This window comes from Canis lupus, chromosome 20 (assembly GCF_011100685.1).
Source record: "Canis lupus familiaris isolate Mischka breed German Shepherd chromosome 20, alternate assembly UU_Cfam_GSD_1.0, whole genome shotgun sequence".
In the NCBI taxonomy this organism is placed as follows: domain Eukaryota; kingdom Metazoa; phylum Chordata; class Mammalia; order Carnivora; family Canidae; genus Canis; species Canis lupus.
Window position 1 is genome coordinate 43,288,588 of NC_049241.1, and position 288,358 is coordinate 43,576,945.

At 45.7% G+C, this 288,358-nt stretch overlaps 2 protein-coding genes and 2 long non-coding RNA genes across 17 annotated transcripts; 2 read left to right on the forward strand and 2 right to left on the reverse strand.

Moving 5' to 3' along the window:
* Positions 1-10,441: 10,441 nt before the first annotated feature.
* Positions 10,442-199,337, reverse strand: LARS2 (leucyl-tRNA synthetase 2, mitochondrial). 11 transcript variants are annotated; one of them, XM_038566681.1, is made up of 23 exons: positions 199,266-199,313; positions 175,751-175,925; positions 166,144-166,240; positions 159,764-160,017; positions 153,716-153,844; positions 140,868-140,959; positions 138,601-138,661; positions 110,200-110,289; positions 99,152-99,295; positions 79,387-79,494; positions 76,817-76,976; positions 66,906-67,010; positions 64,035-64,150; positions 60,465-60,748; positions 56,620-56,718; positions 53,477-53,614; positions 38,709-38,809; positions 36,148-36,330; positions 34,716-34,885; positions 32,586-32,663; positions 28,811-28,922; positions 16,640-16,767; positions 10,442-11,771 (listed from the first exon to the last, which is right to left on the reverse strand). In XM_038566681.1, exons 4-23 carry the CDS (start codon positions 159,995-159,997, stop codon positions 11,592-11,594), a joined length of 2,712 nt encoding a protein of 903 aa, XP_038422609.1. In that variant the 5' UTR covers positions 159,998-160,017; positions 166,144-166,240; positions 175,751-175,925; positions 199,266-199,313; the 3' UTR covers positions 10,442-11,591. The 11 variants fall into 11 exon arrangements, with proteins under 11 accessions (XP_038422609.1, XP_038422608.1, XP_038422611.1 ...); XM_038566680.1 differs by lacking the exon at positions 199,266-199,313 and adding an exon at positions 176,683-176,700; XM_038566683.1 differs by lacking the exon at positions 175,751-175,925 and having other exon boundaries at positions 199,266-199,314.
* LOC119864703 lies at positions 154,790-164,924 on the forward strand. The gene is made up of 3 exons (XR_005374977.1): positions 154,790-154,890; positions 163,745-163,854; positions 164,078-164,924. It is a non-coding gene; the product is annotated as an uncharacterized LOC119864703 (long non-coding RNA).
* Positions 199,338-215,420: 16,083 nt separating the features above from the next.
* LOC111091346 lies at positions 215,421-230,886 on the reverse strand. 4 transcript variants are annotated; one of them, XR_005374981.1, is made up of 3 exons: positions 220,138-223,960; positions 219,585-219,691; positions 215,421-217,835 (listed from the first exon to the last, which is right to left on the reverse strand). It is a non-coding gene; the product is annotated as an uncharacterized LOC111091346 (long non-coding RNA). The 4 variants fall into 4 exon arrangements; XR_005374979.1 differs by lacking the exon at positions 215,421-217,835 and adding an exon at positions 230,503-230,886 and having other exon boundaries at positions 217,913-219,691; positions 220,138-222,037; XR_005374980.1 differs by lacking the exon at positions 215,421-217,835 and having other exon boundaries at positions 217,913-219,691; positions 220,138-221,294; positions 221,408-221,444.
* A 50,278-nt stretch (positions 230,887-281,164) lies between these two features.
* On the forward strand, positions 281,165-282,028 carry TMEM158 (transmembrane protein 158). Its single transcript, XM_038565296.1, has one exon. It carries the CDS (start codon positions 281,165-281,167, stop codon positions 282,026-282,028), a length of 864 nt encoding a protein of 287 aa, XP_038421224.1.
* The last annotated feature ends 6,330 nt before the right edge of the window (positions 282,029-288,358 follow it).

Here is a 288,358-nt window from a genome sequence, read left to right on the forward strand (position 1 = left end):
AGCTGGCATCGCTGGGTCGATTTTGTAACTAAGGAGATAAACGTCTCCGCCGTCCTTAGCAAATTGCTCAAGGTGGTGGTGCCCACCTGGGGCCAGAATCGGAATTCGAAGCTGTCCAGCACCACCAAGATTCACCCAGAAGTCTGTGACCACTTCTTGATCCTTGGAATCACATCAAGACTTTGGACCGATGCCGAAGGTCAGTCTTCTAGCTCATTCTGACCTGATGCTTAGGATCTAAGCTGAAAGGTGCTGCAGAAAACATTTTGCATAGGGGCTGAGGGGCAAATCCATGGATCACCTCTATAACATATTTATATGAAGGAGAAAAACTGCCTGTTCTGGGCAGTCAGTCCTTTGGGCACATGGCTTGGCCACTTGCCCCCTGAAGATACCTTTGTGCAGTGTACAACCTACACAACCATACCAGTAACCTTACAGAAGGGACAGCCTAGGCATTTTGTACTCTTTCCACTCTCCCAGAAAAAAAATAGGCAGGTCTTTGGAGCATGCCACCATCCAAATGCACATAGCATTAGGATGTTCCCCAGCTGCCCCACAGAAGCCTCTCCACGGGCCATGTAGGGTGAGACACAGACTTGCAACCCACTGTGGCAGTCATACCCCAAAGGAATGGACCTGTTGCCAGGAGTGTGGGGAGAGGGGAGCAGAAGGGAGCTCGTGTGTGCTAAGCACTTACTGTGCACCAGAGCCCACATGTACCCCCTCCCCCAGCCTGGTGGTTGCCCCGTGGAAAGGGGGAAATCGTGAGGAGGTAGATGGAGCCCAGGCTGGGTGAGGCACAACTGGCTTTTCTGGTTTTAGTATTTGGTGTGATAAGCGTACAGTTGTGAGAGTACTGGCCAGCTCTCAGCCTTTTCGCATACCTTAGCCTGCTCACGATAACGTCAAGGTGGAGCTGGTATCCCAGGCCCAGGTGAGGAAATGAGCCTCAGGAAGGGCAAGCGACCCGCCAAGCTCTCGGGGTCGGGAAGCCGTAGGGCTGGGACTCCCAGCAAGCCGAGCTCCAGAGTCCTCTGCCCCACCTGCCAGGCCGTTTGTCCGGTTCGGTGTCTCGCCGAAGAAAATTAAAGGTTGATACGCAGCGGCCAGTACAGGTGGTGCCCTGATTACTATTATTCGCTTTTATTAACAATACAAAGGGCGTCCACCACAGGTGGGTGCTGTCGGGGGGAGCTCCCAAGATTTCTTTTTTTTTTTTTTTTTAAGATTTTATTTATTTATTCCTGAGACACACACACACACAGAGGCAGAGACACAGGCAGAGGGAGCAGCAGGCTCCATGCAGGGAGCCCGACGTGGGACTCGATCCCGGGTCTCCAGGATCACGCCCTGGGACAAAGGCGGTGCTAAACTGCTGAGCCACCCGGGCTGCCCCAGCCCCCAAGATTTGATGCCTCTGGTGATGGTGAGGTCCCCTGAGCACTGGTGAGGATGGGGCCCCCATGTGTAATGGTCCACAGTGGCCCCTGCCTCTGGCACGTCCTTGACTGTCAGCTGGGACTCGCACCCATTCTCATGACTGACCTGCCCTCCCCGCGGCCCCTCATCCCGTGGCTGTGGGGCTCTCCTCCATCAGGCAGGAATAAATGACCAGGGACCCGCCCCAGAGCAGGCCCTTGGCCGTGGTGTGTGTGTGGTGAGCGTCTGTGCCGTGTGTTTTGCGTGTGTGATACATGTATGCACGTGTGGTGAATGTGGCGTGTATGTGGTACGTGTGTATATGGTCGGTGCATGTGAGGTGTGTTTGGTATGTGAGACGTGGTCTGTGCGTATGTGCTGTGTGTAGTATATGCATGTGGGGTGTGTGTGTATCGGTAATAAATGCGTATAGTATTGGGGTGTAGGCGTGTGGTGTGGGCTATGGGTGTGTATGTGTGTACTGTGCTAGTATATGGTACGTGGGGTGTGTGTGTGTGTGTGTGTGTGTGTGTGTGTGGAGGTGGAGGCAGGCAGGGCTGAGGCGTAGATCTCCGGGACCAGAACAGTGACACACCCGGGGACGTGCCACATTTCCACTCTGAATGACCACGACCCTTCAGGAGCAGAACCTGAAGTCGCCCGGGTTCCCCGCGGGGCATCGGGACGCCCGCCTTTCTCTCCCCTTCAGGGTGTCCCGCACACTCCAGACCAACAGACCTTCCAAGTCACCTCCGCAAACCAGCGTGTGGGCCTCACGGGACCCGCCAACCGACCTTTGCGGTAAAAATCGGCCTTGACGAGACGGCACACCGCAGGCCTGTGGTTTCTTTTCTTGCTTTTTTTTTTTTTTTTTTTTAAGATTTTATTTATTTATTCATGAGAGACGGAGAGAGGCAGAGACACAGGCAGAGGGAGACGCAGGCTCCCTGCGGGGGGCCCTATGCAGCCTCCAGGATCACAGCCTGAGCCGAGGCAGACGCCCACCTGCTGAGGCCCCGCCGGGCCTGTGGTTTCTCGCATGTCCATGGGGCGGGGCAGGGGGCAGGGGGACGAGGCTGTGGCCGCAGGCGGGATCGCCCCTTCCCCCCGCCCCCCGGACTCCGACGGCCTGCGGCTGTCCTCGGGGGAGGTCTGGAAGCCCAGGGCTCAGCAGACATGGAGATCAAGAAGAGACACACAGATGAGCTGGGTTTGGGGCTGAAGACTCGGGGGCAAGGCAGCCAGGGCCCACCACATGCTTGGGTCCCCCTCCCCCCATGCTTCCCAGAAGCCCCCCTGCCCCCGAGGCCGGGTGACCGCATTCAGGCCAGGACAGGGTGGTGGAAGAGACGCATGGCCCTTCCAGACCTGGCACGTGAAAAGCTCCCTGGGGCACGGCTCCCTCCCTCCCCGCCCCTCAGGCTGGATGTCAGCGTCCAGGGTGACCCTGAAAGCAGGAGCCCAGCATGACGGAGCCGCGGCCCCTGGGTCCCTCCCACAGGCCGGAGCGCGGAACAGGGCCCCCTCCGCTGCTCCTTCTCCCAGGATTAGAGTTCTGGGAATGCGAAACAAGGTTTGCTGTGAGACCACGGAGGTTTCGGGCCTTAGAGGTTACACTTATCAGTTAGCCGATACCTACAATTTTATTTTTTTAAAGATTTTGTTTATTTATTTGACAGAGAGAGAAAGCACAAGCAGGGGTAGCAGCAGGCAGAGGGAGAGGGAAGCAGACTCCCTGCTCAGCGGGGCTCGATCCGGGGACCCCAGATCATGACCTGAGCCGAAGGCAGATGCTCAGCCGACTGAGCCACCCAGGCGCCCCTCTAGGCATTTTTTATTTGTAAAGATGCACGGCGACCAGGATGGCTAGCAGACAAGCAAGGCATCGGTGCGCGGGGACGGGGTTGTAGGCAATAAGGGAGGAACCGGTGACTAGGAGGTCTCGGCCCCTCTCCAAGGGGGCCCCGAGAGGCCACTGTACTCCCTGGGATGCTTGCCGGTTCGCTGATGACGGACGTGGTGACCGCCGTCTTTGTCGGCCGCTGGGACAAAGTGCCACAGACCGGGGGGCTTATGAACAACAGAAATTTATTCCTCACGGTTCCGGGAACGCGTGTCTGAGATCGGGGTCCCGCCACGGCCGAGCTCCGGTGACGGCAGCCTTCCCGGGCTGCAGACCCCCGCTTCTCCTTGGGCTCCCGCCCCTCTCTGTGCAGGGAGGCGAGCTCTCTGAGATTCCTCCGAGGGCACTGATGCCACTGACGGGGCCTACCCCCAGGACCCCATCACATGCCATCGCCTCCCAGTGGCCCTGCCTCCTTGCACCATTACTTGGCGGGGACAGGCTTCCAACATATGAATTTCTGGGGGTCATATTGAGTTCATAATAGTCAAACTATTAACAGAAAACTAAGATGTGGGATGCCTGGGTGGCTCAGCGGTTGAGCATCTGGCTTCGGCTCAGGTTGTGATCCTGGGGTCCCGGGATCGAGTCCTGCATCAGGCTCCCTGCTCAGTGGGGAGCCTGCTTCTCCCCCTGCCCCTCCTATCCCCCAGCTCATGCTTGTTCGCTCTGTCTCGTGTGCTCTCTTAAATAAAAAAAAAAAAAAAAAAAAAAAAACTTAATGTCTTAGTTTCTTTTCTTTCTTTTTGTTTTTTTAAGTGACCATGAAGAAGTTTATTGATAACTACTACTGGAGATAGTAGGTGACACTTGGCCCAGGGCCCCCGCTTCTCAGCTACTTCTTCCAGCCTATTTCTGCACAGTGGCCGCCCTGGTGTCCTGCCCACGGATGGGGGGCCCCTCTGGACCCCTAGACAAAGCCTCCCTGGCCCACCTTGGCTCTATTTCTAGTGGAAAGGGAAGCTTGCCTTCTCCTGATGAGTGACACGCCAGACCCAGGGAATGTCATCAATCTTTGGGTGGCCCTGCCTCCCCGGCGAACCCCACAGTGTTCACTACACCCTTTGCATGCGCCCCCATCACCTCCCTGTCTGAGGGAGGGGAATCCTTCCCCAGGACACAGTTCTCTCCTGGTCCTGCGGGCAGCCCATGGGGGTGCAGCTGCAGTGGTGTGGGGGGGGTGGGGGGTCTCCTCTGGAAGGGGCCAAGGGCAGCCAAGCTCTGATCCCAGATGAGGTCCTTCTGTTGCGCCCTGAGGTCAGCCCAGGCCATGTGCCCCCCACCTCCTTCCGCGGCATTTCCCTAGTGGCACGTGGGTTGAGCAAGTGGACTCCCTGACTTCTAGGTCCCCGTGATGGAACCCAAAGGAGGCTCGGTCGGCCTGCCAGAGGTGGTGGCCCCTCGGGAGGGGTCAGTCCCAGGTTCGGAGAGCGCCCAGACCTCTCTCCGTGGGCAGTCGCTGAGTTGGTGCCTCAGGCCACGGGGGATGTGCCTACCCTTCTGGGCTGCAGGTCAGGAAGCGGGGGTGCCTTGGGATGATCGGAGATTTGGTGGGACAGGGTCAGAATCACGGCTCTGCCCTCTTCTCCCGTGTGGAATGAGCAAGGCCCCTTCGGAGGTAAAGTCGTCAGAACGGGGCCTGCCATGTAATTGGTTTGCGATAAATGGTCAATATTATCATTGCTAGTATTAGGGGATCCCAGACTGGGGCTCCCACACCCTGAGTGTCTGGCACGGGCAACGCTCTTCCAGAGGCCCGACAGGAACGGAAATTCAAGTTCAGGGCTTGAGGCTGGGGAGGTGAGTCATGAGTGTTGGGTCCCAGGCCAGCTGGGTGACTTCAGCAGGCCTGGCCACCACCTCCCCTGCAGGGCCTCCCTCTCCTTGCGCTCCTCCCCCATGCGGGCGGGTGGCCCCAAGATACAGTGGAAGCCTGGAGCGGCCCCACCCTTGCATCTGGGGCCTCTGCCCCCAGGACTGGCCTTTCCCTGGGTGTTGCAGGCTCTCCCCTTCCCACCAGCACCAGCAATGCCCACCCACCCACTCGCCCTCGGGGGGATCCCCCCCTTGCTCACTGTCGGTCATCCCAGATTCCAATCTCCAAACTCATCGGCTTGGATGAGATCCTCTAGCCGCCCACCCTTGGAGGGTCGGACAGGGACCCAGCCCACGGAACAGATGTTTCTGCTCGTCAGCCTCCCAGGGAGAAAGGGGAGAGCAGATCCTTCTCATTCTGTCTACCCTGTGCCTTCCCCTGGCCTACAGGGTGCGGTGGGGCTCGTGCATCGGGGGGATTTCCGTCCTGAGCTGAATTTTGCTGCCGGGAGCCCCAGGCTGGGCCTACAGAGGAGGGGAGGGGTGCTGCGAGTGGACTGGGCACAGAGCAGAGGCAAGATGCTTCGTCACTTACGGTCACGGTCTCAAGCAAGCCCCAGCCTGTTCGAGCCACAGCTTGGTCACCAGCAGGAGGGGGACAGTAAGGCCTCCTGGTCAGTCTCACCCACCGCCCGGGAGCCAGCGGCACGTTGGCGCGAGGAGGCCAGGGGTGGCCAGGCTTGTTCAGACTCCATCCCGCCGCATTCCACTTCTCCGAGTCTGGCTGCTGCCTCGAGCCTTTGCTCACCCACAGGCTCGCTGCTCCTCGGGCCTGGACTGTCGCCTTCTCTCTCCGGGTGGTCGCCGTGGGTGCTCCGATCAATCCTCTTCACAGGCTGGCGGCTGTTCCCAGCTGCTCTGCAGGGTGGCTGCTGAGGGCTCAGCTGTGCCCCATCTTGGGAGACTTTCCCTGAGCCAAGGAAGGGGGTCCCTTCATCCCCAGATGCCTAGAAAGTTCTCACCTCCACACCCAGAAGTGACCCGCAGCCAGTGATGGACAGATTCAAGCACAAAAGCCCAGCCCCTTCTGCAAGGCAGGACAAGTCTGCAGGGCCACACAACATGCCAGAGCTCCAGTTTAGAATTCTCTGGATAGAAAGAGCAAGAAATGGGCTGTACTCCCCCCCACCCCCACCGCGAGACATCCCACATCTTGCCTCCCAGGTAGGCAGGTTGGTGCTGCAGAGGAAGCAGGAGCCGGGGACAGAAAGGCAGACCCAGGACGACTTATGTAGGTTTCTAGACATTTCTAGGCTTCTGTCCTTATTTATAGGAAGTGGGTCATAATTCTTACTTTGTTGCTTCGATGTACGAATTCCAGAGTAGCGACAAAGCCTCTGCAATGGCGTTTGGCACACAACATGACCCTGGAGGGAGGCCCGGGTGGCTCAGCGGTTGAGCGTCCACCTTTGGCTCAGGGAGTGATCCTGGAGACCCAGGATCAAGTCCCACATCAGGCTCCCTGCATGGAGCCTGCTTCTCCCTCTGCCTGTGTCTTTCATGAATAAATAAAATCTTTAGAAAAAAAAAAAAAATGACCCTGGAAGCATGGCTGCTCCTTCCCTTCTCTCCCAGGAGGAGGAAGGCTGAGGAGGGCAGGTGGGGGGAAGGCCAGCTGGTGCAGGGACCATGCCCTCTCTGACCTGTGGTCTGTGGTGACCAACTCTGGCCCAGCAGGAGTGTTGCAGGCCCGTTGCTCACTGTGGCATGTCCATGGGCACTAGTGACCTCATAACCCCTCCTCTGTGGCTCAGTTCAGGAGCCAAACCACCTGTAAATGAAAACTTCTGATACCCCACTTTGGGTTTAGAGGCCATATTACCTGAGCACTGGCCTGCCATGGGGCCCCTGGGCCATGAAAGACCTGCCAGGTCTCTGGTGGACTTCTCTATGTGCCCCCAAACCTCCAGCTCACACCCTGGACCATTGCCCCCAGCAGCCTCAGCCCACCAATCAGTAAACCCCAACCCAAGGCTGCTCCACTCTGTCAAGAGGCATCCCCAGCACAACACAGGCTCTCTTTCCTGTAGCTGCTGCGGAGGGAAGGGCGCAGAGGCCACTCGGGAAAACTTCTACTCTGGGTGCCCTAGGCAGGCCACCCCACCTGAACCAGACTTGATCGAAGGGCTGAGGCTAGGCTCACACGTATGGTTTCCAGCTCTTGGCTTTTTGTCCCTTGCTCTGTTCTTCCCCATGTCACAATCTAGTGTGTCCTGGGACAAAAGTGAATGGCCAAAATGGGGCCAGAACAAGGTTGGGAGCTTCCCAGGCCCCTGGCAGGCTGTCTGTGGTGGGGCTACCATTTAAGGAAAAGTGGATCTCCAGCACCAGAGAGATCACTGTCACCTAGATGAAGCTCCAAGAAACAAACCAGCAGGCATGGAATCAAGGAAGCGGATAATACAAAGTTTTCAGGACAGGAGGTGAAAATACCAAATAGTAGGGCTGATTCTACCCAATGAGATTAAAATTCCTCCAAGTTTACAGTTTAAATCTTTTTCCTCAACAGGCCTGGGATGCATATTTTTCTAAATGTTCTCTACTTTCTGACCAAAGATAATCCCATTCTAGACCATTAGCTTATTCTTACTCAGGCAAGATTACTCATAATAAGGCGTTCTCATTTATTGCGAGCTTATTCCGTGCCATGTGCTTTGCACACATTCTCTCACTTTATCCTCATACCCCAAGGCATTATTTTTACTCCTGTTTTATAGTTGAGAAAACAAAGGATCAGAGACATTCCAGGGCTTGCCTAGGTCACGGAGGTTTCAAGTGACACAGTCACTCCGTCACAGTCACACAGAAGCTTGGTCCCGCTGACTCCGGAGCTCACGCCCTTGGCCACCATATTGGTTTATCCACTGGGAACAGGAGAGTTCCACGAAGGGAATGTTACCTCCTGTTCTTCTGTCCTCAGGCTGCAAGAGTCTGAGGAGGTTCCCACACCTGCCCACACTGAGTGGCTGCAAACAACAGCTTTAGGGGGCTGCTTTTCACTTTAGATTCCACTGCATACAACAAAGAACCTATGCTCTCCTAGTTGGGGCATGTCCTAACTGGCAACTAGCTACTGCAGGAGAAAAAAAAAAAAAAAAGAAAAATCAAGGGGGGGAAAAAAAACAAGAAAAATCAAGGGGGACAGGCTTTTAGCTCATTTGGATCTTCACATAATTGCACATTTTGATATATTTCCCCCGTTATTGAAATACTGCATGGCCAACACAAGTTAGAATATGCAAAAAAGTAGAGAGAAGGAAAAAATTACTTGTAGGACTCCCAACCAATGATTTGTGGGCAAATCTCCTCTCTGCGTAAAGGTTAGGGTTGGTTGGAATTTTAAAAAATTATCAGGTCAGGATCACATTGTGTAAATATTCTGATTTATTCATGAGAAAGATGTCACATTACTTTTTTTTTTTTTTTATAAACCATCTTTGGTTGGCTGCTTTTCCTTCCATTAACTGGCTGCACCCTATTTTCCTTAACCAGCTCCCGAAGGGTGTGTAGTTGGGTTGGGAGGAAGCATGTCTAAGCCTTTTTTTCCAGCTCATTTATTGTTTCAGGGTGTCAGAGATCAATTTCATTTTCCTTGGCAGGCAGTTGGCGCCTACTGTAGTGGCATCTGTCATGGGGCTTCCCAGGCGCCGCCTCCTCTATGCGTAAGCCTGCTTCGTAACTCACTCGCTTGACAGCAGTAACCCTGCCATCGCCCGTGAACCTGGGCAATCCACCGATGTGGCCTCAACCTCTGCCTCCAGCCCTACGGAAGCCACACCATGTTCTCACAACCTCAGCCACTCTCCATCCCTGCACAAGGCCAGTTACGGGGTGGGGGCCGGGGGCACGGGCGAACACAGTAGGGAGGCATCAGGGGATTCGGAGGCCAGATGTGGGTTTGGATCCCAGTTCTACTTTTCTGCTGTGGAATCAGAGCAAATCATTGAACCTCAGAGCCCAAGCTTCTTCGTATTTATGAGGCTAATACCCTCCCTCTAGGGTTTCTGTGGGAGTTAAATGACATAATGCAAGGGAACCTGTTGAGTCCAGTTTTTGACCTAATCAAAGTAGTTAATAAAGGACTGAGATCATTCCCCACCCCACCTCCCTGCCCCCAGGGATTAGCGTTCTGTTCCATTGTTCCTTTATACCAACCATCTCCACTAGTACCAAGGAGCTCTTGTTTTCTTCTTCTTCTTTTTTTAAAGACGCAGAGAGAGGCAGAGACACAGGCAGAGAGAGAAGCAGGCTCCATGCAGGGAGTGCGATGTGGGACTCAATCCCGGACCCTGGGGTCACGCCCTGAGCTGAAGGCAGATGCTCAACCACTGAGCCATCCAGGCATCCCAGGAGCTCTTGTTTTCCAAAGGTTTATCCTCTTTGGAGAAGAAAAGTTCTCCAAAGGCAAGACCAGTTAGCCCAGCAGCCTTGAGGCTTTAATGGCCCATTGCTCTGGCCAGATTATGTGCAGATCAAGGGCTCCCTGCCCTTACCCTGTGGCAGGTTCCAGGCCACTCAGCTTACTTTAGGAAGAAATAGGACAATCAAGCAAAAACACTTGAGGCTCCCTCCCTGTATCAAATATCCTCATCCACTAGCTTATGTTGAACCTACACAGGCTGTAGAATGGGACTGTGTGCACCCAGGTCAGCTCGGGAGCATCTAAGCACCTGCTGGGGAGTTCTGGTCCTGCCTCCCGTTCTGGGCCTCGTCTTTCCTAGCTTTCCTCCTTCATGTTTGGGTCCCTACACCAGACTCCTCTCAGTGAAGCTGAAGATAGGGAGAGGACGGGCTCGTTAGACATTATGGTTCAAATCCATCAGTTAACCCAGTGGCGCTCAAAACTTGCTGCCGGTTAGAATCACCCATGCAGCTTTTAAAGCTCCCTGAGGCCCAAATACACCTTAAAGTAATTAAATTGGAATTTCGGGGCATGGGGACCAGGCTGTATTAAGTTGATCTGTAACTGTGAACAATCAATTGAGATAACTCACTACCTTCGGACCAGCCAGGCTGTATTGAGAATCAGTAACTTAACTGCTGCTGTTGCTAAGGGGCCTGAACAAGCGTTGTATACCGCATTCTGGAAGTCCGGCACACACCTCACTTTGTGACTTTCCGGGTGGAGTCAGTCCCAGAGCCGGTGCTTCTGATGACAATGGAGCACCTCAATCTGTTCCTGATTAACTCCTAGAATTGGAAATATGGTGGCTATAGCAAGATCACACATATGTCCCAAAGTCATACATGACAAACATTTTATTGCGTTAAAAAAAAGTCATCTGTTAGCTGCTCAGCTGTAGCCACATGTGAGGCTACTTTGGAAAAATAATAGAGATTTTCAGGGGCGCAGAATGGCTGCATTCTCCTCCACTTCCCCAATAAGCATTCATCAGTGGCTCAGGCCAGTTCTGGTAAGAGCACCTAATTGTTGACTTCACATAAAACCAGATTACCCTAATGCACGGACAACCTCGCTGGCAGCCAGACGGCAGTGGTGGCTCGAACGCGGAGGCAGCGCTCGGTGGCATCGGCCCACTCGCCTGGGGCAAGCTCGCTCTGGCTAACGAGAGGCGCTGGGGACACAGCAACGTCGGGCCATCTGGGGCCCACATGAGCAGCCTCCCCGTGGGGCTGCGGTGGGCCTGGGATCGGCTCCAGCTGAGCTCAGAACCAGCGTGGTTCTGCTTCACGCCGCAGCACATTTTTCATCCCGAGGGAGTTGGAAGCCATGCTTCGCCCAAGAGCCCGTGTGTCAGCAGCAGAGCAGGCCCGGCAGCGGGGACGCCTGCAGAAGGACCGGGCTCAGAGCAGCTTCTGCAGATTGCAGCGGGCTCGCCACATGCTGGACATCTGGACACGATCCAAATGGCTCCCCCGTCCAGCCTGAGAGTGAGTAGACCATCTGCATTGATGCCCAAGCCGTCACCCGTTTAACACTGGCTGTCCATACTGCTCCTGTGCCGGGTGTGGGTCCTCAGTTTACTCTCATGTTTCCGGGGTGTGCCTAAGGCAGCACAATTTCTAGGAGTCAGAGCTCCCAGGCTGCTCAAGAGGCACCTCGTTCATTCTCACTTGCTTCTCTTCTTGCCTTCCTGTAGACCCCCAGGGGACACCCAGCAGTTCCTCTGGTGGCTTCACCTGCGTCAGCTGGCTTCCTCCACCTGCAGTGGTTGCCCAAGCCCTCTGCCCCTGCTTGCCCTCCTCCTCTGTCCACACCCACCCTCACCCCTGCACCGGCCCCACCACACAGGCTCACTGCCCAAGCCCATGTCAGAGCAGGAGGACATCTGTTGCTTCCCCCGCCCTGGGCCAGCACACTCCCAAGCCTTCCTCCCCTGCAGCAGTGGGAAGGAGGCCCCCTCCTTCCTCAGAGGCCGCCCTCCTGTAGTCAGTCCTGCACCAGAAAGTTGATGAGGGCCGTTCTGGGGGACAGGAAAGCCTTCTTGATGCTTCGCCCCTGCAAGAGCTTGACACCCAGCTCGCTTTGGAGGACAAGTTCATGGACCTTGTCCTGGTCCTGCGCGACTCCTTGGGGCACGGGGATTTTGCCGCAGGCTTTGTTGTTGATCTGGGAGGGAGAAGAACAGAGACAGAGACATGAGGAGCGGTCCTGAGAGTGGCAGGTGGCCCCAGGCCAACGCCCGCTTCCTGTAGACGGCAGCATCTGTGCGGGAAGGCAGGAAGACACAAGCACCAGCTTCCCCAGAGGATGGAGGGCAGTGAGGACAGGATTAACGCCCGTAAACCACAGACCAGGGGGGAGAGAGGATGCGGGCGCCCCAGCCCCGAGTGCGCACCTGTGCCTCCTGAGCGCCACCCCATACCAGCTGTGCTGGTGGTTAGCTCAAGACCCTCAGCGGCTTCCAGGGGGAGAGGGATGGTTGGGTCACTGGGGACCGAGTCTAAGTTCCGCTCACAGGGGGGTGTCACCGTGAGGATTTAACCCCGGCTCCTGGGGATGGCAGGCAACCTCCTGGCTGGGGGCCTGGCTCCGAAATGGGGCACCCAAGAATGGGGACTGGGAAACTGGACCCACATCACTTTAACTCAGCCTTGCCGAGAACGGGGTCCGTCTGGTTCCAGACATCGGTGGGTATTCACCAAGTACTGTTCAGTGAGGACAAAATTCACAGCAAATATGAATAGATATCGGCACTGGGTGTGGGAGCTTCTGAACAGCCTTGCTTTAGATCCTCCATCCCACCGCTCCTGTAGGAACACTTGCATTTCTTTCATTTGTGCTCTTTCTCCCCTCACCAAGATTTTGTTTATTTATTCATGAGAGACACACACAGAGGCCGAGACATAGGCACAGGGAGAAGCAGGCTCCCTGTGGGGCGCTGAATGCGGGACTTGATCCCCGGGATCACACCCTGAGCAGAAGGCAGATGCTCAACCACTGAGCCACCCTGGTGCCCCTAATGTTCCTGTCTTGTTCTTGTTTTTTTTTTTTTACTGGGAAAATATAGACATTGTATTATGAAAAGTTATCAGGAATCATTTTGTAGGTTTCAACCAAAGCCTATCAGGTGTCCCTCATGACCCAACTTCATTTTTTCAGATTTACTAAGAACTCAGTGGCATTTTTTCTTGGTTGTATCAACCTACATCACTGGTGGGGGCCCAATAAGATAAAACATTGTGTCCTGAAATAATTCTAAAATATGATTCTCCTAAAAAAACCTCCTGGATGCAGGGTGTTGGTGTCCTAAAGCTATGAACTGGGGCTGCTAGTCAAAGGACTGTGCCCCCTGCCACCCCGTCCTCCCACCACCTTGTTTCTAAGCCACTAGAAGCCGCCTTCTTTCATGAACACATGCTTGCTTTGACCAAGACCTCAGAAAAGACACCCCACCCTGTCACATCAAAGCTGTGCCCTTCTTCAGATCCTGGGGGCCCCAAAACGCATTCCCAGAACTGGGAGTGGTAATGAGTCCCGGCTCCAGCTCTGGCTCTTGGTTCTGACCCAGGGAAGAGTGGCCCAGGGCAAGGGCTCTTTAGCCACTTGCTGTGATGGGGCGTGTGGGGAGAGAGCACATGCTCTCATGCAGACTCTCAGGCCTGGACTTCAGTTTTCTCTTCTTTAAGGATGGAATTCTCTGGATGGCTGAGGGAGATAACCTGTCTGAAGGTCACTCCCTTATTATGCCCCTTTGTTTGGACTCCTGGCCACGATGGAAGGAGCCAGTGTGAGATGTCCTCTTCTATACATGGCCTGGGCACCATGACCCTACTTTTAGACCGAGTGCCTCCGTGGAGCCTGGGGGCTGACTCTCAGCTGTCCCTGGTGAGGCCTGTCCAGGGGCTGAGTCATTTTTGTCCCTAGTTGGGCCTGAGGGTGGGGCAAGTGACCTGGATGTGGCCAGGGAGCCCAGTGGGCATTCCCACATGGCCTGGACACCTTCTCACGGCTTCTGGCTCCCCGGGCCTTCCCTTTAGTTGCCTAACCCAGGGCAGTTCCTTAGAGTGAGGGGGTCTCCAATGCACTCCACCTCCTGGCATGAGGCACCAGGTAAATGGACAACAGAAGCCCAGGTGGGATTCCACACTGGACTTGGCCTTCAGGGGTCCACAGGGGAAGAAGCTCTTTCAAATCACCTCAAGTAGTGGCCATTTGACTTGCGAAAAGTCTTCTGGTCCCCATCTGGTGGCCTTGCAAGCTTCCATCTTTGCCACCTCCCCTCATTACTCACAGCCTCGGTCCAGGGCCTCAGCTTTGTTCTCTGAGACTTTGCCAACTGTTGCCTGATGGGCCCCTGGCCATGAGCACTACCTCCGTCTCATCCATGGCCACCCAGCAACACAAGGGCAGCCCTGTGATAGCTACGAACAATGAACGCTCCCGCTGACTAAGCTCTCACCCCATGCCAGGTGATGAGCTACGCAATCCACTGAGCCAACCTGTTCATCCTCCCACAACCCTGTGAGGTGCGTGTATAACCACTCTGTGCCCATTTAACAGATGGGGAAGCTGAGGCACACAAGGTGAAGCCACTTCATCCAGCAAGTGATGTGAATGGGATGACCCCCCTCAACCCCCGTTAGATGCCCTGCCTGCCCCCAACCCTCTCAGAGGCAGAGCCTGGCCTTCTCCCCAGCTCACAGAACCACCATCCCCGAGGGCTTTCCCTGTCTTTGCTTCTGCCAATGAGGCATCCTCTTCTCCATGAGGGAAACACCGCTCCCCTTCATAGAGCCCGCCCCACGCCCCTTCCCTGCACTGTCCCCGCTGCCGGAAGCAGTGACTGCCCACAGCAGCAGCCAGCGGCACCTGCCATCTCCCTCGGGGATTAGGCCCGTACTGCCGCTGTTCCCTCACTTGTACTGTGGACTTGGTTACATGTCATCTGTGACATGGGGAAAACAGGGCCTGCTCCCAGGGCTGTCGTGTGGGGTAAACGAGTATCTGGAAAGTTCTTAGGGCAGAGCCTGGCCCTTACGCGGCGCTCACTACTTGTTAAAGGGTTTTGTTGTTAGTGCATCAAGAAGCGGGCTAAGCACCTCCTGGTATTATTCGATTTAATTCTTTCCACAACGGGCAAAGCTAGGTGCTGCGTTTGCCTCCTTTTGTAGCTGAGGAAGCTGAGGCTACAGAAGCATTTTGTAAAATGGACACTTCCAACCAGGACAGTCTCACTCCCAAGCTCTACGCCTTAACCTTGAGGCTACAGAACTCCCTGTGTGTGTGGCAGTTGTGGAGCCCTGAGACCATCACTCCTGGGCACTGAGCCTCATGAATCTATGGTGGTGCCTCTGGCCTGGGTGTACCTGGTGTTGGGCCCAGCCCTGCGTGACATGGGCACGGCGAGACCAAACCACGCTGAATGACAATGTGCTATATATACTGCAGCTGCTCCTTCTGGCCAGGGCACCAGTCAGGATCCCACGGACACAGAGCACAGCGTGGCACGCTGCCCTGAGCCGGAGGTTCTCCAACTGGGCAAACCCACAGGGAGTCCTATTCACATTTTAAACTTTGGGTTTTCATTTCCACGATAACTTAGAACTATTTTTATCAATTACCAGAACTGAATTTCTTTTCTGCAGTGATTAAAGTGGAATGATAGTTTACAGACTCAAACTTTGGTTTCTCAAGTCGGCATTTCTTGTGCTATGAACGAGTTCTCTGGGGGTACACAAGACATTTCTTATAAACGTTACTTAAGGTAAAGAAATCTCTCTGTGCCACAAGGCTTCTTCTGGTTTTGAGGAGTTTTGGAAGAAGCCCACCAGGGCAGGCCCACCTCCTCCCTGCTATGGGGGAAGCAAAGTGGGGTTGGTGGGGAACTAGGTGCCTGGAGAGGTGGTGTGGAGACAAAGTGGCTGTGAAGGGGCCGGGTCTCCTCCACAGAGTTGGCTCTTCAAACACCGACCTGCCGGCTAGGCCCAGGGTTTGTACAGATGCAGGAGGGCAGGGGCCTGGCAGACTGAGTGCCTGTGAGCCTGGGCTCTCCCCCAGCTCCCAAGTGATGTGTGTCCATGGCCCTTTTCACCATGTGCAGTAATTTTATTTGTTTTTCTTTCCTTTTTCTTTTCCCAATCTCTCCCCCTCAGCTTTCAGCTCCATCAGGGCATCAGACCCTGTCTGTCCTGTTTGATTTGTATCCCCAGAGCCTAGCACTGAGCCTGACACACAGCAGGTAACTTGATAATTACTGAGGAATAAGCAAATAAACTTGGGCCAGGTGACCGACTTCTCTGAGCCTGATTTCTCAAGTGAAAACAATGAGAATGGAAATGCCTACCTTCCTGAGTGATAGGAGTTTAATTACATTTTGGATGTGAATGGCCTGGCTCCGTGTGTGGTGCAGAGACGCGCTAAGAGGTCTCCCTATTCCTCTTTCCCTCTTCAGCCACATCAGCATCAATTTTCTGTATGATGTGTTTCAGAGTAAACACATTAGATATTCAAGGATTACATAAAGGATAAACTGTTATTTGCTCTATAAAAGGTTGCAATAAAAAACTAGTTTTATGTATCTACAATGATGTAATTAACCAAAAAGAAAGAAAGAAAGATAGAAATGTTATGTAGCCTTTCTGAAATAGATTTTTCAAGGTGTTCCTGGTCCGCCAACCTGCTCACCATCACCCTCCTCCCTGAACGAACCAAGAGCCACTGAATGAAGCAGAAGCTAGAGGAGATGGGAACACAGTGGGAGAGCAAGGCCAGATCAGAACCGGTAATGCAGGCCCTTTTAATCCCTGGAGGGCCTCGAGCGCTTTCTGCTCACAAGCTTTTGGTATGTGGTGACCTCAAAGCTGAAGTGTGCAAAGGTAAGACGGGCAGGGACGGTCAGGCTGGGTCAGGCTGGGTGGGCTAGAAAGGCCTGACGGGACACCTCTCAACCCCACAGTGTTTGCGGGCTGCAGCGGGACTGGGACCTGTCCCTGGTCAGGTCCGCCCCCGGCTCTGGGGCTGCGGGAGACACTCACCAGGACGGCCATCTCCACCACGTCGGGCTGCTGAAGGAACTTCGGGTCCACGGTAGGCCACGCCTGAAGCAGCACACCAGCGTCCCAGGCGTAGTGGGCACACAGCTTCCTGGGCACCTGCGCCAGGCCTGCAACACCAAGCACAGAGGGTCATGGGAGCAGGGTAAATAGCCTTTGCCCCAACACAGCCTGGTTTGGAGCTGCCTGAGGAGGCCACACCTTGGTTTTACACAGCCTCCCAGCACCCCCCCTTACTTTGGCCTTGCTTATCATCCTGGGTTATAGGCAGCACCCCCTCCCCATTTTTTAAACCTATAAGAGCAACTTTTTTTTTAAAGATTTTATTTATTTATTCATAGGCAGAGGAAGAAGCAGGCTCCCTGTGGGGAGCCTGATGTGGGACTTCATGCCAGGCCCCCAGGACCATTACTTGAGCCAAGGCAGCTGCTCAACCACTGAGTCACCCAGGTGCCCCCCTGTTCCCTTTTTTAAACCGTACCCAGAACTGCAAAGATGCATGGGCACGTTGTTTTAAAGTGTGTGTTTGGAAAAACAAGGCTGCTGATTTTCCTTGGTCTCTGCACTTCTGTTGATGAAGGAATGCCTTTGTGCTCCTGAGTGCAGAACCCAAAATAATGAGCTGTGCTCGCTTCCTTTCTTGCCTGTGAATACTTGTGGTCTGTAAAGGCCTCGGATCCAGTCCTTTTACTCATGATCACTGAAGCCAACATGCCGAGAACAGCAGGGTGTTCCTTCTCGACCTTTGCAAAGGGATCTCAGCCTTCACACTACACTTTTTGAGAGGGGCTCCTGCCAATGACTGAATTGGGAGCGCTGACTTGGCTCAGGCTGGGTCAAATGCGAGCCAGCAGTGAGGAATGAAAGCCCCAGAAGGCTTGTGTCCTAGAGGGCTCCTTGCTGAAGCCCCCCAGTAGAGGCAGCCGTGCTCAGCACCCACAGTGCTCTATAAGGACTTCAGCCAAGGGCTGCTCATGGGAAAAGCTTCGACTTCAGAGCCTCTGCCGATCTCATGAGCACAAGAGATGCCCTCAAACGTGCAAGAAACACACACATCAGAAAACAGAGCTCAGGGTATTACCAGTGTGGCTACATTGCCATTGCCTCCTCATCCTCATCCTCCTGGAGGTGGGCCTGGCACAGGGGCTGGCAGTGAATGAGGCAGTATGCCCCCTGCTTGGGCAGAGCCATCACAGCTGCACGGCCCTCACCCCGTGAATGGCTTTTCCAAGGGTGGTGGAGGTGGGCTGGCCCTTGCACACCTCTTCCTTGTGCCTAGGAGATGCATTTGAGGGAATGGGCCCAAGCCTCACAGGTGGTCTGAGGCCAGCTGCAAGACAGAGGGAGTGAATCCCACCAACGCCAGTGCCTGGAATGCTGGGCTGTGGCTAATAACATTTTATTTTCCTTGATGGCAAAAGTAAGGCATGTTCCTTGCAGAAAATTTGAAAAGGTCAAACTATAAAGTAGAAAGTCATGTTCACCTGCAAAGCACTTTTTAAACTCCTGGTTTTCTTTAAAGATTTAATTCATTTTGAGAGAGAGACACACAGAACAGAGGGAAGGACAGAAGGAGAGGGAGAGAGTCTCAAGCAGACTCCACATGGCACTGGATCCCATGACCCTGAGCTGAAATCAGGTTGAATGCTTAGCCAACTGAGCAACCCAGGCACCCCTGAACTTCTGATTTTGAAGAACAGTAATGTATGTAATGAATAGTAAATTAACCAACCCCACCAAACCAAACCACTACCCCCAGGATCATACTATATAGTAGCTTTGTATTCCCTTCGTTTCATTATTTTAAGACAATGTTTCATTTCATGGAAAGGGAAGATCTACAATAGCACATACAGCATGATCCTAGTTTTACTAAATATTTATATGAACAGATAAAAGGTCAGAAGAATAAAGCAGAATAACGGCGGTGATTCTATCTGGGAGGTGGAAGCATCGGTGATTCTTTTAATGCTTTATATAGATTCTCTACAAAAAACATTTATTACTTCAGTAATTTGAAAGGATATTTCAGAATCAACTTTTCCCACACTGTGGGGTCAGTTCAAGATTTTTCTTCTGGTTTCTTTTTTAAGGTTGCATTTTGTTTCCCATTTAATTTTTTTTTTTTTTAAGATTTTATTTATTTATGAGAGACAGAGAGGCAGAGACACAGGCAGAGGGAGAAGCAGGCTCCATGCAGGGAGCCCGACGTGGGACTCGATTCCGGGTCTCCAGGATCACACCGGGGCCGAAAGCAGCGCTAAACTGCTGAGCCACCCAGGCTACCCTCCCATTTAATTTTTGAATCCAGCTGTACTTCATTTTGTGTGTGAAGTGAAGGAGCACAACATGGTTGCCCAAACCTAATTTGGAGAGTAAACCTTCCCCATTGGTTTCTGATTTTTCTTTTATAAAATACCATAGGGGGATTGTCTCAGGACCATCCACAGCTACTACCTGAAGCTACTCAAAGTGCCCATCTGCCATGTGCTGGAGCAGAGGCTGGAATGTGGATCCACACACTGGTTTTTTGAAAGTCTTGCTACCAAGAACTTGGTCAGCCTAACTTAAGATGTGTGCTCGGAGACACAGTTGGTCTAAGTTCTCAGCTCAAGCTGCGTATCTCATTTGCAGACTGTTATAGCCAGTGCCCAGACAGGCCTCAGGGCTACAGCCCACTCTGAGGAGACCAGACCCATTCCACGCTGTCGACTTCAGTCTTTTATGTGTTGCACATTATAGGTTTTTACTCTTTGGCCCTCTTGGCGTAACCCTGTGCTGCTCGTCAGCCTGAGGAAAGAGAAAGCCCATCGGAGTCTGTGCATCAAGTGGTGTCAAAGATGTAGTCCTGGGGCCCAGCTGCCCCTAAGCCCTGGGATTCCAGCACTTGCTGATGAACCTACTCCATTTCTAACAGATGTGCCTTCTGGCAGGGTCCGAAAGGAGCTTCCTGCTTGTTACTCAGAAGGGGTACTATTAAGACTCATATCTAAATACAAGACAGAGGTCACAGAAGGGAGATAATCACTTCTTTATTTTAGCAGGCTGGCCCAGGATGGCTCATCCTGTGATCCAGCTGCAGTGGGAAGGACTCCAGAACTTCTGCATGGTACTTGTACAGGATGCCTGGGAGATGAAAAGGGCCTTGGACACAAATGTTCTAGGCAGAAGCTGTTGCAAATTCCACTGGAAAAAAAAAATGAGGAAGCTCAGCCTTCCTGGAGCAATCAGGATGCTTATTTATAGCAGCCTGGGTCCCCGCCAGAGTTTCCATATAGATGGGAGTGGAGCCATCCTCCTTGGCGGCGAGGAACAAAAAACTCAATGGCTGTGGGTTCTACGCAGTGTGTTTGTCTCCCTCCTCTTTAGGGAAGTAAAAATACCTAATGTTTGCATATAGCAAATACGATGGTTTCTTTACGAGACACAGGCCAGGGCGAGAGCAAGCCCTGGAGAAAGTCTGAACGAAGGCTGGGAAGTGTCAGAGCCCTGGCATACAAGGCCATCGCACAGGGCCGGCTGTCCCCCACGGCCCACCCCCTTCCTGCTCCTCCTCTGGGAGAGCTGTTGTGGCTCACCTTCCTTCAAAACGACCGAAACAACCGACTCAAGCCTCCTCTCATGCTCTGAGAGCTGGTGAGGTCACCGCGGCCACCATGGCACCTGGGAGTGGGTGGTGGTGCACTTGCGGTGTCTGGGGACAGCAGCCTCTCTGGTGGCCACCATCAGGCCTGCTTCCACCCCCACCCCAGCTTGTGCACTCACACACAAGGGCCTCTGAAGCCAACTGAGCTTCATCTGGCTCTGGCGATTCCAAGAAAATGGATAGAATGTGATGCCGCTTCATTTGAGCTTTTATCCACAGAAAGAATTCCACTGACATTATTTTGAAATAACAACACTGACTCTGCACCCATATTCATATGTAAAATGCCACCAAGTCATCAGTGAGAACTTCTTTTCCTTTACAATGATCACACACACACACCCCTACGTGATTTGTATGTTTGTAATTTTGTTGAAATTAAGGGATACATATGTATATAGCAAAACGCTAAGCTACGCTATTTTGCAGCCACTTTCATTTTACAAAGAAAAATGGATTTGTGGCAGCAGCCTGATCCTTCAGGATTACGAGTTACCTCTGGATGCCTAAGTGGGGGCACGGGGTTCCCTTGCTGTGACCTCACAATTATGGTGGTGAAGGGACACCTGGAGCTCGCACGAGGCAAAGCCTGAGGCAGGAGCACAGACAGAAATTGCTACACAGCCATAAGAGTGGCCAGAAAAGTAGAAACAGAGATCTTACCACCACATTTTAAGTAACTTGTATTTTGGGTAAGCAGCACAAAAAGTAGCAGCAGAACAATCACCCAAATGCCCACTACTGGATGACTCATGGGACGTTCTCAGGATGGCACACACCATGGCCGGTAAAACAGAAAGGGTACGTCCGTAAGTGTTGACACAGAACTGGTCTCACACACACAGAGAGAGAAAAGCGTTTGTACAGCCTGCCAACATTTGCATAGAAACAGATGCATGTCTCACATACTCCACGCGTGGAGTCCTAGTGTCAGATTGAAGAGCCAATACGGAGCAGGTGTTCCCAGAGCAACAGAGGGACAAGGGCAAGGGTGCTATGGGGCTTAGGACACACCCTTCTTCAACAGTTGAATGTTTCACAGTATGTGCACAGACGTGACTTTTCAATTAAAAACTGAGGTTTTGCTTTGCTTTAAGAAGCCCAGAGAGAGGGCAGCCCGGGTGGCTCAGTGGTTTAGTGCCGCCTTCCGCCCAGGGTGTGATCCTGGAGACCCAGGATCGAGTTCCACATCGGACTACCTGCATGGAGCCTGCTTCTCCCTCTGCCTGTGTCTCTACCTCTCTCTTTCTCTGTGTCTCTCATGAATAAATAAAATCTTAAAAAAAAGAAGCCCAGAGAGGTGCACTGGAGGGGGAGTTACTTTGTGCAGGTGGCTCTAGGCCTTTTCTTCTGAAGCTGGTCTGCTTGCTTTCTTCCCTCCCTCCTTTTCTTTCTTTTTAAGATTTTATTTGTTTATTCATTAGAGACACAAAGATACAGGTAGAGGGAGAAGCAGACTCCCTACAGGGAGCCCAATGCAGGACTCGATCCCTAGACCCCAGGATCATGCCCTGTGCCAAAGGCAGATGCTCAACCACTGAGCCACCCAGGTGTCCCCTGCAGCCTGGCTTCTTACAGAGAAGCGAGGGCACTCTCGAGCAGCAGAGCTTGTGGGACATGGAGATAGGCCTGGCCTGTGACTGCATCCTGTAGCCACTTCATCCTGCTCTCCTGAGTGATGCAGGCGCCTCAGACACCAGCAGGATGAATGAATGGTTGCATCTGGTCAGGTGTGTGTGTGTGTGTGTGTGTGTGTGTGTGTGTGTGTTAAAGACTTCTCCAAAGAGAAATAAATTCCTTCCTTTCTCATGGTCTACTATGTTCCAGGGCCAGAATCTCAATATTCAAGACTTGTGGGTTTAGAAAGAAAATTGGAGGAACACCTGAGTGGCTCAGTGGTTGAGCATCTGCTTCAGCTCAGGTCATGATCCTGGGGTCCTAGAGTTCCGGGATCAAGTCCCACGTCGGGCTCCCTGCATGGAGCCTGCTTCTCCCTCTGCCTATGTCTCTGCCTCTCTCTGTGTCTCTCATGAATAAATAATTTTTTTTTTTTTTTTAAAGAAAGGTCACTTCTGAAGATGATGAAATTATACCTCCAACCAGAGTACCACGGAGAAGCTCCCTGTAGGGTGATTTTCTGCTTTCACTGTCCACCAACAAAAGAAACCTTGTGTCTTTTGTGTGGAAACAGTATCCGTGACTCCAAATACACAAAATTTCCCTAAGCAAGCAGCTAACATTCTCAGCTGGGGAGCACAATACTCTATTATGGTACACAAAAGTTAGCTGTGTGAATTCAGACATGGTGTCTTGAGCTCAGATCCCAAACTTCAGGAAGGAAAAAAGATTTCCTCATCCTGTTACAGTTTGCCAACTGGCAAGACACTGGTTCTGTTTCTTACTGGAAGGTCTCCGCTGACCCTTTAAGGGGTTGGTTAGGGACTACTAGAGCTTCTCTGAAATGTTTCCTTTTTATCCACAGCAGTGATGGCCATTTTGCTTCCAGGGCTCGGAATCTCCCCTAGAAGACAGATCCCAATTCTGCTGCTCTTTGGAGGGAGGCTCTCTCCTGGGAAAAATGTGCTTCTCTAGGCAACTCCAGAAAATGGCCATTTCTGAACATTCCATCCTCACCGTATTCCCTTTACAACCATTCTGACTTATCTGTCGAAGATGCAGGAATGAAACCAGAAGTTACAGGAAAGCCAAATTTTCTAGAACAAATGAAATGTGTATCAAAGCCTGGATGGAGAAGGATCGACAGTGTGGGATGGCAATAATGATGCTCCTCGTAATACAGTGCTGCCGTCTGCAAAGCACTCCCCATACCTTGACACACTGGCCCTCTTCAGCTCTGGGACGGTCATGTCTCCACTCTCTCCTGAGGGCACCTGACCTGCACCTGTGATGTAAAGAACAGGGTGCCACACCAGGTGTGTGGGACTCTTCACATGACTGTTAACGGACCCAGTGGCTCATTCAGAGGGTGTCAAATGTACATCTGTGGGGAGCCAGGAGACAAAGGCTCCCCATTACTTCCCTGAATTCAAGATAATAAAATCAATTGATATGAATTTGTAAAGCCTGAGTGAAAATGTTATCTAGACCACCCTCCCCAGTTTTCATGCAAATGCCCTAAACAGAGCCTGTACATAATACGTGCTCAATAAACCCAACTGAACGAAACTCTGTAGCAAAACTAAGGTTCGATCTCTACCTACTCATCATGCTGCAGCTCACAAAAGCTGTGTGTGGTAGGACAAATCATGGAGCAAGGTTTGGAAGGGGCTGGTTTCTTTCCTAATGCTTTGGCATGTGTCCTGTTGGGGATCCTGTCACACAGCTGAGGGATAGACGGGCAGGGCCACACCATGCTGTATATTCGTGTCCTAAGACTGGGCAGGTAGGGCCAGGGCCCTGAGTAGAGTAGATCCTCTCCGCCCTCCTGCAGCACAAATGAAGGGCCATGTGAGGGAGGAGTTTCTTCAAATCGTACTGACACTAGTCCTTCCTGGGCGAAATGAAATGAGGGAGATAGACAGATAATGTGGGACAAAGAAGGAAGATAAAAGGAGGAGATGTGCATATTCTAGGATGAGAGTAAGTTTATTACAAACTAGCTTTTTTTTTTTAAATTTTTTTTTAAATTTTATTTATTTATGATAGTCACACACACAGAGAGAGAGAGAGAGGCAGAGACATAGGCAGAGGGAGAAGCAGGCTCCATGCACCAGGAGCCCGACGTGGGATTCGATCCCAGGTCTCCAGGATCGCGCCCTGGGCCAAAGGCAGGCGCCAAACCACTGCGCCACCCAGGGATCCCTTGGTTTTGTTTTAGAGCAAAGGAAGACTAGGAAAGAATGAACAGTGTGCCATTTAAAAAACTTATTGTGGTTGCCAATGGTAGATCAAAGAGCCACGTTTCCTTCCCAAGGAGAGAATAAAAGGCTGCATAATATAATACAGCATGAGCATGGAGGGCCTGAGACCAACCTCCCTTTAGGGCACTCTGTCTATGCAGCAAAGAGTGAGTGTCTCATTCTCTCTAGTCTTTAGAACAAGCACCACAAGAGGCAGAGGAACCCAATGCAATTCACTCAGTGGAGTCAGTGAAATCCTCATTTCCAAACCTGACCACTCATCCTGAGAAAGACTCATCCTGGTCTTCCATAGGAAAATAATTGCCAAATCCTAGAGAAAACACTTGCAGATAGAATTCAATGGCATCCTGAAAATCCACAACACCACGGTCAAGGTGAACCTATGCCAGGGGAGCTTGAGGTTAGGCAGTCAATTAACTAGGCATAGATGCCATCAACAGGGCAATGGGGGAGATTAAAAGCAAATGATACAAATACCTCAACAATTGAAGAATATGGATGTTAAATAAAACATAGCTCCCACTCCTAATATGAGTTCTGGAAACAAGGACAGAGAGCTGCTTCCTTAGCATCATAAGGGATTTTGGGTCGCCTGGAAGGCTCAGTCCGTTAAGTGTCTGATTCTTGATTTCAGCTCAGGTCATGAACTCAGGGTCATGACATCAATCCCTGCATTGGGCTCCATGCTCAGTGGGGAATCTGCTCAAGATTCTCTCTCCCTCTCCTCCTGCCCCTCCTCTACCCTGCTTTCTCTCTCTCTCTCTCTCTCTCTCTCTCTCACACACACACACACACACACACACACACATACACACACACACTCTTTCAAAAATTCTTTAAAAAACCCTAAACAACATTATAGGGAATATCTATTCTAAACCAATAGCCAATATCCAACCCAACAGAGAAATGTTAGTTCCCCTTCAATCCGGAGTGAGACAAGACCATGTGGACTAGCATCTCCAATATCCTGTAGGGTTTTCTGAGCAGTAAAATACAGTACGTACACAGACTCCAAACCATAACTGTTAGAAAGAGAACCCTTATCCTTTATGTGCTGATCACAGAATCCTACCAAATCTAAGAGGATCTTACCCCTTATACAAAGTATGAGGGAGAGGGAATTGGGATAAGAGAATAAGTATGCAAAAAATTTTAAAAATTGCATGCCAGCCATCACCATTCAAAATGTATAAAGAAAAAAGACTCCAGTTACAAGGGCAAAAATAAAACATAACGGGCAGCCCAGGTGGCTCAGCGGTTTGCCGCCTTCAGCCCAGGGTGTGATCCTGGAGACCCGGTATCGAGTCCCGCGTCGGGCTCTCTGCATGGAGCCTGCTTCTCCCTCTGCCTGTGTCTCTCTCTCTCTGTGTCTCTCATGAATGAATGAATGAATGAATAAATAAATAAATAAATAAATAAATAAATAAATAAAATCTTTAGAAAAATAAAAATAAAACATAACAAAAGATACTTGGGAATAGTCTTAAGAAATGTTAGGACTCACATGAAGAAAACTATAAAACTTGACTCAGCGTAAGGGAAGTCTTGAATAAAGAGAGTGGTGGGGTGCCTGGATGAGTTGGGGGAGGATGTGACTTCTGATCTCGGGGTTGTGAGTTTGAGCCCCACGTTGAGTGCACAGTACCTTTTTTTTTTTTTTTTTAAGATTTTATTTACTTATTCATGAGAGACACAGAGAGAGAGAGAGGCAGAGACACAGGCAGAGGGAGAAAAGCAGGCTCCATGCTGGGAGCCTGACTTGGGACTCTATCCCAGGACTCCGGGATCATACCCTGGGCTGAAGAAGCACTAAACTGCTGAGCCACCCGGGCTGCCCTAGACACTACTTAAAAATAAAAAAAAAAAAAAAAAAAAAAAAAAAAAAAAAAAAAAAGAAAGATTTATTTTAGAGGGGAGGGGGAGGGGCATGACCAGCAGGGGCAGAGGGAGAGGGAGAGAGACTCTCAAGCAGACTCGGCACTGACTGAGGAGCCTGGTATGGGACTTGATCTCATGACCCTGAGATCACAACCTAAACTCAAATCAAGAGTCGGACACTTAACCAACTGTGCCACCTAGGCGTCCCCAAAATAAAATCTTAAAAAAAAAAAAAAAAAAAAAAAAAAAAAGGAGAGACAGACCAGACCACATGGAAGTCTGGAAGAGGTAAAGATGTAAAGCCTTCCCAAATTAATTCTAGGTTTAACCACATTTCAAAATTTCAAGGATTTTTAAGCACAAAATTATACCAGAGTTCTACTGAGAAGAATAAACAGGTGAGAAGAACTCAAATAATGATGAAAAAAAAAAAAAAATGAAGGGAGGCTAGCCCACCAGATGTTAAACTATGTTGAAAAAACCAATAATTAAATTAGTGAAACAGAACATACACTTCAAAAACAGATCCTCGAGTGGAAACGGGGATATTTTCAGGAAAATAGTCTGGCAACATAGATCAAGAGCCTTAAAAACATTCTTATCTTTTCCATTTCAAGGGCATCATCTGAAATGGAAACTCATATCTATGCACAGAACTGTCTGTGGTGGATTATGGGAGCCAATGCTAGATACGTCACCAGAACAGTTACCAAAGTCATGCCTGTGGGCAATTAATGCAGTGATTAAATATGTTTACAAGTAAAACACACACACACACACACACACACAAAATCTAAAATGTTTATAAGTGTATCTTATTTTTAAACTGGAAATACTCAGATGATTTTTTTTTTTTTTTTTTTGCAAACTCTTAGGAAGCCAATTGGACCTCCACGTAAAACCACAGATGGCCCAAACTATTGTTCCACATTCTGATTGTCTTGAGTAGGTCCTGACAGGCCACGCTAGGCCTCTGACACTGAGGCCCAGGCCCAGGGAACTGTTCTCCTCTAAGATTTATTCACCTGCTCTGGTCCCATAAGATGTGTGGCTCTGATGTTCATCTTCATGGCAGCAAGGGCATGAGCATATCCCTCAGGATTTCAAAGGGAAGGAGTGTGCCCAGGTTAGGTTATTCCAGCATGTGGGGTAAGTTTATCACTAAGTGATTGCAAAGGCCTTGCAGAACACCTGGAATCGTGATGGATGCTCTTGTTTGTTGATATTCACTCATGATCCAGAGACTTTTTTGGAAGCTGATTTGAGAATATGCATCAAAAGCCTTACTATTTTGCATCTCTTCTGAACAAGCATTACATTTAGACATGTGTTCTCAGGATTGTGCATGTGAACAAAAAATTAGCTATTCAACTCCTACCTTTTTTTTTTTTAAGGATTTTATTTATTTATTCATGAGACACACACACACACACACACAGAGACAGAGAGAGAGAGAGAGAGAGAGAGAGACATAGGCAGAGGGAGAAGCAGGCTCCTTGGGGGAGCCCGATGCAGGACTTGATCCCATGACCCTGGGATCATGCCCTGAGCCAAAGACAGACACTCGACCACTGAGCCACCCAGGTATCCTGCTATTCAACTTTTAGAACAATAATATATAGTTTGAAATAGTCTAGGTGTCCAAAGATAGGAAATGGGAAGACACTTTAAACCTCACACCATCTGAAAAAGTAGTTCCATATTAAAATTCACAAAAAATAGAGATGACAAAAAGGAAAAGAATGAACTATTGAAGGCAGTTCAGGGTAAAGAACATTTCAATATTTCTTAAAAGGAGAGGATACAAGTATTCCTAGTGATAGCCTTTTAGAATGACCAATTGGCCCTGAAAAATGCTCTCAAGAGGCTACCCTAAGACAGAAAAAGTACATGAAGTCCTGCCTTGGGCTTTCCTCTGAAAGTCAGGTCTTAACAGTAGAGAGACACAATCCCCTGCCTGCCTGTGGATCAGAATTGCCTAAGAGCTGGTTTAAAACTCTCCAGTCACGGGGCGCCTGGGTGGCTCAGCAGGTTAGGCATCTGCCCTCGGCTCAGGTCATGATCTCAGGGTCCTGGGATTGAGCCCCAGTCGGGCTCCCTGCTCAGCGGGAAACCTGCTTCTCCCTCTCCCTCTGCCCTTCCCCCCCACTCATGCTCTCTCACTTTCTCTCTCTGTCAAATCAATCAATCAATCAACCAACCAACCAACCAACCAACCAACCAGTCAATCAAAAGCCCACTCTCCAAGCACTCTCCTGGCTCCAGAACTGGGACCTCTAAGGGGGCAGGTGAGCTGGAAGCTTCCATATTTCGCTTACAAAAGCCTCAGGCACTGGGACTTGCTTCAGTGCCCAGTTTAGGCATGATGGTCTGCTGGAGCGACCAAATCCCAGTTCATGTGAGTTTTAGATCTGCAGTATGATCCAGGAGCCCTTTTCTCCATCTGTCAAGTGGGATTAAACCTGAGTTTCCACCTTAAAAAGATAACCTGAGGTCACGGTATATGGAGAGCAGGAGGCTGAGTTAGGAGAAAGAATGCCCAGTCTGGACATGTGTGCTAAAGTGGAGAAGTGCTTTCCCCTTCGGCAGGGGTGACCATGCAGAAGCCCCATTGTGACCGTAAGACAGAGGTCCTGGGTAGAGATGCCAAACACTGGACCCCATGCCTGAGGACACTTGAGCCCCAAGTTGTATTCCACGAGAGGCTTGAGCACATCCTGCTCAGATGAGGACACCCCCACCTACCTGCCCAGAGCTCCGAGGTGATGTGAGGGGCCATTGGGGCAGCCATCACCACCAGGGCACACAGCGCGTCCTCAAACTCAGGGCTGTGAAGAACCACTCTCTGAGAAGCTTGCTGAGGAAGAGAAAAGAATGGTGTAAGTATACTGAGATGATCGGAGCGCCTGGGTGGCTCAGTTGGTTAAGCGTCAAGCTTCAGCTCAGGTCATGATCTTAGGGTCCTGGGGTTGAGCACTGTGTGGGGAGCCCGCTTCTCCCTCTCTCTCTGTCCCTCCACTCTGTTCATGTGTGCTGTCCCTCTCAAATAAATCAATAAAATCTTTAAAAAAAAATTGAGACGAACAAAATAAGCCTGCCTAAGAAAAGCCATTCATGTATCTGAAGTGCAGAGACACAAGCGGGTAGGCCGAAACCCTCCTTTTACCATCTGTGTTTGCTCTGGACAAAGAACTTGCCCCTTTCAATCAGAGTATTCAAAGGAATGCAGCAGCAGCAGCACCACATACACGACTCTTAACTGAGCACATACTAGGCCCTCAGTCTGAGGCTCATTTGGTTCCCACAACTACCCTTACAGGGTGGTGTTCTTACCCTTGACGGATGAAGCAGCTACAGACCACGAAAGGAGAGTAACCTGCTCCCAGGTATGTGGTTAGCCAAGTGACGCAGCCCCCATGAGAATCCAGCTTTGTCTTACACCAGACTTAAACTACTAACCGCTCTGCGAGGTTTCCCGTGCATTGCAGGGCCAGTGAGACACACAAAAAGACTTGCCCACAGGCTCTGCAATGTGGAACGTCCAGTGCAGGGGCCCTCCTGCCCGCTCAGGGACCTCGGGGGTCCTCCTTCTATTAAACAGCTTTGCCGGTTAACAGTAAAGACCTGGTTTCCTCCTGCAATGCAGCTGGTCAGATAACGCAGTCACACCCATTTAATTTATGGGGCACCTACTCTATGCTAGACTTTGGGGAAGTCCCTGCCCTCAAGGAGTTTACAGAGGATCGAGGGGAAAAGTGACAAATGAATCGAGGGTGAGGATTCCACGGGGTGCAGGTAGGGAGGGAGGGTGGTCAGCAAAGCACGGTGTAAGGTGGCGACTGTAGACCAAGGACAGCCCAGAGGGAGGCAAACAACTGTCCTGAGTTTCCCAGAGGCTGGCAGTTCTCAAGGCACCCTGGGGAAGTCATGGTAAAAACCAGCCTAAAGTGATGGTGGCAGCTCAGTCTATGTTTGTTAACTCAGTCTATGTTTTGTCACCCTGTGGCAAAAACAGTTTTGGTCTAATTTTAGGATTTTTTTTTTAGATCTTATTTATTTTTATTTATTCATGAGAAACACACAGAGAGAGGCAGAGACATAGGCAGAAGTAGACTCCCTTGATGTGTTTGTTAAAATTAAAAGTAGGTAGCGGGGGCAGCCCCGGTGGCGCAGCAGTTTAGCGCCGCCTGCAGCCTGGGGCGTGATCCTGGAGACCCTAGATCGAGTCCCACGTCGGGCTCCCTGTGTGGTGCCTGCTTCTCCCTCTGCCTGTGTCTCTGCCACTCTCTCTCTCTGTGTGTCTCTATGAATGAATGAATGAATGAATGAATGAATGAATGAATGAATAAATAAATAAATAAATAAATAAATAAATAAATAAGTCTTAAAAAAAAAGTAGGCAGCCCACATAATGTATTTTGCTAGGTAAAGGGAGTCCAAATATATTAAACATTTTTTCAAAAAAGCATGCATATATGATCTTTGCAAAACTGCCTAAGAGATTTAAATATAATTCCACGGAAGACGGTACAGAGAGAATTTGCCAGAAGTAGCTGTTGGGGAGAAGAAATTTCATTTTTCTATAATATTAGCCATTTTTTTCCTGATTAAAAAAAATAACACACACTCAACAAAGAAAATTTGGGAAATATACAATTACACATAACTGTATCACCTAGGAAAAAAACCAGATGTATTTTTATCCTGGTCTGCAAAAAGGCAAAAATATGTGAGTATACACAACTGTCCACATACCCTTTTGCTCGACTGGAATTTTTGTCATGCAGGCACTTCCGTATTGTGTGTCTTTACTTGATGTTGTATCGTGAACAGTTTCTGAGAGTAAGGATTCCTGGAAGGTATGATGTGAGCGGTGGTGGCACATTTCCTTCTTATTGATATGACAAGTCATTTTACGACTTCCCCATCTGAGGACAGTTGGGGTATTACATGTCTGTGATTATGAGTCACTTGCCAATGGGTATCCTGAGCCAAAGGACCTAAATAATTGTAGTAGGGCTACCAACCTCAAAGCTGAAGTTCCTCTTGGCAAGGTTACATCAACCACGGCCACTGCTGCTGTGTGATACTCTCTCACTGCCTTTGTCATAGGACAGACTTTATGTTAGAAAGTCTCTACAAATTTGATAGGTTAAAAAAAATAGCATTGTATTTTTAATTTGCATTCATCATGATAACTAGCAAGGCAGATATATTTTTTCTGCCAAGTTTACAGATTATTTCTATTCCATTTTCTGTGGGTTATTGTCTTCTCACATCCTCTCACTATTTTTAGGTTAGGTATTTTCATATTCATATGTAAAGAGCTCTTAATATGTTAAGGATATTAAGGCTCATATCTGACATATTTGTTATAAACTATTTTCCCCAGTTTTTACCTTTTTAATATGTCATGTTTTAATATACTAAAAATATTAAGTTTCACGTAGTCAAGCATGTAAATTTTTTCCACTTTCTTAAAGTCTGGGGAGAGCTTCATTATAAAAGCCATTTGTTCGGGCGCCTGGGTGACTCAGTTGGTTAAGTCTCTGCCTTTGACTCAGGTCATGATCCCATAGTCCTGGGATGGAGCCCCATGTTGGGCTTCCTGCTCAGTGGGCAGTGTGCTTTTCCCTCTCCTTCTGCCCCTCTCTCTGCTTGTGTTCTCATTCTCTCTAATAAATAAAATAAAAAAAAATAGGCATTTGTTAATAGTTTTAATGTGCTTTTTGTTGTGTGTTGTCCAAACAGCTAACCACTGGTCTAAGCTCCATTTGTTGACAAATGCTTCCCCTGGCAAGAAACATTCTAGTCATATGTAGCAAGATGAGTCTATGCTAAAAACGCTGACTTTTGTTTTTAGTGAGCACAAATCTGATCTGTCCAGGTTAAATGAGTGTAAAATATTAATGATGCCGAGGGGGTATCAGATCAATCGGGAAAGCAGGCAGTGGAAGCATGAAGAAAAGAGCAGAGCCGGAAGAGAAGAGGGCTTGAGTCTGGTACTGGTTTGTCACTAATCATCCAGACATGTCATCTAACCTTGTTGGGTGTCACTGAACTCATCTGCAAGATATGGGGGTGGGGGAGGAGAGAGAGGGAACAGGGTTTGGACCAGCTTTTAAGAACCTTCCAGCTAGGAATACTTGGGCAGCTCAGTGGTTGAGCATCCGCTTTTGGCTCAGGTCATGAGTCCAGGGTCCTGGGATTGAGTCTTGCATTGGGCTTCCCATGGGGAGCCTGTGTCTCCTTCTGTCTTTGTCCTTGCCTCTCTCTGTGTCTCTCAAGAATACATAAAATCTTAAAAAAAAAAAAAAAAAAAGAATCTTCTAGCTATAAAACTAGGTTGTGATTATGGAAAAAATGCTTCTTTAAGATAACAGAGCCACACCAAGGAGGTGACACCATGATGCTACCCTCTGTCCACGACCCAGGACCCCCTGCAGGCCACCTAACAATGTGGTTGGCAGCCACCTGCCCTCCTCTGCGACCAGCAAATGAGGGCAGGAGGGCCGCTTACCAAGAGGTTACTGCTGAGTCCCATCAGCTGAGCAATTGCAGAATTCAGTGAGAAGTCCTCTGTGAAATGGCCGGTCACCTATTTATAAAAGTCAAATTATTCACTGTCTTCAAAATTCCTTTAAGGTTTTCATAAACAACCAATGCAACACAACACAACAACAAAGCAAACGAATTATCCAAAAAAAGGCGGGGGGAATTAAATGAATGCAATCAAAGATGTTTATAGGATGTGAGGGCGATCTGGCTGCGACATCTGTCACCCCATTGATCGCCAGGGTTGATTCGGCTGATCTGGCTGGCTAGGCGGGTGTCCCCTTCCTCCCTCACCGCTCCATGTGCGTCCCTCCCGAAGCTGCGCGCTCGGTCGAAGAGGACGACCATCCCCGATAGAGGAGGACCGTTCTTCGGTCAAGGGTATACGAGTAGCTGCGCTCCCCTGCTAGAACCTCCAAACAAGCTCTCAAAGATGTTTATAAATGTATTCACCATTTTGAATAATCATGGTAACATTTCATTGGCAAAGATTTTTAAAATCAGGATCTATAGTGTTTCCACTATTCAACACTTCCAGCCGCCCCACATCTGGGACAGTGCTGGTTCTCACAGCACTATCCCAAATGCTGCTAACTACCTGGATAGGAGGCAAGACCCACTGACAAGCAAACATCTATACAACAGTCAGCAGGAGGTGGGGTACAGGATATCCCTTCTCTGTGGCTACGTGACTTTCATTCACAACGAAGGTTATTAGTATATGGGATAAGTTTTGCATTTTTGAATATGGAGTCAACATAAGAATACGAGTATGACCTGTCAGCTACTTCCTGTTTGTGTGCTTTTCAATTTCGGCCACGGCCAAGAATACAGAGAAACGACATGTCTAAAGATATCGAAAAACAACACATCTAAAGATGTTGTTGAAATACTCCAATTCTATTATCTGACAGAACAGAAAAATGTGCCAAATCCTTACAGGAAATATGTGGTATGAAAACAATCATTCAGGCGTCACTCACATCATGAAATTCAACTGCGTGAGCTCTGTGTCTCTACCCTAGAGTGGGGAGGATAGAGATCTTCCCTGAAGAAGTGTCACCGAATGAGACCATGCTGCACCCGTGGCCTCATGAAAACCCTGTTCCTCCAAGGTCATCAGTTACGAGTCCAGAAAAGTGACCCTGGCTGACTTTAGATTGGCAATTCTAAAAAACAGAGGTAAAATTAAAAATTCAGCCTGAGGAGTATTTGGTGTGTTTGGTACCCACTAAAAATACAGCTCCAGATCTCCTAAATGCCTTCTTTCAAAGATAGGACATTTTTTTTTTTTTTTTTTACAAAATGCTTAAAAAGGCAAATGTCATGGTATTGTGTCAGACTTCTAGATAAGAAATGTATAGGGATTTGTTATCAATGAAGAATCTTTTAAAATGAGTGAGGGGGCGCCTGGCTGGCTCAGGAGGTGGAGTGTGTGACTCTTCATCTCAGGGTCAGGGCTTCAAGCCCCACGCTGGGTGTGGAGGTCACTTAAAAATAAAGTCTTTAGAGACAGGAAAAGATAAAATGATTTAGACAATAAAACATTCTCTAAGAAGGTAATATGAACAAATAATTTATTGGCAAAAGTTACGTCATAGTAACTCACACAGATTCTGTGTAACAAAGTAAGTGGTGGGAAAGTCCTCACTATGCTGAGCGTCCAGGAACTCGGATTCTAGTCTCTGGGCCCCATCTCTGTCCCCACCTGTACAATGAGGAGGCCAAAGAACAGTCTCCTCATGCCTGTTTCACTTCTAAACTTCTGTTTGTTGATCTCCCACGTATGCGTCATCAGCATAATCCTGCATTTGGTTCTCTGCCCCGGTGTATTAAGTGCGGAGCCACAGGGAGGGAGCGGCCTCCTGAGATCTGGGATGGACATGTGGGGACCACGGTTAGAGGAAGCCGTTTCCTGAGAGCGAGTCTTCCTCAGCATGTGGACTGTTGCTCCCCGCTGGTGAGATACTCGACACGCTGACGGCAACCCTTCAAGACCAGAGGCGCACGACAGAGAGGAAGGAAGAAGGGTAGCCCACCCACACCAAGAGCGCTCAGTCACCAAGTTAACCAGCATCCCCAGAAAGTTCCTGACCTCAGAGATGACTGCATTCTTGTACTCCCAGAGCTTCTTGCTCTCGGCTCTCTCCTCGTTCCTCAGCAGCTCGGGCCGGGGAACCATCCCAGATGCCCTGGCCTCAATGAAGCGGGTCACCAAGGTCCACAGACGCTGTTGCCACCTTAGCACACCCGGGAGGGCATCAGCTGAGTTTCATGACAAGAAATGAGACAGAGAAGGAGAGACATGTGAGTGACTGACCTGGTTGTACCCCAGCCCAGAGAGGGACTTGTGCATTGAAGACATGCGTCACTGTGCCCCAATGGGGGTTATCCAGGGCAGGCTGCAGGGTCCACCCTGGCTTCCAGGGTCTGGGAGCTCAGAGCAGCACTACTCTGCCATATTCAAGAGCCCTGGGTATTCAGAGCTCAGGGCTGCAGGGCTACTCAGAGTGCTGCCCCTCAACCACCCCTGGCCCCCACAAGCTCAGGAGCCCTGGGGGATGTGCCTCGGTGACCAGCTGCCTTCAGTAAGAAGCTTGCTGCCACAAAGGTGTCCCCAACGACACCTATGCCTGAACGTCTGCACTCTGTAAGTCCCTGATTCCAATGCGGCCAGTTCCAGGACTGGCACCTGTGACGATTGCTCCAGAGCACACTTAGCACTAGGAAGGGATGCTGGGTAAGCGGTCATCCCAGGCACTGATGGCTCCTCCCCATAGCAACACTAGGGGTGGACCACAGGAAGGAAAACTGAGTGAGCATTGGGCCGCTTATTCTTGGACATCCCGACACCTAAGATTGGACCTCATCCTTTTTCAGATCTAATCAACTCTGTACAGACAAATCTCCCCTCAGGGGGCTCTGGAGGCTGCTGTGGGTGACAGAGGTCACGGAAAACATTAGGAGGAGGCCCCAGAGGGTACCCGGGTGGCTCAGTGGTTGAACGTCTGTCTTTGGCTCAGGTCACGATCCCAGGGTCCTGGGATTGAGTTCCGCATCAGGCTCCAAGCAGGGAGCCTGCTTCTCCCTCTGCCTTTCAGGGTAGATGGAGAGGGGACTGGCCTCTGTGGACCACCGAGGGGTCTCAGGGTTGCATGGAAGCCAGTCTGGCTCCTGTGGAATGTTCTCAGGCGGGGTCTTTGTAGGACCAGCAGCAGTATACCACAGATTTGCCAAAGGCAGGGACTGGACACTGGGACCCCCTGGACGCTGTGTCAGCAGGTCTGGGGTGAGGATTGGGAATCCACATGGCCACCAGCTCCCCCCGGGGTTCTGAGGCTCATTACATCTGGGGGCCCTGTCTAAGATTGGCACAGGATGCTGGACAAACCACTACTCGTTTCAGGGACCCGATTCCTAGGACCCTCGCTACTGTCTTCAGCCACGACATTTCCTTCCCCTAAACTCCTTCGGCATCTGAGGCAGATCACAAAGGAGGCGGCCCCGGGGACAGGAAGGGGACTTACTCTTCACATCCCACAAGATATCCTTCTCGGGAGGGGCAGCGAAAAGGATGTAGAGCCGGATGGTGTCAATGCCGAACTGCCCCACGACCTCCTCGGGGTCCACCCCATTGTGCTTAGACTTGCTCATCTTCTCCCACGTTACCTCCAGCTGCTCCTTCGTTTCTGAGTGAACAGGAACAGAGCCTACACACCGAAATAACAGGTGAGGATATGTGTAGTTCTGAGCTAGCTCTAGAAAAGCCCATCTCAGAAGAGCTGTTCCAAGTGTCCAGCTGAGGAATCCCACTGACTCACTTAACACGCCTCTTTCTCCTTCTCTACAGGATGTTACAGGAAATGTTTTCGCTTTGAAATAAGTGAGGCTCACTTCTCACCACAAACCTTCCCTTTGGGAATACACGGTACGGTCAGAAGTGCCTGGGCCAGCTTTTTCTCAACCACAATATAAGACAAAGCAATTTCCTGCTTTGTAAAAGTCAATTACTTTTATCTAAAAGAGAAAGTAGGAATAGGGCAACAAAGCTTTGCATGCTGTACTGTCTTCTTTATGGATTCATGGTCTCCTCTGGAAGCCGGTGGTGGACTGGTCTGGGCCTTCAGGGCAGAGGAGCACCCCCAGAGGTCACTACAGTTCCCAACACGTGGTCTGGCCCCAGGAGACCATGGGCTCATGCGGAATGGGGTACACCCAGTGGTGCCAGGGTGCCACGGCCTGTTCTTTGGAAGTGACTCCTCCCCACCCACATGCCACTGGTCCAGAGGGTGCTGATAGAGAAGGCCTTCCGTGGCTGGGACAAGGAAGGACATCTGGCCAGGCTAAGGTCTTCTCAGAAACCAGAATTAAGAGACAGAAACTCTTGTTTCAGTGTTCCTGGGAACCAGAGCCATAAAGTCCTAAGGAGATGGGGTGAGCCATGGCCTGGTGTCTCCCCAAGGTCACCCTGTAACCTCAGAAGCCAAGCCTGGTGGAGAAAGGAGAATAGGGCAGAAGAAGAGGGCAGGTGAAACAGGCATGAGAAGCTAGGGGACAGGGGAAGAAGTCCTAGGACTGGCATCTGTGTGGCAGCTGGTGACCGCGGGTGTGCTGTGAGGCCAGGCTAAGCCCCGGCAGCTGGCTTGGGTGACAGCCCTATATCCCACGCTCGACCTGCCTTTGGGTGCATTTCTGTTCCTTCCAGGCAGACAGTCCTGGACTCTGGCCACAACCAAACTCCCAAGGGATTGATGTGTGTGCCTAAGAGCTAATTCCATAGTTCACAGAAGTGCACCCCTGAAGGAGATGGAAGCCTGCCCAGGCTGTTCCAAGTATTCTCTCCCACGGGGAAAGTCTGCATGGGAAGGGAGAAGATGTTCACAACACTGGCCCCGTGACATCAGAGCAAAGGGGAACCGAAGTTGCTTTATCCAGGCTGTGGTGAGGCTCAGGGAATCACTGCTCCGTTTATTCTGCACACTTCCTCCGGGTTGTAGCTACCCTTTTCAGCACTGTTGTGCAAATTAGGAAAAAGGCATCTATCTGGGCAGAGCAGTTGAGAAATTAGAGGTGCCCTCTCTTGGCAGATGTGGCCTTGAGGTGTTAAGTTTGGCAAGTGGCTGGATTTGAGGCCCTGCTCAGCCCCTTGACTGGGTGCCTTTGTGCAGTATACACACTGCACAGCTGTACATGACAGTCCTGCTCTTAACACAAAGAGCACTTCATTGACAATTGCAATCTGGATGCCCTTTGGATTTGGCTCCTTTCCCCGCTGGTCTGCTGGAGAATCACTGCCAATTTCTGCCTTTCTAGCTTCTTTTTCTCCCTTGGACCATTCCAAACTCTTGATATATTACTGCATTAATTAGGTAATTCCCTTGATGGCTTCCACCTAAATCTTTCCTCTAGTATTTGGCTTGGGAGGCTGCCTACCATTAGGGGTTTGTTGGGTTTACATGATTTCATCCATAGTGCACTGGGTTTTCTAAGTCAGAGTTCTGGGGGTTTCTTGCAGGGGCCTCTAGATACCCCCATTCCCATCTTCTGATTTCATCGGTATACTGGGTGCACACAACACCTTCACGGTGCCACCTATAGATCTGGTAGAGCTACACTACAGATCTGGTAGGAGGAGCTACCCCTGAGGAAAAGTTCAGGGGAAAGCCAGGGAAGTGCTAGATGGGGTTGCTCTGGGGTGCTGCAGGGTAAGTTTAGTGCCACGCCTCTAAACCACTAGGGAGAAGTGCTGGGAGTACCCCAAGTTTCAAAGAGTGTCTCTTGGGTCTGGGGGCTCTATCCCTGAGACGAGCTGTCAAACATAAGTGAGGACACGAGCTGATGGCCAGGTTGACTCTGGGTTACATACACACGAAAACCTGCCGGAAGTGAACCGACATGGCTGGGGCTGGGTTGGGGCCGAGAAGCAGGCAGCTGTCTGAACCCCAGCCTTCAGAGGGCACCAGCCCGCAGCGGGCGGAGGCTTGGAGACCCTGGATTTTCCACAGCTGAGGCCCTGGGCAAACACCTGCTTTGTCAATGGCTCTCAGGCCTGTGAGTACCGGGATGGGACCAGGTGGGCCACTCTTACCTGTGAGATCTACTTCTTCTCTCTGTAGGTATTGTCCAGATGGCAGGCGGAATGTCTGTCCCTTGATAAGGCCTTGGGCCAGCAGCTTATGAAAAGGCTCTCTGAGGAAAAATAACAGGAAAAGAAATCGATGGGTAGGGATTTGAAGTGTCCAGAAGACAGCAATACAAACCTTATCAGCTGGATGGAGATAGTTGCCCCTCACAAAAGCAGGGGGGCTGGCCAGTGCCACTTGTAAACCCGACTGGAACAAACCGCTCCTTATAAAGAAGTGATAAGAACGTGAAGTCCAATCAGCAGGCGTTAACTCCTGTCCACTTGGCGAAGTGGCAAGAGCACGAGGCTTCCGATTCGGAAGACCTAGATTTGAACCCATTTTCCTTCTCGACAAATTCCATGAGCCAAGACAAGTCCCTTACTGGTTCTTAGCATCAGTTTGCTTCTCTGTTAAGTAGAGGCAATAAAAATCTGTCAGAGGGCTGTTGGGAGGATTCGAGAATATGACTGTGTGAACATACTCATAAACTGTAAAGAACCATAAAAAAGTCAGCTACAGGCGGAGTCTAGCATCAGGAAGGTCTCAAGAGGATGCAGAGAAGTTGAAGTTGGGGCTCTGTTAAAGCAGACTCCTTTCACCTCAACCTTGTATACAGTGCCTACTTATAATCTTTAAAAAAAAATTTAAATCATAGAAACCAATCACGTATTTACTCTTTCTGTTCAAATTCAAACATTACCCTCCTCTTAGGCCTACCCCCAGCCTGAAGAGCCACGTTATTAATTGTATGGTGAATATACCTGGAAAAGTCTAGAGACTTACTGAATGTCTTTTCCATGCAAATGAGTATATATACACATATACATATATATAGTTTTGCACAATTCTTATTTTATTTTATAAAAAGATTTTACTTATTCATGAGAGACCCAGAGAGAGAAGGCAGAGATATAGGCAGAGGGAGAAGCAGGTTCCATGCAGGGAGCCCGATGTGGGATTCGATCCCAGGACTCTGGGATCACACCTTGAGCCAGAGGCAGACACTCAACTGCTGAGCCACCCAGGCAGGCATCCTGAGTTTTGTAAAAAAATTTTTAAAAATTTTATTTACTTATTTGACAGAGAGAGAGCACAAGCAGGGGGAGCAGAGGCAGAGGGAGAAGCAGGCTCCCCAATGAGCAGGGAGCCCAATGTGGAGCTGGATCCCAGGATCCTGAGATCATGACCCGAGCCAAAGGCAGACACTTAACCGACCCAGGCACCCAGGCACCCCGGCACCCCTTTGGTGTAATTTTTTAAAAATTTAAATTGATCATCATGTATATACTACTTTGTGGTATTTCATTTACTATAGGAAGGATTTTTCCACAACAGTCCAGACAGATCTATCTCAGCTTTAAACAGCTCTCTAGTAGGTCTACGGTACAGATGGATTATAATTTGTTTATAGTGCCTGGTTTTCATCACTTTTACTGGATGAAGAGTGAAATATACACTTTTTTCTCTGAAGGGGACAAGTTGAGTTTGACTCCTATGCTGAAAGGACTTTTCTTTTTTTTTTTTTTAACATTTTATTTATTTATTCATGAGAGACAGAGAGAGGCAGAGACACAGGCAGAGGGAGAAGCAGGCTCCATGCAGACAGCCTGACATGGGACTCGATCTCGGGACTCCAGGATCACACCCTGGGCTGAAGGCGGCGCCAAACTGCTGAGCCACCCGGGCTGCCCAGGACTTTATTTCTGATTTGAAATGGTATCTCCTGAAAAATCCACCTGATTCTGTTTTGAAGCACATGAGCATAGCACTATTCCAAACTCCAAGGATGATTTGTGGGGACATGTGCTGATAACACACGTGTGTTATTCACAAAGACAGCAGGCAGGGACATGTGGTGGGAGCCGTGTTCTCCAAGAGCATCGCCAGCAGCACGATGCAACTTTCAAAAGATAAACCCTTTGGCGTTTCAAGTTCATTTACTCAAGGTGGCTCTTATGTAGAGGTTCAAAAAACCAATTACCTCAGAGGCCCAGCAGGCCAAAGGGAGGCTGTGGTGATGGAGGGAGGAAGCTGGCTTGGCTAACCTGACAGGATCCTCATTTCTCACGAGAGGTAGTCGGATTTAGATGAACTGGGATGCCCAGCAAGGCCACTGGCAGGCCCCTGATTTGTACCCACGTGGCCCTCATCAAATGGGTGTGTGGACAGATGTAGTATGAGAAACTTTCTAGTGGATTCTGAGCATGGCGTGGAACAAAGAGTTGATTGGGAAAGAGATGAAGGTCAGCTAGAAAAAAAGACTCCTAGCCTTCGTATCTTAAAATCTTAGTGTGTGTGTATATGTGTGTGCAGAGGTGGTGGTGGTGGTGGTGCTGAGGTATTCTCTAAGGTGGAGGAGACCCAATATATTTAACATTCAAGTAGAAATGTAACACACATTTTTGAGACTTGTTCAAATTACTCAATGTTTTTCTCCACCGTCTCGGGGGCCATCGGTACGCTACCATGTTAATTTGGGAGAAATGCCACATGCATGTGTGCACAGAAGTCATTGACGTCATTGTGCAGGCCCTAAAATCCATCCTAATAATAAATTCTTTTGAGTCACACAACTGCCTTTGTCCAGCTTCCCCCATGACATTCCACCGGCAAAGTCCTGTCTGGCAGACTGACTTCCTCCTGTGCCACTGTTCATGTGCCAACAAGATTCCTAGAAAATGTTAGTCTTTTATTTTTATTATTTTTATTTTTTTAAAAAGATTTTATTTATTTATTCATGAGAGACACAGAGAGAGAGAGAGAGAGAGAGGGAGAGAGGGGCAGAGACACAGGAGGAGGGAGAAGCAGGCTCCATGCAGGGAGCCCGACGTGGGACTCGATCCCGGGTCTCCAGGATCATGCCCTGGGCCAAAGGCAGGTGCTCAACCGCTGAGCCACCCAGGGATCCCAAAATGCTAGTCTTTCACAGAGGAAAACATGGAAGGTTATTTAACAACCAAATGTGCTCAGATGGATCTTATGTATTTGAATCCAGCAGCACCTAGAAGGGGGAGGCACGGTGTCTGTGGTCCTCCCCTCTTTTCAGGAACACCTGCTCCAACAGCATGAGGAGCAGGTGTCCTCAGACCACACAGGCTTTCTCCAGGGCAGGTGGGGGTCTGGATGCCCAGGGAGCAGGGCTGCATTTTCCTCAGGAAGCTCAGAGAACTGTCCCCCCACGGGCAGAGCTCTTGGTTTTCTCTACCATCAGCCCCTGTTGACCTTCCCAGTGTCTCTGACACTTAAACACACCTGCTCCTCACAGAGGTCATATGCGCACTTGGCTGTTCCCAGCAGGTGCTGTGCTCCGCAGGATCAAGTGCCTAGGCTCCCTGGGGAGACCTGAACTCAGCACTCACCACCAGACTCGGGCATTCCCTTTTCTGGGTGGCCAGCTCAGTCCCCTTTACACATCTCCATGCCCTCCCTTGTGTCCTGCAGTGTCCAGCACATGCTGCCGTGATGAGTGTGACCAGACGGTGTTGTGACTACTATGTGAAGACCAGTCCCCAGCCTACCCTGCCCCCTCCATGGTGAGGACTAGTCTCTTATTCTTCCCTCTGTCCCAGCTCTTAGTGCTGTGCACAACGCTCAACGACAGGCTCAAAAAAATTGTCCAAAACCCGGAGGGATGAATGAATGCACAAATATGCACAAACAGATGCCTACAGGAGGTCAGCGGGATGGAAGGAGGACGACACCGGGCGGTTGCTGTTGCTAGCTCCTGAAGCCATCTCTCCCTTCCAGGCGACTTAAGGTGGCACCTGGATTTTAACCCCCACACATATTCTATACGGCAACAGTTTTAAAACAAGATAAGAAAATCATATGGCTAGGGATGCCTGGGGGGCTGAGTGGTTGAGTGTGTCTGTCTTAGGTGCAGGGCATGACCCTGGGGTCCTGGGATCGAGTCCCACATCGGGTTCCCTGCAGGGAGCCTGCTTCTCCCTCTGCGTGTGTCTCTGCCTCTCTCTCTGTATCTCTTATAAGTAAATAAAATCTTTTTTTTTAAGTAAATAAAATCTTAATAAAAAATCATATGGCTACTTTTTATCGGGCAGGTAAAGGAAGAGACTGGACACAAATACATTCAAAAGCACAAAGCAAATTGAGCCAGTATTCTACAAGGAAGGGCACCCTCCCCTCACCCAAGCCCCAGTGGTGCCTTTGCTGAGCATCAGCAGGCTCAAAGGCATGATCTGGCCACACACTCAGGGCGCACAAATTCATCTTTTAGATCAGAATCTCCCTCAGATAATTTTACATGCCGCAGCTTGATGGAAAAAAAAACAATGTTCAAAAACCCAGACTGTCACCTTTTCCTTGCTGTGCCCTGTGCCAGCTGGATGAACTTGTTACTGTCTGCACTAGTTTCTGAGATTTTTCCTTTCCTCTCTCTCACTCTACGTACATGGCTTGGGTCACGAGAAATATAAGACCAGTATGGAATGAAGGAGGGAATAATCTGGATCCCAAAAATAAAGATGAGTAGTATGATGAATAGCTGTATATCTGTAGCTTTCAGCCCCCCAAGGCGGGGAGCTCAGGGGAAGAAAGCAGGAATCCTGTCCTGGGTCCTGCAGTTTCTCAAGCGGGTAGATGCTGCCACCTTCTGGGAATGGACGGCACTACACCTGCCAGCATCTGCCCCTAACCCCAGTCATCCTGCCTGACGCTGCTGCGCTCAGGCCTCATGGCTTATAATTCTTCTCCCTCTTTTTTTCTCTTTAAAGTAAACTGTGAAATGAAGTGCAGCACGCATATTGAAAAGTATACAAATCCTAGGGGTAGGACTTGATTGAATTTTCACAACTCCGACCTTTTGAAGGCCCTACCTCCCCATGGCAGGCACGGCCAGCCCAGCTGCTGATGCCCTTGATCAGTTCTGCCTATTTCTTTCTTTCCTTTTTTTTTTTTCTTTAAAGATTTTATTTATTTATTCATGAGAGACACACACACAGAGAAGCAAAGATAGGCAGAGGGAGAAGCAGGCTCCCTACTTCTTGATCCCAGGACTCCGGGATCACAAACTGAGCCAAAGGCAAATGCTCAACCATTGAGCCACCCAGGTGTCCCAATTCTGCCTATTTCAAAGCCACTTCTAGAGCACCTGAGTGGCTCAGTGATTGAGCATCTGCCTTTGGCTCAGGTCATGATCCTGGAGTCCTGGGATTGAGTCTGAGTCCTGTAGCTTGCTCTCTGCGGGGAGCCTGCTTCTGTTTCTGCCTCTCTCTTTCTATCTCTCATGAATAAAAACAAACACCATTTCTTTCCTTCTCCCAGGGAGGGATCCCAGGGGTCAGTGCACCTTGGAGGCTGCCCCCAGAACTGCTCGTTGTTGGTGTGTGCAGTGTGGTACCTGTACTTGGGAGCTATGAAATATTAATGTGTTCTCATGTGAGTTCCCTCCCTATTGCCCTCCTGTGAGTCTCCTCCTAATGCCTGGTTCACAGTGAATGCTCAACACTCGTTCATTGGTTTCAACTCAATGAACTTTGTGTCCATGAGGGAAGAAATAAACCTGCCAGCGACAGAGTGGGGACAAGAGATGAAGGAAGGGAGGTGGATGACGGGTAGGCACGGGATGTCTCGGGTTCCATTTGGGGCCATGACTTTTCTGCAGGGAGAGGCACAGTGAGATTTCAGACCCTGCCCACTCAAGGTCGCAGGAAGTCTGACTGCAGGAAGGAGCAAGGGCATGAGCGTGGGAGAGGGCCCCGAGACTGTTCACACCGGATTTCACGGTGGGAGGGGTGCAAACCACCCCTTCCCCCACAATCGTGCAGCGCTCCAGCAAATGATCCACAGGACTCTGGGAATCTGGTTTTCATTCTTGAGGCTGAAGCTGGTCACACACACCCACAAGTAGTTTAGCTTGGAGTGAATTGCACCTGTGAGCACATTCCACATGCACAGGAGCAACAGCTGGGTATCAAGCGTTCTGCCATTAGAGGGCTTCCAGCAGAATGGGTGATCTGAGACATCTACACCATAGGGAGGAGGCACTAGTGTGACGTGGAGGTGCAAGGTGCACAGGCATGAGGGCCAGGGGGACATCAAGGGTCCTGCTGAGCTTGGAACCCAGTCTTGCTGGAGCAGAGATCACACCAATGCCAGGTTCATTACTAAGAATCACAACCAGTGAGAGGTGCCCGGGCAGCTCAGTTAAGCATCTGCTGCTCCCTCTGCACCTCCCCCTGCTTCTCCTCTTTCTCTTGCTCTCTCTCACTCTTAAATAAATAAAATCTTTAAAAACACACACACACACACACACACACACAAAAAACCAGTGGAACATATTCCCTATTTGTCCATTCATCTCAATAAATGGCACTGGGAACAAACTTGCAAAAGCAACTGAGGTATGCAGTCATACCATAGTGACCAGGTATAGCAGAGGGCTTTAGAAGGAAGTGAAGAATCTGAAACCACTGCCAAACCCCTCCTGCCCTGGAAGCATCATAGTTCTGTGTGTGTTTGTGGGGGGGCATTATACGGGGCCCCTGCCTGCAGGGGATTAGCTGGTTTCCCTGGGGTGGGTGCAAAGCTGTGCTCTCTGCTCTGGCTCAGTTTTAGAGGTGGGGTGAGTCTGCTTTCACTTGGCAGCAGAATGAGGGAGTGTGATGCCCTCTTCAGTACTGCCTGGACAGTCTGCGTGGCCCTAATTCAGAAAATCCAACAATTGATACCTGCTGGTCACAGAAAGACACCTCTGTCCCACCAAAGAAGGAAGAAAGGAAGAGAGGGAGGAGGGGAGGGCAAGAGGCAGGGCAGGGTGAGCAGGGTCAGTAATCATTAGGATAAACAAAGAATTTCAGAGTGTAGAATGAGAGGGTATTTTAAGTGCCCTTATGACAAATCACTGCTATACAAGTAAGGTACAACCCAGGATGTGGCTAAAGGAAGCTCAGGATTTATCAGAGCACTAACTGGTCACTGCAGATGACATTTTACCTACTTAAGAGGTCCTAGAGAGCCTGCTGCCCACTGTCCTGATCTGCTCAGGTGGCTCCCACATAGATCTGGAAAGAAGAGAACAGAAAGCCCTGAATTTCTGAAAATAAGTCTCTAACGTGGACTTTTCAGACTAAGTTCATGAACTTCCTCTGTTTCCCTGCCCTGGGCCGGGAGCCATCATGCTCACATAATCAGCTGGTTTCTAAGTATTAAGCCATGGCTCATTCTTAAAATACCACCTTTTCTATTTCTTAGCAGCCAGCCAGCAGCATGGGAGGAGCCCCAATTAATAGGGTGAGAACCAAGTAAAGCTTCCCTTCTCTTCCCTTACTCCCAAAGCTCATTTCTGGTGTGATGAGAGAAAAAGGATGGGAGCTTTCAGTGGTCAGCAGGGCGCGGCTGCTCTCTGTCAATAGAAACTGTGGGGAGAGCATCAGTTCAGGGCATTTCGTGTCTCCCCAGAGCTGTATTAATAGCAACAACAAAAGCTGACATGATGCCCAAGTTTACTGCTGTCTCTCACGGAGGGAGAGAAAAGGCTTCCTGAATTGCAGTCCAGTGGAGATGAGCTGCAACACATCCCTCACTGCAGAGGTCCCCAGCAGCTCCCATCCCTGTGCCCTCGACCCAGGGCTGATGTCCTGCCAAAGCTGTTGTCTTCCCCTTGCTCAGAATCAAACTGGAAGGCTCCGCCTATTTCTCTGCTTCTGAACAACTGTTTTTTTTTTTCTATTGTGAAGTTACATAATTGTTGTAAAAAATCTGGGAAAAAAATCAGGAGTGCATGAAAAAAATAATAAAATCATCAATTAGTTCATCATCCAGAGAAAACTAGTGTGAACATGCTGGCATAATTTTTCCTAGCTTTTTCTCTTGCTTTGTGTCGTGTGCATATATGTGAACATATGTTTAAAGGCAGAGGTAACCAAATTGCATCTATAATTTTGTATCTTGCTTTTTTTTTTTTTCAGTTCTAAGCATGTCAGATGCATTTCCTTATATTATTAAACAGTCTGTATAACCAAGAGGCTTTCATATAGAAGGGCTAGACTTTATTTTCTCTTTCTCAAACTTTCAGGGCATTTAGGTTATATCCAAACTTTTAGCTATTTGAAATAACACAAGAACAGTTTGGTGCATAAGTTTGCATTTCTGATTATATTCTTAGGCTCAATTTCTAGCAGTGCAATTAGTGTGTCCAGAAGCGTGAATGTTTTTAAGGCTCTCACTATTCAAACAGCCTTCCTGCAGTATATGAGATGCTGTTCATCTCAGCCTCTTCACTATGTGGAAAATGGTACCTCACTGCCATTTAATTTGTATTTCTTAGACTACCAGTTAGGGAAACATTGCAGGGTACACTTCTTGGTCATTTGACTATATCTTCTTTGCAAATTTCCTGCTGACATGAATTCTGGCTTGATCATTAACCTGGTATTGCTGACACACAACTGCACCGCACTATACTGTGTGCTGGCACTCCCAACCCTAAGACCAACTTCTTGTAGCCGGTTAGGAGACCTACGGAAAGCTCAAAGTACAGACCTAAGTGCATAAGTGTGAAAGAGGGCCAGGACTCACTTAGAAAACAGGAGAGGGGGACGCCTGGGTGGCTCAGTGGTTGAGCATCTGCCCTTGGCTCAGGTTGTGATCCCGGGGTCCTGGGATCGAGTCTTGCATTGGGCTCCCCAGAGGGAGCCTGCTTCTCCCTCTGCCTGTCTCTGCCTCTCTCATGAATAAACACAATCTTAAAAAAAAAAAAAAAAAAGAAAGAAAACAGAAAAGAGGATTAGATCTGCACAAACCCCTGTGGTTTATACTTGATGAAATTTACTAGAATTACATAGTGAATCCAGCGCTCAGAGATGATTGAATTGCTGACATATGAGGCTCCTGAGAGCCAAAGGGGTTACCTGTCCAGAGCAAAGCAGGGGCCCACATGAACATGGGACACAGGCCTCAGGCTCCCAGGCTAGAGCTACTGCCTAACATGGTGGCCAAGAGGTTGAGAAATGAAAACAGAAGGGAGTGTCTGTAGCCCCAAATCCCTCCCGGAAGGACAATGCTACCCAAAAGCAGTTACAGAAATAGACATAAAATTCTGATTTAGACATGTGCTGGCAAAAACAGCTAAGAAAGACAAATAAGTACACATGTGGTTGACAGGCCTCAATTTTTCCTCGTAGGCCAGCTTGAAAAAGTTGTTGGAAGGCCTTTAAAAATCTTGACTGGAGAATTCTGAGTTAGTGCAGAAAGTGGGCGACTGTCAGTGCCTTTGTGGCTGACTGGTTTACTAGGACAGCTCTGCTGGGAAGGGCGTGCTCAGGGACCATTTCCAGAGGCTGTCCTTGTCCTGATGTGACCTCATGAGAGTGGACCCTGACAACTGTGCTGAGGCACAGAGAGGAGTTTCTGAACCTTCTTCAAGGTTCAGTTTCAGTACTTAAAATAAGTACATTTTCAGTACTTAAAATAACTCTCTCTTTTTTGGTGGGGGGCTGGGAGGGCATGGGGTAGAATCTTATTATCTTGCAAAGAGTTTTTAAAGATGCACACAAAATACTGCATAGATATATTTCAATTCACACCCTAGAGCTGTCCCTTGAGGTTGATGGTAAAGCATGTTCCAGGCGTACCTGGAAGCTCTGCAAATTAAAGATTCATTTAAGTAGATATAAAGTCATACCCAAAACCATATTTTAAAATGACATCAGAAATTTGCTGCCAACTTTTTTTTCTCCTTGAATATAGTTTTAAAACCACTATACAGGGACACCTGGGTGGCTCAGCGGTTGAGCGTCTGCCTTTGGCCCAGGGCATGATCCTGGAGTCCCAGGATCGAATCCCACGTCGGGTTCCCTGCATGGAGCCTGCTTCTCCCTCTGCCTGTGTGTCTGCCTCTCTCTCTCTCTCTCTCTGCCTCTCATGAATAAATAAATAAAATCTTAAAAAAAAAAAAAATAAAACCACTATACAGGAGTCACAAAAGCAGCCAGGCCTTGTCTTATACTTTGAAATAGCTAGCCAATGGATCATTTATTGGTTCGTTCATTGCTCCTACAAATAACTGTTTTGAAGCTGGAGAAATGTGCCCAGGAGCCAGAAATCATTTATGATCTTTGTTTCTAGACCTACATAAGAAGGAAACATTCCTCGTGTTACATTTTCTCTCTATCCCAAGGAGAACAGTTCCTTTGAAAAATATAAACTTTTCCCTCCTTTTTTTTAAAAGTAGGCTCCACACCCAATATGGGGCTTGAACTCATGACCACAAGATCAAGAGCCACACACTCTACCAAAGCCGGCCAGGTGGGCTACGAAAAACATAAAACTTTTATCTGTTTATATCAAGAGGTTACACTCGATTTACTTAAACAAATATTCACTGAGAATGTATGATGTCCACAATACTGTCACAGCAACAAGACATAATTCTCATCCTCCGGGGGTATTTTTATCTGGTGAGGTAAATAAGTTTCCACAGACAAGAAATGCAAGGAACGATGGCAAATTCTCTAACCCAGGACACAAACATTTCGACTGAAGATTAATGCTGCTAACGTGTTCATTGTTCTTTTGATGTGGATCAGTTTATTTTTACACATGAAGGGCTCTGGGACTAATGAAAAGAAAATTATTTTAAGCATTTAATTTATAAACTAAAAGCATTTTCTCTACAGGAGACCTTTAATCCCTGTGTGCGAGCACAGAACGGGGTGGGGGGAAGCAGCTCTGAGGGTGACGTGAAGGGAGGGGACTTTCAATGTGCTTCATTTTACCAAGACTGGATTACAGTCTGTGTTACAGATTTTTTTTTTTAAGATTTTATTTATTTACTCATGAAAGACACAGAGGGAGAGGCAGAGACATAGGCAGAGGGAGAAGCAGCTCCCTGTGGGGAGCCTGATGCAGTACTTGATCCCAGGACCCTGGTATCACGATCTGAGCTCAAGGCAGATGCTCAACCGCTGAGCCACCCAGGTGCCCCTTCATTACCAGATTTTAAAGTAATAGATTTTAAAAGTAATGTGTTTTTTAGGGACGCCTGGGTGGCTCAGCCAATTGAGTGTCCGACTCATCATTTTGGCTCAGGTCATGATCTCATGGGTTGTGGGACTGAGCCCCATGTCAGGCTCTATGCTTAGCAGGGAGTCTGCTTGAAGTTTCTCTACCCCTGCCCCTACCCCCTCTCATGTATGTGCACTCTCTCTAAAATAAGTAAATCTTAAAAAAATTTTTTTAAATAAAAGTAATAATTCTTTATCTATCAAAATTTTAAAAACACATATCCTTTGACCCAGCATCCCCCACTGTCAGGACCTGAACCTACAGATATGATCCCAAATATTGGCCAAGAACATAGATGCCAAAAGCCACCTGGCTTTTTTTCTTTTTGGCAATAGCTGCTGGAAAACTAGGTGCTTACATATATTATGGTATATCCATGCGATGGAATACTATGCATAAATTATAAGAATGGGGGATTTTTACAGGATGATGCAGAAAGATCACTAAGATATATTACTCAATCAAAAAAGCAAAAGGCATATATGTAATATATGTGACATTTTAAAAATGAGTATGTTCATAGAAATATGGAGATAATGCAAATTTCTTCTGGAAGAAAACAAAAGAAATTGTTAACAGGTTGAAGAGAACGGTAGAGGGTGGAGCGAGTTTGCTTTCTGTGGAGCTAAAAATAAATCTTAATCTTAGACGTGTATTGCTTTTTTCTTGTTTTATGTTTCTTAATCATTAACATGGGTTATCTGAACAAGGAGATCATTAGATATTTTTTCCCCCTCTTCTTCTCTGCAATTAATAAATAGTCTAGGGAGGGGCACCTGGGTGATCAGTCAGTTATGCATCTAACCAGCTCTGGTCATGATCTTAGGATCCTGGGATCGAGCCCCACATCGGGTTCCCTGCTCTGTGGGGTGTCTGCTGCTTCCTCTCCCTCTGCTCCTCTCCTGCTCGTGCTCTCTCTCTCAAATAAAAAAATAAAATATTAAAAATAGCCTAAGGGATGCTGAATTTAAGAAACAAAAACCAAAACACAACAACAATTGAAAAAAGAATCCCAGGAATTATACTCCTGGCAATATGGCAGACCAGAGAGTCTAAATTATTGTCCTGGTAATAAGTGAAAAAGCTAAAGAAGATGTAAAAAAGAGGGGCACCTGAGTGGCTCAGTGGTTGAGCATCTCCCTTCGACTCAGGTCGTGATCCCGGAGTCCTAGGATCAAGTCCTGGATTGGGCTCCCTGCATAGAGCCTGCTTCTCTCTCTGCCTACGTCTCTGCCTTTCTCTCTGTGTCTCTCATGAATAAAATCTTTTTTTTTTTTTTCTAAAGAATTGTTTTAAATGTGTCATTGAACTGGTAAACTAAGAAATGAGGTTGAAATAAATAAGAGCTAGCAGATGTATCTTCACTAAAGACAGCAAGAAACATTCTAAAATAAATATTTCAGATAAGGAGGAAATAATTTCAGGGGCACCTGGCTGGCTCAGTTCAAAGAGTGTGCAACTCTTGATCTTGGGGTCGTGGGTGTAGAGATTACTTAAAAACAAACAAACAAACAAACAAACAAACAAACAAACTTTAAGAGGAAATAATTTCAGATGTTAAGGTCCGAGACACAAAATAAGAAGAGTGAGAGAAGATATCAGTAAATATGGGATTTAATGCAATCCCAATTAAACTCCCAATAAGATATTTTTGTGGAATGTGACTTGGTGAATCTGAAATTCATTTGGAAGGACAAAGGTCCAATTACAGCCAAGATACTCCTAAAGAAAAAGAACAAAGTAGAAAGATGACCTGGAATTTATATAAATGAAATAAAGCCAGTAATTGACTAGCATAGCAAAAAGCAAAGAGACCAACAGACAGAATAAAGGTCCGATAATGGGGCCCTTGCATATATACAAAAACCTGACTACAATGGAGAGAGCACTAAAGATCAATGAGGAAATGCATGGACTGGTCCATTAACGGTACTGAGACACTACAAGCAATAGCCATAAAGGAAAAGATTATTAAAATTTACTGCATTAAGAGTTTCTGTTCACCAAAGTACACCATAAAATAAGAGAAACTAAGATCTGGGGAAAATACTTGCAATACATATAGCTGGAAAAGGATTAGCATTTAGAATAGAAATTTAAAAATTCCTACAATCAAGAGGTACGTGGGTGGCTCAGTCAGTAAAGCATCTGACTCTTGATCTCACCTCAGGTCTTGATCTCAGGGTCATGAATTTAAGCCTTGCATTGGGCCCCATGCTGGGTTTGCAGCCTACTTTAAAAAAAAAAAATTCCTATAATCAATGTAAGACAACTCAGAAAAGAAAGGTAAAGGACGCAAATAGGGATTTAATGTAAGAGAAAACACCGAAGTCCCTACATATATTAAAAACACACTAAATATCATCATATGAGCATTGTTATTCAAACATAACCCACAAACTGATTTACTATAACCAACACTGACATGATAAAGATGTGTGGGGACGGGAACCCTCATCTCTGTTGATCCAAGCATAGGGGTTTTTTTTTGCTTTGCTTTGTTTGTTTTTTAAGTAGGCTTTATGTGCAGCATGAAGCCCAATGCAGGGCTTGAACTCACGACCTTGAGTTTGTTTTTTTTTTTTTTAAAGATTTTATTTATTTATTTATTTGACAGAGAGTGAGAGAAAGCATGCACAAGCAGGAGGAGCAGCACAGGGGAGGGAGAAGTAGGCTCCCCACTGACCAGGGAGCCCAATGTGGAGCTCTATCCCAGGACCCCGAGATCATGACCTGGGCTGAAGGCAGACGCTTAACCGACTGAGCCACCCAGGTGCCCCCAGAGAGGCGATAAATTTATAAAGGAAATTAATAGTCATGATTTCAGGATAGGGGTTGGCTGAGGAGGGACAGGGGGTAGGGAGATGGACAGAAGACCCTGGATATATTCTAAGGGACTTGTAATATTCTTTCTTAACTTAAATTCTAAGGGATGCTGAATTTAAGAAACAAAAAACAAAACACAACAATAATTGAAAAAGAATCCCAGGAATTATGCTCTTGGCAATATGGCAGAACAGAGAATCAAATTATTGTCCTGGTGATAAGTGAAAAAGCCAGACAAGATATAAAAAAGAGGGGCACCTGGGTGGCTCTCAGGCAGTACAGGGATAGTCACTTTATTCTTAAAATATCTATAAGACATTGAATACATCATATATATATATATGATATATTTCATGGGAAAAAAGCACACACAGAGCTCTTTGTGACCATAATGGGAACAGGTTATAGGGCCAAAAGGAAAAACATTTATCGATGGATTTGCAATGTGATTCCCTGGCTTAATCCATTACCTACTTTTATCAGAGTGCTCCATCAAGGCAGGATTCAGTCAAGCTTAGAAAAAAAGCGTGCACAGGACAGCCAGATGATAAACACGACCTCAAACGAGAAGCTGTAAAAAACTGTACAACATTATGAATTGCTTCTCTCTGCCTCAGAAGTAAAAATCTCAATCACTTAACTCAGCTAAACAGACAAGCGCTGAAGGCAAGCCTCAGTGCGAGCCTGCAACATCACATGCTAGAACCAGGATGAAGTAACAGAAATGTACTTCAAATGGCTAAGGCTGACAGTGACGGCTAAAGTATATCTGAAAAACCAAAGTCTTCTGCTACATGTGTTTGCTCTGGGAGAACTGACACCTGCTTTAAGCTGTCGTTTGTGGAACTGAATTCTTTTGCAAAGTGGTATAAATGCTCACCTGTGTCTGACCATTTTTTGATCATGGCAAAAATGACTAAAGAATCTTGCGTAGAACAAGTGCATGACGGCATGTTCCTTCCCTCCGATGTACAAATCCACAGGCATCCAGTAATCTGCCAATGCTGTGTTAAAAGGGCTGGAAGAGAGAGAGAGAGAGAGAGAGACGGTCATTTTTTAAAAACCCGTTTTGCTACAATCAACATAAATTAGACAGAGCTACTGTAATCTGCATATGCCCTGAGTCAAATTATGTTGGAGAAGAACAGTGATTTTTCTTTTTAAAATCTAATAAGAGAAAAGCTGATACAATAAGGGAGAAAAAAAATCAGATCAGTGTTAAATTATGAAATTTGTAAAAACTGTCTTGGAAGCCATTACGGACTTAAATGCGATTCTCTTATAAAACGAGGACAAAGGGAAAAAACAGCAGCAAAAAAAAGGTATTTCTGTGAAAAAGGTATTTCTGTAAGGTGTGTACTTGAATATCTGGATTTTATCTTAATTTTTATTATGATTAGGCAATTGGGATTTGAAAGTTCTTACCAACAGGGGGCAATATGGCCTTTACAAAGGAGATGAACCTGCAGCCACTAAATGTTCATTTTAAAACAGAAATTCAGTCTTCTTTTTAAAAGAAGCCTTAAAATAAAGTTAGCAAGAGCTTTGTATATGGTCTCCTGCATGCAAGGAGCATAGTTAGGGTAACTAACACAGGATTGCTGGACTTCTCCCTCTCACCTAATAGATACTGTCAGTGATCAAGAGTCTACAGGAAAGGCTTCCTCATACCCCATGGTTTTAATGGATGCTGGGGAGTAAAGGAAACACCACTTCCCTCTAACCTCTGGCTGTAACTCTTGAGAGGAGTCTATGAGTGTGCAGGGGTGTGTGTGTGTGTGTGTGCGTGTGTGTGCATGTGCACACATGTGTGTGTTGTGGGGAGGGGGGACAAAGCTGGCTCAGACTCTCAATCTCAAGATAATGTGCTTCGTAGAGATCATCCAATGAAGTCAATCTCTGCCTTTGGACGATCTGTACTCCATGGTTTCAAATATTTGTAACTTCTCTTCTCTACACCTCAAGGCACTTTTTTCCCCCCCAGCAAGGACTTGGCTCAGGCTGTAAGGACTGTAAAGGCCATATTGCCCCCTTGGACTTGGCTGAGCCTGCAGCTCAGCAGGTAGGCCTGGCCCACAGCCCCGCATATTTGCATCTTAATGCAGCTTGGTTTTCTCTGGTCTCTGGGCCAGAATTCTGGTAAAATTAAAACAATTTTTTTTCTTCCTTTGTGAATAATGGTTCCTCAGAAAAATCCAACTACTAATCCACGTGACAGAAAAAAAAAGGGAGGTCAAGGGTGATGGTACTCATCCCCAAAACAAGTGTGGGGTGCATTTAGATGTTGAAAGTAGCTCAGATCCATGATTTAGTACAGAACCTGCCTAGGGAGCACTGGAGCTGGTGCTGAAAAACTAGCAGCTGCATTTTATGAGGGCAAAGAGGTGCTAAGTGGTATTCCCAGATCAGAGTCTGTGAAGGCCTCAGAAGTGTCTCCTGGTCAAGGATCCACCACTGAGCCTCCATCATCTGTAAGATTTTTCTTTGAAGCATTCTGAGAGGAAGGGCCTGACTGCCCTGGCATTCTAAGCAACTGTTACTGAACAGAAAGCACCAGTAGCCCTTTCTAGAAGGAAGAGTCAGAAGGAGGGGCCACAGCAGCCTCCGGTCATTATCCTGCCTTTGCAGGCCACCGTTTACTTCGGGTCCCCTCCTTCCCGGATGGCCTGGACTTGGAATGACAGAATCGCAGTACTGCAGGGCACGACTCTGGCAGGGGGAGGGCAGGAGTGCCCATCTCACTGGAAATGTATTATTTTACAGCCACTGGAGAGAAAAAGGGGGCATTTTTATGCGTGGACTTAGGAAAGTGATGGTTCTTCTGTGGACAAAGAGCAGCCTGGCAAGGTCTTGGAAGTGCGGTGCTTGTGGTTTTTGTGCACTCGGCATTTGCTTTCTTTTTTGCTCATTCTCTTTATCCCCTCTCCCAATGGCTCTTATCCCCAGAGGTCATCTATTTATCTTTGAGAAATCTGCAAAGGGCTGCAAACTCAGATTATACCGAGAGGTCTGTCCTTTCAACACTGGCCCCCAGCCCCTGCCTTTGTGAACACTGCCCCCACTCAGCCCTCAGCCACTCGGAATTCTTGTAGCTGTCTCTTCTGGCAATTATACTCACAATCGATTTATCAGTTTTAGAAATGACTGTGTGTATGTGACAAGAGACAATGCTTCCTAGCTCCCTCCTGCTCCCTACCTACGTCCCTCTCATCATTATTGTCAGCTAAGTAAACAACATTACATCTTTATGGCCCCATCAGTGCGGTTCACCACAGGGCCAAGAAGGCTAGGACAACAGCATTTTCTTGCTTCTTTGGTTTTTGCATTTTTCTTGTACTTGGGATCTGCTTGGCTGTGAAAAATTGAACTTAATAATCCAACACACATGGGCAGCCCGGGTGGCTCAGCGGTTTAGCGCCGCCTTCCACCCGGGAAGTGATGCTGGAGATCCGGGATTGAGTCCCACGTCAGGCTCCTGCATGGAGCCTGCTTCTCCCTCTGCCTGTGTGTCTGGCTCTCTCTCTCTCTCTCTCTCTCTGTGTGTCTCTCATGAACAAATAAATTAAAAATCTTAAAAAAAAAATCCGACATACTGCCTTATGAGGGCCTGTTTCAAGGGGCACAATTGACTAGCAGCTTCCAGCTGTGTGCCTCGGAACCACTGCCAGCTCCTGCTCCCCAAAAGGGAGGGGACCAGCACAGGGATATTTCTGCTGGACTTGGGACTCTACTGGACAAGCGTTGCTCAGGGCTTCCCATCGGCCTGGCTGAGACTTTTTCAGAACTGTGCTGTGGTCTGAGGCTCTTCAACCCATCCCTCCTTCCTGTCCCTACTTATTTTTTGGGTGTGGGGCTTGCACGATGGTGGTCTAAGGCCTCTCCCCACCAACTCCTGCTTCCCTCCCCCCCATCCTCTCAGGCGCTGCCCCCAGTGAATCTCTCGCATCTATAATTCCATCTTGGCATCAGCTTCTTGGGAGGTCCCAGACTGACGCATATTCAAAGGGTTCGGCAGTGCTTCACCTATGAGTGTTCTGCGGGTCAGTATAGCGGAAGTAGTACCAGGCGGAATCAACAAAGGTATCCATCGTGTCTGTCTCTCTCCTGGCAGCTCCCTTGCACCTAAGAAATAAAGGAAACTCATCAATTGGTTCGTTTATAAATCTTAATGTGGTGTTCCACCAGCTTTTGAGACAGCTATGACAGGTTAGTATCAATTTAGAAGGTCTTAAGAACAATGCCTTATCATGAACTGGTGATTCAGAAGATGCTCTCCCCTTGTATGGTTGAGTACAGTTTTAAAGAAATTTATAGGGCAGCCCGGGTGGCTCAGCAGTTTAGCACCACCTTAGGCCCAAGGTGTGATCCTGGAGTCCTGGGATCGAGTCCCACGTCTGGCTCCCTGCATGGAGTCTGCTTCTCCCTCTGCCTGTATCTCTGCCTGTCTCTCTCTGTGTCTCTCAATAAATAGATTTTAAAAATCTTAAAAAAAAAAAAATAAAGAAATTTATAAATAGAAATTTAAATCTTCAACAAGTAAAGGCATTATTCTCCACTTGTCTCAATTCTACCTGGTTGAAAATCTAATCACCAGGAGTGTCTGTTTTGCACGTTAACTTTTATTTTAGGCATGTCAAGATTGCCTTCAGCCAAGGCCTACTTCATGATACTTGCGAAACCAATCAATTTGCAAAGAGAAGCTGAAAACCAAACATAGATGTTGTGCTGAGGAATGAACTTGGGTTTTCTCTATCTCTGTGAGGACTGGGGGTAGTGCAGAAATTGAAACCCAACAGGATGACCTTGGAAGGGAGGTCACCTTGGAGGCCCAATGGCAGTGGTGTGCTGGAGCCAATTCATACCAGCTTGTGAAAATCAAGTGTTCGCACCTCTTCTCAGCTCGGTGACAAGTGATGTCAAGTTTGTAGCCGAAACTAGCCCTTGGTGGAAGTATCAATACTATAGAAATTGGCAAACACCACAAATCAGAAGTTCCCATCACTGAAGGGCAGGACACAGAAGGGTGAAGATAGCACCACTGTTCCAGAATGAAGAGAGATCGCTGGTGTGTGAGGGGCTGAAAAGAACAAGTGATCCTCATCCTAGGGATGGGGATGTCTGGGGAGGAGTAAGGTTCCTCAAGGGCCCAACTGTTGAACTGGTTCTGAAGCATGTGCCCAGTGTGATGGGCCTGTGGGACTGCACAAACCGGATGCAAAAAACCCCACTTCTAGGAACCCATGAGAGGATGCCCTTAGCCAAGCCTAGCGTAGGAGGGGCCCAGCGCCACTAAAGACTCCTCAAGGCCTGGATCAGCAGTGGATGCAACGAGTCAGCAACCATCAGCTACTAACGGGGGCCCTTTGTGGCAATGAGAAGCACAGTAGGAGAACAGTTCTCATTCCAGGTTCTTCCTTCTGAGGTGTAGAAGCGGGACCAACCACCCCTCTAAATGCTGCCCTTTTGGCAGTCTGAATCCTTGGGGGTTCTTGGAGATTCTGAGAAGCCTCGAGAGGAACGGATGAATTGTCTGCTAACTTTGTGTGCAAGAGTATGAGTTTGCTTTTAATTTAAAAGTAAAAGAAGGCCTGCAGTTATATCCTGCATCTGTGAAGCAGTTCATACTGGCTTTATAAATCGTACCGAAGGGAACAGCCACCCCCCAAACTCCTGCTTATTAAGTAGAAGTGGCTGAGCAGAGACAAAGGAACCCCAGATATGAGGGGGCTCTGGGACTCACCGGGGCCTCCCTCCGGGAACAGTGGTGGTCCCTAGGGGCAGATGTTTATGGGAGGGAGTCCTGTTTCCTACCACCCAGAGCTGCTAGAAGACACTGATCTCAGTGCATCTCTAAATTAAAGCCACATCTCTTTATGTGGAGAGCAATCAACCAGAACTCAGACACTATTTGGGGAAATAATGACAAGATAAAGGTTACTTCTTCTCCTTCACCATCAATGCAGGTGTCCAAGTCAGGAAGAAAATGCAGGGATCCCTGGGTGGCGCAGCGGTTTAGCACCTGCCTTTGGCCCAGGGCGCGATCCTGGAGACCCGGGATCGAATCCCACATCGGGTTCCAGGTGCATGGAGCCTGCTTCTCCCTCTGCCTATGTCTCTGCCTCTCTCTCTCTGTGTGACTATCATAAATAAATAGAAATTAAAAAAAAAAAAAAAAAGGAAGAAAATGCAGGGCTCAACTGATCAAAGGAGTAACGTCTGGCTACAGCTTGCCATGATGATTTTCTCTGTAACAGTCACGTGGGACTTGAGGACAACCAACACGTTTTATTCCTGACACTAAGAGCTAGTGTGGCACAGGCTACTTGGTAAGTGGGGCAGATGGGTGATGGTGACAGTGACAGCAGTATGATCATCATTAGCTCCAATGGTACTAACAGTGAAAGTGGGTGCAGGCGCTGAGCCAAATGCTTCCCGGGCATTCTCTCACTTAATCCTTAGGAACCCTGGAGATTACGAAGTAGATACTACTCATGTCCCCGTTTTGCAGATGAGTAACTAAAATTCAGAGAGGTTAAGAAATCTACCCAAGGTCTTGGAGCACAAGAGTAAGGAATCCACATCTGTTGAACTCTACTGCCCTGCTTGGCCATGCTGTTCCATGACTAATGGTCCTGCATGCTCATTAGAATCATCCAGGGGGCCTTCATCAACACCACAGTCTGGGCTCCACCCTCCAGGAATCTGCAGCCAGGGTTGGAAGCCTTATCCCCACCAGACGGGTCCTGGGCTGCTGTAGCTGGTGTGCTGAAGGCCAGTGTCTCTAGCAGGGAAGCCCTTTGTCACTGCTTATCAATAAAGAGGGTGTGCTATTTTCTCCTGGAGCCCACAATTCTACCCTGAAAAGGCTCAGAGCTCCCTATGTTCCTGCCCACAAGTCCCATCTTAGATCTTAAAACCACCTAGGGATGAGGACCTGAAAGGATGGTGGTAACACTTCCATTTACTAGATATTTGTTAGGTGTCACTGTGGAGGATTACAGGTGTTAATTCTGTACTTTTGAGTAGCCCTTTGAAGGGGTTATATTAGTTTCTGATAAGAAAATCGAAACTCAGAGAAGTTATGTGACTCTACCAAGATCACATAGCTAGTTAAGAGGCAGGGCCAGGGCTTGAATCCATTACTGTCTGACTCCCCAGCTTGGGCCTTGCAACTGTGAGATTGTTACCTGATTGCCAACCTCATAACCCAGCTCTGTACTGGCAGAGGACCAAATTAGTTTAACATCCTCATCAAGATCTGTAAGGCAGAGAAGGAAGGAGAAAGATTCTGGAGCTGGGATTGGTTACTTATTTGTCTAATCAGCTGGTATGGTGTCACAAACACCCTATTTGCCAGTGAACTAACCATAAAATACAATCCTACTTCCAAAGTGAGAAGATGTTTCAGTGTCTTACAGAATGAAACCCCTGTGCATACTCACCCTTGGAGCTACCACTCTGCTACTTGTGAAAAAACCTCCCCTATCATCAGCTACTAGGTGGGAAAACTAAGGCAGAGAGGAGAAAACATTTTCTATCAGCTCCAAGGAGCTCTCTGGAATATGAAAGGGAAGACAGTGGTCTTTTAGAAAGCCAGGATGAAAACGTGTAGCTTTCCATCGGTTGGCAGGTATTTCTGGTAAAGGTGTGAATGGACGCTGTTGCTTTTGCCAGCACAGAACAGAGGAGAGGGAGCTCATGCTGGGGGCCAGGCCTCAGATTCCAGCCCCTTCTCTCGAAGGTCTAGAAAGACCTAGGGTATTCTTTCCAGTCTGGCGGAAGTGCCAGAAAGGGAACTGAGAGCCTGAAACTCCAGCAGGCTGCTGGGGGCCACAGCCAAGGCCATGGCTGGGGGCGCGGTTCCTTACCTAGGGCAGGAGCAGTTCACCCACTCTGAAGCCGCGGCCAGTGGGGAGCCTCCCTTGCCGGTGAAAGACGTGATGTGGGGCAAGGTGACGGGCAAATCCTGCAGAGGCACGGGTACTGGGCCACAGGCCGGGCAGTGCACCATGGGGATGGGCGTGCCCCAGTACCGCTGTCGTGAGATCAGCCAGTCCTTCAGTTTGTTACTTGTCACGTCTCCACCTACTCTCTTCTTCCGGGCTTTCTGCGTCAAGGCTAGAAACGCATCCTGCCGGTTCATGCCTGTGAACTGTGAGGGAAAGGACAGAGAGCCTATTCTTCCCTCCACAAGGACAAGCTGTCCCCCACCCCCCTACCCCCCCCATACTGCTATAGTCTGTGCTGGGCAGTGTTGTGACTTCATAAGCCCTTAGGTGCCTTTGCCTCTGTGGCCCCTTTCCTCCTTAGGATAGTATTAAAAATTATGTCTTATGACTGTGTCGAGGATGAACATTATTTTGACCCTAAAAGTTCACTTTTTCCCCTCTGATTTTAAAAGAAATCAGCAGGGCACCTGGGTGGCTCAGTGGCTGAGCGTCTATTTTTTTTTTAAAGATTTTATTTATTTATTCATAGACACAGAGAGAGAGGCAGAGACACAGGCAGAGGGAGAGGAAGAGGGAGAAGCAGGCTCCATGCAGGGAGCCCGATGTGGGACTCGATCCCGGGTCTCCAGGATCACACCCAGGCTGCAGGCGACGCCAAACCACCGCGCCACTGGGGCTGCCTGTGTGTCTGACTTTGGCTCAGGTCATGATCCTGGGAACCTGGGACTGAGTCCTGCATCGGGCTCCCTGTGGGGAACCTGCTTCTCCTTCTGCCTATGTCTGTGCTTCTCTCTCTGTGTCACTCATGAATAAATAAATAAAACCTAAAAAAAAAAGACATCTTTTTGGGGTCCCCTAAAAGTACCATAAAAGCCCTAGGTACTGTGTCCCCCGTGTCTCATGGACAAACTGGCCCTGGTTCTGCGGTTCTCCTTATCACCTGAGCCCTGGGATAGTACAGAGATCATCAAATGTCAGCATTGAGCTGCCAGCAAAGAACTGCATGATATGTATTTCTAATGACTAGTACCCTGTTGGGAGAAAAATAATCCAGAAAAGAAAATTCAATATCCTAAAGCAGAAGTATTTCAGGAAAGCAGGGGAACATAGAGCCACAGCTGCAAGAACTTGAACCATTCCTTTTATATTTAAATTGCTCCCATTTCACAGAGAGCAGAGCAAAACACTAAAAGTAGAAGAGAAATTCTCTCTTCACCTGATGCTTTTTCACAGAACCAAGCTAATGAGCATCAAGTCAGCGTGGAATGCCAACGGGGGGATCGTGGGTATCCTGGAATTGGTTCACCGAAGATGGACTGCATACCTACTATGTGCCAGGCTTCTGCTAGGCATTCTGTCCCCTGCCTGCAACGAGCTTATGATGATGAGGCATAAAGAGAGAAGTATAGTGACTTTTATCAAAAAGGGGGGTCTGCAGTGTCTTTGGAGGCACACAGAGAGCTTGCTACCAAGGAAGCACTCATACTCTGGGAGGCATCTTCTTTGTTTTGCGCTCCCACCATCATATAATCACAGGACAAATGACTTCAAGCTCTCTTGAAAGGCCACCTTCTCCATGTATCACTGTCTTTACATTCCAGAAACTCACAGATGATAGGAGCCTTTTACCACCTGTTCTCCTTCCACTCACTGAAAGAATTCATTATTATCCTATATATTCAGTCAAGAGCCAGGAGAGGATTCAACAGACTACCAAAACTATCTGGAGAAGCCCGGGAGCATAATTAACATCAGTCCTATACTAAGGAGTGCGCAGCTCTCTGGGCACTTCAGATGCCTAACTTCAGCCACGAGTGTCCCCTTTCTTGCCCTGCAGAGAGATATCCAGGGCTCCCTTAGAGGCACCTTGGTTTGGCTCTGCCCCACCTCCAGGGAACCTGCTCCAACACAGTCTAAAAGAAGGTTTAAGGTTCAACATCTTAGAGCATGACTCATGTCTGGGGATACCATTTATGCAGTGAAGGCACAAACATGAGGCCAGAAAATGTTGTCATTTACTCTTATTTTTAAACATCTATATTTATCTATATGCATATATATAAAATATCCTCTAGCCAGGTAATCCCAAACCTGAAAATCCTGGATCTTCAGATCTAATTGAATCAGTATCACACAGGCTGGGACCCATAAGCATCTCCCGGGTGATTCAGAGACATGGGCAGGTACATGGCACGTGAAACCAGTAGTCCCCAGACTCAGTGGCACATTAAAATCACAGCAGGGGGGATCCCTGGGTGGCGCAGCGGTTTGGCGCCTGCCTTTGGCCCAGGGCGCGATCCTGGAGACCCAGGATCGAATCCCACATCGGGCTCCCGGTGCATGGAGCCTGCTTCTCCCTCTGCCTGTGTCTCTGCCTCTCTTTCTCTCTGTAACTATCATAAATAAATAAAAAAAATAATAATAAAATAAAATAAAATCACAGCAGGGGAGTTCTGAACACACTTGATGATCAATCCGTGTCTCCCACCCCATAATCTTTACATCAGAATTTCTGGGGTGGGACTCAAGTATCAGTCGTTTAGAAACTTTCCAGGTATTTCCAAAAGGCGGCCACATTTAAGAGAGAGTACTCTAAATCAGAACGGTCAACCTTTATAAGTACACAAATTGCATGGGGATCTTATTAGACTCGGGCAAGGTCTGGGAGTCTCCACTTCTAATAAGTGATGCCTGCACTCCTGGTCCCGGGACCAGACTTTGAGTAGCAAAGTTCTGGGCCAGTGATTCTCAAAGTGTGGATCCTGGATCATCATCAGCAGCAGCAGCAGCAGCACCTGTAAATTTGTTGGAAATGCAAATTCATAGATTCTACCCAGGACTGCTGAATGAGAATCTCCAGGTTGGGGAAGGCACTGTGTATGTGAACAAGGCCCCAGTCGATTCTGGGGTTACTCTTAGGTTTGAGAAACACCATCTCTGCTGTCTCCCACTCACCCCTCACTCTACCCCTATCATCACACTTCCTGGCCTAGGTCAATGGCAAGGCTAAGGTCAAATCCTGCCAGACCTACCACCTGGCAAGAGAGAACCTGACCCAAGTAAATAAACGTGATTCAACTTCAGTGTTCACTTCTATACATAAGCTTAACTTTAGGCAAAAACAAGTCAGTCATATGGGGAGAATAGAGACCTCCAGGAAGAACAGCCAATTTCAGCCACCCTCCCAAGGAATCCGTATCCTTGGAAGAGGGGATTTTTTTTTCCCCTCCAAGGAGAAGATTCCCCAAATATAGTGACTATGAAAACCATACTATTCTAGGATTAGGCTTGATGTAGAGTTGATAAATTTCTAGATCTTGAAGAAAAATATGGTTTTGTTTTCATAGATTATGAAATGAGGCTGCAAGACCATGAGTGAAATGGTAGGCTGTGATGTGCACCTGAAAGAAAATGTCTCATCAAACTCCTGTTTGGATCCTCAAGGTCAGGATTTGAGAAGCTGTCAGGCCCGTGCCACAGGGAACCAACCTCAGCAGAGCTGCTCATTCTCTCCGTGCCGTCTGGCAGAGTTTCTATAACTTCAGAGTAGGGTAGGCCCAGAGTCTGGGCTAAGGTGGTGTCTTCTGGGCTGGTGCTGGGAATTCCTATTCAGAGGGGAAAAAAACACAGAACGCCTTCTTTGCAAATACCCAAGTCACAAAATAACTGACAGCATTGACACTCAGCTTTCGATTCCTAAGGGAGACTCTCTTTTAGCTATGGAAGTTCTAAAAATGCAGCACATTCCTTGGGAAAATGGAGGACAGTCTTGGAGAAACCCACCACTCTAATACAACCAGTTTAGCACGCTAGCATGATTTCCTTTCTTTATGCTGTGCTTCATGTCTTTAAAAAAAAAATAGCTGTAATTCTAAAATATATGATTTGAGATGCCTTTGGTCACTGAAATCATGAATTGCTGAGCATCTGGAAAAGCCTCTTATCTGAATTTCCTTAGTGACTAAGGACAGAGGCATTCTCTCGAGAAGCAGGGCTGACTCCTTTAGCATTTCCTGGCACCTTAGAAAAATCCACACACTCTGGAAGTGGAAAGCTGGCCACTGTGTTTCTGCACGCTGTGTTTTGTTCCCAAAGGCAATGGTACATTCATTCTGAATAGAAATTTATTGTTCAACCTACACACGCCCTTGAGATGGAGCTGAGCATAAGTAAATCGCTCATCCAGAGGGCCAAGGCCTACTCTGTTGGCTTCAGCTATTTGTCAAAACAAGCTTGTTGGTGGTTGGCTCTGCAGGGCAGACCTTCTCAATCTTGGCACTCCTGGTATCCTGGATTTGTGAGGCTATGCTAAGCATCGTAGGATGTTGGGCAGCCCCTGGTCTCTGCCAGTAGCACTCCCCTGAGTGTGATAGAAAAATGACTGTAGAATTGTGAAACGTCCCCTGGTGGCAAAAATCGCCCCAGGTGGAGGACTCCTGCTGTAGAGTCAGCTGTCAAAACTGTTGATGTCCTTGCAGACACAACACGTCATGTGGCCACCAAGAGGGAAAACTAAGGACAACCCACAAAGTGCTTGAATCAGATTTCCGTAAAGGGCCTCTTTGGAACACTGCCCTACAAGGGTGATTTAATGTTTGGGAGACATGTTCTAAAGCTCCTTGGCAAGATGGAAAGCTCCATGGTGTGATGGAAAGTTCTGTGGTGTTCCAGATGAGGTAACTGACAAAAGGCATCTAACAAGGCAAATAAATGTTAAGAGTGGACCTGAAGGATATGGAAGGGTGACGACAAATGGCAAGCAATAAGTATTAGTAGAAAGTGTTCATGGGCAAGAAGGGAAAGAGCCATTTGCTACGTTCCGAAGCATATGGTTTGGAGTAACCAAGAAAAATGTTCGAATGGAGACATTATGGCCAAAATTTATTTGACCACATAAAGAATGCTCTGGACCACAGTGTGGGTTATGTGGGGCTCAGCAGGATGTGAACTATTTGTAACGTGCAGGTGGGATGGCAAAAACAGTTGCTTTTTCTCTTTTCTATTTCTATTGCTTGTTCTTGGAAGGCAAGAAGCAGTAACTTAGAAAATGTTAATAATGGAACTGCGGGAAATCAAGACAACAGGGAAAATGATTTCCATGCACATCCAAAAAAAAGATTTTTTTCTTCTTTCAGGATTTTTTCTTTTTGTTAAGATTTTTATTTATTTATTTGAGAGAGCACAACCAGGGGGGGCAACAGAGGGAGAAGCAGGGAACCTACTGAGCAGGGAGCCGATGCAGGGCTTGATCCCAGGACCCTGGGATCATGACCTGAGCCAAAGACAGATGCTTAACCAACTGAGCCACCCAGGCTCCCCTCTTTCAGAATTTTCAATATTGTGCCAGTAATTTGATTCAAATTATATTCCCTACCCCCAATAGAGAAAAAGCCACATCAACAGCTTCCTTTATTGCTTCTCTTGGCTGGTTGTGTTAATGCATCTTACTAATTATAAAATACATAAAAATAATAGAAGGAATTATTTCCCTCAAGCAACACACTTTCTAGATTTAAATGGTCAGAAGGGAATGACCCGAATGGCTTAATATCCATTTTCTGTTTGGATGTTTCTTCAAATCACTCTGTCAAAAATTGATCTGGGAATCACGATGGAAAACATGATTTCAGTAAGAAATGCTATTTCTTCTGGGTGCCAGGAAATTGAGAGTGTGGAAGGAACTTTCTCTGCAGGCTTTTGGCATTTTGAGACTGGCTGGGATCTGCAGCGGGAATGCCAAGGGAGAGGGGTACCCAGGTCCATCCGAGGGTAGATCTTGGACCAGCTGTTGGCAGTTCTGTCCTTGGTTTGCCCCCAGCCTCTGTGGGGTGACAACTTAGAACTCCCAGGGCTGAGCAAGGCTCTGGAGGACCTCCAGTGCATAGCTCTAAATGCGCCTTCGACCTGACTGCTGTGTCATGGTCCTTTCCCTAGAGGGCTCAAGTTCACCTCCTCAAGCCATCACTCAAACCCTGCCCAATCCATCATGTGTGCTCAGCATCTCCAGCTCTGCAGTTGCTGTTCGTTCTATGAGCTCTGAAATCAGATTTCATCTGAGTTGTGCTCTTCCCCATGTCATACGTGCAAGTCTCACCAACTAGTTCTACTGGCCAGACCTGTGGGCCAGACACTTTTTATTATTCTTAATAGCAACTAGCAAGGTGTGATATACTGGGTATGTTTTCAAAAATGTAGCTCTTAAATAGTGAGTGGGTAAATGAAGAGGCATATCATTTTTCCAAACAGGTAAAACAGACCGTGAATCAGCAGTGAGCTCTTCCAGTTGACAGCAACAGGCTGGTATTTGGATCTGAAGCCTGCTGAGTGTATTAAGTTGATTATATTTTAATAGCTACTTACCTATTTTGGAATCCAGAGAGCCCTCAAAGTCAGCTTTGGCCAAGATAACGACAGGGGCCTCCTGCTGGGTGAGCATGTTCACAGCCATCACGGGTGTGAGGCAATCTGAAAATGAGAGCGAGTGACAGCTGGGATATTAAGACCATCTGAGTCTCTGAGGAGACAAGTGAGAAAAATAAGCACTAAGACTTCTGTTTTGTGCTAATTGTTAAAGAATCTGTTCTTTGAAGGTATTAATGGATAATTCACACCAGGAGAAAATCAAAAGCTTATGCAAATACACAAAAAAGTTCATCTATGTTCAGAACCAAAGAAGTGAAATGGGATTTTTACTTTACGGATGGTAAAGATGTTCCTGCCACCTCCCTTTCCTTTTGAAAAATACCTCAACTATACAGAATAAGCAATAGAAAAATCTATGATGACTAAGAAGATGTCTGAAATTCTAAATCCTAACACCTGAAGATGGAAGTGGACAGGAACATATAGAATAACTAAGCAGAGGGCACGAGAGTTCTGGACATACGAAGATAGAACAGTTCTTCCCACCTACCCTTTTTTAGGAGATAGTGCAGGATGTGTTCCAGCAAAACAAAGGGGCAAATCAAGAAAGAGACAGAAATGGGATCTAGGAAACAGGATCCACCAAAGGAAAGAAGATCAGGACATTCAAAACAAAGATAAGGGGAAGCCCTAGGATGGCAGATGGGCAGCAGAGGCCTTGAGAGTGACCAGGTCAGGCCTGAACAGTATGGAGGGCCCAGGGAGCATCTTCAGGGGAAAAAGGAGAATCAAAACTTTATCTGACAGGTTGGAATATGTAGAAAACTCTATTGAGAGGAATTTTAAAGAGCCTCTGGGAGGGTGTGGGAAGACTTAGAAATTCAAGGAACACAAAGCAAATGAGAAAAAAAAAGGACATCATTAACTTCAGGCAAAACAGAAAGTATATTACCAAAAGGAAAATGTAATCATAGTATACTTGGCTCAGTTGTGAATGACATTTATGTTGTCATAATAAAATACTTAATTTGGAATTATCCAGTGTGTCATCTTATTTTTTATTTATTTATTTATTTATTTATTTATTTATTTTTAATTTTTATTTATTTATGATAGTCACAGAGAGAGAGAGAGAGGCAGAGACACAGGCAGAGGGAGAAGCAGGCTCCATGCACTGGGAGCCCGATGTGGGATTCGATCCCGGGTCTCCAGGATCGCGCCCTAGGCCGAAGGCAGGCGCCAAACCGCTGCGCCACCTAGGGATCCCCAGTGTGTCATCTTAAATGAAGCTTGTTACAACCACCACAGCAGGGAGACAAGACATTGATAGATGAATCGTTACTGACTATATACAGGAATGGAAGCATGAAGGCCCAAACACAGTCCCAATGAAAGAAAGGATGAAAGGGGTAAATTAAACAATCAGTGAGTTTACTTGAGCTTATTCCAACACAAGCAACTGACAACAGTTATAATTTTTGAACTCTTACTACTTATAGTTGCCATATTTTAAGACTTTATACAATTATCTAAAATCTGTTTTATAAACCCCAAAGTTAGAATATGCCCAGTAAGTAAGATTTATTCTTTTCAAAGAGGGTAAAATAAGCTCTATAGGCATCTAAGCCAGCTCTTCTCTTCACTCACCTTGGTGGGGGTAGTCAGGAAGCACAAGACAGGTTATAATGGGGGCAGAGTAGCATGTAACCCAAACGGGTCTCCAGGGTAGAGGTTCAGTAGCACCAATGGTACCAAAGCTAAGAGGCACCTGCTGCCCTCAGCTGTCTAAGTGGCTGGCACTTCTCAAAGTGGACACCAATATTTCTGATTCTGTACTGCCCCTTCTCAAAAACATCACATGATAAAATGTGAAGAGAAGGATGGAAGATGAGGGGAAGTGGTATATGAGTAAAAGTCACAGGATAATGTTGAGAACTGGTGAACTGGGAGGGAACAGGGAGGGCATATTATCCGGACACATGGAGGTCTGTACCATAGAAACAGCTGTAGCACAGAGTGACAGTTGACCCCAGACCTGCATTGCCTTCTGACTCAGCAACAGAATGATTAGTTGGACACACGTCTGCATAGTTCACAAGAGCACTGTTCCGCCTTCCTTACACTATGTGTGGTCATGGGGTATGTGCAGAAGCAACTTCTAGGGCATGCTCTCAGAGGGAAGAAGGATGTCCTTCTTTCCCTCTTTCTTACTTACAACACAGATGATGTGTAGAACATCTCAAAACACACAGGTAAAGACAGGACCCTTGAAGGGCAGAGTGGGAACGCAGAAAGAGTGTTGGCCATGACTCATTCACAAAGCAGACTTGTTATACTTGCTTTGAGATTCATGTGGCCAAGAAATAAACTTGTCTTATTAAGTCACTGTGTTTTCAGGACTCTGTTGTAGCCACCAAACTTATATCCTAAGTAACACATACCTAAAATGATATGAAGTGGCTGGATAAGGAAGCTCCTGCCGTTGTTAATACGTTTTGACTTTTCTTTTTTTTTTTTTTTAATATTTTATTTATTAATTCATGAGAAACAGAGAGAGAGAGAGAGAGAGAGGCAGAGACACACAGGCAGAGGGAGAAGCAGGCTCCATGCAGAGAGCCCAACGTGGGACTCGATCCCGGGACTCCAAGATCATGCCCTGGGCTCAAGGAGGCGCTAAACTGCTGAGCCACCCAGGCTGCCCCACTTTTTGACTTTTCATGTGATACACATATATCACTTGGATCTTATAAAACACACGTTAATTTTAAAAAGTGAAATGGACATTAAAGTAATCTTGAAGTAATATCATTTTACACCTGGTAAGTTATCAAAAACTTTTAGAAAGGTACCATCACTGTTTGTGAAGTTGCTCTGAAATTTGTGTATCATTGTACATGGCATTATAAACTGATAATAGTACTTTCAGAAACCAATAAAAGCAACCTGTAATAAGAACTAGAAAAATGTTCATAACCTTTGACCAAGTAATTTCCATTCTGGGAAATGTCTTTTAAGGAAGTAATTCTACAGAGAAAAAGAGCTATGTGGATATAAATACAGAGAGTGGCTATTTCTGTAACAGGCCCAAACATTAAAAGGCCAAATGTTCAATATGATAGGGAAGACTGAGGATATTACGGTACATTGAGCTAATGTAATATTTTGTATGGATTAAAAAAGAATTGTGAAGCCTGCCTAAAAACCAACACCCCTTCCCCTTTCTGAAATGATATTATATGAAGACCAAAACATAAAGACAGAAGCTGTCTGGTATCTAAGATACATTTCTGTGAGAACATGAATTAAAAAGTATTATGATCACACGATGGGACACCTGGGTGGGTCAGTCGGTTGAGCGTCCGACTCTTGGTTTTGGCTCAGGTCATGGTCTTGGAGTCATGGGATCAAGCCCCATGTTAGGCTCTGTGTTCAGTAAGGAGTCTGCTTAAGATTCTTTCCCTTTGCCTCCCCCTATGCCCCTCTCCCTGCTCACGCATGCTTGTTCTCTCTCTCTCAAATAAATAATTTTTTTAAAAAGGTAATATGAACAGACACAGAAGAATAAAGGTTGTCCCTTACCTTTGTTGTATATAAAAATTAACTAAAAAATGGATTAAGGACCTACATGTAAGATAGAAAGTGAAGACCACCCACAGAACTGGAGAGTATTTCTGTAAATCATACATCTGACAAGGGACCTGCATCTAGAATATGTAAAGGACTATTAAAAATCAACAAAAGAAAGACAACTCAATTAAAAAGTGGGCAGAGGGTCTGAACAGACATTTCTCCAAAGAAGATACACAAATGGCCAACAAGCAACATGCAAAGATGCTCAGTATCACTAACTATTGGGTAAATGCAAATCAAAACCACAGTGAGATACTACTTTCCATCAACTAGGATGATCATGATCAAAAAGACAGACGATAACAAGTGTTGGCAAAGATGTAGAGAAATCGGAGCCCTCGTATACTGCTGGTGGGAATGTAAAACAGTGCAGCTGCTGTGGAAAACTCTGATGCTTCCCTGACCAGTTAAAAACAGAGCTACCATATAATCCAGCAAGTCCACTCCTAAATACATACACAAGGAAATGAAACCTATGTCTACATAGAAATCTGTATTTATGTTCACAGCAACACCACTCATAGTAGCTAGAAAATGGCTAGAATGTCCGTCAACTGATGAATAAATAAAACGTATAATATTATTCTGAAATAAAAGGGAAAAAAATACTAAAATGGATGAGCCTTGAACACATTATACCAAGTGAAAAAAGCCAGTCACAAAAGAAACAAATACTGTACGATTCCATTCATATGAAATGTCCAGAATTGGCAAATCTATGGACAAAGTAGACTAGCAGTTGGCTAGGGCTCAGGGTAACAGTAGGTACAGGGTATGGAATCTCTTTGGGGGTGACAAAAATGTTCTAAAGCTGTGCATAGGGGCACCTGGGTCTGCCTTTGGCTCAGGTCATGATCCTGGGGTTGTGGGATCAAGTCCTGCATCAGGCTCTCCACAGGGAAAACTTCTTCTCCCTCTGCCTATGTCTCTGCCTCTCTCTCTGCATCGCTCATGCATAAATACATAAAATCTTAATAAATAAATAAAACTGTGCATAATTCTGTGGATATACTAACAACCACAGAATTGTGCACTTTAAATTAGGGGTGAATTTCATGGTATGGGAATTATATCCCAATAAAGTCATTATAAGAAAAATATGAAACAAATGTAGAGTACTATATTAAACAGTTGGGTTTGGGGTTTTGTTTTATTTTTATTTTTCCACCTCAAAGTTCTATTAGGACAGTTTTTCAATTAGAAAAAAAAATTGGCCTATGAACTCAAATTATTAGCAGATCTGTAATGAATATATAGCAGCATCTTGCATGCTTGCTGCACCTGGTCAAAATCTATTCCTTAGAAAGGACAAAACTAAAATCGGAAGTTCTCGAACCAGACCGAGAGCTCTCTGTATTTCTCCTGTCAGGTGCTAGCAGCGTGAAGCAGGAAGCAAGAAGGCCACAGAGAAATCCAAAGTAACTAAAGCGTTTCCTACAGAGGCTCTATACCTACCAAATGGGTTTAGTACAAAGCCTATGAAGGAAACATTCTAGGCCAAAAGGTGCCCTCTGCTCCAGGGCCCCACTGCAAAGCAGGCAGGTCTTTCGTGCCCTCTGGAAAAAACAAACAGATGGCTTTCCTTCAGTGATCAGCAAAGCAGTGCTCCACGCAGGGACACCCTGTGGGAACTGGGTTGTGTGGTCAAGGAAGTGTGAAAAGTGCCATGTGACCTGCACTCTTGGACAGTCTCAGTGTAAAATGGCACAACAAAGGTTCTGAGACATCCAGGAGCAAAGAAACCTGTTTGTCTTTGTTTATTCCACATTATGTGAGCACAGAGACTCTTTCCTCTGCCTAACATCTATTAGCATGTGCTGGAAGGATGGTAGAGGGAATAGCTTGATTAAAGAACAGACTATAATCTACAGGATTCCTTTCCTTGCCTTGTTTCCCATCCTCCCACACACACTAAGCAGAAAGGGGGCAAGGGCCGAGTGAGCAATTAATTATTTAATGTCCTGGGGCTTCCAGGGAGATGAGGCTCCTGCTCTCTGATGTGTCCATAAACAACGGGGTTCTGAGGTACCCTCACTCAGAGGGAGACCTCACTTACCCTTTTGGCAAAAAATGCATCGTAGAGACCACTGGTGACTCAGAGCTGAAATGTGTGGTTCCAAAGCCTCAGGGTTTGAATATTTTAATATCAGAAATGTAAGAAAAGACGTCAGGAAAAGCCAGAACAGCTTCTAGAACTCTGATGATATTTCCCTATTGATGCTTTTTATGGTTTCTGCTCCCATCAAGTCAGAGCTTACATAACACGACTTAAATCAGAGGCGGTCAGCTGAGAGAAGGAGGCAACGTGAATGATAGAAATAAACTCAGTTTGAAGAACTCTGGAGGGAAGCACCTGACTTTTTTGCTCTTTTAAAAGAAATCTATGCCAAATTATAGGATGCTGAGCAAAACAGTATTTGTAGTCAATAACACTGGCAACCCAGTCCACCCATCCAGAAATTAGGGCAGCATGCCTAGAGGTCTGCCCTTGATGCCTTCCAGATACTTCAGGGAGCTGCTTCGGACCCTCCATTCTGACAAATGCTGTTTTCTTGTCTTCATGGTATGCAGGTCCTCCTGCCTGCCCTCTGCTAAGCATCACCCTATCCGCATGTGTCACCTTCCTCTGAGCCCCTGAGGGCTCCTTCTGGACCCGCAGGACCCCCACAACCACCTTGCCCCCTGGGCTGGGAAAGCCAAACTCCCAAAAGTGAAGTGACTTTCCTTAAGTAACAGCCAGGATGGCTCTTGGCCATCTTGTTGCCCACAAAGGCACTGATATACAGAAACCAACTTAGTGGCTGTAGGAACTCACATTTGAGTATTTAAACTTCTGCAAGTGACACATTCCATCACAATTGTGCACTGTCCTGACTTTCGGCAGTCACTAGTCGCCCTCAAAACCTGATGCTGGAGAAAAAATCCAGCCGCTTGTCTGATTTGAGCTGAGCCACTTGGCAATGGTAAATGACAATAGCAATACGATGTTTGGGTTTAAAATGTAACCTCCGAATAAATAAATAAATAAATAAATAAATAAATAAATAAATAAATAAATAAAAATAAAAATAAAAATAAAAATAAAAATAAAAATAAAAATAAAAATAAAAAGTAACCTCCAAAGCCAAAGAAGGTATCCACCCGTATTCATATGGTGATTTTAATTCGAATTTTAGGAAAACTGCATTACGCTTAAGGCACCGTACTGGCCTTACGTAACTAGTGTCACATGTCAAAATCCAGAGACTTGACGTGCAAATTAAACTTGAGACTTTGAATAAGTTGACATCTGCAAAAAAGAATATTTTTATTCTGAAAATTGGAACTGGAAAAGATAGAGCCAAATGCAATGCTCCATTTGAAATTATTTCAGAGATTATTAAAAGAGGTGAGAACGAAGCTAGTGAGCCATTTAGTGCTAAAATGAAATGATGGGACAAGTCAGAAGTGCCGATACCCCAAATGATCATGAAAACATCGCTCTTTGCATCTGCTAAGAAAATTAAATTTCTTATATATAAAAATGTAGGGAATTTATACAGTCCCTTTCATGTCAGGAGCTCTGTCTTTTATAATGTATGATCTCATTAAATCCCTGTTAATATTACCTCATTTTAAATTGTGTCCCCAGATTAACTGTAAGAAAACAAAATCTAAGGGCTGGATATTTACATTTTTTAGTTTTTCGATTTTAGGTATTTTTCAACCATCACAGCCCACAAGGAATCTCAAAATGCTCATGAGAGTAAAAATTATGAGTTTTCCCTTTAGACAGTAGAAAAAGGATCCAATTTTTTTTTTTTTTTTTTTTTTTTTTTTTTGAGTAAGTGGAAAAAAACCCAGAGAGATAGCTACACTGGACTTTAATGAGCACAACACTGAAATTTTAACACAAGTCTTTTTTCTGTTTCAATACATAACATCAAGAGATGACAGCAAGCGGTATCTGTCCTGGGCCAGAGTGAATCACACTTGCATCTGGCTCTCCTCTGTTATGGTCCCCCACAAAGGCAGGACCATGACTGGTCTTCTGCACGTCCCAGATTGCTTAGCACACAGCAAACTCATCCTAAGTGCTCATTGATTTGACCCTGGCTTCAATGCTGGAAGTTCACAATTAAGTCTTCAGCAGAGGTAAGTTGGGATGACACTGTCTATCTTTCCAGCCTGATATCAGGAAACCTTTCATTCTGGTTATTTTAAGAATAGCAATTAAAACAAACAAACAAACAAGGGCGCCTGGGTTGCTTGGGGGTGAGCATCTGCCTGCAGCTCGGGGTGTGATCCTGGGGTCTTGGAATCAAGTCCCATATCCAGGTCCCTGAGGGGAGCCTGCTTCTCCCCTCTGCCTATGTCTCTGCCTCTCTCTCAGTGTCTCTCATGAATAAATAAAATCTTAAAAACAAAACAAAAACAATAAAACCAAAACTTTACATCACCATGCAAATCATTTTGTTAGGCAAATAATTCAAACAGACCCTGATAATTCAGACTGTGTTCTTTGGGTTGAAATTTATAGTCTATGAAAAGAGAATAAGGATGAGATTTTTACAGAAATATTTACATTTCTCCAGAAACCTACCTTTTTTTAAAAAAAAGATTTATTAAAAAAAAAAAAAAGATTTATTTATTTATTCATTCATTCATTTATTATTATTATTTTTTAAAGATTTATTTATTTATTTGAGAACGAGCAAGCAAGTGCATGCTCATGACCAGGAGGAGCAGAGGGAGAGGGAGAGAGAATCTCAAGCAGATCCTGTGCTCAGTGTGGAGTCCAATGTGGGGCTCAATCTCACAACCCTGAGCAGAAACCAAGAAGTGGACAGTCCACCAAATGCGCCCCTCAGGCATCCTATCCAGAGACCTACTTCTTTTTTTTTTTTTTTTTAAAGATTTTATTTATTTGTTCATGAGAAACACACAGAGAGAGAGAGAGAGAGAGAGAGAGGGGCAGGCAGAGACACAGGCAGAGGGAGAAGCAGGTTCCCTGCAGGGATCCTGACGTGGGACTCGATCCAGGGTCTTCAGGATCACACCCTGGGCTGACGGCGGCGCTAAACCGCTGAGCCATCCGGGCTGCCCCAGAGACTTACTTCTAACTGGTAGGGGGACTTTCTTTTGCCTGCCAAGGCTCCATACTGCTTTCCTCCGGTAAGAGCCTCTGAGTTTGTTTAGGGGAGCTACCTGTCCTCACTGGTTCTAGTCTTGGTAGTCTAACAAGGAAGGGGTCCAAAAACCCCAAGAAAAAGGTCATGGGCCTCAGTTATGCCATTCAGATACTTTTCCTTGCAACAGGAATCTCAGACCAAGTGGTCCAAACACTGAGGGCGAAGGGAGAACAGATTCACTCAGTCAGTGGTGCTCAAGAGACTGTTACTGCTGCTAAAACCCAACAGTTGGCTGATCCAAGTCCTCTTTAGTCCAGTTCCTGCTAGTCAGCAAGGTTCCCACAGCCTCCAGTGTGTCATCTGGTTTGGCCAGGGATGGATTCTGTTGCTTGCAACCACAGCATCCTGACTAACACACAGGTACTCCCCAAATCCTCACTGACCAATAACACCTGCTAGGCTTCTCCCAGGTCAGCCTGATCCATGGACTAAAGGCCTGTACTGAGCAGGGCTCTGTTCAGCTGCTCTAATGATTGTGTGAATTCTTTAAAGTCATAAAATGAAGTTGTTGAAAATGCTTCCTCTGATTCTCACTGGCTTTCTCCTTGTCACCATCATCAGGAAAGTTTCACTTGATGATGTAATTATAAATCAAGCAGAAGATTCTATTCCTATCAGAAAGAGCTTTAAATTTAGATTATATTTAAAGAGAAAGAGTTGAGCTTTCAGTCAGAAATTCAAGAAGCAGATAAACTAGTAACTCAAAGTGAAACCAGGGGTAACAATATTTTCAGGGCTCTTATTTACCCTGTTTTATTATTTTTTAAAAAAGATTTTATTTATTTGAGAGAGAGCGAGAGAAAGAGAGAGAGAGAGAGAATATGCAGGCAGAGCAGCAGGCAGAGGCAGAGGGAGTAGCAGACTCCCCAGTGTGCAGGGAGCCTGACATGGGACTGGATCCCAGGACTCTGGGATCACAACCTGAGCCAAAGGCAGACCTCAACTGACTGAGCCACCCAGGTGCCCCTTAAAATAAAAAACCAACAAGTCAGGGCCAAGTGAAGAACAAATGACACAGGATGACATATGAGAAAGAACCGTGAACCCATGTAGTGCTATCCAACTATAAGCTGTAATCCACATGTTCGCCTGAACTTGCCAGCTCACCTTTGCCAGGAACGAGTGCCTTCCGAAGGGTTTCCTTCAGGGAGCTGTGCCCGTGTAAGAGTCTGTGACTGGGAGAGATGGCGACGTGGGAGGTACCGTAAATGGCTTCGGGGGTGGCCGTGTAGGCAGTTAGCTTTTCTCCTGTGACTTGTCCATCCACCTGGAAGGTAAAAGCAGAGCCATTTCATTCCTTAGGGCTCCTTCTGGGCTGTCGTGCTCCCTGGCCACATTCCCTTCTCCCTTCTCTCTGGGGACAGTTTCTGGCTGCAGCCCCAGGGATATGGTGCCCTAAGATGGCCCCTGGCAGGGGCAGAGGTGAACGACAGAGAAGAGGATCACCATTCCTCTTTGAGAAGCCTGGTGCCCATTGCCGCTGGTGGCCCCAAATGGAAGGTGGTCAAAGCATGCTCAGAAAGATGCCTCCCCCATTTTCCTGGCTCCTTTGTTCACGAATCAAGAATTAACTATCAACATTATATTGTTTCTGTCTTGACAAAGGAACTATATTTTTCTCCAGGATTTAAGGTAGAGATTAAAAAAATAAAGGCATCTACTTTTCTAACCAGAAAAACAGTCACTGAGGCTAAAACCATTCTGAGAAGGAAGAAAACAGGACACTTGAGCTCATGACTAAGTGTTTCTAGGGCTGGTTAAATGCCTTTCAAAGAAGAGGCACACATTAGGCATCCACTGAATGCAAATCTATGACAGACACAGAGAGGACAGAGGCTCCTTCCTTCACACATTCACTCAAATATGCTCACAGTGAGCCAGTGATGTGTGAGTCTACACTATGGCCTGAGTGCCAGTTAGGTGTCACCTAGGGAGCCTGGCTTAGGGTGCCAGAGGCATGGCCACATGATCCTGTACCTACAGGACTGAGAGTGTTCCCATCCCTGAGGCAACTCACTTTCATGTGGGTCCAGGAACAGAAACATTTTCATAATAAAATGTTGGGTAAAGGAGAGAATGTGGGAGCCACTTCATATACAGCAGCTGAATGGCTCACAGACCCTCAGCCTTCACCCTGGCCTAATGCACAGGAGCTCAAAGAGATGGCCCTGAGAGTCTCAACCAAAGTCGCAGCTGGGCTGAATTTCAGAAATCTCACCACTTTTTCAGGAAAGTGGTGAGAGAATTTGGTCATTTCAGGATTTGTTTTTCAAAGGTTCCAAAGTTCTCACTCCCTCATGGGGGGCTTCCCATGTCTGTAGTGAGGTGGATCACTTCTGTGAGATGGCACAGGGAAGTGTGAGCTCTGTGACAAGTAGCAGGTGCTCAGCAGACACCAGCATGGCTGTCAGTAGGAGGAGTCTAGAAAACTAGGTCAACTCTGTATGTTGGCTGCTGTCCCCTCCTTTGAAAGGTCTGGCTTAAGGAGAGGGATGAGTTTGGAGCTAAATGAACAGGGCACAAAAGTCTTAAGTAGAAAGGAGACATCAGAAGCATTAAAAAAAACCAAACCATAACCCACCCAGGTAAGAAACAGCCAAACAACAACAACCCAGTCTGTAGGGACAAAGAGAAAAGTTTGTGGGGGACCTTCCAAAGTAGGTGGGCCCTCAGTATTGACCTTTGAGCAGTGTTTCCACACAAATAGGCTCTACTGAACCCTGGGTAGGGCCATAGCCCTTACCAGCTTCGGGTGTGGCTAGTTTTGAGAAGGCGTCAGCCTTTGCCTAGCTGGTTTTTAACCTGCTTTGTAGACATGAACCCCTCTGAGCTCTGGGCCCTCTACTCCAGAAAATGCCCACCCAACATTCCACACATCATTGCAGGGAATTCATGGGCCCACAGAAAACCCTCTATATCTGGGCTGACCAGTAGGGTGGCCAGTAGTAGCATGAGGTGACGGAGCACTTGGAATGTGGCCAGGATTGTTGTAAGTGTGAGATAATGCACATTTCAAAGACTCTGTTCTAAAACTGAAGTGTAGGGACGCCTGGGTGGCTCAGCACTTGAGTGTCTGCCTTCGGCCCAGGGCATGATCCTGGAGTCCCAGGATCGAGTCCCACATGTTGGCATTTGTAAATGGTTGATTTGTTCCTTATTCTACTTAAAACTAAGAGCTCTAAGTTCTCCTTGATCTCCCTTGGGAGATTCAGGCAAGCATTCCTAGAACTCTAGTTTCATCAGCATCATAAAGTGTCTGAAGCACAGATCGTGGTAAACTCTCAAGTTTTAAAACTTACCTTATTTTACTCCCTGCATGGAGCCTGCTTCTCCCTCTGCCTGTGTCTCTGCCTCTCTCTCTGTCTCTCATGAATAAATAAAATCTATAAATCAATCAATCAATCAATCTGGAGTATAAACTGTTTTCTCCATAAAAGTTTGTTACTGATCACATCCTGAAATGACAATGTTTTCTATACGATGGGTTAAATAAAAATATGTTATTAAAATCAATTTCGCCTGGTTCTGTGCACTTTAAAAATGTGGCCACTACGAAGTTTGAAATGACATGTGTGACTGGCAGTATTTTTCACCAAGTGGCTGGTTTGCTCAGTGAGTTCAGAAACTGCAGAAGGGATTTGTGAGCTTCAATCGATGAAGAGGCATTGCCTGATCACCTTCAGTGTGAAGTCCAGATGGCAGCCCACGCAGTCCCCGATCCAATGGGCTTGCATGCCTTTTATCCCATACCACTCTGGAAGGTCTGCCAGTGCGTCCTGCATGGCCTGTAGGAATGACAAGAGACAGCAAAGCTTACTAAAGGGACAGCACAGGATGAGGGGCTTGAGAAGGCAGGAGGTCAGCCTGCTCCAGATCCAGCCCGCTTCTTGTCCACCTGCCAATCCGGGGAGCCCAGCAAAGTCAGAAACAGATGCACTCACCACGACTCAATTTAGTAAGATGGGTTTGACCGATTTCTCTACTCTGACCGGGCCAACATTTCTCGGAAGGAAGAAAATTAATGAAGGAAGACCTTAATTAGTATCTTTGCTGAGTGCAGGGAGTACATTCTCTCCCACAGTCTGGGAACTAAACAAAAGAAGTTCAAGTTTATGAATTCTGAAACTCTAAGATGAACAACTCATGGGGATGGCCATGCTACAACTCAGCTGTATCAAAAATAGAACACTATAAGTTACATCTTTGCATTTAAAAATTCAAAAAAAAAAACTACCCTCCAAATCAGCATAAGGGAAACCGTCCCATTGATTTGTGTAAACATTTTCTATCAGAAGTGCATATATATTTTCACTGTTTTTTTGGTCTACTTTTAGTCCTAGATTCCTATAACAGGGAGGCTTTTCTACAAATTACTCTATGGCCTCAAGTACATGCCATCCTTTAGCATTTGACGATGAGACACATTCCTTCAAAAGACGGATTTAAAAGTAAATCATAGGGGGGGCCTGGGTAGCTCAGTTGGTTTAGCATCTAACTCTTGATTTCGGCTTAGGTCATGGTCTCAGGATTGTGACATGGAGCCCTGAGTTGGGCTCCATGCTCAGCAGGGAAGTCTGCTTGAGATTCTCTCTCTCTCTCCCTTCTCTTCCCTCCTCCCTCGACCAGTGCTTGCCCACTCGTGTGCATGCTCTCCCTCTCTCTCAAATAAATAAATCATTTTTTTAAAAGAGTAAATAACATATTTGAAATGTGAAGAGTCGGGGATCCCTGGGTGGCGCAGCGGTTTGGCGCCTGCCTTTGGCCCAGGGCGCGATCCTGGAGATCCGGGATCGAGTCCCACGTCGGGCTCCCGGTGCATGGAGCCTGCTTCTCCCTCTGTCTGTGTCTCTGCCTCTCTCTCTCTCTGTGTGACTATCATAAATAAATAAAAATTAAAAAAAAAAAAAAAAGAAATGTGAAGAGTCCAATTTTAAATTCTTAATTGTATTGTGATTAATACGGGCAACATAATGATGCTTTACTTGTCTAGTGTTTTGTGATTCATAAAGTGCTTTTATACACATCTCTTCATACATACTCTGGTAAGGCAGCTCACTTTCATATCAATCAACTTTTGCTGAGAAAGGTTATAGCTCTCTGATGTGAGGCTGCAGGAACAGACCAGCCAGGATTAGAACCCAGACTTACTAACAGACTTCTTTCTCCGCCAGCACAGAGATTCTCATTCAGTCATGTGATAAACAACACAGAGCTCTTTCTATACATGTTATCTGTCTATCCTCATCTATTCAATAGAGTCTGGAAGCTTCAAGATTCAGAAATTTCTTCTGCCACAGAAACTATGGATAATGGACCCCATCAAGCTGACCAGCAATGTGTTCATTCATTTCTTATTCCACCATGACGTGTTAGCCAGCCACGCCTCCACACCAGGACCTCATGTAGGCACTGGAGGCCTGGGCAAATGCAAAGTAGGATGTGCCAGAGTCCTTCCTATTAATTTTAAATAATGCACACATGCAGTCTGCTGCTGTTAGTTGGTAACCGATCAAGATTCAATGCCAGATATAATTAGCATCACAGAAAGTGAGACACAGGTTCTGGAGATGAGGCAAGGAAGAAAAAAAATAGTGGGAAGGTGGGGAAGAAAAGGAAGAGAGGGATAAATAAGGAGAGATACAAAAGAGCTGGGTGGATGAACCCCAGAGGAGAGGGAAAGTCACAGGAGTGGGTAGTGGGGAAAGCAAGGCTCCAAAAAGGAAAGACAGGAAGAAATAAAGCAGGGGGGGCGGAGGGCTTGGAAGCAGACAGGTAATGGAGGAATGGCACAGGCGAGGGAATGCTACTGTGTGTGGGGCTACGGGGCATCTGTCCACAGGAAGGCACAAGGAACAGTGTGACATGGGACACGGCTTACCAGCTGCTTGGTGACATGGTGAGCCTTTCTGTGGTAGGGCTGTTAGTCTCAAGCAACAAGCAAACGAAAGAGGGAGAGCACTGGAAAGCCTCGAGAGTTCAAGTTGTCCTTTGAACACAACAGCACACCAAGGCTAGGGAGGCCCCTTCCTTTCTGCCACCAATGAACCTAGCGATGGGACACTTGGCGCAATCCTCAGTGTAGAGACCCAAGCATCCAGGGGTGTTTATAGGTTGTTTCTAACAAATGATCCTAGGCTTCGCCCATTTCTGGACTGTTACTCATGTAAGATGAACACTGCTTTTTTATGATGAAATGCAATCAACTAGAAACTGCGGGTATTTTAAAATCTACTTGGTAATTTGGATAGGAGATCCGTGAAAACCAAATGGTTGGTAAAGATTTAAGGTAAGTTTTAAAACTTGAGAGTTTACCACGATCTGTGCTTCAGACACTTTATGATACTGATGAAACTAGAGTTCTAGGAATGCTTGCCTGAATCTCCCAAGGGAGATCAAGGAGAACTTAGAGCTCTTAGTTTTAAGTAGAATAAGGAACAAATCAACCATGTACAAATGCCAAACATACGTTCCAACTTCCTGTAATTGTGAGAAGGCTTCACAGGAGAAATCTAAAATACCTGACAGTTGGGTGCACAGGTGGCTCAGTCGGTTAAGCATCTGACTCTTGATTTTAGCTCAGGTCATGATCTCAGGATCATGTGTTGAGCCCAGTGTTGGACTCTGTGCTGGGTGTGGAACCTGCCTCAGATTCTTCCTCTCTATCCCTCTGCCCATTCTCCACCCAGATAAAATAAAATACTTGATGGTATAAAGTAACCCAACAGGACCACGATGTTTCTGTATTTGCTATAGTAAAAAATGACTTTAGGGAAGGTGGTAGAAGTCCTGCTCCAGACTGTTCATGATGCTTCAACTAAAGCGATGTGCTTTCAGTTTCTCAAAAATACCAAGTCTGCCTAAGGCCCGGGCATAGGCTATGCTTCCGGCCTGCCCTAGCCACCCTGGCTAAAGTACCCCTTCATTCTCCTCACTCTCCATCTAATTGTTCATCTCTTCTTTGGGCTGCGTGCTTGCTCTCTGACAGCCTGGTCCATCCTCCAGATTGGAAACTCCCCGAGAGCAAGGACTGCACTCGGTTTGGTTCACCACTGAGTACACCACAACTACAGTATACCTACAGTGTGCAATATATCAGAATCCACGAAAAACACGAATAAATGAGAAATGGGTCTCCTGCCAAGGTAATGTAGACACCAACCTTTTTGTCTCCTCCCCTGCCCTCCGATAATGAAGAGAAAGCCTGTCTCTAACAATCTGGAACAGCTGAGACACTGCTTTCAGGAGGTCTGTCCCAATGGTCACACCACTAACTGCACATAGGTGGTCTTGTCCTCCTGGTGCCTGGCACCACAAATCTGGCTCTTGAGGTGGCCCTTTGGTGGCCTCTCAGTCTCATTGGCATCCCTTCCTTTTTCTCTCTTAGAGATCTCAAGAGGCCTCCATCCCATGATTATAACACTATAAGCGTTAAGAGAAAGCTACAAAAGGCTAAAAACAAAACAAAACAAAAATAACAACCCCCAACCCCCTGATACCAGGTTTATTTTTAAATGTGACTTCTGGGGTGTCTAAAAATCACTGATGGTGATGGCTGAAGGCAGTATAAGATCCTGACTCATCAAAGCAAAGTTCAATTATAGGCCATGTATAGTTTACATATATTTAGTTGGATCAGATTTCTTTGGAAACTGACTAACCATGTACATCAAGGATAGTACACTTGGATGAACACTCAGCTAGCTAAAATACTGACTTGATTCAGACAGCCTGTCTCCTGACTCTTACAGATAAACAATGGCTTCTCCATCTTTTCCTTTCCTGACTCACATAAACAGAATGTGAATTGTGGAGCTATGTATGTATGCAATGGTTTGAGAATGCTCAGAAACACAGAAGAGTTTCTGTTACTGATAACACAGACTTGAGAAGCCACACAACAATTTTAGTATAACCCAGAGTGCAAGGCGAGTTCTGAGATTTGATCTCAGGATCCACTGTCCTAAAGGTGTGTGAGAGAGAACACCAAGTGAGCTGGTAAGAAATGCAAAGTACACATCATCTAAAAATATGGCTTTCTGAGAAGTCTGTTCTTTTAAAGTCACCAGTGGCTTTGGAAACGTGGACATGACATGTGGTATGTCCATTATGAATGAATCACGTACCAAAGTTCCCATGCACCATTCCACTTCAATTACAAAATGGTCACTGAGCTCCTTCTTCTACAGGAGACATTGTGTTTGGTGTAATAAAAGGCACCAGGATCTCCAGATGACACCAGGAACATGTCAAATTGCCCCAAGAGAGTCCGATCAGCAAAACCCATGAAATTCTAAGGGCCATAGTGCCTGGCTACTCCAACAGGTAAATTTTAAGAAAAAGAAAGGGAGGAAGAGGCAGATCTGCAGATTCAGACACTTAAAAGGCATCATCAAATAAAAAAAGGGAGGGTATGAATAAACCGGAGAGTCTAGGGAGGCACACGTGGGTGACTGAGCTACAGAGAAACGTTAAGGAAGTACCTATTCTAAAAGCACAGTGGCTACTTGGGAGGTCATTTATTATGGGACAGAGGCATAGGGAAGGCTTCAGGGTGCTGGCACAATTCAGCATCTTGACTTCCAAGTGTGGCTGCTTAAAGATAAATCAAGAAACTATATATTTGTTTCATATGGTTATGTGCATTTCATTTTACAGCAAAAAATGTCACAACAAAACAAAAACTTACTAGGTTTGGTACTGCAGAGGTCACAGCTCTCAATCCCAGAGGGCTCCTGGAGAGCAGGGCACAGGGCAGGGCTGGCCTGTGGGATGCAGCTTCTGACTCTGGTTTTTCTTTAGAACCCATGCGGGCCTGGCCCAGAGCACAGAAATGTGCCTTGTGTTTGACGAATGTTCATTGAATTGCCATTTAACTCCCTCTATTCGAGGGTGAGACTGAGAGAGCAGAACCAGGAGAACCAGACCCATCAGCCTCCTGGGCAGGGAAGGAATGACCTCCTTGGAACACTTCCTATGCACTGGGTACTTTTACATGTGTGGCCTCAATGAAGATGAGGCACATTTCATCTTCACAACAGTGCAAGTCCACCTTGCAGATGCGAATACAAGTTTCAGAAATCTCCCTTGCGGCACCCTGCAAGGACAGGGTTGGGGTGATGGCATTGGAAAAGCAGCGCTCAAGCCCATCCATTCCTACACCTGCTACACCATGACCACTCTGCCATCCAAATACTTAAATTAAACTTTCTCATGTCCAGGTTTCAAGGAGTGTCGACTTAGCATTCTCGAACTTTGAAGAGATGCTTTATTACAGCTCTGTCTGCTTCTATTATCTCATTTATTTTTAAATTTTATTGCTGGAAAGAAGGACTCTGGTTATGGAGTCATGGGGCTGAGGCAGTCAGTAAAATTCCCTCTCTCGGTACAGATGAGGACACAGAGGCCCCCAGTGCTTTAGCAATCTGTCCACCGTCACTTAGCTAACTGGAGTCAGGCCCCAAAACTCCAGTCCTTAGTATGCTACTCAGTCCTCATTTAACTAGCACATACTTTGCTCAAATTTTCTCCCCAGTGACACAGGGAACTTCTACTGGATCAGCTGCCCAGTACCTGAAGCTCTTCTTTCTTGGGGGCGATCCATGGTGGGTGAGTGGCAGGGACCCATCACCAACTATGGAAGCTTTCCCAGGCCCACTCTCCTCTGTGGAAGCGAAACAGGGTAACCAATCACAGTGCAGGCTCAGTACAGCCTTGGGACGCTGCAGGGTGGGAGTGAGGGACACAGAGGCACATGGGCAACTGCTTTAAGTGTTACACCAGACCTGAGAGGCTGGAGATTCTGGGACTGACAGTGGTGATGGCTTAACCAGATCTTTCCTGGGCATGGTCTTAGCTGAGTCTTGTTCTCCATGAATCCTGCCAAAGCCTGAGTCTCTGTCCTCCCCACTGAACTGTGAATAACTTGATCCTCGTCTGATCAATTCCTTTGTAGCTGAAGTTAACCAGAATAAGGTGAGGTTGCTGTTTGCAGCAAGTTTTCTAACTAATATCAATGGATTTTAAAAGTTTCAACATCCTGAATATCTCTATTAGCTGACGCTGTACTACACTGCTATCATTGTAATCAAAGTATAAAATCCTGAATATCTTAATTATATATTAATATAACAATAATATATTAATAAACTAATAATCCACCAAACTGCACATTCTAGAAAGCTTTTCAATTTATGGAATGATTTAGAGGTCCTTCAATGCCCACAGGCACATAACTAGTGTATTGTAAGTTCTAAAAATGACCCATGGCTTATCCTCTCCAACAATCGATAAATTCCATTTAACTTCCAAGCAAACCCACATGTGGTCTCATGGCATCTAATGTCTTTCCATCTGATAAAACCCACGTTACATGATTTGAAGATTAGCTCCATATCCCACACTATCCTTTCCTGCCACAGAAAATTCAGAGTTGATAGGGCCCAATGCTGACCACACTTGACGCCCCACTCCCCACCCCCGCATCACTGAAGGAGTATGTAAGTCCTCTCACCATGTTTTCCTTCTAAATTGAATTGTCAAGGCTGAAATACCTCTGGTGGAGGTGCTTTGCTTAAAATATTCAGATCTCGGTGAGGACAAAAATTTGAATAAAATGAAATGTGAATGTTTTGATATGCTAATTATGAGGGGGACTACCTGCTTAAAATCTTAATCCAATATATGAATATTTTTTAAAAACCAGAAGAAATTTTGACAAATAAACCAAATGAAATCAACATCTTGAGAACAAACCAGCAAACACTGCTTCGTCGCCACTGTAAAACAGATGCATTATGCACTGTCTTTCTTTTTTTTTTTTTTAAAGGATTTTATTTATTTGTTTGACAGAGAGAGCACAAGCAGGGGGAGTGGTAGGCAGAGTGAGAGGGAGAAGCAGGCTCCCCACTGAGTAGAGAGCCTGATGTGGGGTTTGATTCCAGGACCCTGGGATCATGACCTGAGCCAAAGGCAGATACTTAATCCATTGAGCCACCCAGGTGCCCCTATGCACTGGTTTTTGATGAACAGAGTTTTAGAGAGCACAGCCCAACAGCCCCAAGGACCTCTCCATCCTGTGCTGCCCCACCAGCTCCACCAGACCAGGAACAAGGTGGGGGGGGGGGGGGCGGTTAGAGTACTGCAGCTGTTTGATCTAAAGTAGGCTATTTTTATCTGTTTGGTTGGGTTCTTTGGTTGAGACCAGATATTCTTCCTCCTTTTTGAGGCAATTATGGTAATAGTCAATGGAATTCATCTCATCTGGTAGAGTTGGCAGTGCTTCCCTTCCCCATCCTGGCCAACCTCAGTGTACAGAAATCTTACTGGTTTACAGAATCCCCAAACCCGGGGAAACAGCAGGTTTTGACATGCTCCTTAAAAAGTATGGTGAAATCACTTTTCCAGGGACCTCAGAGGGAAGCTGAACTATCCCAGGACACGCCCTGCTCTCTCCTCTGAGCCCTCCCCATCAATCCTAAGGCTTGGCACGGTTTGGCAACGACTAATTTATTCAACATCCCTCACCTGATAAATGGGAAAAACAAAAACAAAAACAAAACTCACTCAACCAGGTCAACAGCAAACTCCAAATAATGAATTACCCAGGTCTCCTTATTGTCCTGGAACCCCTGTGCTATTTTCAGTTATCTCTATGTAAATTAAACAACCACAAAACCTTCCAACCACAAAACCGAAAAATTAACCATATGAATGGGCTCCTTACTCAATTTTTATAAATAAGGACTATACTATACTTACCTGAAGTCAGACTACCATTTCCCTGTGGTTATTACTCAGCATACACAGAAGTACTGTGGTTGGCAAAGGGCCCTTACAATCATTTTCACCAGGATAGGTCTGAAAATACTGCCATTGCTGCTCCACAGGTATACCATCTGAATGCAGATGCTTTAAGAAGCTGAAACAGGACTGTACATTAGTGAGTCTGAATAGGAGCCAGGGTTTAAGAACGTGAACCAACAAGAGATGGGCTGACGCATGCATCCGATCAAAAAAGCTTCGGGGATACAAAACATAGGAATAAAAAAGACAGAGATTAAAACGAAAAAGCTGGGGATAAAAAGAGAATTAAATATAACATGGCTAATCTGCCTCTTTCTTCAAAGAAGCAGAAATAATGCCAGGAATAAATCCATACCTCCCAAGAGAGGACAGTACGTGGGCTAAAGCATTAAGAACAAGGCACAGCAGGCCCACAAATAAGAATTCCAGAAGAAGTGGTTTTAAAAACATGATACACTTTAGAAGACCTTGGTTAAAAAAAAAAAAAAAAAAAAAAAACTTTAAAAAAATGGTTTAGGCAAACTGAGAAATAAAGTGGATTTATTAGCTACTAAGGGAGAGAGTTCAGAAACTGGAGCCCAGAGAGCTGGACACAGATTGGAGGCAGAATAGAACAGAAAGACTTAATGACAAGATTTAATTAAAATGGACACTTTTTAAAGTCTCAACATTTAGCCTAGTTCTGAATCAGTGGGATCTGAGTAGCAATTATGTTTGAATTATAATTCGTATGTACTTTTTTCTAAAACTAAATCTTGTGGCCAAGATGTCCTTATTCTTTTTGTTTTTGAGATCATTTCAATGCAGTCACTCCAAAGACACAGTGTATCAGCGTACATTTGAGGTGTAATAAAGGAAAATAAATGCTGAAGGCAGTAAGATGCTTACAGAAACTCCAGATGTCCTGTCTAGAATATTCTAGAGGGATAAGCTCTCCCGCAGTCTAGTCTCCTTCTCCTGTGTTGACTCTGGCATGAAGTCTCCCACAAGGACTTCTGCATTACAAAGCTCACTTGGCAATGTTTACCTTGTTCACTTCCCTCTGACAGCTGTACTTTCACCTCTCTTCTGAAGGTGATATGTATTTCTAGCAAAATCCATTTGTTGTGGCATCTCAAGGCAAAACATTTATTTGCAAAGACAGCTGTGCTATCCAAGAGTCTCAATTCCAGAGAAGGTGTTGTTAACCCAGAAGGGAGATAATCAGTACTGAGCAAGGCATCCTACTGATGATACACAACTTGCCAACAAGGCGTGCATTTCTGGGGCCACGAGGGTAAGAGGAGGAGAGCCGTCAAGCAGCCCACACGAACACTGAGTGTGCATCTCAAGGCCTAGTCAAAGAGAGAAACACACCAAGTACTATTAAATAGCTTCCAAGCAGCTGGACAGAAGGAAGGGCTTTCTGGGTGCAACCACCAGGGATGCATGTGGGGAGGGAGACCAGGAAGCATGGTGGCAGCCATTCTGGGTAATCTCTGATTCCTGTATGCATACGTTCACTCAGGCCACACCTAGCAGTCTTTTCCCCCCACTTCAGACCCAAGCAAACCACTGCTCTCTCAGAACAGTTCTAATTCCACGAACTTCCAAGAGGTACTGACCACAGGTTCTAAAATGTCACCACCATGCCCCTAAAAATGTAGATGATAGAGGACAGGATCTCCTGGTGACAGTCATCTATCTGGATGAGGCTGCTTCTGATTCCCAGGGGCCACTCAGGTCACCTCCCTGCCCCTGGATGGACAGGACACAAGCAAGGCTATCCTGTACCCCACAAGAAGGGGAGCAAGCAGTGAAACAGCCACACCATGCACTCAGCCCAATCTGTAGCTCTGGGCTAGCCTTGTCTGGAAAGGTGCTTTTGTTCTGGGAAAGCAGAGTCTTGGGAGCAAGACTGAAAGCTTTTATTGGTCTAATAAGGGAGGAAAAAAAAAATGGGGACAGCAGTCTCACGGGACATTCCGCTCAATTACCTTCAAGTTGGAAGCCTGCCTGTAAATTGAAAACTTGCAGGAACATAAGACCATCCCTTCCGAGGCACTCGGGTCTACAGAAGATATGTAAATAAATGCTGACATAACCCTGCTATCAGGTGTTTTGGTTTATGATTACTAAAATGATGATAATCATTCTGGAAAATATGAAGGATGAAGAACAAGTTTCCCACAATCAATATAAATACCTAGGGAGGTCACTATTAATATTTTATTCCATGGCTTTCCATCCTACTTATACCTCATCTTCCACTGATTCAAAGATACACATTTTCTTTCTTCCTTCCTTCTAAAGATATTTATTTATTTATTTATTTATTTATTTATTTATTTATTTATTTATTTATTTATTTGAAAGAGAGAGAGAGAGAATGAGAATGAGCGGGGGGAGGGGCAGAGGGAGAGAGAATTTCAAGCAGACTCCCTGCTGAGCATGGAGTCAGATACAGGGCTTGATCCCATGACCCTGAGATCATGACCAACATCAAGAGTTGGATGCTTGGGGATCCCTGGGTGGCGCAGCGGTTTGGCGCCTGCCTTTGGCCCAGGGCGCGATCCTGGAGACCCGGGATCGAATCCCACATCGGGCTCCCAGTGCATGGAGCCTGCTTCTCCCTCTGCCTGTGTCTCTGCACCTCTCTCTCTCTCTCTGTGACTATCATAAATAAAAAAAAAAAAAAAAAATTAATAAAAAAAAAAAAAAAAAAAAAGAGTTGGATGCTTAACGACTGAGCCACCCAGGTGCCCCAAAGATGTATATTTTCCCCACAAATGCTGAAACTGGGACCTGTCTTATAATCAATGGTGCCTTTGACACCATTTTTCTTTCTTATGGAACAAAAGATGTAATGCCAGTCACGTGTTACAGCTGATAAAATGTACTAGGGTTGTGGGTACTCATGGGATCTTCATGTAGTTAAGATCATGCTGTTAGTCTACTCTTTTTAAACTACCAGAGTGTGCATTTTGCTGGAGTTCACAACTTATTACCGCTCTAGAAAGGATTAAATCTTTATTTCGAGCAAATCTGACACTCAAAATTAGCCACCGTGGAATAGTAAACAAAACAGAGAGAAATGGAAAGATACTGTGGAAAATTGTTTTCCTCTCTAAGAAGGACATTTATTTTGAATAACAAAGCACTATCATATGATTATGGATATGGCTGTTAATGCCTGCTTGCCTCACAGCACGGCAGCCATGGGATCAGTGTCCTTGTTCCCCAAGCAGCCAGGCTCCAAAGGTCTAGGGTAAGGACAGGACGTTGGAGGAGAGATATGACACAAAAAGACACAGTTTCAGGTTAGAGGCCAGCAAACCAATTCCATCAAGAACAAGCTAGAAAACTTCCAACCACTGTCCTTGCCATTACCTGGCCACCTATGCCCTGCCCCTGCCCTTATTACACTTCCTACTGTGCTAATGTCTGGCCTTCCTGCCAATACCTGCCCTCTGACTGCACGGAGTGCTCAGAAATGCCTGGTTGCTTGGGAACCTGTCCTCAAGAGCTGGTGGAAAGCACGCAGACCTGGCTCTCAGGAAACCCAAATTGGGTGTTGGCTTTCTTGGGCTTGGGAGCCTAGTTTTAAAATGAGGAATGGGCCAGGTCTGTCATTTTCAAGGACACCTCGAGCTGGCCAGGAGCCGCCGGGGGAGTAGGAGGTGGGGCAAGATGTATGCTGCTAAAGAGCAAGCAATGCCCGATCCTTTTAATTTGTCTTTAGATTGCATACTGATTTTGTAATTTCAAAATCATGAGGTTTTTTTTTGTTTGCATTTATGTTTTTCAGATCAGGGCAGGGATTTAAAAAGCACGAGAGACTGCGGGCTAAATGTTGGGGAGCCTATGCACTGTTTGCTCAAGTCTCTTCTAGCTTTAAAATCCAAATGTTGGGGTACCTGGGCATCTCAGTTGTTTATGCCTCTGACTTTGGCTCAGGTCATGATCTCAGGGTCATGGGATCAAGCCCTGGGTCGGGCTCCAAGCTCACTGGGGAGTCTGCTTGAGATTTTCTCTCCCTCTCCCTCTGCCCCTCTCCTCAGTCATGTGCATGTGCTCTCTCTCTCTCAAATGAATGAGTTTGTTTTTTTTTTTTTTTCTTAAGATTTTTATTTATTCATGAGAGACACACAGAGAGAAGCAGAGACATAGGCAGAGGGAGAAGCAGGCTCCCTGTGGGGAGCCCGATGCAGGACTCAACCCTGGACCCTGGGATCACGCCCTAAGCTGAAGACAGACACTCAACTCAACTGCTGAGCCACCCAGGCATCCCTCTCTCAAATAAATAAAATCAATCTTTAAAACCCAAATGTCTCCCTAAGCTAAAGGGGTTCACTGGTAACTACACTCAGCAGCTCTCTCTGGCATACCTAGAGACCCCCACAACAAGGTGATAACAAAGCCCTTTATTCTCATGGGGTCCAGTTAACACTTTGAGAAGGAAAGAGATTCTTACACCCCAACGGATCTGGCCAGGAGCTCAGAAAGCCCCCTCAGGGTTTAAGAGCAAGACAACATGTTTAGTTTTGCCTTCATTTTTTCCTAATCAGATCTACAATTTATTTCATTTTCAGTATAACTGAAGAAGTATAGGTTGACCCTTGAACATCATGGGTTTGAACTGTACAGGTCCACACAGTACAGCACCATAAGTGTATTTTCTCTTCCCTAGGATTTTTTTTTCTTTTTAAAGATTTTATTTATTCATGGGAGACACAGAGAGAGAGGCAGAGACACAGGCAGAGGGAGAAGCAGGCTCCCGTAGGGAGCCTGACACAGACTCAATCCCAGGACTCTGAGATCATGACCTCAGCCAAAGGCAGACGCTCAACCACTGAGCCACCCAGGTGCAGAGGGAGAAGCAGGCTCCCTGCTGGGAACTCAACACAGACTTAATCCCAGGACTCTGAGATCATGACCTTAGCCAAAGGCAGACGCTCAACCACTGAGCCACCCAGGTGCCACTTCCCTATGATTTTCTTTCCTCCTGGCATTTCCTCTTCTCTAGGTGTCTTCATTGTAAGACTACAGTATATAATACATACAACCCACAAAATATGTGTTTATCGACTGTTTCTGTGATGTTAGGTCTCTCTGGTCAACAGTAGGTTATGACTAGTTAGATTTCTGGGGACTCAAAAGTTATCTGTGAATATTCAACTGCATGGAGAGGGGGCAGCAGTCAGCACCCCTGAACCCCATGTTATTCATGGGTCAATGGTATTTATTTCTCTCATTTTTCCCTTTGCAGTCATTCCTTCTATGTTAGATACAAAACCCCCCAAACAACACAGAAATGGAAGCTTCTTGTTTGTCAAGCGTGCACACTGACCAGGAGCCCATGTGTCTGCTTCAGAAGTGCTTTGGGCAGGCTGTGCAGGCACAGCTGTCCTCAGTTCCCAGACTGCAAGGCACCAGGAAAAGGGAGAGGAGGGCTCACAGGGAACAGAGCTGATGGAGAACACACACAGATGTGATCAGGCACTGGCAGAGGGCCTGCCAGAGGTGGCCAGGAAGGCCCTGTGTCTAGGGAGAGGAAATCTAATTACCAGTGTCATCTCGGTACCATCCACAAACACTGTGGGTTCCTGAACCCTGGAGCCAGGGCCCTTGCCCTGCACCAACTCTGATGAACCCTTCCGGGCAGAGTTCCCACCAAAGGCTGCGAGGAGCCAGCCAGCCACCCCTCTTGCAGTCTCACTGTCACCCCCAGCTGTGGCTGTGACCCACTCCAAGCAGCAGGAGGCTTGGGGACTTCAGGGAGCTGTCGGTCTCAAGGCACCTGCTTTCCTTTCGGCCCTGTTCCCAGCCCTGTTCCCTGGGTCCTGCCCACTTCCACTCCAGAATGACTTCCAGGGGGCTCAGGGGTAGCTTTCCCTGTAAGAAGGCTGACGATCACCCCAAGTTGTGTAGAGGGAACAGCATGGAGGGTGGGGGATTGAGTTCACCTTACAGCTTAGGGGAGGAATGATCCTAGAGAGGCAGGGAATACAGAGGAGAGAAAGAAGTCAGAGAGATTATGTAAGGAGGAGCAGATTTAACAACTAATTAGTTTTGTGAGACAGGGTGTCAAAACCAGATCTTAGGGACGAGAGCAGAGTCTGTGGCTTCCAAAAGAAGAGACAGCCAGGGCAGGGGGAGAATTCTAGAAGGAAGCTCGCACTCAGAGGGTGCCCCTGAGCGCTGCTCTCAGAGTTCAGGGGTCTGGAGCCTGCAAGGGTTCAGCTACTCTTACCACTCAGGAGCGGAGAACATATTTTGTTTTTACAAGCAGAGAGGCATAAGGCCACCCTTCCAGGCCTGGTGAGCACCAAGAGGCATGGCAGGGATGATGCCATAATAGCTTTAAAGCCACAGGGCTTTTAAAAGCCAACCCTCACATTAGATAAGCCCAAGCATCATCATTAAATGTGGCCCTGGCCAGTGTCCTCACTGCTTTTTATCCCAACAGCCCTGCAGAGAAGCAGACAGCTCATTAAACATGTCTCACCTGTCCCTCTCGGTTCCCAGAAACTTGGCCTCCTCAGCCCATCTCTCATCTGGGCCTCCACCCACCTGTGAAGAAGCAGGCCCCGGCATGAAATCGGGGCAGAGGTGCAAGGGGGCAGGGGCATGGAGGCTACTCCCTCTCATTTTCCCTGATTTCTTGAGGGCTCCCCGATTTCATGAGGGCGCATTGTTGCCTGGCTGTTCTTGCCAGCAGAAATTCTACTTGCAAATACCTGTGAGACATGAAGTTTCCTGCATGTCTGGAAGGCAATAAAATGTTCCCTGAGAGACATTCTGCACTTCCCATCCTTCATCACTTCCTGGAGATCCGCCTCACCCCCTCCCTGGTGCTCACCTGTGTTGTCACAGGGATCCTATTGTGCTGTGCCCCCTCAACCTGAGCCCGTCTCCTGCACTAGCCTCCATGCTCCCTGTGGGCACCTAGCCCAGGTCTGGCCGGGCGCTGGGTAACATCTGGGGAAAGAATGAATGAATTCACTCCCTGAGATGTGATACAGACTGCCAGCCACGAGCTCCAGCACCTGGACTTGAACCCCAGTGCTATTACTTATTAGCAGTGGGAGCCTTGGTTTCCTTTTCACTAAAATGGGGATAACAGGCACCCCAGCCTTCAGGGGGAATAACATGAGGGTTACGTAAGATGGTGTCTGTATGAAGCCCGAGCACTGATCAGATCTGATCAGATCATGGGCAAACAGGAAGGAAATGGGAAGAGAAGATAGACTTTGATATTCTAGCAGCTACCAGGTAATTCCTGAACACTTGGACGGTATACCCACCAATCTAGGGTGGTGGCTGACTAAGCACCATAACGGCATGATGATGCCCATCTTACCGCCAAAGGGGAACCTATGTACAGTGCCCCAGGAGATGAGGGCCTCCGGGAGGCAGCATCTGGGGGCCACAGGAGGCAGCCACAGAAATCAAAACTGCAGATCTGTTAGAAAAGTTCAAATGGGAAGCCAGGTCTTTGTCTCACCTTCCAACTGTCACCCGGCTGGGAGGAGCTGAGGCGTTCGCTCAGACCCTGAATCTCTTCTTTCTGTAGGGAGGTCTGCAATCCCTGCTCCTCCTCTTGCTCTCACCTCGTGGTGCTGCCCACAGGATACCTCCCACACACCTCTGCCAAGACTAATTCATGTGCTTTTGATACTCCTACTGCAAGTTTTCTTAACATTTCACAAAGCAAAGAGTCCTAGCAAGACTGGGTAGGGAGGTAAGGGGAGAAAAATCCAGTAACATCACAGAAGAGCCTTAAAAAGGGATTTCTGCATTTCAGGGTTCCCTCTAATTTTCACATTGGGCCTCGTCTTGCTAATCTGGAAGGTGAGTGAGTGAAAGGCGGGCCCCCGCACAGCCACACTCCCCAGCAAAACCAGATGCAGACACAAAGCTCTAAAGATGACTGTGGTGGGCACAGCTCACGGGCCATCCCAGCACTAACTGGCCCTTCTCTTCCCTCAAACAGCTTGACTAAAGCTTAAAAAAAAAAAAAAGAGCCCAAGACAGCTTTCCTAGTCTCCTTTGAAACTGGAGAGTAGGGACACCTGGGTGGCTCAGTGGTTGAGCACCTGCTTTTGGCTCAGGGCATGATCCCGGGGTCCTGAGATCAAGTCCCACATTGAGCTCCCCGCAGAGAGCCTGCTTTTCCCTCTGCCTGTGTCTCTGCCTCTCTCTGTGTCTCTCATGAATAAATAAAATCTCAAAAAAAAAAAAAAAAAAAAAAAAAAAAAAAAAGAAAGAAAGAAAGAAAAGAAAAGAAAAAAGGAAACCAGGCAGTAGCTACATGACACACCTGGAGCTAACAGGACATCAGTGGAATTTTGTTGGGGGTTTGTGGGCAAGTTCTTGCTTTCCAGGTAAAAGAAAGTCACTCACACTGCCCCTTCTGTCTCTTTCTGTCTTGAATAGGATGTCTGAAGCTGCAGCAGCCATCTTACAACCATGAGGTGATAAGCAGGAAGGAAGGGCTAAGAGAACCACCGAGATGCCAGCTGAAAGCCCAATCCCGGTGCAGTCCCAGCAACTTGGGCCTTCTTATGTGGGAAAAGTCAACTCCTGTTTGTTCAAGCTACCACTAACTCAAGTTTTTAGTTACTTGCAGCTGAGAGCATTACTAACTGATCTGACACCTCATCTTCTCTCTATAGCAGGACCTCCTCCCTGATTCAACACTATTTCTATCATACTAGGTTTTAAGGTAGATGTCTTATCTCATTTGATCTTTGAAATTTCAAATCCATTACCTGTGGTTTCCCACGGCCCCCATGATACAGTCCAAATTCCTGAAGACCTAAAGGGCTTTGGCTGATCTGGCTCCTAACTCCCTCTCCAGATTTTCCAGCCCTGCTGAAGCTCTCCTCTTGGCTTCCTGTTGCAGTTCTGTCATTCTTTCAGTTTCTCAAAATTATTACATACGTTTCTACTTCAGGGCCACCACATGACGTTCCCCATATGAAGGAGCTCTCCTCCAGTCTGTGGCTTTATTTAACCCTTACTCATCCCTCTGAAGCCCAAACAGTGATTTTCTATTTCAGATATTGTACTTTTCTGTTCTAGATTTCCAGTTTTTTTTTTAATAGTTTCCAGTTCTCTTCTGAGATTCACCATCTGTTCACTCATCATGACCATCTTTTCCTTTAAGTCCCAGACTATTTATATAACAGATGTCTCTGGCTCTATCTCCTAATTCTAACATCTGGGTCATCTCAGAATTTATTTCTACTGGGCTGCCCCTTCTCCCTTTTTTTTTCTCTTGATGGGCCACGATTTCTCAATTTTTCCCAAGTCTAGTATTTTTTAAATTATATGTGGAACATGCAGATAAAAACTATGTACAAAGTCTGGATAATGTTGTCTCCCTTTAAAGGTGTTGACTTTTGTCTTGAAAGCTCCTTTCGAAACTGTTGGGTTGACTTTTACTCTTTATTAAGTTGAGTCTATTCTGATTTTGTCTTTGGTCCTAGGATGTCATCCATACCTCTAATATATGGCCTTTTGGGAGTCTCAACTGCAGACTTCTGGCTGGGCCATGACTCCAAAATCTCTGAGCACTATGCAGTCTTCTGGTATCTGATCTCCCCTGTCTCACAGTGATCATTTTCTGTTAGAGCTTCTGGAGTCTTGCTTTGGTGCATGTGTAGCCTCCAGCCAAGGACTTACAGTGTACATTAATTTCTGCTCGCCCTTACCACTCCCATGCCACTCCCTCTTCTCCTGATTTTCAGGGCAAACCAAGTGCTGACCTCTAGAGACAGCTTTTTCAATAAATCTGCACAGGAGTTCAGCAAGAACCAGGTGAATCACCATGGTAACTAACCATTTCTGCTGAACAGCTGAAAATTCACAGCTGACAATTTAAAGAATAATGTCCCTCAGTTAGGTTATAACATTCCCAGCTGGAGGCAGAGGTCAAAAAAAAAAAAAAAAAAAGACCTAATTAGATGGCCTTTCCCACAATGCCTATCACAGAGTCATCTGGAGATGACCTGGCTTCCCTCCTGGTAATGCAGCGGACCTAGGCTGTCAGCAGATAGGGGCTCCCACTGCCTGGGATGTTATGGAAACAATATCCTCAGCTTTGTTTTTCTCAATCAGTCTCTTGATATTACCGTGTGTTTCAAAGGAGCAAGGCACTGTGTTAACAAGTTCTAATGGGTAGTTTGCCAAATCCATATGCTAGTCTCTGCTACATTCTGAACAACCTATAATGGGAAAACTGCCTCATTTAAGACCTGTCTTTTGAGTGAGAAAACTGGAGGTCATATATCCATATGGCACTGGTGTTGTGAGTTGGTGTACTGCAGTTCTAATTCAGCAAAGTTCTGTACTGATCAGAGGTTATTTATAACTTTGTGCTTTCCTGGCATGTAAGAAGACAGTATTGGATCTGACCCAAAGTCCATTTCAGCCCACCACCCTCTCTCTGACAGAGCACCCCAGAGGCTACTATGGATGGGTATAACTGTCCTTCTCATGGTGACTACCATGGGGCAAGAATTAGAATGGCACACCATCAGTAGCCTGTCAAGAGGTCTTTACCTTTTCAGATCCTGTTTATGTCCAGTCGTAAGCTAAAAAATCTGGAGATTATCAGATTGCCATGGGAAGCATCCCTGATTTGCTCTAGTCATTTCTCTCTGGAGTTTCAGGGAAATATCTCTCAATTCCGTATTCTGAAACTCAGTAAGCTTGAAGTGTATCTTGCACAGAGTGGTTCTGGCATATCCAGAATGAGTTCTTCTGCTCAGGCTATCAGTGATTTCATAAAAAAAACCTGTTCTTTCAATGGCTGACTTTTCTGAACACAGAAAGAGCCAGAAAGCACCTTAAAAACCACTTGGTCCCACCGTCTCCTTTTATTGATGAGAAAATGAAGCCTCTTGACTCACACCGTTTACAGTATTAATTAGGGATGCAACAAGAGTCAAAATCAGAGCTTTGGCTCCTGGTTTAGTTCATTTACACTCTGACTTTCCTTCATGGAGATCGACCATCTCTTCACTCCCTTTATTTTATTTTAAGATTTATTTATTTGAGATAGAGTGAAAGAGAGACAGAGAACGCACAAGCAGGGAGAGGGAGAAGCAGACTCCCCACTGAGCAGGGAGCCCAATCTAGGACTTGATCCCAGGACCCTGGGATCATGACCTGAGCCCAAGGCAGACACTCAGCTGACTGAGCCACCCAGGCACCCCTCTTCACTCCTTTTAGATGGTCTTCTCTGGACCTTCTGAAATGTCCTACTCTTTCTGGAGGTTTTATTAGTATTATACAGATGAAGATACTTTTTTCCTTTCTAACTATATTGCTGATATAATTGCAAAGTTGAATGTTTTTTTGCCTTTATGGCAGCACAATGACTGAGTGTGTTGAAAGGTCAGCAAAACAATGGCCAACCATGACCTCTAGGTACCATTCTTGACTTACCTTGAAAATACCCAAACCCATCGCCTTCTCAATGAGTGACCCTAAGGCTCACATGCTTCCAGTCTACACACCCACAGCTCCAAGAGCCCTTCCTGGAGATTATTCCCAACAGCAAGGCTCTCTAAGACCCAGAAGACCTTGGTGTTGCCTCCCAACACAGACGGTATTACTGGGGCCGGGGGCAGGCACTAGGTAGATACTCACCTTTGCATAGGCAGTCGTCTTAATAAACCATTGTCGGAGGTACTTCTGTTCCACCTTTGCTCCAGAACGCCACGAACAGCCATGTTCATCCACCTGCTCATTGGCAAGCACTGTTTGATCCACTGGGTCCCAGTTAACCAAGGCCTGTTATAATTCAGAAAACAAAATGATGCAATCTGGTGACTATACTAAATGAGGTCATCTCAAGGTTCCTTACATGTGAAGGGTCTGCAAGTGCAGTCTCTCTGCTCTGAGACTTGAGGGCATCTCCTTGGGAGTACTGCATGGCAAGGAAACCACCAGTGTGGTGTAAAAAAAAAAACACATGAACGACCTCTGTGCTTTCATCATAGAGTGGGCTTGGGAGGAAGCCTGTGAGCAGGTACCTAATCAAGTTTGGTATATTCTTGTGTGAAAGGATGGAGCTGCAGGATTGGGAATTTTAGTAAATAGAATAAAAGGAAAAAAACGGTACTGGAACTTAGCAGAACCAGGTTATTTTAGGGGAAATAAATATATTTAGTTAAATTTACATAGCTAGCATTTGTTGAGTGATTATCATGTGCTAGATGCTGTGCTAAGGATCAAACTAAGGTTGGCTCTTCTAAGTCTTCACATTAAGGGTAAAATAAGGGTAAGGGTTAGGTAAGGGTAAGAATTAAAGGTAAGAATATTATTATCATTACTTGCAGCAAGATTTACTCTCGAATTCCACTCATTGGGCCAGAGATCTTTGTGGTGTTAATAAAAGACTTGCCTCTCGTATAGCATACCACCTACACTTGTGAGTTTACTGGCCAGCCAGCGGAGGTAAGAATATATTACAGAGGAGGAAGTTGAAGAATAGAGTGATTTGATAACTTGTCTATGGTCACAGAGTCAGTAAGTGAGAGAAAGGGCAAGAACTTAGGTCTCTTGAAACTATAAAAACTTTTTGCAACTTTTAAAAACTCCGTTTTTTTTTTTTTTTTAAAGCTTTATTTATTTATGTGAGAGTGAGAGAGAGCGTGCATTATGCAAGTGTGGTGGCCGAGGGAGAGGGGGAAGAGAGAGAATCCTAAGCAGACTTCCCGCTGAGCATGGAGCCCAACGTGGGGCTCAATCTCACCACCCTGAGATCATGACCTGAGCCGAAATCAAGAATTGGTGCTTACCAGTGCCCTAAAAACCACTTAAATTCAGATAGAACATACAGAGAACAATGTGGATCAATCTGAAGTGTACAACTTAACAAATTTTTGTCAATGCTCATTATCAAGATACAGAACATCCCCAGAACCCCAAATAATCCTGTCGTGCCTTCTCCCAAATCAGTATCTGTCCCCAACAGGCAGCAATATTCTGAGATCTGTCCCCAAAGACATGGCCGGCTGACTGCACCTGCAGTCTTAACTGAAGCTTCTCTCCAGAGCGCTAATTTGTTTCTGTCATCATTTAAAATAAGTACTTTAGCTGTCAATGTTCATCCTTTTATGACATTAGGGTAAGACTTAGGGCAAAGAAGGCAATGAATACAAATGAATACAATAAATCCAAAGGAGATGTGTCCAGGTTCTGAAATATCCTGACTTGATACTCGTTGTTTTTAAAAAATATTTAAAATAAGGGGCGCCTGGGTGGCTTAGTCTGTCGAGAGGCAGAATCTTGATTTCGGGTCAGCTCATGATTTCAGGTCACGGGATAGAGTCCTGTGTTGGGCTCTGCACTCAGCAGGGAGTCTGCTTAAGGATTCTCTCTCCCCCTCTGCCCTTCCCCCAACTCATGCACGTGCTCCCTCTCAAATAAATAAATTAATTAAAAATAATATTTTTAAATAAGTAAAATTTTACTAAGCAATTCTAAGAAGAGATTATAGACTGACTCTTGGTTTTGACTCAGGTCATGATCTCAGTATAGGGCTCCATACTCAGTGGGAAGTATCAGCCCCTCCAAATCCTCTTTCCACCCTGGTCTGCACCCTAGGAAGCTGATCTCTGCACCCGCATTAACCTGGGCCCTTGTTCTATGGCTGTGCTCAACCAGTGAGAAGAACCCTAGTATCTTCTCCACTGGGCCGTATCTGGTGGCACCAAAGTCCACACATCCTCAGGCACACAGGCCTCTCTGTTCTTGCTCTCCCAGTTCCAACAGCGGCCCCTTCAGCCTGGGGTGGCAAAGGCTTCCCTCTGTTGCCAGCACCAGGTGCTTAACTACTCCTTGTGGGTCTCCCTAAACTGCACAAAATCAGTCCTTTTATCACATTTTCTTCAATAACTGCTTTTGGGTCTCCTGCCGAGACTATGACTGATCTAGAGATATATCTAAAAATTAGGAGTGGAGGACAGACTAACCCATCCATGGGTTGTGCTTTTACAACTAAAACATAGTGCATCCACTGAAAAACTTAGGCTTGAAAGCACAGAGGCAGAGGGGGAAAGGTATGCACTGAATGATTTTTTCCTTCTCTCATTTCACGGTCCCTGAAAACCTTGGATCCATAAATATAGAGAGACAAAATACAGGACAAAAGTATCTTAGATCTGAACACTTTGGGTTAATAAACAGGATGATTTACTTATCTATTTATCATTGCCTGTATTAGGGCGTTATAGGAAGAGGTACCACTTAAAAGATAAGAGGCACCTGGGTGGCTCAGTTGGTCTATCGTGGACTCTTGGTTTCAACTCAGATCATGATCTCAGTACAGGGCTCTATACTCAGTGGGAAGTCTCCTTGAGGATTTTCTCTCTCCCTCCCCCACTGTCCCTTCCCCTCACTCACATTCTCTCTCTCTCAGATAAATAAATCTTTAAAAAATAAAATAGGGACGCCTGGGTGGCTCAGGTTGTGATCTCGGGGTCCTGAGATGGAGTCCCACATTGGGCTCCCCGCAGGCAGCCTGCTTCTCCCTCTGCCTAGATCTCTGCCTCTCTCTCTGTGTTTCTCATGAATAAATAAATAAAATCTTTTTAAAAAATAAAGTAAAATAAAAGATAAACAGAAAGGGCCAAGTATTATTTAGGAACATGCACAGGTCTTTCAAGAGCTCCCCTCCCCCCCAAAAAGATGCACAACTAAAATTATATAAAACAAAGAAGAAAGAAAAAAAATTCCTTTATACCACACCTCTGCCTCCTGCCCTCAGCAAACTTCCAAGGATATGGGAGGAGCAAACAGGAAGATTGCAGAAACAAATAGGACTTTATTTTCTTATCAACATTTTCCCATGTGGCCTGGCATCTCTCAGGCTCTAGGTTACAAAGTACAATGAGGGAGATGTGCTCCTAAGAGGTTTATATGTTATAATAAAACTCTGGTGTTGAATGAAAGACAAAAGCAAAACACAAAACCAATTTTGTCCCCCTCCCATGAAAGTCCTAGAGGAAGAGGAAAGCCATCAAAGGAAACAGCCTCTCAAATCATCATTGAATTGAGAACCCATTGGCGTTTCTCCCCAGGACCTGCAGGGGTCAGGCGCAACGTCTCCACAGGTGGTGAATCCAGGGAGGCGGGACAAATGCAGGGCCATCGGGGTCCTGGGTGTGCAGCATGTATAGTCTCGTGAAGCTCCCAGGACCTGCTTCCCAAATCCTTTTACTTGGGTCTCCATCCTTATAAACAGTTTCTATCAGATAGCTTCCCTTGAAACCAGGGTCTTATCCAACATTTCTGGATTTTCACACCTTGAACATGGACTTTGATGGACACCCTGATTTTTACTCAAGCACAGTCTTGCTATATTTAATGTGGTTTCTGGACAACTTCACTGCTTCTGGTCTTTTCCTTTTCTTTCCTGATCAACCTTTGTTTGCCATTACCCACTAAAGCCACCTCGATGCTTCTTTATGGTTAACTACTCTTATGTATAAAACACAGCCTATACCTGTGTTTTGAAATCAACCTTAAATAAATAAATGATTCAATCAATCCATGATATCATTAAAGCACCTACAAACATACCGGATTCTAGGAGATTTTGCCCACTGCTTCTCTCTTTTAAGTTACCTGGCAACATCACAGAAGGAGCCATTCCAAATAAGAGAATTTCCCCAGCCTATCAAGAGTTAAATACCAGGATTCATATATTTTTGTTTGTGATCTGTGGGAAGCTTTCAGAAAGTCTTTTAGAAAAGCACCCCTGACATAGTCATAAATCTTAATCAGCCATGTTCACAAGAGTGATGGTAGGTGTCCCATCATTTCCACCCTCTTTCCCCTCTCCTTCTTGGACCCTAGGTTCTCAGAGGGGTGGGCGACTATGGGCTCCAGGAGAGATTCTTGGGGTGCTTTCATCTCATATTATCATTTATAAATTTTCTGTGACACATCAGCCATGTGGTGTCTACTGCCCCAGTGGGCCTCCTATTCCAAACCTACTTTCTTATCTTATCCTTCCCCTTCACTTGGATCCTCCTTCCCCTTGCCTCCCTGGGCCTCACCCTTTACACGGATGCCAGTTCCTTCTAGATCACCAGTCCCTTCTAGATCACACCCTTCATTAGCATGCTTTTGTCTCCAGGCCAAGGCATCACCCCTCAGGCCTTTGGCTACCCTCCATCTTTTCCCTTGCTTCTTTCTCCTCAGGCTCTGCTTTTTACTACCAAAAACCTTTCCTGAGTATGCTGTTAGGCAGCTGCAGGTTCCAGAAGGATGCTTTAGGGTATTGATTTTCTCAAGGTCCATTAGTTTTTTTTTCCTGACAAAACCATGTGTAATTAAGGAACATCACATAGATCTTATTAAGAAATCGAACCCTCAAAATTTATCTTCCTCTATTCCATCTAGAATGGGCTTCAGTTTGGACTGAGTCCGGAGGGAAGGGTTGCCAAGGCTACCAGTTATTTACTGCCACCACCTTCCAAAGCCACGAGAGGGCAGAGTGGGAGAGGCTGCCCCTGTGTGCACTGTTTCCTTCTGTACGCTGCCCAAACAAACACGAGGCCACACTGCAAACCTAGCTCACTCAGGTGGGTGCATTAGGTCTGTCACCAGCTGCTTCTGAAATCATGTAGGAGGCCAAAGACAAACTCACAGATTCAGCGGCTTCCATAATTCCCCAGAATGCCCAAGCATAACATAGCATCCTCCCTACTAACTACCTCTACTACATCATTTTCATTTATTTTTTTTTAATCAGAGGTGAAATGAAGGTTCTGCCAAGTGGAGGTCTTTATAGTCATATTTTTGGCTAAAAATAGTTTTGCGAGAGCAAGAAAAGATTCTTTTGGCAAAGGAAATGAGCATTTTTTTTTTAAAGATCATATTTATTTATTCATGAGAGAGAGAAAGAGAGACAGAGACACAGGCAGAGGGAGAAACAGGCTCCTCACAGGGAGCCTGACGTGGGACTTGATCCCGGAACCCTGGGATCATGCTCTGGGCCAAAGGCAGACGCTCAATCGCTGAGCCACCCAGGCGTCCCAGGAAATGAGCATTTTGATGGATGGTGCTAGTTAAGAACAAAAGACCTCAACACTCCAGCTATGTTTAGCAACGCTCTGCTAAAATACTTCCCCCAAATGTAAGTTCATTTAGACAGCTTATACCAGAACTGAATTAAAGGGTTAAGGCTATCTCATATTTCAAAAAAAGTTATGACAATGCTGTTAGAGGAAAGGCATAAATATGCAGGTTATTTTTGGCTTAATATGCTTCACAGACTATGTTATGTGCAGCCTTTCTGGAGTCAATTAACTTTCTGATGTTAATTTCAAAAGTTTATATTTTGAAATAAACCCTTTGAATGGAATACCAATTGACATCAATACATTTTACATTTTCAAGCCAATTTGGAAATAGCTATCCAATAAAAGGAGACCTACATGGAATAATACTTTGGATTAAGGCTAATGCTGATCTTCAAACAACAAGTGTGGATTTTTGCATTCTATTTATGATTTTTTTCTTAAGATCATGACTTGGTGGGCTCAAATAAATTAATACGCCAAAAACCTTTCAGTTAACAACTAGCAACAATGTAAACACTATCTTTCTAAATGAAATTCATAAAATAAGCTGTATTATTCTTCCCTAATGCCTGGCCATGGATGGGCTGCCTTAGAATTAGCCAGAAAGCTTTAGGATTTTCTTCCATTCTATTTTTTCAATTTAAATTAACTACAACTTTAGGTAACTCTGCAGGCACGCTCTGGCAGGCATATATTGAGCACCAATTCTGTGCCAGGCACCATTCCAGGTTCTTTACAAGTGTTGACTTGGTTAATCCTCAGTGAATCAGGGAGAAGAGGCTTATGGCAGGCAGAACAATCACACCCCAAAGATGTCCATGTCCTAATCCCCAAAACTGATGAATATATTACCTACAGGGCAAAAGGGTCTTTGGGATGATATGATCAAATGAAGGATCTCGAGACGGAGAGATTAGCTTGGATTACCCAGGTGGGCCCAAATGTCAAAGACTCTTCTAAGAGAAAAGGGAGGCAGAAGAGTCAGAGAAGGAGATGGGTTGGTGGAAGCACAGGTCAGAGAGATTTCAAGATGCTATGCTTTGTCTTTGAAGATTGGGGATGGGGGGAGGGAAGTGGGGTCACTAGTCAAGGAATGCAGGCGGCTTCTAGAAGATGGGAAAGGCAAGCAATCGGATTCTCCTCTAGAGTCTCCAGAAGGAAGGTGGTCTTGCCAACATCTTGATTTTATCCCAGCAAAACCCATTTCATGGACTTGTGACCTCTAGAAGTATAAAATAATAAATTTGTGTTGTTTTAAGCCACCCTGTTTATGGTATTTGTTACAGTAGCAACAATAGGAAACTAATATAAGTTGTTCCTAAGAGAGAAACCATCAGTGGGGAAACTGGACTGTGTTCCTCAGGGGCATGTGTCATGGAGGAGGGGGGTGAGGTGAGGAGAAGAGAGACATCTAGAGCCAGCAGGACGGTTGTGTCCATGCAATGAGACCCTCCCTGAGAACCCCTTCCATCTTTAAAACAAGTTTCTTAGCTCCTAAGATGCTGTACATGATTGGCTTTGGATTCAACCCAACAGTGATGTGGTTAAGTTTCCTATTTGGGTTTGATGTGCTGTAAAACTGAGGTACCATGAACAAACCCTGAGTGCAGAGACAGAGAAGCAAGTGTCCTCTGTGTGGGAATAGTACAATAAATATTCAATATACTCAAAAATTCAACTCGAATACATAATAAAGAGCTACAAAAAATAAAGTGTCCTATGAAGGTATATTACACAACACACGTAAGGGCTCCATGTGAGAAATGTTTACACTATCGCGTCAACGTGCCCCATCATTTCATATCTCATGCATATAAAATAAACAGTAACCACACAACTGGGGCAAGGGAACATTGGATAATCTCACACAACTGCTCACACAACTGCTCTTCAAAGAACTGTTTATTCTTCCCTGTGGTTTACCTCCAGTGCACTCTCTGCTTTGCTATGGCTTTTTCATGTCTTAATCTGATTGAGTTCATCCTTCCTGTCACCTGGAAACACGATGTAGCTCATGAAATCTCCTTCCCTCTGCCTGGACCCATGGGTGATGCCAGTGTGGAAACCCCTTTGGGACGTAATTACTGGAGCAAGGGAGGCTCTTCTGCAAATGTGCCTGTCAGGCTGCCAGATCAGCACCGAAACTGTTGAGTGGAAGTGGGACTCTGATAATTTTCTACTGATTCTCTTCCTACCCTTTTATTTCTGAATACTGAATGATCCTTTTTAGAATAATTATCCAAATTTTAGAAATAGACCAAAGGGACTAGTAGGTGTCTTTTCTATGTAGGCTGGGATTGCTGAGTGGGCCCACATCTCCCAGGAATGATCTGATTTTCTAGACGTGGGTACCTTTGACTTCCTATTTACTATGGTTTGAGTTATTTTACAACCCTGCCTGGGTGTGAGGGGAGAGGTTAACTTAGAAAACTTATCCCAATGCAAATGGTTTCTGTCTGAGAGTAATACAAATGGCTCCCATCCACTGGCAACAAATGATTTGTATCATAGCAAGGACAGCTCCCAAAGTTAGGTTTACTGCCTTGTAGGACATTAAGTGGTTTGCATTCTATTAGCAGATTCATTGCAGTATTCGTTTGACTCCATAAATCTCCATTCCTTGAAACCTTGATTTGAACCAGTTTTAACATACAACTAGTTTCCTCACTAATTAATGAGTTGAATAAAATCTCTGACACATGTTCATTTTGTATTTGTATGGGAGCCAGGTTTTTAATTCCTGGAAACTAAACAATACAAAGAGATCTGCTGTGGTCAGGAACTTTGGACAGGTATTCTTGTCTCTCATCATTTCCCACCTGAGGGGACTCTGAGCCAAGGAAAAACTGAGTTAAGGAATTAAATTGACCAGGAGAATCTTCAGTGGTTGAACATCAGTATGAGTCAGTTCCACAAAATTCGCAATCAATTGATCCCAAATGTTAATGGGGACTCAATGCTTTGTCCAAAAAAATAAAGTCAATAATAATCAGCATTTTAATATTCTTAATTTAAAGATAGGAGCAGAGACAAGGTAGGGGTTGTGTACTTTGTACAGTGGCCTCTGGGGGTCCCTGAGGCCCTTTCAAGGGGTCTGTAGGTCAAAACTCTTTGTTATAACAAGACACTGTTCGCTTTTTCCCTTGTGTTCACAGCTACAGTGATAGTGCAAAAGTGATGGAGGGTGAGACCACTGGTCCTCAGCATGAATCAAGGTGGTGCCCCAGACTGTGAGTGGTCATTGGATTATTTGCTACTGTGCACTCACAGTTAGAAAGGGGGAAAAAGTCAGTTTCACCAATAACGTGCTTGACGAAGCAGCACAATGTATTCACGTTCTTAAATCTTAACACTTGAGCACACATCCTCTTAGTATTTTCTGTGATGAAATGGGACGTACGCATAAGTGCTGCCACACAGCAAAGTGGGACAGTTGTCTTGAGAAAAAACACAAATGTGACTGTTTGAGTTGTGAGCAGGATTAGTCAGTTTTTTATGCAACTATGTTTTTATGTGAAAGAATGATTGATGATAAACTATGGTTATTGAGACTTATGAATCTGGCAAACATTTCCTCAAAAATAAACAAAGTGAGCCTGTTGCTCCAAGGAAAACAACTGATGGTTTCCGTTGCCAATGATAAAATTTGAACTTTGAAGTGAAAAATCAGAATTTTAGAAAACTTGCATCCACCCACCATGAACTTCACAGCTTCCCACCACTTAAAAACTCTTCTGATGGTATTCTGAGATGAAATATGGCAACATTTGGGAAATCTGCATAACTCACTAGACTGGGATTTTCCAAGTGACCAAAGCATGATGTTTACAAGATGATGCACGGGGGAAAAAAAATCCATTCAAAGTGCAAGACAGATGCACTTTTAATCTAACAGAGTATAAAAGTTCATTGATGTCTCAGATTTAATACTGCAACTAACTTTTAAGAAACCACCTCTTGTTGAGTTTTGGTGTACTATCAAAAAAGAACATTCATAAATAATCTGAAATGGTTATTAAAATATTCCCCCACTTTGAGCAGCTTCTGTCCATTCATTCTTCTGGTGTTTGCCATTGTAACTTTAATAAAATTACACTTCGATTTTGGCATATCACCTTTAGATAGTTCTACTGACTCTCTGCCATGAAATTCGAGGTATTCAGCACGGTCATATAGCCTTCCTCCCCCCAATTCCTCTTCTAGTTTTAGGGGTCTTTGTTACCTTGAGCTTTAATAGCTACCTTTCTAACTATAAAAATAAATAAATAAATAAACCAGATCTACACCTCTAGTTCTTCATCTATGCCTCCTTGTTATGAAAGATAAAGGGGTCGCCTCACCCTTGCTTCTACTTCTCCAAATTCACCTCCTGATTTTGGTCAGCCTTGCGATTTTTATGTTGTCAAGGTTTAATGACATTTGGGGTTTATTCTGAAATTCAAATCGAGCCTTCTGAATTTGTCTCCATGCTGATTCTAAAAATTTTTCAACTTAAAACATAAGGATTATGTAAGTCCGTTCACTGCAAGACCAAGCTGTGTGATACCACCACAGAAAAGCAAATGTAATTCTATGTCATTAAATCCCTCTGGTCAAAAGAGAATGTCTCAAACAGAAAAGCTCAATGGATTTTCTACTTGTCACTTCTGAGTTTTCTAGACGAGTGCTCATCATTATTCTGTTATGATGGAGACATTCTATATCTGCGCTGTCCAATACTAGCTTCCCAGCCCATAGAGGTGGTTGGTGTGACTGAGGACTGGACTTACTCATATTATTTCATCTTAGTTACCTTAAATTTAAGTAACAACAACCACACACTGCTAGTGGCTACTACAGTGGATAATGCAGCCCCAGGCCACACTGGTGCTCTCTCCCTCCTCTCTCCCCACCTAAGGCTTATCTACCATGATTGAGCCCCTGTCAGAACAGGTACCTCCACTTCTTAGGATACCACTATGTGCAGGCACTATGATAGCTGTTCTTTATTTTGTTTTAAAGATTTTATTTATTTGAGAGAGGGCAAGAGAGATCCCAGAGGGAGAGGGAAAGGAAGCAGCAGACTCCTTGCAGAGCAGAGCAGAGAGCCCAACCCGATGTATGGCTTGATTCCAGGACTCTGAGATCATGACCCAAGCCGAAGGCGGACGCTTGACTGACTGAGCCAGCTAGGTGTCCCTATGATAGCTGTTCTTTAAGTAGCACCTCAAGCCTTCCCAAGGGAGATGCTACCACCCAGTTAGCAGATAAGAAACCACAATTCCTGGAGTTAAGTTACCCAGGTTGTATGCTGCTGAGAGAGGTTGCTAAGCTGGGATTGGAGAAACTTCCTTTCCTCCTATGCTCCCTCCTTGATGTCATTCCAGGCACCAGACACGTGGTGGTGGAATTCAAGGGTAAAAGAAACCCCAGGCTTGTCCCGGAGGCACCAAACTAAGCCAGAGGGTAGTTATTTTCTGCATCTGCTGTGACTGATTTCATGAACTTGGGGTGGTATTCAATTCCACGGTTTCTGGTTTTGTAGCTTACTTAATAATAATGTGCTCTAATGAGACTGAGAAGATTTACAAAAATTTCACAGTGCAGTTAACTTTAACTTACCTCCTTCTGATAGGCCAGCCCCGCTTCATAGAGTTTAATAAAGAGGTACTGAGTCCACTTGTAGTAATCTGGTAAACATGTAGTTATTTCCTGGCAAAGGGGGGGAAAAAAAACACTCAGAGGCCATTGTAAACATTTCTCCTCACCCCACCACCAATGTATGCATTGGCCCTGCGATTCAATTTTGAAAAGCAATCACACTGCAAAAATATTTACCAAGCAATATTTTTTTCTGCCAATTCGTAAAGTGGGGGAAGAAGCAATTCATTCTGGGAAGAAAGGTTATTACTGAAATGCCACCCCTACTTGTCCCAGGGTCAGTTTAATGATAAGAAACTCAAAGTCTTCTGCATACTTCTTCCCCAGGCCATGCAAGTAATAGGTGAACGACACTGTATAAGATTGGGCTTTAATATTTTTGTCAGCAGGTATTTTGGGGATCGTGACACTAATTCATGAACGTAGTTTGAATTTTGAAAGCAATCACAAAATTCAAGAGGAATATTGCCTGCTTCAGTAGGATACTCATTTGAAAACAAATCTTGTGTTTCTACATATAACAAAGCCCTGGAAGCTCTTTTAGACTTATTTACATTCCATTTATCCCATTAGGTGAATCAGGCTCCTGCGTAATTAGGAGGACCCATTAAAATCATTATTAAAAATTAAACTTAGTGAGAAATTACCTGGCTTATATTTCTAAGCCTAAATCTAAGGTTCCAAAAATTTGTTTTTTTGTCCCGAAAACACCATTTACTATGGAATCTTTTTTTTTTTAAGATTGTATTTATTTACTCATGAGAGACACAGAGAAAGAGAGAGAGAGAGAGAGAGAGAGAGACAGAGGGAGAAGCAGGCTCCATGCAGGGAGCCTGATGTGGGACTCGATCCCAGGACTCCAGGATCACACCCTGGCCGAAGGCAGGCACCAAACCACTGAGCCACCCAGGGATCCCCTTACTATAGAATCTTTAAAAACAAGTTACTGAGGAACCAATCTCTAAGTTGATAAGTCAAGTAAGCATACAACCTCTATACTGTCACATTGTTTCTTTTTTTTTTTTTTTTAAGATTTTATTTATTTATTCATGAGAGACACAAAGAGAGGCAGAAACACAGGCAGAGTTGGAGAAGCAAGCTCCTCACTCCCCTGATGAGGGACTCAATCCCAGGACTCTGGGATCACAACCTGAACCAAAGGCAGACGCTCAACTACTGAGCCACCCAGGGATCCCCGTCACATTGTTTCTTTTCAAGTGGTCCTTAATTTCAAAAAAATAGCTAAAAGCAATGAATGTAGAGCAGGGACCATTCTAAATGGTTCGATTTAGAATGAATTATAGATACAAGGCATACTTGTATCAAAAGTGCAAACAACTTAGTCTTTCTTTAGATGAATGAATGAAAAGAGAGTTGAAAAACCAAGGATGGGAGGGCAAGTGTGACCAGCACTTGGCAAGATATCAGGTAAACTGGTGCCCCCAGTAGGCTCTTTTTCTTTTGTAGGATTCTTGGGTCCTTTTGTCTGCTGTTTTGTAAAAAACAGCAGAGTGAACTCTGAGAAAACAAGGAATTCAACTCTGATCACTGGTTCCACACCCCCTGTTGCAAGGCAGGTAGAGAATAACCCACCAGTCTAACAGCTTTGCTCCCACTGGAGCTGTCCCCCAGCAAGCCAGGCCTCACGCAATGCCAAAGCTGGGACACGCTCAACACAGCCCCGAGGCCCCAGGAGGCTAGGTCTGCAGGGGTGTCATGAACAAAGTACTTGGCCAACCCGAGCATGGGACCAGCACACGATAGGCATGCTTGTTCCCCCAAACCTCCAAATTCACCTTCTAAGGTTTCATGATCTTTTCTCTACCAGCTACGTGCTCAGCCCCAGCCCTCACAGGCATGGCACAGAACTCATCTTCCCCAGTTTTCCAGAGAAGCTACTTAAGAGCTCCCATTTTTATCAAAACCCAGGGCAGAAAAAAAAAAAAAAAAAAAAAAAAAAAAATTAAAAAAACAAAACAAAACAAAAAAACCCAGGGCAGGAGCCATGCTCTGTGTGTTTTGTTTTGCTCAGGTTGAGGCGCCCCAAAATTAAATGGAAAGAAGAATGCTTGTATGTTGAGTCAAATCTGTATCCCTCGCATAGGTTTCACAAATTAAATTCAAATCACATCAAATCCACAAGATGAACGGGGGCATTGGGAGAGGGGGAGGGGCAAAGGAACTGAGTAAAAATATTCCCAGACCTTGTTATTGTGTCTTTAAAATTCTCATGCGTTAGAAGTTTAAGGAAACATGTGAAGCAAATGTGACCCAAATCATTGACAACTGTTATATGGAGAAGGGAGTTCTCTTTTATTTTTCTATAGATTTAAGTTTTATGATTCATAAGAGAATATCAAAATACTTCAAATGAATGTGTGTGTGTGTGTGTATGTGTGTGTGTATTCTCAGCCCTTGAATCTGCCTCTGTATTGAGAGAAAAATTAAATAGGAATGGATTGGCATTATTATCTTCATCCTGGCTTAGGGTTTTGAAAACCACTTTCACCTAAAATAGAAAAAAAAGGTGATAGATCCAGTCAGGAAAAGAAAAAGATCGTTATCCAACCAAGCATTAGCCTACCTTCAGGCAGACGGTAATGCAAAGTGCCTTCTCCTCAAAGAGCCTTCTCCCCTGTAGTGAGGGGAGGTGAGGGGAGGGGAGGAGAGGAGAGGTGAAGTAAGGTGAGATGAGGGGAGGGGAGCAAAGGGGAGGGGAAGGGGCCTGTGGGCCCCCTGCATGCACCCTGGCCTCAAACTTGGCTCTGACTCATCTTATTTATATTAGGTTTCTGCACATATTGGTTGAAGAGAAAGTCCTGTCAGCTGCTAGAAGGGTAAAGCTTGAAGAGCCCTGCTCCAAGGACCTTTATCCACTCCTGACAGTTTTCAATTGCATGTTCATCAGCCTCCCCCAAAGTTGTCGTGATGCCTGGTGCCAAAGCCACCTGCCCAGAAGAGGTGGGGATGCCCTGAGATGGGATCTGATCTCCAGTTACTCCCATCTGCTGGACACCAGGCCCAGCCAGCACTCTCACTACCTTCCACCTAACCTGTAAGACATGCCAGAGCACATACTCACCAGGCTCCCCAGGAGCCATAAACATGGTCTGGAAGATCGACCCTGCTCAGAAATGCATTTCCTGAAAAAAGTCCTAGAACCCTCGGGAACCTCTCTTGATTTGCTAATTTGGGGAAACTTCAAAAAACCAAAATAGCTCTTTCTAGTCTTCTAATGTCTCATCTCAGTACAAAATATCGAAGACATCTTTCTGGAATTGAACTGCTTAAAAGCTTTAACTTTAACTTTAACTTTTGTTAAAGTTAAACTTTAACTTTTGTTAACTTTTGTCAACGGACTAGAAATTCCATGTCTGGGGAACTATTTACTCAAAACCCAGCCCTGTGGACAAAGGTCTCCTGGGGGGCACAGTGGGGGGGGGGGGGTGGTCAGCACTCACAAAGATGTTAACAGCCCTTCTTCTTTCCTTTCCCTAAGAAGAGGGTTCTTAACACAGATCACCCTCTCCCCAGGGACACCTGGTAATGTTTTTTGTTTTTTTTTTTTAAAGATTTTATTTATTTATTCATGAGAGAGAGAGGCAGAGACATAGGCAGAGGGAGAAGCAGTCTCCATGCAGGGAGCCTGATGTGGGACTTGATCCCAAGACTCCAGGATCATGCCCTGGGCCGAAGGCAGGCACCGAACCACTGAGCCACCCAGGGATCCCAACCTGGTAATGTTGGCGGGCATCTTTGTCACTACTGTAGTAGTGGTACTACCCTACAATGCACAAGACAACCTCAAGAACAAAAAATTCTCTAGCCCCAAATGTCAGTAATACCAAGGGGAGAGACCCTGCTCTAAGGGTTTTGATCTTTTTAGTTTTTTGAGTCTGTGACCACAGGCAGATAAAGGGAGAGTGAACAAAGCAACTCTCTGGCGGGCATTCCATAAAAAGCCATAAAAGTGGAAACACAAAGAAGTTAACTTAGAATTCCTTCTTCAGCTGGCGTGATGGCATCTCTGCTGAGGGCGTCTTGCAGGGTTACACAGAAATGCTGTGGGACGCCACCTCCTCGCCCTTCTACCAACTCCAAGATCAACGGAGGGAGAGGTCTGTCAAGTCTGGCAGCTGTAGGCAGCTATGATTCTGGAACTCTCCTCTGCACGCAAAGTGCTACTGGGAAATGAGTGACCGATTTAACTATATAAATTTTAAATCATGTAAAAGGCCTCCAAGTCATCTGACTTGGCAAATCTCACGTAGTAACTTCGGGTAATAAATTCTCCTATTTTGAAGTAGGAGAGACATACGGTTGTTCTTGATATGACATCAGTTTATCCCTCTCTCATGAGAGAGTGGTTGAACAAATAAGAGTTTAAGTATCTTCTGTTGGAATCCAGCCCCCTCCAGGGCCAGCCCTGCCAGTGACCCCAAGGGGGAGCCCTGTGTCCATGGTTCTGTTGCTTACAGCTGCCCACAAGCTGTGGGGTGGCACCAACCTGGTAAGACCTCTCCATGAGACCACCAGAGAAGTCAAGTGAATAATGTTCACTATGTTCCAGATCCTTTTTCATCCCCCTGCTTTCCTTTGTCCCGCTTTCCAAATAAGCCAACACCCAAGTTGCTGTAGACTTGTGTGTGTGTGTGTTTTAAGATTTTATTTATTTATTCATGAGAGACACAGAAAGAGGCAGAGATATAGGCAGAGAGCAGCAAGCTTCCTGTGGGAAGCCTGATGCAGGACTCCATCCTAGGACTCTCAGATCATGACCTGAGCTAAAGGCAGACGCTCAAGCACTGAGCCACCCAAATATTGCTGTAGACTTGTTTTTTTAAACAAAACCAAGCAGTTCAAAGTTATAGCTCCAAAAGCAGCTGCATTTCAGCCATACTCCACATAGATTTATATAAAAGTATTGCCTTTTATATCCCCCTGAACTCCAGATAACACAATCTTGCTGTCAAGAGGCGAAATTTATGAATCTGGGATCTTACCTAGAATCGTTCCTCTGCACTGCAATTTTACATCTTACAATAATGCCAGGTTTTTAGCATTAAAAATGTTTTGCACATTCACAGCCAAACATAGCGCCCAACACAGAAGGTGAGCTCCTCAGAACAGAAGGTGAGGCTCAAAACATCATCCTTTGAGGCCTACCAGCCATACCTCCCTGACTGCATGAGTTAATAATGAAGCTGGCTTTGCCAGGGGGTTCCTGTAGCACCCTGATTCGGCCCTGATGAAGCCCAGAAGGCTGAGCCTACTGTATGGTCCTTGATATGAGACAGTATTTGGTCTGTGAAGAAAGAATGAGGGTAGTTAGCTACCTTCTGTGTACTTCACAGAGGCCTCCTCAGGCTCACACTCCTCACTCCATGAAGACTCGGAGAGAGCGTATCTACAAGAAAGACAATCTACTTTGGAGCCAACTGACTTGGGTTCAAATCCTAACATCACCATTAGCTATGTGGCCCTCGCCAAGTGTCCCCATCTAGAAAATTGGGGTACTGAAGACCATCTGAGTGGGATGTTGTCAGGGCAAATGTGATAATGTATATAGAGCATGTGCTGGCCACATAGGAGGGGCTGCCGGGGCTACTTCCCTTAGCTTAGCCCATGGTGTGTCAGAGTGTGAGGCTGGCTTCCTTGTCACACACTCAGAGGCAGGCCACTGGAGCAAGGTGAAAGGGAGAGCTAACTCACTGTTACTTAGCATCATTAATACCTTCCCAAATATGGGCCTTCTTACTACAAAGAGATTGTGCTTATGAGGGAAAGACTAAACACATGACCCAGTTGGAGACCTCCACACACAACACATACACACATACACCCAGGCAGGGAGAGCCAGATAAGTCGCCTCCCCAAAGTCCCTCTGCCTTGGTAGGCTTTAGCTAGCCCACTGTTCCTTGCTTCCCCTGGCATCTCTAACAGAGACTGGTCCTCGACCACAGAAGAGCTAACATCACTCAAAGCTATCATGAATCTAATTTGCCTGGCAGCCTCACCATATTCAGCTTAGCTATTAGGATTACATACAATAAAACAAAAACCTGAGGCTACATGTTTATTAAGTCAGCCGTTCAGTAGCCCAGTACCCTGGGAACTCAACACCATAAGAAAGGTGAGCAATTGCCATGCGTTGGTTTCCAGAGGCAAGACATTCGCCCTCTCTCCCTGGTCTCACTGTGAACCTCCTGCCTTCAAATCAATGGACCCTGGAAACAGAGGAGAGAGGTCCCTTTTTAAAAACTGATCTTCTGTACTGTGCATTTTTGTCATCTGTTCCTTATTGCATTGGATCCAAAGGGAACGTATGGTAATGACCTTGTCAGGTTCTCCAATCTTAGAGGGAAGGGGCTCTGAAAACACAGCATAGCTCAAAGGACATGAGAAGCCGGCCTCAGGATTCATAGTGTGCAGCTGAAGACAAGAAAAAAAATCAATCCAGGCTGCACCAGATGTTCCTGACTGGTGCTGGTACAAGGTTCCAGTCCAGAGCTCCATGCACCCACTGTGCTAGAAGAAGGAAGAGGAAGAAAATCTGCCAGAATGGGACAGTAACGGCCACCCCCACAGGAAGTCCTCTAAACTTAGCACTGGCTCTCAAACTTTGTGGCACCTTGGAGCACAGCTATAGAGGTTTCTGGCATCTGGGTCTCACCCCACCCCCAGAAGTGTCAAGAGCAGCCAGTGTTAAGAATCACTGCAAAGAGGTTCCCCCCAAATACATCTCCCTCCCAAATATACTGCGTGAAAGGCAGGATCTGGTCCTGCCCATGTCTTCACAGCATTTAACTGGGCTTCAGCAGGAGCCAAGAGCACGATTGAGTCGATGTGCGATTTCTACCAAGGTCCCCAGCGCTCTGTGCTGAGCGGGATCTCTCCACCAGCCTGCCTGATTCCCGTCTTGTCCAGCACAGACTCACTTCCTTCTCACAGAGTCCTTGCCCTCTCTGTCTTCCCAAGACATACACAGGCAGGAAACAATAAGAAATCACCACTTGGGGGGACGCCTGGGTGGCTCAGCGCTTTAGCGCCGCCTTCAGCCCAGGCCGTGATCCTGGAGACCCCGGATCGAGTCCCACATTGGGCTCCCTGCATGGAGCCTGCTTCTCTCTGCCTGTGTCTCTGCCTCTCTCTCTCTCTCTCTCTCTCTCATGAATGAATGAATGAATGAATAAATAAATAAATAAATAAATAAATAAATCTTAAAAAAAAAAAAAAAGAGCAAGAAATCACCACTTGAAACCCACCTTTCTAACAACAGAAAAAGCAACCTGATCGGGTAACTACCTATGCTCAGTGGTCGACTGCTTAAAAATGCCAGACTTTCTGACAGCTCATGTCTCTGCCCAGAGGAGAGTGCTTCTTGGAGGGGAGGCTGCAGAAAACCAACAATGGTGGCCGGGTCCTCCCGTGAGGCTTCTTGGGGAGAGGGTGAGGAGGAAGATGTTTAAATCCTCACCTGGATGCCCCTAAAGGGGACTTAGGCAGGAAGGGGGCAGAGAAAATGGAGGCAGGTGGCACAACACAGCTTCAGGCTGGGAGTCTTAATTAGCAGGCGACGGGACACGTCTGTGCACAGCTCCATGCTCCCACACTGCTCTTCCCTCCTCCTCTCATCTCACTCCCTGTGGCAGCTCCGTTGTGGCAGGCACTGTGCACCCTGTACACCTGGCTGAGGCTAGGGGAGAGGGCAGCACCCAAGGCTGCCCAGCTCTGGGTGGGGGTGGGGGGGCAGGAGGGACACTGGAACCCAGGTATCTCGACTCAGAGGGACATCAGGGAGTAAAACACCACCTTGAGTAGTACCCCCTGGCTTGCCCTGCTGTGCCTGGACTGACTCACACACATACTCCCGGGAGGTCTGGGTAAATCAAGCAGAAGGAAGGAGCCAGAACACTCCTCCATAAAGGAATACCGGGGTGAATATGCTTTGAGCAAAAACAACAGCAGCAGACATAGTAACAGTGAACATTTCCCAAGCCCTGAGCAGTGCTGGACTCGGTTTCGGCTACTTAGAAGCATCTCATTTAGCTCTTAGTATGATCCCAGGAGTCAGTTACTCTGGTTATCAAATGTGGGCTTGAGCTCCCGGTTTGAAACTGCAATTCACCGCCTGATCCTCCCACCTGCCCTTGCCCTGTTCTACCTTTTTTCCTTTCCATAGCACTTATATTCTTCTAGTGTACTTTATTATTCAGTTATTTATTATGTTTAATAATAATTTGCCAATCTTTGTCTCCTCTTCTCTCCCCACTCCTAGTGTACTCATTTCAAGGTTCCTCTGTAAAAGAGTTTTGTCTTTTTTCCTCCCACTGATGTATTCCAAGTGCCTAGAACACTACCTGGTACCACGGATGTTTAGTGAATGGCTGTTGAATGAATAAATCATCATTTTACAGATCAGAAAACAAGACTCGAGATAACTTGTTCAAATTTGCATGGCTAGTCAGAGGCAAAATTAGGATCCAAATGTGGGTCAGAGTGACTCGGGATCTGCACCTCTGCAAATGATTTCCTCCTCTCAAAGTCAGCTTGACTTTTATAAGACGTGATGCCAAGTGTTTTCAAAGCAGGGTGTGCTGTGTGAACCAAACACATATAACATACACTTAAACTTGTATTATAAAGGTTTACACAGCTGTCTTTCCATTGAATATTTGCATGATGTGCACTAATGCTAGAACGAATGAAATGGCTTAAATACTATATCCTTTACTTACATAAACACTGTATAATGTTTAATGACATGGGAATATGATATTTGATACAAAATTGAATATACTTTATGGTTTCAGTTATATAATGAAAATATAAAAAGAATGTCAGGGAGAAAAGGGGCAACATATAAACACACACTGGGTTGCCTCAGGATGACACTGAGCATGGGTGATTCTCTTAAAATTATAAACCGCTTTTCTAAACGTCACTGATTTCATAGAATGACTATTACTTGAAATTAGCCCATAGTTTTACAGTTCTTGACGAGACTTCCACTGTGGTGACAGCCTTACGAGGGACCCTGTGCCAGGGCACCCAGGGGAGCCATGCCTAGATTCTGATCCACAGAAACTGTGAAGCCACTAAGTTTGGGGACAGCTTGTTATGCAGCAAGAGATAACCAATACGTTGGTAAAAGGGGTCACTAATTGGACCAAGTCCTGGGATGGACACAATGACTAAATGAAAAAAATGTGGGTAATACACTTGGCAAATGTTCAGCATGCAGATGAGAAGGTGGAGCCCCCAGGGTAACCCCGCATCACCAAGCTTCCCTCTCCACAGCATGGGCAGACAACTGGTCTGCTGCCCAGGCCACGGGGGAATGACAGGGAGGCCTAGTGCTCCATGCTCCTGCCTGACTCCATCTGAAATGTCAAGCACATACCCCTCTTTTAGGACCTAACACAGACTTTTTTGCTTCTGTGATTCAAGTCCCCAAGATTTGTTCACCTTCCAAGACAGGCTGTCAGCCCCTGATGGCAGGTGGAGGGCGGCGGATGGCAGGAGCATAGGGTTGGTTGGCAGGCTAAAGACCAGGGTCTGAGCACTGGATTCTGCTCATGGATCTGCTATGGACTCGCTGGTGACCCTGAACAAAGGTCTCACCTCCCTAAGGCTCACTTTCTTCATCTGGAAACTGCTATAAGGATCAAGGTTATCTGAAGAGGGTCAGCTTGTCTGGCTCAGTATAGATGCACAGCAGGTACTCAATGAATCTTCATTAAAACAACAAATATATCAAAATTCAGGTAGTCAAGTGTCAGAATCTTAAAAAAGAAAAAAAAAACCCAAAAAAGTCTTGAGACAGAGCCCTTGCTATTTCTTAAACATGCAGGCTTTCTTAAAAAGTGGTATGTTTCTTCTCAGAACCACAATCTAGCTTATTTGTACTAAATTTTGTCAAATATGGGTTCACAAGAGAAATACTGCCCAAATTCATACCACACTAAGTGCTCTAAGACTTCTGTATGCAGAATCTCCAAACTTCCAAAAGCAAAAAAAGGAAACACGTTTACTTCCATTAGCCACTTCTACAATGTTAGTAACAAATGATAATTTAAAAAAGAAATTCACTGAGATCAGTTTCTCAGCTCCCTGGTATAAAGCTGGTTCTGAATTTTGTTTTTTTCCCATGGGATCCCCAGGAGAAAACATTCACTGAGGGTCTACTACCCAGTTCTCATCCTGGGGGACTCACTAATCGGCTTGAGCAAAGGAGAGAAAATGGTGGTACGTGAGAGCAGAAAGGATAGATTTTCCACCCCAGTCAAGGTTCTCTTTGCTCATTCACTTACTGAATCGCTCCAAAGACATTTACTGGGTACCAGCTACATTATGAGCACTAGTTGGTGGCTTGGGGAGGACTGCTCCTCCATCACTAAGAAGATTAAGGCTACCTATAGTGGACCATCTCATGGTTTGTCCTTCTTTATGCAAAGTTCCTCTGAATTATCATCCCCAGCCCTGACCACGCAGTCACATTTATCTGAGGGGGAAAGAGAGACAATCCACCATCCACCCCAACTCCCGAGCAGTCCAGGCCTGGCACCTGCCCCTGCCACTAGGTTGCTTCATTTTACCTCATTTGCACCTTTCCCATCAACAGGGAAAGGCCAGGAGTCGCCTACAGGCCTGGCCAGGGGTTCCCATCCTAGACCACATGGCCACTGTTTCCTCCTTCCCAGACTGTTATTTCCTAAGGCTCCCAAAGCCTAGGCTTCTCAGCCTTACTGGCTACTTCTTTGTATCTCTCTTCCTTCAACCATCTGTTAGATTCTATCTTTGCCAAGCTTCTGCCTCTGGCCTCCTTTACCTTCCCTGTTCTCCTCTTTTGTGTAGAGTGGAGGGAACAGGTGTTAATATCAGGGTAATTAATTAATCATGACCCTAACATTTGTCTAAGAGCTCATTTTTATGTAATTATGTTCCTTTATCTCGAGTCTAACTTTAGACTGAAAATGAGCATTTCATGAAAATTGAAAATGACAAATGCTAGGCACTGTGCTTTTATACAGCATGCATTTTATTCTTGAAGGTCTTGTTTTTCAAATCTAGGGCTACGGCTAGATTCTCACGTAATTTGAAAGGCTTATGTTCTACATGTTCTTGAGGCCAATTTAGAGAATGAGTATTAATGGAAGGGAATCATGGTCTTTGCAGTTTTAAGACAGCTCACATTGTCTTTCAACTGAAATCAGCTTGATTGGTGAGTTTCTCTTCTTGCTATTTTCTTGACCATTATACTCTGAGCACTATCATTTTTAGGGAACCTGAAAGCTATCTCCTGCTACAAACTACACAAGACTCCGACATCTCATCCATAATCGGATGAGAAGCAACAATTTGCTTAATTTCTTGGTAATTGTTCTCTGCCAGCTGACAAGGGTTTCATCACGGCCGTCTAACAATACAGACAGCTTTTCTAACTAGACAGTTGGGAACAGAAAACCTTCCATTAAACGACAGATGAGACTAATGGGTTTGAATTGCAATTTGTTATCAGTCTACTTGGGCGGATGCCAGTATTTCAACTGTCCGAGCCAAACCTGCTCTCCTACAATTGTCCCATTTTTCTGGGACAAAAGAATGTTAATTTTATCTGCAACATTTTTGAAAATTTCGGGATTAGCAGGACAGAGTCCTCTGAAAGGTATTTTGAGACATGAGTTCTCCAGGTTTCCTGAATAATATGAAGGCTATTTGTTAGACATGGGCATGGATCCAGAGGAAGAGGAAATATCAATTCATCAGTTCCATGGATGCAAAAACAGTGACAGCAGTGTGCAAAATGAGCTGTTCTGCTGCCTGCAAGTGCCGTAAGCAATGAGTAGTAGAAACCTGTCACAGCTTGAAACCTGTCACATGTGACACAGACCAATAGATAAAACTATAAACTGGGGAAAAAAGTATAGAAAATTATTTTGGATATCTTTTTGTTCAGTGATTTTTAAGGGAAGGGCAAGGGGCAGGGAAGCACAGATCAGAATCTCACAGGAGGTAGGGGGAGTTTTAAAAATATCTTCTTCCTAGAAGAAGATGGCATAGATATACTTTCCCCTATTCTTTTCACTAGGTAAAACTAAAAACCCTAGTTATTCCGTGTGTAAAACAAACTTAAGACTCTGAAAAATGAAAAAGAGAAGGCGGAGCAGTTAAAGACCTTAGCACCTAAGGAATGACGCATTGGTAAGTTCCATGGATTTTCCTGATATCTCTAAGTCCCGAAATGGCAGCTAACTAAGCCAGTAACCCAGAAATGTCAAGGAGTACAGACCAAAATTTTTTAGAATTAAAAATTTAAAAAAAGAAAAAGAAAAAAGAAAAGCCTGCTTGCTCTAGCCCGAATACTAGGGAAGGGACAACCTAGCAAGAAAGGAAACCTAGACAGCTGCTCTATTCTGCCCAGGATCACAAAAAAAATGGCAGCCCACTCCCACCAGCAAAGGCTTAGTGGGAGACCCTAGACTTACAACTTTGGCTGGCTATAGCCAGGCAGCTCAAACTCTGCACCAGGGCAGTGTCAGAGGAAGTTAGTAGAGAACCAGAATTTCTACCCTTACTGGGCATTAATGAACATTTCTCCTTGGCAGTGATAGTGGAGACCACAGGGTATATCTGAACTACCCCAACCAGCAGTAATGAAGTGCCCCTCCCTTTCCTTGATGGGAGTGGTAGAGGAGTCAGGAAGTCCGTCCCTGCTCAGTGGTAACAGGGCCATCCCCTATGGTGTCAGTGGCATCCTCATGGGGACAGTAACAATGTCCTCTTTCCCAATTAGGGTAATATCAGCAGGGGCCTAGTGGGGAGCCTCTATCCTACCCTTGCCCAGCTGTAACAAGGAGGTTCTCCATTCCCAGGGTGCTGATGGTGGACATCTGGAGATTCTAGACTTCCACATCTACCTAGAAGTATAGAGGCAGTGCTCCCCTTTTATCCACTGGAGCAGTACCAGGGAATCCCTGCTAATATACAAGGTTTAAATAAGATCCAGAGTCTTAAAAGAATTCCTCCAAATGTCCACATTTCAATAAAAAAAAAAAAAATCGTTAGTCATACCAAGAACCAGGAGGATCTCAAACTGAGTAAGAAAATACAATTGGGGGGATCCCTGGGTGGCTCAGTGGTTTGGCGCCTGCCTTTGGCCCAGGGTGCGATCCTGGAGTCCCAGGATCGAGTCCCATGTCAGGCTCCTGGCATGGAGCCTGCTTCTCCCTCTGCCTGTGTCTCTGCCTCTCTCTCTCTATGTCTATCATGAATAAATAAAATCTTTAAGAAAGAAATACAATTGGCATGTACCAACACCATAATGACTAGACTGACAAAATTATCTGACTAGGATTTTAAAGCAGCCATTATAAGAAAGTTTCAATAGGAAATTATAAACACACTTGAAACAAATGAAAAAAAAAAAAAAACCCAAAGTCTTTACAAAGAAAAGTTATAACGAGAACTAAATGGAAATTTTAGAACTAGAAAATAAAATAACTGAAATAAAAAGCTCAAAGGATAGGCTCATCACCAGAATGGAGGGGGGCAGAGGAAAGAATCAATGAACTTGAAGACAGCACAACAGAATTTATCTAAACTGAATAGAAGAGAGAAAACAGACTGGAGAAAAATGAACAGATGGGATGATGGGACACCTGGGATGATGACAAAAGATCTAACGTTCAAGTCATTGACGTTTCATAAATGAAGAAGAAAAAGAATGGAACAGAAAAGGTATTTTAGGAAATAATGGTCAAGATTTTCTCAAATTTGGAAAAACATAAACCTCCATATTCAAGAAACGGAGTAAAACTCTAAACAAGATAAATCCAGAGAGATCCACTCCAAAACAAATCATAATCAAATGTCTAAGAACAAAAGATGAAGAAGAAAACCTTAAAAGCAGACAGACAGAAACAATGCATTACAGGATGTACAGGAAACAATGCATAAGGAGAAAATTCAAAAGACAGCAGATTTCTCACCTGAAACCATAAAGGCCAAAAAGAAGTGGCATGTTTTTCAAGTACTGAAAGAAAAGGACTGTCAACCCACAATTGGCTATCCAGTGAAAGTATTCTTCAATGAAGCAGAAATCAAGACTCTCAGATTAAGAAAAACCAAGAGAATCTGTCATGAGCAAAACTACCTTAAAGAATGGCTAAAGGAAGTTCTTTACATAGAAGGAAAATGATAAGAAAGATAAGAAAGGGAAACTTTTTTTTGTTTAAAGGAGGCTCCATGCCCACCATGGAGCCCAATGCATGGTTTGAACTTACAACCCAGAGATCAAGACCTGAGCTACAGTCAAGAGTCAGACACCCAATGGACTGAGCTATCCAGGTGCCCCCAAAGGGAATCTTGAAACATCAGGAATGAAAAAAAAAAAAAAACAAAGAAGCAAAAATATAGGTAAATACAGTAGCCTTTCTTTTTCCCGAGTTTTCTGAATATATTACAGATGGAAAAGAGTAAAAGAATGTAAAGGTTCCTACATTTCATTCAAACTGGTAAAATGACCATACCAATGGTCATTGATACATTATATATGTAATATAATACCTAAAGCAAAAACTAAAGAAGCTATACAACACACTAAAAACAAAAAAGTATAGATTAATCTAAATGGAACTCTAAAAATCACTCAAGTAATTCATAGCAAGGCAGAAAAAGAAAACAGAGAAGCAAAAAAAATAAAAGAAACTAGAAAATAAGTTAAAATGTCAGAATTTAGCCACAACATATCAATAATTACATCAAATGTAAATGGTGCAAATATATCAATTAATAGGCAGAGTTTGGCAAAATTGATTTTAAAAAATGAACCAACTATATTCTGTTTTGAAAAAAATTCCCTTCAAATATAATGATGTAAGTAGGTTGAAATATAAAAGGATTAAAAAGATATACCATGTAAAAATTAGCTGAAAGGAAGAAATCTGATGAATCACTGACCTCTACCTCTGAAACTAAAAAACAAAGACAAAAACAACCAACTCTAATAAAACAAAAGAGAAAGAAAGGCTTTATTAATGTAAGATAAAGGAGACTAAGTAGAGTGGCTGTATTATCAGTATATTTCATTTATATTTCATGTACTACAAGGTAAAACATCATAAAGTAGACTTCAAAGCAAAGAAAATTACTAGTGACAGAGAGGAACATTACATAACAATAAAAGGGTCTGTTACCAAGAAGATGCAGCAGTCCTAAATGTATGTACACCAAACAGCAGAACTGTAAAATATGTGAAGCAGGAACTGCCAAAACTGGGAGGACATTGGAAAAAATCCACAATTACAGTTGAAGACTTTAAGACCTCCCTCAAAATGAATGACAGAACCTGATAGGAGTTAGAACTCAACATCCAACAGAACCTAATTGACATTTATAGAACACTCTACCCCAAAACAGCCAAATCCACATCATTCTCAAAACAGATGCCAAGGCAGGTCATATTCTGGGCTATAAAACAAAATCTCATAATTGAAATCTGTGATATAATAAATATATTTGTATAACATTTCTGTCCCCATTATTGGCATAAAGCTCCAAAAATCCTTAGAATTTCCTGATAGAAGTTGGGTCTTTTTTTGTCCTTCAAAAGGTTTTTTTTGTCCTTCTGAGCATACCTGAGGTGACTTAGGGTGCGGACCCTAGATAGACTCAGGATGGTCACCAGAAAGACAAATAGAGGACTAGGAATTTCAGCCACAACCACCAACTTCTGGAAAGGAAGAGAAGGGGTGGGACTTCCATAAAAACTCTTGAACAATGGGATTTTATGAGCTTCTGGGATGATAAACATCAAGCCAGAAGAGAGGCCCATTCTGGTTCCATCAGGACAGAGGTTCCTGTGGTTGGGCCTCTTCTGTACCTTGCGCCGGCCGAATCCAGCAGTGAAGCCATCCAGGCTACGACTTTGCTTTGTCTGGAGATTTCTGATGACTGATCCAATCTCCTTTTGGCAGGTTTTGTTTCTAGGAATTTACCTATTTCATCTACATTATACTACTAGTAGTATACTACTAGTAGTAATGGGAGTCTTTTTCTTTGTCAGTCAATCCTAGCTAAAAGTTTGTCAGTTTTGCTGGTCTTTTTTAAGACCCAACTTTTGGTTTCGTTTGTTTTCTCTACTGTTTTTCTATTCTCTACTTCATTGATCTCTGCTGTAATATTTATTATTTCCCTCCCTGTGCTAGCTTTGGATTCAGTTTGCCCTCCTTTTTCTAGTTCCTTAGATTGTGAAGTTAGGTTGTTTATTTGACATCTTTCTTGTATTTTGATGTCAGCACATATATTATACATGTCCCTCTTAGAACTGCTTTTGCTGCATCCCAGAAGTATTGGTATGTTGTGTTTCCTTGTTCATTTGTCTCGAAGTATTTCCTAATGTCCCTGTGATTTGAGTCACTGATTGTTTAAGAATGTGCTATTTAATTTCCTCTTCATCCCATTGTGGTCAGAGAAAATACCTTGTATGATATCTTTTACAATCTATTGAGATTTAATTTGTGGGTATCCTCTGGTGTCGGGATGTGGGCAGTAGAATGTCCACTCCCTAATTCCTTGAACACGTGAACATGTTAGTTTAGAAGCTAGAAGAATTATGTAGATGTAGGTAAAACAGGGAGATTATGCTAAATTATGTAGGTGAGCCCAATGTCATCACATGGGCTGGTTAAGGAGGAGAGATCTTTCTTTGGCTGGAGTCAGAGGGACATGGCAAAAGGATGAAGTCAGAGGGATTGGAGGCATGAGAGAGATGAGAGGGACCCAACTACCATTGCTGGAGAAGCCACACAGAGGGCACAGGAGGAGTGCAGGCAGACTGGAAGAACCAAGAGCCTGGGGGACAAGCACCAAGGAACTGAACTCAGCCAACACCCCAAACGAAGCAAGAAGCAGATTTCTTCTCAACATCCAGCATGGAACACAACTCTGCTGACACCGTGATGCCGGCTTTTTAAGATCCCAAACAGAGGACCCTGTAAAGCCCAACCAAATTTCCAGCTTACTGAAACTAAGATAATAAGTTCGTGTTGTTTTAAGATGCTAAGTTTGTGGTAATTTTTTTTTTTTAAAGATTTTATTTATTTATGAGACACACAGAGAGAAGCAGAGACATAGGCAGAGGGAGAGCAGGCTCCCTCAGGGGAGCCTGATGTGAGACTCAATCCCAAATCCCCAGGATCATGACCTGAACCAAAGGTTGATTCTCAACCACTGAGTCACCCCCGTGCCCCTGTGGTAATTTTTACAGTAAGCTAATACAGGAGATGTGTCTAGGATAAAAATAGGTATGAAAGACTTTCTGGCAACAACCAGGAAATTCACATATGGATTGCATATAAGATAATATCATGGAATTACTGTTAATTTTTTTTAGTTGACAAATGGTATTGTGGTTATGTAGGAGGACATCTTAAGTCTTCAAAGACAGGAAAGTGCCACCATGTCTGCAAGTTGTGAAGCAAATATGGCAAAATGTCAGTGATGGTTGAACCCAGGTGAAGGCAGATAAATGCTCAAAAACATTTTATAAATTGCTGGAGAAAAAAACTGTTGAGTTAAAGAAGCCAGACACAAAATAATACATACTAAGGGCACCTGGCTGGCTCGGTCAGAAAAGCATACGACTCTTGATCTTGGGATCGTGATTTTGAACCACATGTTGGGTGTAGAGATTACTATTAAAAAAAAAACATACACACACATACTGTATGAGTCCATTTATGTAACTGTGTAAAAGACATATATAGGTGGTAAAACTGGAAATAAGGCAGTGACGATCACAGATGTCAGAACAGTGGTCGCTTGTAGAGGGGAGAGACAAACTTGTACACAGAAAAGGACACACAAATAGTTTTTGGGTGCTAGTGAAGTTTTATTTTGTAACCTAGGTGGTCACTACACAAACATGTTTTATGTTCTAGTCTATATATATGTAATATCTCACAATTTAAGAAGTTATATAAATAATACTTGTATTTGCAAAAATATTGCCAGCTTTTTCAAAATTTGTTTTTATTATTCATTTATGCTCTAGCTTACACCAGAAATAATTGAGGGTAGGCCTGTATTTTGATTCCTAACTAATAAGGTTCAGGAGCATGATCATTCCTAAGATCCTTTTTTCTGAATAGGAAAACAAAATCACAGAAATACTGCATAAGAAACTCTGGGAGCGAGGCCCAGAAATCTGTGCTTTAACAAGCTCTCTTGGTGATTCTGATGCTCACAAAGTTTAAAAACCAGTGGTATAAGTACACTTCTAAGTAATCCTCATTTTCATGGAGTTACAACTTCATCTCCAAGATATTCTAGATATTGCTTCCCAACATGCTTCAAGCCCATTGTCCCCATACAACTACAGGCAGCCATTCTAATCAATGGTTGTCCCAATGGCTGATGGGCAAGATTGACCTGGAGGTCTGATTCAGCTGTGGACAGAAGGGTTTATACTCTTATTTTCTAAGACATTTAAAGAGTGATCTAAGAGTTATCTCTTCAATAACCATAAGAAACATTCACTTGGAGAGAAGCTGAGGCTTAGAGGAGCAATAGATGATGCCCACCACATGTGAATGACAAGACCCATCACCCAAATCCAGGCCTCTGAGATGAGTGGGTAATGCCACTGCCATTAACCAGAGTGTGCATCCTTGACAAAGATGGCCTGACCGGGCTCATGACCACCAGGAGGGGAGGACTTTGGAAAAAATAAACAACTTCCTTGGATAGTCAAATCAAGAGTGGCTCCGGATACTTCCTTCATCAGTTAGGTCTGACAAGTCCAAGAAAGCCATCCTAGTTGAAGCGACAAATGTGGATGCAAAACTAGTGGACTGGCGCTGCCCTGTATGAGGTCAGAGGCACATGTGTTCTGCATTCATGAAGACAGGTGCTTGGGCAGCCCCGGTGGCTCAGCGGTTTAGTGCCACCTTCAGCCCGGGCGTGATCCTGGAGACCCAGGATCAAATGCCATGTCGGGCTCCCTGCATGGAGCCTGCTTCTCCCTCTGCCTGTGTCTCTGCCTCTGTGTGTGTGTGTGTGTCTCATGAATAAATAAATAAATCTTTAAAAAAAAATGAAGACATGTGTTTCACAACCTCCAGACGACCACAGTCCTGAATACCAACCCTTGAACACCAGCACCAACCTCCCTGTAAACAGGTAAGCACTACAGGATGAGCCGCCAATTCACTTCAGCTCCAATAGAGATATTCCCTTCTCCCTCTCACCCAAAGGAAAACCTCCGGAAAAAGGTTAATTTTCTGCCTCTGCCAGACAAACTGTTTCACCTCTGGAAGAACTTGAAAGAAGACTCGGAGAGTCACTCTGAGTGCCTGTTACACGTTGTCAAGGCAACCACGGCTCCCAGCTCTCGCTGCGGGAATCTTCCCAACCATGTTTTCAGGCCCTCGCTTGCCCCCAAGTTCTTTTTGTTTTAAGCTATTCTTTAAAGTCTTCTAAAATAAAAACCATTAAAAATATATCTTTCTACTCTCTTTGAGCCCTCATTACTTCCTGGAGTTTAATCTTTCCTATCAGATGTCTGGTCCTCTATGTAAACAAAATGCCAAGGTTAAGGCCCTTGAAGCAAACATTAATTTTCACTCTTGTAATCATACAAATCAGGCTGCATTTGGAAGTAAACTCATGAAGGTATGGTCCAAAGAGCTTGTGTGTTTTGCACGAAGAGAGGGTGCTGTTCCAAAACCATGATAACAACACGAAGCGCCTATGGGTGGGTGGAGAAAGCGCCAAACAAAGACCAGCAGGAGCACAGGAGAAAGATATTTTACAAGACAACCAGCGGAATCGGAATCTGCAAGATGACTGGTACTCCTCCTCGATGTTAGGGGACTGTCATTCACTGCTTCAGCTGTGACAATGGGAATGTGAAGAGGGAAAGGAGCAAAGAGCAAGCCTTCATCTTCGAGCAACACGTACTGAACTCTTTACAGATAAAGTTATCTGACCTCATGCCTGCTACAAAGTAATTCAGAGCAGAAGGTAGGGATGAAGTACTAACTGGTCACGAAACAGCAAACTGTGGAAGCTGGGTTATGAGTGCTTGGAGGTTCTCTATACCAGTCTATTTTTTGGAGTGCAAGCTAGAATTTTTCCATAATGAAAAATTATTCAAAAAACAGAGAGAGAGAGAAAAGAGAAAGAAAAGAGAGAGGGAGAGTTGGAAAGGAAAGCAAGTGAGTCAATGGAAGGAGTGAGAGTGAACAAGGGAACGGAAAAGAGGACAGTGAAAGACAAGACAGACGGAGAGACCTGTGCATGTGGTGGAGACACCTTGGGTGCCCCAGCAACCCCCCCTACTTCATGGAGGCTATGTGGCACTGCCAGATAAAACCCGGAGAAGCTCAAAGGCACCAAAAGTCTATCCTAGTAAAAGTCCTGATAGAGTGCAATTCTGATGTGCCTCCTGTGTTAGCTCCAAGATAGCCACGCTCCATGCCTTTCTCAGCCTGCTATGCAGCCTTGCCTTCTGCCTTCGGGAAGCTGGGGAAGCTCATTTGCATTCGTTTCAATGGATGACTGTCTTAGGGGGCAGCTATTCTGGAGTTTGCCTGGCCCTACTGGGACCGATGGGCAAAAGTGTCAATCTTATTACTGGACACCAACATGTACAGAAGACTGAACCCAGAAATACAAGGAGGAAATGAGACAAAGGAATTAAAAATCCAATGAAAATGAGTATAAATTAAAACTCCTATAATCTCCACTATAAAGAAACTCAGTGAGAGTCAAGTCTTGATTGCTCCAGTACAGGAGAATAAAAAAAATTAATCCAAACACCGTTTATGCCAAGTCCTGGAATATGTTTCCGTTTTGTCTTGTTTTGAGTTTATGCTGGAGTATGAATGTGTTTGGGGATTGCTCAGCAAGCACCAAAAGCAAATAATAAAGCCCTCCTCTGGCTGATTCCACAGGAATTACTTTGAGTCTCATCTGGTTTGAACTTTCTCTTCCTTCTTATACTTGTCTCAGTTTGGAGGTAACTCCTAGGGACTGCTCCCACAACAATTATGCAGACAATTCCTGATAAGAAATCAGGCCCCAGAGTCTACTTCAATCAAGATGTGCAGCCAAGGCTTGCTCTAGAACCAGCTCAGGCCCCAGAGCACTGGTAAGCAGGCAGGACGTGAAGTCCAGAGACACATCCGCCTCCATAGCCCACATCAAACAACTTCAAAGTGAACTCTGTCATTTGTCACAAGGAATTCCCAGAGCCATCCCCTAGGACCAGTGGGTGACCACTGCCGAGGCTGTTACCTGAGCCCACGAGAGTAGAACGCAGCCCAAGCCTTCTCTGCAGGAAGGCTGCCAACTCTTCCACAGAGTAAGTGCTCCAGAAGAAGCACATCCCTGTCTCTCACTGCACAGTCTGGAATTCATTTCCTCTTTATTCTTCCCTTAGTACATGTTTAGCCATTCAAATTCAGCTTTCGGCTTCTTACTTTCCCTCTTCTCAAGATGACACAAGCTGTTTCAGGAGTAACATCTGAAAAAGTGAAACCCAGCACTGTGCTAACAGCAACGTTTGATTCTCATTCTGGCTCACCAGACATGCCTTAACTCTAGAAGTGTACACATTTTTTTTTAATCCCAAGAATTAAGCCTCTTATGTCAGAATGATGAGAATGTAGCTCAAGAGCTGGACAATTCTAATGGGAGTCCCACCTGGGGAGAGGCAGGAAGAATTAGACCTAGACCCAGGTTTTAAAGTTGACTTTCTCCATCTGGGGAAGAAGCATTTCTGAGCTATCTTATCTTTAAAATATTCTGTTGACAGCTACCCATCTGTTGAATTAGCCAGGTTTTATGAGACTTTAGGAATGTCACTTGCAAAGGGCACAGGTCTGCCTTGCCAATTAAATAAACTATTCTTCTACTTCCTGACTTTGCCACTCCATATGACCAAACAGATTGTAACATTTAATCAAAAAGTACTAGTGTGGGGTGTCTGGGTGGCTCAGTCGGCTAAGCGTCTGTCTTCAAGTCAGGGCACGATCACGGGGTCCTGGGATTGAGCCCCACATTGGGCTCCCTGATCAGTGGGGGGAACTGCTTGTCCCTCTCCCACTGCCTCTCACTCCCCCTGCCGCCTGCCACTCATGTGTGCGTGCTCTCTCTCTTAAATAAATACATAAAATCTTAAAAAAAAAAAAATGACCAACAGAATATAAAGACAGGGGACAGGGGACTGCACCAGTACTGGGGAACAAAAGAAGGTGTCACTGACATGCCACAAATGTCACGGAATTTTGGCAGATGGAACCATATTGAAGAAAAATACCATAAGCCAAACCGTGCACCACCTCCCAACCTTAAGAACAGGCTGGGTTCTTGAGAAGCTGGGCTCTGCTACCTCTTACTTGAAAGGGCAAAGTCCTGAGGGGACATTGGGCCACGGGACAGATGGAAAGCTCACAAAGTGGACCCCTGTGGCTGTGGTGGTGCAGCGGTACTTCAAGCAGTCACGGTCAGGGGTATGGGTGACATCACAACTCATCCCTGGGTGAGAATCTGACCAAAGAAAAAGATGCACCAGGAACAGTGGATTCCCCAAGCCCAGAAAGGAATCAGTAATGCAGAGATGATGAAGGAGCGTCCTCCCCCCACCCCTCAGGCTGACAGATCTCTAACTTGATATACCAGTCCAGGTCACTCAGCAAACACAGGAGAAAACCCACAAGGTGTCTGTGAAAAGATCCCAAAACAAACAAGGATAACGCAGCACTCCTACTTGTAAAAAAGACTCAGTACAGGAAGCAAAAATAAGTTTTCAACAGCATCTCCTTATATTCTCAAAATTTCTGAACATACACGGTCTGTGAAGATGAGATAAGATGGTAAAAGAACAAGAAAATAAAGAAGCTTGAGAAAGAAACTGGGAACTGAATGAGATAAGTAAAAAGAAAATAATGAAATCTAAAAATACAATAGCAAAATTAGTATCTGCATTAGAAACCACACAAAGCAACACTCATTCAATAGAAACTGGACCAGTGATGTGGAAAGCAAACATGAGAAGTTCTTCCACATGGCAGAGAAGAACAAAGGGACCAAGGTCAGGAGGGAGACAGAGAAAACAAAGGAAGACAGCAAGCAGAGCGGGTGTACAGTTCTTGAAAACCAGAGCCCATAACACTGTCACAGGAAAAGGCCCACAACTACAGATCGAAAGGAGTCCTTGAGCACCCAAAATTTAAGTTGAAGGAGTGACACAGGAATATGCTCTGATGAAAACTGGAAGCGGTGGGGGCAGAGATAGGATGAATCTGACAAGCATCAAATGGGGGGGGTATAAGATTACTGCATGTATGAACAAACCTCTGGGTTGGTCTCAGACTTCCCCACCAAAGGTCAGAGGGTCAGAGGCTGGTGGTTACATAAATTCCACATGGAATTAAGCTGCACAGAACGAATACTACTGAACAGACCCCAGTGACTACATGTAAAAATGATGAAATCTGAATGAGATTCATACTCTAGTTAATAGTTTCATACCAGTGTCAATTTCCTGCTTTGCTATTTTATCATATAGTAGTTCTATCAAATGTTATCACTGGGGGGAAGCTGGGTGAAGGGTACCTAGGATCTCTCTGTACTGTCTGGCAACCCCCTGTAATTCTATAATTATTTAAAAAAAACAGTCGGCCAAGCATCAAGGTCTACTACAGAAATCTGAAAGAAAGAATTCCATACCTCAGCAAATTGCTGTTCACACATGAAAGCAAAGGACAGTCATTCTCCATTATGAAGACAACATATGATGTCACAAAAAGCAAGAGTCAGATTTTTTTAAATGGGCAGACATAAGCTCTAAAAAGCTCTACTGATGAGCATTAAACCAGTTAAGGAGACTTCAATTTGAATAATTGGATGTGATTTAAAAACTAGCAGCAAATACCAAACATAATGTTTAAGAAATAATACATGAACAGAAAAGGTATAATATAAAGAATAAATTAGGCCTAAAAACTCCTACCAAGGGTGCTTGGGTGGCTCAGTCAGTTAAGCATCCGACTCTTGGTTTTGATTCAGGTCCTGAGATCAAGCCCCATGTTGGGTCCCTGCTCAGTGGAGAGTCTGCTTCTCCCTCTCTCTCTGCCTCTCCCCCAGTCATGTTCTCCTTCTCTCTCTCTCTCTCTCTCCCCCTCAAATAAATAAATAAATCTTAAAAAAAAAAAAAAAAGAAAAAGAAAAAACTCTTATCAAAAAAAAAAAAAACCCTAGAAAAATAGGTTGTATAAAGTGGAAGTGTCACTGCCTCTCAAGTTCCTTATTGCACACAGCAAGCAAAAAATACCTGGTTTTATTTGGTATGTTGATACTAAACACTAAAGAAAAACACTTAAAGCTATCTTTTAGCAGAATAAAAAAACAATTTTTTTTAATCTCTAGAGGAAAAAAAGAGAAAATTCTAACTGTAAGACACCCATTAAAAAAAAAAGATATCTAGGGATCCCTGGGTGGCTCAGCAGTTTAGCGCCTGCCTTTGGCCCAGGGCGCGATCCTGGAGTCCCGGGATCGAGTCCCACGTCGGGCTCCCAGCATGGAGCCTATTTCTCCCTCCTCCTGTGTCTCTGCCTCTCTCTCTCAATCTCTCTCTCTATGTCTATCATAAATAAATAAATAAATAAATAAATAAATAAATAAATAAATAAATAAATCTTTAAAAAAAAAGACATCTAAAACTATGTTTTAACTGAGTCTACAAGTGATGTAACAAAAGAATTTGACAGATAAGGGCTAAAAGTTTTAAAAAAAAGTGGACAAAACACATCAAAGAAACAAGACAACAGGGACACACTGTCACATCAGACAATAAGAGGGAGCCTCTGTAGACTACCAGGTATTAGCATTAAAACCAATCATAAAGCAACTATAATTAAAATATGGGAGTAATAATATCACAAATGGATCAAATGATCAGAAACAGAGCTTTAGTAGTATAATAGCATAAAAGAACTAAGTTATATTTAAGGTAGCCCTTTAAATCAATGAGAAAAGGACCATTTAAAAATAAAAACAAAAAAAATAAAAATAAAAAAATAAAAATAAAAATAAAAACAGAAACAATTGGTTATTTAGAAAAAGTCATTCTTTATCTTCTATACTAAAATAATTCCAGTTGAGTTCAATGTAAAACTTAAACCATAAAAGACTGAGAAGATATGAATGTATCTATCTCAAAGAAGGTCTTTCCAAGTACATATTTGTATGCTAATAACCTCACTATAAACAAAATGCATGGCAAATGACAAACTGAGGAAACATATCTATAAAAAAATATTATTAAGAAAAGGACAGGGGCGCCAGCTGGTTAAGTGTCTGACTCTTCATTTCTGCTCAGGTCATAATCCCAGAGTCATGAGATCTGGCTCCACACTGAGCTCTGGGCTCAGCACAGAGTCTGCTTGAGATTCTCTCTTTCCCTCTCCCTCTGCCCCTTCTGCTGGTGCTCTCTCTCTCCCTGTCTATTGTTCAAATAAATAAATAAATAAATAAATAAATAAAGTCTTAAAAAAAAAAAAAAAGGAAGAAAAAGGAAAAGAACAAATACTCCTTGCCTATGCAGGCAAAAGACAGGATTAGATCATACACACACACACCCTAAATTCAAACATCCATTTAACACATGAAAAACAAAACAAAATGAAACCTCACTATCATGAATAATGAAAGAAATACAGATGAAAACATCTAATAACTTGAGAGATAAATGGTCTTCAAACTTTCAAATACCACAAGCCAAATTAAGTTTCCTTCAAGTACCTATCTATATAAGCCTTAAACTTGTTCATGGCTTTTTTGAGAGTTCACATTAAAGAAATAATAGAACATGTTTACCAAGATTTGTGCCCCAAAAGTGGGAGATGAACACAGCAGTCAAATTGGCCAGGGGATTAGCCAAGCCCTACTGCTTGAGTAACCAGCAATAAAATCATGGTAATAAATTTATCTTCATTTCATTTTTTAAAGATTGTATTTCATTATTCATGAGAGACACTCAGAGAGAGGCAGAGATGTAGGCAGAGGGAGAAGCAGGCTCCCTGTAGGGAGCCTGATGTGGGTGGGACTCGATCCCAGGACCCTGGGATCACAGCCTGAGCCAAAGGCAGACACTCAACCACTGAACCACCCAAGTGCCCCAGTATTTTCATTTTAGAGCTTACTAGGGACCCAAAGAAATAATTATGCATGCCTAGCCCATGGTAAGTGCTCTGTAACTATTAGAGTTGTAGCAGCAGGGGCATATTTATCTACAACATCGCACAATAGGTTCAAAATCTCTTTCCTGAAATGCTTGCAGTCAAATGTGCCTCAGAATTAAGACCTTCTTTGGATATCAAAAAGCAAGAGCATATTTATCCAACAAAGTCTAGGAGAGTACCCAGTAATCAATTATATTATTATATATACAGAAAAATATATGAATACTCATTCTAAGTGAGATAAATATCAGTTCAGGTTTTGCAGTCAAATGAGTTAAAAAACTTTTTTTTAGTTTTTAGAGCTTTCTGGACTTTAGATTTGCACAGAAGGGATTGAGAACCCATATTTATAAGAGAAACATTAAAATCTATCTAAATGTATGGTAATAAGAAGTTACATAAATTATAATATAGTCATAAGATAGAAAACTATACCTCTATAAAGTCAGTTTTTCAAAGAATATTTAATAAAATGAGAAAATGTTCATGGATGGTAGGTGTAAAAAAAAGATAAAAATGTGCATTATGGATTTAACTCTGCAAAAGTAAATTACATAGATGTTTATAATTCCAGAATAAAAGATACAAAGAACTATACCGGGATGTTAAATTAGCTGCACTGACTTACACTCTTTAGATTTTTTCTGTACTTTCTAATTTTCTAAAATAATCAGGAAAATTAGCCGCTAATATTTTGAGCCATTTATGGCTGATGTTCCTATGCAGGACTAGAGGGTTAACAAGTCCATCTCTGCCCTCAGGGAACCTAGAATCTCAGCTCTGGAGAGCTATGGGCAGTATTCAGCTCTCTCTGCAACAGACTGCATTTCATCAGTAATTCCCGGCTGACATCCTGGGACAATGTGACCGGGGCACCAGGACTTTTTCACCCCTTCACCAAATGAACAACTGAGGTGACCCTGCAAATCAAGTCAGTGGTAAAAATGGCATCGGTGGTACAATTAGAACTTAATTCAACTCGTGACCTTATCTAAGGAAGCTACCAAAAAACAAACAAAAAGGACTGTTCGGATGTGTTTGCTTTTTCTCACTGTATTCAACAAATCTCAATTATCTAAGAAATTGCTGGAGGAGGAGGAAAAGATTGTTTTTGGATTTGTTCCAGGTGCTTCTCATGAGGAAGAGGATGTGAACTTGAACTTGACAGGCCCAGTAATGAAAACCTCAATCATTTTGTGGAACATAGGGATGCTAGAAGGGTTCATGACACTAGAAGGGTCCCTCTTTTATTTATTTATTTATTTATTTATTTATTTATTTATTTATTTATTTAATTTATTCATTCATTCATTCATAGAGACACACAAGGGGGCAGGGGTGGAGAGGCAGAGGCAGAGGGAGAAGCAGGCTCCACACAGGGAGCCCAATGTGGGACTCGATACCGGGTCTCCAGGATCACGACCCCGGCCAAAGGCGGCACTAAACTGCTGGGCCACCGGGCCTGCCCTAGAAGGGTCTCTCTTACCAAACAGGCCACCAGTGTCTAAGGGGGTGGGCCTTCAGCCACAGTGTGCAAGGGCTCAGTTCCCAGTTACCTGAGTGTTCCTAACACCCAGGTGGTATTCATGAACTCCTCCCATGTCTAGGATTCTCCACTGACTTAATACACAGCTCAAAAGTATTTTACACCAAAATGCTATTTGTGACATAATCATTATGGGCTGTTATCAGACCCAATTTGGAACTTGGAATGCAGATAAATAAATGGTCAGTCAACTCAACACCTATTCACCCCAAAAAACCAGAGAGGCTGATAATTAATCACGTTAATATAGATTCCACTAGTCTTTTTAAAATATTGCAAAGAGGAAAAATCCATTTGTGTGAGGCTTTTGATACCCATAAATTCTAGCCAGCTATGGAGTTAAATAAGAAGTTAACTCTCTTCACTTAATCCTACAGAAAATGACTTGTCGGCAGGCAGACTGTCCTCTGGGAATACTTTTTCATTTGTGGAATGCTGATCCTTCCCATCTCTCCCTCCCCTTCTCCCAACCCAAAGAGGAGAAATGTGAAGTAAGTGCACATGGTTCCCCATGGAAGGGCGACCTTCATAAAAAGGAAAACTTTCCAGGATAAAGGGCTGACTTACCCTATCCCAGCTGAAACACAGGCCCAGTCGATCAAGCTGCTTCCTCATGTGTTCAATATTACTGTGAAATGGAGGGAAGAAAGTTTGGTTTTCAGAAGACAGAAGCCACAGACAATCAACACTTTGAGGATATGAAGGGAAAGTAAAAATCTAAGTTATTCAAAAGGGCTTCCAATGTTGTTTTGCCCTGGGGAAAAAAGATTAATCAGTAAGACTCAACGAAAATATCAGTGTATTAGAAGATATCTATTTGGATTCATCCAGAATCTACTAGAAACTACAGTGGTCTTTGGCCCTGGGGACTGGCTCTTCCTCTGGCTGTGATAGGCAACCCCTGTGGTATGTGCACTCCTGGCCCATCCCTATGTCTGTATTCCATGCAAATTTAAGCTAAGCATTTACAAGTTTAAAATCAGCTGAAGAAAAAAACCCTAATGTACAAATTGTGGGAATCCAAAAGAAACCCGCTTTCGGGTTTATCGGTCAAAACCTAAAATCTAAAACTATCCAATAATTGAGATAGGGGGAGAAAAGCAAATTAATCAACTTTATTATGAAATGAAATAAGGGAATATGTTTTTTTTTTCCCCTTGGTAATCTCTGCTTAGCCAACAATAGTTTATTTTCGTCCAGGCTTCGTGCTAGACATTTTGCAGAAAAGTGCCTACTATGGACAATGTTTGTGTCCCCCCCAGAGTTTGTATGTTGAAACCTAATTTCCAAAGTGATGGTATTTAGAAGTGAGGACTTTGGAAGGTGACAAGATCATGTGGGGGAAGCCCTCTTGAATGGGAGCAGTGCCTTTATGAAAGAGACTCCAGAGAGCTTCCCTGCCCCTCTGCCATGTAGGGACACAGAGAAGATGGCCACCTGTGAACCAGGAAGGGGCTCCTCTCCAGATACCAAATCTGCAGGTGCCTTGGTCTTGGACTTCCCAGGCTCTAGAACTATGAGAAAGAAATGTTTGTTGTTTATAAGCTACCCAGACTATGGCATTTGTGTTATAGCAGCCAACTAAGATGGACTATCCCTCTTTTACGGACAAATAAACTGAAGCACAGAGACGTTAAGTAGTTTCCTCAAGGTGATTAGCTACCAAGAAAGCAGGATTTGCACTAAGGTGGCCTGATTCAGGGGCCATCTTCTTAACCACTATTTTTTCTGTGGAGGGGTTGGCAAACTTCTGCAAAGGGCCAGATGGTAAATGTTTTCAGCTTTGTGAGCCATATGGTTTATCACAGCTACTCGACTCTGCCCCTGTATCATGAAAGCAGCCATGGGCAATATGTAAACAAATGGGTATGACTGTGTTCCAATAAACCTTTATTTACAAAATCAGGCAGAGCCGAATATGGCCCATGGGGCCTAGTTTGCTAATCCTCCATCTAGCTTTACATCAATTTTGTGCCATCTTTGGTCCACTTTATTTGAATATCTTTTCTGTCTTTTTTCATTACTCCCATGTAATCGAAAATTAACCATAACTGAGAAAGTGGTAACTAGGGGTTAGGAGAAAAAAAGGGAAGTGAATGGTACAATGGATGATTCTACAAAGTAGCCTCGGGCAAAATAAAGCAAAGGGAGGTCAAAGACAATTGAGATAGGCCCTGGAATTGCCCTTCTAGATCTCTTGAGGCATGGAGTGGGGAAAGGCCCCCAGATCTTTGTGAAAGAGGCTGGCAGAGTGAGCCCAGAACATTCCGCTGGGTTCTGGTGTGAGAGATGGGCACTGCTGGCCCACATGTACATGGAAGCCTGAGGCACAGGTGGAATTGGGGATGTGTCCCCCTTGGAGAAGGCCATATTCAAAATACACTGGCCATATATTTCTACATTGAATGTCTAAGTTTCCATTGTTCTAGAATGGTGAAGGCAAACATTAACAGAATTTTCCGAGAAAATTACAATGTGGAATTTGGATATAGCCCACATTGTGGTCAAGCGGATGAGAAACACTATAGAAATTTAACAAATGCAACCCTGTCCTTCTTTTCCCTTCCAAATGCAAATACCCAGGGGAAGAATAACTTTATAACAACAAAGCATCAAAATGAACACATTCCGAATGAATACCCAGAACCTTCTCTGGGACTTCTCAGTTAAGAATACAGCAAGCTAAAAGACAAACACCAATATACATAATCCTGCTCATCGCTTGGCAGACAGCAATGTTTTGTTTGCTTCACTATCTGTTTCTCAGGCACAGAGTAAAACATTTTTTTAAGGTTTCTGTATGGAAGTATTTGAAGACGCCTGTAAATACATACCTTTGCGTCCAACTTTCTGGATGTAGATTCCTCTCAATCGCTGCATTTTCAGCAGGCAGTCCAAATGCATCCCATCCCATGGGGTTGATGACCTAGCACCCGGAAGAGAAACATCAGCCATGGCAGATTGCTAACACCTCTATCCATATTCTTCTGGGTCATAAACAGGCATTCTCTCCTACCAACATGTCATATCCCCTTCTGGACGACTCCAGACTATGCTTCTGAAAGCCAGCTGACTACCATGACAAATGGAGAGGAGAGCATATAGAACGTTACACACCAAGGTGCCCATAGCAGTTATCTCTGAGTAGACTCATCTTCATGACTACTCTTTACTTTCTTCCTCTTGGCTGTATTATCTATAATGAAACCAAATCGTTTATCTAAAATTACAGTTTTTAAAAAATTTCAATAATATGTACATGTAAAAATGCACAGGCATTTAAAATGCTCACCTCATAGTACTTTCTTCCAGTTGAGGAGCTGGGCCATCCAAAACGGTAGCCACTGGCCACATGTGATTATATAAATTTAAACTTAAATTAAAATAAAAAATTCAGTTCCTCAGTCATGCTAGCCACCTTTCAAGAGTGCAACAGGCACTTCAAATCCCTTCCTGTAAGACGTTCCCATTCCCTGAAGAAGCAGCCTAAAATCTTAGAGCTCAAAAGGCTTTGATATGTCATCCAGGCCTAACCCCCTTTAATTGGACAGTTTAAGCAACAAGGGCCTCGCAAGAGTGAGCAGCCTAGCCACATCACAGCAGTAGCAATTACCTTCAGCCAGGATGTGCCAGTAAGGCATTCATTCTGCAAATGGACAACAGTTACAGCTCAGTTGGCAGCTCCTGTCAACCTATTTTACACGAATGGGAACAATGGCTTGAAACACATACTGTGGCACCAAGGGACAGCCTTGTTTGTAATCATATAGACAGCCTGAGCTTGTTCACACACAAGCTGCATTTCCTTGGGATAATGACGAATACTCAGAGGCACATGAGACCTGGGGGCGTGGGCTACTGTGGCAGCCACTGTCATCTGCTACCCTGGTAGGCAGCACCCACAACACGGCACATCACTGGTTCCCCCACAATATTTCAGTGGTGTCACTGGCCAGAGGTATTACGGAGGCCATCTGACAGCAGGGAGGCAGACGTCTTGACCTCACACGCATCCTTACCCCTTTAGCTTCCTGAACGTGAGTTATTCATGACAACTGTCTGCAGCACATTGGTGCCAGGTGTTGGAAGTTCTTAACCAAACCGAATGGACCATGAGCTTCAAAGGGCCAGTCATCTACTTGGCCTTCTTTTCCATAAAAGAGGCCCAGTGGTTCTGTCCTGCATAATTAATGACTCCTATCAGATGCTCCACTTCAAAGTAGTCCAGCTGTTCCTGCCACAGCTGGCCAAAGCAGGGGTAGCCCGGGAGAGAAGGCAGCCACCGGGAACCCTGGGTGGGAAGAGCCCTGCCTCTGTCCTGGGCAAGGACACACTGCCTAGTAGATCTGGCCATAGTAGGGGTGGTGGTGAGTCTGACCCACTCAGATCTGCTTTCCAGAAGAGATATAGGCCTGGTGAACAAACAGCACTGTGGAGTGCTCCAGCTGGCTACTGCCACAGGGGAGGCTGGGAAGCCTTGGATGTCCAGGCAAAGATGACATGATTCCCACGTTCAGCCCTGCATCTGTACACCTCCTGAGTTCAGTGAGAATAGGGTCCTTCCTTTCTCCTTTACAGGATGTTTCTCAAAGTCCAGACAAAATACGAGCTTACTTTAACACATGAAACAACACAGTACGTGATACACATAAAAGCAAAGCTGACTCTCCCCCCTGGCGCCAACCCCCATTCTCAGCTCTTTGACTTAACTGGTAACACCAGCCTCTGTATCCCTCTACATCTTTCTTCTCACTCAAGCACAGATATACAAACATATGTACATATACATAGGAGCTGGCTGGTTTATTTTGGAAACAACCTGTTATACGCTATTTTATGATCTGCTTTTTTTTTTTTCATTTAACATATCATGGACATCTGTACAAACGATGTAAGTGTATGTGTGTGTACACCTATGTGCTTGTGTGTGGCCTTTTAAAACATCCTAACATTCCCCAGGTATATCTGCTGTTTGTAGTTTTAGGAACTTGACCAGATACAACCCAATCCAGTTGATCTTTCAGATCCAAGATCTCTCTTCCTCCTGCTAAATGGGACAGACCCAGGACGCCTGGGTGGCTCAGCGGTTGAGCGTCTGCCTTTAGCTCAGGGCGTGATCCCAGGGTCCAGGGATCGAGTCCCACATTGGGCTCCCTGCATGGAGCCTGCTTCTCCCTCTGCCTGTGTCTCTGCCTCTCTCTGTGTGTCTCTCATGAATAAATGAATAAAATCTTAAAACATAAATAAGTAAAAAAAAAAAAAATTAAAAATAAATAAATAAATAAAATAAATGGGACAGACCCAAAATGCTTCATCCTTCCAGGTGGTGTCCCTCCCCTTCAGGAAACTGCTCTTCCTCCAACTTCACACAGTCTTGCTGGGGGCTGCCAATCACAAAACCCACCCCTCTGGTTACACATGCTTGAATGCTGCTTTTCTGGGCTTGTCTGTTGTCTGCAGGGGGTGGGGGTAGGGGTGGAGGTGGGAGGCAACAAAGATCAGAAAAAGGACAACACACTCACTTTACTCATTTCTCCTTGGCCCAGAGGAACAAGGAGATGAGACGGGGACTCTGGGTGACCTCACCCTCCACCTGGTAGAGGTATCTAAGAAAACAGAGCTGGTATGGGGACAAAGACTGGGGATACCCACATGGTTCCAGGACCTGTCCCGGTCCCCAAGGGCTTCTGACACTACCTCTGATTCTGTGAACTACACCAGAGTCTATAAAAACAAACACTCCCCCCCACCCCACTTGTGGCTTAAGCTGGTCTGAGCTGAGGGCTGCAGTCTCTGGTAGCCAAGAATCCTGAGCAAAACAAACATGTTTCAGGAGACAGCTGTCTCTTCAGCATTGCTTAATCCATAGATGAGAAACATTCCCTTGTATTAACTATTAAGCTTCATAATTTTTTCTCTTTTTCTTTCATTTCCAAAAGCTAAAAAATACAAAAAATAAAAAAAAAATTCAATCAACCAATCAATCACATGTTGGAGATTTGTGCTGGATTATTAGAAAGTTCTGCACTACTTCCATGGACTATACAAGAGCAAGTGTGATTTCCAGCTGTGCTTTAATTCTCCTGGGGCTGCTTCACTGGAGGAAAAATGTAACTGTTGTGTAACTGCTCCAGGAGAAAGGGGAAAACTTAATTACCCTTGGTTTCTTTGTTGGAAGTGCCAAAATAACACTGGTTCAATGCTCCTGCCTATCAACATTCTGTTAGATGCTGTCCATGTTTTTAAATAAAGTCAATACAGAGGCCGTCACAAAAACCGGTCTGGATTTACGTAATATTTTTCTATTTTTGTTTTCAGATGAAATTCACATGAAAAGATATTCTTAGCCCACATGTTATGTTCCCAAGCTGTCTATGAAAATCAAGTTAGAAAATCTTAAAGCTTCTTAATATTCCATTCTTACCAAAAATCGACAAAAAAGCAAACGCCTGCCCTAGAATACAGACTGTGGGAAGGCCTCTTTGCATCCTGAAGTCAGAAGAGTTCTCTCCACTATGGGCCAAGTCACTGGAATAAATGTTCCCGTGAGCCAATTTCTATGGAACAGGAGAGGGGTCCCATCATTCCTCTACCTGGGTTTCCAGAGCCTCCGGGACCAAGTGCAGAACTCACTCTAGTGCTAGGAGAGGATTCACCACCGTCAAGCAGGAACCCAGTAAAGCCTGTAACAGGATCATGAAAATACCAAAGCCTGTCCCTTTCTCCGAGGCAACAAATTCTATTTGCTGAACAAACTGTCACAGCCCCTTGATAGTAAAGATACCACGTCACGTGCTTCTTTTGCCAGCCTCCTTCACCACTTGGTCTCTTAGACATCGTCCACATGGAATACCTCCAATGTAGACCCAGGATGCCTGCCTTCTTGCCTGTGATTTCCTGTGGCCAAGACTATCCAAAACATTCACTGGAAGGAATTCAAACTCTCCTTTTTGGTTCTCAAATTCCTCCTCCTTTCTTCCTATCACCCTAACTTGGTTTAACCTTTACAGCTAGGGCTACCCAATCCCTCTCAATTCCCTAGGCATTAACACTTCTTGGACATGAGTGCTTTCTGTAGAAAAGGAATCATAAAAAAAAGTCTTAGTAGCTTTAACTTGGAAATCTATTAAATTAAATTTCCAGTGTGTGAAAAACCATCACTTCCAGCTGCTCTTCTAACACTCTTTTACACATTTAAAATTAAGTGAGAAGCTGAGAGGGACAGTGGAACAACCCCCAAATCCAGAAGAGCGGGAGAACCCCGCCACCACCCCTAGACTGAAGGAGGAATTAAGTGGGAAGCAGAAGTAACAGAGCTCCACACCTGAGGTCATGAAACTGAAATACAGGGGTCTGCCCAGACGGAACTGGATTCCTGAAGAAGATGCTGACCAGGGCAGACAGAGGGAAATTCTCCAGCTTCTCCTTTCCTCCTGCACGCCAGGCTTGCCAGAATTTCTTCTTGTCCAAAACCAGCTGGAGGCCAGCTGCCACTAGGGCTTGGGAAACGTGGTCTGCAGGGGTCTGTGCTTCTGCTCTGTGGGGGTCAGAGCAAAGCAGTGGGTGGAGCTGACAGCCAACGGGCCAAGGGCCAGCCCAGGAACCTCAAACCTACCACAATTTGAGATGTCAAAGGGGAGTCAAGGCCAGCCACTGTCAAAGGGCAAACAAAGGAATCAGAAGCCTGGCAACTAAAACCAAGGTTGGGCAGAAGGTAAGGCCTGGGAGCTGGGACTAGGCCAGTCTCTGGTGTGGACAGAATCACGTGCCCAGGGCTCACCCTGACAGGGCCTTCTGCTGCCTCGCGAGTTGAGCTGTGGACATCTCAGGGTTGGCAGGCAGGGTGGATGGCAAGTAGACTATAAAAAAAGGATATAGGAGAGAGCACGGTTACATAGGACAACATGCAGATGAGGTTCTGAAGGGATATACACCGGAACGTGCCAGGGGTCACTGCCCAGAAGGGCCTGGTCCTGGAGGGGGTAGGCAAAGGAGACTCTAGCCTCATCTATGTCATATTTCTTCTTCTTTTTTAAAAAAGATTTTATTTATTTATTCATGAGAGACACAGAGAGAGAGGCAGAGACATAGGCAGAGGGAGAAGCAGGCTCCCTATGGGGAGCCTGATGTGGGACTTGATCCCAGAACCCCGGGATCACACCCTGAGCCAAAGGCAGACGCTCAACCACTGAGCCACTAAGGATCTCATATTTCTTCTTTTTAAAGGGAAGAATATGGGATGTTATGTGCAATTTAAAAAGACATTTTTTAAGAAAGAAAAAAAGAACAGGCAAAGATACAGTTCTTCCTCCAACACAGGAAGTAAGATCAAGTAGAGGTAAGAAAACTTTTAAGGTAAAAAGGAAGGAAGCTGGGGCAGCTGATCATCTGCCTTCCTGATGGCAAGAGGAAGAACACAGCTGTTACTACAGAATAGGTTACCAACCTATTCCCTAGGAATGACCAGCTTTCTCCCCTTTTCATCATAAAACAAAACTTTATAGTTGAAACCAATTGAAACCAATTCAGCTTCGAGCTGAGAGCAACCATGGTTACTGTTTCTCAAAAAATTGCTATTTTCAGAGAATGTCATGGTTTCTCTGGAGTAGATTCAACACTTTATTTCCAAGAAATGAGAAGCACAACATTTAATTTTGTTTAGCAAGTGTAATAACCCATCATTATTATAGACTGAGGCTCAAAGTCCTCAAGCGAGGACTTCAGAGTAAAAAACCCGAATGACAATACCTAGACCCAAACCAGAAGACCTCCTCTGGGAAGGTGGAGAGATGTGACAAGCAGATAAATCAGCCAGTTTCTAATCAAGACACTGGACCAGCAATTCATTCCTCCCTTCAAATTACATCGGAGAGGATAAGCCCTGGAAATCCACTCTCCACTTTTAGAAGCTGCAGAGAGTCAAAAATTTGAAAACTAAATGCCCTGCTATGCACCTTCTGGATACTTCATATACACTTGTTGACTGGCTGGCAGGCTGAAAATTGATGAAACATTTGTTATCATTCACTTGCTAAGAACTCCCTCCGCTTCCTGATATTTGGGGGTAATCACATTATGATCATGCAGCAGCAAGACACAGAGCCTCAATTACTTCCTCCTCCACAGTGACTAGCAAAAAGGCTCAAGCAGAAAACCTGACTTGGGCAGTGTGCGGAGGCTTCTGGCCTGAGACAAATGAGTCCAAGCCCAACCCTGGGAGAGGGACTGGGCACCTTGATGCTGTCATCACCCTGCTTTTGATCCAGAGGGTGCCAAGAAGACCAGCCAGGTGGGTCATTTTATTTTCAAATCCCCTGTGCATACAACATACAAAAACACAACAAAATCACCATATATGCTAAGCTTTAAATACGTCATCAGACACTGTTGAGTTTAAGAAGAAGCCAATTGGCAGGGCAGTCTTTTCTGACTCTTGAGAGAGAATAACTGATCTCTGGCTCCAAGAGGCCCCTGCTTAACCATCCAAACGTCAGGACTACCTTATTTTTGCTACTATCAGTTGGGTTACACGGGAAATTGCATTACAGTTTTTCTCACTGCCTCATAAGAACCTTGCCACAAATCTGTGAGGTGGGCTGGGCAGGACTTATCATTGGCATTGACTAACGCCCCTATTTCTGATCAATTCATCACCCCCAAATCACCTAACTCTCCACTTATAAACTCTGTATCGGCATGCATATCCATGGCCTGGTCAGCTGTTTGTGATGTCAGCTTTTCCCAGGAAAGCTGTGATTGTCATGGCTTTTAGGCCTATCTCCATAAAGGAATGACAGCATGGAGGATGGAGGGCCATAATGATCCAGTTGCACTCTTTTCTCATTTCTCTCCTTTGTACAACTTGTTTACCATTATAGGAGGAAACCAAAGTACAAGCAATCTTTTTTTTTTTTTTTAAAGATTTATTTATTCATTCATTCAGAGAGAGCGAAGAGAGAGGCAGAGACACAGACAGAGGGAGAAGCAGGCTCCATGCAGGAAGCCCGATGTGGGACTCGATCCCGGGTCTCCAAGATCACACCCCAGGCTGCAGGCGGCGCTAAACCGCTGTGCCACCGGGGCTGCCCAGTACAAGCAATCTTGAACTTCCCAAATCATCATTCTCACCCATTCTCAAACCCAAATTACAATCTGTGGTCTGGCTGGGTTCACAACATACAAAAACAAACCAGAGACCGGGAGAAGACATTTGCATTGCATTTAACCAACACAGAGTGAATAATCCAGACGATATAAAGAATTCTACAGAGCAACATGAAAAATATAAACAACCAAAGAGGAACTTGGCAAATAATATGAGCAAGGCAAACAGAGAAAAGGAAAATTAAATAGGCAATAAACATATGAAAATATCTCAGCTTCACTAGGATAGTACTCAGGAAAATGTAAATTAAAAACACAATTAGATGCTATTTCCCATATGACAAATTAGCACAGACTAAAAAGTCTAACCTTACTAAGTGTTATCAAGGATGTAGGGCAGTTACAAATGTCATTCATTGCTGGTGGGAGTAATAATTGGTCTCAACAGTTTGGAAAAGAATTTAGAAAGATTTAAAATAATGCTGAGCTATGTACACTCTATGACCCAGTAATGCCACTTCTCCGACAGGCTAACTAGTCAGGTACAAGGACGTTCATCTGGAGTAAAAATACGAAACAACCTAAAACTCTATCCATGTGAAAATGGATAATTAACTATTGTCATAATTGTGCAGCACTTATAATGGATGGAATAACTATAGAGACATAGGATAATCCTTGATACAAAATACTGAGTGAAAAAATATGCAGAATATTAAATTAAGATCTTTTATATAAAATTAAAAACACATTACTGCATATAAGTGTGTATGTATCCCTAAACAATAGATAACAGTGAAAGCATGAAGGCAAAGGATATTTATTTTTATTTATTTTATTTATTATTATTATTTTTTAATTTTTATTTATTTATGATAATCACAGAGAGAGAGAGAGAGAGAGAGGCAGAGACACAGGCAGAGGAAGAAGCAGGCTCCATGCACCGGGGGCCCGATGTGGGATTCGATCCCCGGTCTCCAGGATCGCGCCCTGGGCTAAAGGCAGGCGCCAAACCGCTGCGCCACCCAGGGATCCCGAAGGCAAAGGATATATACACTAACTCCTGAATAGTAGTTACTTTGACTTCACGGATTGGAATCCAATTGTGGAGAGGAACAACTGTATCCACAACATAAAAAAGGAAAAAAAGAAACAGAAGCACTGAGGCTAACAGGATTACATGCTGGCATCTTCTATCAGGACATGGATTTGGGTATCTGTGATAATGCTCTCTGAAATTCTCTGTTGGAAATGTTCCATATTTTTTTTTCAGTATCCTGTTTAAACTAAAGGGGATAAATGAGATTACCCAGGAAAAGTGAACAAAGGAAAAATAAAAATTAGGGAAGGCAGAGCAGAACAGAACTGGAGGTAAGGTAGAGAAATTCCTTGAAAAACACAACTTAAAATTGACACAGAAGAAAACAGAAGATCTAAATAGCCCTACAGCATTAAGGAGATAGAATCTGTCATTTTAAAACTTCCCACAAAGAAAATGGCATCACTATCCCTGGTGAACGGTATTAGACAATAAGAAAGAATAACATCAATAATACACAACACTTTCAGAAAATAAGAAGAAGGGAACACCTTCTAGTTTGTTTTATGAGGCCAGTATCCCCCTGATGGCAAAACCAGACAAAGACATTTAAGAAAAGAAAATTTCAGAGCAGTATCTCTCACACACATGGGGAGATTAACAAATTGTATACAACAATCTATGCATTAAAAATATATATTATGACCAAATAGAATTGGTCCCAGGAACACAAGGCTGATTTAAAATTTTTTAAAGAATCAATCAACAGAACACATCCCATTAACAGAATAAAAGATAAAAACTTAACTTCATCTCAATAGATACAGAAAGGTTATTTCACAAAAATCAACCCCGATTCATAAGAAAAACTCTCAGCAAAGTAAGAATAAAGAGTAACTTTTTCAACCTGATAAAGAGAATGCAAAGATAGGAGTGGACTAGGAAAAGTCTGTGGAGTAACCTGGGAGGGAGAAGCCAAAATACAGAAGCACCTGGAGAACAGGGTCTCCATGAGGTCAGAGTGTTTTAAGGAGAAGAAAACAGTCTACCATATTTCATGTTGCTGAGGTTGGGAAAGACAAGGACAGAGGCACATCCAGGGAGGTCACTGGTAGCCTTGAAGAGAGCAGAACCGCCTCATGGGTCACTCCACTTTTTATTTCCCATGCTGTTCTTCGTGTGACTTAAGAGTTATTTCATGTATTTCTACTCAAGAGTAAAGCAAACCAATCAACAAATTAACAGGGTCTAGAAAAAGGCAAAGCTTGCTGAATTTTTCTTTGGCCTATTGACTGATTTTGATACTAAAACTCTGATATTTATATTTAATACAATAGAAATCCCAGTGTTCAGAACAAAGCTGATACTCAGCTATTATTTATTGAATGAATAATACACATTAGACTCTGTTATTATTCCAAGTTAGACATTCCTTTCTTCCTAGAGTGAGAAACATTGAACTTGACTTGAATCCAATCCTGCTCCATCTCGGGGACCAGTCCTGACATTGGGAATGGATTTTAAAACAAACGGGGCACTTGGGTAGCTCAGTCAGTGAAGTGTCTGCCTTCAGCTCAGGTCATGATCCCTGAGTCCTGGGGCTGAGTACTGCATCAGGCTCTCTGCTCAGGAGGGAGCCTACTTCTCCCTCTCCCTTTGCTTGCTTCTCTGCCTACCTGTGCTTGCTCTCTCTCTCTCTGTCAAATAAATAACATTAAAAAAAAAACAAAAAACAAAAACAGGGATCCCTGGGTGGCTCAGCGGTCTGGTGCCTGCCTTCAGCCCAGGCATGATCCTGGAGACCCGGGATTGAGTCCCACATCGGGCTCCCTGCATGGAGCCTGCTTCTCCCTCTGCCTGTGTCTCTGCCTCTCTCTCTGTATCTCTCATGAATAAATAAATAAAAACCTTAAAAAAAATACTTAACCTAATTAAAAAAAAAAAAAAGACAAGAAAAAGAAAAAAAACAACAGCAGCAAACTCAATAGGCGCTCATATTGTTGACAATTACACTGAGGTTTGTTTCTCTCTTACCGTATCACTTAAAAAATAGCTGGACAAGATTTCACCAAATTTGGGAGTTATAGATGAAATGATCTGACTTAAGTATGGCTTATGAAAATTAACTAGAAATTAATTTCAGCAGAACCTGGAGGATACCCCAAAAAAGATAGTTTATCATTTTAAACAGTACTGAAACTTAGAAACAAGGCAAACCCTAGGTGCCTATTAATCACACAAACTCAGTCACTGTAAACTAAATAACAAAGAATAGCTTTAGGCACCCACCAAGTCATAGGATGGGTAATACAAATTGTAGGCAATGTTTTATAGTTAAGCTGCTTCTGAGGAGGTAACTCTATGCGGCATGCACCAGGGTGAAGAGAGCAAGGTTCATTTATTAAGTGGTGGTGGCTGACCTCCAAAATAAATCAAATCAATGTAAATAATAATTGCAGCTATCACTTATTAAGGGATTATTATTTTGCCAGACACATGTACTATCTCATTTAACTCACACAACAATCCCATGAGGCAAGAATTACTGTTGTCCCTATTTTAAAGATGAGGAAAGTGGGGATTCATAGCCATGAAATGACTTGTACAGGGTCCCTCAGCAAGAAGGTGGCAGATTGTTGTTCAAATCTAGGTTTTTCCACCTGTTACGTCCAGGCTGACCTTAGGCTTCAGTTACTATAGGGGTCTCCATTTTGTCTCTTGGGCCTGAATAGCTCTGGGCCTGGAGCTCTTCCTTGAGCTTCCTCTGGAACATCTCATCCCATCCAAGGCAATTGGAATCCCGCCTACACCCCCTCAACCACCTGCACCCTTTCATAAATGTACAATTTTGCTATAAAAGCCTGATCTTCGGCAATTTGCCTATACTCACTAATTGTCCAAAATAAGTTGGTGTAAGTAAAAAACAACAAGATAAATCCAGTTGAAGAATCACAGTAAGACAAAGAATTATACTTCAGGCAAAGAGCCAATTCACTCTGCACCGTCTCTTTCTAATAAACATAGCAGCAGTGATGGAAAACAATGTCTGGGGGAAATAATATCTGACATAAACCAGGAAGACAAATACCTTTGACTATTAAAGTAGAACACAAATCTCCACATTTGGTAGTATAAAGTTATTAACTCTTCAAGTGACAAAGAGCCATTATAACTTGCCTTCCTTTTTAGGAATACTTCTTGCCAATGTCAGTGCAGCATAAATTTTCAAACCAATTGTGACAACAGATGCACCTAGTTCTCTAAGAAAAATTCTTTAGAATGAACTACGAGGTGGCAGATGTCATTTGTATAGGACCCGGCAGGTTAATCACAGCAACAGCCAGTGGGAGAGCCAGGAAATGTTTAACAGATACCTCCCTGGAGGAAAAAACCCAGAGTTGTAGCATTTTGCTGATGTCCATGGATGATGTCCAGTAAATACTCCCACTGTGGTTGTGATTTCAAGCTACTGAGGTGACTGATCAACACAGAGCTGGAGAGAGATGTGCACAGTGGGCTCTCAGGAGCTGCTGTGAACATGCTCCAGCCAGCCGCTGGTGATCGCTAATATTTACTCGTTATGTACTAGGTGCCAGGTACGTGTTAAATGCTTCATAGCCATTCTCTTTGATCTTTATCACAGGCCAATGGGCAGGTATGGTTTTATCCCCATTTTATAGATGAGGGAATGTCACATAGCTAGTAAATGTGAAGAGCTGGCATTCAAGTCCTGGCCATCTGCTTCAATGGTCTCTGCTCTCAACTGCCCTCCTCTATCTCACCTCTCTGTAAGTAAAGAAGGTATTGTGACCATTCCCGCCCCGTTTTACAGATGATACACTGCTAAAGAGTAAAGAGCAAGCTTTGGGGTAACTGAAATGTGGTGAAGGGGACGGACTCACAACAGCCAAGGAAGGGGCTTTCTCTTCCTGTTCTGGTAAATTTCATCTGTCCTTCAAAACCCAGGTCAGAAATTCCCTTTAGTGGAACCTTTCCCAAATGCCCCATAGTTGTTACACCCCAGATTTTTTTCTTATAAAAATTTTTATTTTTCCTTTCTCAAATAATCCTTGCTCATTAAAGAAGATAGAAAATATCAAAAAGACAGAGAAAAGTCTCTTGTGGCCTCACCTCCCCCTCCTCACAGCACTTGATCCCTATTTGTAGTATTGGACTCACTCCCCTACCCAGTGACTATCTATTATGTTTCACCCCTACCAGACCATGTGAACTTCACCTGGGAAGACGGCCTGTGTTACCAACATCTGTAGCTCCATTTAACCCCACCCTGGCCTACCTCCATCCCTAGCACAACACCAAACACACGGCTCCATTAATCCATTAATCCAAGTGCTTTATCAGGTCTTTTAACTTGTACAAGGACACACTAGGCTTTTCATGTTTATCTTCCAAGCTGTCCTGATTTTAACTAAAGTTGGTTCTCTTCATTTTCTTGACCACGTTACAACATCCTTGCCACCCTGAGTGGGACAGAGCGGGGGGGGGGGAGCGGGTGTTCCAGCAGGTGTCTTTCCTTACCTGCATCCCTCTCATCTTCTGGAATCGTGCAATGGTGTCACTGATGGTGTACACACGCACATGGCCCATGTGCAACTTGCCAGAAGGATAAGGGAACATGGAAAGCACGTAAAACTTGGGCTTTGATTTCTGGGAAAGAATGACAAAGAATGACAATGAGCATTTATTTCCCCAGGATTGACTGAGACCTATATGTACATAAAATTTTGGCACTATTTTTTAAAAGTTTAACATTTTTTAAAAGTTTCCTTTAAAAAAAAAAAAGCTGCTCCCATAAACTGACAAAAACATCAAAAACCAAACTTCAAAGCCCTTGTTTAAGCTAAAGAATGTCCAAAATAATGCCTCAAAGTGCTAATTACCCATATATATATTTTTAATCCTTTTCCCCCCTCTTTTCAAAGCTTCCCTTTTAAGACAGTTTCTATCTAGGCCTTAAAGAACTAGATGCTTTTCCAAATGAAGCTCTAATGCATACATCCATATAATTCAAGGACACAATAGTTGAATTACACAGATGTGACACCTCTAAAAATGGAGCCCCTTCCTAAATCCCCTGTAGCTGTATTCAGACCCGGATTTAACAAGTTGACCAGGATCCTGAGGCCCCACTTAGGGCCCTGGCTTTCTCTGCTGTATTGTGAGCTTATCTTTTGACAAAGTTGAAAGGGGAAAGTAATGAGAAAAATCATAGCCAACGAGGCAAGAAGGTTGTTGTTTCCCAGGGGTGATCTACAGACAGCCTCCTGCCAGGGTTAGAGAACCTCCCAGCTGCCAAAGACACAGCTGCACCAGGAGAAACAGAAAAACAGTATGTGTGTCCAAATGGAATGAACACAGGGCGGGGAGTCCTTCTGAGATTGCTGACTTTGGGCTTATACACTGCCCGAGGGGATAAGCCTCCAAAGGAATCATGGTAATATTTAATTGATTGCTAATTAGGGGTCTGTGATTCAAGGGCCAAGGCTATGTTTAATTATCTCCCTCTCCATCCCCCCCTACCTCATTCCATCTCACCCCCACCCCCAGCAGGAGTTTAATACCCAGCCTCCACAGAGTACTTAGGACCTAAGGGCATTTTCCCCAGCTACACAAATCCTGTCCAGGGGACAGGTGCATTCCCGCTACCCAGCCTTAAATGCTCTCATGGCAGGGCTCTCAGAAGAAAGGAAGAGGTAATTGCTTTGTTGGGTCTCTGAGGGTCAGCACCTTCTGATATTACCACTCATTTATTTATTTCTGCCTCCTGTTTTTCTCTTTCTGTCCTTCCTTCCTTCCTGTGGCCCTGCTAGAGTACTTGCAGGTTTTGCTTCTCCAAAAGGAATGAAAACAAAGGCAGAACAGAATATTCGTGACTCTTTCGTGTACAGGGGGGTGGTATATTTTTTGCTAAGTATTTGCACGACTGATCATTGACACAGCCAACTAGAATCAGGGAAGCAGAAGAAACCAGAAATCAGATTCTTTCCAAGTCTCATTTGACCCTTTGCTTTAAACTTCCTGCAGCAAAGAAGTTAAACAAACCTTTAACTGGGCTACTAATATGGGGCAAAACAAACTAGAATTTTCTCTGTACTGCCCAACCCAAAATTACCAAGAGGTAAGTCAAGCTACCAGAAGGAAAGAAAGGGAAAAGAGAATACAGAGGACTCTGGCAAACACACAAACGAGAAAATCGCATAATGCTGGAGTGACAAGTGCAATTGATTTACATAAATGGATGGAAAGCAGCACGCTGGTCACACACTTTTATCAGAAATTGCAGATCCATGATCCTTAGGAAAACCTCAGGAGACAGACAGTCCCTGAGGTGTGGAGGCAATGGGGACTCAGGACTTGCTGTCTTTAAGAAGGAAAGTGACATATAATCCTCTCAGCTTGGAAACCAGTCCCTCAAAGAAGGGGCAAGACTTTACTCTGTCACTCAGTGCAGAATCTGGAGCAAACTGTCCAAACCATTGGAACCTCACTCCTCACAATGGATTAGGTCTATTGCCTTTTCTTTTTTATTTTTATTTTTATTTTTTTTTTATTTATGATAGTCTCACAGAGAGAGAGAGAGAGGCAGAGACACAGGCAGAGGGAGAAGCAGGCTCCATGCAGGGAGCCCGATGTGGGATTCGATCCCGGGTCTCCAGGATCGCGCCCTGGGCCAAAGGCAGGCGCCAAACCGCTGCGCCACCCAGGGATCCCTCTATTGCCTTTTCTTGGGGCATTTTTAGGGGATGTGGGAAAACAGCTATTACACAGAGGTCTTTAGGATCTGGGAAAAAAAAAAAAATCAATAAAATCCTTGATATAAACCATTTCTGGGTTTTCATTTTAAGTTTTGACATTTAGCCCATTTTTCTTTTATTACCTTCTTTCTGTTATAGTGATTTATCTTTCTATATTATGTTTATTTAATAACTGATCTTACCCCAAACATTTTCCATATACAGTCTCTTCCTGACTACTTCTTTTCTTCAGGTCTGTCCAACAGATTTAATTTATAGTACAATTGAGTGATTCATTACGTACTAACTAAGCCAAACTCCAAAATGGAGCTTATAGAAGATATGCAGAAAAGCACTGCTTAGCAGAAGTCTTTCACATTCATGACTATTTTTGTTTATTGCAGAAGAGGTATTCAGCTTCCCTCATGTCCCTGCCTTTTGCTTTTCTATGTGAATTAAATCATTTTCCTCCGTGATAATGAAATGAGTTTTATCCTCTGGGGATGGCAAGAAGGAATTATGGTTGTTTGTGGTAAAACAGAGCAGGAATCTGACTGAAGGGGAAATTCTCGTAATTATATAAAAGTGTAAGAATGTAAGCCTTTAAAAGAAATTAAGATTGCAAGTGATGGGAAGGGGATGGTTTTTATAAGTGGGACCTATTATTTTTGCCAGCTTCTGATGTCAGGAGAAAAGATAACTTTTGCCTCTTTGTAGATCATGTCCCAGAGCTGTGGTGGAGGCTGGAACGGGCAGAGAGAAGGAGCCCAGAGTCCCAGCTCTGGCCCTAGCGTTGTTACTAACTGTGAAACACTGGGCAAATTCCTTTGCCTTTATGGGCTCAGAAACTGTAAATCAACGGTGAGGCAACAAAAGGTGGTAGGCAGGTATCCCAATAAATTACCAAACCTCCCACTGAGACTCTGTTTTCTCATCTCTCAAAAATTCCCCAGGGTTATTTCAGGGTTAAATGAGGTAATAGAAAGATAGGACCTGACATACTGTAAAATGCTCATTAAATGGAACTTATTTTCATAATGATGATAACGGCAGGACATTCAACTCCTAGAAATTCATCTGGATGCATTTATTTATTTATTTATTTATGTAAATAAATTTATTTATAAAGTTTTTTTTTTTTTTAAAGATTTCATTTATTCACTCATGAGAGACACACACACACACAGAGAGGCAGAGACACAGGCAGAGGGAGAAGCAGGCTCCACACATGGAGCCTGGCGTGGGACTCGATCCCGGGTCTCTCGGATCACACCCCGGGCTGAAGATAGCACTAAACCGCTGAGCCACCGGGGCTGTCCCTGGATGGATTTTAAATATCTTTACTAGCAGAGTGAGGTCCATTCTAAATGCTTCGAAATCCACTGACATCCACTTGTATTCATAGTCCCTCACAAAGATACCACACATTTTTATCCTCTTGTATCTTTGATTTATGTAACATTTCAGTGAGTAAAATGTGTTCAGCCACATTTTCTCACTTGGTTCTCAAAACAATTCTGTGAGAAAAACAATGCAAAGAAATCTGAGGATCAAAGAGGTGCCACAATCAGGCTGAGGTCTTGAGGCCAAGCCCATAGTACTGGCCCGGCCCCAGACTGGGCATATCGCCCCCTCTCCACCTTATCATTCCCCAGTGCAGACCCAGAGGGGGTGCCACCAGCAGATCACTCTCCACATCCCTCTAGCTACTTCTCCAATTATTGATACACAGTTTATTTTGATCCATTTAATTTTTTAAAAGAATTTATTTATTTAGAGAGTGCATGCACATGTGTGCGAACAGGGGGCAGGGACAGTGGGAGAGGGAGAGAGAATCCCAAGCAGACTCCACACTGAGCGTAGAGCCTGAGGCAGGGCATCATCCCATGACCCTGAGATCATGACTTGAGCCAAAGCCAAGGACCAGAGGCTCATTTATGACTGAGCCACCTACCAGGCACCCTGTGATCCATTTAAATTAAGAAAAAACCAAAAACAATTACTTAAGAATGAAATCCCACAAAAATCAGTAAGCTACAACTTTAAAATGTGTGGCAGCCACTAAATTATAATCTAAACTAAGAAGAAAAAAGACAAAAAGAAATGCTAATTTTACTCTCCTTGTTCAGAATTCAACTGCTCCCTAGTTTGTTTCCAAAATACGTTTAGTTATATGAGTCTGGTTGTGTTGACATGAAGGCTTTTCATGTCCTGCTGAGGCAGACGTCAGGCTTTCAATGTACAATCATGCATCCTATTCAAACCTTCCTTTTTATCATTCCACTTGTTATCCACTATACCTCTCTCAATACCAGATTTTCTTTCTAACCAATTCCCAAAACCATCCTCTTCACTTTAACACAAATAACTGCCCTCAGCACTCTGCACAGTGATCAATCTCCTAGAAGGCAGGAGTCTGAAAAGAACGAGAATCAGGAGATGGGAAAAGGCAAGTCTAGGGAAAAGCAGTCTCGTGCAGTTATATTTACTCAACTGCTTGCCTCTGGCTGAATCTCTTTAATGTTATGTTAAATGTAGAAAGTCTATATTATTTGGTAACTATTACAAAAGGATGGTCAGAACTTGAGAGTAAACCATCTTATAGTGCTTGGCTCTGATCAGAGTCAACATTTCATGTAACACATGACATCTCCCATTTGTTAATTTGACCAGTATCAAAAGGTAAGGGTTACCATACCCAAGACTATCCCCGACAGGCTGGACTCCTAGAGAAGGAGCGCTGCTCCAATATGGCACCCCACGGAAATGGAGTACAACAAAATACTTAAGATAATTATTCAAGGGGAATACCAATGCATCCAGAGCAGAAGTCAAGGACTCACTAACTCATACAGCTGCCACTGTAAGCCTGGATCCCAGCCCCAGATCACACCAGGGAAGGGCTGGCACGTCCCAAACCTTGATGCTGAGATGGCAGAACCAGGTTGGAGGTCACAGTCTATGGCCAGGGGAGAGGCAGGCACTTCTCAAAATATGCAGAATATTAAAAGCTCCACAGGTGAGGGGTCCAGGTGTCATTCCTGGAGCTTCACGTCTGACCCTGCCTGATCCTGGTGCGCTGCCCCACCATGCAATGCACCATGAAGGACCCAACCCCTGCTACGGCTCCAGCCCTGATGAGTCTCTCCAGTAAATGCAGCTCCAGCATGCCCAGTGTGGCACTGTCTGCATGGATCCTGTGGATATGCACCACGCTGAAACCCTAAGCACTGTCTTTGTCTGATCTCATTCAATCACTCACAAGCATCTGAGGCAGCAGGTGGGTACTATTATTAGCACGGTCTATAGGAGATAAGAAAATTGAAGCACAGATTCCACCACTTGGTTCAAGGTCACTCACTTAACTTAATTGACCTTGGGCAATAGGGCCCCGGAGTCCAAGTCCTTAGCCCCTCTTTTCTACCCCCTTTTGTGTGTGTGTGTGTGTGGCACGAGAGCAGTTTACCAGGGGGGGTTGGGGGCCTCTTGGAGGTGACATCAGAGGACTGGAGGAGGTAAAAGAGGGTGCCAAGAGAACACCTGGGGAAGAGCCACCCGGGCAGAGGGAATGGCACATCCAAAGCCCTGGGGTAGTACCGGGCCTGGGATGTGGGAGGAACAACCAGGAGACCCCTGTGGCTGAAGGAAAGCCAGCGAGGTGCCCACGAGTGGGGAGGCAGGGAACAGACTGCAGGGGGCTTTGCAGGCCAGTGTAAGGAGTTTTTATGTCCTACTTAAGGCAGTGGGGATCTTTTGAAGGCCTTTTTCAATAGGAGGATGGAGTGGGCTGATTTACTTTTCAAATGATAACTTCAGCCCTCAGAATACTCACATCAGCTTCGGAAATTTTGGAGGCCTGTTCTTTGATTCGTTGATGCCACCATTTCTCGACATCCTTTCTTGTCTGCAGCGTGTACTCCTTCGTCCACTCTCCCGTGGCACTGTAAATACCTCTGGCACATCCCGGAATCACTCTCCTTCCAACACTGATGATAGCTAGTCCACCATCTAGCTGGTTTTTCAGAAAAGAGATGTAAAAACCCAGTCTCCGGCAGGCAGAAGCCATTGTGCAGAAAGGTGGAAGGCCTTGATAAAGAGAGCAGAGAGCACACTTAGGAGCTGCCCAGAGAACCCTCTCACTAGTTTGTCCTCCTGTTCCACATAGTCTGGTGTCTCCTGAACATGCACATGCTCTCTTATTTTTGATGACTTCCTTTCCTGAAAATAACATAGGAGAACTTCAACTGAACAAAACACAAACTTTTTAATGGAAAATATAAAGGCAGTCAGTGTTCCCAGATGCCAAAGATACAAAACTCCTACAGGAGCAAATGGAGACTGCCAGCTGGGCCAGCCCCTGCCACAGGCTCCCAGTCTCCCTTTCCTGAAGACCAGGCCAGGGTCTGTCCAGCACACTTCTCGTCCCATCATCCAGGCTTCAGAGGAGTTCCAACCACAAGTTGGCTTGGCCTGGGGCTCAGATGTTGCCTTCCAGAGGTGCAGAGACTTGGAGAAATTACTTGCATTTTTCATACATATTGTAAGTTCCATGTACTCATAAACTGAGCCAAGAAATAACTATTATTTATAAGACTGCTTATTCATTTAGTTCTTCATTCATTATTCACCAAATATGTATTGAGTGCCACTAGGTCCACACACTGTTCTAGGCAGTGGAGATACAGCAGAGAACATAAAGTCTCTTCTTTTGTGGTACTTATACATTAGTAAAGAAAAGCAGGTAAGAATACAAACAAATAAATATACGTGTATAATAGTGGTGAGTGCCATGGTGTTTTTAGAATACAACCCATAGGTTGGGGTCCACCAGGACATCCAGCAGCCATTCAAGACTCAACTTGAATGTTTCACTGGCTTTCTCCAAAGGTGAATTCCAAAAATGACCTCGTGGAAGCAGTTTCATGTTTTTCTAAAAGGCTGAGGGGACAGGTCATCAAATATTTAAGACTTATGACTAAATAGCCTAATCTTTCTGCCTTCTTATACAAGACCACGTGAGAAGTGCTACAGTAAAAAAACAGATATAAAACCAAGAGAGAACTAAAGGAAGAACGTGCACTTTAAGCTGGTGTTAATTGTTTGATTCTCCCAAAAATTTTTCCATAGCTACTAGTGTTTGGCCTGTTTTCACACAGGTCCTGGGTCACAGATGTTGCCAAGAGAGTTTATAGGCTTACACAAGTGGGTTTCACACCCACATAAAATGGCATCACAGTGTTGGCATTTTACAAGATGGTCTGCCAAAGATCTTGATATACCAAGTCTCACTGTATTTAACACCTTTTGCCTCTTTGGGGGTGGAAACAGACAAAAAAAAACAAACAAAACAAACAAACAAACAAAAACCTGAAAACCTCCATATCCACTGGGCTAGGCTATTCTAAAGTGTGTAGATGTGACTATAGATATCAAGGTTAACTATATAGAAATGGTTGAATAACAGCAAGTCCATATGACCAACCTGATATATAGACACTTTGTACACTTGAGGCAATTGTATTTATTTTTAAGGGTTGGGTTTCTACATAATTAGAACTATCCACGGGAGTCATGGATTTCATGGTTCCTTGGCTAAGTCAGCATTTTCCTATTTTTACAAGCCAAAGACTGCCCAATTAGCAAGGAGCACACAGAGATGCCTGCCATTTCTCTCCTGAACTTCATTCCCTAAGAACACATAGGAGAAGGTTCGGGACTATTCTCCCCAACAGAAACAATGGGACACAAAAAACCATAAAAACAAATTAACCTGAGCCACAGTCTCACAAGTTTTTGCTTTCATTGCTTGTTGGCCATTGTGACAAATGAAAACCCAGAGTGCAGACAGATCACCAATATGAGCAATATGAAGGGAGGTCATTCTTTCACTGAAAATTCTAAATGTCTCTGTAACATCCTCATATTATATACTAATTGTAAACAACACATACAACACTATCTACCAATGAGAATAAGCTTTCTAAATATGCTTACATAATACATGGCTCACTGACAACCTCTCCTTTACATAAACCAGTGGTATAGATGAAACTGATCTGGGCATTTAAAGAACTCAAAGTTCATAAAGAAAAAAGCACAAGTAGATTAGAAAGTGATATATTATTTAATGAACGGGAAAAAATTTAAATTAGACCCTCATCCTAAACCATAAGCCAGTGTAAATCCCATACAGATTAAAGAATTTTTTTAAGTATCATAAAACAAGACAAAAATATAAGTATTTAATATATTTTTCCAAGGTGCAGGATGTTCTGTCCTGAGCATAAAGCAACAGAGGAGTTCACAAACCATTAATAAATTTGACTCTGAAGATGTGTCAGTACAACAAAAACACCATGAACAAAATGAGGAAGTAAGCAATAAGCTGAGACAAAATCTTTGCCAAAACTGCAATAACAAAAGATTATCCTACCCTATAAAGAAACATATGAACAGAGAAACGTTGAAAAAGAGACATATGAAAAGAAACATATGAAAAGACAAACGTTGGGGATGCCTGGGTGGCTCAAGCGGTTTAGCACCAGCCTTCAGCCCAGGGCGTGATCCTGGAGTCCCAGGATCGAGTCCTATGTCAGGCTCCCTGCATGGGGCCTGCTTCTCCCTCTGCCTCATCTCCCTGTCTCTCTCTTGGTCTCCCTCTCCATGAATAAATAAATAAAATCTTTAAAAAGAAAAAAAAGAGAGAGAGAAACGTTAAAAATCCAATTTAAAAAATGGGCAAAGGAAAAATGGAAACAGAAATACAAATGTCTAAGAAACATATGAAAAACATCAACTTAAGAACTGATCAAAAAATGCAAATTAAAACAACAATGAAATATTTTGCTTGACAGATCAGCAAAAATCTGTTAAGTGAAAAATGGGCATGTTTACACACTGCTGGTGAGAATATAAACGGATTCCACCTCTCTGGGGAGCAATGTGGTAACATGTCAAGAATCTTCAAGAAAAATTCACGCCCAAAGTTAGGGGATCCTCAAGACTCAGGGGGACACAGCATATAGTATGATACTGATAAAATAAAGAAAAATTTTCAGGGATCCCTGGGTGGCGCAGCGGTTTGGTGCCTGCCTTTGGCCCAGGGCGCGATCCTGGAGACCCGGGATCGAATCCCACGTCAGGCTCCCGGTGCATGGAGCCTGCTTCTCCCTCTGCCTGTGTCTCTGCCTCTCTCTCTCTCTGTAACTATCATAAATAAATAAAAATTAAAAAAAAAAAAAAAAAAAAAAGAAAAATTTTCAACTTTAATGTTTGTGGGCCCTGCTCCTGGGCTCCCAGGGAAGCTACACTTTAACACACTTACCAGGGTCAAAATGATTTGGCAAAGTATGGGCTCTCTTTCTGTGTCAGCACACATTGTATATCTGCTTCGTTTATGAAACAATACAAAAAGGAGCATTCCAAACATAAAGATTTTTAAAAATGGGAAAACCTCCCTGGTTCCCATAAGATTAAAGTCATACAGTCCTGCATATACTAGAAGCATAAACTAAGGTCTGCAACTTTCTGAAACATCCTTTGTCTAATGATTTGCAACTTTTTATGTAAAAAAGAAAAAAAAATGTATACAACCCTACACCAAATGTTCCTTCCCTGGAGCTTATATAACCCCACACCAAATGTTCCTTCACAGGAGCACTGTCTTCTTTGTGAAGATTCTGTACCCCAGCAGCTGTCCTAACTTGGCGTTGAATAAAACCCACTTTCTTTTAGAAATTCTAAAAGGCTTGTTCAATTTGCCTTGACAGGAACTTCCTGATGCTCAGTGCTGTTCTCTTTCTTTGCTTTCCAGGCCCTGCTCTTGGCCACTCCACCACCAAAGCCCTGAGGGGCCCAGCCTCTTCCTGGCAACAGATGCAGCCGTTTTATTAGAGAATTATGCCCATTCCATCGATGTGAAAGGTGTGGCTCAGGTCTTGTATTTAGGATCAACTCGGCCCTTTTCTTCCTTATCTCTGTCTCATCCACTTTCTTGCCTAGATGCTTGGAATCCGGTCTTTTCTCCCACATCCTTCCAAAGCATCAATCCTCACTACTGCACTTCAGAGTAGTCCTGATCTCACCTTCTCTTGGGGCTTAAGGTTAAGCTTTCCTTTTTTTTTTTTTTTTTTTTTTTTTTTTTAAGGTTAAGCTTTCTGATAACGATGGAGGCAGCGGCTCGTGGTCAGGACGGGACAGGCCTAAGAACAGGACAGAAATGACAATCCTATATGGGCCAAGAAACCTACCGGAAGAGCAGGAGACAGACGAAGAGACTGAACACACGGAAGAAGGAACGAGAGGGCATTTGCGTGCGCCCACCAGAAAATGTGCAAGGGGCCGGGGAAGGTGCATCTTAAAGAAAACAGATTTTGTGACAAAAAATACAGATTTTGGCTTTTGCAAGGACTAAATCCCCTGTGGCGCCTCAGACAATGATTTCCAGTCGGGAACCGTGGGTCGTCTTTGGACGATGAGGAGGTGGCCCCACGTCATCTCTGAGGGCTCCCGAGCCTTCCTACGCTGCGGCAATGACCTCGGGGCACGGAGATGCCCTGGACGGTCCGACCCCCGGCCCAGGGAAGCAAAGATCCGGGGATGAACTAGGGCAGGGGAACTTAAGCACACAACTACGTGACCAGGTGCATTCTCCTGGGGACGGGAGACTCCAGAGCTATCCTCAGGGCCCGTGGCTGCAGGAGTCTGAAGACCCGGGGCTCAGGGGCTTCCTAGGTCAGAAACGCCCGGCTCCGGGGCCACCTAACCCAGCCCGCGCCTCCCCTTCCTGCCCTCGGCAAGTCGGAGCCTCCAGATGCGCGGGCAGAGGCCTCCCCTCCAGAAGTCCCTCGTCCCTCTGAGCCTTGGGCCGGGGTTTACCTGCTCACAGGCCCTGGCCTGCGGCTCCTCACGCCTCCGGTTCCACTTTTAGGGGAACACGGCCCGGACAGTCACTGTGGGCGCCGCCATGTTGGCAGAACAACAACTTTATCGGTAGCGACCGGCGCAGACACAGACAGGCGGGGGCGGCGGGGCATCTGCGCGGCGGCCCTAGGCTCCGCCCCCCGTTCCCGGGCCCCGCCTCCCGGCCGCAAGCCCCGCCCTTCGGCCCAGTCCTCTGCCGGGTGTCTTTCTTTTCTTTTTTCTTTTATTTTATTTTTTAGATTTTAAAAACATTTTTATTTATTCATGATAGACATAGAGAGAGAGAGAGGCAGAGACACAGGCAGAGGGAGAAGCAGGCTCCATGCAGGGAGCCCGATGCGGGACTCGATCCCGGGTCTCCAGGATCACACCCTGCGCTGAAGGCGGCGCTAAACCGCTGGGCCACCCGGGCTGCCCCTCTACCGGGTTTCTGACGTCACCGAAACCATTACTTGCGGGTCCGATTATTCCAGTTGCTGCAGACAAGTGAAAGACACCAGTTTGGTGGCCCCGGAATAAACTAGATGGCAGGTGGCGTAAAGAGCACTGGGAGTGTCTTGATGTCAGGATTCGCATCCTACGGAGAAAAGGGAACCCTCTTACACTGTTGGTGGGAATGTGAACTGGTGCAGCCACCCTGGAAAACTGTGTGGAGGTTCCTCAAAGAGTTAAAAATAGACCTGCCCTACGACCCAGCAATTGCACTGTTGGGGATTTACCCCAAAGATTCAGATGCAATGAAACGCCAGGACACCTGCACCCCGATGTTTCTAGCAGCAATGGCCACAATAGCCAAACTGTGGAAGGAGCCTCGGTGTCCATCGAAAGATGAATGGATAAAGAAGATGTGGTTTATGTATACAATGAAATATTCCTCAGCCATTAGAAACGACAAATACCCACCATTTGCTTCGACGTGGATGGAACTGGAGGGTATTATGCTGAGTGAAGTAAGTCAATCGGAGAAGGACAAACATTATATGGTCTCATTCATCTGGGGAATATAAATAATTGAAAGGGAATATAAGGGAAGGGAGAAGAAATGTGTGGGAAATATCAGAAAGGGAGACAGAACATAAAGACTCCTAACTCTGGGAAACGAACTAGGGGTGGTGGAAGGGGAGGAGGGCAGGGGTGGGGGTGAATGGGTGACGGGCACTGAGGGGGGCACTTGACGGGATGAGCACTGGGTGTTATTCTGTATGTTGGCAAATTGAACACCAATAAAAAATAAATTTATTATTAAAAAAATCCTAAAAAAAAGAAAAAAGGATTTGCATCCTAGCTTACCTACAACTGCCTGCTGGCCTTGGGTAGGTCTTGTGACCTCTGGGTCCTTAATGATGGTTCAGGATCTTCTTCCATCATATTCTGTGATTTTATAGCCCTGTGAAGGGAATTACCTGGCCGTGATTTGGGATAAAGTGTACTTTTCTCACCTGGAAGTGGGCTGGGAGTCAGGAAAGCAGGATTCCTGACCAACCACTTTCCTGGAGGAGTTTATGTACCCACAACCCAACCCCTCACCTGACCCCACTAGTGTTTCTTGCTACAAATGAAGGAATCAACGAACAAATTGTAAAGGACCAGTGGCATATGATTTTTAAAAAGGTAAAGCCTGTTTATTTTATTTTTAAGATTTTATTTATTCATGAGAGACACACAGAGTGAGGCAGAGACGTAGGCAGAGGGAGAAGCAGGCTCCCTGTAGGGAGCTGGATCAGGGACTCAATCCCAGGACCCTGGATCACAACCTGAGCGGGAAGGCAGATGCTCAACCACTGAGCCACCCAGGTGCCCAATAAGCCTGTTTAAAGGAGATTTTGAAGAACTCCTATCTGTGGGCAATCAGGAATACTGAAATGAACTTGGTAATTATGCAAAACTGGTTGATGATCCTATAGGACAAGAAAAAGTAATGTTTGAGAGCCATCTTTTTCCATTGTTGACATCAGTTGTACTTCTATAAAACAAGTCAGTCCACTACTATACATATTCTACATTTTAACTTCTACTCTTACAATGCTGAACAATGGAAGATAAGGAAAGGTGCATACACCGCTAGCACCAGATAAGTACCAGACCAGCACTCCACCCAAGGGACACACAGGAATTTTTTTGCCCGTTTCCAAGTCTTTAACCAAGTTTCCGGACAGTGGGAAATCTAAATACTTGGCTGTTCAAAGGGTGGGGTCTCCAGACTCCCATCAGCCTCACCTGAAAACTTACTAGAAATGTTGAATCTCAAGTCACACTGTAATCTGCTGAATCAAGCTCTCCATTTTAACAAGATCCCCAGGGGATTTTCAGGCACACGGAAGTTTGAGATTCACTGTCTTAGGATGTGAATGTTAGAAAGGATCTTGAGAACACTCTAGACCAGCCTGCTCCTTTTACAGATGAATAAACCGAGGCCCTACAGAACTGACTTGTCAAGTTCAAGGTCATAAACAAGTTAATGGAAGGTTTGTGATTTGCCACCGGACCTGTAGCCTGCTAGAATAGTGCCCTTCCCAAATTGCAGAAGGGAAGGTCACGAGGATCTGGGGCAGCTACCGCTGCAACCCTCCCACTTCAAAGATTAGGACATTGAGGCCCAGAGATTAGATACAGCTTGCCTAAAGTCATACAGCCAGTTGATGGAAAGGCCAGGATTCCAATCCAAGTCTTCTGATCTCTCCACCCCTGAAACTAGATGCTTGATTAATTTTTTGAGAGATTTTTATATATTTTTTGACACACACACACACACACACACAAACACAGAGCACAAGCAGGGGGAGCCAGAGAGAGAGCAGCAGACTCCCCACTAAGCAGGGAGTCCGATGTAGGGCTCTATCCCAGGACCCTGAGATCATAACCAAAGGCAGACACTCAACCCACTGAGCATCCAGGTGCCCTTAGATGCTTAATTTAAACTGACACCATGGATGCAGTGACTCTCATATTAACATGCTACACTTAAAGTAATTTAGCCTTCAGGTATGTCATGTTTTATCCATCTATAACTAGAGCGCCCTTTCTCTAATTATCCAAAATACTAAACTCTAAGTAGCCTCCACCCTTATGTTGGTTCAAAATCTCTCTTCTCTCTTAAGAATTAAAGTTAACATTGACTTTTCTAGGAGATTATTTCAAATAGAATTTTTCTAAAAGCCATTTGCTTTACTGGAAAGTTGCTATTTTTACATCAAAGAAGACAGTAGCATGAAAGTAAATCCCTTTCACTCTTAAAAAGCTTGCTGCAAAGATGCATTATTGAATGAAAGAGACAAGTTGCTGGGCCATGTAGAAAGTTACCCCACTTTTTATTTTTTTAAAAGGAAAGGAGATAAAAGAAATACATTTGTTAGTATATGTGTGGAAAGAAATCTAGAAAACTATGTCCCTATATCCTGTGATGATCTCTAGGGATGGGGTGGTTCTCTGGGCCTTTCTTTTTATGACAAGCTTCTGTATTCATTTGCTAATTTCTATTAGCTTGTGTGGGAGGCTGAATAATGATTCCCAAAGATATCTAGGTCCTCATCCCTGGAACCTAGGAATGTCACCTTATATGGCAAAAGAGACTTTGCAGATGTGATGAAATTAGGAATCGAGATAAGATTATTCTGGATTGGTCAGCCCAGGTGGCTCAGCGGTTTAGCACCGCCTTCAGCCCAAGGCGTGATCCTGGAGACCCAGGATGGAGCCTGCTTCTCTCTCTGCCTGTGTCTCTGACTCTGTCTGTGTCTCCTCATGAATGAATAAATAAAATCTTTTTAAAAAGATTATCCTGGATTATCTTGCTGGGCCCTACATTCCATTATATCTGTCCTACTAAGAGAGAGGCAGAGGGAAGTTTGAGACAGAAGAGGCAATGTGACTCCTAAAGCAAGATGCTACCCTTTTGGTTTATTTATTTAAAAAAAAAGATTTTGGGATCCCTGGGTGGCGCAGCGGTTTGGCGCCTGCCTTTGGCCCAGGGCGCGATCCTGGAGACCTGGGATCGAATCCCACATCGGGCTCCCAGTGCATGGAGCCTGTTTCTCCCTCTGCCTGTGTCTCTGCCTCTCTCTCTCTCTCTCTCTCTCTGTGTGACTATCATAAATAAATAAAAATTAAAAAAAAGAAAAAAAGATTTTACTGATTTATTCATGAGAGACACAGAGAGAGAGGCAGCGACATAGGCAGAGGGAGAAGCAGGCTCCCCACAAGGAGCCCGATGCGGGACTCAATCCCAGGACCTGAGCCAAAGATGCTCAACCACTGAGCCACCCAGGTGCCCCCATACCCTTCTGGTTTAGAAGATGAAGGACCCTGAGCCAAGGAATGCAATAAGTCAGCTCTGGAAGATATAAAACACAAGAATATAGATTCTCCCATATGATTCAGCAACTCCACTTCTGGGAGATACCCTGAAGAGTTGAAAGCAGAGTCTTAAAGAGATACTTGCACACTCATGTTCATAGAGGCATTATTCACAATAGCCAAAAGGTGGAAGCAACCCAAGTGTCCATTGAGTCATGAGTGGATGGAGTAAAATATGATGTTAACCTATAATGGAATATTATTCAGCCTTGAAAAGGAAGCAAATTCTTACACATGCTACAACATGGATGAACCTTGAAGACATTTGTTTAATAGGCACAATGTTTCAGTTTGGGAAGATGAAAATGTCCAGGGGGACAGTTGGTGGTAAGTAGCTACATAACAACATGAATATACTTAATGCCACTAAACTATACACTTAAAAATGGTTCAAATGGTGTTTCATGAATATTTTAATAAAAAAAGAAAGAGAAGAAAACAGATCCTCTCCTAAAACTCCCAAGGGGAGTGCCGACAACTTGATTTAGACCCAGTGACACTGATGGTCAAGCCACCAAGTTTGTAGTAATTTGTTACGGTAGCCATAGGAAGCGTGATAGTTCAGCTTCCATGACTTTCTATGCAGAAAAAAATCAAGAAGATTTTTTGGTAATAAATAAATTAATGCCCATCACCATGTGTTTGGTTTGAAGGGGTGTGGTGGCTTCCCTTCTCTACTCTCTGTTCATTTCCTTACCCCTCCCACTTGCTCTGCATTCCCTTTGTCTAATATAAAAGCTTGTGTGTCAGCAATTTCCAGAATTAGGAGTCTCCATTTCTTTTCCTCAGTGTAAAAATAAGACTATTCCTCTATCTTACCTCACAAGGTAAGGCAAATTTACTAGAAGTGACTTAGAAGTGCCGAAGTCATAAATAATTCCAACCGGACACTTATTTCCATGCTTTTGTGATCTTTCCAAAAATAAGTCACTGGGGCAGCCATGTAAATTCTTCCCTGAGCTGTCACATTTCAGACATTGATTCAGGTCTTCTGGGAATGGCATTCAGTTATCCATTATGGAGACAAAAGCAAAACCCAAGATTCTTACTACTATATGGATTGTTTTACGATTAAAAAAAATGCCTGAGTCCTGATAATCAAATCACTTAAGGTGTAGATAGACTTATCATCTATGCTTCACAGCAACACCTGTTCTTCCCTCTTTCCTGACTAGGGCTTCTAGACTTCCCTGAAGGAAACCACCCCTGTACCCCAAATCTGAGCCATTTAGTCTTGTGGACTTGACCTTTCATCCCCAGGTCAGAGGTCTGGCTGAATCAATCTGCTCATTCCATCCCCTGACCACAGAGACAGTTCAGACAGGCACTTGACCTAAGCCAGAGCTCTCAGAAGGAAGCACAGAAGCCTTCTGCTGGGAACATTAGAACCAAGATTCTCGGGGATCCCTGGGTGGCTCAGTGGTTTAGCGCCTGCCTTTGGCCCAGGGCGCGATCCTGGAGTCCCGGGATTGAGTCCCACGTTGGGCTCCTGGCATGGAGCCTGCTTCTCTCTCTCTCTCTCTCTCTCTCTCTCATAATAAATAAATAAATAAATCTTAAAAAAAATAGAACCAAGATTCTCTTTCTTGGCTGCTAGTTGCTGCCTCAAACATTCCAGAATCACATTAGGAGAGCCTGCTAAGACTGGATGCAGAAGAAGTGGGTCCTGGTACCACAGAAGGATCTGCTCAATCAAGCCCTGCCTGAAGCTAAATCGCCTTTCAACTTCCCATGCACAGGAGCTGGGGAGGCCCCTTAGTTGCTGAAGCCAGTTCAACTGGGGTTTTCTGTTCATCACAACAAAAGTTATCCTGCTATACCCGCCTACCCAACTGACAGGGACGTCACCCACCCTTCTCCCTCCCTCCACATGGAAACCGTCTCCAGGTTTTGTTACCTCTGCTCTCAAATAGCTTTCCCCAGCCCTCCACTGTCGCCTGGCACTGAATACAACCCTCCTCTCTCACCTGCACTGTTGCAATGGCCTCTTTACCACTTCCTAGTCATCTATCTACCACTAAGGACAGTACACGGTGGGTACTCGGTGTATGTCTTTTAAATGCAACCTTTTAAAACTGGCAAGTACACAGATTCCATATTTGTGAATTCATCTACTCTCTAAAATCTGTGTTAACCCCAAAATCAATACTTGTGGCACCTTTGTGGTCATTCACAGACATACACAAAGGAGTGAAAAGTTTGAGTGCCACCCCCCCATCCCATGCATGTTCCCATGAGACCTAACAAGATGCCACTCTACCTCGTTGTTTTGGCTCTTATACTATAAACAGAGTATTTTTCCAGGATATTACATGCCATGTTTTTTTATATTTTTGTGCTTTCTGCTAGTGAGTTCACGCTTGAAAATGGATCTGAAGAAAAGCACAGAAGTCCCGGTTCCAAGCACAATAAAGCTGCGATGTGTCTTATGGGGAAAGAATGTGTGTTAGATGATCTTTGTTCAGGCATGAGTTACAGGGCTCTGGGCTGTAAGTTCAACGTTAATGAATCAACAATCTATATTAAATAGGTGTCAGTAAGCAGAAACTCACATACAAGAAATGGATCAGCTGGCAAAAACTTTATGACCAGAGGCTTTCAGGAACCTAACCCTGTATTTTCCTTAGAAGAAATGCTTCAATATTCGCTAATGTAGAGCTCGGGTGACTTTATAGAACAAAATTACTGTGAATGATGTGAAACAACTAACTGCATGTGGAAAGCAAAAAGGAGTGACCCAGCTCTTCTGACATCATAGTTATCAAGAGCACATGCTCTGGGCAGAGGCAGCCTGGCTTTTAGCTCAGCTCTACCACTCTCAAGATGAATGGTTGTGGGCAATTTCCTCAGCCTCCTTGATTCTCAGTTGCTCTGCCTGTAAAAGAGGATTGTTGTGCTCACCTATTAGGTTGCTGGGAGGATGAAAAATTTGTAAATGAAATTATGTAAAGTGTTTGGCCAAGTTACAGAGTAATTACTCAATAAACAGGATCTATTGCTTTTGTCATTTTTATTGAATTTAAAGAACTGGCCTACACACACTACAAGTGCTTGGCAAATGCCAAGATTGTACGGGAAAGAAAGAGATCTCCTGTCTAGTACTGACCCCATTCAGGCCAGGAGGGAGTGGCATGGAATGTGCCCTGGTGATATTTTTACCAGAGTGCAAGCTCCTTGAGGACAGGAACTGAATCTTGCACACACCTTCAGTGATGTGATGCCAAATGAGTAAGCTCAAGAGGGAGGCAGATCCAGGGAAGAATCATAGTTTAGGGACACCTAGGTGGCTCGATCGCTTAAGCATCTGCCTTCAGCTCAGATCATGATCTCAGGGTCATGGGACCGAGCCCTAGGGAGTCTGCTTCTTCCTCTCCCACTCCCTCTGTGTCCCTTTATCTCTCTCTCTCTCTCTCTCTCTCTCTCTCTCAAATAAAAAAAATATCTTTTAAAAAATAAAGAATCACAGTTTAATTACTTACTGGCTGTGTGAACTTGGACAGACCACCTACCTTGCTTTTTTTTTTTTTACCTCCAATGATAATTAATAGCGTCTGCCTCGCAGAGATGGTGTCACTGTTAAGTACAACAACCCTCTTATGGTGCCTGGCATATGGGTCTTTTGGTAAATGTTGGATTCCCATCCCAGCAGAGGCCAGTTTCCTTGATTATATCTCAGCCCATTCACTGGCCCCTCACACCTTGCTCCTTGGCTATAATTTCCCACTTTTCCTTATTTTATATCCAGACCTGGGCCTAATACCCCTCCCCTACTGCAAAACCCCATTGCAGTGGTCCCTACGTCTATTTGAAAAGTGCCCCTCACTGTTTTAACAAATGTCATGGATAATTCTTTAACAGTTCTTACTGAGCTGAAAGTCAAATCAGCAGCATTGATGGGCCAAAAGACTCATGATAATCTTTGCAGAGCCAGGATCAGAGAGGTCAGTAACTGGGAAAATAAGAGTAGATGCCCTTCTGAAAGTTGCCACAATGCAATCTTGACCTTGAAGGGTCTGGAGTAAAATCATTATTTTCCTAGGTGCCTGATATTAAAAAGCACTCACTTTTGTCATCCCTTCCAGGGTACAAAGTCTACTGAAAGTGATCTCATTTGTTGACTTTTTAGATTTGGGGTCCTCCCTCTGAATACCTTATAGTTCTTGAGTGTTTATGAGAAAACCCATTTGGAGTGGCTAACACAACAATTATACTTGGACACAGAAACAGAGCTTGGGATTAAGCTTTTAATCTGTTCATTACAGGGGAGAAAAAAAAATCTTTTCTATTGCTGCAAATCTTCTTAGGCCTTGTGATTGCTTCTAGAAAAAGATAATCCTATTTGAAGAAATACTGAATGTATAAAACAGTACAGATGGTCCCCGACATACGATGGTTCTACTTATGATTTTTTGACTTTCAATGGTGAGAAAGTGATATGCATTCAGGAGAAACTGTACTTTGAATTTTGAATTTTGATCTTTTCCCAGGCTAGTGCTATGTGGTCTGATCCTTCTCTCATGATGCTGGGCAGGGGCAGAGAGCACAACTGCCAGTCAGTCCCGGGATCACAAGGGTGAACAATCAATAAATACACTTACAATCATTCTGTTTTTCATTTTCAAGACACTATTCAATAAATTATGTGAGATATTCAGTAGTATATTAACAAATAGGCTTGGTGTTGGATGATTTTTTTCCAACTGTAGGCTAATATAAGTATTCTGAGAATGTTTCAATTAGGCAAGCCTAAACTGTGATGTTCAGTAGGTTAGGTGCATTAAATGCATTTTCGATTTGCAGTACTTTCTACATGTGGTGGGTTTATCAAGACATAATAACACCACAGTAAGTCAAGGAAAAGCTGTATTGAGTTAAATTTGACCTGAATATATTCAGAATGTGTTATTGCTTGTCTAAGAGTGGTCTACAGGTAACGTGAATTTATTTGCAAATGCATAAAGTGTATCTTGCTTATCTGTAGATGATATCTGCAACTTTAATAAATAAATGTTAATAAGATCTTACAGTTCCTACACCTCTGCCATTAATTTGGCATTTAGTCACCATCTTTTGGCATCTCTATATTCTTGTAAAGTAGTCTTGACTTTATATGCATATGTCTTCTCCTAAGTAGACAATAAACTAAATCAATGATCATACTTCTCCCATCCTTGACCAGTAGTATAGTTTTATACACACAGAACACAAGTTGTATGTTACTCCCTAAGATCTAGATTAGTGTTTTTCATCCCAACTTATACAGCAGACAAATAGAGACATCATAGACCTCAGTTTCCTACTCTGCCCAATTTATGGGGCATACAGATACTGTTTGTAAAGAATTAAGAAACTCTGGGCACATGAAGGGAGGTTGGGAAGTGGTGGGCTGATATTAATGGTAACAGTAATGTAACTGCTCCTCAGTGTCCTGTAATGGCTAGAAGGGCTTACTGGCAGTAGCCTTCCAGTGGTTGATAACAAACACACCCCAAGTAGAGAAGGTGGTGCCAAACATATCTATATTTTTTCTACTAGTCACCTTTCAGACCAACCAGAATATGTGTCTGAGAAGCAAGCACCTGGAGTCGTTCTTTCTAGTCTCTTCTCTCCTCCCTCCTCATTCCCTGTAACCAACCCCCCCCCCTTTTTTTAATTTCATGACCCTCCCTCCACCTACAGAGTGTCTAAATCTCAAAAACAAATCACCTTTTCTCTTCCTAATATTGGCTGCCTTTTGTAGCAGAACTTCATGTTCTTCTGCTGAATGACCTCTCTCCTACCAGTGTGCAACATAAAAATAATAAAGGGAGCTGAGGGGCTAAAAATCCTGGTCAGCTGAACAATAACAACAAAATCTCCATGACCAGAAGGAGCAGCAGCAGTATCACTCATCAGCATCACCATCCACCATCACCATAATCCATCAGCATCACTATCATCATCACAATCCATCAGTATCACCATAAGCATCACCCATCACCCTCAGTATCACCACCATCATCATCCATCAGCATCAGTATCACCATCACTGTCAGTGGCAGCAGCAGCATCCAAATTCTCTATGTGAAGCCCAAGGTGAAAGGAGGACAGGAGGAAAGAAAGAAAGAGAAGCTGAGTTCAAGTGCCTGTCAAGAGAAAGAGAAGGAAGATAAAAAGAAGAGAAGGAACAGAAGGAGAGGCAGAAGATCAAAAGGAGAAAGAGAAGATGACTGAGGAGGAGGAGGAGTAGAGGAATATAGAAGGGAAGAGGTATGGGACAGGCAATGAGACATTGTCCCCAGCCCTCAGCTCAGGGTAGGGAAATGCTATTTCTTGTACACAAAGGGTTGAAAAGAGAGGATGATCACCAAGATGCAATTTCTCAGTTAACTGGACTGTTCTGTTTAAATTAGGACCACCCTGGCCCCAGAAAGAGGAGGATGATGATAGGAGCCCTCAGTTACAGGACCCTGGTACTGCATACCAAACTGGGTGGCAGAAAACAAACTGTTGTACCTCTCTAATCCCCAGGCTCTTCATCTCTAAAGGGGACAGGCACAGTACCTACCTCATAGACTTGTTGTAGGGCTTAAATAAGAGAATGCACGTAAAGCAGTTGGCACAGCTCCTGGCACAATGTAATGGTGGCCCTTGGTACTGTATGTGGGACTTCCTCTCCCAGGAGCTCAGGGTGGGGCAGGCAAGGCAAGCTGGCTAGTGTGTCCATCCAGTAGATCTACAGGCTGATGACAAATTGCAAAGAGGTATGTATTCTATACTTTTCTTTAGTTCAGTTCCCACAGCATCTACAAGGTATGAGACAGGATTAGTTGAACCTCTGCTTCTCATATATGTATGTGCATAGGACTCACCCAGTTATGAGAAAGTCTGGGGCAGGCCTGAGATTCTGCATTTCTAACAGGCTCCCAGGAGATACTGATGCTGCCAGCCCATGGCCTGCCTTGTGAGTAGCAAAGAGCTAACTGATGGCCCTGGTGTCACACAGTCAGTTGTAACATAAAAGTGATGCAGGGATAAAGACAAGATACATGACCACTGATGTGCTCCCCAATCCCTACTTATTCTGTTAAATTTGGGAGCAAAACCCCATCTGAATGAGTGGGAAGCTTGGATAATAGAACCTTAATAAGATGAAAGGAATGGAGGAAGGAGAGAAAGAAGTAAAATGGAATGAAAACGCTTCAAAGGCCATATAGTAAAAAGATAAATGAACAGAATTTTGCCAAATAGAAATTGGTCCTATTGGACTTACTTATAAATACATTCAAATTATTTGAAATTAGTCAACTGTTGGTCAAATGGAGACTGCCAAAGTACCTTGGGAAAGATTTTTAAGAGTGTTAACATCTCTCCATCTGAGTCTTGCTTACACATTAAATATGCTTAGCAGCTCCAAAGGCAAAGACTAATCCCTATCAAAATAATCACGTTTCCTTCTGAATTGAACTAACCACAAATGAACAACTCAATTCAACCCACCAAACAATGTCTGAACATCCTGTATATACAGCACCATCTTCAGTCCTGCAAAAAAGGGAAAAAGATACCAAATGCATATTCTCAGGAGCTCAGGGCTGATGGTGGAGACAGACAATTGAAACTCTTCTCTTCCATAATCTATGATGGTGGTAAGAATGGGGACTATGGAACACAGAGGAGGGACACATCTCTCAGCCTGGAGAGGAAGGAGAGAGCATGCAGGGGGTAGAGAGAGATCAGGAAAGACATCCTGGAGGAAGTGGTTAGAGTGCTATCCTCTTTGTGTAATTGTAAAACAATCTTCTGGATGTCCATTCTTCACAACCCCAAAACCACATGTAGGAAGATGGTTAGATGCCCGGCCAGAAAAGCAGTCTCTGAAGTTCTCTGGCTTCCACCGTCTGGAAGAGCTGGCTGGGAAGTCTTCAGTTCCTTGGCTCTTTGACCATTCCTATCTCCCATCGCCAGTAGGGGGCAGAACCAGCAGCCCTGAGTAAAAAGAAGTCTCCAGGAATTGCACTGAAATTGCAATTAGCATCTCATTAGCATCCTTTGACAGCAGAAAAGGCAGAAATAATTCATTGGTTCTGCTCTAGAATATCAAATGGAGTGGTCCAAACTCTCCTGCAGAAAGGGCAAGCCTAAGGAGCTAGGGGAAGGTTGAAATGCGGCATCAGCTCTTACCCTGGATAGTCTTCCCTCATGGGCCCACAGGGCCACTCTCATGGAAGAGAAAAAGTGATGCATCACTTTCCCTTCACCCAAGGAGACCCTCTGAAAAAAAGGGAAACTGCCCAGGGTGACCCACTTTCGAAACAATAAAGATTCATTTTCAGGAAGCTCACAATAAGCCTAGATCAGCCTCTTCCGAGGCTCCCATCCGGCAAAAGATCCATGCCAAATTATGAGAAGTTTTGCAATTCAGAGACTTTAAAAGCATTGTCTGACAAAGGGTTTTCCCAAAAATTATTGACCACGGAATCATTTTTTTTTTTAATTGCTGAGGACTTATTAGCTTTCATCAAACACTTGTGTTCCATGAAGCTGAGCTGCAGTGAGTCCAAAGGCTATCTGTTCACAGAATTTCTTCTTGCTCAGGTGGGGTCAGTCTTTGTTCTATCAAGGCTTTCAACTGACTGGACAAGGCCCACCCACATTATGGAGGGGGAATCCACATTAGTGAAAGTTTACTGATTGTTGATTTCATCCAAAAAGCACTTTCAGAGAGGCATACAAAATAATATTTGGCCAACTACCTGGGCACCCATGACCCAATCAAGTGGACACATAACATTAACCATCCCAGTGACCAGTCTGGTATCATGTCACTCCATATAGTGCAGCAAAGGAGCCCACCTGGGGCTGGAGGAGCTGAAACCTTCCTAACTGGCTCACTCATGCAGCAGGTGAGTTAGTGCTGGCTATGGGCTGGTTGCTCAGCTAGATCTGTTGGTGTGGAGATGGGGGACTGGGTTTCTCTCTCTCTGGGCTTCTCCATGAGGTTGCCTGGACTTTCTCCAGCAAGATGACTGACTTCAGGAGCAGGTGTTCCAGGACATATTATAACCCACCCTCAAACTACATTTCTGAAATGTACAAAATACCCTCCAAAGTCACATCCCTCTACCACCCCTGGCTTGAGGACCAGGGTCTCATCATCTAAATGAGGCTCAGATATGGATATGTCTTCTCAGGTACACTTCAAAGATAGACACAGAACTTTCTGCCCACTGAGAAGTGGGGTGTATGTCCCCTTCCCGGGAATCTGGGGAGCTCCATTGATCTGGTTGAGAAACAGAAGATGGAAAAGTAACACCATACCTGCTTCTAGGTCTGGGCCTTAAAGAGATTGGTGCTTCCTACTTTCTCTTGGAGCTTGCTCTGGGCCCTAAACCACCATGAAGTCCAATAACCATGAGACCACAGTGCGGGAGCAGCCCCATGTAGATAGATGTTCCAGTCAGTAGTCACTACTGAGCCCAGCCTTCCAGCCCGTTCCCCACAAGGCTCCAGACATGTGAGTAACACCATCTTGGACCCTTTAGACCAGTCCGGACACCAGAAGCATACCACTGAGTAACCTTCATGAGTTATGTCTGCCTAGATTCCTGACCCACAAAATTACATATTAAAATAATTGTTGTTTTAAACCACAGCAAATAGATAATAGGAACAAACAGTATTTTAACTTTTTTTTTTAGTTCATTAGTTTATAAACTCTTGGCTTTGTGTTTAATAGCAGAAACCTCTTTTCCAATAAAATTTCACACAGAACCCTAGTATATAAAGAGATCTAAGAAAGCTACTTTGCCTAAGTAACAGTGGGGGACTTGAACTCCTTCAACCTTCTTATCTCTGCCCTGTGGCTAAGGCACCTCTGGAAACATGTAGAAACCTCAGGACACAATCAAAGACTGCAAATCCAGTCCTACTCTTTGTTCTATAAAGACCATATTTGAGGTTCAAGGACTAAATGGCTTGCTTTATGTAAGCACTTCTCAAAATGCGGTTCCCAGATCATCAGTAGCATCAGCACCATCTGGAAATTTATTAGAAATGCAAAATCTCCAGCAATATTCCAGATCTACCAAATCAGAAACTCTGGGGTGGGGCCCAGCACCCCATGTTTTAACAAGCTCTGCAGGGGATTCTTTCACAACCTGTGGTTGAAGAACCACTGTTCTATATCACAGAGTGAGGTGATTACCAAGCACATATTTTGACTTGATCAAGACCTGGGTTTGAATCCAGCATGCTTCTTAGATTTGTGACTTAGGCAAGTTGCTTAGTGTCTCAGCTTCAGTTTCTTTCTCTGGAAAGAGAAGGAAGTAGTAACTATTGGTGACACCCTCTGATGGTCCCAACCATCTTGGGTGATGGAAACAAAGAGAGGACTATAACAGCCAGGTAGATATGGTGACTGAGCCCAGCTGGAAGAGGGAGTGGCTGCCATTTCCTGAGTCAGGGTTCTGGGGTTTTCTTCTAAGTATTCTTGATTAATTCCAACAGGGCAAGGGAGGCAATGAGGATATGCAAACACTGAGATTTAATTTACACTGACCAGCTTCACTAGAATTTCGTAAAAGCCTCCAGTGCATAGATTTGGGCCCACTATGGTCGTGCCCCTGCCTGCGGCCCCAGCCCAGGAGCCCTTTGCCCCTCCCAGCTCCTCCCTGGACCACCCTGCACACAGGATGAAACAAGCCAGACTACCACTGGTTCCGCCTCTAATGACTTCATCTGCCTATTTTTTCCTACTTTCTTGCAATAATGTCAATACAAGAAGGAGGAGGTTGTCAGGGCAACCCAGAGTGGAGGTGGGAAGTCCATCGTTGACCTAAACTTTAAGTCTATTTAGTTAAACACCCACTGAGTTCTTGGCTGCCCTGTTTCCTGGTAGCAAGAATGTAAAAATTCCACATTTTCTGTTTTTCTCTTTTCTCTCCCTCTAATAATCTCTACCTCTCCCCTGCCTCTCTCCGCTCTCTGCAGAGTTGGCCTGACCTGTGTACATTCTCCTGGATTTACTAGCTTTAACTCCTTCTGTTTCTATGAGCTAACATTGATACCTTTTTCTCCCTGACTCAATAGTTCAAGACCCTCCAATACCCCATCTGATTAGTATTGTTCACCCCACACCATCCGGGGCAGGAATTACATGAGGCTGAGCATGAGGAGGGCTGAGAGCAGGTGGCAGACACACGAAGTCAGGGCAGGTGGTGTTACTGTCTTATTAATTCCCATCTCCCTGGCCTGCATTTTCTCTATTACAAAACCAGAATGTTGGTCTCAGAGTAGCCATAATTGTGTTACAATACCATTTAAAATGATAAAGAAAAGTCTGGAGAGGGAAAAAAACAGAGCACAGGCAGAGATTATGTCTAGGAAATGAGATAATAATTTTTTATATTTTTCTGTACTTCCTGAATTTAAAAAAAAATGAGTATATGTTAATTTTTAACTTTCTTTTTAAAATAATTGTAGATTTACAGGAAGTTGCAAAAATAGTACAGAGAAGTCCCATGTGCCCTCTACCCAGACATGTATTACTTTATAATAAAAAATGAAGATATTAAAAAAATACTCCTGTATATACAAGAACCAATTGCGAGTTCCCAATGGCCAAATCTGAGATAATTTGAGCAACAAACAATCATAGTAAAGGATTATAAACCATAGGAAGAAAGAAAACATACACAAATCCATATTGATATAAGTAAATACTTGAATAAATAAGAGACAATTCTTCTTTACAGAATTCCAATTAATAAATATAGAAGGAATGATAGAAATAGAAAATCAACAATAAGCAAACAGCATAGTAATAACTGTCATCTAAAAGCATCATCAATGGCTGCTAAAATTTATGGGCAAAAAAATGAGAAACAGGATAATTCCATAGTCTCAAGATAATTATTCATTACAAAGGGAAAAACAGAAACTAAGCAGACACTCACCATCTTACCCAAGGGATCAAAGTCAGTATTACCAGTAATGACATGTTGATATCATGCATCCCTGATATGATTCACAAAATCACTTCTGGTATTCTTGTCCAAAATCCATTACCTCAACCTAATCAGAAGAAAACCTCAGACAAACCCAAATTGAAGAACATTCTATAAAATGCTTGACTAGTAAGTACTCTTCAGAAGTGGCAAGGTCAGGGACGCCTGGGTGGCTCAGTGGTTGAGCACCTGCCTTTGGCTCAGAGCATGATCCCAGGGTCCTGGAATCGAGTCCTGTATTGGGCTCTCCATGGGGAGCCTACTTCTCCCTCTGCCTGTGTCTCTGCCTCCTTTTCTCATGAGTAAACAAAATCTTAAAAAATAAATAAATAAATTTAAAAAGATTAAAAAAAAAAAAAAAAGAAGTGGCAAGGTCATAAAAGACAAGGCAAGCTGAGAAACTGCCCCAGATTAAAGAAGGTTAAGGAGACATAAAAATGAAATGCTCTGTGGGGATTCTGGATTGGATTATGAACTAGTCAAAGGAGATTAGTGGAAAAACTGAGTGTACCAGTTAGGATTCTTATATTTAGGCAACAGAAATGAACACTGGTTAAACAAGATCTATCAGGAAAGCATCAGGGCTGGAAGGAAGACGCCAGATTTGAACCTAAACAGACTGGCCCCAGAGGTATAGCTCCTAACCACTACATTTTCCTTACTTTTGACAAATAAACCTTTAAGGAGACATTGTGTTCCAGACACCAGAGATACAAAATTGAGCAAAGACTCAGTCCCTAAATATAATTACAACCATATTGGTATCCCCAGTCCTGAACAGAGTATCAGACTCCTGAAAGATGCTTAATACATGGCAATTGATTGACTCAATGAACCAATGTGGTAGCTAGCCTCCAAGGTGGCCCCCAATAATCCCCACTTTCTTTTACCCCTTGGGTAGTTCCCTCTTATGTTTTGGTCCCAATATGGTAGAAGTGATGGTGTACGATTTCTGAGGCTTGATCATAAAAAACATTGTGGCCTCAATCTCCTTTACCAGGATCAGTTGCTCTGGGGTAACCAGCTGCCAAGTCGTGGACATTGGAATAGTCCAGGTTCAATAGTGAAAAACTGACACCTTCCACCAACAGCCCTGTGGAAAGAGCCATTTTGGAAGCAGATCCTTGAGTCCCAGTCAAACCTGCAGATGACTAAGTGCTGGCTGGCATCTCGGCATCAGCATCACAAGAGACCTCAAGCCAAAACCATCTAGCCAAGTTGCTTCTGATTTCCTGACCTACCAAAACTTTGTGATAATAATTATTGTTGTTTTAGATAACTAAGTATTGGGACAATTTGTTACCCAGCAACAGATAATATAATCAGTGAATAAATGAATGTCAGACCTACACTTTCCCTCTTGGGTCCCATGCTTACCACCGCAGCTTTGACAATATTTGATTGTCATGCCTGCATCACCTAGATGCTCTGAGAACAAAGATGTTCCTTCTTCTCTGGATCCCCTGGCCTGGTGCCATACCTGACATTTAGAAGTTGCTCAAGGGTCCCAGGATCAAGTCCCGCATCAGGCTCCTAGCATGGAGCCTGCTTCTCCCTCTGCCTGTATCTCTGCCTCTCTCTCTCTCTGTCTCTCATGAATAAATAGAAGTTTCTCAGTAAATATTTATTGAATGAATGAGTGCAAAGAGACAAATGGAGTCCTGAACCTATCTTTATCCAGAATTATTCAGCAGTCCTAAAAGTATTGCCACTGGGGGAGGAAGAAAAGGAATAGATTTTGAATCAGAGCCATGAAATCAGTAGGGTTTTTTTCTCCTGGCTTTCAATCATCAATATTTTTCAAAGGTATTTGATACAGAAGCAAAAGTATTTAGTAAAAAGATCAACACCCTTCCACTACCCACTTGCGTTGGGGATTGGCCAGCCCCTCCTTTCAAGCCACAAATGTATAAAATGACCCTTTGCAGGTCACCTCACTGGGCTGGCTTGTCACTGTTTTGCAAATACCACAATGCAGGGAAATTGATTATATTTAAAATATGCTTCTTTTCATCTACTAAAATAACAAGCAGCCACTAAAAAGCCATATTAATCAATATGTTAAATATGGCATGTTCAGTGGGAAAAACAAGAATGAAATTCCATGTGCATCACAAAGACTATATTAAGACACCTCTTCAGATCTTCTTGACCCTGCCTGTCTCTTAGAGTAGGCAGTGCTGGGGTGACCAGTTCTACGTAGACTCTGGCCATCTTCTCAGAGCTGCAACCTGACATCATGTGCCCGTGGCTCTTGCCCTTCACCCTGGCCAAGGGAAATATGCTTCTTCCCTCCCCCCACCTATGGCAGGTCTTCATATGGCTCCTCAGACGGTTCTGAGTCCAGCACTCAGTGGTGGCCAATTCCATAATACAGTGCCAACCCCCCACCCCCACCACCACCACCGATTCCTCATCACCACTCCCTGGAATTTCATACCTCAATCAAATACTTGCACAGAAACCTTCGTCTCAGACTCTGCTTTCTGGGGAACAAGACCAAGACAAGTATCACAATGCTAGAATCAAATGTATTTATAGGGACAGAAGCTGCAAGGAAAAGCCCCAATGTGATGGTAGTGGTTATGTTGGGGGTGGGGGGAATAGGAGTGATTTTTTTCCCCCTATTTTAAACTTTTTTTTAAATGAAGCTTTACTAAAAAAAAAAAAAAAAAAATGAAGCTTTACTTCTATAATGAAGAAACTCACGTTTAAAAAATCATTTCCATTTTAAAAGTCATTGTCAGAAATAGTCCTGAACTAGATAGAAAAACTGAGGTAATGTCATTTGGAAACCTCTGCTCAGAGGCTCATTGTCTTCCTTAAGGGGCAGGGGTGAGGGTGAGGCCCCGGGAAAGCACACAGCTGTGTGTGGGGCATGCCAGGAGCAGAGGCCATCGGCCTGAATGCTGCTAAGGAGAATCCACCCTCTCTGCCCTGTTGGTTTCTGAGTTTGCATGGAGTGATTCTATGCATTTTGACCAGCTCTAATTTGGCATTTTCTTTTCTTTTTAAAAAAATTTTATTCACGAGAAAGACAGAGAGGCAAAGACATAGGCAGAGGGAGAAGTAGGCTCCCTGCTGGGAGCCTGATGCAGGACTCAATTCCAGGACCCCAGGATCACGAACGACCCCAGCCAAAGGCAGACGCTCAACCACTGAGCCACCCAGGTGCCCCTGGCATTTTCTTCTACTTAAAACGTCTCTATGAATATTGACAGATTTGAACATCCCAGAAACCTCTGAGGCCCTTCTTTGAGAAAAGCTCTTTAAATCCTGTGGGGTCTCCTTACCCTACTTAGTCAATGACCAAGGTTCAGGTGGGGGTCCCAGGGGAAATGGGGTAGGAGATGGGGGTTCTGGTGGAGGACAACCTATGGGTTCCTATGGGCAGGAACAGTCAAGGTAACATCTCTGGATAGGAAGAAAAGCATTGGAACCAGAGGAGGACAGGGTCAACAGAAGGAAGGTCACAAGCAGGATAAGCAGGGATGTCCCCTCGGAGCTGGTCTGGAGTCTTAGAGCCCTCCATCTCGAGACTGATCCTGGTAGATGACAGAGTTGGGGCTGTTAACTTCAAAAAGGGGAGCAGAAATCTAGAAATTTCAACCCCTAAATCTCTTTGCTGGCTGCATTTTCTAGTGATGTTTCCAGAGTCACCCAGATGGTTGGTTCTACTTTTCATGCACTGATTTGGGAAATGTTCCAGAGAATCCCTGGCATTCTGGAAAGCCAGATCACAGGGCTTGGAGTAGTATGCTGGGTATTTGCTAAGCTTCTCTGCACTTCAGGGGATCAATTAGACCCTCTAGGCAATGAAATGTCAGACTCCGAAAAGGGTCCCCCAGGGCCTATCTTGTGCCTACAGCACCTCCCTACCCTCATACACACAGTGACCCTGAGGTTGCCCTGCTTGCATCTGGGCTTTTAGAGTTTTCAAATATATTTTCACAGTGCCCTGGAGGTGGCTGGGGTAGTGATCCACATTATCACTCCCATTTTACAGAGGAAGAAGCAGAGGTCAGAGGCCAGGGATTAGGAACACAATAACATGTGACAGAGCTAGAACCTGGGTCAAGCCTTCTGGCCTTAATATTGAGTGGTCTCTCCGTTATACCCCAGGCCAGTAGTTCATAAGCTTCTCGTTCTAAGGACTCCCTTACACTTTTAAAAATTACTGAAGATCCCAGGGTGCCTGGGTGTCTCAGTCAGTTAGCATCCAACTCCTGGTTTTGGCTCAGGTCGTGATCTCATGGGTCATGGGATTGAGCTGCTCCTGCTGGCTAGCATGCTCTCGCTCTCTCCCCTTAAAATAAACAAATCTTTTAAAAAATTATTGAAGATCAAAGAGCTTTTGTAAGCCCCATGAGAACAGGGACAGGGAGGATCACCCTTTTCTCAACTTTGTGTGTTCACCCACTCCCAATTGTATCCACACACAGTAGGTGGTCAATTCTTGCAGCAGGATGAGACAGAGGATGGAAAGGGAAGAAGGAAAGATCATACCAGGTCCAATGTCACTGTGTTGTTATCCACGCTACCATCTCACCAGTGCCTCCTCTGGATGCGTCCACTTGCCATAAGCACCTGCCCCTTCCAGAATGTGGACAGTAGCAACCAATAGCTAGAGCCTGCAGACCGTCATCATCATCATCACAGAGCGGGTACACATATGGAGCACTTACTGTGTACCAGGCACTGTCCTCTCACTTTACATGGATGGCATTTACTCAACAAGAGCAACCCTATTTCTCAGCTGGTATGATTGTTATTTTTAAAATAGCTGGCATATACGATTATATTAGTTTCAGGTGTGCTACCTAGGGACTCAACAATTCTATGCATTATGAAATTCAGCTTGTTTTATTTTCACAGATGAGGAAGCTAAGGCACGGAGAGGCTAAATAACCCATCCACAGTCACAAAATTAGTAAATACTGGAACTAGGGTCTGCTCCAGGCTCTGCCAACCTAACAACTGCTTGATGCTGCCTCTCACAGTGGGAAAAGGAATCTGGAAGGAGCTACCATAAGATAGGAGCACGTGAATGGAGAAGTTGGGGGAAAAGGCCAGGGCAGCAGCCTCTTCAATTACGTGCAAATATTCAAAGTTATGCAAATATTCAAAGTCATGCAAAGTTCAGCGGTATACGGGTAAATGTTTAACAATCTACTCTCTGGAGGGGCAGGGGTTGATGAGTAAGCATTTGCCCATTTCCGTGGTATAAATGTTCTCTTACCAGGATACATTTCAAGAGAACAGTGGTTTAACACCAATTCACAATTCACATATTTAAGAATGTGCTCTTGGGAACTAGTAGGAGCCTGCTCCCAACACACCACTGTACACACTGGTCCAGCAACCCATTTAGGCCCTTAGGCATCCAGCAACCCTCAAGACACTAACTGAACAACTGCCATGACTATTAGTAATCTCCTTAAACAAATGACAACACTGATTTTCTCAGGGCTACAAGGCTGGAATGAAACGGAGCAAGGGCTCAAATTCGAGTCTCTAGACCCACCACTGGTCAGTATCATGACCACGAGCCACACATGACTACTAACACTAGACATGTCGCTGGTCCAAGCTGAGAGGGCACTGAAAGGATAAAATACACACCAGCTTTTGAAGACTTTGTTGGAAGAAAAAAGAATGTAAGGGATCTCATATATTTGTACGTTAACTGGATGTTGAAATGAGAATATTTGGGATAGGTTGGGTTAAATAAAATATATTATTGAAATTAATTTTACTTTCTAACGTGGCTGCCAGAAAATTTAAAGTTAAATATCTAGCTCACATTACGTTTCTACTAGCATGACTCTAGACCTCTGGTCTGGTGCTTCCTCCCAAAGCACCAGGGACTTTTTATAGTCAGGGATGCCCAAATCCCTGCAGGGTTTTGTGTGCAGGAATGCATGTGTACCTGCACACACATACACAATCCCACCTGTGCACAGGACCATTTCCACTCCCTGCTCCCTCCTCCCAAACACTCACCACTCACCTCTCAGAGCCCCCTCAGCTGCTGTAAAGGTCTGTCTGCAGAGCACCCACCTGAGGATTTCACACCCCCCCCAAACTTGACGAACATGCTGCCTGGACCACCTACTGGGGGTTCCCCCCACGCACACTCAGTATTGTGCGGTCTGGCTGAGCAGTGTGCAGGTGGCACCTCTCTCACCAGCCTTTGTTTCTTTGAAGAGCTCTTCCAAGGAATGGGCATTTACTGGGGCTGCAATATTACTGCCCTTGGGTAACAGGAGCAACAGCTCGGGTGTTCAAGATGAAAGTAGCTTCTGTTCCCACTCTGTTTCTCCCCAGCCTTCTTCTTTCTGAATCTTCCAGGTCGAACTTTTCAGAAGCTTTTCAGGAGCCTACTGCTGCCAACTTCTCAGAGAATTTGCACACCTTTGTGTGTGTGTGTGTGTGTATGTGTGAGAGGAAAGCAGGAAAACAAGCATGTTTTCTGCCAGCCTCCCCTCCGCCTCATCCACAAGCACACTTGTTCAGCATGCTGCTGGCTGGGCTCTGGCCTCGCTACACTGGTTCCCTAATTTTTAGGACTCGAGCTTTTTCAAGTCCACAGCTGTTGGGCATCTCTGAAGGGTTTTGCTTTTTCTCTTTCTGTAAGCATAAAAAAAAAAAAAAAAAAAAAACCCACAAAACAGACCTTTGGGCTCAGGTGATGTTAATCTGACAATTACATGGAGGTAATTATCCAAATGCAGACTCTGGGTCTATAAACAGACACCGCCACAGACCCCACTGTGGCCCAGCAGGACCCTGTTTCCAGAGGTCTCAGCAACCCGTCACAACAGCCAGTGAGGGTTTATAAAGACTCATCACAAAACACAGGTAGGCTCTGGAGATACAGCTTTCCTGCTTACAATCGCTTAATTAGGTGGAATATTGCCTGCTGGATTCCAATCAGATGAGCTTGGGTAGGCGCATCTGACTACACAAGGCTCTGGGCTGATGGGGGCAGGGCACTGACTGAAGATTCTAGAACCTGTGGTATGAGAGGATGAGGCCAGTGTGGCAGAAGTGAGGCACACCTGTGTCACACTACCCTTACTTAGCTTTGAGCCCCGCACATGTGGCTGTCCCTCTGGGCCTTAGTTCCATGCTCAGCAGAATAAGGTGGTGGTGAGTCGGCTTCCTGCAGCTTCCGCAGGATGGGGGCTGCAAGTAGCTGAAAACCCCAATTCAAGGCGTTTTCTCATTTGTTACTTCACATAACAAGAGGCAAGAGACAATCAGCATTCGAGGATTCCATGTCATCAGAAGCCCAGGTAGCTCCTCTGCTGGTTGTACTGCTTAGGGACACCTTGCGACCATGCAAGCAGCCATTCCAGGTGTCACATCCCAACCCATACTGCTCAGAGCCGAGAGAGCCCACCTCTCTTGCAGTCTTTCCCAAAGGCTCCTCCCAGAAGCCACCCCTCTGCCATCTCATTAGAGGAACAGGGTCGCATGCTCACTCCTGAGCCAATCATTGGTAAGGGACAGGGGAGGACCGAGATTAGTTTAGAATGCGTCTGGGGTTACTGAGTCGCCTTTCTTTGGGTCGGTGGTAGGAGGGTAACACCTGAGAAACGCCGAGGTTCTCTTTACAAGGAAGGTTATGGGGGTGGGGGTGTCAGGTGGGAAGCCTACAGTGTCTGCGACAGGTACTACTTACATTGAAATGAAAACTGGGCAGGTCTGGTCTTGTCCAACCTCTCTCCTTTTTGTCCTTTTTACCCCTCTATTCTAGTTATATTGCAGGGAACATAAACCAAATCAACTTAACTTTCCTTTTTTAAGGAATTTATCAGCTTATATGAACTAAAATGTTGAAGGGGAGATTTGAGCTAGAGCCAGCTCCATCCAGGAGATGGAATGGTATCATGAAGAAAGGCTGGATCTTTCCCTCATCCTCCTCATTGCCAGCTCAGTGTCAGCTTATTTCCCAGGCAATCTCTCTCTCTCTCTCTCTCTCTCTCTCTCTCTCTCCTCAACAGATAGAGCCTTTGACACCCAGTGGTGTACATGGCCCTCAGTAGCTTTCCCAGAGCCCTAAGGAGAGTGTTCTGTGGAACATCCTAAGTAGAAGCCACATTTCAGGAAATTAAGTCTAACCATAGGTAGGCTGGTTTGGAGAGAGAATAGAGACAGGAAGACCAGATGGAAGTGGGAATTGACAGGAAGCTGAGTGGGGGCCTCGATGGTGATGGTGGTGGTGGTGATGGTGACAGTGGTGGTGTTTGTGGTGATGACTGATTCTCTGCCTGGTCCTTCCATGCAAAGAGTCTTGGTCCAAACCTTAATCATGACATTCAAGGCCTGACCCCAGCTTACTTCTCTGACTAGCTCTCTTGGAGCTGATCAGCACAAACCCCTATCTGTTTTTAGGCAGATCATGAGAACACACCTGATGAAGCCTTAGTTCCCCTTCTGTCACCCTTCCCTGCCTGTCTGCTCAACTGCACCTTCAAACAACCTTCAGGGTGCAAGCTCACCCCCTACAGCTCACCCCTTCCTGACACAACCCCTATAAAAATTTCCTCCTTCCTTGAACAGAGGCATTATCCTTTACTGTCCACTCCTGGAATCTCATTTGTCTTTTCCATCGCATCGCCACCAGAGCCAGCCCACCTGCAGACTTGGCATTTCCATCCCCAGGAAGGATTCTCTCCTGAAGCAGTTTACAGAATTCCAGGGATTCAGTAGGAAGTGACTCTGATTGACAGTTCAGCTCTGACCTTGTGTTCCAGTGTGATAATGGGGTTCCTAACTTGTGACCTGCAACAATGACATCCAACATCTCCAAGCACTAAGTGCTTCATTCGTGTTATTTCATAGGAAAAGCAACTATCCATTGGCCAATGTGAGCCTCAGTTTTCACATCAGGATTTTTCCTATCTTAAAGGTGCAACTGAGGCACAGAGAGAAGTTAAGTAACCTATCCCCCAATCAAAGGAAGGAACACAGACTCCACCTCTTGAGGAGGAAGTGGCAAACTTCTGGAACAGCAGGTGGAACCAGAACTATTGGTGGAACCATTTTTAGAAAATATGGTCTACCACATCTTGCTCGTTTTTTTAAAAGATTTTATTTATTTATTTGTTTATTTATTTATTTGATTTATGAGAGAGGGCACGTGCAAGCAGGGAAGAGGGACAGAGGGAGAGGGAATCTGGAGCTGATGCCCCACTGAGGGCAGAGCCCAACACAGGGCTCTGGATCCCACGACCCTGAGATCATGACCTGAGCCAAAGCCAAGTCAGATGCTTAACCGACTGAGTCACCCTGGTGCCCCCATACACACACTCTTTGCTCTCTTTTTTAGAATAACTTTTTAGTTCTAAATAATTTTAGAATTGTTGCAAAGAAAGATTTTCACATGCCCTCCATCCCGGTCCCTCTACTGTTAACATCTTAAGTAACTGGGAGGTGTTTATCATGGCACTTTTAGGCATTAGGTCTCCTTAAGTTTCGATCTGTGCAGTTTCTTGGTTTTATCTTTCATGACCATGTTGCTTTTGAAGAGCACTGGGTCAGGTGTACACGCTCACTTTGATAAATATCACTCTCACATCATGCTTCAATGCTGTATGAAATTTAAAAATAAAATCCTAGGACCATTGCAAAAAGTAATAAGGAAAGCTTGTTTAGAGTGGAGTCAGGAGGCCGGCAGGAGGAGCTCTCACAGCCTACGGTTCATCTTCAGTTGCAGACCCAACTGGAAGAGACACACCTTGCAAATTAATACTACTGTAGCTACTACTTTAATAAGGAGTAAGAAAGGTTTCCTACTCCCCCGGCAACAGCCTAGCCAATGAGAGAGAGACTGTTACAACTCAGCCAATGAGAAGCCACTCTGCTTGGAATCCCAGTTTCCTCCCATAGACTTTTTGTTTAGAATTGCCCTTCCTGTCTCCTCCCTTTTCTCTATAAGAGTGTTCATTTCCTTTGTTCTCCAGACTTGCCTATGGGTTTGCCATAGTTTGCTTGCAGGGGATTGCAATTCTTTGCTATTCCCAAATAAACTCATTTTTTGCTGGCAAAATAACTAGCAGCTTTATTTTTAATTAGCACCACAAACTAGCTACTGCGTTGTATGCTTTTCCCACCATACATGACCCATGACCATATGGAGCTTGTGATTTCCTCACCCCAGGATATGAGCCTCTTTCTTATCTGGAAAACTGTCCATTGGCCAATGTGAGCCTCAGTTTTCACATCTGATAGTAAAAGAGGTACAGGGTAGATTAGATGAACTTGAACCTCTGCCTCAGCTTTAAAAGTTGATTCCAGGAGCACCTGGCTGGCTCAGTCAGAAAAGCATGCAACTCTTGATCTTGAGGTTGTAAGTTTGAGCCCCACATTAGGTATAGAGATTACTTAATAAAAACTTTAAAATAATAATAAAAATAAAATGAGATACCATTTCTTAAATTTCATTAACTTAAAATGTATTTCTTGAACCTTATTGGTCAAATTTCTGCCTTAATTCTAAGGCAATGAAACAAATTAAATCAGTCCCTTTTAAAGTCTGAAACCTAAATTGCCTCTGTCTCTGGACACTCCCCTTACCCCTTCATCACCCCTCCAGACCCAAGGCTCTGGGAGGGCAGGGGTGAGCCTCAGGACTCCTCATACCCCAGAACTCAGAGCATTTCTGGTGGATGAATGCAATCCCTTGCAGATGGATTGCTCATGTGCCTCCATGCTGCTCTGCTGCTATTACAAGTTCACTAGCCCCTATAACTTCCAAGTACATTTTTTTCCTCCCAAACTACATGGTTAAGTCCTCCAGGGGAGCAACCTGAAATACTATTTCCTTTGTGTCTTCCCACGCCATGCCTACTTTTTCCACCTTAGGAGGCAGTCAAGAAATGTTGTAGAATGATCCACTCACTCCTTGAGCATCAGCATAACTGGCTCCGGGCACATACTATGGATGAAATTGCCATTTATTTATTTGACAAGTTTTTACTGAACATCTAATGTATGCCAGGGTCTTCTCTAGGTGCTAAGCCCTATTTTCTTTGGAATAGGATGGCCAGTCTGTCAGATAAGATAATGTTTGAGCTTTACTCTGAAAACCTCCTACCAGCTGATGGCCAAAGGTACCATAAAGATAAAATGAGGTACACATGATACCAAAGCAATGTGTATCTGGGCTTAAGATGTTTTATCCTGACAAAATACCTTATTGGCTTTGCTTCATTTTGTTGGTTGGTCTCAGGTTATTGCATTTTCGTTTTGTTTTTGACTCAAGTGGCCTATTCATGAAGAAAAGCCGGGATGCAAGAACAGCATAGAAATAAAACGTAATCAAGGTAAAATTAGATGTTTGGGTTTAGATTCCACCTCCTGTAGAGTATGATGATGAGGCCTAGTGATGGGAGGTAGGGCTTGGAGGCTCACTGCAGGACCAACCTGGCTTAGATTTGCTCACTCTCCTCTGCCTTCCTTGAAACCTAAGGCTGTGATCTGGAAGTCACTAGACAGCAGGAGGCCCCCAGTTCTTCTGGAACCTAGCCCTTCTTCCAGTCTGGCACCCCTTGCTCAAATGACCTGCCAACCACACTCTGAAACAGGCCACCCTCCCTTACGTCCTGGATGCATCTGGACAAACCACAGTTCTGAATTCTCCATCCTGGAGACACTCTCATTTCACTTGCCTCTCTGTTGAAGACAGAAACCATCTTCCTTTCAAATGGGATCCAAGAATTTAAGGGAAAAAAAATCTATTGAACTTTGTAACTTCCTTTGGTCTCTTGATAAGACAGATTTGGCTTTTAATTCTTTCAAAATGAGAAATTTGCCTTGTTCTGCAAGATCAGAGATTGGAGGAGTTTCTCCTTTTTTCTCCCTTTCTTTTTTCCTTTTTTAAGCCCCAGGGGCACTGACAACTGTCTAGGGAGTGGCACCTGCTCAGAACTCCCCAGCATGGTACCAGCTCTCCCAGGAGCACAATTCAAGAACGGCCAACATGGGGCACCTGGATGGCTCAGTTAACTAAGCATCTGCCTTCAGCTCAGGTCGTGATCCTGGGGTCCTGGGATCAAGCCCTGCATCTAGGCTCCCTGCTCAGTGGGAAGTTGGCTTCTCCCTCCTCCAACCCCTCCCCTTGCCTCTGGTCCTGTTCCTGCTTCAGCTCCTCTCTCTCCCTCTCAAATAAAAACAAAAATACAAGCTTTAAATTTAAAAAAAGAAAAAAAAAAGGTAGCCAACATGAGCTCCCCATTGCCGGGTTCCAGCACCATGTCATCAGGCAACTTCAGGAGGTGCCATTCCCATCCTCACCCATGATGGGGCAAAGCTGAGCCTGACAGATAAGAGGAGGGCCCCCTCTTAATGGACCCACGAAGGCCTGGGTTGTTTAATGGAAGGAGCCAGCAGTGATCCTGCCTCTAAATTGCCACATAAGCTTGAGCAGGTTGCCGAGGCTCTCAGATCTCTGTGTCAGCTGTAACGTATGAGGCTGTGTCGGATTGGACATGCTGGTCCTTATTCCTCGGACCGATGCTGACATGGCAGGAGGCCACTATGCTCAGGATCCCGGGTTGACAAGACTCGGCTGGCCCCATAATAAAACATATATAAAGTGCTCTTCTCTCCCCACACACCAAGAAGCAGGACACTGCTTGGTCTTGTTTTCTGTGGCAGTAGCTGCTGAGAGAATACTTTGCAGGATAAAGGAATGAATGAAGAAGCCGAAGAGTGTCCAGGAGAAAATCCACCTGTCTGCTTGCTGGCTATCTGTTCCTCTCTCTTTTGGGGAACTCTCTCTTGCAGGTGCTCTGGAGGGTTAAGGGGCCAGCAAATGTCCCTAAAAGACAGAGAGTGGGCCCAGTGCCAAACCTGGGAGAAGGCAAGAAAGGCTCCACTTAAGGCGTGACTGCCCTGAAGAGACCTTCCACTCCTCTCTGCTGTCCAGATCCCCACAGCTGCCTGCTTCTGTCTTCCTGAGACCCAGATGTTCAGCTCTGTCTTCAGTGCTGTGTCCCCTCACATCCTTCCACCAATTGCAGCTTGCATTTAAGTTAGCCAGAGTCAGATTCTGTTGCTCTCAACCAAGGGATTCTAACTGTAACGAACATTTCATTTATTCTCTCCCTCTCTTGTAACCTTGTCAAAACAAACAAAAACAAACCAAGGAGAATGGGAGGAAGGAAATGAAAGAATGGATAGGGTGACATTAGTGGGGTTCTTAAAAAGATTTTATTTATTTATTTGAGAGACACAGAGAGAGAAAGCATGAACAGGGGGATGGGTAGGAGAGGAAGACGCAGACTCCCCTCTGAGCAGGTAGCCCAATGCGGGGCTCAATCCCAGGACCCCAGGACCATGACCTGAGCCAAAGGCAGCCGCCTAACGGACTGAGCCACTCAGGTGCCCCAATATTAGTGTTTTTAAGATTTGTTTTAGAACCCTTTCTCTGATTATATCAAAGGTGGTCTACCCGAGATAAATGAAATGGAGCTCCTGGTTTCTCTCAGATGTAACCCACAGCTGGTAACCAGGTTCTGCCTCCTGAAAAGCAGTCAAGGGTGTTGGATATATTTCCCATCTAGTCTGGTGCAGGGGTACAGGGAGCTACCGTTGCCCCTGGATCCTGCCTTCTCAGATCCACAAATTTCAGCCACCACTTCCTCTGTTAATACTCACACGTGAGAAAGTTCGGTTTCCTTGGGGGAGTGGGAGTTGGGAGAGAGAGGGAGTAACAGCAGCATTTAGGGAACACAACCTGTGCTTCAGGTGGTGTTTCATGTATGTTTTAGTAACACACCAAACCCACAAGGTGGCTTCTGTTACTATCATTTTGCAGATGAAGAAACTCAAGAGACCAAGACACTGGCTGGAAGGCTCGGAAGTACCAGTGCAGAGCTGGGATTTGAACAGAGCTCTCTTGTGACCTAATACAAGGAGACACTCATTAGGGCTCTGATCTGGGGTACACGGTATACCTCTCTCTGCACATCTGTACCACCAGCAATCCCTAGCAATCCCTGCCCCACTCCTTGTCACCCCCCCAACCCACTGCATTTTTTCCTGTGGGTCCTTTGCTCTGTTACCTTAAATCCTTCTGTTTCCATCAATGCAGGCCTGTGCTAAAGTACTGAGTGAAAGAGCAAGGAATATCTGGAAGGAGTACAGGTTAAAGGCTAAGAATACAGGGTCTGTCATCAGATGGCCTGGGCAGATCCCAACTCTACTGCTCACCAGCTGTGAGCAAGTCACACAACCTCTCTGTTCCTCATTTTCCTAACTTGGGAAATAGGAGATAATATTACCTACCACAGTAGGAACAATAGCGGCCCCAAAGGTGTTCATATCCTAATCCCTTAATCTCTAGAATGTGTGAATATTACATTATATTGCAAAGGGAAAGTAATCAGTTGCCTTTAAAATAAACAGTATTCTGGGTTGCCCAGGTGGGCCCAATATAATCACAAAGCCCTTTAAATGCAGAAGAGGGAGGCAGGAAAGTCAATGTCACAGTGAGAAGGACTTGCATTGGTGGCTTTGAGGATGGAAGGGGCCATGAGCCTAGGAACAAAGGCAGCTTCTAGAAGTTGAAAAAGGCAAGAAAATTAATTCTCGGCAAAGCCGCCAGAAAAGAACACGGCCCAGAAGACACCTTGATTTTAGCCAGGGAGACCCATTTTGAACTTCTGACATTCAGGATTTTAAGAAAATAAATGTGTGTTGTTTTAAGGTATTAAATTTGTGCTACTTTGTTATAGCAGCCCTAGGAAACTAACACACCTGCCTCAAAGGCTCGTTGTGAGGATTATAAGAAAAGCTGCCAGACACATAGGAGCGCAATGAAGTTGGTCTGTCCTTGTTGGTTGGTGTGCAGAGGTGGGAGCTGGCCGAGGGTGGTGTTGAGCTGTGCTCATTTCTTCTAACCGTGCCTGTCCACCCTCCCCTAAATGGAGAGCCCTGTACCTTCCGTGCCTTAATTACTTTGGAACACTGCTTTATAATCACACACCCGACGACTCCCTTCATCAGACTGAATTCTGAATTGCACTTGAAGTGGCTTATACAATGTCAGCCCTCTGATTAGCTTCTTTCCGAGCTCTAAAATGAGGGTAATCAGAGTGGAGGAAAGATCTTACCATGTGCCCTGGGAGGGAGGCGAGGGCAGGGGATCTCGCTATCACAATTTTCTAATTAAGACTTTAAGAGCTTTTAAAGAGCCAGCTCATATCACCCTGCAGGCCTGTGGTCATCCTTCCTGCCCCCCTCCCCCCAGGCCCTCCATGAGCACAAAATTTCAGACTGGCACTTCCAGGATCAAGCCAGCTGATCCTCCACCTTCTCACCGGGACTCTCCTCCCCAGAGATTATAACCCACCTATCCGGCCAGTCCCTGAGATCTGGATCAGACTCCCCCATTGCACACCTTGTGGAGCCCATGCTCCCTCCAAGATCTTGGGGACTTTCAAGTGGGGTCTGGTTTTCCCATGGTCTCATCTGCCCAGAGGAAGATTTATAAGGAAGCTAAAGAAGTCTAAACTCCAGCTGTAGGATGCCGAACAAAGTGTTCCCATGATCATGGGCTTCAGTAAAATTGTCAAAAGTTTGATATTTTTATGTTCTTTAATGGGATCCCGCCAAACTGTAGAAGCTTCGGGTACTGTGAAATTTGGCTCTGCCTCTGCACTGAGGCGCCCAGCTCTATGCCACAGGGCATTCACCCCCACACAGAATTCAGTCCTCTGTTTCTCCCTGAAAGATGTCAAGGTGTTACTGAGTGTGGTAGATTTCTCTCAAATCTGTGTGTGAGCGTGCGCTGGCGACGTGAAGAAAAGGGTTTGTAACTTACAACTGGCCATCAGGTGTCCTCGTTCTTAGGAATTTCCTTTGGCCACCAGTATGGGACCTCTGTTTCTGCATCCTTTGCCCCCAGGGACCCTCTCAGTAACTCCGGCTTTGCTCTGCCTCCTTGCTCTTCTACTCAAGAGCACAACAAACTCCTTTGACTCTCTCATTTTTAACCATTACTTTCAGGTTCTTACCTTGTAATCGCCCTGCTCTGCCCTCAAGGGGTTGGCCATGCTATTTTTCCCTGGATGGCTTTCCTAAGAAGGTTTACAGTAGCTGCCATTAACAGGGTATAGTTTTTACAATCACTACATGGGGTGAAAAATATTGGGCTTTTCTTTCTAAGGTTGGAATGAGCGGACCTAAGGGCCTGGGGGATAACACAGTAATGGGGATGCAGAGGGGCACCTGCAAGCAGAAGTGACTGCGAGAAAGGAGGTTGGCTGAGAGCTTTGGTTTAATGACAACAACAAAAAAGTGGTTGAGATGATGGTTCTAGGTCTATTTTTTTTCCCTAGCCCTTTTGAAATCTCCAGGACTTACATCCACCTGAATAACACCAAGAAGGGACCATTCCCTTCTTTGTGTCCATCTGAGCCCTAACAGTTGCTCGCGGTGGCTCCCATACTTTATTGCATGTTTTTGTTTATGCATCTGTCTTTCCTCCCACAATCCTCTGCCTGTTAATGCAAGGACATGTTTTTTTTTTTTTTAAGATTTTATTTATTCATTCATGAGAGACACACAGAGAGAGGCAGACACATAGATAGAGGGAGAAGCAGCTCCTTGCAGGGAGCTCGATGCGGGACTCGATCCTCGGACCGGGATCATGCCCTGAGCTGAAGTCAGACGCTCGACCGCCAAGCCAGCCAGGCATCCTACGTGTTATTTTTTTTTTTTCCTGTTCCTCCCTATTTAGCGTAATGGGCATGACACAATAAATATTTCTTAAAAAATTCTTACTTACGAAATACTGACAATATTAGCAGTTATCCCTTGGAATAATTTTATAGACTGAATGAGATAATCGTCTAAAGTTCTTAGCATAGTTCAGCAGAGAGGAAATAAATGCTTAAAAAGTATCCTTTGGGGCAGCCTGGGTGGCTCAGCGGCTTATGCGCCTGCCTTCATCCCAGGGCATGATTCTGGAATCCTGGGATCGAGTCCCATGTCAGGCTCCCTACGTGGGGCCTGCTTCTCCCTCTGCCTGTCTCTGCCTCTCTCTCTCTCTGTCTCTGTCTATCATGAATAAATAAATAAATAAATAAAATCTTAAACAAAAAAAAAGTGTCCTTTGGGGCACCCGGGTGGCTCAGTGGTTGGGCATCTGCCTTTAGCTCAGGTTGTGACCCTGGGGTCCTGGGATCAAGTTCTGCATCCAGCTCCCCGCAAGGAGTCTGCTTTTCCCTCTGCGTACGTCTCTGCCTCTGTGTGCGTCTCTCTCCCACGAATAAATAAAATCTTAAAAAAACAAAAGTGTCCTCGTTAATATTATTGAATGAATGGGACGCTTTGGTTTAACTCATTAGCACGACTTTATACAGGCCTGGAATTCCTTTCGCGTCCTTTTTCTTGCTATGGAAAACGAAAAGAAACAGCACGATAAAGGGAAAGAAAGAAAAACAGTGGAAATCACAGCTGTTCAATCACATGCATCTACGGATACAGATTTTTCCCTCTTAAACTTCCAGGGCCCCGAGAGTAACTGAAGGCAGCGCCACCCATCCGCGGGGGGAACGCATCCAGCGTCCACGCACGCTGCCGTCTTGTCTTCGGAAGAATCACTGAAGCCATGAAGGCCTGGGCCCGCGCCAGCCACCCGGAGGATGTTACCACCCCCTTATTTAAGCGTCACAGGAACCCTATCCAGTGGGTCCTACTGGGTGGTCACGTGGAGCGAAAACAGCCGGTGCTGAGACTCCGCGTGCATCTATAATTAGGGGAAAACAAATAAAACGGGGGGGGGGGGGGGAGGGATGTGGAGGCTTCCGAGGAGAGGTCAGCTGGAGACGCCGAGACGCGGTACCTGGGATGCCTGGGAGGTCAGAATGCCCGCAGGTGGAGGAAGACGGGGGGGGGGGGGGGGGGCGGGGCGCGCGCAGGGGGTCAAGGAGGGCGCAGAGGAGGGCTGCGAAAGGCAGAAGGTCTGACGGCGGAGGCCGAGGGCCCGGGGAGGAGCAGGTGCGGAACGCGGCGCGGAGGACGAAGGCCGGAAGGCGGGCCTGGGCCACAGCGACTCACCTGCACTCGAGCTAGAGCTGGAGAGGCGCGGGGCTGCTCCAGCCGAAGGAAGCCGCGGGAGCCAAACCGGAACCGGAACTGGAGAGCTCGCGGCATGGGGAGGAAGAGGGAGGCGTTGCCCCGGAAGCAGAAGGGCGGATGAGGAACAGGTGGGCCCCGCTGCCTGCCCGCGCCCTCGAGGCGCCCTCGAGGCTCCCCGGCCCGCGTGACCCTGGCAGGGGGGTCCTGGGGAGCCGGTCATGTAACCTAACCTGGGACGGGAGGACGAGGAATCCATGAAGAGGGAAGGGGGTCGCAGGCCGGAAGCCTCAGACCGGAAGTCCCCTCAGAGCCAGGGTCACCGTGGGGAGACCTGAGCGTGTTTATGGGCGGAGGGGACGGACTCCAGGAGAGGGAGAGAAAGAGCAGAGGAGGTGGGGCGCTGACAGAGCCGGGTGTTGGAGCAGGTGAGGAGGAGGGGAATCTGAAAGGCCCGAGGACTCCTGCTCCCCGCGCCGGCCTGGGAAGGGATGAAACTGCCGGTAAATCCAGGGCCCCGTGTGACCCTGCCAGGAGGTGGTTTGGCGCAAATAAACGAGCCAACAGTTGAAAACCGTAGAAGAGCATCTCCCTAAATTCCTTCCCGTCTTTGCCCAGACATTTCTGTGTCTCTCAGATCCCCAAACCTCCTCCTCCCACGGAGACCCTTGGGGTCTGGTCTCATTTTCTCCCCCTCCGTGGTCCCCCTTTCCAACCTTCTGCTCTCCCCTCTCCCCCAGACTTCACGTCAGGTCAGTCTGACCACTCTGACTGCCTTAGCTTTAAATGTCTATTTACCCAAATCTCATTTTTAGTCTTTTCCTCTTTACCCATTTCCTGGATTCTACAAAACAAAGGATGCTGACCCAATGACCCCAAATCCCCCTTCCTTTTATTTTTTTTTATTATTTTTTTGATGTTCAAATTTTTTTGTGTCTTTTTTTGTTATTGGAGTTCGATTTGCCAACATAGAGCATAACACCCAGTGCTCATCCCGTCAAGTGCCCCCCTCAGTGCCCGTCACCCAGTCACCCCCACCCCCCGCCCTCCTCCCCTTCCACCACCCCTTGTTCCTTTCCCAGAGTTAGGAGTCTCTCATGTTCTGTCTCCCTTTCTGATATTTCCCACTCATTTTCCCTCCTTTCCCCTTTATTCCCTGTCACTACTTTTTATATTCCCCGAATGAATGAGACCATAAATGTTTGTCCTTCACTCAGCATAATACCCTCCAGGTCCCTCCACGTCGAAGCAAACGGTGGGTATTTGTCGTTTCTAATGGCTGAGGAATATTCCATTGTATACATAGACCACATCCTCTTTATCCATTCGTCTTTCAATGGACACCAAGGCTCCTTCCACAGTTTGGCTATTGTGGACATTGCTGCTAGAAACATCAGGATGCAGGCGTCTCGGTCTTTCATTGCATCTATATCTTTGTCCCCTTTCCTTTAAAAAAAAAAAACTTATTCATTTGTGAGCAACACAGAGATAGAAGCAAGAAGTAGGCTCCCTATGGGGGGACTCGATCCCAGGACCCCAGAATCATAACCTGAGCCAAGGTAGATGCTCAACTACTGAGCTACCCAGGTGCCTCATCCCTCCCTCCTTAGACCAGTGGGAATGCAAACACTTATTTGAAACTCTCTCTTTAAAAGTCCCTGCCAAAGGATAAAGGGGAAAAAATGGGCAAAAAGACACCAGGAGGTAGCCGTAGAGACCCAGGAGAGGAGACAGGGTAAAGATGGCACATCCTAGCAAAGCCTTCAGGCCCCACTGCAGGTCTAGGCTCCAGCGTCTGGATAGATGTAGTGAATCCAGAGGTTCGTAGCCCAGCCTTTGTCCCAAGGGGCAGGAAGGGAGGATGGTAGAAATATGCCACCAACCTTGCCTGGGTGTTGGGAGGCAAGGAGAATTGATTGGAGGGTACTTTTCAGATGCAGAATATCTCCAAAATGCAGACACAGAGTGAGTGCACAGTATCAGAAGAGCTGCCTCCACAGCTCAGGAAAATAAATAGATCCCCAAGCTGATTTGATTTTTGATAAGCATTGATCTTTGACTTTATAATCACTTGCAAATTCTGCTCAATTCAAAAGGCCAGCTGCTCTCCTGTGGAAACCTAGATTTTTGTTGGAGGGAAAAGAGAAATTTAAAAAGTATTAATTTTTAAAAAATATTTTGCATTAAGAACGCAGTGTTTTTAGTTGTAGTTTATAATGAATTCCTTTAGGTTCCAAAGTATTCTAATTATATGAAATTTATGAGGGCTTAAAGAGCCATCTGTGCCATTCCAATTACCATGATGTGTCTGCCCTGAAAAGGGTTACATAATTGTAGCCTGAGTTTATATGCTAGTATGTAGTTTGCCTGGAAATGATTTCTGTTTCCATTATATAAAGTTGCATAGGCCGTTTTGGAAAACACAGTCCTATATGTTGATACCAGAGCTAGGAATGACTGCAAGGGTCTTGCATGGATCCGTCTGCCTTCTGGAAGATCTCTGACATTTGAAGCCAGCGATTGTTTCCGTCTGTTTTGGAAAGCCCTCAAGAGCCAGGATTTCAGTCTCTGGTTTTTAGTACCTAATCACTATTCCTACCAGGATGTTCTTTCCAGAGAACTTGATTTTCTCCAGCTGCAACTTCAGCCGAGGTCTATGGGAAGCAGTAATGAACAATCAGTGGTTTTTAAGAACCCATTTACCCCAGGGTTAGGACATCTCCGGGGGTGCTGATTATTCTCTCTTTGCCTCTTCCCTTGTGTCCTCTCTGCCCTACCCAAGATACCACGAGGCAGGTCCTGAGGACTGCATCGTCGCCTTCCAGATTCTGCTTGGGCTGGCCAATGCAAGGCACCAGCAGAGATCTGCATGGGGGTGGAGAGCCAGAGGGGGTCTTCTCTGTGGGCCTTTCTCTGGCCCTGACCATGGCCCCACGGCCACAGCTTCTATCAGGTGGCCCTTCCTTCATGGCTCCAGCTCTCTCAGTGCTCTGTGAACACCTTTTTCTCCTCGCCCCTCAGGTCCAAGGGTAGCACCTCCCCCACCTCTCCCACCCTCCCCACCCCCCATTGCATCTGGTCTCTGTGTTTCCTTAACCTGTGTGGTCTCTGTAATGGCCCCATCACTGAAGTCTCTTGAAACAGGGCTAGAGTCTGTTCCAGCCAGGAGACTGGCTGATGAACTGGGTGACAATGTGTTTTCAGCCTTTTTACAGCATAGGAGCACCTCATCAGGTATCATGTTTATCCCATTCCTCCCCGGGTTCTCTCAAAGGATATGGGTTTCTCAGTTGTTCTGAGGCCAGTGGGGCTTATGTGTATCAAGGACAAATCATGCTGTGCCCACCCTGAGAAGGTACTGGATTGGGAGCTCTGGGTGATAATGAATAGAGTCTACTCTGTGGTCCTAGTGCCAGAGGGAGCCAACAGAGTGGTCGATGCTGACTCCCTGGTCATCTTGTTGATGGTGAAGGACATTTGCAGGGCAGAGTGGGGGCTGGAGAGACAGACTCTGACCACAGCTCCCCTGCCCTGCCTCTGATGCCCTCACTTCTGACATGGATCTGCTTTTGCCCCGCCCCCAGGTCTGTTCTCTACTCACAGCCAGAGTAATGCTTTCAAACATAAGTAAAAATAAAGTCAAATCCTTCAAAGGCTCCCCAACCCATCTGCACAAAACCCAAAGCCCTTTAAAGCCTTCCACAAGGCCTCAGTGACCAGTCCCCCCGCTTGGCCCCTGCTCTGACTCTCCCTGACCACCTCCATAGGCCACTCATCTGCCCCCCACAGCGTACCTGCCTCACCCAGCAAGCCCTGCTCCGGAACTCTGCTCTTGCCAATGCCTCTGCGTGGAGCCCCACCACAGGTTCCATCCACTCCTTCAGCCCTCTGCTTAAAGATCACCTTTTCAGCGAGGATCTTCCCTTGCAACCACTGCACCTCCACTCCTGGGGACCTGGGGTGGACCCTGTGTTCAGATCCCTACAAGACAGCATGTCCTATGCATAAGCCCTTGTGGCAGGAGTGGGAGCTCATAATGAAAGTGGAGACAGCAATGGTGAGGACCACAGGAAACTTTAGGTGTTCAGTGGGTATATAAAACTATGAGTAGGGGCGCCTGGGTGGCTCAGTTGGTTAAGCATCTGCCTTCAGCCCAGGTCATGATCCCAGGGTCCTGGGATCGAGCCCCACATCAGGCTCCTTGCTCAGCAAGGAGCCTGCTTCTCCCTCTCCAGCTGCAGCTCCCCCTGCTTATGTGTGTGCATGCGCACTCTCTCTCTCTCTGTCAAATAAATAATTAAAATGAAATAAAAATAAAACTATGCATAGTCTTATAAGCAACAAAAGAAGCTAGGACTGAGATAGGCTTAATGCTAATATTATTCTACAAACATCATTCTAAAACTGTTATGTCTCTATCATTCCCTGCGTCCTGCGACAATATGGTACTTTTGGCACAACAGTTCATTCCAGAAAGGACCTGGAGCCCCGATGAAAGGGCAAGCAGGCACAGGAGGGGGGCAGAGAGCAGAGCAGGACGGGGGGGGAGCTTCTGGACCCCCCCCCCCCCCAGCATTCACAGCTGAGACAGGTGCGCCAGGAGTTGAGAGGAGGGAGCACTGAGGGATTTTTGGGCGGGAGGGAGGAATACGGGTTGAGTTTCAGACATGGGGGTGATGTGTCCTGGTAGGAAGGATGTCAGAAGCGAGCGCAGGAGGTGAGACTATGGGACTGGGTGAGCTGTCGATGACCTCCATCTGAACAGCAGGTGGATGGGGTGAGGTGGTCAAGATGGAGAAGGAGCGTCAGTGCTGGCTCAGGGGTTCTCCCTTCACCCTCACCTCGGTGTCCTGAGCCTCCCTGCCTCCATCTGGCACAGGGTGCAGCGCTGCTCTAACGGCTGCAGAGGCTGGGGTCGGCAGCAAAGCCCCCGCCTCAGGAACCCCCTCGCTGGAGCCCCTGTGGGGCTGGAGTGGGGACCCAGGCTCCGCAGGGATCCAGACAACCTCTCCGGTGGCTGCTCCCCCAGCCCAGGCACGCTTTGCCTGAACACAATGATTGCAAATGAGCCAGAATATTTAAATGTATGGTTTCCAGGCCAAAGGGAGCTCCAAGGGTCCCAAAGGGACACAGTCATAACGCAGCCCACCCGGTGATGTGTGATTATGTGACTTTGGACATAAAACTGGACTCTGGGGGATCCCTGGGTGGATCAGTGGTTTAGCACCTGCCTTCAGCCTGGGGCGTGATCCTGGAGACCCGGGATCGAGTCCCGCATTGGGCTCCCTGCGTGGAGCCTGCTTCTCCCTCTGCCTGTGTCTCTGCTTCTCTCTCTCTGTCTCTCATGAATGAATAAATAAAATGTTAAAAAATAATAATAAAAAAAATATATCTGGACTCTGCCTTTTGGTGGCGGTGTGGCCCTGGGCATGGCCCCGGCTTCTCCAGGGGTCATGTCCTCATCTGTACAAGAGCAGTCCTTGAACCAGCCTCATGCTGTGTGGATTCAATGGGAGAGCACACTGGGAACTCTGGGCCGAGCACCTGCCCAGAGGAAATGCCTGGGGGCCGTGGTCATAGCTATTGTGAGCAGGAAAATATCACCAGTGTGTGCTTCCTGGACACTGACACCTTCTCTAACAACAGGAGGGCACAGCCCAGTCACCAGAGGGGACAGGCTCAATTTTCCAGAGATGTGCATTAATGAGAATAATCTACTTTTTTTTGCAGGCAAAAGCACCCCTCCAGACCTTATACCTTGGCCAGCTGCTTTTGGCCATTCAAAGTGTTTCAACATCTCCCCTTTGCTCTCATCAGCTTGGTAGGACAGATGAAGGAGCGGGAATGCAGGAGTGGCAGTTGTGAGCTCTAAGGACAAGTGGCCGCCCTGGCCAAGGCTGGCAGTGTGGCATTGGCATCCTGGCATTGACAGCATCCCTGTCACTAAAGTTCAGCCTTCCCGGCTGTGGGCAAGCATGTCCTCTTGTCCTCCTGGGGCTCTGCTTCCTGCCTGGGCATATACCCCTGACCATGAATGTCTCTCTGCTGGGGGGCAGGTGGCCCAGAGGCTCCTCTCTCACTGCTCCCCTCCTGCTCTTGGGCACCATGGCAACAAATGTACACCACCTCCGCACGCAGCCGGGGCTCTTCCACCACTGACTCCCAGCACTACTACCGCCTGGCCCCTGGCCAGGTCGACCTGATGAAGATCCACAGCCTTTTAGAGCAAGCCCTCCTTTCAGGTGATAAAGCTGGTCTGCTGACCTGCTCTCAGAGTCACCCCAGCAGCAGATCCCTGCTCTCACTGTAGCCTGCAGGAGGCCCCCTGGGGGTCTTCTCATGAAGCCCCTGGCTCTGCCACACTTCCAGGAAGTGGTGTCTGTCTCCTTACTACATTTTGAGATTCTTGAGGCCGGGACCCCATGTTTCTTAACTTTGTAGTCACAACATCTTGCACATAACAGGTGCTTAGGAGAGGTTTGCACGGCTCACCTTGTGCCAGGCCCGCACAGGGTGACCAGAAAGACCAGGCACTTCTTGAAGTTGGACACTCACTGGTGGGGGAGCTCACAGGGGAAGCCAGAGGTCTGTAAAATGGAAGAGATGGAACTATCTTTCTTCTAGGACTTGAGAGAATCAAATGAGATCATGCCACTATAGTACAGCAGATGGGTCCTGGTATGGAGCTAATGTTCCGTATGTGTTGACTGGGAAAAATTAATAATCTGGGTAAGCTAAGGGGGGGAAAGTTTAAAAAACAGAATAATTCATGTGAGTTATTATTATGTGCATGCACCAAAAAAAGATGGAAGTGGATACCAAACATGCCAAGGAGGATTACCTGTGGCCAATGTGATTATGGATGACTTTTTGTTTCTTTTACATGCTTTTCTGTAACTTTCAACTTTTCTATAATGAATTGCACATGAACTCACTCTTGAAATTAGATATTCTAAAAAATATTTGCTTAAAAGCCACTTGGGACCTCTACTGCCTCCCCCCACCCCAATCCTGCATTCGATTTTGGATTCTAAGGAAACACCCCTGCTGTTTCCAATTGCCCGGGAATCAAAGGAACCTGCTGAGACATTTCTGCTGGAGTAGTGGAGGCTACATTTCCCCAGTATTTTACTTGTACACCCAACTAGAAAATGAGACATCTTGTGTTTTGAGTGAATCTTTTCCATTAATCACGGGGATACTCCAGGTCTATCCGGCAGAGTGATTGGTATAATTACAGCCTCCGTCTTTGAGGATAATGCCAGCAGTCAAGAGCAGTGTGTGTGAAGCAAGCCCGAAGCTTCCCGGAGCTCGTAGAAATGTGACTGCGTCCCCGAGCCAAGGAAGCCAAAGGTGAGAGAAGGTCTGGGTGGCCCAGAGATTTCAGGTGGAGACAGAAGTGTGATAGCTTCGAAGAGGGGTTCCCTCGGGCTCTCCAGCATGTGGGTAAATGCAGTGTGGCCTGGAGTATGAGACAAGGGTTCCTACCATCCAGCCATGGCCTTAGGGACAGCTTACCCAAGTCTGACCAGTGATTTTTTTTTCCTGCCTGGCTCTGTGTCTTTTTTGCTAGTGGAAGCAGTTTGTACCCACCAAAGAGTTGTGACTGGTTTTGAAGCGCAGCCATGTGCTTCGTTCCAAGATGTACAAATTCTAGAGCCCAAATCAGCAGATGGAGAAATGACCAATAAAACATATCTGTTCCCAGCCACTGGGTCACCTGCCCTGGCTGTTCCCTCCTCTCTTTAGTAGCTATGGACTCCCTGCGGGTTTGAGCCAAGCCAAGAAAATAAAAACTGAGTTGGCTCTGGAAATGGTAGAAAGCCACATCCTCCTCGGTGGTCGTATCCACAGGGTTAATAAAGGGAAGGAAGGAAGACGACTTTTACAGTGGTTCCTATAAGTCGTGCCCTTGCCTATAAATAATCACATAAAACCCCAACCCTTCACTATTCAGTCCATCACCATAACAACCCTCATCCCCTAAGAAAAAAGGGAAGCTATCAAGAAAGACAGGATAAGCAGCCTGATATTTCTCCCTGGGAGTTGTCTCAATCCTCCAGTCTGCCCTGATTTTTGTCGTTTTGAAATGTATAACACACTTCGATTAGCTCTATAACCATCCCTGGGGGCTCCTGCTGCCCTTGATGATCCTTAAATCCCTGTTTGTCCCAACCCAGCACCCAAGCTCAAAACAGGATGAGCCATGTTAATCATGTGAGGCAGACAGGAGAAAGCTCACCACTTGGAACCATGACTGCCCGATTGCACCATAACCCTCCCCCCCGGAAAAGAACAGCGCCCCCAAAACAGGGTGCCCCTGGGATGAGGAAAACATGATGTTCAAAGAGGGGATTTGCCATCCTCAGTGCTAACCGAGGGGCAGTGGCTACAGATCTGGAAGGTCACGGTGAAGCCCCTGGCAGGGATCCTGGGCAAGGAGGGGGTGGACAAACTAGAGGGTCCACGGCCCTGCCCTGCTGCCACCCCCCCCCCCCCAGCGATGACCTTGGGAGCTGTGGCTTTGCTTCTGCCTCCTGCCTCCCGGGTTTGGAACTTCAGTTTTAGCCAAATCAAACTCAGAGCCACACCTGGAAGGGGATTTGGGGAAACGCAGCTCTCCAAGTAAACAAGTTGGCTGTAGAACAATCCAGCAGCAGGTTGCCAACCAAACTGGGGTGAGGCACATGCAGGATGTCAGCTCTGCAAAAGAAATGCACGCAGGATGTTGGCAGAAGGGAGAGAGCCTGATGGGGGGTGGTGGGCAGAGGGAGGGAAGCGGGGTCAGGCGGGCTCTGGAAGCCCTGCACCCCTACAGCTGTCGACTAGGAAAAAGTCAAATACAGAAGACTGTATGTGAGAGCATTTATGTGCAATTCTAGAAAAGACGAAAGAAAGGGTGACAGAGGGTAGCCCTGGTGGCCCAGCGGTTTAGCACCTGCCTTCGGCCCAAGATGTGATCCTGGGGACCTGGGATCGAGTCCCACATCAGGCTCCCTGCATGGAGCCTGCTTCTCCCTCTGCCTGTGTCTCTCATGAATAAATAAATAAAATCTTTATTAAAAAAAAAAAAGGTGACAGAGCAACACAGGGTGGCTGCTTGAGGTTGGTGCGGGGAAGGGAGCAAGGGCACAGGGGCTCACCGGGGTTTCATAGGGCGAAGGGATGATTCTGGTCCGGACTGTGGCAGCGCCTACGTAATTGTACACACTTGCTCAAACGCATCAGCTGTACACTGTCAACGGGTGAACTTTGTTACATGTAAATAATACAGGAGTGCAAAAATAAGCATTGAGTTGTGATGCGACAGCCTTGGGGAGACAGAGCAATTGAAGACAGGATGGCTTCTGACCATCAGGAGTGGGGTGATGGGGCGGGAAGGGCTGCTGCAGGGCACGGCTCCTCTCTCGGTGATGCCTGAGTCCTGTGATTTCTCCTTCATGGTAAACCCACCCGTTATAACCCAGAACCTAGCACAGCCAAGTCCCGTTCCAAGAGGCACTGTTCATATCATATCTATAGAAATTTTTTAAAATTATTATACAAATTTAATACTTTTTATTATCATATTGATTTTTTACTAGGGCTGCAAAGGGAAGTGGGGATAGGTATTGTCATATATCAAATAGCAAATTGGGAGTGGTGGGGACAAAGCTAGAGGAGAAAGCATATGTGAAGCGGAGAGTTCACAGAAGACAATGACAAATGGCAACTGCTGTGTTTTTTATGTGCGTGTTGTGGCTGTGGTCAGCATAGCAGTGTGAGTCCGGGCTTCTGGCTCAGAAGAAACAGCGCAGATCACTGGGAACAGGATTAGAGCACTGGTTTCCCAGCCTTTCAGCCCCAGTGACTTCTCTTTATAACAGGTTATTTTATGAGATCCTTTTTGCTATCCTGAATTTGATAATCTACCCATACACATGATTAAAAAAAATGATCACAATGCCTGCTTGAAAAAAAGGAGGAGGAGGAGAAGCAGAAGGAGAGGAGTGTATAATAAAACAGCATTCATTTCAATGTGTAAATGCTTGAGCACGATTATGCTAGAAAACACCCTTGACACAGACACGCATGTGTCTGCTCTGAAATGCAGACTGGGAAAGGTGAGTTGAATTAGCAACTCAAATGCCACCAGTGGCATTGCTATTGGTGACATGATTTTCCCAGATGGCGAACAGCTCTTGGAAAAGTTCCAAACAAAACAGTATCAGTCAGGGTTCCAGACGGTAAAAGCCAGCAAAAGCAAATAAGATCCTTGGTGGAGGGCTCAGTACAGATGGGATTTGCAAAGGTGAGGGCAGGGTGTCAGGGCTGTAGAAGGCTGGTCTCTTAGCCTGGGGCCAAGTGCATGCATGAGTGCGGGTGCACGTGTGAGTGTATGTGTGTGTGTGTGTGTGTGTGTGAGAGAGAGAGAGAGAGAGAGAGAGAGAGAGAGAGAGAGAGAGAGTTGGTTCCTGAATCCTACTCCCAGGAGCAGCATCTATCCTGAGGGGGGCCTAGAGACAGCATCTTGCCCTTTGGGACCAGGAGTGAGAAAACCAGAGAATGGATGACCGAGGTCCATCTTTTTCTCTTTGTCCACAGCAGGTTTCTATCTGAGCTGTTTTCTTATAAAAAACGTTTCATGTAAAGAGAGCTTAAATGATTTAAAACATGCAGGTGGGTGGGGAAGAACAGTAACAGGCTATCATAAATTGTTCAAGGTGGCCTTTGCAGCCCCTTCCACCTGCAGCTGCTCTGTTTCAAATCAGACTTCCTGTCTCTGGACCCTCCCAGCCCCAGACCCATGCAGATCCACACCCCCCACCACCACCTTGCCCTTCCTCTCTGCCTCCAAGCTAAATTGCTGCATGTCAGTGAATCCTGGACAAGGTGAGCTGAGTGTGAGTTGGGATGCAGAGGGGTGAACATCCTAGAACAGCTGAGGGAAGCAGGGGACACCCCGAGCCTCCTTCCACAGTGCAGCCATAGTGGCTCTGAGTTATATCAAAGGCTGGGCCTTGCTGTCCAAGGGGGCACAAGATCAGCAATGTGTGGGTTTCTTGCCCCTCCTGTTGAGCCCTTGTGTCTGCTGCAGCCTTTTACAGAAAGAGAGTCAGCAGTTCGTTCCATACCTTCTATGTGCCAGACACTGCCCCAGGTGCCAGGGACCCCGAGACGAATGGGGCAAGTCTGCACCTCCCAGGCACTCACAGTCTGGTTGGAGGAGATAGGCAAGTCACTGGTGATGGCAACAGGGAAAACTCAGATCTCAGCCCCCATCCCAGCTCCCATCCTCAGCAGCTTCTGGGGTTCAACCTGCTAAGCCAGGCATCTCAGACTGACCTTGTTCCGAAGGGTGGGGCTTTTGCAGATCAGGCCGTAGGGAACTGGGGAACAAGTCTGTAGTTCAGCCAGGGGAAAATCAAGAGGCAAATCCAAGCAGGTCTGGGCTCACCGGGAGCAGATGGAGAGACAGGGATGAAGCGGGAGGTAGGGAAGCAAGGCCAGGAGGAGCACTGAGAATCATCCTGGTGGCTTAGTATAGGGTCCCTATGGTCGCGGGAGGGACCATTCTGAAGCTTATTGGAATCACCTGGGGTTGTACATCTGCAAAAGCAGCATGCACCCAACCTTTGCCTCCTGGGTGCCAGGCACCGTGCCAGGCGCTATCTCAGCCTCAGACCCTGCCCTGCTCAGCAGATCATAGGTTCCAGCCTCCATCCCACAGAGAGAGCAGCTGTGAGTGAGCTCTGAGATTGCTTTTCATTTTACAACTTGATAAGAACGACATACATGACATAGGATTATTCCTCTTAATATAGATAAAAATCCCTTCAGACAAGAAATGATGGAAAAAATTCTGCTAGAGAGAAACCCAGTGGGCTAATGAGCATGTGGAAGTATGCTTGGTTTCCTCAAATAATCAGGTATGAAAACTAAAATTAGATACCGTCGTGTTTTCATCTATCAAAATATTTTTTTAAAGACAATTCTCTTTTGGTGAAGTTTTGGCAAAATGGGCAGGCTCGTACGAGGTTGGCTGATATAAACATTAATCAACCGTGGCATCCTGTCAATGTGTCTCGAAAGTCTTGTGCATAATACTGGTCTGGTAATTCCATTTTGGAAGAGGACACCTGAGGATTTGTGTGCAAGGATGTTTATCATATACATAGCAGACACAAATTAGAAAGTACCTGAATGCCCAGCAAGAAAAAGTATAAAATAATGAATCTCTCTCTCTCTCTCTCTCTCTCTCTCTCACACACACACACACACACACACACACAATCACACAGAAAGACTATGAGCTTAATTTTGTTTTTAAGTATAATATTTATGTCTTTTCTCTCTTGCTCCCTCTTTATATATACATCCAGAGAACAAAGGGCTGGTAAGAAATGTACCGAAAGATATTTATTTTGGGATGGTAGGATTTTGGGCTGTATCTATTTCTTTAAAAAGTTTTTTTTCTAGGGACGCCTGAGTGGCTCAGTGGTTGAGCGTCTGCCTTTGGCTCAGGGTGTGATTCTGGGGTCCAGGATCGAGTCCCACATCGGACTACCCACAGGGAAGCTGCTTCTCCCTCTGCCTATGTCTCTGCCTCTCTCTGTGTGTCTCTCATGAATAAATAAAATCTTTTAAAAAAATCTTTTTTGTCTACAAAGAATGTGAATTGGTTTTATTATCAGAAAAAATTATTTAAAAAATATCCATGAAGTATTCTTGCCAAAAATAAATCTAACTGAGACTTGAGCCCTAACTCCCACTTGGCAAGAAAGAAAGAGAAACAAGTGAAATGACACCAGGAAGAAACGATTTGACAAATTCCAGAAGGTAGAACATCCTATGACCAATCATCTTCTCCAGGAGTCAACAGCATCAGGGACCAAAACATTCTGTATCAACAGAAGTGAAACAGACACAGCAACCAAATTCCATGCTCAAATCTGGACTGGGTGCTGACTTGGAAGGAGGTCTAAAGACATAGTAGGATCACTTGGGGAAAGTGAAACAGGGGTTGTGTTTTGATTTTTCGCTGGGCCAAACCACAGAGGTGCTGCCCAGTTGGCAACTCCCTGATCTGCAAGAGCCCCACCCCCAGAATCCTGTTGGACACTCAGAGAAGTCATCACAATGTGCTCCTAAAGCTAAGAGGAATTCCACACAACCCCAACACAGCACAGTCTCCTCCATCTTACATAAAGTGCCAATCAGAAAACTACCCAGGAGCGCCTGGGGGACTCAGCTGGCTGAGCATCTGCCTTCAGCTCAGGTCATGATCCCATGGTCTTGGACTCAAACCCCATATCGGGCTCCCCGCTCAATGGGGGGCTGCTTCTCTCTCTGCCTGCTGCTCCCCCTGCCTGTGTGTGCGTTCTCTCTTTCTGCCAAATAAATAAATAAAATCTTACCCAAAAAAAAGAAGAAAAAAGAAAACTCTCCAAAGTCAGTTCAGATAACTAAACTTTCAGTGGTAGATTCTTGACTTACTGCACAGTAATTTCTCCTGTGACTCCCATCCAGTGGAGAGGTAGGTAAGACACTGAAGATGGGCTGGAGGGAGACCAAGCAGATGCCCAGCACTGTCCCTCCTCCAGCCCCTCCAGCACTAGACACCCTGGTCCATCCTGAGCTCTGGGGGAAGGTGGGTTTTTTTTTTTTTTTTCTACTTCTAAATAACAAAAGGTAAGAAACTCTTGGTCGAGAGCCCAGAATTTCTCAACAAATGGCTAATTTCGCCTGGGTAGGTTCTGTTATTTGGTTCAAAAGCTTCCATTTAAGGGTGGAGGAACGAAAATATCTAACTGCTAATAATTGTCCCTGAGGTTTATACAGCAGCCAACGATTTACAGAATTCTCTTACAGACATATCGCATTTAAAAGACTCCAAACCTCCCAAGTGGGCAGCTGTTCCTTCCGATCCCGGAGTGTGCTCTGCTGATGAGAATTTTTGCAAGTCTCTGTTTTCCTCTTTGGTGCCGGAGTGGGGCTGAGTGGGGGACCCACGAGTCTATGTGGAGGATGAAGTAGGGAATTGTTACCTCATTGTATAGATTTTATAAAACATAAGTATGCAAATGCATAATGGGAAATGTGTATTTATGTATAAAACATGCATTTACATACTTATAAAATATAAATTTATAATACAGGAGATTGATGCTCGAGAGGTGCCAACTGCCAACTCCTGGCAAAATATCACCTAGCTAGCCCGCAGAGGCAGCAAAGCTCAACTCACTGCTTTTTGCTGCAAGGGAAGCACTGCCTCACAGCATCAAGGTCAAGAGCACCATATTTATGGGATTTGGGGGGTCTGGTTTAAGGTAGGTCTTCACTTCTGGGGAGCTGATTGGGATTGAACTGAGTTTTTGGTATAGAAGTTGAGGATTGGGAAACAGAGAAAGGAAGGTTTTGAATGAAGCTTAAAAGTAAACAGTCGTGGGGCGCCTGGTGACTCAGTCGTTGAGCGGCCAACTTTTGATTTCAGCTCGGGTCATGATCTTGGGGTGGTGAGATTGAGCCCTGTGTTGGGCTCTGTGCTCAGCAGGGAGTGTGCTTGAGATTTTCCCCCCCTCACTCTTCCCCTCCCCTGCTACCTGCACTCTTGTTCTCTCTCTCTCTCAAATAAATTAATTAATTAAATAAAAAGAATAAATAGTGTTTGATAAGCCCAGCTGAGCTTCTGAGGAAGGGGCTACTTACTCTGGCAAAGGCTAGTAGAGTAATAAATACAATTTCAGACGAATGGATCTTCAGAAAATTCAAGGGGCAAATGATAAAATTATTTGTAACTTTATCTTCCTGAGCAGGAATTTCCTGCAGAAAGTGGCCAGTTAATCTTTATATACCCAGTCTTATTTTTTTAAAGAGATTTTATTTATTTATTCATGAGAGACACATACACAGAGACAGAGAGAGAGACAGAGAGAGGCAGAGACAGGCAGAGGGAGAAAGAAGCAGGCTCCATACAGGAAGCATTATGTAGGACTCAAATGGGGGACTTTAGGATCACGCCCTGAGCCAAACATAGATGCTCAACCACTGAGCCACCCAGGTGTCCCTATATACTCAGTCTTAGAACTTAATCCTAGTAAGCTGTGGCGCTGCAGGTGGCTTCATGCTCTAAGAGTAGTGACCTCCCCAAGGTCTGCTGGAAGTTGACCTAAGTCTTCAGATTCAGGCTGAGCTCACCTCACCCAGACTTTGCCAGGAAACCCCTCCAATTGAGTTCAAGCAGGCTCTGTATCAATGCCATCTCATGACTAGGGTGGCCCCATGATAGGTATTGGGGTGAGGGCACAGGGCAGAGTGGCAGGGGAGGTGGTTCCTGGCCCTGGAGTAGGTGAGCCCCAGGGATACTGTACTGGTTAAAGTAGCATCCCCCTAAAACTCAGGTCCACTCAGATCTTACTTGGAAATAAGGTCTTTGTGGATATAATTCATTAAAATGAGGTCATAGTGGATTAGGGTGGACCCTAAGTCCAATGACTAATGTCCTTCTAAGAGAGTCATGTGAAGACACACAGGGAAGAAGACCATGTGATGACAGGGACAGAGATCACAATGACCCATGTACAAGCCAAAGAATACCATGGATGGCTGGCAGCCACCAGAAGCTAGACAGAGGCAAGGAAGGACTTTTCCCCAGGACCATCAGAGGGAGTGTGGGACAACTTGATTTGGGATGTCCAGCCCAAAGAACTGGGAGAGAAGAAATTTCTGTTGTTTTGAGCTTCCTCCATCAGCCCCACTCTGCCATGTGCAGTGCACACCCTGTACTCACCACCTCTGAATGGGAGACTGATGCCCCGCAGTGGGCTGGGCAGCCTCCCTAGGGCTCTGAGGAGGTGGGGAACTCTGATGAGGGCTGAGGGTCGGTGTCCATGTCATAGTTTTTTCTGGTAGTCTGGCCACTTTGCCAACAATTAAGGAGGGACTTTAAAAAAAATGAAAAAAAAAATGGGGCACCTGGGTGGCTCAGCGGTTGAGCGTCTGTCTGCCTTTGGATGAGTCCCGCATCCGGCTCCCTGCGTGGAGCCTGCTTCTCCCCCTGCCTATGTCTCTGCCTCTCTCTGTGTGTCTCTCATGAATAAAGAAATAAAATCTTTAAAAAAAAATGATCCCAACGAATCAATTCTGGAAAAGCTTCAAATTGCAACACCACTCCCCACTGAGCTCCCCAGTTCTCACCCCTACAGGGGACAGCCCGAGCCCCCGGTGTCAGGGCTGCATTGGAAAGTGCCAGAATGTGTGGGAAGGCAGCTCAGGGTCCTCCTCTCAGGGGGAAGGTGGGCATGGCCATGGTGACAGCCTTTCTGTGAGGACAGGATCGCTTAGAAATCTGGGTCACTTCAGAAGCCTCCCCACGGGAGCCGGCAGCTGTTCCAGAGGAGGCCTGCAGTGCACTCAGCCTGCCCGCCTGAAAATAGCTCAGCCCCTTTCCCACGAGAAATAGGCTTTGCAGTAACGCATTGGGCAAACCGTGACCTCCGGGAGCAGGGCAGTGACTCGCTGGCAATCCAGAGGCTGTGAGGTCCTGCCCTCCAGGGTGCCAGGATGAGGGAGAGCTAGGCTTTGACTGCTTGAGTTTCCCAGGTGGATCCCTTGGGACCCCTTTCTCTTTCCCACATCTTGCTGGTGAGATGAGGTTCAGGGAGGCTGATGTGCCCGTGGCCCAGGGCCCTGGAGAGGTCTTCCCACCACTGCATGTTCCTTCCTCTGGGGGCATGGTATGTTCTTACAGCCCCAGGGACAAGGGAGGAGTGGCAGGTGCAGGGAGGCAGTGGGAACCCCGGGCCAAAGCTTCAAGTGGATCCTTGGGCAGTGGAGGGAGGAGCCTGTTGACAACCCACCACAGCAGCAAGATGAAAATCCTGCAGGATTGGCGTGGGGGTGGTGAGGGGAGGGCACAGAACCTCAAACGTAGTCTTCTGACACTATCTCCAAAGATGTGATACGGAAGGATGGAAAAATACGAGCCATCCCCTCATAACTTTAGAGCTGTGGTTCACAAAACTGTCGGGAGGTGGAGGTTGGGGCAGGGGGAGGGGCTTAAAAGTCCTGGGCTGGGTCCCAACCATACTGATTCTTCCTCAGGCCGGGTGGGGCCTGCGACCGGGGTGTCAGAGCTCCCAAGGGGTTCTGAGAGCAACCACAGTGGTAGACCACTGTTTCAGAGGTCCACAAGTCTTCAAAGTCCTGTGCTGGTGTTTCTCCTCCTTTGAAGACTTCTGCAGGACCTGAGGTTAGCATCAGAGCACACAGAGGCCCACCCAGGTCTGGGTGAGGAGAGCAGGCTCAAGGGGCACTGGGTGCGGGTGTTTTGGGTGTGCTTCAATTCAGGAATAATCTATGTGTCGCAGAACTAACCCTTTGAAGCTTACAGTTTTATGCCAGAAATGACAGTTGCCTATAGTCGTGTGACCATCAACCACAATCAAGATCTAGAAAGCTCTATCCCCAAGAAACAGTCTCAAGAGACAGTTTTGGTTGCAGTTCAGTGGCATGACCGGGGGTAGAGGTCCCAAAACCTCACGCCCCGCCCTGAATTCTCTGTCCCTCTGAAAGTTGTGTGTCTAAGGCACCTATTTCTGGCCCAAGCAACTTTTCCTGATAGTTGGAAGTAATTATTCCCCAACAGCCCCGCTCTGCCTCGTTAGAGCTTCTGTTGAAAAAGCCAGGTTGCTAATGTCACTTTTCTTGCTTCTGAGTCCAATTTTCCGGACCCAGACAACACCCACGGTCGATACCTCCTACAATCGCCGGAGCCACTTCTGGCGGCAGAAACCCGTTCACCTGCTACCCAGAGCAATTACAAGTGTTTTCCTCACACAGCTCTTCCCGGCTCCTGAGGAAACATTTAATTGGCTTGGAGGTCACAGGATCCTCTTCCAATTAGGGTGCCATCACGCCAGCTGCCATCCGCACCGGGGACAGTCCAGACTGGGCTTCTCCGTAGGATACACAGCCGTCCACTCTGAGAAACAGCAATAGTTCTTTAGCAACCCTCCGGCTCCTTTCAAAAGGCAGACTGTAGGCTGTGTAGGCTGGAGCTCCTCTTTGCCTCCAGGTCAATTATGGGGGAATCGGGATGGAATGAGCAGAATAAGAATTTTCAACTCAGCCTCTTCCCCTTTTCCAGAGCAGCCACCGTAAAGAAAAACAGGGTTGCTGGGGCAGCAGAGGGCCTGGGAGAGCTTATCTTTCAGACTTAATGGAAGGAGCGCGGCCCACCCAGGGGCCCATCAGCAGCACAGTTTCCAGGCCTGGGAGGGGACCCAGTGACAGGCTAAGTGGCAGGAACATCATGAACAGAGAGCAGTATGCGCGTGGACGTTATATTTAACAAAATGTTCCCATTAGGGAGGACTTTTGAGAAAGTGGGGAGGGCTGGGATGGGGCTTCAGTCACAGGGGAATGTCAGCAAAATGCCCACTCCTCCGGAGCCTCCTCCAGAGAATGGCTCAGTGCTCTCCCAGGTCCTGGGATGACTTCAGTTGAGGCAAAGCCTCTCCCAGACAGACCAGTCTCGGTGTCTTCACGGGAGGGCCCAGTGGCTGGCAGTGCCTGTAGTGGAGAGGGCTCGTCTGGACCCCTGCTCTACCCTCAACACACTTGGCTTTGCGTTTTCTATTCTGGTTGGCTTTTTTTTTTTTTTTTTATAACATTTTGTTTCTAAAGAAGTTTTAGGTTCATAGTAAAATGAAGGGGAAGGTACAGAGATTTCTCATTTGCACCCCACCCCCGTCTCCCCTCTACACACTGCATCCTTGTCAACATCCCCCACCGGAGTGCACCAGTTACCACTATAGTGACACATCGCCACCACCCCAAGTCCAGAGTTTCCAGTAAGGCTCACTCTTGGTGCTGTACTTACTGTGGGTTTGGACAAATGTGTGATGATATGCATCCATCATTACAGTATCATACAGAGAATTTTCACTGCCCTAAAAATCCCGTGCTCTGCCTACGCACCCTTCCTCCCCCAACCCAACCCCTGGCAGACAATCTTTATTGTCTCCATGGTTTTGCCTTTTGCTGAATGTCACGTCGTTGGACTCATACAGCATGCAGCCTTTTCAGATCGGCTTCTTTCGCTTAGTAAAATGCATCTACGTTTCCTCTGTGTCTTTTCATAGCTTGATAGCTCATGTTCTTTTAGCGGAATAAAATTCCATTGTCTAGATGGACCACAGTTTATTTATCCTTTCAGCTCCTGAAGGACATCTTGGTTGCTTTCAGATTTTAGCAATTACGAATAGAGCTGCTGTAAACATCTGTGTGCAGGTTTTTGCGGGGAACCAACATACTTGTTTTTCACTAGAGCAGGGAGGGGGAGTCCCCCTTCCCCTGCCCTGTCCCAGGCCCAGAGCTCCTGGGCATTGCAGTCACCCGCCCCCACCCACCCACACTCCCTACAGATGGAATCTGCGTGTGCTCTCATGAGGCCTGGGGCTGCTGAATTACCTCCTGATTCAGAGAATCCTTGAGTCAAAAGCAAATAATTCTCACTGAGATCATCATGCTGTTTGTCCACATCTACCAGGCAGACAAGCAGCGCCAAGGTGACAGCCAGGCCCTCTCCCCTGTCCCTCGAGTCTCTAAACCCCGACCCACCCAAACCTGCGTGCTGTACAACAGCTCAGATGACACCTTGTTCACAAAGCTGTCCCTGAGCACCCCACTAGGAAGCAATGTCTCTTTTCGCTGCTCACTTTTAAATAGCTTTCTGATTTTAGAACCACTTTAGATTCACAGGGAAGTTCAAAGATAGTAGTGAGAGCTCCCATATCCGTCACACCCAGTGTCCGCTATGTTAACATCTTATGTTACTGTGGCACGTTTGTCAAAACTAAGAGATTAAACTGGTACGCTAAACCTCACTCCTTACTCTACTTTCATTAGTTTTCCCCTAATGTCCTTTTTCTGTCCCAGGACCTCCTCCAAGATGCCACATTATATTCAGGTGTCATTTCTCCATAGGCTCCTCTGATCCACGACAGTTCCTCAGTCTTTCCTTTTTTTGCTGATCTCGACAGTTTGGAAGATTACTGGTCAGGTGTTCTAAAGAGAGCCCCTTGGTTTGGGATTGTCAGATGTCTTTTTCCTCATGCTCAGATTGGAGCTATAGGTTTCTGGGAGAAAGGGCCCGGGGGTGAAGTGCCCCCCATCCTCATCATTACACCTCGCTCTTTGTTCTTGATTGCTACATTTTCCTGGCCTCTCTTCCTTCCTCCAGCCTGGCCCCGTCCGTCCTCCTCAGAGCACATCACCAGAAGTATCCACGTTCTTAGGCACCTCATGACCATAAGATACCTGAGTGGATGCCACGTGCCAGGCACTGTCCTCCACCTGAGGTCCTTAAGATGCCACTGGAGAATAGTAATAACAATATCAAAGCCCTTTTCCTGGGTCCTTGGGTCCTGGAAGAGGAAGGACAATCAGGAACCTGGATGGTCTTCCGTGATTGGGTGGACACTGCTTCCCTCCTTCTGCTGGTGGGTGTTCTCTGCCTAGATGGTGTGTGTGCCCCCCCGCCCCAGGTGTGCTCTGCCTTAACTTGGTCTCTTTGGTTACCGAGGATGCTGTCAGAGAGGGACAGCTGAGCTTCTGATCCAGAGATAAGTAACAGCATCCCCCACCCCACTGCAAGCATGGGGTTCATTTAGCAGCTGTGTTTGAGTGACGTGCATCGCTCTTCACTGAGTGCAGATGTGGGTCAGGAGGCAGTGGGGTGGGACTGGATAAATCCCTTTAGTGCCCTGGGTAAGAATAGACATCTGTCCTGCCTCCCCCCTATATGTAATTCCAAATAAAAATCATAAAGCACAAAATTCGCATGCATGTTGAAATTATAATAACTTCTTACTTATCTGGTTGCCATTGTTCTGCACAGGTTCGTTGATAGCAAATTTTCCTCCTTCCTTCAGCTCGGTCTCCACACCGTGAAGCCAGGCTCAGGTGGGAGGTCCCTCACTGCCTTCCCAGCACTTCTCCTCTGGTGTCCCCAAGGTCAGGAAGCCGTCATTCTCCTCTGGCTCATCCATCAGGCCCACAGAGCCTCTTCGACCATTGAGACCAGTTGTTTTGCAAGCCTCACTCTTGTGAAGATCTTGGATGCTTTCCCTCCTGAGAGTAGAACAGTGTGCAACCCCTCCCACTGCCCACAGCCGGGAGTTCCTTAGCTGCAAATGGCTCAAATCCTTCAGAAGAGGCATGACCAAGAAGCCCTAAAGATGGCACAGCCCATCAAAGAGACCACAGGGCATTCAGAACCAGCCAGATGCCCACGGACCAGCCGGCAGCATCACTTACCTCCCATGGTGTGTCTGGCCTCAACTTCTCCTTCATTCATGCCCTCAGTCACGGCGTTCGGGAGCCCCTTCTGCTGGTTCCCAAGAGCCCTCTGAGTGCATCTCTTCCCAGCTCTATTCAGTGACATCATGTCCATAGTGTGGCCATGCTGGGAGTGATTACATCAGAGCAATTGGCAAGCACGACCACCCAGGGCTCCTCTCCCCAGAGCTGGTGGCTAACCATATTCCTGCCTTGAGGGCAGGTTTCCCACCGTGAATGGTTAGCACCATGGCTGCCCCCCAAAAAACAGATCAGTGGAGGCTCTCCTGTCCTCAAATGCTCCACAGAAGGTCCCTTCTTTCTACAGATCTACTAACTCCATAGTCAACCCTCCAGTGTCTGTCCTAGCTACGTGCCTTTTGGCCAGTCTCTAGGCTTCTTTGGCCTTCTGGTCCCTCATCCATGAAGCAGGGACAGTACTATGTATCCCTTAGACAAATGGCATCCAACTGGGCTTTGGCATGGCCCTGTGGCACTGTAATACATGGACCCATGGACCACGTGGAGCCTCTCGGCGATGGAGAACAAAGATCTTCCTCTTCCTCACCACCCATTCCTCATGTGGGGCTCTACCCTATGGATGCTGGGTGTAACTCTGGCAGCAGCTCAACGAGGGAGTGACAGTGGGAGTGGCCTGCCCTGCGAGCGGGCAACAAGAGAGTATGTTGTCTGTAGAGAATTAAAAAAACAAAAATACACTGAGAGTGACTGAAATTTAGTCTGCTTTGTTATTGGCACCCTGTGCCAATAATTCTAAGGAATGTCAATGATAAAATACTCACCTTGGGACACCTGGGTGGCTCAGTGGTTGAGCATCTGCCTTTGGCTCAGGATGTAATCCTGGAGTCCCAGGATCGAGTCCCACATCGGGCTTCCAGCATGAAGCCTGCTCCTCCCTCTGCCTGTGTCTCTGCCTCTCTCTCTGTCTTTCATGAATAAATAAATTAAATATTTAAAAAATAAAAATAAAAATAAAATAAAATGCTCACCTTCTGTCAGATGCGGGGAACACTCCACTGCCCCTTCCCACTGGTGGGCCTCAGCTGCCAACTGTGGGCATTCAACAGCTACGGGAGGGACCGGTTACAGTGAAGCTTTGGAAACTCACAGTCATGGCCCTTCGGGTGTCTCCTTGCCCTCCACAAACACCTGCTCTCTGGTGTTCCAGGAAGATCCTTAGCATTTTCCTGCCTTGGAATCTGTGATAGATTTCTGTATTTTGCAGCTTGTCCCATCAAGTCATGGGGGCAATTTCTCCCTAAATCCGGGCTGGACCATGACTTGATTTGGCGAAAAGAATGCAGCAGGAGTGAGGATATGCAAGTTGCAAGTCTAAGCCTCAAAAGTTCTGGCAGGCTTCTGCTCTTCCCCCTGGAACCCTGGTGCCGCCATATGCAGAAGCCCAGGCTAGCCTGTGGGGTGAAGAGGGTACTGGCTCTGTCACCCATATCACCCCAGCCCAGCCAGCTGACACCAGGGGTACGAGTGAGGCCACCCTAGACCAGCCAGTCCCCCAGCTGACTGCAGACCCATGAGCAAGCCAGCCTGAGAGACCAACCATACCTGATCCAGATGCGTAGAAACATTCAGCTGATCAGTGGGCTCAGACACCATAGTTAACATTGGTGTTTGAAGCTAACCACTGGAGTGGTTTTTTACTCAGCAAAAGTTGACAGAGACTGTGTCTCTGCTCTTGCTGGTCTCTTCCATCGCTTTCTCCATGTCTGCATTATGAAATCTACCTCTCTTTCAAAACACTTCTTTCATACAAACTTCCTGGATTTCTCAGATTGGAATTCGTCTCTTCTTCCCATGGCTCTTGTTTCTTCTGTTTCTCTGGTTTTTGCAATTTCCTTTGCCTTAGATGTATCTGTACACTAGCCCTTGGTGAGGAGGAATACTGGGTCTTGCTCATCACTATAACCTCTCAACTACCCAAGATGCAATAACCTTGAGAGTCCTAAACTCAAGTGAGTAGAGAGGTCACTCGCAGAGCTGGCCAGTCTCGCAGTTCTCTGCCCACTGCCAGAGACTCTGATACATGAGTTCTGGAGCGGGGCCCAGAATCTGTATGCTTAACTAACACCCCAGGGAATTTTACACACTACACAGGTAGTGTGTAGACCACACTTAGACCAATCGTGCAGCATGGAAATGTCCATGAACTAAACACAGGGAGACTTTTAGACACTGGGGGGCCAAGTAACTTGCCCAAGTTCACAGGGATGGAGAATGGTAAAGCCAGGATTCAGACCTAGGGCCAGAAAAATGTGCACATACTCTGTATATATTCTCTGGGAAGGAGAACACATCATGCAGGCCACTTGTACAGCTTCAAACTCTGAGGTGATGACAGCCATTATGGGCTTTATTCTTATAAAAAAGGTAAATGATTTCAGGAAAACACGTGCACGCACTCACACTCACACACACACACACACACACACACACACACACACCTTTAAACAGCAATGTCTTGGAGAATCTGTGCCAGCCGACAGCCCTCCTACCCAATCATACTTCTATGCTACACATGATGAAGATGTTGGACTAACTTGCCAGATGTTGCCAGCATCAGCCCGGATGAAGAATTGCCTTCTGCCCAAACACTGAGAAAAATGAAGAGCTCAGGTTCAGAGTCTGCCTTCCCTCTCCCCAGGTCCCCAGCAACATGTTTTGGATGAGGTCTCAGAAGGAGCCAGGTATGGAAATAAGGGAAGACCACCCAAATGAGAACAAGCGAAGGGTATTTATCCAGAGTTTTCTGTAGCAATGGAGCCAGCCACTATCACTTGCCTTTGGCAGAGACTCACAGGCAGGTAAAGAAGCGGGAAGCTTTCTAGTGAGAAGGAGAAGGATCCAGGTGTGCCCCAGTTGGAGGTGTGGACGTGGAGGAGCTGGAGGCAGGATAACTAGACATGGGGGCTTCCTATGTGATTGGTGAGGGGAGCATGTTTGGCCTTCTCTCATTGGTCCTAAATTGGAAGGGGAACACACTTTTGGGAAGCCAGCAGTTATATCCAGCCATTGATTACATCCTAGTCATTTGGTGCCAATTGTTATAGGAGTTGTGGGCTTGTTTGCTGAACTAGTGGCTGCACATTGCGGGTCAGAATTCTATTTTTATGTATGTTCTGGTCATAACTGTTTACATATTTAATGTCATACAGAATTCAAATCCCAGCATATTTCTCCTAGTCATTCAGCCCTGTCCTTACTTCCCTCGGAACAATCCAATGTCACAGTTTCCACAATGTGTGAAATATACCTACCCCCAAACCCCCAGGCTCTCAGTAGCCAGAAGACACAGTTCAGCGGAACTCCAACAAAACTGTCGCCTCTTTGGGGACTCCAGAATAGAACTCTGCTTCTATTCATGTCCCCATCCATCATCTGAAATGTCTGCAGAGGAAAATCCACCTTCTGAGTCACCTAGAACCCCCGTCACCCTCCCACTCCATCCTCATTTCCTCCAACACTGATCAGATATAGTCAATGACCTTTACATTTTCACTCACGGGCCTCTGAGGAGGATAATTTTGCATAAAGGACCTCTTGACACCACCAATTGTAAAATAAACAGATTTCCAAGAGATATTCCACCCTCCGGCTCCTTTTCATGGGCAATCCTCCATGCTGTTCATGCAAGGAGGCTGAGAGTCATCCTTAAGACTCCCTGCTTACCTCCCACGCTCGGTGCAGACTTTCCCCCAAATCCTTTCAATTCAATCTCCAGAATCTTTCTCAGTTCTGTCCAATTCCCAACTCTCTCATCCCTGCTGCCTCCACCCCAACCCCAGCCTGCAGCACCCCCCTACCGGGCTTTGCAAAAGCTCCCTATGAGGCTCCTAGAGTAATTTAAATGAACCCAAGCTACCAAACTCTGTTTGAAAAAAATTACAAAGGCATATATTTTTCTTACAAAGAGATAAGACGGGGATGATCAATGTTCTCCTCAGGGCTTAAGAAAGTACCCTTGTAAGTACTCATTTTTGGGAAGTAAAGATGCCATTTTATTTTTGTTTTGTTTTTGTTTTCTTTATAATTAACATACAATGATATATTCATTTCAGGTGTACAACATAGTGTTTTGACAATTCTATACATTACACAATGCTCATCCTGAGAAGGATACTATTTTAAATCTTATTACCAGGGCAATCAGTTAGAACCAGAGATATTTTAGAGGTCATAGGTCATAGTTATAGCTGCAGCACAACCATCTCCAAATCTAGACATCTTAGAGAAGACCTTGTCAGATACAGCTTCTGCAAAGATTGTATTAAGAAGTAGAGTAGTATCCACTTTTCTGTAGCGGCAAGGAAGGAGATGACAATTTTTTTAATCGTGATAAGAATTTTTTCACCAGCAGTTAGAAGGACCTGTAGTTTCCAGATCAAGCTCTAGAACGTGATTAGTAAACATCAGAAGAGTTTGCCTAAGCAACTCAAAACTTGTGGGAAAAATAAAAGAGAGATCACAACCAACACTGAAGAAATACAAACAATTATAAGAACATATTAAGAGCAACTATATGCCAACAATTAGGCAATCTGGAAAAAATGGATACATTCCTAGAAACATATAAACTACCAAAACTGAAACAGGAATATATAGAAAACCTGAACAGACCAATAGCCAGAAAAGAAATTGAAGCAGTAATCAAAAATCTCCCAACAAACAAGAGTCCAGGGCCAGATGGTTTCCCAGGGGAGTTCTACCAAACATTTAAAAGAGTGAATACCTATTCTTCTGAAGCTGTTTCAAAAAATAGAAATGGAAGGAAAACTTCCAAACTCATTCTAAGAGGCCAGCATTACATTGATCCCAAAACCAGACAAAGACTCCATAAAAAAGTAGAATTACGGACCAATATCCCTGATGAACATAGATGCAAAAAATTCTCACCACGATACTAGCCAATAGTATCCAACAGGACATTAAAAGTATTATTCACCATGACCAAGTGGGATTTATTCTTGGTCTGCAAGGGTGGTTCAACATTCATCAATCAGTGTGATACATCACATTAATAAAAGAAAGGACAAGAACCATATGATCCTCTCAGTTGATGCAGAAAAAGCATTTGGCAAAGTACAACATCTTTTCTTGATTAAAACTCTCTGTAGTAGGGATTGAGAGAATATATCATAAAAGGCATATACCAAAAGGCCACAGTGAATATCATTCTTAATGAGGAAAAACTGAGAGCCTTTGCCCTCAGGTCAGAAACACAACAAGGATGTCCACTCTCACCACTGTCATTCAACATAGTACTGGAAGTCCTAGCCTCAGCAATCAGACAACGAAGAGAAATAAAAGGCATCCAAATCAGCAAAGAAAAAGTCAAACTCTCACTCTTCACAGATGATGTGATACTCTAAGTGGAAAACCCAAAAGACTCCACCCCAAAATTGCTAGAACTCATACAGGAATTCAGCAAAGTGGCAGGATATAAGATCAATGCACAGAAATCAGTTGCATTTCTATACACTAACAATGAGACAGAAGAAAGGGAAATTAAGGAATTGATCCCACTTACAATTGCATCAAAAGCCATAAGATATCTGGGAATAAACTTAACCAAACAGGTAAAGATCTGTACTCTGAAAGCTATAAAACACTTATGAGGGGGATCCCTGGGTAGCTCAGAGGTTTAGCGCCTGCCTTCGGCCCAGGGCATGGTCCTGGAGTCCCGGGATCGAGTCCCGCACTGGGCTCCCTACATGAAGCCTGCTTCTCCCTCTGCCTGTGTCTCTGCCTCTCTCTGTGTGTCTCCCATGAATAAGTAAATAAAATCCTTAAAACAAAACAAAACATAGATGCGATAATCAAAAAGACGTACCTTTAAAAAAAAAGGAAAGAAAACACGAAAGAAATTGAGGAAGACACAAAGAAATGGATAAACATTCCATGCTCATGGACTGGAAGAACAAATATTGTTAAAATGTCTATGCTCCCTAAAGCAATCTTCATTCAGTGCAATTCCTATCAAAATACCATCAACTTTTTTCTCAGAGCTGGAACAAATAATCTTAAGATTTCTATGGAACCAGAAAAGACCCTGAGTAGCCAGAGGAATGTTGAAAAAGAAAACCAAAGCTGGTGGCATCACAATGCCAGACTTCAAGCTGTATTACAAAGTTGTAATCATCAAGGCAGTATGGTACGGGCACAAAAACAGACACATAGATCAATAGAACAGAGAACCCAGAAATGGACCCTCAACTCTATGGTCCACTGATCTTCGATAAAGCAGGAAAGAATATCCTGCTGGAAATAAGACAGTCTCTTCAATAAACAGTGTTGGGAAAATTGGACAGCTACATGCAAAAGAATGAAATTGGGCCACTTCCTTAACCATAAACAAAAATAAATTCAAAATGGATAAAAGACCTAAATGTGAGGCAGAAATCAAAATCCTAGAGGAGAACACAGGCAGCAACCTCTTTGACCTCGGCCACAGCAACTTCTTGCTAGACAGGTCTCCAAAGGCAAGAGAAACAAAAGCAAAAATGAACCATTGGAATTTCATCAAGATAAAATGTTTCTGCACAGCAAAGGAAACAGTTTCTCCCAACCTATGGAATGGGAGAAAATACTTGCAAATGTCTTATCTGATAAAGGGCTAGTATCCAAGATCTATAAAGAACTTATCAAATTCAACGCCCAAAAAACAAATAATCCAGTCAAGAAATGGGCAGAAGACACGAATAGGGCAGCCCTGGTGGCGCAGTGGTTTAGCACCGCCTGCAGCCCGGAGTGTGATCCTGGAGACCTGGGATCGAGTCCCACGTCGGGCTCCCTGCATGGAGCCTGCTTCTCCCTCTGCCTGTGTCTCTGCCTCTCTCTCTCTCTGTCTCTCATGAATAGATAAATAAAATCTTAAAAAAGAAAAAGACACGAATAGACATTTCTGCAAAGAAGACATACAAATGACCAATGACACATGAAAAAATGCTCAACGTCATGCAGCATCAGGGAAATACAAATCAAAACTACAATAAGGTACTACCTCACACCAGTCAGAATGGCTAAAATTAACAAGTCAGGGAACAAATGTTGGCAAGAATGTGGAGAAAGGGGAACTCTTTTACACTGCTGGCCGGAATGCAAGCTGGTACAGCCACTCTGGAAAAACAGTATAGAGGTTCCAAAAAGTTAAGAATAGAGCTACCCTATGACTCTGAAATTGCACTACTAGGTATTTACCCAAATGATACAAACATAGTATTTCACCCCAACGTTTATAACAGCAATGTCCACACTAGCCAAACTATGGAAAAAGCCCAGATGTTCCCTGATAGATGAATGGATAAAAAATATGTGTATATATATATACACAATGGAATATGATTTAGCCATCAAAAAAAGTGAAATCATGCCATTTGCAATGATGTGGATAGAACTAGAAGGTATTATACTAAAGCAAAATAAGTCAATCAGAGAAAGTTAACATATGATCTCACTCATATGTGGGATTTAAGAAACAAAATAGGATCACAGGGGAAGAGAGGGAAAAATAAAATAAGATGAAATCAGAGAGGGAAACAAACCATAAGAGACTCTTAACTCTAGGAAACAAACTGAGGGTTGCTGGAGGGGAGGTTGCTGGGGGATGGGGTAACTAGGTGATGAGCATTAAGTAGGGCACATGATGTGATGAGCACTGGGTGTTATATGCAACTGATGAATCACTGAACTCTACCTCTGAAACTATTAATACACTATATATTAATTAATTGAATTTAAATAAAATACAATTTTAAAAAAATATGTGGGGGAAACAAATAGCAGAAAGAGAGCTCTGACAATGGGATGCAGTGCAAGTGTGAAGTGTTGCCTCTGCACTCTGATTCCCCTCCTCCCCCTTCAGCTCAGCTCCCCACTCAGCAGCTGGGGTGGGGGGAACCTGTGAACTCCCCCACCCCACCCTTGCTCTGTGTTCCTCCTCTGCTTGAATACATCACTTACTTGTGGGACCTACTGCTTGTTAAGCAAAGACTGCCCTGGTGAGAATGATGAGGTTCTGTATGTCCCTTCCTCCCTGTCCCTACCCCACCATTTGGCTTTTCTGTCCTTGTCCCTGGACATGCCAGCCTCCTGGTATTCCTTCACCACTTGGAGGAGACCCACCTGCCAATCAGGAGCATTTGCTTTAGACTTATGATGAATGAAAAATTAGTTTCTACTATATTTGAGCCTGTATCCCATTGTTAGGATTGTTCCAACAGCTAACATGACCTTAAGTGACCAGCTAGGATATTCAATCAACAGCTCTCAGAGTCTCTTTTCTGGTTTTTAAGATAAGGATTATATTACCCACCTTCTGGGGTTGTTAGAGGATGGTACGAAACTCCCAGCATGGGGCTAACTCAATGACAATGGAGCTAAGTCACAAGAAGACAATGCTTCTGGAACTGTCAAGAGATTCAAAACCACATTTCCGGCTGAGAGAGGAAGAGAGAAACATAGTTGCCTCTGATAATAAAGATCTCTCAAAAATAATGGGTTGTGATTGCATCAGAGCCAAGTAGAAAAATTGAAAGAAAAAGAAAAATATAGTGGTTGAGTGTCAGGTTTTGAAGTTGGGCAGAGCTAAATCTGAGTTCCGGCTTTACCACTTAACAAAGCTGTGTGTCTTTGACCAGTCTTTAACTTCTTTGAGCTCCAATTTCCTCATGAAGATACCAACCAACTAACCCTATGGGGAGGGAATCCAAGGGTATTAACAAGGACTCTTGCCTGCAGGCAACAGAAACTGTTCTAGCTAAGGAATTTATTAAGGAGACTATAAAACCTACAGAACTAGGGTGATGGGTGAGGAAACTGGCTCTGAGCCGAGCTTCCATAAAACCACCAAAAGGTCTACCAAAAGGGCTCTTCCTTTGCCAGATCAGGAACCCAAGGGATGACTCAAGGGTCATGCCTCCTCTAGCCCATCCTGGACACCTTGTGTCCTGCCTCTCTTTTCAAGAGCAGATTGAAGTCTTACACAAGATCATCCAGTGCAAGGGACCTACAGCACATCTGGGAACCAGCTGTTACGGGATCTGAAAAATGCCTCACTTTCCAGTCTTCCCAGTATAAGAAGTTACTTTAGAAAGAGGTCAGAAACAGTGCTGACCGAGCCAATACCTCTATGGAAAACATTTAGTGCAGTCTCTAGCAGATAGAAGCGGCTTGATATATTGTAACTAGAGGTAGCAGAGCTTAGTTGTTAAGGGTCTAAACTCTGCAGCCACACAGTCTGGGTTCAAATCCCTTCTCCACCAGTATTACTGTGTCCATCTACTTCGCCTCTCTATGTTTCAGCTTATGTGGTTAGGCTAATGACAGTAAGTCATATAACTTGTAGGCTTGCCGTGAATATCAGACGACTTAATAAGTACCTAGAAGTATCTGGTTCGTGGAAGCTCAATTAACATGAGCTGCTACCACTCTTTGTCCTGGTCTCCATGATTCCAAAGAGGAATTGCATTTACTAGAGGTCTCAGTGATGCCATGTAGGCATCCAAACTTTCCAGACTCTGCAGGCCAACCTCATCTCTCATTTCGACATCTCATTCCTTCCCCCAAATGCTACTGAGTCAAAGAGCCTGATGATAATAAATAGTAACAGCTAGTGCATCTATTAATTGCTTTGTTTGTTGCATTGCATTAGTTATCACAACAACATCACTTTGGAGATTTATATTGTCATCTCTAGTTTACAGGTTAGGAAACCGAGATTCGAGGATGTTAAGTGAATTGCCAGCTAACACTATGTTAGTGTCAGATTTACCGATGAAAGCCAGGTCCCCACTCAGGGTTGTAGTGTAGTAACCTACCTTCCTTTTTTGCTTTCCTAGTTCAAGTGCAACAGAGCTATGCTCACCTTGTGGTTCAGTTCTGATCTCCTTTGATTCTTAGAATACAGCAGTAAATAAGAAAGGGTCCTTGCCTTTGAGGAGCCGGCAGTCAATCATGGAGACCTAGTAAAGACACAGTTAAAACACAATCACAATGGGGAGTGTGAACAAGGCACAGATATAGGACCAAAAAACAAAAAAACAAAAAAACAAAAAAAAGAGAGCCTTAGGTTAACTGGGGCTTCAGACAACAGCTTCAGGGAGGAGGTGAAGGCTGAAGGGGGGTTACAAATGCTAAAGTTGGGGCAGAAAGTAGAACAGGAGGGGTGCCTGGGTGGTTCAGTCAGTTAAGCAGCTGCCTTCAGCTCAGGTCATGATTCCAGGGTCCTGGGATTGAGCCCTAGGTCGGGCTCCTGGCTCAGCAGGGAGTCTGTTTCTCCCTCTCCCTCTGCCAATCCCCCCTCCCTGCTCATGCTCTCTCTCTTTCTCTCTCCAGTAAATAAATAACCTTTTAAAAAATTAAAAATAAAAAAAGCAGGGGAAGACATACCACACACAGAGAGCAGTACGTGCAAAGGCACTAGGGCATAAAAGCAGCACAGGGTGTCCAGGCAATGACAAGGAGAGCTATGCTTTGGAGGTAAAAGCTGTGATGTGAGGTACAGCAGAAAATATGATTAGAAAGGATTGTGAGGAGCCTTGAAAAGCTGCATTAGAGCAATGAGGAGGCAGGGAAGAGTACAGGGTTTTAAGTAGCTGAAGTACAAGGTATGACTTGCATTTTAGAACAATTCCTGTATTGCGGGCAGGTCATGGTACAAATGAAAATGTGGGGCCCCTTGTTCAAAAAGCAGGAGAAAAGTGCTGTTAAAAATACTAATATATAAAGTTTTTTCTTTTTTTTTTTTTTTTTTTTTTTAAAGTTTTATTTATTTATGATAGTCACACAGAGAGAGAGAGAGGCAGAGACACAGGCAGAGAGAGAAGCAGGCTCCATGCACCGGGAGCCCGACGTGGGATTCGATCCCGGGTCTCCAGGATCGCGCCCTGGGCCAAAGGCAGGCGCCAAACCGCTGCGCCACCCAGGGATCCCTAAAGTTTTTTCTTTAAAGCTATTTTATTACTTGTAAAACGCAAGTTTTGTTTTTCTACTCTCCATTGTATTGATTTCTGTTCTAACCCTTTGTTTTCTTCCTTGGGCTTGCTTTGGTTACAGTTCACTCTTGTTTTTCTAGTTTCCTAAGATTGAAGGTTAGGCTATTGATTTGTGATTCCCTTTTGTGTGTGTGTGTGTGTGTGTGTGTGTGTGTTTTAATATGGGCACTTATAGCTGTAAACACCCCTGTAAGTGCTACTTTAGCTAATCTCATAAGTTTCTTTAAAATTTATTTATTCATGGGAGACAGAGAGAGAGAGAGGCAGAAACATAGGCAGAGGGAGAAGCAGGCTCCCCACAAGGAGCTCGATGCAGCACTCGATCCCAGACTCTGGGGTCACCCCTTGAGCCAAAGGCAGACACTCAACCACTGAGCCACCCAGGCATCCCTCCATATCTCATAAGCTTGGAGATGTCATGTTTTTGTTTTCATTCATTTCAAAGTATTTTCTAATTTCCCCTGTGACTTCTTTATCCCCATCGGTTACTTAGGAAAGCAGTGTGGAAGTCTAATTTCCCCATATTTGTGAATTTCCCAACTTCCTTTCTGTAACAGGTTTCTAATCTGATGGCATTGTTCCTGGAGAATGTACTTTGTATGATTTCATCTTTTTAAATTGAGACTTACTTTATAAATTAGGATGTGGTCTATCCTGGGGGATGTTCATGCATGCTTGTGAATAATATACATTCGGAGTGGAGTGTTCTAGAGAGGTCTGTTAAATCTGGTTGTGTACGTGTTAGGTCTTTTCATCCTTGCTGGTCTTTTGTCTAGTTGTTCTATTTATTACTGAAAGTAGAGTATTGAGGGGCACCTTGCTGGGTTCAGTCAGTAAGGCAGGTGACTCTTGATTTTGGGGTCATGAGTTCGAGCCCCATGTTGGGCAGGGAGCCTACTTAAACAAATAAATAAATAAAAAGAAAGAAAGTGGAGTATTGAAATTCCCAAGTATTACTGTTGAATGTTCTAGTTCTCCCTTCATTTTAGTTTCTGCTTCAAGTATTCCGGGGCTCTGTTGTTAGGTGCATATATACTTATAATTGGTGTATCTTCCTGATAGATTGACCCTCTTATCACTATAAAACATTCATCTTTAAGTCTAGCACATCTTGTTTTAGTTTGTTTTGTCTGATATCTTATGGCCACTCTAGCTCTCTTATGGTTGCCATTTGCATGATATAACCCTTTCCATTCTTCTACTTTGGTCTACTTGTATCTTTGAATCTGAAGTGCTCTCTCAAAGAATAAAGACTAACAAGGGGTAGAGTGGGAACACAGTGGGCTTCAGAGGTAGTCCTGAGATTTGAATCTTGCCTCTGGAAGCTGAGTAACTTTTGTTAATGCTTCTCAATTTATGTGAGACCCAGTCTCATCACCTGCAAAATAGAGACAACAATGCCTACTATTGTGGCCCGTGAAATGGGATACTTGAAGCTCACAGCAACATTCCTGGTACCTAGATGAGGATCAACGGAACTTTAGGGCAATGACAATGAGCAATTCCAAGCTGCAGACCCAGATACTGCTGAAGGATCCTTCAAACTTTTTGAAGGAGGCCTTTAGAGACACTCTAAAGAAATTCACCCCTTTTTCCATCTAGAAATTTAGATGTTGGTCTCTAAAAGCTCTGCAGCATAATCCTGATTTTAATGGGCATCTCTTTCTGGCTGTCCTTTACGCATAGAGCCACCTGCTCCTGCCCCCATCCCCCCACCCCCACTAACACTCCTCTCCAGTTTGACATTGGACTTGATGAAAAGATGAGAGTTTCCTTCGTGGACGTGAGAATTTTGTTCTGACAAATGCTGGCAGAGTCCTCCTTGGATGTGTTGACAGCATTTTTATCACCTAGACATCCTCTAAAAAACTTGAACATGTCTAGCTTTTAATTGCCTTGCCCACCCACACAGAAGCTGTTTGGAGCATTAATCTGGGATGTTTAGTACTTTTCTGATTGCAACTCTACTGATGTAAACAGAACCACAGCTCCTTGTCAAGAAGAGGGGAGACTTTAAATTTCTTTTTCTTCTCTGATAGGAATTTCTCAAGAATCTATCACCAAAGAGACCAACCACTTCATAATTTTAAGGGATATACAAATATCACAAGGAAGAGGTCAAGCTGCAAAGACAAGGCCAGAAGTCGAAGAAGAGGGGAGGGAGAGAATGTAAAAGAAAAAGCTGATGGGAACATTGTTATTTAATGAGATCAATGCCAATATCATCATAAATAAGAGAAGAATTGAATGGGGCAGGCATTCATATTGTGCATCACCGGTGCATCAGCCACTGTCACAGTGAACTGAAATTGGGAGACTCTAACCCAAGCTGATACCACCCGTGCAGGTGGCTAAGAGAGAGAAGCCTTTTGCAGCCACTTTAACAACTCTCATAGGGGCAGAAAAAGTAACATTCTACATGTCACAATTATGCCAGCAGTACAGTAGTTATGTTTATGGCAGGAAGAGACTTTCCTCATATTGAAATTGGACTTGCCTCTGGGGGAAACAAGGTCAATGCTTGCCGTGATGAGGTTGCTTGCTCCTTAAATAACTTGATGGAAAAATCCGCTGCAGCTATCATGAGTAGGGGGTTGAATGGAATCAGAGAATCCACCATCAGCAGCATCAAAGGGGCCAGAGAACATCAAGTAGCTTCCAGCCAAGCCTGAATTGTCCATGATTGCACAAGAGGTGGAGGGAGACAAAGTCTTTCCCCATTGGCATTCAGCAGTGGCAGCATCAAGGTAGAAAAGCCATGCCTGGAAGTAATTGCCACCAGCCCACACCACCCCGAATAAAGTCCTAACCCCACACTTGTAAAAAAAAAAAAAAGAAGAAGAAGAAGAAGCACGTAGTTCTCACCTCTATGTCCCTGTCTTCCATGGATATTATTGAATTCTGATCTACTATCAACATTCAGTAATGAAAGGAGGGAATCGCTTACAGGGAATAATGGGGCTCTGGATACTCAAAAGAAGTCTTTGGGTGAAGTAAAGAGGGATTTAGAAGAAGTAAAAAGAAGGGGAGACAGATTCCACATGGGAAATTTTCTCTTACTCATTAGTTTCTTTAGGACATCATGAAGTAACTCAGAATTAAGTTGATCAAGTTCAGTATATCAACTATTGTCATCAATCCATGAAAGGCCTCTCTTTGTTTTGTTTTGTTTTTTAATCCCCAGCCTTCAGCCCCATAATCTAGTCCATACCACCCACTGCCTTTGCAGACAAGATAGAAGTGTGATGTGACTACTGACAGATCTTTCTCTGCCTTTGGTCTCTGTTTCTCTCTGCATTCCCTCAGAACCATTTCTCCTTGGGTATGGGTCTAAGCTGTTGACTTATCTTCCAGTTGCACCTCTAGAGAAAGACTCCAACTGTCTCTTCTTCCAGTGCTAAAAATCCCTACATGGTGTTAGACTGGTGCAGTCTGGGTCTGCCCAACTCAGACTCATCACTCTAGTTGAAGAGTTTAAGTCTTATTTCAATACAGTTCTCCCAGTGAAACCACATTGTTAGAGTGAGAGATAGGGCATTTCCCAGAAGGGAGAAGGTGCTTCTCTGGGCAGACAAAACAATGGATGTCTACTTAGGACAATTGCTGAAGTTCATAGGTTCTTCACCACACCTCAGGAAAGCCTTTTTGCTTTTATGCTTATTAGACATCGTGAACCCAGAAGCTATCTGATGTAATCATACACCAGCCTTCTACCTCCTCCACAAAAACCCCTCATGACTCCCAGTCCTATTCTCTCATTGTTCTTTGAGCTACAAAGAGATGGGGATGGTGATTATGGTGATGCTAATTTCAACAGCTAATAAGAATTCACCATGTGTTACCAACTCTACTAAGTAACTTCCATATATTAACATTCATTCCATTTCCACAATAACCTCGAAACGTGAACACTATTAATATTGCATTTTACAAATAAGGAAACTAGTGCATAAAGATTAACCTGTCCAAGGTCATAAGGTTAGTATATGACAGAGCCAGAATTTTAACCTGGGTGTGCCTGCTTCCAAAATCCATCTTAAACTCCAGGAAATGCTGGTGGCAAAGCATGAGCTAATGTGTGTATGCAGAGAGCAGAGAAAGCAGGAACTCACTTCTTTTTTTCTCCTAGAGCACCAAGCAAACACAAGACTTCGCCAATTGTAGGAACTCATATGGTTTGCAAGCTGAGTTGAATTATGTGACTCAGGAAAACCTGCCTGGTTCTTCCCCGAGACACTGAAGCAGAAGTTTCAAGAGTTGCAGCTACACTTACCAAGACTCTTGAATGAGGGAGGTGGGCAGATTGTTCAGGGTTTGTTGCAAAATATCTAGTGGGAAGCTTAGGCTTCTTGTGTATTTAGGGTAAAAGCATGCAATTGTGGTACACACTGACTCGTGTTCTCTCTGCCATATTATATTGTAATACCCGTAATTTTCAGATCTAAGAGACTTATCTCTGAATTCTTGAGTGTTTTTACAGACCAATAACAGTAAGTCTATCCAGATTGCAATTGCATGTTTTGAGGAGTTAATGAGTTTAAGTCACTTGTCTTCCACTGATTTGGCAGTTGCATTATTATTATTTTGTAGTCTCTAGATGATCCCAACTAAGAGTCCAATTAGACACCAAATGTAGTCTTGATGGGAACACTGGTTCTAAGGTTTAGGATGTTTGTTTGTTTTGTATTATTACTGAAGTTCTGGGGGGAAATGGAGACTGGGATAGAAATCCAGGAATAGGAAATTTGGGAGCAGGTGAGTCCTGGGCCTCACCTTAACACAAGAAGAACAAGAACAGGGCACATACAGAAAGCATCCTGAGAGAAAAGCTTGGTGGCTGTCTTACCAAGAAGCTGATGGAGAGTAAAACATGGTAGCAGTGGCCAAACAGAGCTGGAACTCACCAGGTCGGGATCTGCAGGCCGCAGGTCTGGGTTTCCTGCTGTGTTGTAACCCACACTTGTCAGAGGTCTGCTGCAGCACCGGGGATGGCTCTGAGCTCCACTGAAGCATGAACCTGTTGTTAAGTTGTATTACCCCATTTCACAGTTGATGAAACTGAGACTCCAAGATGTTTTATCACTTAAATGATTGAACGGGGACTCTTTTCTCATTTTTTGAATTCTCATTCAATTCTGCTACTCTCAGGGCCAAGTTTTAAATCCCAACCAGTAAGCTGCCAGGAGAGAGCAATGGGATCTCCTTACCCATAACCAGTGTATACTTGGGCAGAACTTGATACAAGTGAGATGGGCCACAGGCCCCACTCGTCCTGAGCTCTTCCTCTCTTCTTCTCCAAGATCTGAAATTCAGCCTTGAATTTCCTCCGTGGGAAAAATGACACTATGTCAACTCTTCACCTAGCAGGGGTCCCTCAGAACAAGGAGCCAGAATGTTTGTAGGCTTATGGAGGGCTCACAAAACTGAAATCCAGCTTTCTCTCTCTGACAGCCAGTTCTTCTCTGACAAGAGATTAGCAGGCTGTCTTTTGTTGCTTCTTCTCTTCCTTGATACCCCATTGACTTCTGATCATTTCACTGTCAGCCGTAGGCAAGAGAGGAGAGATGCCATACTAGTCAGTTTGCTATTTATAGATTTTGCTGTTAAGTTTGCACAGGAGAGAGATGCTTGCATTAGGTATGGATTTCTTTAACCCAGTGCTACTCAAAGTTTGGTCCCAGACCAACAGCATCAGCAGTATCTGAGAATTTGTTAAAAATGAAGAATCTCAGGTCCTGCCTCCAACCCACTAGATCAGATTCTCTGTTGGTAGGCCCAGGAACCTGTGCTTTAACAGCCTCTCTGGGTGATGATTATGTGCGCTCAAGTTGGAGAATCACTGCTTTGACCAATTTCCTTCTTCCCCTCCTTTGTACAGATACTGAGGCTTGGCTAAACTGCCCACGTGGCTCTGAATGACAATTGGAGAAGCAGTTTACAAGGTACGGACTCTAGAATTCAGCAGAGAGGGACATCTGGGTAGCTCAGCAGTTGAGCGTCTGCCTTCAGCTCCGGGCATGATCCTGGAGTCCTGGGATCGAGTCCCATATCAGGCTCTTTGCATGGAGCCTGCTTCTCCTGTCTCTGCCTCTCTCTCTGCCTCTGTGTCTCTCATGAATAAATAATAAAATCTTAAAAAAAAAATTCAGCAGAGAGGACCTCACTCCTCTTTCCCCCACCTGTGCTGTGATCATGAACTGACCTTACTGAGCCTCGGACTCCTTATTGATAACATGGGGATGATCATAATCACTCTATAGAATTATAGAGGATTAAATGAAATAGTGATATGCTAGCCCTTTGCTGCATGGTAAGAGCCCAACAAATTGTCATTGTAGTGGAAATCCTCATCATCACCATCTCATCTTTAGTGGCAAGTATGTGGGGTGTGTTTTAAACATTTGCTTGGTCTTCTGGCTATCCAACAGCTTTTTAGTGCACATGCTTTTATTATATCTGACTTACTTTATTTTTTCCTAGTATCTTTTGAACACCATTGCTAATTTTGGGAAATAACCAACTGCAATAGTTAGTTTTATGTGTCAACTTGACTAGGCTATAGCACCCAGTTATTCAATCAAATGCTAATCTAGCTGTCACTGTAGAGGGTATTTTATAGACGTGGAGATTATCTTTCATAGTGGGAGTGATCCTCATCAAATCAGTAGAAAGTCCTTAAAAGCAAAACTGAAGTTGCCCTGAGGAAGGAAAAACTTTGCCTCAAGACTGCCTGTACCAGCTCCTGCCTGGAAGTTTCCAGCCTGCTGGACTGCCCTGAGGATTTCAGACTTGCCAGCGTCCACAATCACATAAGCCAATCTCTTAAGATAATTCATCTCTTAAGATAAATCTCATATACCAGCCTTATGAATTTTGCTTGTAGAGGGTAGAATTCAGAAATCTCCATTTCCCCAGTCTCCTTTGCTGCTGAGACACAGGCACATAACCTCTGTGCCAACTCTCAGGCTTACCTCAGATTCGATTTCAGAAATTAGCAATACAAAGAAAGAGGCTACATCCAGAACCTTCCACAGGATAGTAGCTGAGGCATCTGGATTTCAGAGTCAGCTATGGATACAAGCTTACTTCCTGGAGAGAAGTGGCCACAGTGGTAGGTGGGTGGGGGTTCCTTGAGTACCAGAGGTGGTAGGGTCCTTATCAGAATCTGCAGTGTGATTCTGAAAACTTAGCCTTGAGCATGATTCTCCAGCCTTCCCGACACTTCTGGGAGCTATGGTAATGTGTTTTTAATAAACACCTTTTCTACTTAGTCAAGGTCAGCTTTTCACCATCAGACACCTACCTGACTTATCCAGACATTGGGACCAGAAGTCACTGCCAGCTACAGAACCTTGGGGAGGAATGTGGGTTTGGTTATCTGACCCATTTGGAAGAAATAGCACTGAAGAGCCAGTTAGCATTAAGGAATAGGACCTGGCAGTCTAAGCTATGAGTCTTAAAAACAGTAGAGTCAGCTATTTCCTGGGGTCACCCTGAAGAGCACATTGAAGGCAAAGTTCAGACGGATCTAACTGTGCTGCCATCAAAAAAAATATGAAAAGTGTGAAGAATTCAGAGCCAGTGGGGATAAACTGGCTGCATCCAGCTACACTGGACAGCTTAACAAGAGCAGCACTGGGCCCCACTATCCTGCCTTTGTCAGAACAGTATTTTCTTCCTTGTTTGCAGAAGTTCTCCCTGTCTTGCTTTTGAGGCCCTGGAATGGCTCACCACTGAAGTTACTTTGCTGGGGAACTCCAAATTCCTCCAAGTTCCCTTTACCCTTTAACAGCACCAATGATTATCTTGAGACTTATGAGGTAAATCAGACTCCAATAGTTACTAGGAGTCAACTATAAAGTTAAACCTGTAAAGAAAAAGCATCTATATTAAAAGATTTTCAAGAATTTGCTAATTTATGCCAAAAAGAAGGTTGGAGTTGTGTATAGGAATTAATTCTGAAGATGCAAGACCAGGGAAGGAGGGGTATTATGTAAATAGGTTGCATTTGTCAATAGGAGTGCTTTGACCAGAGATTTCTGTGTTTAACAGACGATCTTGAGCAATTGGTTGTAGTTTAATTACCCTTTCTAATTGATTGGCTGACTTAATCCTGGATTCATTGACAACCAGCATAAAACAGAGTTCCAGAAATTCCATGGCATAATGTAGGACAGCAGCTCACAAGCCAGGCTGCACATTAGAATTACCTGAGGGGCTTTTCAAACTACTGAGGCCATGGTTGCACCACAGACCAATTAAATCAAAACATCTGTGGATGGAGCCGAGCCATCAGTATTTTTCAGAGCTCCTCAGGTGATTAAAATGTATACCCAAGGTTATGAAGCTCTGATGTAGGGGAAAGAGCTATAAATGTGGACTGGGTTAATTCTATGAGATTTGCTTACTTATTCCCTAATTATGTACCTTGAAAGGACCCTGGAGATACTCTCCTTGCCAAAGTATTGAGAATTACATCAATAAGGAAAGAATCAGAATATTCGGAAGGTGCTATTGTAGCTCTTACCTATAGATTGGATGTGCTAGGGAGAGAGACTGCATTAAAATGGGTTTCCTGGGCAGCCCTGGTGGCTCAGCAATTTAGCGCCTTTAGCCCAGAGTGTGATCCTGGAAACCCAGGATCGAGTCCCATGTCGGGCTCCCTGCAGGGAGCCTGCTTCTCCCTCTGCCTGTGTCTCTGCCTCTCTCTCTGTGTGTGTGTCTCTCATGAATAAGTAAATAAAATCTTTAAAAAATAAAATAAAATAATAAAATAAAATAAAATAAAAAAATAAAATAAAATAAAATAAAATAAAATAAAATAAAATAAAATAAAATAAAATAAAATGGGCTCCCTGATGTCAGTGTGTGTTGAAGGGATACAGAATTGGCTGAGGCCAAGAGGTAACCTTCTACTAACACTAGCTACTAGAAGATGCTTCAGGGTTACAGCAGTCAGCAGAAGGGCTAGGGTGGCACTCAGACTAGTCTGACCACAGAGATTTTTTGGAGAAGTCAAGTGCATGGAACCTATGGACTCGAATAGGGTACCAGCTAACTATGATCCTATTTGACATTATTATCCCAAACTGCTAGTTTGGCCAACTAGAGCTTAACTTGAACTATAAGAGCAGTTCCCAAATCTGAGTCATTTAGAAAACCCGGGACCCTTGATAATGTGATAATACCAAAAGCATGAACATCATGTTTTATAACTAGCCTGGGATGAACCAGCTTCTTCCAGGCGCACTGAGAAGTTTAGCGAGAAAGGTGCCACACTCCACTAATCCACTCTTACCAGAAAGTGTCCCTTCCTCCCCAATTTGAAGTTCTTCTTGCCTTGCTTGAGGCCCTGTGATGATGTCACCTAAAGAAGTTACTTTCAGGGGCACCTGGATAGCTGAGTTGGTTAGGCATCTGCCTTCGACCCAGGTCATGATTCCAGGGTCCTGGGATTGAACCCCACATTGGGATCCCTGCTCCTCAGGGAACCTGCTTCTCCCTTTCCCTCTGCCTGCTGCTCCCCCTGCTTGTGCTCTCTCTATCCCTCTGTCAAATAAATAAATACACTCTTTTTTTTTTTAAGTTACTTTCATGGGGAAATCCAAATCTCAAGTTCCCTCCACTCCTTGCAATTACCAATCTCCCAATGGGACCTGTGGTCATTCTCCAGGGTAACCATGTCCTGGGGGAAAAGAAATTATCAGACCATTTGAGGAGAATTGGACATCTACTCTGAGGGACCCAAGGCTTCACTACAATCCTTTGGAACCAGAAAGAAGTGGTCCATCCCAGTCAGCCTGCTGATATCTTACACATTTCTACCCTAGCACGTAATGGCTAATTTCCCAGTTCCTGAGTATATAGTTGGAATAAACATATTCACCAAGAAAAAGAATCCCCACACTGACCTTGGATTAAAGGCAATTATAGTATGAAGAGTCATAAAGGAGGCCCTAAAGCTTCTCCTGCAATCCAAAATTATGAACCAAAAAACAAGTCTACACCTATGAGAGAACTACCAAAATTAGTTAATATGAATTAAAAATTAATATTCAAAATACTCAAAGAAAAAAAAAAAAAAACAAAATACTCAAAGATGTGAAAGATGTCGGGGTATTGATTTCTATCCTAGCCCCCATTTAACACACCAATTTAACAAAGAATTTACAAAGATTCACGGGTCTTGGATAAAGACAACAAATTACCATAAGCTTAGTTAGGAGAGGACCCCAACTACAACTACTGTTCAAACATAGATCTTTAATCAGCATAAATAAACATAGTTTCTGGAACTGTAGGTCTTCATCTATAAAAAAAAAAAAATATTCCTATCCTAATAAACAGAGAAAAATTGGAAGCTACTTGGCAGGGACAGCAGTCCACTTTCACCATTTGCCTCAGGACTATGTCAACATTCTCACTCTGGACCATAATTTAGTCTATAGGGATCTTGTTTGTTTTGCCATCCCACAAGACATCACATGCTTCACCAATAATAACATCCGACTAGAATCTAAAAGACAGAAAGCAGCCAATGTTCTGAGAGGCTTTGTTAAGACACATGCATGCCAGAAGGTAAGAGAGAAATCCCATGGAAATACTAGGTCCTGACACCTTGGTGAAGTAATCTGGGAAATGATGCAGTAGCTACTTCAAAGTGAAAGGCAAGTAGTTGTACCCAACATTAAGAAAGAGGTATAATAGTCACTGGGCTTCATTGTATTTAGGAGAATATATTTGCTCTGATTGGATGTGTTTCTCCAACTTTTAACCAAGTTACCCAAAAGACAATCAGCTTTGAGAGAGGCAAGAATCAGCTCTCCAGCTAGTGCAAGCTGTGGTGTAAGAACTTTTGTCTCAGGGCACCTGCGTGGCTCAGTGGCTGAGTATCTGCCTTTGACTCAGGTGGTGATCTCAGGGTCCTGGGATCAAGTCCCACATCACGCTCCCTGCAGGGAGCCTGCTTCTCCCTCTGCCTGTGTCTCTGCCCCTCTCTGTGTGTCTTTCATGAATAAATAAATAAAATCTTAAAAAAGAAAAAAGAACTTCTGTCTCTTAGAGCCAATGGCCAGAAGATCCAACTTGCTGACCCTAGGTATGGTAGACTGGGATGCTATGCAAAACATACAGCAATAGGATAATTATAATGCAAGCCCAAGGGTTTAAGAGAAGAACCAAGCCTTCTTCACAGATAACCATCTGCCTTTTGAGAATTTGTGTCTTGCTTTTTTTTTTTTTTTTAAGATTTTATTTATTTATTCATGAGAGACACACACAGAGAGAAGCAGAGACACAGGCAGAGAGGGAAGCAAGCTCCACACAGGGAGCCGGATGTGGGACTTGATTCCGGGACTCCAGGATCACGCCCTGGGCCCAAGGCAGATGCTCAACCGCTGAGCCACCCAGGCGTCCCTCATGTCTTGCTTCTGAGCTTAGTAGAGACTGAATGCATGATTGAAGGGCACCAAGTACCATGAGATCTGAACTTCCCGTGAATAACTAGGTAATATCTGATATACCAAACTGTAAAGGCAGGCACGGTGGAAGTGGAAGCAGTACATATAAAATGTGATATGAGCAGTTCTGAAGCCACTGATGAATTATGTGAGCAAGATGTACCTTCTCTGGTTAAATGCCACCTCTCCTTCAACCCACACCTACCCTCATAGGGAGTTCCTGACATTACTGACTGAAAAGAAAGATGGTCAAGTGTAGCTTACAGATGAATTTTTATTTTCTGAAATTGTATGAACTCATTCAGAGGTATCTCTGGAAGACAATACGAAGTAAAAACTCCCAGAAGAAAGAACTTTGAGTTATCTACTTTTTCTGGAAGGTAAGATAACCAGAAGAATGCATCCATCTTGATTCATGGGTATGGCTAATGGATTGGCTAACTGGCCAGAAATTTGGAAGGAACAACACTGGTAGATTAGTGTCAAGAAAATATATGGGGGGAGGTGTTGGAATGGGCCTCTTAGAATGGGTGCACAGCATGTGACGATGTTGCATCTCATGTGGATAGTCACAAAAAGGGCTCTTCTGGGGAGGAGGCTTTCAAGAGTGAGATGGATAATCTGACTGTAGATAGAAATCACCTCTGCCACCCCATTGGGTTATCAAACAAAATGACTATATTGGCAGTGACAGAGATCATACATGAGCTCGACAACAGGGATCCCCTCTCATCAAGTTGAACTGGCTACTGCTACTATTGTTGCCCCAATTGCCAGCAGCAAAGACCCCTGCTGGGCACCTGATATGGCACCTACATCACCAGAATAGCCAGGGACCCAATGGCAAGCTGTTTGTACTAGTTCCCTTCCAACTTGAAGGGGGCAATGATTTGTCCTCAGGTCATAAAATCCCACTCTGGATTTGAATTTGCCTTGCATGGGTGCCATGTTTCTTCCAGCAACATCATCAGAAGACTTGCTGAATACTCTGCCACTGAGGTGTTCCACACCACACTGCATCTAAACAAGGAATTATTTAAGAGTGAAAGAACTAAGGAGGCTAGATGGAAATCATGGTATTCACTGGTCTTACAGAGGCGAGGATATTTGCAAACCCCTTACCCCTTCAAGCCACAGGGTGCTATCTGCTTTCCACTCTCATTAGTCTGTGTCCCTCGACATCCTGTGTTAGGCTCCCTAACCCTGCTCTTCCCTCTATAAGTGGTCCCCAACCAAAGTTTCTTCTTTTAAATCAAGTCACTTGGATTCAGTTTTCCATTGGGATCCGGAGTGGCATATTATTTCTGCAACTCATCTCTGCGGGCTTTGAGGACAAACACCCAAGAAAGAAGACAAAAGAAGGGTGCCACTGTGTTGAAAACTGAGGCTGCCACCTGTCCAAGTCAATGCCTTCATGCAACTCGGTGAACAGACATAAAGAGGGTTAGCAGTAGGCTGCAGTGACAGGTGCTGTTATATAAATAACAGGCCTGGGAGCAATGCCGCCTACACGACAGGGAGGGCAACACCTGGTTAAGTCAGACCCAGTATAACAAAAAAGTTAATGGAAGACTCGGACAACTCCATTCAGGCAAGACCACAGGGACTCAGAGCCCTCAAAAATCAAAGTTTGGGGCACCTCACTGGGTCGAGAACTCTGTCTGGTTGAGATGCCGCTAAAGAGAAGGGCCAAAAAATAAAAATAAATAAATAAATAAAATAATAAAATAAATAAAAATAAATAAAAGAGAAGGGCCATGTGGAGTCGCAGTTAGGGGCAGGAAGTCAGAGACACCACCTAGGGCTGCATGAACGTGGTCATCCACCCATGTTTCCTTCCATGCACGCGTCTCAGTTCTTTTCTTACCTATTCTCCTACTGTTTTTGTGACTTCTTCCACGAGTAATGGGGAATCCGAAAGGGACTGCCAGAGACTCAGAAGAGGAAGAGGTGTTACCCAGAAGGAATCTGGCTTCAGAACCAGATGCAGTGGCTGACAGTGGTTTGAACTGGCTGCCTGACCTCTAGATTTCTTGTTCTATAGAAAACAGGTCTAGGACACCTGGTGGCTCAGCGGTTGAGCGGCTCTCTTTGGCTCAGGGCGTGATTCTGGGATCCAGGACCAAGTGGGATCTGGGATTGAGTCCTACGTTGGGCTCCCTGTGGGGAGCCTGCTTCTCCCTCTGCCTATGTCTCTGCCTTTCTCTGTGTCTCTCATGAATCAACAAATAAAATCCTTAAAAAAGAAAAATTAAAGGGTTCTCCCTTATTTTTTAAGCTACCTGAAACTCAGAAAGTCACTGAAGACCAAACTCTGCTGAATGAGCGTACTTACACACATCACACTTATGCTTGCCGTGCGCCCTCCCTACTCCCATGCTTCCCCTGGGGACCCTAATGCAGGGTGGGCCTGGTCACTGCTGGCAGTTCCGCCCCGGGAGGGGCTGCAATGCAGAGAGCGGCTTCCCAGAGGGGACAGCCAGGGGGGACTCAGTCGGGGGAACGTTTAGCCTGGTCACGAGGAAGGCCCATGCTGTTGGGCAGACCTCTCATAGAGCCAAGCGGGTTGTAAAGTAAGAACCAGGCCAACCTGAAGTGTGGGCCAAGTGAGCACGCTTGGGCATGTGCCCTGAGAGAGGGAGTGTGGGTAGTGGGAGCTGAGCGTGTAAGGGGGAGGAGTAATCCCTTATGTTTATGTTTGTCCTTCTTTCTCCCTCGTACGGATTGCCCCATGCACAGAAAATCAGGTCTACAACCAGACAAAAGATAAAACGAGTTGATACCATCTTTGGCTTCCTCTTGCCTTTGGGACAGACAGAAAATAATGTGTTGCTATGAGCGAAGGACTTCAGATGCTTTGACCAATTTGATTTTAAAGCAAATAAGAAATGGCACCTAGTAGAGGCAGGTGGTGACTCACTGAGCTGCTCTTTACCTGGCCAGTGCACCTGTCCCCCAGCTGCTGTGAGGGTCAGCCACTAATGGCTCACAGCTGTTCCCTTCTCCAGAGAATCATCCCCAACCAAGGGAACACCTTACTCAGAAAAGCCTGGAAGTTTCTGGGCAGCCCACGGCCAGTGGTGACCAATGTGGGTGTGCCAAGGCCAAAGGCCTTACCTCCAGGTAAAGCAACTGGTGCTTCCAAGCTCCACTGAGAGAAGACTTCAGCCAAACCCACAGTTTGTCCAGCCTCCCCGGTGCCCCATCCTGATTCCTCTGCCCCCTGATGGGGTCCCTGGAGCAGACCTCCAGCAAACCCTTGTCAGTGGGGTCAGGGCCTCTTGGGCTGTCCCATGAGAAAGACTGCACAGAACAGAACTTGTACTGTTCTCCTTGCTGGGTCTGACCTCTTGCCAAGGTTTCTGCCCGGTCAGCTCTGGGGGTATTTGGGAAGGTTGGTAACCTGGTTTGATGATAACCAGACCCAGAAGAAGTCCCATTTAAAGCCACCCACACTACTGCAAGTCTGGAGAAGCTGGGCAAGCTCATTAGGTCCATCTGTGACACCTTCCAGCACCTTCCAGAGGATATTTTTAACTACATGGCACCTACTGTATCCCTGGGTGTCTTGATTCAGGTCTGTGAGTCACCTGCAGGATTGGTGAGATGTGCCAAAGGGCATCCTTGTTATATTCAGCTGGAGCTCTTTTTTTGGAAAGACTTAAGGTGGGAAGAAAAAAAATTAAGTTTCATGGTTACAGATTATGCTGCACAACACACAGCCTAAAAGCCTGGAGCCAGAGTGGCCTGCCTGCGGTCGCTCCTGTTCTCCAAGTGGCTCCACCGAGGTGACCAGCAGACACCACAGCAGATGAAGGGCCAAGACTGAGTGGCTCGGTGCTGCTCCTCGGGAGCCCCGGCGGGCTCTCCAAGTGAGGGAACGTCTCCAGGCTAACTGCGGTGCACTGGGCTGTGGCAGAGCAGAAAGGGCTGGCATCTGGGTCCGAGGCCATCATTCAGGCTCTAGCTGTAACCTCTACTAACTACATTTCTCTGAGCCAGGTGTTCCCCCTCCTCCCAGTCACTTTGCCTTTCCTGCAAAATAAGAATAACAGCCAGCTCACCAGGTCTCAGGGGAGTGTCGGGGGAGGGGGTGGATATGTGAAAGGGCCTTATAAACTGTAAAGTGCTGAGCAGAACAGCAGTTGTTAGGGGGAGGTCCAAAGAGGAAGCTCTCGGAGGTGCCAGGATTTCCTCCCCCACCTACGCAGGGCTGGGTGACCAGGAGGCCAGGCAAACTCCTTCAATGTCCCGAGAGACGAAGAATCTCGGGGAAAATAGCTTTTGTCACGGCAATGTGTTCTCACGAGTTGCTCTGTGAAGGGTATTTTTAGGGGTGTTTAACTGATGCTGCCTAACTGATGCATGTGGCCAGCTGCGTGCTCAGGCAGGACGGGTTGGAGTTGATCTTCGTTTTGATGGTGGGAAAGATTCATTCCGGGCCTGCTCCAGCGTCGAGATGCTCCTCTGTGACCACAGGGTCTTAGATCCACTGCCCACCACGTGGCTGCCACTCCACGTCTGCGGGGAAGGAGCGGGCCTGGGGGCTGCTCCCCTGCGCTCAGTTTGCACTTCTCTTCTCCAAGATGGCTATTCAAGGAGAGATTTCTTTCTTTCTTTCTTTCTTTTTTTTTTTTTCATCTTGCATCCAGTCAATAAGTTAGAATGTGTTTGCATTTCTCAAGGCCTGTGAGTCATACCAGGGAGACAGACTCAAGGCAATCCTTTCTTTTGTGGAATCTTCAAAACAAAGACTCGTGTTTCATTCGGAGGCACCTGTTTCACCTCTCCTGGGGAACCTGGCCTCGTGCTGGGAACGTGGTGGGGTTGCAGCTGATGGCAGCACTCTGGTGCCCGGTCACAAACCACCAGGCAGAGAAGACTGGCCTTGCAGTGAAAGGGACCCTGTCTGTGACTGGTTTCCTCATTTTGAGAGTGGGGATTCCAAATATTGTGATGCAGGTGAAATAATGAGAAAGGAGAGAGCACATGGCACATTACCAGACACAGAGAACAGTGTATTACAATGTAGGTGGGAAATAGTGGAACTTGAAAAGACCTTAGAATAGGGTAGCTGGGGCACCTGGGTGGCTCAGTGGTTGAGCGTCTGCCTTTGGCTCAGGTCATGATCCTGGGGTCCTGGGATTGAGTCTCCCATCCTGCTCCCTAAGGAGAGCCTGCTTCTCCCTCTGCCTGTGTCTCTGCCTCTTTCTCTGTGTCTCTCATGAATAAATTTTTAAAAATCTTTAAAAAAAAAAATGGGGTAGCTAGTTCCCCTAAATGTGCCTCCCACCACCAGTGACCATGCCTCTCAGTGTTTATTCCTTTAGAGAAGCCTTGAAGCATCCATGACTGAGTCTCCTAGGAAGTTTACTTTGGGGATACTCACCCTTGGAACCCAGCTCCTGTGCTGTGGGAAGCCCCCAAGTCATGTGGAGAAGCCACGTTAGGCACACTGATGGATAGCCACAGGTGACCTCCCAGCCAGCAGCCAGAACCAGTGACCAGCCATGGGAATGCACCCTCTTGACAACCGCAGTCACCATCAGGCAGGAGCTGTATGAGAGGCCCCAGGGAGGAACTGCTCAGCTGAGCCCAACTCCACCCGCAGGCTTGGAAGTGATAAGGAATTGTTTAAGCTCCTAGATTTTACAGTGCTTGGTTATACGGGTATCCTTGTGGCCCACCAGCTCTGGCCAGAGGAGCAGGAGAAGAGTGGACACCTGAGTCCACAGTGCCCACCCCATAGGTGGGGAGCTGGGAGCAGGTTTTAGAGAAGTGGGAGAGGCAGGGTGTCACCCCTACAAGAGTCCACCATGCACTGAATATTGCTTGACCGTAAGCATCTGGCAGGCTGATATCTTTTGCCACTAATTGGAAAGGTGATCTAGAAACTCTAATCAGCAAGCATTTTGATGGAAAAGTTGAAGTTCTGCTTAAAATAAAGAGCCTGTTACATCGGGCAATAGCAGTAGGGCCTTTTCATCTGGGCCGAACAAGGAAACTGCCAAGTTACCAGCTAAGTGTTTGGCATAAACTAAGTCATTACCCACACGCCAGGTTTTTGAGGTGGACCTTATTACCCCATTTCTTTTTTTTTTTTTTTTACCCCATTTCATGTATGGTGAAAGAAGGGCTCAGAACAAGCCACCTTGCTACTCATAATGCTTTCTTTGCTAAGAATTAGGCCACAGGAGTACCCATGAGCAACCAATCCCCAGTCCTTGTTTAAAAACAGAACAAAACAAAAAACAAGCCTGTATCTGCTCCAATAATTAAAGATAATTGACAGCACCCAGAATTCTGCCCCTAAGACTTGAGCAGAGGAGAACCATGGACTGGAAGGCATGGAGGGCAGGATGTTACTGGCATCTTTCTCTTGGATGGAAGATTCTAGATTGTTGAGTTAACCTTGAGCCACTCAGTGGCCCACGGGAATCCCTGGAATGAATTAGCACACGATGCCTCCCAATAACAAATCAATTCATTCTCTGGATGCTGAGGAGGGCCAGCTGGGAGCAGATAAGTGGAGTTTGGCCTAAATAGCATGGGCTACTCCGGCTGGTGGCATTAAGCCAGGAGAACCAGCTTCCCCCAGATGCACCTGTACGGAGAGCTATACATCCAGCGAGTACATTGGCCTTCTCACTTGCTACTCTCGAAGAGTGGGCACCTTGCTCAGTCCTAACACTACCACTTAGCAGCAGTGTAGCCCTGCCTGAGTTCCAAAAGTTCTGTGCCTCAGTTTCCCTATCCATTAAGCATCATTAGTGCCTATCCCAAACAGTGGTTGTAAAGATTAAATAAAACAGACATGAACTGCTGAACACAGTGCCTACATGTAGCAGGCACTCAGTGAAGGTTTACTATAGCTCACAACCCAAAACCCACCCCCACAACGTATGAATAAAAAGGGAGGACAAGTAGTTTGCCAACATAGGAAAGGACGAATAAATGACAGTGCAGTGCCTCAGAGAATTATGCCACCATTTGAAAAAAATAAAAAGAAGAGCTACGAGTAACTAAGACATATGCTTAGAAGAAAGAACCAGAGGAGGCACCTGGGTGGCTCAGTTAGTCAAGCATCTGCCTTCCACTCAGGTCATGATCTCAGGATCCTGGGATCAAGCCCCATGTCGGGCTCCTTGCTCAGCACGGGAGCTTGCTTTTCCCCTCCATCTGCCCCTGCTAGTGTGCTCTCTCTCTCGATCACTAACTTTCAAATAAATAAAATCTTTAAAAAAGAAATAAAAGGGATCCCTGGGTGGCTCAGCGGCTTAGTGCCTGCCTTTGGCCCAGGGCTTGATCCTGGAGTACCAGGATCGATTCCCACGTCAGGCTTCCTCCATGGAGCCTGCTATTCCCTCTGCCTGTGTCTCTGCCTCTCTCTCTCTCTCTATGTCTCTCTGTCTCTGTGTCTCTCATGAATAAAGAAAAAAAAAAGAAATACAAGAATTAAATTATTAAAAAAAAGAAATAAAAAAGAAGAAAGAACCAAGACCCACACTTGTATGTTAAATTATACCTAGGACAACATAGTAAAAGGAAATACATTTCAACAGTACTGGTGGTAGGATTAAAAAAGTGGGATATGAATTATTATAATACTTCTCTGTAATAGGATCATCATTTTTATTTAAAAAAAAAAAAACTTGAATGCCCCCAGGCCTCACCAAAAGAGAAATATGTCAAGGGCCACAGTAACAGCAATACTATTCCATCGGCTTTGACTCCTAACAGATTGGTGGATTGATAGAGGCTGCTCACAGAGCCACACCGGAGTGTATTTTGTGCACAGAATGCTGAAATCAATTAATAATGTCTGCCTTGAGAGCAGAAGTGGAAGTATCAGTAGGTGAGCTTTGTATTTATCATCCTAAACCTGTAAACTCCAAGTTGCCTGTGACTTTGTTTTAACTGAGATATAATTTGCACATAGCAAGGTGCAATGATATTAGGTGATGGATTTTGACGGTCGTCTATGCTCTTGGAACCACTACCCAAAATGAAATATAGAACATTTTCATCATCCTGGAATGTTCCCTCATGTCCTCCCCATCCCTAACCACATTCTGATTTCCATCACTGGAGATGAGTTTTCAATTGTTCTTGAATTACCTAGAAATGACTGGATTCTTTTACTTAGTATAATGCCTATGAGATTCATTCTCCCTCTTGCACATATCATTAGTTCTTTCTTTTAAATTGTCAAATGTATTTCATTGTATAGAAAATGTATTTATCTAGTCTCAAGTTGATGGACATTTGGGTTGGTTTCAGTTTGGGGCTTTCTATGTAAAATTGCTTATGAACATTCATATTGTTTTGTAGACATGTTTTCATTTTTCCTGGGTAAATGTCTAATAATGGAACTACTGGATTGTAGAGTAGTCAAATGTACTTTATGAGAACCTGCCAAACCATTTTCCAAAGTGGATCTACCATTTTGCCTTCCCTCCAGCCATTCTGAGATTAGCCATCCTGTGTCATGAAATGATTTTTCATTGTGGTTTTAATTTTCATTTCCCTGATGACTAGAAAAGCAGAGACCCCTGTTCCATAGGCTTAATGGCCACTTGTATGGCTTTGTTTTTTAAGTGCTCCTGTGTGTTATTTGTCATGTATTAAAATGGTTTCATTCTTAAAAGGAAGTATATGGCCAGGGGGCATTTGGGTGGCTTGGTAGGTTAAGCATCTGCTTTTGGCTCAGGTCATGATCTCAGGGTCTTGGGATGGAGTCCCACATTGGGCTCCCTGCTCAGTGGGGAGTCTGCTTGTCCTTCTCCTTCTGTCCCTCCCCCAATTTGTGCTCTCTCTCTGTGTCTCAAATAAATAAATAAAAATCTTTTAAAAAGAAGAAAATGTATCAGAAGCACCCCTGTGGACTAGGATCTGGCTTCTGTATTAAGGATAATTCATTGTGGGGAATCCCTGGGTGGCTCAGCGGTTTAGCGCCTGCCTTCGGTCCAGGGTGTGATCCTGGTGACCTGGGATGGAGTCCCACGTCAGGCTCCCTGCATGGAGCCTGCTTCTCCCTCTGCCTGTGTCTCTGCCTCTCTCTCTCTTTGGGTCTCTCATGAACAAATAAATAAAATCTTAAAAAAAAAAAAAGGATAATTCGTTGTTTACTAGGTTGCTATGGAATTCAGAAATTCCCACGCCCATCTGGATTTCTCACTTCTAGTAACCAGGTGTCTTTTTTCCTCCTGTTTTTTTGGCCCTCTGAGCTCTCTGTCTCAGGACCTTGCTCTTACGTTGCCTCAAGAGGCTGCTGCCTTGAATTCTGCTTGCCATCCTGCCACAAGTCCTGAGTGCCTTGTTGCTTGATTACCATCTCACAGGTCCAGCTGTGGCTGGTTCAGGCCTGCCTCACCTCCCAGCTCCCCCTGCCTCAGAGCTGGGCATCTGGGTGTATCCAGTCTGGGAAGTCTGAGGGTTCAATAGTATTGATTCAACACCCATGAAGAGCAGCTACTAAAAAGAGACAGGGTGATCCAGCTGTCTGGCTGTCAGTCTTGTTCTATCCCTGATTTGAGTACTTTGTGGGTACTTTTTTCCCAATTGAAAAAGAAAAAGAAAAAGAAAACAATTTGTCACTACTCTACATGGGAAAGAAGAATGCTAGCAACACAAGTTGACAGAACTGCCACCCTCTCCTCTTCTCACATGTCTATTGTCTCCACATCATGCTGCCACTTTTCCCAGCGCCCTCTCTATGCATTATTTCCTAATTACAATCAATATTTTAGTTGTAAAGGAGCCTTAATCAAGGGAATAGAACGTGCATCTCTCTGGCTGCACTTACCAAGACAAGTTAATGGCATAATCTCCTGCTGGGTGGTTCATGGACAAATGAATAAAAATAAGTTAATAACCAGGGCTTTTCCTGCCATGGACCTAGCTGCCTGGCATATCCACGATGGAAAGACAGTGGGCACAGCTGGCAGAGTACCAAGCACCAAAGCTGTGGGAGGTTGCCACAATCCTGCTTGGTGATCTGTTTCCAGGACTCATTAGTGTGTTGGGTGGCAGCAGGACTTGCACTTAAACTCAGCTTTGTCAAGAATTGACCATGACTTGGGCTGGCTCTTATTCTCCTCCACCCTGTTTTCACCTCTGTGAGATGGGAATAACAATGCCTGCCTTGTCTATTTATGCATTCAACAAGTAAACATTGAGCCCTGTGCCGGACGCTGGGGATAGCACTTGAACAGACGGCGGCCATCTCTGGCTTCAGAGAGCTGGCACCCTGGCTGGGGAGTTGGACAGTAGAATCAAGAAGTTAGGGACGCCTGGGTGGCTCAGCGGTTGGGCACCTGCCTTCGGCTCAGGTCACGATCACAGGATCTGGGATTGAGTCCCGCATCGGGCTCCCTGCGCAGAACCTGCTTCTCCCTCTGTCTATGTCTCTGCCTCTCTCTCTCAGTCTGTGTCTTCATGAATAAAGTAAATAATAAGTAAATAAATCTTAAAAAAAATAAATTTTTTTAAATAAGTAAATCTTAATTCTTAATAAATAAGTAAATCTTAAAAAAAAAATCAAGAAGTTACACATGATGTGTTTTATGATGAAGTACAGAGAATGCTGGGAGCCCAGAGGAAGGGCACTTAAAGCAGGTACAGAAGGTCAAGGAGGATCCCATCTAACCAGCCCCACAAAAAAGTGAGAATTGATCTGTCAAGGAGATATGAGAAGAGCATTCTGGGCTGGGAAGCACGTGTGTGGAGGAAGAACCTTGGCAAGAGAAATGCAGAGTGCGTTAAGGAAGCTAAGACTTTCAACCGGCTGGGTCTGGAAGGCATAGTGGCACTGATATGGAGGGCACAGAGAAGGGGTGCAAGAGAGAACTGAGTCTTTGAGACCACATGGAGCAGAGACAACTTGCCCATAATATATCCTGTTCAAATTCCTGACCCAAAGAATCCATGAGTGTAATAAAAAATGGTTCTCATGTGTCACTAAGTTTTGGAGCAATGTATTATGAAGCAAGGGGAACAAAGTATCTAAGTTGTTTTAAAGACGTTCAAGAAGTTAAATAGAGCAAAGGAATCACAATGCCTTTTTTTTTTTTTTTTAAGATTTCACTTATTTATTTATTCATGAGAGACACAGAGAGAGAAGAGAGAGAGAGAGGCAGAGACACAGGCAGAGGGAGAAGCAGGCTCCATGCAGGGAGCCTGACATGGGACTCGATCCCAGGTCTCCAGGATCAGGCCCTGGGCCAAAGGCAGCGCTAAGACACTGAGCCACCCGGGCTGCCCTAGGAATCACAATGCTTTCAAAGCATTCATCCCTCCTGCCCTGTGTCCCAAACATTCATAGTGGTGTCCCAAAGGGCTGTCACATTTCAGCTTGGTACAGGCACAAATTTTATTTAAATGCATGTTTCTTTCACAGATACAAGGGAATCCAATCTAGGCCTTAACTCATTAAAATCTCCTGCTCTCAAATCTCTAGTAGCCTAAAACTCCTAAAACTTTCTTACTCTTCTGCTCCGACAAAACTCTCTCATCCAGGCTATCTTTTCCCGCCATCTTGGTCTCTTGAACTTTTCTCTACAAAAGCATTCCCACCTAATTGTGCTCCTTTTATCTTGTGTAGTCTGTTGTGCTAAGCAGCTTTAGGAATTCTTATTATGCCATGGTTGCCTTTATTTTGATAGTCAACCCGTATATTTTTGTTTTCAATCTTCAAAGCTGGAGAAGGGGAAAAAATCGACCTAAGAAGAAACAAAATCTGAATAGACCTATATCTATAAGATTATTGAATTTATACATAAGAGGAGAAGAAGGGGTTTACTAGAAGAAACCTATAGGTTTACTGGCAAAGTAGAGCAAACATTTCAGGAAGAAATAATATGAGTCTTACATAAACTCTTTCAAGAAATAGAGGAGGAAAGATTTCATTTCATGAGACTAGCATAGCTCTAATATCAAAAGCTTGACAAAGTCATTACAAAAGAAATACAGACCGATATCCCTCATGAGCCTCGACACAAAAATCCTTGACAAAATATTACTAAATCAAATCCAATAAAGTAAAAAAAGAAAATATATCATGGCCAAGTGGGGTTTAGCCCAAGGATGCAAAATTTATTTCACATTCAAAAAGTACTTGATGTATATATTAGTTATCTATTGCTACATAAAGAAATCACCCCAAAATTTAGCATCCTAAAGCAATGAACATTTATCCTCTCACTGTGTCTGTGGGTGTGGACCCCAGGTGATCTTTAATGGGTTCTCTGGCACAGAGTATCTCATAAGGCTACAGTCAAAGGGTCAGCCAGTGTGGTGGTCTCATCTGAAGATCTAATGAGAAAGGATTTGCTTCCAAAATCACCCATGTGGTTACTGGCAAGATTCAATTCCTTATGAGCTATTGGCCTGAAGCCCTCAGTTCTTCTCCAGTTATTGGCCAAAGACCTCCCTCCATCCACGACATGTGGACATCCCTGTGATTAGCTCACAACATAGCAGCTCACTTTCTTCAGAACAGATGAGTGAGGGAAGTCAGTCAAGATGGAAGCCCCAGTCTTTTCATAATCTAATCTCAGAAGTGCTGTGCTCCCACCTCTCCTGTATTATATTCCTTATAAAGTGAATCACTGAGTCCAGAGCATTCTCAGGAGAGGGAATTACACAAAGGCATGAATACCAGGAAGAGGGGTTTCCTGGGGACCATCCTAGAGGCTGTCAACCACATTGTAATTCACCCATTAACAGAATAAAAGAGAAGGAATATGTCTTGTTAATGAAGAAAAACTATTTGACAAAATTCAACACCCATTCATAATAAAAGCTTTCAGCAAATAATGACTAGAAGGCGAATTTCTCAACCTGATAAAGGGTATCTATGAAAAAACCTAAAAGTTACATGGTACTTTGTGATGAAAAATACTTTTCCCCCTAATAGCAGGAACAAAGCAAGGATACAAACTCTTACCACTACTGTTCACCATTGTTTTAGAAATCATAGAATTTCAATAAAACAAGAAAAATCAAAAGGCATAAATGCTGACTGGAGGGAAGTACAGCCATGTAGACAATGCTTGTGTACATAGAAAATTTTAAGGATCTTTAAAAATTACTAAAACTAAGTAAGTGAGTTTAGCAACGCCACAATGCAAGGTCAATATATAAGAATCAATATTCTTGGGATGCCTGGGTGGCTCAGCGGTTGAGCATCTGCCTTTGGCTCAGGACATGATCCCACAGTCCTGGGATCGAGTCCAACATCGGGCCCCCTGCATGGAGCCTGCTTCTCCTTCTGCCTCTGTCTCTGCCTTTCTCTCCGTGTGTCTGTCATGAATAAATAAATAAAATCTTTTTTAAAAAAGGAATCAATATTCTTGGTATATACTGTCACAAATAATTGGAAAATAAATAAGTTTAAGATACTATTTATAATAGTATCAAAAATCAAAATATTTAGGGATGAATTTAATGAAAAATGTGCAAGAACTCTGCTAAAAAACTATGAAAATTTTCAGAGCAAATTAAAGACTAATAGATTAAAGGAGAAAAGTAATCACATGATCATTTCAATAAAGGCAGAAAAAAATCACTTAACAGATTTCAACTCTTATTTATGGCCAAAAACCTATTCTAGAAAATTGAAGTAAAAGGGAACCGCCTGAATTATAACTGCCAAAATCATATAAGTGTTCAGTAAAGTACTGCTGGGTGACAAACCACCCCAAAACATCATGGCTTATAATCATAACAAGGTAAAACATTCATGATTCTGTGAATCAAAGCTGATATGTTGCTCTTCTGCTCCATGTGGCATTAGCTGGGGTCACTTTCCAGATGCGGTGGGAAGGTCCCAGAAGGTTTCATTCTAAAAAAGTATGATATTTCAGGCTCCTCTGCATGTCCTATCCTTCTCCATATAGCTCCTCATCCAGTAATGTATCCTGAGCTTCTTTTCACAGCCTCCTAAAGACTGGGCCTGGAACTGGCACAGAGTCACTTCTAGCATGTTCCACTGATCAAAGTAAGTCCCAGACCAATCTCTCCACAGCATCAAGTGGAGGGGAAAATAAACCTAGCACCTGATGTCAAAAGTAACATGTGTGTATAGGGAGAGCAGGTGTGACATTTGTGATTTATAATAAGAAATATATATTTGGTCTCTGTCCTTGTTTCTGGCCCAGAAACCAAAAAAACCCTCTTGGACTGACCTAAGTGCTTGATAGCTATAAAGATGTCTTTTGTCATGTCAATAAGGTGACTTTAGGACCTATGGATGGGGGCTGGTTGCCAGGAGAACCAACCATGTGATTAGAAGGTTGAACCTTTCAGTCCCAAACGAGGCTGGAGGTTGAATCAATGACTAATGGCCAATGATTCATCAATCATGCCTATGCAGTGAGGCCTCCATAAAAAACCCAAAGGACAGAGTTAAAGAGCTTCCCAGACTAGTGAACCAGAACACTTCCACTTACCACCCTGCTGGGCCCCAAACTCAACGAGGACAGAAACTCCTTTGTTTGGGACCTCACCCTATGTATCACTTCATCTAGTTGTTGATTTGCCTCCTTTAATATCCTTTATAATAAACCAGTTAAGTGAGTAGACAGATCTCCTGAGTTCTGTGTAGCTGCCCTGGCAAATTAACCCAAGTTGAGGAAGGGGTCATGGGAACTTCCAATCTGGACTTCCTCCCATTGGCATCTGTAGTGGGGGCAGTCTCATAGGACCAGACCATCACCGGTGGAATCTCACACTGCCTCTGGGTAGATAGTGTCAGACCTGAGTTGAACCGTAGGACACCCAGCCAGTGCCAGGGAATTGCTTGTTGGTGTAGGGAATGCCACCCTCCCTCCGCTTTCCCATACACTGAAATTGCAGAGCCCCTTAACAAGAATTGTCGGTGTCCATCTTTGAAAGCTATCTGCCATAATTGATGGATGAAAAGATGAACGAATTAATGAATAAACAAGCCAGTTGCCATTCTGATTCAAGAAACACTCCTGTGTCCTTTAAGCAGAGAACCTGGGACAGGTTCTTTACATATCTCCTGGTCTGTATAAACTCCAATATGGCATTAGCTTAATGGAAAATGGCTGACATATTTAGCATCTTCTTTTAGTGTTCTCTTGGTTTTGCTGCCCTTTCCTGCCCTCTGCTCCCATTTCATTTCTTGAGACTCTCTTCTCCAAAGTTCAAATCTGAGGCTAGACTCTCTCATTTGGGGGAAAGGGGGCAATTTCCATCATGCCCACCTTATGGAACCCAAAGAAATGAACCTCTAATAGCAAAAAGTCACCAGTTTGGGGGAATTGCTTCTGAGAACTAGTCCCTTCTAACAAAGCCCTAAAGTTTTATCCCTCTGATGGCTCTATATCCTCCACTCAGAAGGCAAGTTCTGAGTCAAACCCAATTATTATGTGGAGCGCTGAGCCTCAAGCTTCAGCAGTTATTCTTCAGTTTGACTTGAATCCCCTGATCATTCTTTTGTAGCTCTGGAGTTAAAATAGAGTTTAGGTTTTATGCTGATAAGCCAAAAGCCCCTTTCTGACTAAAAAGCCAGGAGCACAGAATATAAACACACTAATAGGAGGAGAATTTAGGAGAGCCGAGGGCCCCTTCTTTCATATATAAAAGGACAGAGCCAGTCCAGGAACCCAGTGACTCAGAGCCATGGCACAAAGCAATGCAGGGGTTTCTGTCCACGTAGAGGGTTTTTCTTCCTTAAAAGGCGGTGTATAAAAAGGAACAAACCAGCAGTATTTCCTGGAACTTGGAGTCCAGGCAATGCGTCAGTGTTTTTTATCCTGGGCATTCTGGACAAAGAGACAATAAGCGGACTCTCGGTACTGGATGAGAGGAAGAGATGCCATGTGAGTCCCTGCCTGCCCACAGCATTGCAGCAGATGCCAGAGACTGGCCACACCTGTTTTCCTATTTTTCACTGAAGAAAATGCATGTGTGCCTCAGGGTCTGGGGCTTTAATAATGTCCTCATTCCCTTCCCTTCTAGAAGAGAGAAATAATACATCATTTGAGAGCTAGGAGAGATGCTTAAGATCACAGTCCCTCAATAACAGGTGAGTTAACAGAGGACCAGAGAAGCATAGCGACTCACTAGAGGTTACACAGCTAATTGGCCAGTCTTCTAGCTATAGAACTTGTGCACCAGCTACATATAAGTGGACACCTGCTAACGCATTACCATGTGTTAGGTCACAGAGAATTTGATAAAAATTAGCTGAAGTACAGGATCCAGAACTATGGTGCCCCATATGTTTAGCCACTTGAAATGTGGCTAGTGTGATTAAGGAACTGGATTTTTAATTTTATTGAACTTGATCAATTTGATTGTAAATGTGAAAACCACTACTTGATTCAGCTATTGGGAAACTTTTTAGTCTTTTTGGAACAACTTAGGTATGTTTATGTTTTTCAATGTAAATTTAATGAAATATAGGGATCCCTGGGTGGCGCAGCGGTTTAGCGCCTGCCTTTGGCCCAGGGCGCGATCCTGGAGACCCGGGATCGAATCCCACGTCAGGCTCCCGGTGCATGGAGCCTGCTTCTCCCTCTGCCTGTGTCTCTGCCTCTCTCTCTCTCTCTCTCTCTCTCTCATGAATAAATAAATTAAAAAAAAAAATAAATTTAATGAAATATAAATGCAGATCAAGTATTTCCGATGAAAATGTAGTGATTGAATTGAGATGTACTCAATGTATAAGTATAAAGATCACCCTGGATTTCAAAGATTTAATATTAAAAAATGTAAAAGATCTTAGTAGTAATTCATAGGTTGAGAGGCACCTGGCTGGCTCAGTGGGTAGAGCCTGCAACTCTTGATCTTGGATTTACAAGTCCAAGTCCCACGTTGTATATAGAGATTACTTTATAAATATATCATTTTTTAAAAGATTTTATTCATTTATTTGAGAGAGAGAGAGAGATCACAAGCATGGGAGAAGAGCAGAAGGAGAAGCAGACTCCCTTCTGAGCAAAGAGCCTGACAACCAGGACTGGATCCCAGGATCCTGAGATCATGACCTGAGCCAAAGGCAGATGCTTCACCAACAGAGCTACCTAGACCCTCAAAGAAAAAAAACAATCTTTAAAAAATTTTTCATAAAAAAAAAATTTCATAGATCAATGGCATGTTAAAATAAGCTTTTGGATACACTGGGTTAAATAAAATATGTTAATTTCACCTGTTTTTTAATTATAGCTACTAAAAAATTAAAACTGCTTACGTAGTTTGCATTATACTTCTATTGGGCAATCTAGAGTCACATTTAAATCCTGCTCCAGGGATCCCTGGGTGGCGCAGCAGTTTGGTGCCTGCCTTTGGCCCAGGGCACGATCCTGGAGACCCGGGATTGAATCCCACGTCGGGCTCCCAGTGCATGGAGCCTGCTTCTCCCTCTGCCTATGTCTCTGCCTCTCTCTCTCTCTCTATGTGACTATCATAAATTAAAAAAAATAAAAAAATAAATCCTGCTCCACTATATCACCAGCTCTGTGGTCTCAGGCAAATTCTCAGGCAGCTTTGAGAAGAGATTGTCTTCTAAAAATAAAAAGAGAAAGGTACGAGGATTTCTGTCCCCTTTCTTCTCCTGTGTCTGTACCTCACTGTGATCTGGGCCAATGGTAGCCATTTCTGATGATGGAAAGAAACGTGTCCAATATATAAAGCATGGTAAGGAACATACAAGGAACAAAAGACCAGGGTCCTTGATGCAGGATAGGATGGCTAAACGGGGCCTGGTAGAGGCCCTCGTGATGACCAAAGCAAAGGTGAGTCAATTCTGCATGGGTTAGAGCAACCAGAAATCGGAATATATGATGCCTGGGCTGAGAAAAGCTATGGGGGGACATTCCGGCAAAGATGACAGAGGGAGGGAGAGAGACAGGCAAGACCTCTGCATCTGTCCAGGTGGGGCTCATGCTTAGTTTCAGTGAGGACATGACAGCTCTGTCTGCTATGGGCTAAGGCCTGCAACTGGGCATTGGTTTATTAAGGGCCCCAAGGCATTCAATTCAACGACAGGACACCCTATGATTAATTTCATAAGAGTAACCTTGCCACTTTGGGATGGAGGAAAGCAGAAAGCTGGGCAAGGAGTATGGAAATGTAGATTTGTTTTTACTACTTAATCCCTGCGTAACCACAAGTCATTCACTTAACTTCTGAGTCCCAAGCATCTGAGTCCCCCAATACAGCATTTAGGATGCTTTGGGCTGCAAGTAACAGGAAACTAAGCAACCCAGAAAATCATTCCTTCACACAACTGGAGGTCCAGAACTAGGCCAGTCAACATACTCAGAAACTCAACCATGTCACTCAGGATCCAGGTCCTTCCATCACTGCACTCTATCTCTTAAGGGGTTTCATTATTGGTTTAGGAGCAAGATCACAGCAGCAGTGCCCGGAGTCGTTTTCAGACACAGAAATTTCCAAGCCAACTCTTTCTTAGGAGAAAAACAAACTCTCCCGGAGACACTCGGCAAACTTCCTCTCCCTTCTTGTTGGCTAAAATTGAGGCATATGTCATGAACTAACTAATCATTGGGAAGGATGCAGGTTATTAAACCGGGATGTATCATGGAAGCTGGAGATAGGAGTAGGACTCATCTGAGTCATGTGAGGCAGAGGTAGATGCCGAGAAAAAAAAAACAACTTTTGTTAAAAGGGAAGGAGATCACAATTAATATATCTTCTACAATACATCTAGCAAATGGAGATACCACATACAGGGTGCTCTTGAATATCGGAAGAGATTAAATATTCTTTTAAAGTTCTGCAGAATGTAAAAGCTAAAGAATGAACAGTGATAGGCCCACAGGAAACCATCTGGGGACATCACCCAGCTGAGATTGGATGTTGGCCCAAAGCCCGCTCTTGGGCTGGGTTTAAATTTCCTCTTCGCTTTGTTGAAATGGAATGTGAATACTTGAGCTCCCTACTAGACTCTCTCCACCATGAGTCCTCCTTACCCTGATTTCATCAAAATCCAAGAGAAGTGAGTTCTTGGATCTGTGGCTATTTAAATTTTCAGCCAGAGGAAAGTTTTTCTTCTTCTTGAGATTTTTACAAAATTCTAGCTTCTGGCTTGAATCCATTACATTTGCAGTGTTCTCAGAAGAGAATTACTAATTTTTCTTGAGAAAAAAATCCCTCTGCCTCCAATTTGCAAGCCTTACGCAGGCTGGAATGAGCCATCAGACATGCCTCTTCTTTCCCCCTGTGTTTTTAGGCAGGCCTAGACCTCCATTTGCGAGGTGGTCACACCTTTAATACTATTAGCCCCGGGGATTTGTTTTCAGAGTTGTGGTCCGTGAAGGACCTGGACTAGTTTCCAGAAAAGAGAGGCCCATCTGGCCCAAAGAATATTAGGTGATGTCACTGTTCTTTTCTGGCTAAGCTCAGATGGGGCACATCTTAATTGAGGATTATAAAAGTCATAAATACTCTTTCTGAAGGCGGCGTTCAATAACCGGCAATAAAGATGGTGTTAAAAAGAAAACCATGGAGACCATAATGGAGCTAATTAAATGAAAGTCCAACATCACTAAACTGAGGTTAAAACCTAGCCTGACTGCAGTTTGAATCTCCTCCAGGATGCAACCCTTAACGAGACACACTGGAATTTCTTGCAGGAAATTCACTGAGAGACCCCCACCCTCTTAGGAGGACAGCCTTTCCCAAACAATGCCTCCCTTGATGATAAATTCCTTTTTTTTTTTTTTTTTTTAAATGCTTTCTCTCTGTCTTTAAAAAAAGACTTTCCTTTCCTGGAGCTCCCCTCTACTTGCTAGCTGGGCTGCTGCCCGGATCATGAATCGTTTAATAAAGCCGATTAGATCATCCAATTTACTTGGTCCGGGGGTTTTTTTGTTTTGATTTGTTTTTCTTTTCTTCTCTCTCTTTTTTTTTTGAAATTGATTGAGCAATCACAATGTGCCCATTGACATGCTAAATGACGTACTCCTCTTACCTAGTTCAGTGCTTCTAGGAAAGCCGTGGGTTTGGTGCTATTATCTCCCATTCCATAGATCAAAAACCAGCTACAGAGATACTAAGCAACATTCTCCAGTCCTCATGATTTCCATCATCCTCTTCCTCATCCCTACTCACAGTCATCACAACAATGTCTGGATAGAGGGGACTGTCTTGTCACTGGAGGAGAATAGAATAGAGAAATGACCTCTGCCCTGGGCCTGGGCTGAACTCAACATCTTGCTAGCAAATGCATCATGCTTCCACCCTGAAGTTGCCTAGAACCTTCCCTACCCAGATCCATACCCTTGACTAAAAGAGTATCCTTGACCAAACTCTCAACGGGTTCCTGTGAATCCTCTTCCCAATAAGCTTCGACTTTTGGACTTCTATACCTATTTTTGCATGGCTCAATCTTAGCAAGAATGCTATCTAGACAGTTCAGCCAGAGACTCCCCCATCCTCAACTTGTGATCACCCTCAATACTTGATTCAGTTCTTCATCTGTTAGGGTCATATCTGCTCACCTGGACCTGCTTTCAGCAAGAATCGTATTAGGTCAGTTTAGCAAGGAATTGCCCTATCCTTTTAATAATTTTCCAAACCCTGATCCTCTCTATCCTGCCCCTTGGCTGTAGGTCCCCACTTTCCCTGGTTGTATTCAGAGTTCCCCTACAGCAAGACCCCATCGCATCGGCCCCTCTGAATAAAGTCGGCCTCCTCATCTTTAACAAGTGTCAGAACAATCGTTTCTTTCACACCCTACAGGTCAACTCTGAGGACAGAAAAGGCCAAAATTATCTAAGTTGAATGTCAGAACCTCTGGGGTAGGACCCACCCCACCCCCACCCCAGCATCACTATTTTTTAAACCTCTCTAGGGGGTTCCGAAGTGCAGCTGAAGTTGAGAATCAGTTATCTAAAGCCAAAGGCAACGCAACATGGTCCTGTTTCATAAAAACTCAGTTGGTGATTCCTTCCTAATGCCCTGTCTACAACATGGGCCATTGTCCAGGACGCTAAATGAATCTCTAATCCTTGAAAGACATATTCAGTGTTAAGAAACCTTGGCGTGCACAAGGCTCGGGTCCAAGGACAATTAATTCAATTACAAAAGACTTCACGAGAAGATTCCTTTAAATTACAAGTAACCCTGACAGTAAGCCTATCATTTACTTTCCAGGACTCAAGTTTATAATCTTTCTTTCAGAATGTACCTGTGTGATTCTTTTATATCATGCACAGAAACAGGCGAATTTGAGCTACGCTGTTCCAAGTCAAGAGGAGGTCACTCTGGTTGGGCAGTGACAGGAAGCAGGCAGGAGAGGGCTCCTGGAGGGGAGCTGGTGGCCCTGTTTTCCTTACCTGAGTGCTGGCTGCATAGGCCTGCTCAGCCCTGAGTATGTTAGCTTTCATCAAATGTTGACAAATGGAACCACCGTGTAAGCCAGAGTGCTCTGTGATGTGTTCTCTGCAAACAAGGGAGAAGCATCCACCTCTACCTCAGCTGGACATGTGATGGGGCCTTTCCTGGCCAGCCTTTCCAAAGGAAGATACCTGGGGAGAGCCACAAACTCCTCATCAGGTAGCTCTCAGGTCCAGGCCAGCCATAGGCTCTTTTTTTATTTTATTTTTTTAAGATTTTTTTAAAAATTTAAATTCAATTTAATTAACATATAGTATATTATTAGTTTCAGGAGTAGAATTTAGTGATTCAGCAGTTGCATATAACACCCAGTGCTCATTCCATCAAGTGCCCTCCTTAATGCCCGTCACCCAGTGACCCCATTCCCCCATCACCTCCCCTGCAGCCACCCTGAATTTATTTCCCAGAGTTATGAGCCTCAACCATAGGCTCTTCAGACATCATCCCCTAAAGAGTGTTTTTCTTGCTATGTCCTGGGCAGGTAGGTCCCCCCCACCACCCTTGAAGATGCAGCATCTCAGATTCCTGTGAATACCCCCAGGGCACAAGGGCCCAGCGCCTGCATAATGCATTTCAAGCTGAGAAGCAGGCAGGAATGTGAACACACACACACACACACACACACACACACACTTCTGCATCTGTGCCTCCACTCTAGGCCCACACAACAGAATATTCTACTCAACCTATCTTTGTTTGCTGCATTCTTTGGGGCCCCAGAACACCGTGATAAAAATAATTCCTTTTAACATGGTAATTTATTGCCACAATCAGCTTCTCAGCATTGTTTGCAAAATTACCCTTGCAGGAATCACTAGCAACAGGACAGCCAGATCCCAGCCCTCTCTCCCATTGACTAGGGCACCTGGGAGGCCAGGACAGTCTGTACTGCACAGTCTGGCCTCAGGCTCCTTGCCAAAGGAAATTAAATGACCCCCTAACAAACCTAAAATATCATCCCTGACTTCTTCCCATACATTTTCCAAGACAGTCTTGGCATTTGCTGGGATGATGCCTCCCCTGGAAGGCCTGGGGCAATGGATCATGGCATCTAGGGATGAGGTCTGGAGGCAGATGGACCTGGTAATCCTAGTTTCTTTGCTAGTATATTAGCACCCACCGCAGCCCTGGTCGGGAGTCTCTCTGCACCTGCGCTTTCCTGCCTGTAAACTGAGAATGAAAATAGTTCTTGGGATTGGTTGAAGCAAAGCAGTTGTCATGTGGACCTGTCTGGTGTGACATTGGCCCTCATCCCCTTCCCAGATCCTTCCCCACACCTCTACCAGTTTCTCCTGGGAGCTCTTCAGTAATGCAGTCCTTGCACTCAGATGAAACACTTGCTTCTGGAGAACCTGACCCAACACAGTGAAAGGCATCCTGCATCTTGGGTATGACTTCTTGAGCCCCTGCAGTTCTTCACGCCAGATGTGTTCAAGATAGAGTTGTCCTCACACCTGCCTCCTCCCACCGCCCCTACATAATTTTCCTGAGAATGTCCACCTCCTGGTGTCTCCCACCACTGCCCAGTCTAAACCCCTGCAACCAGCCTCTTTGTCCCACTCGGATCGGCTCCAATCCACACCCCACACTGCAGTCTGTGAGCTTCCTGAAACACCTCCTTTTTTCATTATTCTCCTGCTTACACCCTCATTTTTCAGACTAGACCTCCACGTTCTTAGCTCAGCGCTGAAACCCTTGACAATCCAGCTCCTGAATCTCCCCAGCCCCCTTCCCTTTGGGCCCCCGCCTCATGCACTCCTCCCAGCACCACATTTCTCTGCCTCCTGCATGGGGTGGCCCTAAATACAATCCCCTCATTCACTTAGTATCTCCTTTTAATCCGTCAAAGTTCAGCTCAGGCATCACCCCTTCCAGAAGGCTTCCTGATACCCCCAGGCTGATTAGATGGTCTGTTCTGTGTCCCTACAGCATCCTGCACAGGTCACCACCATCGCATTTCCAAAGTGTGGCCTTTCTTTCTTTTTTAAAAAGATTTTATTTATTTATTCATGAGAGACACAGAGGGAGGGAGACAGAAACACAGGCAGAGGAAGAAGCAGGCTCCCTGCGGGGAGCCTGATGTGGGACTCAATCCCAGGACCCTGGGATCACCACCCAAGCCAAAGGCAGACACTTAGCCACTGAGCCACCCAGATGCCCCCAGAGTGGCCTTTCCATTGCAAACCCCCCTCACCATACTTGTGTCCTGACTTATCTAGAAGTTCTGGGAGGGGGAAGCACTGCTTCTCGTTGATGTCACTGCCTCCATCACCATGCCAGGCACACAGCAGCCGCTCAGAAAGTGCTAGTTGTGCAAATGGCAGAGGTACAAGTTCCCAGCATGCAGTTGGAGTTGAGGGATCCACTGTTCTCCTGTCTCGGGCTCGTGGCCCCGCCTCTTGAACACACTTCACCAATAAGCTCTACTTGCCTGCTCCAAGCAGATGCAATCCAGGGCAGAGTCATCTGTGTTATTTGCATATGATTTGCCAAAAATTGCATGTAATTGGCTTATTCCTGCAGAATCTAATCTGTGGCCGTTTGAATTTATTTTATTTTTTTAAAGATTTTATTTATTTATTCATGAAAGACACAGAGGGAGGGAGGCAGAGACACAGGCAGAGGGAGAAGCAGGCTCTATGCAAGAAGCCTGACGCAGGACTCGATCCTGGGACCTCAGGATCATGCCCTGAGGCCAAAGGCAGGCACTAAACAGCTGAGCCACCCAGGGATTCTTCCCCCAACCCTCCCAACCACCCCCCACCCCGGCCCTTTGAATTTAATCATTCATCTTTGCACTCTCCCTGCCATGCTGGCAGTGTTGTCCTGGCAAGTGGTGCATCAGAGGCCTCTGAGCAGGGAGGAGATGCGAGATGAGAGTGAAATGGGCCAGGAAGAGGACGCATGCTTTGCTTTTATAGCTCGAAGAGCAGCGTGTGTATAAAGGATCCAGACCAGGCTGAAGGCAAAGGTGTCCTTTCTATGTGTCTGGGCTCTGCTGAACTGGGTCTGGGAATCAGCTCCACCCCAGCTTTGAGTCAATGGCACTTTGGAGTAAGAAGAGGTCAGGGTGGAATGAGGTGGGGTGATATCCTGTAGGAAAAATAGTAGTGCAGAACAGAGACTGGACATCCGACAGGAATCAGGGCCACAGGCAGGCCAGAGAAATTAAGTGCCTCCAGAATGCCTAGAGACATCAGCGACATCAGGTCACCTGTGATAAAGGGACAGGTTTTTGAGGTGGTTTTAATAAAATCCAAAATGACAAGCTGATACCAACACATTGAAGGATTTGGGGGGGGTCCCAGGTTGATCTCTGAATTACAGGGGGTCTCCCCAAGCTGTTGACTCTCATGTAGCTGGTGACACCTTCCTCCCTAGCTCTGCACCCTACCCATCACTTTCATTCATCCTTTCTGGGGCCACCAGCCTCTCCCATCCCCCTCCTCCCCTCTGAGACCACCCCATACCTCCCTTCCCCCTCCCACCGTGATGGTAGCCAAAGGCAGCCTGAGGCCACATGACCCACTGTCCAAGAGCCAGGCAGAGAATCTGGGATGGGCATGGGATGGACCAGCGCATTTATAGCACGGTGGGGGGTGGACGGGGTGTCATAGACAAATGGACACAATTACATCTTAGCAAGTCATACCCAGATAGCATGATGTCTTAGGTCGAGTTTGCTACACTCTATATACAAAGCCCCAGTGAAGTACTAGCTGTTTCACACTTGCCTCACCAGCCTGCAAGGTGCCAGACAGATGCTCACATGACGCTGAAGATGGTCACCGTGAGCCCACACGCTCCTGCGCTTGGCTTACGTTTTCTGTCTGGCATCTAGGAAATGCATCTTGCAAATCAGCCCTCTCAAGGAGCTAAGGTTGCTGAAGACCCCAAGGCAACATTTTGAAACTGTTATGCTCTGAAGTAGCTTGCATTGTACAAAAAAGAAAAAATATACCACAAAAAGTATTTTTGGCTCCTATAGTTCCCAAACACCAGAACACTAAAGGCTGCGCAACCATCACCTTGATAGCTGCTTAAAAATCCAGGGGCATCCGGTGGCTCAGTGGTTGAGCATCAGCTTTGGCTCAGGTCATGATCCTGGGGTCCTGGGATAAAGTCCCACAGGGGCCTGCTTCTCCCTCTGCCTATGTCTTTGCCTCTCTGTGTGTCTCTCATGAGTCAATAAATAAAATCTTGAAAAAAATATGGATGTTAGGTCTTCAGCCCCAGAGATGCTGGTTCCCTATACCTACTCACTGACTTAGGCCATTAAGCTCTGCACTTGAGCATATTGCTGACCAGAGATTGGTTGTAAGTAGGTGAGGATCTCTGAAAACAAAGTTCCCATGTCAGGAAGGGTTGTATATCCACCCAAACAACCTTGGGGTTTGTCATGATGCAAGAGCTGATGTTATGCTTTCAGTAAAGTGAGTAGCTTAGGTGGGTGTTCCTAAGAATTCACCTATTTGAGACATAAATAGGGTTTTTGACACAAGGAGGGTCAATCTGTGTACCCCATCCCCAGCCACTTAGACATTTGATGTTCATTAACCTTAATTAGTAAAATTAATCATGAAGCCTGAGGCACAGGAAGGTTTATGTTTATTATATATGAACTTTGTCAAAACAGATACCAGGCATTTGTTTTTTAAGATTTTATTTATTCATGAGAGACAGACAGAGAGAGAGAGAGAGAGGCAGAGACAAGGGCAGAGGGAGAATCAGGCTCCCTGCGGGGGAGCCCAATGCAGGACTCGATCCCAGGACCCCAGGATCTTGACCTGGGCTAAAGGCAGATGCTCAACCACTGAGCCCCCCAGATGTTGAAAAGAAAAGCTCAGGTTTTGGTCAAATTCTTTAATAAAGTATAAGAGGAGTGACAAAGTCTGTATGTTTTGTATTTTGTCTAGAACTTTCAGGTCCCCTCACCACTGCCCGGTTGTTACCACGCTCAGATGGGAAGGCTCCCCTCTCCTTGCTGCTGCTCAGCCCAGTTTAATTAACACCTACCCTTCAGTCCCCAACATCCTTTTAAACTGGTTGCTCTCTGCCCAGATAGACTTTTACACCTGTCTTAGCAATTCTGGGAGAGCTGCTTTGAAGTGCCTTTTCAAAATCCCCTGTTAATGATCTGGTAATTATTGTGGTGGCTTTTCAGTGGGGTGTGAAGTGCACAGCTAGCTGTGGCCAGGAACATCCCAAGGCTCCAGAAAGACAGAACAAGGAGGAAAAAGGGAGATTCTTGTGTCTGGGGCTGTCCCCCAAAGTCACAGGGACGGCCAGACCTATCTGGCCAGAGAAGGGGCCCTGCCTGAGGCTGGCATGGCAGCCAGGAGCTCCTGTTGGCAGATGAGACCTCTCTAAGTCCTGGGACCAATCTGACTATAGAATACGGGGAAACTAGAGGAATGTCCCCCAGTCGCCCCAGTACCAGCCAAGACCAAGTTCCATGGCTGACTCCAGGAGCCACACTCCTGCACACAGACTCCTACGTCGTCCCCATCCCCTCTCAGCCTAGAACCTCCCTTCCCTTCAGGATCTACACCCATCTTAAGCAGTCAGGGCCAAGTCCAGAGAGGGCGAGCCAGAGCTCTTGATGTTTCTCTCCCTGGGCCTTCAGATCTCCTACACAGCTGCCGCCACCAGGGCCAAATGTGGTCTGGCTGTGCAGGGCACTCCCAACATCTGGAAGTCAAGTCTGCCACCCATCTCCACACCTGTGCTCCCCAACATACTGCTTCTACTTGTCAGAGTAAAAGGAGCACCCCAGGAGCCAAGACAGAGTGTTGGGCCTCTCAAAGTCTAACCACCCCTCACAGCCCAAGGAGGCTGCAAAACACAATTGTGTCCTGACTGGCCAAGTCCTCACAACATCTGAGCTGGCCCTCTGTCCCGGCCCCAAACAAAAAAAGCAAGCCTAGGGCAGCCCCGGTGGCTCAGCGGCTTAGCGCCGCCTTCAGCCCGGGGTGGGATCCTGGAGACCCGGGATGGAGTCCCATGTCAGGCTCCCTGCATGGAGCCTGCTTCTCCCTCTGCCTGTGTCACTGCCTCTCTCTCTGTGTGTCTCTCATGAATGAATGGATGAATGAATGAATGAATGAATGAATAAATAAATAAATAAATAAATAAAATCTTAAAAAAAAAAAAAGGCAACCCTAATGCGGAAGTGGAATGCCAGCCCATCTGGCCATGGAGTCTTATGGAGCAAAGGACATCCTCTAGCTCAGCCCTACCCCCCCGCCTTTTTTTTAACCAATGAGACACCACAGGATTCAGGAAGATGCCTTGACGTGCTCAAGATCAAAGCCTCATCAGTGAACATTGGGGCTGGGACTAGAACTAGGTCACCTGAAGCTTCTCCACCATGTGGCTTTCCCACCAGTGACTGCCATTAGTCTGAAGTCTTCATATTTGTATACACTGGCTTGACCTCTCCCCCAGGAAGAGCAAGGGCCCTGGGGTCAGAGACAGCTAGGTCAGCTGTGCCCTTGGCCATCTCAGACATGCCCCTGGCACAGTGGTATCTGATTACAGCTGGCAGTGTGTCCATGATCCTTGATCTGGCTTCTGAAGTCCCGGATTCCAACCCCTATTGGCTCGGCCCTGCTCCCAATGCTGCTCTCAGTACTTGCACCTCCTCTGGCCCAGAAACCATGAGAGTTGCCCTGGTTAGATACTGGAAATCATCTTTGCAAGCCTCAGGCCTCCATTTTTGGTTAAGCAAACCCAGCTGATGGGTGGGTCTAGGATCCTCTTCTCTGAATCCCCTTCTCTGCCTCTCTGGAGAACCTGGGAAGCAGATGCCCCAGGTGTAAACATTTTTACGTAGCTTTTTCTACCTCCAATAATGATATAATAATATGTGACAAGATGCAGAAAACATTTTTCACCAAAGTTCCTCTCAGGGAGAGTCTTTCATGCGTTTAGAAGAAATGCCCCCCCCCCCAAAAAAAAAAAAAGAAGAAGAAATGGCCCAAGCTAGTGGTTCTGAGCGTGATCTCAGACCAGCGGCATCAGCACCATCCAGAAATCACCTGGGACCTTGTTAGAGTTGCAGATTGTCAGGTCCCACCCCTACCCTACTGACCCAGAAATGCTAGTGTGGGGCCTTCCAGGAGATTGGGGTGCTGTTAAGGTCTGGGAAGCTATTTGCGGTGGAGGCAGGGAAGCCCAAGGACATGATCCAGTGGCAAAAATCAGGGTTCAATTGCCTTATAAAGAGGAAGGGTCTGGTTACCTGCATGGTTCTTAGAGGAGTCCCAGGATGAACTGGGGGTGGAGGGGGGGAGCTAGGAAAGAACTGGATTGCTCTTCATGACAGAAGGGAAGGGCTTTTGTGGTTCCCTCAGGACATCTAGAGGGGAGGAGAGTGAAGACAATGAGCTGGATGCCTCATGGGAAAAGGCAAGAGTGAGACCCCCCAAAACGGGGGGTATATCGAGGGACTATCCATGGAATCACAAGCCCTGTGCAATGTAACATCCCCTCAAAGTACACAAAGTGTTGGTAATGATCATCCAAACAACCCAAGTGCTCGGGGGTTCCATATGCCTTGGACACCGTGAGAAGTGCTCAGTTCAACATGGTGGGTCTCAGTGCCATGCTAAGCAGAGGACCTTTTTTTTTTAAGATTTTATTTTATTTATTCATAGAGACAGAGAGAGAGAGAGAGAGAGGCAGAGACACAGGCAGAGGGAGAAGCAGGCACCACACAGAGAGCCTGACGTGGGACTCGATCCCGGGTCTCCAGGATCACGCCCTGGGCTGCAGGCGGCGCCAAACCGCTGCGCCACCGGGGCTGCCCGCAGAAGACTTTTTGTAATAAGAATTGTCAGGGCTGCATACTCTTTCACAGTGGTCAACATTTCTGCATTTCCATAACCATCCCCTTATTTGGGAGCAATTTTTTGCTTTCATAAATATCAAAACCAAATATAGGGACAGGTTGAGCCATGCTTGGCTGGAGTGGACAGGGCTGGGAAAACAGGCTCCAGGGTAGTGTTGGGGTTTTCCATAGAGAGGTTCACAGCTCACATCGCCAAAGTGCAAAATGCAGAGCAAACCCAGGCACAATCAAGATGGAGATTGTCGTCCAGGGGGCCAACCTGGGTGGTGAGTACAGAGCACAGCCAGCTCTGGGTGGTTCTGGGGGGCCACCCAACTTGAAGCAGGTAGTGACATGTTGGTTCCTATACCATGTGAGTGGCTGCAGGAGTCTGGCCAGCAGCCCAGGTACCAGGAAGCATGACTTGATGGCCCCCGATGGCCTTACTTGGACCAGAGGCTTCAAGTTCTTGCCTACTCCCGTGGACTTCTTGAGGACTCGAGGCTGGAGTAGGTCCAGCCTGGGCTTCCAGCTCACACCCAGGTCTCGTGGGGCCTGACCCAGGTCCGAGGCAGAGCTGGAAGGAGCAAGGCTTAATTGCATCAGAACGGAAGCCTGCCAAGCGCGCCGACACTCTCAGCCCCTGCAATCAATCCTCCATCCTGTAAATAGAGTTAGAAGTGCGACTCCAGCAATTATCAAGCCCATCATTTTCCTCTTCTTCTCTAAGTAAATTAGAAAGGTTCTCTGCTCTCACTTTGCAACCGGCCCTCATTTTTAAAGTGCGACTATAAAAGCATTGCAAAGGGCTATACTTCGAGAAAGAGTTGCCACATCTGATGCCCAGCGAGCCAAGAGGTTTGGCTTCCAGCCCTGGTTTTGCAGCCAGTTTATGATGTTTAGCAAGGCCAGCGGCCCCCCGACCCCCAGGGCCCTGGGCCTCGGTTTCCCCATCTATGAAGAGCTTGGACCAGGTGGCCTCCAGGATGCTTACTAATCATGATCACAGGATTGCAGATTCGCTTGATTGCTAGAGATGGCTCCACGTAGACAGGAGTTTGGCTTCTTTTCAATCAAGACCTGACCCTCTCTCTCTCTGTATTTTCCACACAGTGATGAATCCCCACAGGTGCAAATATACCGATGTTCACAGTAGGGTAAGAGCAGAGGAGGAGTCATGTTCCCATGCTTCTGGAAGTAAACCAGAAACATACTTACCCTGCACAGGCCCTGATCTGATCGTTCTACAACAATGACCTTGTTTAACCCACACAGTAGAACAATTGTTAGGCCCATTTCACAGACAAGAAAACTGAGACACAGCAATGTGAAGTAGTGCATCCAAGCCAGTTCTGTGAGGCTCCAAAGGCCATGTTCATAGCCAGGGCTCTTTCAAATAGAAAATTTGGAGACTTTAGTAGAAAAAGAACGGATAGACCAAGATGTTAGGCCATCTTAATGCAAAGGCAAGACACCTACATGACTCAGTGCACCCAGGCAAATGACAGATGTCCCCAGGCACGTGTGTGCCGAAAGATCCAGTAGGAAGGGTGTGGTTGGAAGGCATCGGAGTCTTTGATAAATGTGTTCCAATGCGCCTGCTTCTCTCAGAAATGGGCTCTTGCTTCCCCCATCTCCTCCCTACCTCTGGAAGTGGAATACCAATTATTTTATTTGAAGGAAGTGTCTGGTGGTGTTTAGAAGCAGCATGAAGTAAATTTGTGCAATGCTCGTTAGTGGCTGATGGGGAATATCCAGGTGCCTTTGCTCTGATGACCCAGCTCAGTCCCCCAGGTTTTCCATACTGAAATCCTCAGAATTTACAATTCTAATTGCTAAATGGCATTCTAATTTTTTTAGAAGGTAGATAAGAAAGAACCACAAAATAGCACTTGCTTTAAGGGTTGTCTTTCACCACCAACCCACAATAAGTTACTTTTATTACCAAACAAAAAAAAATGTTTTCTAAAAATAATGTCAGTTAGGTTCATCTGACAGATGCTAACCCTGGAAGTGTTTCACAGAAACTACTCTGCTGTCCCCAACGATGTGGTTTAGTCGATACCCCTGGTCTTTTTTATCTTTCTCTTGAACACCTCTCTGAGTCATTTATAAATAAATGATTTAAAACCTGTCAATGTCCAACCCAAAGGCTCCCAGGTAACCTCAGGAGCCTCAGGCTCCTGCCCAGCTAAGCAGCCCCTGCTGAATCTACTCCATACCAGGCACCCTGGTGGCCCTGGAGGCAGAGCAATGGATTTGGAGAACCGTAATCCAGGCCTTCATCATTAAGGATGCACTGGATTGGAGAAACATCCTCCAGCATCTTTAGTGTCAGTGGGATTTATGAGTTGGGACTGAATACCGGCCGAAGAGACGCAGATGAGCCAGGCTTTGCCAGCAGCCCAGGCATCCTGCACCTGTTTCCTCATCAGTAAAACAGAGCAATACCCTCCAACTCACAAGATTGTTGGTGACGGCAGAGGCCATTGAGCAAGGCTGTGATTAAGATTGAGGGGCGCCTGGCCTGGCTCAGTCGGTAGAGCATGGGACTCTTGATCTTGGGGTCTTGAGTTCAAGCCCCACATTAGGTGTAGAGTTTATGTAAAGAAAAAAAAAAAGAAACAAACAAACAAAAAAAAAGAATGAGATTGTCAAAATTTGAATCTTGATCCACCCCTGTGTGACTCTGTACCACTGACTGAATCCCTTGGAGCCTCAGTTTACTCTTCTGTTGAATGGCCATAGTCATCTCTTCCTCAGGGGACTGTGGTGAGGATGAATCTCAAGTGCTCGACATGGTGCTTGGTACACAGGAAGTGTGTGTTAGGGGACAACTGTCATCTGGTGAAGGTGCCAATGTGGTGCCAAGCCCAGAAGGGTGCTTGCTCAGCAGGCTCTTCTTTCCCCTTCAAATCCTCTCATGCACGTACCACAGGGGCACCATTTTCTCCCCTTGGCCCTCTTTTAGACACCCTATCTTTCCGTAAGAGCAGAGGCTTCTCATTTCCTCAAAAAGTCTTGGTTGAAGTCTTCCCAGAAACCCAGCATGGTGCTCAGGTCTCTGGATACCAAAGAAATCTGAGCTGCGGCCCTGCCCACCCTGCACCCGGGGTACCCACAAGTGAACGATGGCACCAGTCCGACAGCTTGGAGCCACCAAGAGCGGCCTAGGCCCAGGGCAGCCCGTGATGAATGGCCAAGTGAGCTGTGCGGGCGTCATTGCGGCCAGTCCGGCAGATGCACAGCTCCCCGCTGACCACGAGGTCTGGAGCATAAATGCCCACACCCTGGAGATATGGCTGAGGCACCCAGAAAGATCACGAAGCCGCGCGGAGGCAGAGGGCACGGGATCGTCAAGGTCTGCTCTGCAAAGGCTGGGGGCTCCCAGAGCCACCGCACCCCAACCCCAATACAGGTGCCCCCGCCACCAGCTCTTCAGCTGCTCCTGCCACCAGTCCTCAAGTCTGCCATCTGAGGAATGGGATTTCTCAGGGAACAGGTATGAATCTTCCCCCACTTCCCCTAGTACCCCCCAACCCCAGGGTCCCCGACACACACCGTGGACGCACTCGCTCAGCCTCCACCGGTGACTCTTGACGTGGCTGAGCCACTGGCTTCCAAGCCTTTCTCTTCTCTGTCCTATTTTTATGATTCTTTTTGTGGTTCTTGCTTATTTCTCCGTCTACAATGTGTGGGAATAATATCTTAATTCCACCCACATAATAGGAGAGGACTAACAAGTTACCCTACCTGCACCATTCTGAGGTCGTGGGATGAAAGGAATTTAAATAACCCAAAGAGATCTTTTTTGTTGTCTTACTTCATAGGCAGTAGACAGGGAAAATTAGCTGATACCGGGCAGGGGCATAGAGAATGAAGAGAATGAAATTACGTGCATTGGTACTAATTATTTTCTTTGAAGTCCTCCATGATTGTTTTCTACCGATACAATCCATGTAGAAAAACTTGCTCTTTCTGTTATATGAACAACACAGAGGTGCCTGAAAGTTCCATTTGTTTTATAAAAATATAAGGTTGGGGGAAATGTAAGGAGTCTCATTTGCTTTTCTTCCTTACATTGATCAAAGGAAGATCTGGGCTCATCTGGAATGTTCCTAGTAATTTGGTGTGCACTGGCCCTTGCCCCTCAGTGCTGCTCAGCAGCAGAGCTCGTGAGATCAGTTCAGCCTTCTATGCCAGACTCTGCCCAGCCAGGTGGTTGCCCGGTGGGGCCTGGCTCCTCAGCCAGCCCTGGGCAGGGCCAGGTGGGCAGCTCCTGGCGCACAGGCTGGTTCGGGACACAGCAGCCTTGCTGGGGTATCAGTGTAGCTCTGTCCATCTCAACTCCCTAAACTCTGCCCCACAGCCTGCTTGCAGGACCCACAATCTTTTGAAGTCACTTACTTACCAAAGATTACTGAACATCTACTATGTGCCACATAGTGTTCTGCTGAATAAAACAGGTAAAGCCTGCTTTTGGGGGGTAGGCATCCCAATAAAGAGACATCAAACAAGGAATAAAGCCAGACAGTATGGCAGCTGATGGTGAGTACTAGGAAGACAGTGGTGGGGACAGGGGGATGGGTGCTGTTTTACAGGAGTGGCCAGGAAGGGCCTCCTTGGGGAGCTGCCTTTGCAGCAGAGAGCTGAGGGAGACACGGGAGCAAGCAAAGTAAATGTCAGAAAGAGCAGTGTCGGGGTGAAGGGAACAGCAGGGGCAAAGGCCTTGAGTTTGCTCAGAAGCGGAGTCTGCAGGACGCCTGGGTGGCTCAGTAGTTGAGTGGCTGCCTTTGGCTCAGGTCATGATCTCGGGGTGCTGGGATCGTGTCCCACATCAGTGTCCCTGCGGGGAACCTTGCTTCTCCTGCGTATGTCTCTGCCTCTCTCTGTGTCTCTGATAAATAAATAAATAAAATCTTAAAAAAAAAAAGTGGAGTTTGCTCCACATGTTCCAGGAACAGCAAGGAAGCCAGTGTGCCTGGGACAGAGCAGGCGAGGGGAAGGGGAAACTGGTAGGAGATGGGTCAGATCGCAGGCCGGGAACCGTACACAGGAGCCCAGGAGCAATTCTCTGCCTTGTAGCTCAGCAGCACTCTTAACCTGGCCGCTTGCTCAGCCAGCAATGGGGTGTTGCGCACCCTATGTCCCTGGCTGGCCCGGGGCTGAAGGGAAGAATGCAAAGCAGTAACAGTTGCAAAAGGGGGTGAGACCTTAAGATAATTCTCTTTTTTTTCCCCAGAAGTAATAGTTGCACATTTTAGAGAATACACAAAATGGAAAAAAATATGACACAGATAGAGGAAAGTAAAGAGAACAGGTAGCTGGGAGTATCATTGTTTCCTCACTGTTTTCCAACCTTTATATAATGTGGTTATAATGTAATATACTGAATGTTTATAACATATGATATATGTTTTTCATATTTTTATTTAAAAAAATTTTTTTAAGATTTTATTTATTTATTCATGAGGGACACAGAGAGAGAGGCAGAGACATAGGCAGAGGGAGAAGCAGGCTTCCCTCAGGGAACCTGATGTGGGACTCGATCCCAGGAACCCTGGATCATGGCCTGAGCCAAAGGCAGACGCTCAACCACTGAGCCACCCAGGCGCCCCTGTTTTGAACATTTTTAAATACGTAACACCTTTATTATTCTATGAGGGCAATAAAACACACAGACAAAATTTCCCCTTATTTTAATGTTACAAACCCATGCTATTGTTTATATATGTTACAAACCCATATTATCACAAATGTACAGACCCATATCATCTCTCATATATAAATACCGTATAGCTGATCATGAGTTAGGTGTGCAAGTCCAATGATGTATTCCTCTAACTGCTAAAAAACAAAAATTATCCCAAACTGCAGTGTCCTGTGCTGTTTATCCTGAATGATCACAGCAGGATTTTGTTAACTAAACTGAAGGATGGAACAGGAGATCATTATGTGTGAAAGACAGTCCTTTGGACTCAGTTTCCAAAATAATTTCACTCCTTAGAAAATATAAATATATTCAAAGAAGGAACCTTCAGAGAAATCGAGAACAAATCAATTTGAGCTAATTTCAAATACAGAAAAGGGTATGGCACAGAATATCAGCTATGTTATATGAATATAACATTCAAAATATGTTATAGCATGTTCATATACGTTTATAAAACATGGATCTTGGGATACCTGGGTGGCTCAGCAGTTGAGCGTATGCCTTCGGCTCAGGCCGTGATCCTGGGGTCCTGGGATCGAGTCCTGCGTTGCGCTCCCTGCAGGGAGCCACCCTCTGTCCATGTCTCTGCCTCTCTCTATATGTCTCTCATGAAAAATAAACAAAATATTTTTAAATGCATCTTTTTTTTAAAGACTTTATTTATTTATTTGAGAGAGAGCACGACAGGGGGTGGGGGAGAACAGAGGGAGAAGGAGAGGCGTGGAGTGTGGAGCCTGACGTGTGGGACTCTATCTGACCTGAGTTGAAATCATGAGTCAGGCACTTAATCGACAGAACCACCCAGGCACCCCAAAACATGCATCTTTAAGAAGAAGCTCAACTGAACATTTTTCTCAAGATAAAATAGATTTGCATCATATACTCTCTTATGTTCAAAGGAGGAACCCAGCCTCCATAAGGTGAGAGGCCACTAGTTCTGAGCCTCTACCCTGTGCTAGGTACTTTTCTTGTTGCTGGTAAATAGCAGTAAACAGGACAGAAAATAACAATTTTCATCTTTTCTTCCCAAATTCCAATTGTCCAAGAAGTCAGCAAATCAGTCTAGAAAACACAAGAACTGACTGTCCCTCTGAATGAAGGAGAGATGTCGGAGCCTGTGGCCCGTGTCGGAAAAGTGGGCAGAGGGCAGGTTGCCAGGACACAGGGCTACGGTGGTGCAACTTTGCAGGAAACTACTTGTCCCCCCTCCAAACAGATCGTCGTCTTCTCCCTTTGTTATTGCCTTCCCCGCAGACCAGACAAAGCCGGGAAGCCCCCACCTCTGGCTGAAACCCCAGAGAGGGTCACCCCCTGTTGTACACAGCGGCCGGGCTTAGAATGCACACCTTGAAGACTGGGCCTCGCCCAGCTCTCACATTACCTGGTGTTCTTCTGGGGCTGTTCACTAGCCACACGGCTCCGTTCCCCAACAGCAGTCAACAGATTCTGTTCCTGACATGCAAGGCTTATAGGAAGAGTAATTTTTAGTAAAAGCATGAAAATGTACATTATTCTTTCTGGGAGCATCACTGCCCAGCACAAAAGGCTTAAACAAAAGGGGAATCCTATCCCCTAGGGGAAACTAGCCCTTTCTGTAGAAACCAAGGACCCTTCCGCAGAGCCAACTCAGGCAGGACCGGTAGTAAGTCCAGCATAGCAGCCCTCAGGTGAGCACTTCCGTGGACAGACAGACGGACACTGAGTTGGGTGCGTTTATCAGAGTATCCCTCCTACACAGGTACCAGGACTCCGCTGCTCAGGTGGGGAAACCAAGGCCAAGTCTGAATGATGACTTGCCCAGCTGGAAAGACGCCGGGTAGGTTCGGGTATTTTGAGGCTGTGTTTACATCTTTTCCAACCTGGTTTTATTCATTGTTCGAAACAATGGCCAAAGCTTCCAGAAACCTATTCAGCCACAATGCCTAATGCAAAGTATAGTTCTGTTCAGGAAACTTACCTCCGTGAGGGCCATTTTGTTGACTGCGACTCGCAGCTCCCTCCACCCTTTCCGTGTCAGACTCAGGAAGAGCATAGGGTCGTTCCCATAACAGGCATCCCTGATTTTTTCCCCCAAAAGGTAAGAGGCCAAATTACTTGGAAAGTGTTTTAAAATACGAATCTGATGGTGGCTCCTTATTCTCGACAGACGTCCCCCAACCTACTCTCCTAACGGGGAGGATGAATCGTCCCTTGTGGCGGATTCTACAGACAGATGCTCCGCTGCCGGCCGGGCAGGGGCTCTGCACCGGAGGAGCGGCTTCCTGGGAGCGAAGCTCCCCCTGGGGGCCCCCGCAGCCGCACCTGCCCATCTCCACCCAAGACTCCCTAGGGTGAGTTCTTGGCATCTTCCTCGGGGTTCCGCTTGCCCCGAGGAGAATGCCAAGCGGGTCTAGTGTGTCCGAGGCGCATCAAAAAATAAAAGTCTGCAGATTTGCGATGTTAAGAGCCACCGTGGAGGAAGCCGGCTTCGTGGCCCGGAGTCCTGGTTCTGGCTCGCGGGGTGGCCTCGGGGGATGCCCTCGCTCGGCCTCAGTTTCCCCTTGTGCAAGCGAGAGTGGTGCAGGTGAGCTCTAAGGCGACACGTCGCAAGGGGATCGTCCCCCGCGGGGCCGCAGCTGAGCCCCGAGCCTGCTCCTGCGCCCGGAGTCGGACGGCCAAGCCCCGGCCCCGCCGCTAGCGACCCTCCGCTCATCCCCGCGCCGGCCCGGGCCCCCGCCTCGCCCTCGCGTGCAACCCCGCCCTCCGCGGAGCCTCGGCCGGGCCGGCGGGCGGGGCGGGGCGGGGCGGGGCGGGGCGCGGCGCGGGAGGCGGAGCCGAGCCGGGGAATCCTGCTCCCGGCGAGCGCCGGGCCCTGCAGAGCAGCCGGGCCGTCCGAGGGCCCCCGCGCCGGGGGCGGCGGGGAACCCCAGACGCAGCCGGGCCGGGAGGGATCCCCGCGCCGAGCGAGCCTCCGCCGCCGCCGCCTCCGCGCCGCCCCCGCCGGGAGCCGGGAGCCGGGAGCCGGGAGCCGGTTACTGGGAGCCGGGAGCGCCCCCCGCTCCCGCCGGCCGCTGGTCCCGCCGTCCGCTCTCCCGCCCGCCGCCCGTGCGCCATGCAGCCGCCGCCCGCCCCGCGCATGTAGGCGCCCGCCGCAGGCCATGCTGCTCCCGCTCGCCGCGCTGCTGGCCGCCGCCTGCCCGCTGCCGCCGGGCCTCGGCGGGGCGCCCCCCAACGCCTCGGTGAACGCGTCGTCCCCGCGCCTGCTGGCCTCGGCGGCCCCCGCGCCCCCCGCGCCCCCCGAGCGCCCGGGCCCGGAGGAGGCGGCGGCGGCGGCGGCGGCGGCGCCGTGCAACATCAGCGTGCAGCGGCAGATGCTGAGCTCGCTGCTCGTGCGCTGGGGCCGCCCGCGGGGCTTCCAGTGCGACCTGCTGCTCTTCTCCACCAACGCGCACGGCCGCGCCTTCTTCGCCGCCGCCTTCCACCGCGTCGGGCCGCCGCTGCTCATCGAGCACCTGGGGCTGGCGGCGGGCGGCGCGCAGCAGGACCTGCGCCTGTGCGTGGGCTGCGGCTGGGTGCGCGGCCGCCGCCCGGGCCGCCTCCGGCCCGCCGCCGCCGCCGCCGCCGCCGCCGCCGCCGGGGCGCCCACCGCGCTGCCCGCCTACCCCGCCGCCGAGCCGCCCGGGCCGCTGTGGCTGCAGGGCGAGCCGCTGCACTTCTGCTGCCTGGACTTCAGCCTGGAGGAGCTGCAGGGCGAGCCGGGCTGGCGGCTGAACCGCAAGCCCATCGAGTCCACGCTGGTCGCCTGCTTCATGACCCTGGTCATCGTGGTGTGGAGCGTGGCCGCCCTCATCTGGCCGGTGCCCATCATCGCCGGCTTCCTGCCCAACGGCATGGAGCAGCGCCGGACCGCCGCCGCCCCGGCCGCCGCCGCCCCCGCCGCCGTGCCCGCGGGGACCACCGCCGCCGCCGCCGCCGCGGCCGCCGCCGCCGTCACCGTCACCTCGGGGGCGGCGGCCAAGTGACCCGCCGCGCCCCCGCCGCGCCCCCGCCGCGCCCCCCGGCGCACACCCGGCCGCTGTGCTTCGCGCTGTGGTGACCGTCAGTTCTCCTCCCGGGCAGGGCGGAGGGGGCCTCCGCGGCGCCAGCGGCTGCGCCCGCAGGGCAGGTGTCAGCCGGGGCCCTCCCCGCCGGCGTACCCCCAGCCCTCCCCTCCCCGCACCCACGTGCCCTAGATTCATGGCAGAAAACGACCAAATCCTGTGTATTCGTTTTATATATTTAATAACTGTTTTAAACGAAAGTTTTAGTAAAAAAAAAGAAAAATTTCAAGTTGCTATTGCTGTAGTAAGAGAAGCTCTTTGTATCCAGACATAGTATTTGAAGTTTGTTGTTTTTTCTTTTTTTAATTTATTTAAAAGGGGTGGGGAGGGGCATGGGAAGGACTTCACACCCACATATTGTTACGGCTAAAAATGAACTTTATGAACCTTTTCCAAGTCGATCTATCCAGTGACGTGGCCTGGTGGGCGTTTCTTGTACTTCTGTGTGTGTGTGGTTTTTTTTTTTTTTTTTTTTTCTGTTTTGGTTTGGTTTTTTGGCTTTTAATACAGACTTTTTCCTCCAGAGATGCGTACGTAGCTTTTTCTTTATTTGATTTAGGAAAAGGAATCCAGGAATTACAAGATGTTGCCCTGAAAACGGAGGGAGGGATTCTCCAGAGTCACAGAGGGGTTAATAATGCCTGTCTAGGAGAAGTAGGAGATGAAAACTATTACCTGCCTTTGTTTTAGGGCTCACCAGGCTGCCCCCCAACACCCTCACATCCTCACCCCACCCTCCTCCTCATTGACCTTCTACAGGATGGCATACAGGGTTCTATGCGATTTGTCTTTTTTGTCCCTTCCCTCACAGGCTGTGAAACATCCAGTAAAATGCCAAACTGGTAAAGTCAGTAATTCCCCTGTGCTAGGTATCTTTCACTGAAATGGCTCATTTTTAATTAATTAATTATTTATTTACTGAAATGGCTCATTTTAAAAAGCACGTAGATTTCCTTTGTGTGTGCAGAAACGTTAGCCTATGAGCACATTTCAAAAGCTAGTTTTAAAACCTGTGGTATTGTTTTGGCATTAAGGTAAACTCTTGGCAGCTTCGTAGGTCACGACCACAAGGCTTTCCTCACTCCTGGTGTCCATGTTATTAAGGTGTCTTCTGGGCGGTAGTTTCAGATTCTTCCCGGTTTTCAGAAGAAGGATAAATGAAAAATCCTTAAATCGACTCCACATAAAAACCATTTTAAAAGCCTTTTAAAAAGATTTTGAAAGCTACTTTCCCTTCCTCCGGTTCCTCCCATTTTTGAATGAATAATTGATACTATTCCAGAGCTGTGGTTCTCAGAGCGAGATCTCTGGACCAGCAACATCAGCATTACCTGGGAACTTTTCAGAGATGCAAAACTGAGGCCCCATCCAGGACCAACTGGATCAGAAACTCTGGGTGGGGCCCAGCAATCTGTGTTTTAGCAAGCCCTCCAAGGGATCCTGGTGTGTTTCAAGTTTGAGAACTACTGTGTACTAGCAGAAGGGAACCTTCAAAATATGAAGCCTCCTTTGATCTCGGGATGTCCCTATTATATTAAAGACATGAGACCCCTTTCCACAGGAAACTGAAGGAGAGTTTGGGTCATTGCCCTGCAGCTTCAACTGCCCATCTGGCTCTTCGGAATCCAGGGCTGTCTCCAGCCAAGGCCAACCAAGAGAGAGGAGGGGGTGAGGGTGATGGCCTTCCCCTATTCCTGGTCCAGCTATTTAAGTTCAATGTGATGCAAATCTGCTAGCCTTACAAGTCACTGTAAGTCTTTCGCTCCAAAGTGAGGTGGTCCATGAGCTGCATTCTTTTCTAACCCTGCAGTATCTAGCAGGAGAAAGCCAGCAACTGCTAACGTCGGTCAATTTTCACATAATCACAGTACTTGTGATTCTGGAAGGCACATTAAGTATTCCTGGTATAACACATACACACAGGGATGCCTGGGTGGCTCAGTGGTTGAGCGTCTGCCTTCAGCTCAGGTCATGATCCCAGGGTCCTGGGATGGAGTCCCACACTGGGCTCCCGACAGGGAGCCTGCTTCTCCCTCTGCCTCTTTCTGTCTCTCATAAATAAATAAAAATTTTAAAACAAAAACAAACACACATACATACACACACTCACTCTCCCTACTTTTTCCCAAGATAGAAACTGAGGACCAGAGAGGTTCAGCATTTTGTCTACAGTCACACAACTACATGATCGTGGAGGCAGAGCTGAGACTAAGCTTTGCTCTTCTGCTTTCCTAACTGGTATTTTTTCATCAGCAAAAACTTCCTTTCTCAGAATTAGGAGCTAAGTCACTCAAGGTCTGCTCCTCTGTCCACCCCAACCCCGGTCACCATCAGATTCTGTGCAGCCATATGCCCAAAGAAGCCAGAGAGCATTTATTTTAAATAAGACACTCAGGCACTTAACAGAAAAAAATAGACATGTGTGTGTATAATATATGCACACTATAGATACACAGACATGCAAACATACATAGGATGGGGCCTAATGTATACTTTATTAGGGTGGAGTTGAACTAACAGTTTCTATTGCTGCAACAATAGACCTTCCTAAGGGGACGTTTCCAGAATTGCTCATGGAACCCGCATGTGCGTCTCTACAGGCATATATGTTCTGCATATATAAAACTGATGGACAGGATGATTCCTTTTTATGCTGACTTTCACTGCCCTCTGAGGGCCAGAGCCCCCAAGCAGGAGGCTACAAAGTCAGGATGAAACTAGTGTCCTTTTGGTCTCTGTTTAGTTGGGATTGCCCACCAGGCAGAGTCAGTAGGGCCCAGCAGGTGCCAGCAGTGGGATCTGTGCCCTGTGGCGATTTTAACTTGCATCATCTCAGTAGTGAAACACTCCCAAGTATGCATTTTACTAAAGGCCAGCCGGTATGTGTGCATGCGTACCGAATCCCCAGATTCCAGCCCATTCTTCAAGCCTCCTAAGGACATCTTGAGCTGTTAGTGACATAGCTAAGTCCCCAGGATAAAGCATCACTCCCAGTTATTTTTGCTTCTCTTGAGAGAGAGTTTACCCCTGAGGATCATGCATACCCACCCTCCAAAATCCGGCCACTGCTGTAGGCTGCCCTGAGTTGTCTGCGTTCATCATGAGAGCAACCCCTGGGCTGGATCTGAATGCCCTGGTCTCCCCTAGCGCCTGTGGCAGCTGAAGAGAACCACCTAGTCCAAAGCCACACCCTCTTCCTAGGGCACCGTGTCCAGTGACCCATCAACATAGACACCTGGCCCTCTAGGGAGAGCTCTGAAGGGTCCTTCCACCTTTAGAACCCCTGGTAGCGTTGGCTGAAGCTTCCACAGAGACTCCAGGGACACTTGGCTTCTCCCTCTGCCCACTCCCGCCTCCTCCCACCCCTTCCTCCCGCAGGCTGTGAATCCAACACCACCACCTAACAAACCTCCTGCACACTGATCTCTAGCTCACAACCCGCTTCTTCGGGAACCCAACCTGTGCTGGACAATTTACCTAATGAGATGCAGAATTGTTCCAGCCACAAGGAACATCCAAGGAGCAGATCTCATAAGTGATTATCATTTGTATTCCTTTTGCACAGATCATGCATTTCTACTTTTTCTCTCCCATTCGGATGGTTCTGTAATATCCACAATCAGCGATGATAAGGGCAATATCCCCTAATGCCAATGCTTGTTTAATCATCACGTCTCCTAGATACACATGTCAAAAGAAAGCCTGTTTCTTTTCCCTCTCAGATGATGGTATCAGTCAGGATAGGCTGGGTTACACTGTGGTACTTTGCAATCCCAACACCTCATATGCTTAACACAATAAAAACAGGGCAGCGGTTTTGCCCTTTGGAATCACTCAGGGATTGAGGTTAAGCGTGACTTTGACCTCAAATACGGTCACATTGTCTAGTTAGGAGGAAGGAAATTCTGGAGGCTCTCACACAGGTGAGAGCTGTGCTCTCAATGCTCCAGCCAAGAAGTCCCATCCTTTTTGCTCATTGATTGGAACGAGTCATATGGCCTCACCCAATGACAGAGGAGCCAAGAAGGTCATGTTTCCAGTCCCCAGAGGAGAGGAGAACCTGGGGGTGGTGGTGGTGATGGACAGCATTGATGCGAACAACACCCAATACCACTGTGACCTACGAGCCACGCAGGAGAACTCCAGGACTTCACTGAGTAGACAAAGGGTTCACCCCAGAAGTGCCATCCCGAGACTCTCCTCCTGTGACACCTATATCACCTGCCCTCACTGGCAGCTAGCCTGTTTCTAGCGATTTTACAAGTCATCATCCTCGAGGCTGCTCCAATGTTTGGGCAAAGTGGGTCCCCCAAGAGATCAATCTGGAAGGTTTGGACAGAAATGCTCTCTGGATCCCCATGATATAGGAGTCATCCAGGGAGCAAGATGGGAGAAAAGTTCGAATAAAATGGGGAGAAAGGAATGGAGAGGTCAGAGCAGACACCCCCCACCCTGGACCTAAACCCTTCCCCGCTGCACAGAAATGGTTAATTCACTGACCTTCAAAGTAAGAAAGGGGCTGGGCTTCACTGGGGAGAAATCATTTCCAGTTAGAAGAAGAGGTGTAAAGTTATAGGGACTGGGATTGCTAAGAGCAAGGCAGACATTCGGGCTGAGCCTTTTCCTGAGAGCACTGAGAGGTCAGGAGGGCAGAGACCAGCGCCCTAGACCCCCCCGGGTTGCTGTGGGCCGGCTGCTGCAGTACACACCTCGTACCTTGTCCTGGGTGCTCAGGGAGCTGTCTGTCCCCTGCCTGGTCTCCTGCCAGTGGCCCTTCTGTCGCTCCCACTTGCACTCTAGGGCAATCCTCTAAAGATGGTGCATTGGCCTTCCCTGGCTGTGCCGCACCTCTTCCAGGGGGCATCTCCCAGGGCAGCATTCGGTCCTCCTGGGTGACAGTGCCACACCACTTTGCAGCATGGGAGGACTGCTCCGGGGCACACAGTGGAACAGAACACAGGCCTCTTGCTGCACTCGCTATGGGCAGGCACTGACCAGGCTTCACCTTCTCTCCCTGGCTCTTCCCTGCTCGGGATCTGGTTTTAGGGCAAACTGCTCCAATCAGTCAGCTCATACTCCACATCAGCAGACCCCGAGGTCCTCCAGACCTTCCTTGCCAGGTCTTGGTCTCTGGGACTTCTTCTTTTACTCTCTGTCTTCCCTGGGCCCTACCCTGAGGACTAGATTCCTACAGGTCTCTAGCTCTCAGGAATTTTCAAGAATCCACTTTTCTCTGGGCCTACGCCCTTCCCATCAGCTCTGAATAACTCCTTCTCAGCAGTTCTCCTGATGCCCCAGCTGGCCAAGGGCTCTGAAGCAGCAGACTCATTCTCCTTTATCTGCCTCCTGAGAAGCACCTCCTTCTCTCACCCCTTCTCTTCCAGCTAGCAGCCCAGCCTCGGCATCCCCCACGCCAGCGCTGACACCTGGTGATTTCTGCCGCACCCAGGACAGGACGGGGTCCAAGAATGTTTCAAGCAGGGTGAGGAGTCCCTGTGGTCCCCTAAGGACAGGTGGCATGCCTGCTGCACACCCCGGACAATTAAAGCTCTCTCCTCACCGTGCCCTTAGCATTTTCCTGGTGTTCTCACTGCCTGAGTATTCCCAGAACCATCTCCCAAAGTCCTGGAGTGAGCATCTGTATGGCTGAGGACGTGTTCTCTCCTGGGCTTGCAAAGGGGCAGTGATGAAAATCAAAATACTTCGCATCTTGATAACACCTAAGGCCCCATTTGGATTCTGTGTTCAAATTGTCTCCCAATAAGCTTTTCTGGCACTCAAGGAAAAACCTACCTCCATTTGGGGTGCCTACCAGGACCCGCTTTTTTGCTCTGTGACCAGAGTCCTTGCTGGGCAGTTCCATCAGACTTCCTGAGGTCTACCGGGCATGGGGTAGAGGGGCAACAGATTGCCAGCCACTTAGCTCTCCACCCCTCCCAGATCTGACCCCTGGGTTGCAGCTTTGAACCCTATTGAGAACTTTAAAGAACCCCCACTTCTTGGCTGTGAGGCAGCTTCTCTGAGATCCTGCTGTTCCCCAGCAGTCTGCAGCAGCACGGTGGCTCTAGTCCCAAGATCCGATCGTGAATGCCAGCCTTCCTCTTGGGCTTTCTTCCTTGTATGCTAGCCATCCTGGACTTAAGCCGTGATGCACGCTGGGTCATGATCTAGATAGAATAGCGATGTTATCATTAGAGTACTTTGGAATCTTATTGCAGAATATTTTATGATCATAGGTATGTTCTGGTTCAG

Coding starts and splice junctions, on each gene's coding strand:
- LARS2 (XM_038566682.1), bottom strand. CDS start 159,997: ATGGCTTCTGCCTGCCGGAGACTGGGTTTTTACATCTCTTTTCTGAAA. Junction 110,290..138,600: donor TGTGTTTCAGCTGGGATAGG/GTAAGTCAGCCC, acceptor CCCCTTTGCCAG/GAAATAACTACATGTTTACC. Junction 16,768..28,810: donor CACCTCGGAGCTCTGGGCAG/GTAGGTGGGGGT, acceptor TTGGTGTTGCAG/GCCTGGCGCAGGTGCCCAGG.
- TMEM158 (XM_038565296.1), top strand. CDS start 281,165: ATGCTGCTCCCGCTCGCCGCGCTGCTGGCCGCCGCCTGCCCGCTGCCG.